General features: G+C 31.9%; 31 protein-coding genes and 5 long non-coding RNA genes across 43 annotated transcripts; 18 read left to right on the forward strand and 18 right to left on the reverse strand.

The window, feature by feature from the left end:
- Nucleotides 1-4,336: 4,336 nt before the first annotated feature.
- LOC149481682 (uncharacterized) lies at nt 4,337-6,835 on the forward strand. Of its 2 annotated transcripts, none has more exons than XM_089704939.1 (2): nt 4,337-5,255; nt 5,339-6,835. In XM_089704939.1, exon 2 carries the CDS (start codon nt 5,423-5,425, stop codon nt 6,800-6,802), a length of 1,380 nt encoding a protein of 459 aa, XP_089561065.1. In that variant the 5' UTR covers nt 4,337-5,255; nt 5,339-5,422; the 3' UTR covers nt 6,803-6,835. The 2 variants fall into 2 exon arrangements, with proteins under 2 accessions (XP_089561065.1, XP_089561064.1); XM_089704938.1 differs by having other exon boundaries at nt 4,337-4,855.
- A 9,259-nt stretch (nt 6,836-16,094) lies between these two features.
- LOC149481683 (uncharacterized) lies at nt 16,095-17,151 on the forward strand (the record flags this gene model as incomplete). Its single annotated transcript, XM_089705280.1, has 2 exons — nt 16,095-16,277; nt 16,527-17,151. Coding segments are annotated over 2 exons (339 nt in total), but the record flags the coding sequence as incomplete, so codon positions are not given.
- Nucleotides 17,152-33,515: 16,364 nt separating this feature from the next.
- On the forward strand, nt 33,516-37,625 carry GatB (glutamyl-tRNA(Gln) amidotransferase subunit B, mitochondrial). Its single transcript, XM_089704680.1, has 5 exons — nt 33,516-33,962; nt 34,196-34,372; nt 34,927-35,079; nt 35,570-35,742; nt 36,955-37,625. The coding sequence occupies exons 1-5, from the start codon at nt 33,576-33,578 to the stop codon at nt 37,607-37,609; spliced, it is 1,545 nt and encodes a 514-aa protein (XP_089560806.1). The 5' UTR covers nt 33,516-33,575; the 3' UTR covers nt 37,610-37,625.
- A 1,934-nt stretch (nt 37,626-39,559) lies between these two features.
- LOC149481685 (uncharacterized) lies at nt 39,560-41,023 on the forward strand. Its single transcript, XM_089704948.1, has 3 exons — nt 39,560-39,916; nt 40,070-40,196; nt 40,655-41,023. The coding sequence occupies exons 1-3, from the start codon at nt 39,619-39,621 to the stop codon at nt 40,815-40,817; spliced, it is 588 nt and encodes a 195-aa protein (XP_089561074.1). The 5' UTR covers nt 39,560-39,618; the 3' UTR covers nt 40,818-41,023.
- Nucleotides 41,024-41,631: 608 nt separating this feature from the next.
- Nucleotides 41,632-42,937, reverse strand: LOC149481686 (ejaculatory bulb-specific protein 3-like). Its single transcript, XM_089705404.1, has 3 exons — nt 42,745-42,937; nt 41,869-41,995; nt 41,632-41,719 (listed from the first exon to the last, which is right to left on the reverse strand). The coding sequence occupies exons 1-3, from the start codon at nt 42,935-42,937 to the stop codon at nt 41,644-41,646; spliced, it is 396 nt and encodes a 131-aa protein (XP_089561530.1). The 3' UTR covers nt 41,632-41,643.
- A 3,248-nt stretch (nt 42,938-46,185) lies between these two features.
- Nucleotides 46,186-47,845, forward strand: LOC149481687 (allergen Tha p 1-like). The gene is made up of 3 exons (XM_089704693.1): nt 46,186-46,271; nt 46,540-46,730; nt 47,651-47,845. Exons 2-3 carry the CDS (start codon nt 46,541-46,543, stop codon nt 47,839-47,841), a joined length of 381 nt encoding a protein of 126 aa, XP_089560819.1. The 5' UTR covers nt 46,186-46,271; nt 46,540; the 3' UTR covers nt 47,842-47,845.
- A 5,296-nt stretch (nt 47,846-53,141) lies between these two features.
- On the forward strand, nt 53,142-56,108 carry LOC149481688 (allergen Tha p 1-like). The gene is made up of 3 exons (XM_089704692.1): nt 53,142-53,216; nt 53,716-53,913; nt 55,845-56,108. Exons 1-3 carry the CDS (start codon nt 53,165-53,167, stop codon nt 56,036-56,038), a joined length of 444 nt encoding a protein of 147 aa, XP_089560818.1. The 5' UTR covers nt 53,142-53,164; the 3' UTR covers nt 56,039-56,108.
- Nucleotides 56,109-59,189: 3,081 nt separating this feature from the next.
- Nucleotides 59,190-61,993, forward strand: LOC149481689 (allergen Tha p 1-like). The gene is made up of 3 exons (XM_089705315.1): nt 59,190-59,242; nt 59,492-59,682; nt 61,697-61,993. The coding sequence occupies exons 2-3, from the start codon at nt 59,493-59,495 to the stop codon at nt 61,885-61,887; spliced, it is 381 nt and encodes a 126-aa protein (XP_089561441.1). The 5' UTR covers nt 59,190-59,242; nt 59,492; the 3' UTR covers nt 61,888-61,993.
- Nucleotides 61,994-62,290: 297 nt separating this feature from the next.
- LOC149481690 (ejaculatory bulb-specific protein 3-like) lies at nt 62,291-63,682 on the reverse strand. Its single transcript, XM_089704859.1, has 2 exons — nt 63,460-63,682; nt 62,291-62,644 (listed from the first exon to the last, which is right to left on the reverse strand). Exons 1-2 carry the CDS (start codon nt 63,638-63,640, stop codon nt 62,457-62,459), a joined length of 369 nt encoding a protein of 122 aa, XP_089560985.1. The 5' UTR covers nt 63,641-63,682; the 3' UTR covers nt 62,291-62,456.
- Nucleotides 63,683-65,765: 2,083 nt separating this feature from the next.
- On the reverse strand, nt 65,766-66,944 carry LOC149481691 (allergen Tha p 1-like). Its single transcript, XM_089704855.1, has 3 exons — nt 66,878-66,944; nt 66,624-66,807; nt 65,766-66,025 (listed from the first exon to the last, which is right to left on the reverse strand). Exons 1-3 carry the CDS (start codon nt 66,878-66,880, stop codon nt 65,829-65,831), a joined length of 384 nt encoding a protein of 127 aa, XP_089560981.1. The 5' UTR covers nt 66,881-66,944; the 3' UTR covers nt 65,766-65,828.
- Nucleotides 66,945-76,013: 9,069 nt separating this feature from the next.
- Nucleotides 76,014-78,138, forward strand: LOC149481692 (allergen Tha p 1-like). Its single transcript, XM_089704858.1, has 2 exons — nt 76,014-76,127; nt 77,619-78,138. Exon 2 carries the CDS (start codon nt 77,626-77,628, stop codon nt 78,001-78,003), a length of 378 nt encoding a protein of 125 aa, XP_089560984.1. The 5' UTR covers nt 76,014-76,127; nt 77,619-77,625; the 3' UTR covers nt 78,004-78,138.
- An 80-nt stretch (nt 78,139-78,218) lies between these two features.
- On the reverse strand, nt 78,219-79,716 carry LOC149481693 (ejaculatory bulb-specific protein 3-like). Its single transcript, XM_089704861.1, has 3 exons — nt 79,703-79,716; nt 78,983-79,165; nt 78,219-78,648 (listed from the first exon to the last, which is right to left on the reverse strand). The coding sequence occupies exons 2-3, from the start codon at nt 79,161-79,163 to the stop codon at nt 78,461-78,463; spliced, it is 369 nt and encodes a 122-aa protein (XP_089560987.1). The 5' UTR covers nt 79,164-79,165; nt 79,703-79,716; the 3' UTR covers nt 78,219-78,460.
- Nucleotides 79,717-80,937: 1,221 nt separating this feature from the next.
- On the forward strand, nt 80,938-82,560 carry LOC149481694 (EF-hand domain-containing family member B-like). The gene has a single exon (XM_089705281.1). It carries the CDS (start codon nt 80,983-80,985, stop codon nt 82,558-82,560), a length of 1,578 nt encoding a protein of 525 aa, XP_089561407.1. The 5' UTR covers nt 80,938-80,982.
- A 22-nt stretch (nt 82,561-82,582) lies between these two features.
- LOC149481695 (allergen Tha p 1-like) lies at nt 82,583-85,819 on the reverse strand. The gene is made up of 2 exons (XM_089704865.1): nt 85,569-85,819; nt 82,583-82,873 (listed from the first exon to the last, which is right to left on the reverse strand). The coding sequence occupies exons 1-2, from the start codon at nt 85,747-85,749 to the stop codon at nt 82,692-82,694; spliced, it is 363 nt and encodes a 120-aa protein (XP_089560991.1). The 5' UTR covers nt 85,750-85,819; the 3' UTR covers nt 82,583-82,691.
- A 342-nt stretch (nt 85,820-86,161) lies between these two features.
- LOC149481696 (allergen Tha p 1-like) lies at nt 86,162-87,853 on the reverse strand. Of its 2 annotated transcripts, none has more exons than XM_089704856.1 (3): nt 87,670-87,853; nt 86,966-87,164; nt 86,162-86,403 (listed from the first exon to the last, which is right to left on the reverse strand). In XM_089704856.1, the coding sequence occupies exons 2-3, from the start codon at nt 87,156-87,158 to the stop codon at nt 86,216-86,218; spliced, it is 381 nt and encodes a 126-aa protein (XP_089560982.1). In that variant the 5' UTR covers nt 87,159-87,164; nt 87,670-87,853; the 3' UTR covers nt 86,162-86,215. The 2 variants fall into 2 exon arrangements, with proteins under 2 accessions (XP_089560982.1, XP_089560983.1); XM_089704857.1 differs by lacking the exon at nt 87,670-87,853 and adding an exon at nt 87,577-87,655.
- An 8,519-nt stretch (nt 87,854-96,372) lies between these two features.
- Nucleotides 96,373-105,095, reverse strand: LOC149481697 (uncharacterized). Of its 3 annotated transcripts, XM_089704868.1 has the most exons (4): nt 104,170-105,095; nt 102,128-102,206; nt 98,950-99,139; nt 96,373-96,533 (listed from the first exon to the last, which is right to left on the reverse strand). In XM_089704868.1, the coding sequence occupies exons 3-4, from the start codon at nt 99,128-99,130 to the stop codon at nt 96,394-96,396; spliced, it is 321 nt and encodes a 106-aa protein (XP_089560994.1). In that variant the 5' UTR covers nt 99,131-99,139; nt 102,128-102,206; nt 104,170-105,095; the 3' UTR covers nt 96,373-96,393. The 3 variants fall into 3 exon arrangements, with proteins under 3 accessions (XP_089560994.1, XP_089560995.1, XP_089560993.1); XM_089704869.1 differs by lacking the exon at nt 102,128-102,206; XM_089704867.1 differs by lacking the exons at nt 102,128-102,206; nt 104,170-105,095 and adding an exon at nt 99,337-99,640.
- On the forward strand, nt 102,384-104,170 carry LOC149481698 (ejaculatory bulb-specific protein 3-like). 2 transcript variants are annotated; one of them, XM_089704864.1, is made up of 3 exons: nt 102,384-102,731; nt 103,070-103,255; nt 103,813-104,170. In XM_089704864.1, exons 2-3 carry the CDS (start codon nt 103,075-103,077, stop codon nt 103,995-103,997), a joined length of 366 nt encoding a protein of 121 aa, XP_089560990.1. In that variant the 5' UTR covers nt 102,384-102,731; nt 103,070-103,074; the 3' UTR covers nt 103,998-104,170. The 2 variants fall into 2 exon arrangements, with proteins under 2 accessions (XP_089560990.1, XP_089560989.1); XM_089704863.1 differs by lacking the exon at nt 102,384-102,731 and having other exon boundaries at nt 102,742-103,255.
- Nucleotides 105,096-105,240: 145 nt separating the features above from the next.
- On the reverse strand, nt 105,241-107,556 carry LOC149481699 (ejaculatory bulb-specific protein 3-like). Its single transcript, XM_089704862.1, has 3 exons — nt 107,405-107,556; nt 106,764-106,954; nt 105,241-105,609 (listed from the first exon to the last, which is right to left on the reverse strand). Exons 2-3 carry the CDS (start codon nt 106,942-106,944, stop codon nt 105,425-105,427), a joined length of 366 nt encoding a protein of 121 aa, XP_089560988.1. The 5' UTR covers nt 106,945-106,954; nt 107,405-107,556; the 3' UTR covers nt 105,241-105,424.
- A 5,644-nt stretch (nt 107,557-113,200) lies between these two features.
- LOC149481700 (ejaculatory bulb-specific protein 3-like) lies at nt 113,201-115,976 on the reverse strand. The gene is made up of 3 exons (XM_089704612.1): nt 115,900-115,976; nt 115,398-115,584; nt 113,201-113,495 (listed from the first exon to the last, which is right to left on the reverse strand). The coding sequence occupies exons 2-3, from the start codon at nt 115,576-115,578 to the stop codon at nt 113,311-113,313; spliced, it is 366 nt and encodes a 121-aa protein (XP_089560738.1). The 5' UTR covers nt 115,579-115,584; nt 115,900-115,976; the 3' UTR covers nt 113,201-113,310.
- Nucleotides 115,977-117,517: 1,541 nt separating this feature from the next.
- Nucleotides 117,518-118,170, reverse strand: LOC149481701 (ejaculatory bulb-specific protein 3-like). The gene is made up of 2 exons (XM_089704655.1): nt 117,977-118,170; nt 117,518-117,702 (listed from the first exon to the last, which is right to left on the reverse strand). The coding sequence occupies exons 1-2, from the start codon at nt 118,161-118,163 to the stop codon at nt 117,518-117,520; spliced, it is 372 nt and encodes a 123-aa protein (XP_089560781.1). The 5' UTR covers nt 118,164-118,170.
- Nucleotides 118,171-118,951: 781 nt separating this feature from the next.
- Nucleotides 118,952-120,334, reverse strand: LOC149481702 (putative odorant-binding protein A10). The gene is made up of 3 exons (XM_089704653.1): nt 120,259-120,334; nt 119,573-119,765; nt 118,952-119,222 (listed from the first exon to the last, which is right to left on the reverse strand). Exons 2-3 carry the CDS (start codon nt 119,757-119,759, stop codon nt 119,038-119,040), a joined length of 372 nt encoding a protein of 123 aa, XP_089560779.1. The 5' UTR covers nt 119,760-119,765; nt 120,259-120,334; the 3' UTR covers nt 118,952-119,037.
- Nucleotides 120,335-120,945: 611 nt separating this feature from the next.
- Nucleotides 120,946-132,759, reverse strand: LOC149481703 (uncharacterized). The gene is made up of 8 exons (XM_089705304.1): nt 132,749-132,759; nt 132,095-132,291; nt 131,337-131,515; nt 127,728-127,880; nt 126,663-126,761; nt 126,282-126,341; nt 121,491-121,677; nt 120,946-121,207 (listed from the first exon to the last, which is right to left on the reverse strand). Exons 2-8 carry the CDS (start codon nt 132,276-132,278, stop codon nt 121,023-121,025), a joined length of 1,047 nt encoding a protein of 348 aa, XP_089561430.1. The 5' UTR covers nt 132,279-132,291; nt 132,749-132,759; the 3' UTR covers nt 120,946-121,022.
- LOC149481704 (ejaculatory bulb-specific protein 3-like) lies at nt 129,534-130,421 on the reverse strand. The gene is made up of 3 exons (XM_089704654.1): nt 130,399-130,421; nt 130,046-130,236; nt 129,534-129,770 (listed from the first exon to the last, which is right to left on the reverse strand). The coding sequence occupies exons 2-3, from the start codon at nt 130,224-130,226 to the stop codon at nt 129,586-129,588; spliced, it is 366 nt and encodes a 121-aa protein (XP_089560780.1). The 5' UTR covers nt 130,227-130,236; nt 130,399-130,421; the 3' UTR covers nt 129,534-129,585.
- A 9,346-nt stretch (nt 132,760-142,105) lies between the features above and the next one.
- On the reverse strand, nt 142,106-143,282 carry LOC149481705 (allergen Tha p 1-like). Of its 2 annotated transcripts, none has more exons than XM_089705329.1 (3): nt 143,187-143,282; nt 142,715-142,902; nt 142,106-142,486 (listed from the first exon to the last, which is right to left on the reverse strand). In XM_089705329.1, the coding sequence occupies exons 2-3, from the start codon at nt 142,899-142,901 to the stop codon at nt 142,299-142,301; spliced, it is 375 nt and encodes a 124-aa protein (XP_089561455.1). In that variant the 5' UTR covers nt 142,902; nt 143,187-143,282; the 3' UTR covers nt 142,106-142,298. The 2 variants fall into 2 exon arrangements, with proteins under 2 accessions (XP_089561455.1, XP_089561456.1); XM_089705330.1 differs by having other exon boundaries at nt 143,183-143,267.
- A 4,571-nt stretch (nt 143,283-147,853) lies between these two features.
- Nucleotides 147,854-151,285, forward strand: LOC149481706 (uncharacterized). The gene is made up of 8 exons (XR_016316834.1): nt 147,854-147,960; nt 148,371-148,428; nt 148,846-148,863; nt 149,178-149,207; nt 149,899-149,925; nt 150,173-150,199; nt 150,954-150,980; nt 151,169-151,285. It is a non-coding gene; the product is annotated as an uncharacterized LOC149481706 (long non-coding RNA).
- A 2,421-nt stretch (nt 151,286-153,706) lies between these two features.
- Nucleotides 153,707-154,749, forward strand: LOC149481707 (uncharacterized). The gene is made up of 2 exons (XM_089705397.1): nt 153,707-154,175; nt 154,243-154,749. The coding sequence occupies exons 1-2, from the start codon at nt 154,134-154,136 to the stop codon at nt 154,603-154,605; spliced, it is 405 nt and encodes a 134-aa protein (XP_089561523.1). The 5' UTR covers nt 153,707-154,133; the 3' UTR covers nt 154,606-154,749.
- A 126-nt stretch (nt 154,750-154,875) lies between these two features.
- On the reverse strand, nt 154,876-158,601 carry LOC149481708 (uncharacterized). The gene is made up of 2 exons (XR_016316874.1): nt 158,468-158,601; nt 154,876-155,243 (listed from the first exon to the last, which is right to left on the reverse strand). It is a non-coding gene; the product is annotated as an uncharacterized LOC149481708 (long non-coding RNA).
- A 1,116-nt stretch (nt 158,602-159,717) lies between these two features.
- LOC149481709 (uncharacterized) lies at nt 159,718-161,487 on the reverse strand. Its single transcript, XR_016316873.1, has 2 exons — nt 161,343-161,487; nt 159,718-160,106 (listed from the first exon to the last, which is right to left on the reverse strand). It is a non-coding gene; the product is annotated as an uncharacterized LOC149481709 (long non-coding RNA).
- Nucleotides 161,488-164,636: 3,149 nt separating this feature from the next.
- On the forward strand, nt 164,637-165,671 carry LOC149481710 (uncharacterized). The gene is made up of 2 exons (XM_089705408.1): nt 164,637-164,777; nt 165,301-165,671. Exons 1-2 carry the CDS (start codon nt 164,706-164,708, stop codon nt 165,547-165,549), a joined length of 321 nt encoding a protein of 106 aa, XP_089561534.1. The 5' UTR covers nt 164,637-164,705; the 3' UTR covers nt 165,550-165,671.
- Nucleotides 165,672-168,188: 2,517 nt separating this feature from the next.
- On the reverse strand, nt 168,189-169,274 carry LOC149481711 (uncharacterized). The gene is made up of 2 exons (XR_016316778.1): nt 169,245-169,274; nt 168,189-168,446 (listed from the first exon to the last, which is right to left on the reverse strand). It is a non-coding gene; the product is annotated as an uncharacterized LOC149481711 (long non-coding RNA).
- Nucleotides 169,275-170,175: 901 nt separating this feature from the next.
- LOC149481712 (uncharacterized) lies at nt 170,176-170,718 on the forward strand. Its single transcript, XR_016316780.1, has 2 exons — nt 170,176-170,205; nt 170,474-170,718. It is a non-coding gene; the product is annotated as an uncharacterized LOC149481712 (long non-coding RNA).
- Nucleotides 170,719-178,488: 7,770 nt separating this feature from the next.
- On the forward strand, nt 178,489-179,676 carry LOC149481713 (uncharacterized). The gene is made up of 2 exons (XM_089705046.1): nt 178,489-178,680; nt 178,812-179,676. Exons 1-2 carry the CDS (start codon nt 178,618-178,620, stop codon nt 179,592-179,594), a joined length of 846 nt encoding a protein of 281 aa, XP_089561172.1. The 5' UTR covers nt 178,489-178,617; the 3' UTR covers nt 179,595-179,676.
- A 2,541-nt stretch (nt 179,677-182,217) lies between these two features.
- Nucleotides 182,218-184,881, reverse strand: LOC149481714 (uncharacterized). 2 transcript variants are annotated; one of them, XM_089705316.1, is made up of 2 exons: nt 183,898-183,975; nt 182,218-183,799 (listed from the first exon to the last, which is right to left on the reverse strand). In XM_089705316.1, exons 1-2 carry the CDS (start codon nt 183,913-183,915, stop codon nt 182,270-182,272), a joined length of 1,548 nt encoding a protein of 515 aa, XP_089561442.1. In that variant the 5' UTR covers nt 183,916-183,975; the 3' UTR covers nt 182,218-182,269. The 2 variants fall into 2 exon arrangements, 1 of the variants encoding a protein (XP_089561442.1); XR_016316859.1 differs by lacking the exon at nt 183,898-183,975 and adding an exon at nt 184,772-184,881 and having other exon boundaries at nt 183,667-183,799.
- Nucleotides 184,882-191,604: 6,723 nt separating this feature from the next.
- On the forward strand, nt 191,605-194,531 carry LOC149481715 (uncharacterized). Its single transcript, XM_089705305.1, has 3 exons — nt 191,605-191,622; nt 192,375-192,874; nt 194,270-194,531. The coding sequence occupies exons 1-3, from the start codon at nt 191,605-191,607 to the stop codon at nt 194,529-194,531; spliced, it is 780 nt and encodes a 259-aa protein (XP_089561431.1).
- Nucleotides 194,532-210,243: 15,712 nt separating this feature from the next.
- Nucleotides 210,244-210,942, forward strand: LOC149481716 (uncharacterized). The gene is made up of 2 exons (XM_089705206.1): nt 210,244-210,316; nt 210,580-210,942. The coding sequence occupies exons 1-2, from the start codon at nt 210,308-210,310 to the stop codon at nt 210,859-210,861; spliced, it is 291 nt and encodes a 96-aa protein (XP_089561332.1). The 5' UTR covers nt 210,244-210,307; the 3' UTR covers nt 210,862-210,942.
- A 439-nt stretch (nt 210,943-211,381) lies between these two features.
- On the forward strand, nt 211,382-214,717 carry LOC149481717 (uncharacterized). Its single transcript, XM_089705307.1, has 4 exons — nt 211,382-211,427; nt 214,083-214,305; nt 214,432-214,493; nt 214,568-214,717. Exons 1-4 carry the CDS (start codon nt 211,382-211,384, stop codon nt 214,606-214,608), a joined length of 372 nt encoding a protein of 123 aa, XP_089561433.1. The 3' UTR covers nt 214,609-214,717.
- The last annotated feature ends 9,822 nt before the right edge of the window (nt 214,718-224,539 follow it).

Genomic DNA, 224,539 nt, shown 5'->3' on the forward strand with positions numbered 1-224,539 from the left:
ATAAAGATGAGAGACCTTCTTGGAAAGCGCGCTCCATCTGCCACATCTCAGCCTACCATCAGGATTAGGAGAGATTGCGGTCAAGCGCTTCCCCATTCACAATAAAAAATGGCGAGATTCTGGCCAAGAGCTTCCCTATCATACATTAAAAAAAACTAGGTATAATACAAATTACTGTAGTGTGTAGAACACTGATCTGTTATAAAAACATGAAGTTCCTAGTAAAAAACTAATAGCAATGCTAGTCTTTAAATGATTAAATGTGTAAAAAATACCAGGAGGAAGGAATCGTGTTAAATGTCCAATAAGTTTTGAATCAGTGCTTTATAATATGATACTAGCTGTGCTTCGCAGTTTCACCCGCATTGGTCCGTTCCTGTTGGTGCGTGATGATATTATATAGCTTATCTTCCTCGTTAAATGGGCTATCGTAAACCGAAAAATTTTTCAAATCGGACCAGTCGGAGTTTTTCAATCGGAGTAGTTCCTGAGATTAGCGCGTTCAAACAAACTCTTCAGCATTATCCATACTAATATTATAAATGCGAAAGTAACTCTGTCTGTCTGTCTATTACTCAATCACGCCTTAACTACTGAACCAATTTGCATGAAATTTGGTATAGAGATATTTTGATACCCGAGAAGGGACATAGGCTACTTTTTACCCCGGGAAATAGGATAGGTTTTATCCCGGAAATCCCACGGGAACGGGAACTATGCGGGTTTTTCTTTGACTGCGCGGGCGAAGCTGCGGGTGGAAAGCTAGTCCATACTAATATTATAAATGCGAAAGTAACTCTGTCTGTCTGTCTGTTACTCAATCACGCCTAAACTACTGAACCAATTTGCATGAAATTTGGTATGGAGATATTTTGATACCCGAGAAAGGACATAGGCTACCTTTTATTGCGAAATATGTACCACGGGCGATGCCGGGGCGGACCTCTAGTAATATATAAATCTCGATATCCATATGAATAATGTTCAAAAGCTATCATATTTAACACATAGAGCTGCAATTTGTGCGTTGTATGCATCGAGATATATGTACTACGTACGTTGTATGTCATTGCTGACTTTTAGCGCGCCATAATCCTTTCTGAAGTTTTTCTTTCATAAGATCCTTCGCAAAAACGAACTTCGAAAAAATTAACGAACAAATCAAAATAAGAATTATCGAAATCGGTCCAGTCGAACACGAGTGATGCTGTGATCAAGGGAAATAGCATATCATCATTTGGAACTTAGTAGAAAAAAAAAACAATTATTTATTTATAAAAAATTTAAATCCATGATCCTATCAAAGTTCTACTTCCTCAATTCAATTCAATTATAATTATGTTATCTTATTTTAATAAGTCCTTTTTAACGGAAATGTATCTATACTTATATCAGATTGATCATGAACACAATCTAGTTCACGTTATTGATCAAAAATCTGGATTGCTTCAGGCTTATGATGAAATTAAGTTTAAAATGGATCTTCTGGATTTCACCAAAAGCCTTTTTGGTTTTTGACCAAAAACCTAACTTTTTGAAAAACCTGCGACATATCCATATAATGTATCTCATTTTGTACAATTTATTAGATAGTGTTAATATTAGTAACCTTCATCATGTTTAAGTAAATTTCGTTAATGATACTTTAAAAATGTTCGATTCCAAGATCATTTTATCTTAAAGACAAATATTTTAAAGAGAAGAATGAAAAAAACAAGTTTTGATTTTATTATTTTAGCCAGTTCGATGCTCGGTCTTGGCAAGTTAATTTCCAAAATCTTCAATTACAGTTCTATTTCTCTTAAAAATAAAGGAATGTTTCCTATAACTAAAATTTGCTATATCCAGTATTTCAAGTACTTTTCCTCGAGGGTCCATTGAAAATTTCCACTCTACACATATAATACAGTAGTACAAATAAACGAGATATAACGTTTTATGATAAGAATAAACTAAGAATAAGGAAAAATTATACAAATAAACATGTAATAAATTAAACCTAGTAGTACGTCGTAATAAGTATTCATATTTCATACTAATGCTATTCTATGGTTATTCCTGATGTCACCCTAGTATAATCTGACATAAACATATCTTTTGGTTCATTGTGCTGCGTTTTACTATTGGTTTTAGAAGCAATTTTTTCAATCTTTTGAGATAATGGCAATAAGAGAAATAAGAGAATTCATTAAGCCAATACTTAATGAATTCTCTTATTTCTATTCTTATTCTATTTTAATAATTAGAAAATTCTGTAAGAAATAGCAAAACTCACGAAATTAGGAATTATTTATAATGATTGATTTATTTATTTACGGCATGCGCCAAACCATACCATACTTATCTATTATATAGATTATAAACTTTCGTAGAAAATATAGATTTTCTAAGCCTGGAAACTGGTTTTTACTTTTTAAATAAAAACATAGCTCCAGCCCTTATTTTTATTGGCAAATATGGCTATTTCAAAGCAGACGCGGTGTTGGTTTATCTTCTGTTTACAATAATATATTGAAAGCTTTATTTTTTCTCTTTCATTTTCTTGCATATATAATATATTTAAATCTTTTCCAATAATATTTAACAAATAAATAAACAAAACATACGATGAAACTTCGACAACAAATTCGAGGGTAGTCAAACGAGCGTTAAATTTTATTTTGTTTTTACCGCTGTCAACCTTAAAGGTGCTTTTCCACCAGAGATGTGCGCTGTGAAACTGTGTCCGTTTCTATGTGGTTTCTTTCAATGCTACGCTATGTAGCGGTGCAAGTAAGATGTGCGTGGAAGATGCGCAGCTCGAGCTATGCGATGTATCGATCCATACATATCCACAGCACACATCATTCTATATAAAAAAAAGACGGGTTGCACTCCGGGAGTGCCGGCAGAAGTGAAAACTTGTTTATTAACGTTGAGCATGTTAGATATCCATCCGTCTTACGCTTTTTCGATCAGGTCACGTGTCCTGACGCGAGTTTAAGGTTTTATACCCAACGCCGCTAAAGAAGTTTTCACTTCAAAAACATATCTTTGCTGAGACAATGATATTCGCTATGTGCATTAATGAATATGATTTGTGGATTACAAACGCATCCACAGCTACGTAGCATATCACATCTCTGTTGGAAAGGCACCCTAATTCTCATCGGAGTGAGATGTCATTGATCTGTATCGAAACTATTCCGTTATAATATCAATTACTATAACCATACCTGCTCACTAGACTTTTGGAACCAGGCATTGCTTAGGCATTAGGTATAACGAATAACATTCTTAACGGAACTCTAATTTTAATAACAATCGCCTGTTTCTATATTATGTATTTTATACTTAAGCCACAGATTAGATACTAGCTTACTATTTTGTGTGTATGATTTATATCACAGCACACTAATCAAAAAGTAAAATATGGATGTATTTAGATACTCGGTGGTGTCATGTGCTAACCGCAAAGCACCGATATAGTTAGCGTAGCGTTAACTCGGCAACGTGACTCAAGGCTCGTGTCGAGAAAATTATGAACTTGACGTGTTTACTGAAAATCTTGGTTATAATGCGTCAGTTTCAACTCTTCAAACACTAAACAGATCATCGACGCATATGTATTCAATAATAACTGGTCTAATATCTTCTGCAATCATTGTCCGACTTATAAGCGAGCTGATTTGCATACGAGTAATAGTTTGAAGTGTTCCTCCTGATCAACGCTTGTTCAAGATTGAAACTGTCGGTAATGCATTCAATGTTTTTCGTCGTCGTGTCGCTAGCGTTGCTCGCAGCCTGCGTTTGCGCCCCAAGCGGAGATGTGATCCAGCATATCCCGCCAAATCACGAAGCAACACAGTCAGCTACAGAAAAAGAGGCTGCGGTGTCTGGTGCTGCGGTAGAAAATGTTGGATCTTCTAAGCCTGTAGGACTTGCTAGGGAGCGCAGAGACCTAGGTGGTGACGAGAGCGATCTTCTTCCCTCCGACCAGAATGTTGCGTCGCCTTTTGGTGAGAGCTCCCTCGACGGGCGCGGCCGCATCAGGGTGTTGCCGGCTTTTCTTGGCTAATCTTTTTCTGGAAATACACTAAACGCTACAATGTATACCTGGACATGATTCGTGATTCGTAGTTTTAAATCAACGAGCCATTGCGTAAGTTAAGCCAAAATATTAAAATAAGTGGAAGAGGTAATAAGTTGTATGTGTAATATTGTACAACTAGTGTTAAATATAAGTTTTTATTGAATAAATGTATCTTATTATTATGTTTTACATATGACTGTTTATTATTTTACCTTTTATGATTCTAGGTAATTATTAACGAAATATTGTTTTAAATATAATATTTATTTATATTTCGTCAACGAAACTAATTACGAATCAAAACCTTTGCTGAAAATATACTTTTAATTTTATGAAAATAAACCAGTAGCTACTGCTTCGCGTTATTTGTTATTATACTAGGTCGTTAATTATTGCGAGTGAATGTGTTAATCTAATTATTATAGTAAATCTTTATCAATTATCAGATGCTTACAACGTACGTCATTTCTACATAAATAGTAACGAGAAGTGTTTTTACTCTTTTAAAGAACTCACTCTAATAGAATAAACATGTCATCAATAGTATGCGTTGCAATAGTGGCTTTTTCTTTAATTGTTTTAAGTTCTTCAAGTGTTATCAATATGAATTCTGATAAAGACAAAATGAATAGTGATATTGCTATTTCCAAAGATGTTGGGAATGACACAAATGAAGCAATAGTTACAGCAGCAAGTGATTATGTGTATCGACCATTGTATGTGTACAGAAAGATTGAACACACCAAGCGAAACTTCATGATGTACAATGCTTTTCTTGGATAGGTATATAATGTTCAATTATTTTTTTATGGTGTAAAAACTAAACTTGTTAGTGGGTTTGTAGTTAATTGCTCGTTACTTTTGAAATCCTTGATTTTTTTATTCTAAAAGTTTTTCTTAACACGCACACTAATTTGAAACGATAGGCGCATAAAAAATTTATATGAATAAATTCTTAGAAATAAAAATGTTAACTCTCCTTGCCTTTGGATTGATATTTGTGAGTAATTTTATTTATTTACATTTCGTTGACGTGTTGTTGGGACTTTTATCTATATCGTTAAAGTAAAGGAAGATACAGTAAAAACTATATTTTTTTCCTAAATCAAGCATATATAATCTCGTTGATACTTATGGCAATAAGGCATTTAATAGGGGATGGTTTATCTTGTTTATCATCTAGGTACAAATGCATTTATTTTATTTAAAACCATTGGAATGTTACAAGTTCCAAGAAAGTATGCTCTTTTGTTTTTCTTTCCATAGGTATTCAATGTGAATGCAGGAATATCTCCAGTTCATGACTTTAGAAATCAATTAAATTCACAAATAGTTGGAGAAAAATTGATTATGTCATCACCACACAACGTAATCAAACACTTAGATAACTCCATTCTGAAGGCAACTAAAAATGTAACTAATAATCCAAAAATGGAGGAAACGCTGTACCAAATGTCGAAGGATTTAGTATCTGCCATACTATCTAAACTTGAAATCCAGGATAAAATTACTAGGATAACTCGCGAGGCTTTAGATGCACCAGGAAAAAGTAAAGGAATGACAGCTATAGAAACTCGACGTATTTTGGACTATATATCGAGAACCTTGTCTGGACATATTTTGTCTATAACGAGAGCTTCTACAGAGCCAGAGTTACATCGATTAGTGTATGGATTGGCACAAATTGCAGCAGAAGTATCCATAGTGTCCGCATTAAAAGATATAACATATTCAACCGCATTATCGAAAAAGCAATCTGTTGATTTATCGCTGCGAAAAAAGCGATCTATAAATGAAGATCGTAATAGTGTGACAACACAGCCCTTGATTCAATCAACGGTATATAATATCATTTTAAATAAGCCATCCGCATTTATACGTAACAATATTTCAACTGAATCCCCCAAAAATACTATTCTTTCCAACATAACACGATACTCAGTTATTTTATCAAACGCTAAAACACCAGTTAGAATTGCACCAAGTAAGAAAAGAGAATCAATGCCATCGAAAGGCTTTTTAAATCAAACAGTCTTAGACACAGTAGTGAATGATGATGTAAATGCAACTGAAGCTATTTTACTAGAAAAGAAACTGAATGCTACACATGACGTCATGCAAGATAGCCAAACACTTGATACTCAAGAAATGAGTGCTCCAAATCTGATAGATGATTGGGTTGATCCCAAAGAAAAAATATACGCACTTAATCCTGATGTTATTGCTGAAATGGAAATTGAACAACCTGAAGTAGTAGAGGACGAAATCACAAACGAGAAAAGGGCGAAACAAAAATTGGAAAAATTAGAGGTTAAAGCTAAAAAGGCTATACTATATGCCGGGGATGTTGCATACTTAACAGCTGCTAGTGTTGTTGCTATGAGACGCGCCTTAACGGCATCTATTGAGGTACAAATGTCTGTAAAATACGCTAAGAATGGGATGTCTAACCATCAAGATTTAATGATGAATTTAGCAAAAACTGCGGCACAACAAGCTGGGAAAGAGGCTAAGAGTGCTGCGTCAAAGTCTTTGGCATGTGAACGAGTAATTAAATTAGCACTTAAATACACAGCACAATCGAAAGGAGCAAAACTTAATCATGTTGCAAATAGAGTAGTGATGGATACATTATCATTAGCAACACTCGCTAAATCGATGGCTTTCGTATCATCTGATATTGCGATAAATTCATTATATCAAGCAACTGACGTAAAGCCCCCATCATAATATTAAACATTAAAACGAATGATGAAATAAGAAGTGTTTTATTTTATAAACTTAGGAATATTGAATTAGAGTGTCGACCTGCGAAAAATTATTACAGTACCTAAAGCGTAATGTAGAATGAAATCAGCAGAGTCGGCATACAAAATGGTAATGAAAAATTTTATAGAAAAACAATAGATTTTGGGTGATTTGAAAGTCTAAGTAGTTAATCATTCTTAAATCGACTAATTGAAATATTTACGTAGAACGTTGAAAGGGTCCATTTTTTTCATTTTTAGCTTAAATCTGAAAGGCCATAAAATTATCCTTGGAGGGGCTCATTTAAATTGACTAATTAGGCTTATTTTCAATTTGAGCAAACAATTTTAATTGTAAGCTATCTTGCTAGTTCAAGACCTAAGTTACTGCAACGGAACAAGTTTATAATAAACTAGCTTCCTGTCCTAGATTGAAAAACTAGTGCAAAGTATCCCTAAAGGTCTAAAGTATATTGGTATAAACCTCACCCATTACAAACAGGTGCAGATGGTTAAAAGATTTAAAATTTGTTTTTAATACATAATAGGAATAGTACGCTCTTTTATGCACATACCCGTATTTATCTTATAATTTACTCAGGCTCTATAAATTTGAAAGAATTTTATTTTATACTAGCGGTCCGCCCCGGCTTCGCCCGTGGTACATATTTCGCAATAAAAGTTAGCCTATGTTCTTTCTCAGGGTCTAAAGATTATCTGTGCCAAAATCATCAAAATCGGTCCAGTAGTTTATGCGTGAAAACCATACATACATACAAACATACATACATACAAACCTTTCCTCTTTATAATATTAGTATAGATACATATGTATTTAAAATCTGATACTCTAAAAATCTATTTGTGAAGATCATAAATAACTTTATAAATGCTCATCAAAATTAAATGCAGGGGATTACTATGGTCAAAACCGAAAAACACCTTATACATATTGAATTTTGTTGAGGAAACTGTTGGTACGATTGTGTTAAAAAAAATATATGTGATACTCAAGGATATAACTAACAAAGTGTATTGTTTACTTTTCATTTTAGAACGGCCTAAACATAAAAAAAATACATACAAATCAACCCCTTTTTGAACAAAAAACGCATTTTGTTAGGAAAACGGCTACATATTTATACATGAAATTTATACCAAAAAATGTGTTATGATATTTGTAATAACTTGTATTCTTTATTTTTTCAATTTTCATTATTATCGTTAAATTATCAAGGAAAAACTCGAAATTATAATAAAACCCACATAAAACCTCACCTCTTTTGCTTATTTTCGACGAAAGTTGACGGTGTCAGTTCGACTCGGACGGGGGACTGTACGTGCAGTTTTTTTTGCAAAATAACGCTAAAAATGTCCAAATTGAATGTTTTGTTAAATTAAACCAGATTGTAATAGGTATTTACATGAGCAGTGCATGAAATAAAGGTTTAAAATAGGTATGTAAAGATATAAAAATCTGTTTGTAAATTAGTTTTGTTTTTGAAAGGCGTCATTGAATTATATCCAGTGTCGATAATTTTTGACAGTGAAATATTATCAGAAAACACATACCTATAATAAAACAGTAACCAGACTTTCCCTGTGCCTTGAATATTTTTTAAAAAAGATTAATTGCTGTTCTATCGTATATTTTGCGTCCAAAACAATCCATATACTATAGGCCGGGAGATACTGACACAAAATTTTGGGTCATTTGTAACAGGATGGCGGTTCTACAGGGGTCTTAGTACGCAATAACAAAAAGAAAAATGATGGTCAGAACAGTGGTACCGGCAGACTAGTCGCGTGGGCTTAAGTCGAACTCATCGGATAAATTACGAAGTCAAACGATTTGTAACACATTAGTTTTGGGATTTACCGATAGCCCATAAAAAAAGAAGTAGGCGGTAGTGTCATGCCATACTTTTTCGGTGTGATAACCCACAATACCGACGAATCAACGCATTCAGCGTTGATTAAAAAAAAAATTTAACCATTTGTACCAGGCTAATTTTTGCACAGGTAATCAACGTCCAGTAGCCATGTACGAAAATCGCCATTCCATACTTTTCAGACAGTTCCAAATGGTCGCCATACCGCCGAAAATCAGCAATTTTTTTTTGCGCTAAACGATTTGTACCACCTTAAATTTTATTTTCAACAGCTCCTGAATGATCATAAACAGAAGTGTGATAATGCCATACCTATGGGAGGGGGCGAATGTGTAAAATAAAGTTTTTCATTGTAAGATTTTATTCGGAATTTTAAGATACGAATTACGATACGATGATACGAACGGTAAGATTTTTTTCATTTGGAACTGTCCGAAAAGTATGGTATGGTTACACCGGAAAGGTATGGCATGACACTACCCTACTTCCTTTTGTATGGGTTATCGGTAATTCCTAAAATTTTTGCGTTACAGATCGTTTGACTTCCGTAATTTATCCGACGAGTTCTACTAACGCCCATCATTTTTCTTTTTTCCATTGGTCTTAATACCTGTAGAACCGCCATCCTGTTACAAATGACCCAAAATTTTGTGTCTGTATCTTCCGGCCTACTAAACATATACTATAATAAAATCGTAGGAAAGTCAAAACTGACATAAACCTATAGCAAAATTTTTAACCGACGCCGAAATTCTCATTTCAACTGAATTTTTTGTTGGTTCCGTTACCTCCGCACTTTTAACTGGGTGAACTGATGATTTCATGATTCATAAAAATATAAATTATATAAAATAATTCCTTTGCAGTGACTCTCCGAGGAAAAAAGAAATAGATTCGTGTTACAAATTTTAAAATCATACATAGTACATTTCCATCGACAAGGTATATAAAATCTACCGCCTGATAACTTAACCTCCCCTCCAGTCGGTTAGTTGTCAGTCGATCGCTTACATTTTTTGAAGAGACGATCAGCGAGCCAACAGCCGACCAGTGCGGTCTATAAATGTGTGTTGAATAAAATTAATTTCTAAATCGGTGTTTTCTTAACTGTTCCCCACTCTAAACTTATAATTACTTGCTTAGTCATCTTAAGGTCTCCAGAATGGGTCATGTACATAGTAGAGACTTTGCATAATACGCTAAATGTTGAAAGATGAGTCTTGATTACATTTACAACATACATAGTACACAATATTTACTATTCATAAATGTTATATGTTACTGCCTCTCAGAGAAAGCATAAATTAGGTAGAAACCACTAACACATTACGATACAATACGATACATTTTACAATTCCATAATCTTTGGTCACTTTTACTTCAATAATGATGTATATTATAGAGGGCGGTTAAAAAAACAAATTCAAATATAGTGACAGAATCAATAAGGTCGTTGATCAATTACATGAATTGCCTTAAAAGTTCAATGAATTCATGCAAAGATATCTTTTTGTGTTTATCTTGGTAGATGGCGCTTGTTGTTGCTGCTTTAATTATTTTAATTTAAACACAGACGTTAGGTATAGGTAATAAAAGAGCCAATAATAGGCAAATTCCTAAAAACCTAACAAACGACTTACAACTACGGATAATCGTACCCAGTACGATATATGAAGATTGAAGTCATAAAAATACCCTCATATTTTGGTTTCACCACAGACTAATAATAATATACTACGTATTTCACTATAAGGCCCCTGCACTTTTTAATTAGACTCATACCTATAGGGCATTATAACCAAATGTGGATTATTGATTGTTCGCTATCTCAAAATATAATTTGAATATTTCTGATAGCACACTGAAGGACTCTGATTAACCATGACATATCAAAATACAATACGGAACGTGCTTATCGCTCCGACGTGTAAGAAATGTTGTAACACCTTTTAATGGCTAGACTTGCATACGTATATTATAGTTAATAGTATGTTGTATGAAGTACGAGGAAAGAACGCTATTGATTTATAAAAAAACGTATAATGTTATAACGTAAGGGTTTAATTCAAAATAATATGGTGTCCAACAGTCCACGGTCACAATCAATTGGTAGGTAGATAATAGTATAATTCACATGAGAGAAAACAAGAAGCACAAACCTGATAATGCTTATTTTTATTAGTTACCACAGATTACTATACCACGCACACTATTACTATACCACGTTATTATTAACGTGGCATATGCAAACACAGGTGCATACCAAGTCACTTCCGTAACCGAACGACACAGGTCAATAGTGTTGAATCAACAGCTTTACCACGGGCCATGTAATCATATAAAAGTATTATGGCCATGGTTAAAATCAACAAATAACTATATAGAGATATTTCTCAACAATAGATAAATTTAAATTTATAAAGAATAGAAAAAATTCGATCACGAGGCGGGACACGAACCCGCATCCTTCGCGCCATTCCGGGGCGGATGCCTGACCAACTCAGCCACTCGTGACCCGCCAGAGCAATCGAATTTATTCTATTCTTTCAGTTTTATGTGTCTGAAGGATAAATTTATATTTATAAAGCACTAGCGGTCCGCCCCGGCTTCGCCCGTGCGGTACATATTTACGTTTTCTCTACGTAAAAACCATCCTCGTACTTCAAGGAATATAATAAAAAAAGAATTATCGAAATCGGTTCAGCCGTTCTCGAGTTATGCGCTTACCAACACATTTTGCGATTCATTTTTATATATAAGATTTATATGCCATAAAACCAAAAATATAAATTCAATAGATAAATTATCTGACACTATGTATTTATTATGTACCACTTGTGAAAGTGGTGTATTTTTTTTTATTATATAACTGCTATTATATTATTCTTATGATAATATTCTGTGACGTTTAAGGTAGGTAGTACTGAGTACAGGATATCCATTTAGGTTTAATATGGAGATGAGAGATGGTGTTTTATCAAAAGCTAAGGTACAATTATATTACCTAGATCGTACATAATAATATATGACGTTGTTACATAAGGGAAGTACCATACGTCCCCTAGTGGGGTAAGGGCCAAGGGGCAGATGAATTATGTATACATCTGATTCACTGATCGATTTTCTTTAGGGACAAGTAGGTGATCAGTCTTCTGTGTTACATACTAGTTTAAAATCTTAAATCATCAGTTATAATGATTTTAAATCCTAAAGAGGTACTTACCAATATTATAAACGGCGAAAATTTAATGTATGTTTGTTTATCTACCTTTATTAACTTTATGTAATTTAGTAGGTACTTAATTTAGTACAAAAAAGATTATATTATAGATTGGATCATCACAACTTTTTACATTGTTCATGTCAATGACGCCACGGGATCCAGAAGAGAAGGGACCCGGAAGCCAAAAATATAGTTTTTAGAATTTTTGTCTGTATAGAATTATATTTACTGTGTAACAATCAGATCACTCTCTCAGTACATATCTTCCTATGTCTCTATTTCTACCTTAGGTAGATGGACATATTATTTGAATTGAATCTTGATAAAAATATTTAAATTTAGAGCCAGAGCAAATATACACATCATCTACTTAGTACTTATAATAGTCGATTTTATAAACATTCAATACATATGGTACTAGTGGTCCGCCCCGGCTTCGCCCGTGGTACCAACATGTTTAAACTATTCTATCTCTCAAGTTGGATCGAACTGCACATGGTGTGCGAATTTTATTATAATCGGTTAAGTGGTTTAGGAGTACATTGAGGACAAACATTGTGACACGAGATTTATATATATTAAGATAGTTATAATATATATCGGAAAGAGATTTGTATATTTTACGTAAATGAGTAAGTAGGTACCTATTCGTATTCTATGACGTCTTGAAATCATTGTTTTTATAAGCAATTAAGAGGCCTTAGGTAAATTGATATGCGAGATACCTACGATTGTTATGTAGAACATGAATACGATGAATAAATTACTTTTTAATTGGAGGGCTTCAAAGTTCAGTTTACAATAACAACGTAAATTTAAACATCATTCACGGACTATATATGGACATTTTTCTTTTCACCACAAAATAAACATCATGTTTAAAAATAGTCTGGAAAATCACTGAGATTCATATTATTACTTCTTTCCATTAGTATTTAGTAAATACTTTGTGTATTTTCCGTTTGTTATAATATGTATAACATGCCTTATGCCTACATTATAGTTAGGTAGGCACATATTAATTATGTATTTACTTACTTACTAGAGTGGCGCAGGGACCCAAAGTGAGTCTTGGCCTCCGACAATAAGTGCTCCATTTGACTCTATCCTGCGCCATCTCTTGCCAGTTTTCAATCTGGAGGGTGCGCAGGTCTTTGGAAATTTCATCTTTCCAGTGGTACCTGGGACGTCCAACCGGACGGCGTCCAGATGGCTGTCCCAGGTACGCTCGTTTCGCTGCTCGATCTTCCCCCATTCTTTCCACATGGCCGAGCCATCGGAGTCTTTGGGCTTTAATCTCACCAATGATGTTTGGCTTGGCCATTAGGTCTTGAAGTTCTAGGTTTTTCCTCCTCCTCCAAACCCCCCATCTTTCTTAGGATCTTTCTTTTAGTAACTAGGAGCTTGTCTTCTTCTTTTTGTGTACTGACACTTCTTCTTATTTCGATTTCTTCTTCCCTAGTGTACGTATCGGTCACAGTGCATCCCAAGTATTTCAATTTGTCCACACCTTTATAGGTAGTGGCTCCTGCTACAAGATCGATCCTGGGTATTCTGCTGTTTTTGTATCGGCGCATATGCATATATTCGCTTTTGCCGTGATTGATACGTAAGCCTACTTTATTTGCTTCCCTCTCCAGAGTCAATGCGGCACACACAATCTCTTCTTTTCTACCTCCTAGTAACGCAAGATCGTCGGCGTACCCTATCACCTTATGCTGTCCATTCAATTGCACTCCACCATCGAGTGTAATAATGTGTCTGATAACGTGTTCAAGTGCTAAATTGAACAGCATGGGTGACAAGCGCATCTCCTTGCTTAAGACCAGTGCAGAGCACCTCAAATGAGTTGGTGACTTCCGAGCCTACTTTTACCATAGCCCTGCTCTCTTTGGTGGCGACTTGTATCATCCTGATCAGTTTCGCAGGTATTTTGAAATTATTGAGGATTGTGAAAGCAGAGCTGCGGTCCACGCTATCATACGCTTTAGCGAAGTCGACAAACAGCATATGAATGTCTTGTGCATATTCCCACCTTTTCTCCATGAGTTGTTTGAGGAGGAAGAGTTGATCGACTGTACTACGGTTGCATCTGAACCCACACTGGTAATCGCCTATTATGGCCTCAGCGTAAGGTTCCAACCTCTTGAGCAACACGTAGGATAGGCAGTTGGGAGTAGCGCTATTCCTCGGTAGTTTGTGCACCTCTTCCTAGAGCCTTTTTGATGAAGAAGAGAGAAACGATCTGATCCAAATACCAACGACACACGGCCACGAATTATGTATTTACAGTTCATTTAATTTATTAAGCATTCAGAATTAATGTAGATATTGTAAAACTTATAAGCTACTAGCTGTACTTTACGGTTTCACCCGTATAGCTCCGCTCCTGTTGGTCTTAGGGTGATGATATTATATAGCCTATAATATTCCTCGATAAATGGGCTATTTAACACCGAAAGAATTTTTCAAATCGGACCAGTAGTTATTGAGATTAGCGCGTTCAAACAAACGAACAAACAAACTCTTCAGCTCTATAATATTAAAAATATAAGCACCTATAGATTCTTATCATACACATATATAATACATATAGGTAATAATTATCTTTGCAAAAAAATATAGAATAACACATTTCATATCTTTTGAAACAACAACAACAATATTATTTCAACAACACTACATTAGTCATAAACTGTATCGTGTGCTTTTCCTACATGAATTTCACCTAATGTTAACCATAATTTATGAAGACATACACAAGATGAGACAGAGAGACAGACAGATGATCAGGTCTTTATTATCGTCGGAAAATCTTTTCTGGCTCAGGGAAGTATTGAGAATCACGGTGTTTTGCCCATGCTGGGATGGCAATCACTTCTTCTTTACGTATCTAAGACAACGTTATAGAAAAAACAATATCTGTTACTGTGTACAAAAAAAATAATCTCAGCCTCAAAAGAAAATAATAGGTATAGAACAGGAGGAAACATAATTATCTAGACTTTTGTACTAAAATATTATTTTCTATCTTGATTTTTCGATATAAGTATGAATGTTACTTACAAGGATTTGATTACCTATGTCCTATGCTATTAATTTGAAGACAATAATTAAATTATTTGACAAAAGAAGATTCTTAAAAACTAATTATTACTTGTTTTTAAATTCTACAATAGGCAAACAATAGGTAAGGTGGAGTCTCCTATTATCGGCCTGCTCCTAATATCGGCCTTTTCGAGAAAATGGAATATAACTATAAATATTGATCTTTAATCATAAAAGTTTTAATGCAAAAAGAGACTCTATATACATAAGCAAAACCTCCCAAATTTCGGTGTGGGTACCTCAACTGTAGAAAATTCAGTTGGCCATAGAACACGTGCAGGTACAAACGTGCGTAGTTTGGCGGCATTGCGTAGTCAAATCCCTGAGTTGACGCTTTACGTGGATAAGTATTTTAATGGAATTAAACAAACCTATAGTATTTAATTGTATGTGTTCTTAAAGAAAAACAGTCAAATTATCGATAAAACAGTGTGTTTTTACATTTATTTGTCTTTTTAATGAAATAATTGCGGGGCCGAGATTGGGGATCTGTATTTGCTGATAAATCTCAATATCGGCCGGGTGGTCGATATTGGGGTAATGCACGAAAACTTCAAATCACATGTTTAGCTATTTTATATGTTAGCAGTGATATTAATAAGATTAGAAATGAAACAACAGCTCCGTTTGATCACTGGATCCTAAAGTCGGCCGCCTAAAAACGATTTTTGTTAGCTACGGCCGATATAAAGCGAATCGATGCGAATTCTTTTCTACTACCGTCGGACTTTACACTAAACAGGGAGGTGATACATTAATTTTTGTTAATAGCTATGTCAAAATCATGCCGGCACAATCTAAACTAGCAAAAGATCAACTAAAAGTAAAACGTTGGCTATTGCAAACGTTTTCCTTTTTGTTGACCTTTTTGTTTGTCCTTTTTGTTGACCATAGTAAAATTATAGAGACAGTGAATGCCGTCAAAAATCTAAATATGAGCATTAGAGAAGCATCTCGACAATACGACATCCCGAGGACCACTTTACAAGATAAACTTCATGTTAAAATAGACACAGATTGCACAGTTGGTAGAGATACCGTCTTAACTCTTAAACCGAAATGAAGAAGAAGAAATTGTTCAATGGTTGATACGGATCTACGGTTTACCTATCTGCGGTTTTCCTAGTTCACGTAGCAATGTGATAAATAGCGTTAAAAATATTATAAAAGAAGATAAAAGACCCAATCGGTTTAAAAATGGAAAACCAGGGAAAAAGTGGTATTCCTTGTTTTTAAAATGAAAGAAGCTGGCCAGGGCTGTAGTTACAGAAGAAAGTGGTTAAATGACTTACAAGAACATAATATAAAATCAATCGGACACGGAAGACATATTGTAATAACAAGACCCACGGAGAATATTAATGGGGATGAGACGAGCTTTAGTATTTTTTCGAAGACAGGGAAAGTAATAGGGCCTAAGGGATGGAAGAACATTTATGAAGTTGCTAAGGGCAGTGGAAAAGTAACAATAAATGTTTTGCTAGTCATATCTGCAGCAGGAGAATCTTTATGGTTGTTTTCCCTACATCCGTAGACCACCAAAAGTAATCTTTATTAGCACACCATCCTCCTGGTTTCTTCGTTTATCAAATAGTGGGTGGATGAGAAGTGAAGTAGTATTCTATGAATATGTTGGTTAAATGATTGGGTGATTTCTTATAGCATTTCCAAGCCAATTCTTTTTCTAGTTGATTGACACAAGTCTCATTTAACCCCGTATCTTTATTTGTCTTATAAGAATACTGAACGACGAATACGAAAAGACGATCATGATAGGTGAGTTAAAATAATGATGTGTATCTCAATTGATAATAAAAAATGTAACCAGTTTTAAGTTTTATTGATCTAACTTCACCTTAGAAAAGGTATGCCGATATTAGGGCCAAAGACGGCAGATATTAGGGTGTTAGCTTGGTGTTAGTGGCCGATATTGAGGGAAATCGGCAATGTCGAAATAAAAATTCTATATTTAATAAAATAACAATAGATTCGTAATTTTGCAAATGTTGTAATGGAGTTTCAATATCTATCTACCCAAAAAAGGCACTGTAAGAAAGAAAAAGCCATTAATGTAAAAATTACACCCAGTCAAAGTTCAAAAAAAGTTGACATGGCCGATAATTGGTGCCACCACCTATATCATAAATTAATTTCTCACATACAAGCAATATATGGCTTAAAATACAATATTGCAATAATGAGAACTTACAAATTACAATATAATCCTTAGTGGCTTTCTTGTTAGGTTTCCCAAATTATAGTCCTTTGTGCAAGTTCTGTCCGACGACGCAACGGGAGGCCACAACTTCACAACCTCTGCAATTAATCAAATAGATGAATGGAAATTAATCAAATTTTAACAAATTTTTCCATAAACACACATTCATTGTTTATAGTCTAATTGATAAGTTGAAAATGGCGTAAAATAGAGATTAAGTCTCTTAAAAATACGTGCGATAGCTCATTTGATTCGGAATGACGTCTAGAAAAATGTATCGGAAATGTGTAATTAGCACACAAAAAATTGCAAAAGTTATAAACAAATTAAGTTGCAAAAAAAAGGTATTTCGTTTATTGTTAATAACTCCGAAATTATTAACATTTCGGTTAAGTAACTTGAACAAAAAACTAGAAATTTCTAGTTTTTTGTTAACTTGAAAAAATTATTATAATAAACAAAGTATTAAAATTTTCTAAACTTTTATGGCGCGATCTTGTTAAGTATATTTATATGAAGGGCTCCACGAAGTGAAAAATTTTACCGACAATTATATAAACATTTTTTTTAATGTGCAACTTATTGCACATTAAAAAACAAAACACAAACACAACACACAAAACATTGACAAAACTTGGGTTTGCAAAAAAAAAAATGGTATTTCAGAATCCGTTATTAATTACATATTTCAAATGTGCTTGTTTATCAGAACGGAACAATGTTTTTGTTTGTAAATTTTAATCATAAAATTAAAACGAGGAAACGTAATTGTACACTACACATGTAATTTTCAAGTACTAAGTCTGCAAAAAGTAAAGCAATATGCATAGTATAGGTACCTATATAAAACTTAACTTCCGTATAGTTACTAGTCATTATTCTGTGCTTCCGTTACGGAGTGACTGACTGTCTGTCTGACTGACGGACAGCCGAGACTACTGAAAGTAGAAAGTTGATATTTTGGTATGAAGGTTTCCAGCAATTCTAGGGAGTTAGGGGAGTACATTGTATGGAACTTAAAACGAATTTGAAAATAGACACCCGAAAATTAGTAAACATACATTTTTGTTATTAGTATTTTCGAAACTCTCCCTCAAAACTTTAAAAATATGGGATGAAAATTTACATGGTATTTTCGGTGGTTTCTAGGTAGTGCCTACTTGAAAATTGTACAATTGTACATATACTTATATCTATACTAATATTATAAAGCTGAAGAGTTTGTTTGTTTGAACGCGCTAATCTCAAAAACTGCTGGTCCGATTTGAAAAATTTTTTCGGTGTAGGATAGCCCATTTATCGAGGAAGTATTATGTTAGTATAGTATATATGAGTTGTATAGGCTATTATATCATCACGCTAAGACCAACAGAAGCGGGTGAAACCGCGGAGCGCAGCTAGTCTACTCTGATATGAGCGAAGCTATTATACATGAGGTATTTTGTAAATATGACGGAGATCTTAGATCAAGTAAATAGCCAAGTTAAAAATAGCATTCTGATATTAATACATTATTCAAACTAACTTTGTTTGTATGTCATATCCACGCACAAAACATAGTGGTAAATATTATAAGGTATCAGTTTTTTTATTTATATTAATTTTATATTAAGTAAGTAGGTTCTATCTGTGGCGTTAACGTTCATAGAATAAACTAATTAGCGGTTATGGGCTTAAATTCAATCGTACACGTAACTATAAATGGGTTCAAAACTGAATAAAAGAGCGAATTGCACGCCTCATAAGCGAAGCGTTGAGGTGGGTACTACTGTCACTTCGCGCAAAACATCTGATTTTTCAAACTTAAAATGTCTTTATGTATCATACATTGCACTTGTAAGATAATACATACACACACATATTAAGAAAAAACACTATTTTTAACGTTCATGATATTTTTGATGTCATTTTTGTTATTTAAACTAGTTAAAAAACAGTTTAAAAAAGTTCTGTCTTGGACGTCCGTGTGTCTGTATGTGCGGATCCTTTTTCTTGTTAACACGATAGCGACCGAAATACTTTACTAATCGAGTCTTTTTTTTTCTCTTACGCTTGAGTATGCTCAGGAATAGAACCCTTTCATTTTTCAGGGTCTGATTCGATGTGGTTTAATTTTTATTAAATAAACAAAAATAATAATTAATAAATATTTATTAAAAAAAAATTATGAGGCGTGCACTTTTGGATTTTCCAAATTATTTTTCAATTTATCTTGTCCACAACTTTTACACCAATCGGTGAAGGAAAACAGCGTGACTCGCGAGTAAACCGGAACGCATAAGAAATTAAAAATCAAAAAGTTCGTTGACATTTGAATTCAAAAATCATTTCTAAATTACAAGAAATAAATCCATACTAATATTATAAATGCGAAAGTAACTCTGTCTGTCTGTCTGTTACTCAATCACGCCTTAACTACTGAACCAATTTGCATGAAATTTGGTACCTATAGAGATATTTTGATACCCTAGAAAGGACATAGGATAGGTTTTATCCCGGAAATCCTACGGGAAAGGGTTTTTCTTTGAAAACGCGGGCGAAGCCGCGGGCGGAAAGCTAGTACTATATAAACATCACTATGTTTTACGAATTCTTTTCATAATTTTATGTGGTTCCTAAATCTCTTTTATAAGAAAACAAGTTCAAACTAATATTATAGGTAGCAAGTAATATATTGATTGTAGTAGATAGTAAATATGCAAAAGTACATAACATTAAAGACACGTGTATTTACATTTAATTTTGCACTTTATTTTTTACAATGTAAACGTACCTACCTTCCTACAAGTTGAATTATGATAAAAACTGAAAAAAATTGTGTTGTATTATGTAGATATTATTAGAATTACCAGTTTTGAGCATTACTTACCTATTTTATTAAATGGCTAGTTATAAATGAGTTATAAACTTTATCTTCTTTTTGTTATGAGTGCAGTAATGTAAATAAATACAGAATTTGATGTAACTTACATTAAATTGAATTAAATATTACTTTTCCATTTGTATCAAACTTATAATAGTATAATATAGTTCGAAGCATAAAACATAATATGTATTTCCATGCAACAACCATGCCAACCATAGGATGCCAACCTATAAAATAATGTTACGAAGGTACAAAGTACAATATTATGTACATACCGACTATATTTTTTGTAATAGCAAGTTCCTCAATAATCTAGTAGGTACATAATGTGTTTTGCTTTGTATACAAAACATATATTTGTTTATCTATTTTACTTTGTCTGAGAAGTCATTGCACTTCGTCCTTGCCTAGGGTAGGGTATAAAACTACATTATCGATTCGGATTTTCCCCTTCGGTGTTATAAATCGAGGCCACTAAGTTTATTGATTGGTTAGTTTTTAATGTACCTACTTACGTTACTACGAAAGGATATACGAGTACTTACCAACTCTAATTTATTTACCTATGTATTATTGTGTGAAATACAAAGGAGATTGATTACGGACAATATGATTCGTAATAAAACAATTAAAGTACTTTACATTATACGTAAATAGAGACAAATATATGATGCAATGCGCAAGGTGTTAATAATTGTTTACTTGTTTTTCTTATTTACTGCGTGCTTAGATTCTTATCTATGAAGCACTTAACACTTTCCCTATCATTTAGCCTCCCACATAGGGATTAGGGACCTTGTAATATTATAATAATTTAAATTTTAAATACTAGGTAAGCAAATGGTTAGGAAGGAATCCTCACACTTCCTTATTCCTTACGCCTCGTCATATCCGTATGTCAACTTGCCACAGTAATTTTGATCGATAAATGATTTATTTAAACAATGAACTGCTGATGCTATTATACAGAGAAAGGCTTCAGAACCAAGTTATAAAATTGAGATATTCAAGATTCTAGAAAAATAAATGTTAAAATGTTTAATATTTTCTCAAATTTAATGTCATTGAACTTAATCAAATCAATGCCCCCAAGTTAAATGTATCAATTTAATACGTATATAGTATGTAGTTCGTACTGTCACAGATTAAGTAAGTTTGTTACTGTGTACCAGAGTTAAGTAAATAAATTCTATCTAAATGTGATTTTGTCTTGTTTTTAAATAATATACCTACTCCTTATCTATAAAAAATATTTAGTGTTGCGCATTTTCCAATCAAATATGCATTTGCCTGTTAACTTAAACAGATAATAATTAGACTTGATAAAAACAAATTTGGTACGTTACTACCTACGTGGGGTACCTACAAATTGAATTCTGCTAATAATAATTATTATTATCTGATAACGTTTTCTATTTAAATTAGGGATGTAACGATACATGATTTTGCCGATACGATACCGATACCGATATTTGTAGTAATGTATCGGCGATACCGATACCGATACCGATATCGATGGCTTGGTAGAAAAATAAATAGTGAATTATGCATAAAAAGTTACCAACATTTAACAGAGACTCAACTGTTAATCGTATTCTTTTAAATAAAAATGCCAAATCAAAAAACAACAAAACCATTTATTTTAGTATTATTATTTTACAAAGTCAGTTAAACTTTAAGTAATACACATACAATCAGTACCTAATAAAAGTTAAGTGTAGAGTTTTTTCAGAAAACAAAGTGCGCACGCGCGGGCGGCCTCCCGCATCGTTCATTGGGCGCGGTTTTTTGAATTGTTTGATATCGGTATCGGTTGTTTTATTATCGGCGATACCGATATATCGGCTTGCCGATTATATCGGCCGATATATCGGTATCGGTATCGGTATCGTTACATCCCTAATTTAAATCAAATCTCTGTCGGTACTTTTTTGAGTTAAATTGTTTGTGTAAATATGATAAGGTTGGTTACTTCTGCTTGGAAAATCCAGAAAATTCATAGAGATAATATGTACTACGTAGTACATAATATTATCTCAATGAGAAAATTGTAGTTTATTTACGGAAGAGGCAGGTTAATGACCAGATGCCTCGGCATCATTAGGTACCTATATATACGATCTCAGATCTGTGTATAATATGAAGAACCGCATTTCTGCTTTTAAGTATTAAAATTCAGTTGCATATAATATTGTGCCCCAAAATTGAAAATTGGGCAGGATTATGATGGGGACCTATATCCTTATCCTACGTAAAGCGTAAGCGATAAGTATGCATAGGAATTATGACCTAATATTCCTACCAAGCATGCCCGACTACCACGTCTAGGTACCTACAATGTATTAAATTCATAGATTCCGCATGTAAATATGTGGTTTTCGTCACCAGCCACCGCACCGGTTTGATTACATAGCACACTTGCCGACTCTTAAACGACGCAAATCTCATTCGGACTTTGCCCGGCCTTGGTTGAACTCGAACGCGTTTTGTAATGCTATGGAAATGTCGAATGCCAGCACTTTTTCGCATGTTTTGCTAAATGTTCTCGAACTTTGTATTGATTTTGTTTGCGTTTTAATTTTACGTATATATTATATTATTTTAACGCACTATATGAGTTATGACGTTGGTTTCGATTCTTGGACTTATATACAATTGGTAGGTATAAATAATTTAATAGGTAAAAAAAAATGAGTTCGTCGTCGATTAATTTTAGGTCAATGTATCGAGTTATACGACGTGTTATTTATAAAATGATCATGAATTTGAATGAAACTCTGATGATCTTTAGAAAGTCGTTAGAAATATGTTAGAAATGAAGGTCTCCTTTGGTATCCTAACGGTTTTTCCTTCTTGTTTATTGTTGTTGGATTCGAAAGGGTATTTTATTTTTATTAATTAGTTATGACGTCAAAATTATTAAATTAAAAAAATAAGTATATCGTTGTTTAAAGTAATATTCATATGAAGTACCTAGTTGCCTAGGTACATTCAATTATTTTATAATTTTGTCAAACAAATTCTGATCCATATCTCGAACCCACTTTTTGATCAACAACTGTGGGTAGGTACCTACCTACTTTTAGAGAGTTTGTGAATAGTTTTTTTTTGTACTCGATCCTTGCGAGGACCCAGGAAGAAAAGAAAAATGTAAAATTTTGTCTGAATTACCTTAAATAATAAGTACTTACAATTAGACACATATTAATTAGCTCCAAATTTTTTGGCAAAATTAATGAAGACCCGATTACCTGTTTTCCCAGGAAAAAGTACCTATCAAACAAAGATCAGGCGCGGTCCCAGGGGGGTGGTCACGGGGGACATGAGCCCCCCCAAAATCGTACTCGATAAATTAGAAAAAAATCTTATGATGTACAAAATATAAAAAAAAACTGGCCAAATGCGTATCAGAGTCACTTGCACACCTAAAGTTCCGTTTAAAACTGTTATTAATCCCTTGCGAATTATAAATCCATGGGGGGCGGGGGTAGCATACCGTTCCAGCCTCGTGACCCCCCCCAAAATTTCAGACTGGGACCGCGCCTGACAAAGATGTACCCATCCTCATATTTTGTGTAAGTAATACAAATATAGTAGTTCAGGATCCATCGCCCATTTTTGCAAGTGATTACTATCAACTATCAAGCTAATTTTCCGTGAGTAGTTTTATTTTGATGAGACGCCCAATAATTTCCTATACGAAACTCTCGATTGTGGTAGCTAACAGAGGTAACAAGGATACAATTTTTTGATTTGATGGTTCTCAAATATTTATTACTAAATGCTAAAACTGAATTTTTTTTTTGTTCAATATCAAGATAACGTAACGGCACCAGTCTTGTACAGATTAAGGAAAAAATTGAAGTTTTTTGAAAATTTCTCGTAGGTTTTTTAACTTTATTGGATATTGTTTAGTTATACCTTTAGTTCTATGTTAGTTTAACGTAACCAATGTTAGAAAAAAGATTACAATGCATAAATAATGAAGTTATTTATAAATTAAAAAACCACTTTTTTGCACCAGTGTTGGACAGTGAAAAATCTAATGATGGACACCCAGTTTTGGACAACATCCAGTTATGAACACCCATTTATGGACTGTACCTAATGTCGTTTCTCCTGTTACCTATTTACACTTGGAGAAGACTTATAGTTATCAATAGAATCTTGAAAATGGTGATTGGAATACAATAAATTGGGGATGTATATTTATAAAAAATAGTACTTATTAATTATTTTGCATACTTAATTTCCATTTTCTAGGCAAAAATTGGAAAATGCATCGTTAAATACGAGTTATGTCCGTTAAGAAACACCAATATGTTTTTTTTTCTCAATAAGTCAGGGATGAAAAATATAACTAAAAAAAGTACTGCCATTCCATCCATTTTGGAACTTCTTCTTCTTCGTCATATCACTCTAGGGGGGTAGATGTTACCCACTTCACGATGTTCCGCCATATCTCTCTGTTTCCTGGCATTCCGCTACACTCGTAAAGTGAATCGCCAATCTGAATCCGCCAGCAGCCTTAATCTGATCGGTCCATCGATATGGATTCCAAATTGTAGCACGAGGCAAAAAGCTTTTTTTAAACTGTTGTCAAGATGGTGTGGATGAAATTTAAGCGTATGTGCTATATGGTGGTGGAATTTAGCAGCAGACAACGATCCAAACAGTTCATCAGAGAACTCTCTATGATAGATCCGTTACAATACGCATAAGTATGCGACTTCTCTACGCAGTGATAGAGAATGAAGCCGAGAACGAGTCGCACAGCGCATAATGACCCATTGTTCTAAAATATATTCTTCATGTTTAGATAGATATTATGTTGTTGGACCCATTAGTGTAATTTTAACAAAAAATATCAATGTCCATTATAGGAACCAAAGCAAATCCAGTCATGGACAATTGTTGTACAATATTGGAACCCTTTGTTTGAAATGGTCGTGATAGGTATATTATTAATCAGAAAGAAAAGACAATACAGAAAAGCGCATGTAATTTTCAACCTTTACAAAAAGTTTATTTTCGACATATGTCCATAAATGGATATATCAGTAGAATTAAATCCAGTTATGAACACTGATGAATTTTATTTAAACAACATAACCTATCATGATACTAAATCGTGTAATATTTCGTACACTTAACTACTATAAATAAAAGTAATATCAGATTTTGCTGACATTAATACAAAAATTCTTATAACCAAAATTGTGTCCTCACTTCCTTAAGGATTTTCTTAGTAAAAACGGATTTCTTCGAAACGAGTCGCAGCATCTAAACATAACGTTCTGCCATCTTCAAACATTTTGGCCGAATAAGATGAAATGTCGTATTTTGATAGCTTATGAACCAAACTTTTATTTTAAGTATTGCCAAATTATATAACGTTAATTTTGGTCTTAATAATTAAATTTAATATTTATTTTGTCCATTACTGGATGCTTGTCCACGACTGGTGCCGTTACAATTATACAAATTATTCGAAAAAATATTTGTCCTACAAAATCTATGGTTTGATCAAAGAGTCCCCTCTTTCCAATGTGTATCGACTATCGATACGAGGTCATCATAAATGATTACTAACCAGCTGATTTTTTTGTTTTCACTTAGTTAATATTTATATAATTCAACAGACATATTGTCCTACAAATTGCGTAATAAATATTTGAAAACCATCAAATCAAAAAAAATTATCCTAGTTACCTCTGTTAGCTACCACAATCGAGAGTTTCGTACATGAAATTATTGGTCGTCTCATCAAAATAAAGCTACTCACGGAAAATTAGCTTGATAGTAATCACTTGCAAAAATGGGCGATGGATCCTGAACTATAGGAAGTAGGATTACATTATCTCTCCGGTTATCGAGTATCGAGTAACGAATAAAGTTCAATTAAAATATAATTTAAATATCATTTACTTTGAGAATTCATCGTCGTTTTATCGTAACTATTGATAGTTGATGTCGATTCAGATTAAAGATTTGATAAAATATGTTTGGGTTATCTATTTAGGGGCCTTAGACAAAGTAACAATTAAAAAACGATAACGAAGTTAGAAAAGGCAAAAATGTATGGGATTGACATACGCCGCGTTAGATCACGTGGTCTATCTAATGTCAATCCCATACATTTTTCATTTTCTAACTTCGTTATCGTTTTTTAATTGTTACTTTGTCTACAGGGCTAGGGCAGACAACTAAAATTCGTATAATCCATTTCCACAATCTATTTCGGCTCATAGATGTGTACTCTCAACGTCTCAAAGCGACATCAGAATATTGCCACAGTATTAAAATTTCTATTGTATTTTATTTTTTAACTAGCGGTCCGCCCCGGCTTCGCCCGTGGTACATGTTTACGTTTTCTCTACATAAGAACCATCCTCGTACTTCAAGGAATATAATAAAAAAAGAATTATCGAAATCGGTTCAGCCGTTCTCGAGTTATGCGCTTACCAACACATTTTGCGATTCATTTTTATATATAAAAGATTAACTAAGTATTGGTTTTTCTTAATTACCTATTACCAAAAAAATAATCTATTAATTATTGTGTCCACTTAGCATAAATAGGTACCGTGGACCTAATTCCACGATAAACGAAATCCACAGTACATTGTATTAGTTAGTTGATTGAATTAAGTACCTACGTTTTTATTTTACTGAAAAAACAAAGCATAAGGCTCAATGGTCATAAATGCGTACACAGGTCATTCAACTGTGTGCATGTAGAGTTAGTACGGCGAAGACAAAGATGCTCGGATAATTGCACCAGTTTTTAACCTTTACGCATCAAGTTCAACAAGAGTGCAACAAATAGGCTCAGGAAATATGTACTTACCGTCGTTTATGTCATAAGTAGGTATACTTACGTTACATTTTTCTAGAAGCTACTAGTTAGGTACCTATCTGGTTTTGTGACGAATTTGGTTTGTGATTGGTTTATTGTTCAAAATAGAAATTCTTCCAAAACTATGCTGCTTGGAAGGTTCAACTTAGATGGAATTTTTCATGCTCTTTATTTCAATTTTGTAGAAATAATAATCGTATAATTTTTTTAATAGAGATCGGGTTAATTACCATTGACTTTGGATGGGTCTATCTCTATCCCAAACTAAACAACTAAAAAAACTTCTTCTACATGGGCGAAGCTAGGGCACAGTATTACAATATATTATTTCCTATTGTAATACTGTGGCTAGGGTAACTAGCTGTTCGTTCCAGCTTAACATATGTATAATATATTATATTTTTTTAGATAGAGAGATAGTTTTAGATGTAAATTGTATAAAGTCCTTAATTTGTTATCTATTATCTGTTACATTAACTTTATTTCACTTTATCTTAGCTGTATAATTTATCTAATAGCCTAATAGGTACCTACATGTTCTATCTATCTTTAGTAGGTAAGAAATTGTGGTTTAGATCTCGTTATTTTAATTTTTAACCAAGAATAATCAACAAAGTAGCTACATTCTCACATCCATTATTTTTTATATATTTTAACAACCTATAGTATTTAATATAATTATGTATCTCAAAATAAAAAGATTTAAAAGAAATTACCTAAGTACCTACATATTGCGAGTTATTTGTCCCTGACACTGTAATCTAAATCAAACGTCAGTTCTAAATACCAAAATATTTCGATTTAATTGTTTAAACCGTTAAATTTAATCTAGGGTACACATATATAATTTATATCTATAATACAATAAAATGCGATTACCTACCTATTATATAACTAGATTTATTTATCCACACGTCATGGTGTAGCAATGTGACGTGTGATAAATCACGTGTCTATGGATTACCTTAACAAAAACATTTAAACAGAATTCGTTAATAATAATATGTTCACGTGGAAGAATATTCTTCTGAAATATGTCTATGTATGTAGGTACAACAAAAACAATCGAAACTAGAGAAATTTGACAGATCTATAATATAAAAATGAATCCCAAAATGTGTTGGTAAGCGCATAACTTGAGAACGGCTGAACCGATTTCGATAATTCTTTTTTTGTTTAATTCCTTGAAGTACGAGGATGGTTCTTATGTAGAGAAAACGTAAATACGTACCACGGGCGAAGCCGGAGCGGACCGCTAGTTTATAATAAACGTGCTTGATCTAACATACAATCAATAAGAAGTGGGTAGGTAGTCATTAATTGTTTTTAAGCATTGAGGTATTATACATAGTAAATCAATGTTTTTAAGATATAATAATATAACCATAATATTGTGGTACTATTATGAATTCTGTGATATTGTACAAAAATGTAAATTCAATTTATGTTAACTAAATCACGCTGATTCTTATAATATGTAGTTTGTTTGAGTTTCAGACGACAGACAGTTTGTGGTTCTAAACAATTTGTGGTTTGCATTAAAAACAAAAAAAAAATTTCGATAATACCACAGAATACTTAATAGTAGGTAACGCTAATAATACCACAGATAATACCTACCTGCTTATATGAAATATTAGGGCAATATAGGTCATTACTCATTAATACATTTTGATAATTACAATGATAACACGATAATATGCCAAGCTAATATTTTATTTTATCAAACGATAAAAATCATGCATCATAATCGATGGATATATTATATTATTTTGTAACAAGTAGTTAAGTAGAAAAAAAAACTATTTTATATGTTTACTAGCGGTCCGCCCCGGCTTCGCCCGTGGTACATGTTTACGTTTTCTCTACATAAGAACCATCCTCGTACTTCAAGGAATATATAATAAAAAAAGAATTATCGAAATCGGTTCAGCCGTTCTCGAGTTATGCGCTTACCAACACATTTTGCGATTCATTTTTATATATGTTTATATAATGTTAAAATTAATAAAAAATAGATTTAGGTAACTACATACTACGTTCCTATGTGATAAAATTATAGTATAAAGCGTTATAAGATTACAATATATTAGTTTTTTAGTAAGAAGATGAGAAAAGTAAAATAATACATAAATGTTTTTCCGATACAAAAACTCTGTGGAAAATGTTCCACGACTACTAACACGATAAACCAGTTTTCAAGAAAATCATTCTTAATGAATATATCTAGTAGGTATAATAATATAACTACATATAAGATTATAATACGCATTCTATTTATCCTTACTGTATAGCATTTCCTTTATACCTACTATTAAGTCTTAAATTACTATTACGTCTTAAAGCCTTTGTTTGCTTTATGTATATCTCTTTTCTAAACAATTATACTACATTTTAAATTGTAATTATTCACTGATTTTAACAGTGTCGGGTGAAGCACCTCGCGTGACCTATTAAGGCATTGAATAAATAATTTTGGAATAATCGATTTATTCCGTAAACCGTAAACGTATGTAGGTATATGTTACGTGATCTTTGTTCTCTATGCTCAAAAACAATAAGCCCAAATAAACATTTTACGAGGGAAAAATTTTGTTTTTTTTAGCTTGAATTAGTTATACATATCTATACCTACGTGTTATATGAGTAATACATATTATTATTACGGTCTATGTTGTTTGGTTTAACCCGGAACTCTCATATTAGTGTAAGTATTTTATGTTAGGTATGATCACGGTATGATATTATTTAGCGTAGGTATGTTTTGTATGTTTTTATTGTAAGGAGGATTTATATTGAGGTAAAAAATAGGTACCTTAGGTGTATTTATTTCTGAGCAGTTGGTCGTAAATGGTCGTAAATGTGAATAGGTAGGTACCTAATGCGTAAATAAATGATTTAATTTCGATAAATAATCTTAATGTTCGTCGTCAATTTGGTTCGATGTTATCACCACTTTAGATCAAATGGATAAGTACATAATATTATAGTACCTACAGCATTATATCTTAGAGATACTTATCATTTATCAATATCATATTAATAAATTTATTAAAATTATTAGGTACACATATATACATATACATACTTCCATTCCTCAATTATTATTTTTCTAGAATCGCTTTCTAGTTTCTGGCATACAGTGCTACTTGTCCCGGGTTTGTCAGGATAAAAAACAGCATATTAACGTAACGGCACCAGTCTTGTACAGATTAAGGAAAAAATTGAGGTTTTTTGCAAATTTCTCGTAGGTTTTTTAACTTTATTGGATATTGTTTAGTTATACCTTTAGTTCAATGTTAGTTTGACGTAACCAAAGTTAGAAAAAAGATTACAATGCATAAATAATGAAGTTATTTATAAATTAAAAAACCACTTTTTTGCACCAGTGTTGGACAGTGAAAAATCTAATGATGGACACCCAGTTTTGGACAACATCCAGTTATGAACACCCATTTATGGACTGTACCTAATGTCGTTTCTCCAGTTATTTACACTTGGAGAAGACTTATAGTTATCAATAGAATCTTGAAAATGATGATTGGAATACAATAAATCGGGGATGTATTTATAAAAAATAGTACTTATATTCATTATTTTGCATACTTATAATATTTAAAACAGTCTTAATTTCCATTTTCTAGACAAAAATTGGACAAATGCATCGTTAAATACGAGTTATATGTCCGTTAAGAAACACCAATATGGTTTTTTTTCTCAATAAGTCAGGGATGAAAAATATAACTAAAAAAAGTACAGCCATTCCATCCATTTTGGGACTTCTTCGTCTTCGTCATATCGCTCTAGGGGGGTAGATGGTAGAGATTGTCTAATCTAAAAATGAACGCCCCTCCACTAAACTTAATTGTTTCAATGTGTGAGGACAAATAATTATTGAACCACTTTATATGTGTGCGCGCGGCGATTCTACTGCAAACTTTGACTGTCTCGCGCACTGATTTGTCAACTAATCGGGCGATCAGTTCAGGTGCCTAGCATTGTATGGCGGGGAGAGCGCGCTATGTACGGAATGACACGTCCGTTCTGTCGTGCATCGCGTCATTTATGCACTAGTTGGCCAACTGGTCCTGTCGTTCGGGCATGGATTGGACTGGAGGACTGAACGACCAAATGAGGCAGACCAATTTGTGTGTATTGCGTCTATACACGTACTTTGAATGTGAGCGTAAACACAGTGGAGGGGCGTTCATTTTTAGATTAGACAATCTCTACCCGCTTCACGATGTTCCGCCATATCTCTCTGTTACCTGGCATTCCGCTACTCTCGTGAAGTGAATCGCCAATCTGAATCCGCCAGCAGCCTTAATCTGATCGGTCCATCGATATGGATGGACTGATGGCACGAGGCAAAAAGCTTTTTTTAAACTGTTGTCAAGATGGTGTGGATGAAATTAAAGCGTGTGTGCTATATGGTGGTGGAATTTAGCAGCAGACAACGATCCAAACAGTTCATCAGAGAACTCTCTATGATAGATGCGTAACAATAAGCATAAGTATGCGACTTCTCTACGCAGTGATAGAGAATGAAGCCGAGAACGAGTCGCACAGCACATAATGACCCATTGTTCTAAAATATATTCTTCATGTTTAGATAGATATTATGTTGTTGGACCCATTAGTGTAATTTTAACAAAAAATATCAATGTCCATTATAGGAACCAAAGCAAATCCAGTCATGGACAATTGTTGTACAATATTGGAACCCTTTGTTTGAAATGGTCGTGATAGGTATATTATTAATCAGAAAGAAAAGACAATACAGAAAAGCGCATGTAATTAATACCTTTAAAAAAAGTTTATTTTCGACATATGTCCATAAATGGATATACCCATAGAATTAAATCCAGTTATGGACACTGATGAATTTTATTTAAACAATATAACCTATCATGATACTAAATCGTGTAATATTTCGTACACCTAACTACTATAAATAAAAGTAATATCAAATTTTGCTGACATTTATACAAAAATTCTTATAACCAAAATTGTGTCCTCACTTCCTTAAGGATTTTCTTAGTAAAAACGGATTTCTTCGAAACGAGTCGCAGCAACTAAACATAACGTTCTGCCATCTTCAAACATTTTGGCCGAATAAGATGAAATGTCGTATTTTGATAGCTTATGAACCGAACTTTTATTTTGAGTATTGCCAAATTATATAACGTTAATTTTGGTCTTAATATTTAAATTTAATATTTATTTTGTCCATTACTGGATGCTTGTCCACGACTGGTGCCGTTACCTTAGGTAGGTATGATGAATGATGATATTGTTACTCCTGAATAGTTTTCTGTAAGTTTTTGTTAGAAAAATAATTTTCATGATTTGACCAATTGGTACTTTACCAAAGGGATACCTAACCGTTTGTAAATGTTGATAAATGATATGATTGTAGGGCCAATCCCTAGTGATTGGCCCTACAAACATACAAACTAACAAAGTTAAAAACTGTCTTTTATATTTTTTAAAACGGACGAAGGCAGGAAGTAGCTTGTTTATAAAAAGTCTTAAATAAAACTGTCGGTACTGTTAAATAAAATATGAATTGACTGTGGAATTGACAAATTTTAATATTTTTTCCCTTAATTAATTAGTACCTACCTAACGATCAATTGAAAAATACCATCTTGAACTACCTGATTAAACATCAAAAGAGGTGTGTAAACAGCGTTGTGACGTCAACGTACAGCACATTAATATTAAAATTTTACAATTTCTGTCGTATTGGTAAAACGTGGGTGTGTTTCGTATAATGCGGCGAAGTTTAAAACACCGTCCTATCAGTAATATTAGTTTAATGAGAACCTTAACTTTGTATTTGCTCGGCTAATGCTAGTTATCGTCAAGGTTTTGTGCACACCCAGCACGCTCATTTGCTACCAGTGACTGAAATCGATCGCACGTCGCAAACGATTGTATTTTCCGCGCGTTGTCACGCGAGTTGTATATCTAATTATATACGGTTTTCCCTAATAAATTTAAAAAATGTATTCCATTGCCGAGGTTACCCTGGCCTTCATGGTTCTATACCTATTCTCCTTCCTTTTTGAAGTGGTTACGGGCTTAGTTTCATAAATTTTTAAATATTTAATTAACGATGTGATATCTAATAAGAAAAATACTTTAATTTAGCTTTTAAATAATTAGTCAAATATCAATGCAAAATATAATTAAGATATGAATAGGTAATTGTTTTTAGAATCTTATTATTTATAATTAAAATGCGATAAATTATATGGTACTTTCACCACAAAGACTGCGGCACTGATTAGGTGAGTTTTTTTTTTATAATAGTTCATGCTCTAGTATAAACATATGCTATTAAAAATAAATATAATTGGAATAAACTTAAAATATAGAGTGTACCAAAAATATAATATCAGTTAATACAAAAAATCGGTATAATCCTAAATAATAATTGGATCATTACATCCTTATCAATGTCACTGTTATTGTCAAAACCGGATAATTTGTAAACTAATAGTTGTCAAAAGTGAGGAGTTTAGATTCATCAGCTGTTTTTGTGTATTTTGTGGCCTAAATAATAAAGACGATATAGAGTGAAAATGCGGTCAAGATTAATTAGTAAATATATGAAGATTCATAAACGTTATTCATCGCATAATGTGACAAAGTGGAAAAGTGTTGTAGGGTTAGAAGTTCACGCGCAGCTTAATACAAACTCAAAATTGTTTTCTGGTGCACAAAATACATTTGGTGGAGTTGTGAATAACTGTGTGTCTTTGTTCGATGCTGCTATACCCGGAACGTTACCTGTATTAAATAGGAAATGTGTCGAGTTAGGTGTTTTAACCGCATTAGCTTTTAGTTGTAAAGTCAACGAAGTATCAAGTTTTGATAGGAAACACTATTTTTATGCTGATTTACCGTCGGGCTATCAAATTACGCAACAAAGGGCTCCTTTAGCTAATGACGGTGTTATACAATTTCAGGTATAGATTATTATGTGTTTATTAACATATTGTATTATTACAATTGTTATTATAGGAATAATATGAATGAAAAACGCCTTTCTTACATTTTATCTAGCGATACGGTGTGTAGTTTTAAATTTCTTATTGACGAAAAGTTGAAAATATCATCATATCATACATACTACAAAATAATTTCTATGTTTATAGTTATTTTAATACTACAAGGAACTAATATATTATTTTAACCTTAGGTATATACTCCGGGGGTACATAAGAAGCCCTACAATAAAAGTTCAAAGATCAAACAGATACAATTAGAACAGGATAGCGGTAAATCCCTTCATGATGCAGAACTCAAGCGAAGTCTTGTGGATCTTAACAGAGCTGGAGCGCCCCTTATTGAAATAGTTTTTGAACCTGATTTAGAGGTTTGTTTATTTAATTTATTTATTTTATAAACTTCAAAAGTTGGTTAAACTTCAAAAAAAGGAGGAGGTTCTCAATTTGACCGGAATATATTTTTTATTTAGTAATTGAGTATTGATAAAGTTCAGGGTTATCCTGACATATTGTGGTATAAATACATATTGATATATGTTTATTCTAGTCAGGAACTTTCTACAGTTGTTTCTTTTCAGTTTATTTTTAAACTACAATCGCAACTGCAATCATGAAATAAATAAATATGAGTTGGTATATCGGTAGTCAGCTTGATAATCAAGTCTCTTTTTCTTTCAAATGAATGTACATCTGATAAAAATAAGATCATTTTGAGACCAAAATATAATTATTAAACATTTTATATTTCACTGAATCAATCCTTACAATGCAAAAAATGCAAATTTTTGTTTATAAATGTGTGACTTCAACATGATTTCCAGGATGTAGAAAGTATTTTTTTCTCAATGTATTATTCCAATATTATTTTGAAAATGAGAAATCTCAATTTTCTTTTAATATGTTATTCTGATATTATTTTCAGGATGGTGAAGAGGCAGCGGCGTTAGTAAAGGAATTAGTGTTAATAGTACAAAGGCTCGGAGCATGTACTGGGCGCATGGAAGAGGGTGCTTTACGAGTGGATGCTAATGTCTCTATGCATAAAGAGGGAGAACCACTGTCTACTCGAACTGAGGTAATAACATGTCACATAAAAGTAGTATTAAGCTTCTAAAACAGATCATTTTTACTTGATTTTGATTTGATTGTGATGCGAGTTTGAACCCGAGTTCTTTTCCTAATAGTGGTAATTGAATTACTATATTTTTTTAGTCTATATTTACTTTTATTATTAAAAGGAAATATTGTTTTTGTATGTTATAGCATAATCAATTTTAAAAAAATATTTTATCATTAATAGGCTAATCTTATTGGCTATGGAAACATTATAATACAATATTAATGACAAAGATTTGTTATTTTATAAGAGGAGAGGTACTTTATTGTATTTTAATAAACAATTTACTTTTTTATTTCTTTCATTGCAATTATAATATTATAAAAATAACAAGAAAGTTTATAAATTTATAAGAAAGTTTAGTATTTAATTCATAGCTGTCACGAAGAAGTGTTCTATTGATAAACATGCAACATTAAATAAAACGAAACAAAATGAATTGTTACAGATTAAAAATATCGGTTCCATCCGCGGTGTCGCAAGTGCTGTTCGACACGAAATAGATCGCCAACAATCCGTACTTGAAAATGGCGGGAAAATTATAAACGAAACTAGAGCGTGGGATGCCGTTGCCAAGGTTACAGTGCCGATGCGAGACAAAGAAGTTGTTCAAGATTACAGGTAAAAGAATTTTTATATTGGAACAATAGACATTTTTAAAACGAAGAGATAATCTGGAACGTCTAACTCATATATTTGATCGTCCAACTGTTTGGTCTACACGTAATCTATACTTAATTTTATAAAGCTGAAGAGTTTGTTTGTTTGAACGCGCTAATCTCATCAACTACTGGTCCGATTCGAAAAATTCTTTTGGTGTTAGATAGCCCATTTATCGAGGAAGGCTATATGCTTTATATGATCACGCTAAGACCAATAGGAGCGGAGCAATGCGGGTAAAACCGCGTGGCACAGCTAGTTATTAATGAAGCAAGAAAGAAAAAATACTTTTGAAATCAATGATATTATAAGTAAAAAAATGTAGACTTTGGATCATAAGTTACCTACACAACATTTCACAACACAACATCTTCAAAAACGACACACTATTACGCACACACGATTAGATGTCAGAGTAAGATGGCATGATTCAACTATCGGGAGCGAAATACATAGATACATAAAAAGTAAATTGTGGCTAATTAGCCACATTATATCTTTTCACTTATAATATCATTGATTTTAATTCGTTTTTTTTTAATAGGTTAATCTGGTATTATGGAAACCCAAATACGTACAACCTATCTACAGTTCTTTACAAAATAATTTAAAACGCGAGCTATTGTTTTTGCCGATGCGATTTTGCAAATTCACTATACATTATTTTTATTAAACCTATAGCGATAGTTTCACCTGTTCTTACATATTTATGCATATGCGCAAATGTGAATGTGCTAAACATAACATCAGCTTAACCCTACTGGGGAAAATGTTATGAAATGTTATATAACATTTTACATAGGTATTCATTCAGTAAATAGGATTTAACATGTAGTTTCCTTAGAAGCGTTAAAATAGTTTACGCACGTGTCAGCCATAAGTAGTTATTTTTCTTTGTTTCGTAATATACCTATTATAAATAAACATAAGGAAGCGTCTTTTAATCCTGTTTTGATATGGTTATAAAACTACTTTGTACGTCCTTGAAGTTTATAGATATCTTTTCTAGTACAGCGTATTTACTAGTAGGTAATTATTATTCATTATTATTATAAGATACTCGCTCTTTTACGCTTCGATGACTATTTTTCCGGTCTTATACTCATAAATGTGTATTGTTTCAAAACTTACAATTAGATATGATAAAAACTTACACCAACGTATTCTTTACAGATATATGCCCGAGCCCAATTTACCGCCTCTTCGTCTAAATTTAACATCGAGACACGATACACAAGACGTCATTAGTGTGCCGCTCATAAGGGACAGGATACCAGAACTTCCAGAAGAAACTAGAACAAATCTTATAAATGACTTCGAGCTCCGTCCAGAAATAGCAATACAACTTGTAAACGAACCGACTCTTCTGGATTTCTTCCACGAACTGACGATTGACAAAAGAAGAAATCCAACAAAAGTCGCCAATCTTCTCTTAAATGATCTCTTGACTGTACTTAATAAACGTAAAATTAACGTAGCTGATTGTAAAGTAACGGTGAAACAGCTAGTCGAAGTTACAGATTTACTATTATCAACAAAGATTAATCTAGATGTTTGCCGTAATGTTTTAGATGAAATTGTAGAAAGTCCACATAAATCACCAAAACATATTGTCAAAGAAAAGGGTTGGATGTTAGTTACTGATGAAGATGAAATAACTGATAAATGTCTAAAAGTAATTGAAAATAATCCTAAATTGGTGAAACAATATAGAGATGGAAAAGTGAAGGTGTTAAAAGCTTTATTAGGTATATTAGTTAAAACATCGGATAGTAAACTTGATATGTCCTTAGCGTCTAAGAGAATGGAGGAATTGTTGAAAAAATAAAGATATATTTAAATTGCACTTTGTTTTATTTTCGTAACGTAGTCATTAAACAGTATATTATGCCCGACCTTGATGAAAAAGAGTTGCAGTCTGTATCATTAGCAGAGGCATTCAGTATTGCACAATTAATTTCTACACATTGGTATGTGAAACTTGAATTTTTAAGGAACGGTTACCTAAAGATATCTGATGAAGATTCGAGAGCGATCGCTTATAACAAAATATCTGTGTATGATATAATTAATAATGTTCTAGAATTTAGATGTATTTAAGCGTTTGAACTTTAAAGAGTAATTATCGTGTGTAAAGGTTTATCCAATGACAGTTTTTGTAAACTGTATATTTGTTATATTTTGTTACCTCCGAGGACCGAGGCATGTTAAAATATGTCTTGCTCCAGTAAATTAATACTGTTACCTAAATAGCCTGTAAATTACAATGCTTGCAATAATCTAACTTCTAACGTAACTTTTTATAGGCTCTACATTTAAATCAAAGTCAATTTAAAAATTACTTTTTGTTCTGGATTATACAAATCAATATTTTAAAGTGATATATGTATATATTATTAGGTAATAGTACTATAGGTAATAGTATAATATATTATTAGGTAATAGTACTATAATAATAGTAGGTAGTATACTAAGGTATAGTAATAGTACACAAACGACCGGGCTCAGGCCTTACTAGCGTGCTATAGGAGAGGCCTATTGCTTGTACTGGACAACCATAGGCTGATGATGACGATGATGATACCACTAGATTTCTTCAACATTTATTTTATTGTACCTGCGAAATGTGTTGACTGTTGATTACTGGTCTTAAACGTTGTACTTAAGAGTTATTAAAATACTTAACTCAAAACCAATCAATTTATAGTGTAAAAGATTATTTTGGGTTGTTTGTATACGTATACAAATTAGGCAGTGTTTACAAATAGAGTGAGTGGGATGTCGAGAATGCAGTTGAATGGTTAATATTTTGTATTTACCGGCGTACTTGGTATGCTTATGTTCGAAGGCTGATTGTTTAAGAGACTACGCGCCCCGAATAATTGAAGTATCAGGGATCGTAAACCATTTTTCACTTTCATTTACAATCATATTTAAATGGTTCAAAATATGAAGTAGTAAGGAAGTAGTTGTATCGCGTATACAGCGACGTTTTATTACTTGAGACAAAATTAAATAAAGTGTCGTTTAAAATATTAATTAATAAATGAAATGGGTTTTTGTGTTCTCCAATACCACCATGTATGTACCTATTGTGTGTTTGTAAGAAAAGGTAACGTAACGGCACCAGTCTTGTACAGATTATGGAAAAAATTGAAGTTTTTTTCAAATTTCTCATAGGTTTTTTAACTTTATTGGATACTGTTTAGTTATACCTTTCGTTCAGTGTGAGTTTAAGGTAACCGATGTTAGAAAAAAGATTACAATGCATAAATAATGAAGTTATTTATAAATTAAAAAAAATACACTTTTTTCACCAGTTTTGGACAGTTAAAATGTTAGTTATAGTTATCAATGTTATCAAAAGTTAATAAATATCAACTTAAATAATAGCATTAGGTATTTTTTTCTTATAATTTCAACAAGCAGAGATTACATGCATTGACAACATCTATAAATACTAATTTTATAAAGCTGAAGAGTTTGTTTGTTTGTTTGTTTGCTTGCTTGAACGCGCTAATCTCAGGAACCACGTGTCCGATTTAAATAATTAATTCACTGTTAGATATTTCAGTTATTGAGGAAAGCTATAGCCTATAAGGCTGTAATATATCATAACACTAAGACCAATAGAAGTGGAGCAATGCGGGTAAAACCGTGGGGAACAGCTAGTTGCTAATAATACTGAAAATGGTTGCTGATACCTGCCAACCCTCAACATTCGTTACTGAAGGCAATGTGTCAACAATACATCTTTATTTACGTGTGATTACATCAACTTAATCGTGGTCCTCATTACTACTTTTCATTTAGTTTACGGCGCTAGTTGCTAACATAATGTGGACCAAAATTATTCCCGTTCTAACAGTTTTATTTCCAATTATAATATGTGAATTAACCGCTCCAGGAATAGATAGAACTGTAAGCCATGGTGTTAAAAGTGTTGGATTTAATATAGTATACGGTGATGAAGATATGCAAGTAATTAACGAAGTTGTTAGCAATGAAGAGAAGATAGATACTTTGAAAAGCAAAATTAATTTAAATGAAGCTTTGCCTCCGCTACCATATGAAGATGTAAAATGTTTGATGTCTGTTGATCGATATTGTTCAAAATCTATGCGTGCTATAAAGAGTAAGTAGGCTTTTAACCAAGTTAAAGATTAACTTTTATTTCTAAATCTCAGTATATTTAAATTGCCAACGAAAAATGATTTTTTTCATATTTTTTATCAACAAGGTTTAAAAAACCTTATAATTGATTTAATACTTTTAAATGTTATTACAGATGTTTTAATAGATGCATTAAAAGATGACTGCGCTAAATGTTCTACTGATGAAAAACAAAGCGCGGGAAAAATTGTCGCGTCCATGATGGCGCACGATCCTGTTGCGTGGAAGTTGTTTCTCACCAGGTACGACAGCCTCCACAAAATCCAAAGGATTGTTGGATAAATATGTAAGGTTCGCTTATATTTTTATAGAGCTCTTTTAATCAGTACCTATAGGTAATAACCGAATAACGTAAACTTAGAGTGAGTTTTATGTTCATGACCATGTTCATGACTAAAATTAATTAATATCACAATACAAATTCATTAAATATACCTAATTTAAACCATTCTATGTTATATTTATTTTGTGTACATATTATCTACAATTTTCAAATTGAGAAACGCTTCTTTACTGTCATTTTTGTAAAGGCAAAATTTTCCACGCAGATATTAATATCAAAAATGTATGTAAGTAGGTATTATCACAGTATTACAATATTACCTATATATTGTAATACTTGTGGTATAATGATGTAAATAATCCCCCAATCCCCTTTAGGATAATTTTCTCTAAGGTAATTTCCTATTATTAATTACAGGACAGCATTAATTATTTTACCAAAAAAGGAGCCGCCTAAAGAAGAAAAACATAAATACAAAATTATAGGATCACCAGAATACATAGAAAATAAGAGAAATCGATATACAATGCCTGGTGTGAAAGTAAGAGTAAAAAGATATGCTGTTGAGAAAATAAATTAAATCTGACTTAACTAAATAACTTGCCAGTGATATGATGAATATTTTAAGTTTCTATTTAATTATAGAGTACTTTTAAAAGCCCCTCGAATAATAGATACTTTTTTGTGATTAAGTAATAATAACAATGTTTTTAAAGCTATACAGTAGTAACTATAAGTTGAAAGTTGAATTTTTGGCGGATTTTAAATTGTGGCGGGATAAATAATATTTAAAGTATTATATATTAAAATGCGTTAAAACGCTTCATTTCAAAATTGAATTTAAAATAAATTCATGTAAAATTTAACAAGTAAATAACTACTAGCTAGTGTGTTTTACTATTAGCCTAAATTAAAATTAATTAATTCAAAATTGAATAAGCTGTAAATATTTAATAGAAGTACGGTAAAACTGTACATTATAGGGCGTGGAGTTGACAGTTGTAAATTTGACAAAAATTTTTTCACCAAATTTGACACTGTCAAAACAATAAATATGCGTTACAAAAACAAGATAGAGTAACTTTCTATAGTAATTTTCCGATTTTCAAAAATTCGTAACTCAAAAACTAAAAGTTTCCTCAAAGTGAAATTTCAGATTTAGGTTCCATAGGACATGAGCTAACCACAAAAAAAATTACGACTCAACTCCACGCCCTATAATGTACAGTTTAGCCAACAAGTTCAATGTTAGATTAAGAATTCGAAAAATAAAGTCTTAACTAAAATGAAATTTGTATTATTTGTACTTTAAGAAAAACTGTAAATGCATTGCTATACCCAAATTTTATTAGCGTTTCGTAATGCGGTTTACATCGAGTTTCAATCAGTGAAGTTCATCATCTATACTAGTTTGAAACTGTGGAATTCACCTGGTTTTTACGAGTTATGTACTGCAAACGGTAACTACCATCTGGATTGAACCTGAAAAAAAATAACTTTTCTTTATCAGTGAAATAACTATGTACATAATGTATTTTTATTGCTCCTACTCAAAAACACAAGCAAAACGTGAATCAGTAAAAGTGTTATGATATTTTTGTAAGGCTTATAGAAATTTAGAACTAATTTACTTTTCCTCTAGCTTCTTCCAGTCTTCGGGTCTGTTATCTATGATGAACTGCATTACTTTATCTGCACCCTCTCTTTGACGCTCAGTACATTTCTTGCAATCATTTTGAATCGCATCTGGCAGGTTACCTAAAATTATTTATGTTTTATGATTTAGTCCTAATTAATTGATCAACGAAACAGAAGTTAGATCAAAAGGAAAACAAATCTCCTAATATTTGCTACGGTAAAGACTGTATGTAGTTTGCGCTATGCATTTATTTGAAGGATTCCATTTATCTTATATATAAAAATGAATCGCAAAATTTGTTGGTAAGCGCATAACTCGAGAACGGCTGAACCGATTTCGATAATTCTTTTTTTATTATATTCCTTGAAGTACGAGGATGGTTTTTATGTAGAGAAAACGTAAATATGTACCACGGGCGAAGCCGGGGCGGACCGCTAGTCTTATATATAAAAATGAATCGCAAAATGTGTTGGTAAGCACATAACTCGAGAACGGGTGGACCGATTTCGATAATTCTTTTTTTATTATATTCCTTGAAGTACGAGAATGGTTTTTATGTAGAGAAAACGTAAATATGTACCACGGGCGAAGCCGGGGCGGACCGCTAGTTTATTATATCATTTGACTATTCTCTAAGTGTAGATATAGATGCAACATATCAAAGCAAAGCATGTTAATAGTAAGACATAGGTGAAACTTAATCATATTTTGATTATTATATTTATTGTAAATTGTATACGCCACCGGCAAGGCGTGTCTTTTTATACCACATGTTACTTAACTCTCTTTTTGGGCGCCTTTTAGACTTTAGCAGTATGAATAGTAAGTATAATCATCTTAAATTTTAAGTTAAAATAATGATTATTACGTCTCAATTCCTTGCCGTCGGGAGTACATGGTCCCTGGTCCAATAAACAGTTCACATAGCCATCAAGTAATCTCTCACTGGATAAAACCTCATCTAAGTTGACATTATCGTATTTTGTAGTATATGTTGAATTTTCGCAATAACATTGAGCATACAGGAGGAAAAATAGTATTATTGTAATATATTTAGTCATAGTATCTGTAAAATAAATAAAATTATAGAGTAATTAACTTATTAATTAGTGAATTATAAAATATTAAAAAATATTTATAACAACTTAAAAAATATTAACTTAATAACATATGTACCAGCAATTTGTTAAAATTTTTAAATGAATGCAAATTTTTTTCCTGAACACGAATTTCAGAATAAAAAAATACAAATACACGAAACAGAATAGGCATATAAAATTAACATGTAACAATAATATTTTATTTGTATTTAACAGATATTGTTTAGTTTTTTTGTAATGTATTAGCAAAATTGTACCTACCTGTTGTGTTCAGGATACTGGCCGAATAATATTTTTTTCACGTTTGATTCCCTATTTATAAATAAATTTGAAATACAGTAGGGTATATATGTTTACAGAAATGGTTCTAAAGTATTTTTATACGGACCAAAAATAAATTAAGAAAATATTAAATAAAAATAGATGTTTAATCCACAATATATTATTTACTCATATTTTTGATACGAAGCATTATTAAATATTCTTATTTTCTGGAAAATGGATTTATTACCTATTTATTATCCAATTGTTGTAAACCACGCTATTACTTTAAACCCCTTCATAAAGGTATCAAATGAAAAAGGGAAATTTTCATTAATTCCATCCAAGTCTACATAAATTTACTCAGGAAATACATATTATGTACTTATGCACGTTTTCAAAGATTGTTTAATTTTCTATAATTGTTAATAAATATGTATATGTATAATTTCACGTATGAGTTTATATAATAATATTTTCAATGATTTTATTTATATAATATAAAATGAAATTAACAATATTCTTATTACTTACTTAGGTTTTTCCAATGACTGTACAATAAAAATTACTCAAATTATTTACCAAATAAGATTATGGTAATTGTTTACTATTACAAGCATGTGATTACTTTATAGCATGCGATATGTTTATTGTCATGATTAAAGTTTAGGATTTGATTTTACAGAACGTAGAGCGCTACCATACGCTCTACATTCTGTAAATGAGTAATGTCAGGATAGTAAAGGTATATTAATTTCACTCAAACTTATATAATATGTTCCTATGTGATGTTGTTTCTGTCAGTGTTCCTGTACCTGAGATTTAAACCGGGCAATTGCCCAACTTTCATTTTCACTTTTCGGAGACCGAGCGAGATTTCTGTTGTATTGTTGTAGCATAGTGGAAAAGCGCAGCTTAAAAGCTATTGTTTTGCTGCTAATTTTGTAATGCACTATATACGTTCTGTATTTTTTATAGAGTCTGTTATGCTTATGCCATAATTTGTGGGTATTAGTACAACGGCTACAATATTTTCTTGTCTCCTCAAAAATCAAACATGTTGGACTGAGCTCGACTCCACCATATCTGCCTAATAAAATCGTTTGTGAGATTAATAAAAGTATTCAGTCGTTATTTGTGTTATAATTATATAATATAACAAAGGTGATATCACTTTTGTTCTGATAAAATGCGGAAATTTCCACATTTAAGTCCATTTAACAAAACTTGCCTTTACCCCTGACTCTAGAGAAATCTTGCCTTTACCCTTGACTCTTTCGGAAGATTGATGTGACTGATGAATTAACTTGGCTACCGTAATTATTTTGTATGTCATTGACCTTAAACAGGTTTTGTTATTATACATATTTATGTAAAGAAATTGAGCTGATTGTAAAATTTGTCAGAAATTTACTGTCGCAACTTTTTTAACAGGAATAGAGGGGAATCCTGGAGAAACTCGAAAATCCGATAAATCTTGTGATCTCAAATATGTCTAAATCCACGAAATTAAAAAGAACCTAACTATTGGTATGGAAATGTGCTGAAAATTATGGAAGTATTATTAGACTTATATCACATAACGAATAACATTAAATCTACACATAGGTTTATTTTATTTCTGTCGTGTATTCAATAGCCAGATGAATAGCACTGCTAAAATAATTCACACTACCATGTGAAAACCCATTTAATAAGTTAATTTTGTGATTAAAGAATCAACGTTTACTATAAATGTAGAAAACACAAGACAGTCAGAGTCGCTAGCAAAATATAAATAGTCTATTTAACTTCAAATTTATGGTGAAGATTTGCGTGTTATGATAATTTATCAACTGATCTCGGCTATTTTTTCCAACTATACTGTCTTGAGTCTTTGAAATGAATCCTAGCGTGATGTCGGAGAAAAAGTCAACATGGAAATATTTGTACTTCGTACATATTTGCAGTATAGATTTACTTAGCTATGGTAGTGTCATACCCGTTCTACGAATTATATTCATTTGAAGGAAAATAACACGAGATGAATATGAAATATGAACTCTATAGGTACATGCGTGTTTATCGTTTACAATACGATAGTCTTGTACTACTTTTGCTTGATTCTTATTATAAGCGTATAAGTACGAAAATAGTATATTTTTTTAACTTTATAATAACAACGTTTGAATGCATTTACTTAAATCTATGATTCCATTAACTCTTACCTTGCAATGTTACGTCAAAGGTCGACGTTGTATTTTATTAGTTTACACGGATAGCCTTAACTTAATATATTTTTAGCCCATTTAAATGTTGTTTATGTCCTCCAGAGTTAACAGGTAATATAATAAACACAATTCTAACTAGGAGATTTTCCAGTCTTAAGTAGAACCAATACAAGATTCTTAAAATTGGCATGTCACTTTGATAATATTCAAGATTTTATTTTTAAATTATGGTATAATAGGAGCAGAATACATTTAAAGATTCTATGTTTAGCTAAAATATATAATTCATGTTAACAGTTTTGATCTTTAATTTTATATAAAGCTTTACTCAATTCAAAACTATTTTTGGACATCAAAATCTATATCCATAAACGGTTTTAATATCGAAAATGGATATATGCGTTATAAGATCGTTTAAAGGTTATTTACTATGTACCTATATTAAAAAGTAGACATTTTTTAAATCGCTGATTGGCTCAATAAGTATTATTGCAATTTATAGTGGTATCTATTGGGTCAGGTGTGACGCACAATAGTGTATATGATGACGGATCAACAAACTTTTTTAAAGCTTTTAATATTCCCACCAACCAGTTCTAAGGCGCTTTGGCTTTGTGAAGATGTATACAGATGTATGACAGCCAAATTTAATTAGCACTTTGTGACGAAATATTCCCCGAACGCTATGAGTAGATAAAAAACGAGTTTACATTGACGAAAAGATCTTGATTTTTTTATCCTATAAAAACTAGACGTGACATGTAGCCTCCCAATTTCGTGGTCATCTGTGCTCGTCGAGTCGTGTGTGTAAAAAAATATTTGAGGTATTCTTTTTTTAAATTTTTTGTACAACATATTTCGCTGTTGAATTGTTCTACGCAAAGCTTTGTGTTCTTTGTCATTACTCTTAGCTTTTTATTCTTAGATTATTAAAAGTAATCCACATATTTTATTTAGTTTCATAGCAAAAGAATAGCACCGATAAAAAAAAGCTTTGTTTGAAAGTTATACGAAACTGTTGATACGCGCTTGTATCTGCAGAGTTAAGACATTGCTGTTTACTATAAATAATTTTTAATGTTATTCTTTTAGAATGAAGGGTGCAGTATTATGTGTTTTGGGGCTGATAGCTGTCGCTGCAGCTCTGCCACAATTACAATACACGGATCGTTTTGATAACATCAATATTGAAGAAATCCTTGGCAACCCTCGACTCTTGAAAGCATACATAAACTGTGTATTGGACAAGGGAAAATGTACCAACGAAGGCAGGGAGTTGAAATGTGAGTATTTTATTTATGTTACTAATATGTATTAAGTTAATTTTGTTTTCCGAGGCAGATAAAGGGTTAAGTTCACTAATTCTTTATAAAACAATTCTCGGGTATCAAAATATCTCCATACCAAATTTCATGCAAATTGTTTCAGTAGTTTAGGCTTGATTGAGTAACAGACAGACAGACAGAGATACTTTCGCATTTATAACATTAGTATGGATTTGGCCTATTGTATATCTTATAAATAATACAATTGTGTGGATATAAAATATATTATGTAGATTATACCTATTGTGCTGTTTTTATCTCGTGGTTGACTTGGTTTTATTTTTATTTGTAATTGAGCTTATAGCCCTGACTGACTACTGAGGCTATTTTGTGGTTTATAACAGAATAAATTAAATCTGCGGTTGTTTTTATTTTGTATGTAAAGCAAATGCAAATATTGAGTGTAATTAACAATGTTGTTATAACAAATAGGTATTATAGTGAAAAATAAATCCCCTGTATGGACGTTAATCTATCTTCTTATATATAAAAATGAATCGCAAAATGTGTTGGTAAGCGCTTAACTCGAGAACGGCTGAACCGATTTCGATAATTCTTTTTTATTGTATTCCTTGAAGTACGAGGATGGTTCTTATGTAGAGAAAACGTAAATATGTATCACGGGCGAAGCCGGGGCGGACCGCTAGTACGTAGGTATATAAAAATAGAAGTAAATAACGTTAACGATGTCATGTTCTACAAAGGTTATATATAAAAAACTTATATTATTTTGTCTTACACTTTTAATTGTTATGATTCTAATTTCTTTTTTATTTGATTACCACTAAGTCGAGACTCCGTCTATAAAATATAGCAGCTGAATACCATACTGTACTATGCTTTTAAGCTTCACTATGTAATTATGATTTTTTTTACAGCACACATTCGTGAAGCTTTAGAGAACCATTGCGCTAAATGCACTGATACCCAACGCAAGGGAACACGTACTGTTATTGGACATCTCATCAACCAGGACCCAACATCTTGGAACCAATTAGTGGACAAATATGATCCTAGTAGAAGATATGTCGTCAAATACGAAAACGAATTGAGGAGTATTGCCGCCTAATTTTATTGAAAAGAAACAGACATGAGACTGCATGGATTGGAGTGAAAAGTTTATAATGTATGTGACAGGTGTACATTACATGTATTTGCAAACTCGTCATTTTTAAGTCTTAAGTATAGGTATTATTTAAATAAATATTATTTCTCGTTTTTATTTCGTTTTCATTTGACTCCTCGTGCAGGTTAAGGTCGAATTGGAATTATGATGGTTGCCAGGTGAAAATATGAATATTATGTTTATAATAATATAAAGATAAAAATCCTTAAACACTCTCAAATAAGATGAACTCATACAATGACTGTATTGCCACCGATCCTTTTTATGTGTACGAAGTTTGAATTAAGTAAATATGTAGTAAATACGTCCGTTTAAAAGTGGGGTCAAAATCGAGTCTTAAAACTGTGATTGACTAATTATAATAATTGGAGAAAAATATTCATTTCTGCACCCCATACACCCTGAATATTCATATAAAATTAGGTTGATAAAATACAAAATAAATAATTCTGCGCTCTGAGTGAATGAACTCTATATTATTGCTTATGCATAAAACCACCATATAACCAACTAGAAAATAGTGTGAATCGTTGTTTTTGGATATGGTGGAGCAAACTAAGCCACACATATTTTTATACATACAATATTATACTGGTCAGAAAAAAAACGTAGCTATATAATCAATATATTGCACGCACGGAGGTTAATAAGTACACGGATAAAATGTATAATGGATAATCTTGAATAAAAACGAAATGTACTGACAAAAACACAGCTATATTTTTCTTTATACTTATATTTTTCTTTTTCCCTCAATTTTTAGTTATTTATTATTTGCACATAGATATTATAATAAATAATAATATAAGTTAAGATGCAAAGAAATTCACTCAGTTTTTAAAATTGATAATTGTGTCATTGTATTTTTGTCTGATTATTAAATGTCAATATATTTTATTAATAGGCTTTTTTATCAAAATAAAGGACAACATACTCATGTATGCCCAATGTGATGTTCGCTCGTTTAATTCCTTTCTTACCACAATACTGGAGTAGCACTGATAATATAAAGGCCCATTTACAAGACGCATATTTCTTGCCTGTTGCATAAAATTTTCATGGTGTTTTCATTCCACCTTTTTACTTACATCTGCATGTTCTGCTTACAATTATCATTGAATGACAATTATTGCGCGTAAAGTATTGCATTCAATTATTGAATGTATCTACAAGAAGATGGCATAATGTAAATAGGGCTTAATAGACTAGAGTAGATAATTTTTGAAACAAAAAAAAAATCGCAGTCGGATGAAACCCATTAGAAAAGGAGGGGAATATGATAAAAATGTAAGGAAAAATAAATTACGGTCAATCCGAGTTCGGGAAGCGGGAGGGGGGAGCTTTTAAGAGAAAAAAATGGTTTCTCTCGATTTCCGGCAAAACTACAAGTCCTATAGAAAAAAGTTCAATGGCAAAGTTGTAGGTAATTAAAAGTTCTACAACTTTTGTATTTACAATTTTTTCACATAACCTCAAAATTTAGGTGAAAAATTCAAAAAACCAAGTTTTTGGTCTTTTATTTTTATCTACTTCAAAATTTTTTTTTTCTACGAAATTTGGTGGAAACTTACTTTATTATGTCCCAAATACACTGTAATTTATTTGATTGAAAATATTTATTCTTTCGCCTTATTTTGAATTAATACCAAAAAAACAACCTAATTTTCAATCGAAAAGTCACCCGTCAAAATATCAGCTTTTTTCAAAAACTTGGGGTGCCTTTTATTCATTGAAATCTCTACTTTCATATGGTGTAAAAAAAATAAACACCACCATAGTAAATGTTCTCAGGAAATGCATACAAACAGTGTGAAAATAGGCTTTTACTAAATCAGGCACATGTGCCTGATTTAGTAACACATTTACTATGGTGGTGTATATTTTTTTTACACCATATGAAAGTAGAGATTTCAATGAATAAAAGGCACCCCAAGTTTTTGAAAAAAACTGATATTTTGACGGGTGACTTTTCGATTGAAAATTAGGTTGTTTTTTTGGTATTAATTCAAAATAAGGCGAAAGAATAAATATTTTCAATCAAATAAATTACAGTGTATTTGGGACATAATAAAGTAAGTTTCCACCAAATTTCGTAGAAAAAAAATAAATTTTGAAGTAGATAAAAATAAAAGACCAAAAACTTGGTTTTTTTAATTTTTCACCTAAATTTTGAGGTTATGTGAAAAAATTGTGAATACAAAAGTTGTAGAACTTTTAATTACCTACAACTTTGCCATTGAACTTTTTTCTATAGGACTTGTAGTTTTGTCGGAAATCAGGAGAAACCATTTTTTTCTCTTAAAAGCTCCCCCCTCCCACTTCCCGAACTCGGATTGACCGTAATTTATTTTTCCTTTTATTTTCATCATATTCCCCTCCTTTTCTAATGGGTTTCATCCGACTGCGATTTTTTTTATCTTTTCATTATTTTTAAAGGCTTCTACCCCAGTCTATAATACTGTGGTAACTAATTGTTATCATTTGTGAAAATGAAATATATGAAAATGCAACGCTACAGGTATTAAAACCATGTATATGTTAAGTACATGTTATCACATTTAAAAGAAACTAAAATCTTTTAGTTTGTTTTTACAATATATCCACGGTATGATTTTAGTACATAGGTATAAAAGTGTTTTGTACATTGTATCTCCTGTGAAATGGAAAAAAACATCCATTTCTTCATCGTTATTTTTGCCATGTTTTAAGGAGGAGGATCTATACTTAAACGTTATATTTTAAAAAGCGTTTGCCAATTAGTTTACATACTAGGTACTTCATACCTATAATTACATAATAAATAACCTTAAAAACATTCTTAAATGGATTTCTCGTTAAATGAATAATAGGAACAATAATTATGCCTGAACTCAGATCAAGGCGTGCATTTTTTATTATTTTCATAATTGCTGTTGCTCTAAGATTTATGTCGGAATAACGAATAAAGAATGACGTAAATTTTAATATGAAACGAATAGTGTTAGTAACCTAATGTTTTTCTAACATTTCATAGTCGTCAATAATACTTGGAAACAAAATGCGTCAGTAACATTATTTAAAATTAACATTACTTAGCACGAGCATTATTATTTTATACAGAGATTGTATCGTGAATTTATTGGCATAATATATAATTGAAAGTAATTATAGTATAGGTAATAACTACTCTTTTGATTAAATTATATTTACTGAGTAGAATTTCCAATGTAAAACGTTTTTTGGTAATTAAATGTAATTACTTAACAATTTGTTAATTTAACTTCATCCAATTAAAACAATATATTTACTATTTTTCTTTAGTTATTTATCTTTTCATTATTTCACCTTCGTAGATACAGTCTTAATTTTTAATTTACAATAGTTTAGATACTGCAAAAATACATCTTTTTGTTTAAATGTTGAATTTAAACAATAAGATGTATTTTTGAAATCGAACGAAAATTATTCCAAAATTAATTTTAATACTTATTATTAATAACTGATCCAATTAAATTCTCTGACAAAATAATTGCATAGATACTAAACTCTAAAGTATTAATTAATATACCAAAAAGAGAGGATATTAGTTTTTCTGCAGTGGGTTTTTATATCCGATTTATTTAAAGATCTCTTTATCCATAGACAGGCTCTTTTGCGTCAAACGAGTCCCGGTTTGGGTAAATCCGAGAACTGACGCTGTTTTGATGTTTGTCAAGTAAAAAACAATCAACAACCTGATGAAAAACCGGTATTGAGTCTGTAAAAGTTCCACAATATGACGTTTTTTTATCGTAAAATATATTTGCAGTGACGTTTATTTTTATAAAAATTTAGTTTAATACGAGGCAATATTATCTGAAATTATAGATTTGTATTTTTAAACCCGAAAATTTATTTATTCAATTTTGAACCTTCAAAATATGTACATACCACATGACCACCGGTTCCGAAAGCAAATTACTAGAGAGAAGAGCCGGCAAGAAAGTTTGTGAATAATTTATTTAAAGTAACTAATGTCATAGAATTGCCTGTCGAGTTTCAATTCCCAATGCTGGGCAAAGGCTACCCAAAGCGCTCCCATGAATCGAGAACTAGTAATTGTTAATCTTAATAACAAACGTGAGAACAGCCTATTGAATTTTTTATTAAAATTATGACTAATTAACGTTTATGTATTAAAAACAAAAAATATAGCGTTGGCATGATAAAGGTAGCTTATATGATATCCATTGGATCCTTAATTTAAAAAAATTGTCCTCAATATTATGTACTAAACACATCAATTTAATAAAAGTTAAGTCGATTCCTACAAAAGCGCAAATTTAGACAATGCTTACCAAGCTTTTTATACCTACCTAGTTGCTTTCAACTTAATGAATAGACTATTATAGAATATTATCAGATAAAAAAATGGAAAAGAAAAAGACGTTCTAGCTAAATAAATGCTGCTTTGGTTCAGAAAATTGTATTTGAGTATTAAGAGTATAATACGAAGTAGGTATATTTTTTGTTAGGTAAGTGTTACTTACTTAACCTTTGAATTAAAAAAGCAGTAAGTAAGACAAGAATTGCATTTATTTACACTTTTAACTTAATAACCTTCCATTTATCTTTAAGATATGGTAATACCATAAATAACTAAAAAATAATTATATAAATTATTACCTACTATTCGATTTGGCATAAACAAAATTCATATTGATACCTATAAAGGTGTAACATCCATTGGATTTTATGTCATATCTTCTTCTTATATATAAAATTCTCGTGTCACAATGTTAGTCTGCATACTCCTCCGAAACGGGTGGACCGATTCTCATGAAATTTTCTGTGCATATCGGGTAAGTCTGAGAATCGGCCAACATCTATTTTTCATATGTACCACGGGCGAAGCCGGGGTGGACCGCTAGTCTTATATATAAAATTCTCGTGTCACAATGTTAGTCTGCATACTCCTCCGAAACGGGTGGACCGATTCTCATGAAATTTTCTGTGCATATCGGGTAAGTCTGAGAATCGGCCAACATCTATTTTTCATATGTACCACGGGCGAAGCCGGGGCGGACCGCTAGTAATAATCTAAATCATAAGCAAAAGCTAATCTGAGAAATAAATCTCGAAATTAGTGTAACAAAAACTAACTAACGATTTGTCAAAGCCTTAACCCTAACAATAAAAAATATTAGCACGTATGAGTAACGACCAATAAGAGAATAAAAAATGTGTAGGAAATTTAAATGTGGTTTTTGTGAGCAGATTTCAAGTTGTATATAAAGACTAATCATGCATGCCACCATTATCAGTTGTTAGTTACCAATCAGTGCTTAAACACCTACAAGGTATATTGTGTTTACGATTTTCAAATCCATACAATATTTATAAAACATATTTTTAATTTGCGAATTTTAATATAAATAAGCTTGAGTGTATTTTTAAATAAACTAATACAGTGAATTAAAATGAATTAAATTGCATATTTTAAAAATGTTTTGGTATTTTACATAAAAACTTATTTCTATTTTTAAAACATATCATAATTTTATAATTATTTCGTTTCCTTTAGGTATAATAATACACAAATTTCAACATAGAGCTTTTAAAAATATTAATCATTTTTTTTGTTTTTGTTGTTACTATGTATATATGCTATTTTTAAGTTTTGTTGACAATAAAAGATATCTGAAGATTCTTGGTGTTTTGAAAGCTCTCGTGGTTTATAGTTCTAACACTTTCTTTATTTTAATGTGTTGCGGGACGCCAGTTGTAGCCCATACCTTATATTATTATTCATTTATTACAGATACCAATATCATTATTCTTTTATTTTAATTTTTCTAGAATCCAAGATGAAATCCTTCGTAGTTGTCTGCCTCTTCGCGCTCGCGGCCATCGCGTCCGCCCGCCCTGAGCAATACACCGACCGCTATGACGACGTGGACCTCGACGAGATCATGGCCAACGACCGCCTCTTAGTCCCTTACCTCAAGTGTATCCTGGACCAAGGCAAATGCTCCCCTGACGGAAAGGAACTGAAATGTAAGACGTGTTCAAATGTTGAAGTTGTACCATAGTAAACAGTTACTATGTAAGCTGTATCTTAGTGTAGTCTGGAGCTAAAGATGCCTGTTTTGCAAAAGCAAAATGCTGTGTTAAAATTTCAATTCGTTAGTTCTGGTAGCTGTTTCGATGGTTTTATTTTTTACTAGTTAATACCCCTGTTTTAATAGAGTCATGTTAGATTTCAAATTAAAGTAGTATGCACTCATATAAAATATCATTTCGGGTAGGTATAACTGGTATGAGATTAAATTAAATCGAATAACAAATCACGAAATAACCATATTAAAATATAGAGAATCAAAGTGTGTAAAGTTGAAAAACTCTTTCAAAAGTTAGCTACAATATCTTCTAAAGTACATATATGTATTTATAAAAGTTAGAAACGAATTTCTTTAAGAATATAATTTGTATAATGATAACATTTAAAGGAAATTTATGTCGTTTAAATAAATAATTTTAATAATGATATTTAAAAGACAATTAGACAATCGTTTTTGCATCCAATCTCAAGATTCCACGTGCAATAACCAACGTTTATTTTCAATATTGATCAAATTATACACTACTAAGAAACAATCATTCACTTGTCTGACATAACCAGTTTTATGATGATAAATTATAATATTTATGAATATATTTAGACTAATAATAGGTCATAAATAGATCATGGAAACAAACAAGTCCGTCCTTTGCATTTAACTAGGTATAGTTTAATACTGAATACGTCATTCAGATTGCTACGTCTTGGTGATTCATTTTCACACCTCAGAGGTTACTTTAGGAAAACAAATAATATACTTACTTATACTTACTTATATAGCCGTAGGTACGTATTAAAAGTGCATTTTGAAATGTAAAAAATACACAATAATAAAACGCAATTTCTAAATGACACAAACACACAAAAAACTGCTTTTCGCTCCGGTGGTAAATGTTAAATTATGCATTTTGACTATTCAAAAACGCTTCTGAAAGAAGTCTAGTGAATAAAATTTTGAGTTTGAATATCTAATAACTAAGATAATACTAAAAATAGTATATTTTATATCTATAAATATTGAGCATCAAATCAAAATTTATAAAATAATAACTATATTTTCATGAATTTTATAATTTACATTATATTACATTCACTAGCTGCTCCGCGCGGTTTCACCCCCGTGGCTCCACCCCTGTTGGTCGTAGCGTGATGATATATAGCCTATAACCTTCCTCGATAAATGGGCTATCTAACACCGAAAGAATTTTTCAAATCGGACCAGTAGTTCCCGAGATTAGCGTGTTCAAACAAACAAACAAACAAACAAACTCTTCAGCTTTATAATATTAGTATAGATAAGCAATTGTAAGGATACGTTCTTGACCTGTAAACCCCGCGATGTCAATGCAAATACAAGGAAACTATAATATACCAAGGCTCTACATGTTTATCATATTTTCTATGAATAATTTTATGCTAAATACGGACTTTATTCTGAACATGTAGGTATAAAAGTTCATACAGTTGAAAGCAATTAGACTTTAGTATAGTTATTATCCTTCTTAGATTAAATTAAACATATTTTTATAACCTCTAATTTTAAGCAATTATGTAGAGTAGGTATATCATAGCAGTCTGTATTTTTATAACTATGTATAGTTATTTCCTTATATGCAGTTGCGAGACATACGATTTTTTACTGAATTAAGATTCATATCATTTGACATCTATTATTAAGATGAAGCTGATCCATGTAATATAAATACTGGTATCATTTAAATAGATTATTTTATAAAATAACATATTGTTTCGCAATCATCGGTTGCTTCTCTAACAAATATAGGTACATAATATATTTGTTAGATAATTATTAATCGTAACATTACTGTATTAAAACGTATAATAAATCTATGTTTATTATCCACAGCTCACATCAAGGAGGCTCTCGAAACATACTGCGAAAAGTGCACAGAAACCCAAAAGGCTGGTACCAGAAAGGTCATCGGCCACCTCATCAACAAAAAGGCTGAATACTGGGACCAACTGAAGGCCAAATACGACCCTGAACACAAATATGTACTGAAATACGAGCAGGAACTCCGCACTGTTGCTGCGCACTAAATGTATCCAAAGTTTGATGTTTGCAATGATTTCTTCTAAATTTTCGCGAAAATAAATTTATTAGTTCAAATTTAAGACAATCATAATTTTTATTGACAATCTCCCTATCCTATGAGGTTATGATGCATTATTGTATCAAGCAAAATTTAGCCATTTCTTGGGCTTAGAATATCATAATCATCATCAATAATCTTTTTGCCCTATAATTTTTGTTATAATAATTGTATGTTTCTAATATATCGCGCACTCTATATCGCTTTTAGTAAAATACAGGTTGATAGATTTGAAATTGTAAGAAAAAGCGTATTTAAAAAAAAACTTATTTCGATGTGAATTTAACTTGATCATATTTATAATTTTGCCTTATGCGAATAAAAAAATTCGTAGGCCTTGAAGCATGAGAGATATAATTTAATCAAAACAAAAAAAATGTAGGTAATTTTTGAATTTACAACAACAGTTTAAAATAAAACCGGCCAAGTGCGAGTCGGGCTCGCGCACAAAGGGTTCCGTAGCAGCAAATATAATAAATTACAGTTAAATCAACCTATCTCAAAAACTATAAGAGATACTTTGATCAAACCAAAAATCGTTGAAAGAGTTAATTAGCATGCATCACCTCTATTTTTTTTAGAATTTTATACCCCGTAGTTATAAAAATAGAGGGGGGGGGACATACTTTTTACGACTTTGAGAGCTGATATCTCAAAAACCGTTCACTTTAAGAAAAATGTTTTTTAGAAAACTTTATATCATTTTAAAAGACCTTTCCATTGATACCCCACACGGGTATGTACATCGAAAAAAAAAATTTCATCCCTCAGTTACATGTATGGGGGGCCCCACCCCCAATTCTTTTTTTTACTATTTAGTGTCATATTTTTGTAGCGGTTCATACAACACATATTCCCATCAAATTTCATCACTGTAGTACTTATAGTTTCCGAGTAAATCGGCTGTGACAGACGGACAGACGGACAGACGGACAGACGGACATGACGAAACTATAAGGGTTCCGTTTTTGCCATTTTGGCTACGGAACCCTAAAAAGAGTTTTTTAAATAAAATAGTATCTGAATATGACAGAATTATACTGAATTGAACTGGGGTAGATTATCATGAGACTCTTAAATTCATTAACCACGTCTCGAAGTCAATATAATGATAATTCCGAGTTGCTCTGGCCACATACGACGGCAAAATAACAACACAGTAAAGGTGTAGGTACCTACTTAGTCTTAATTTTGGTAATGTTTTAGTAATATTAACACACGTCGTTCCTGAAGGAGACTATAGAGGTATTACAATCTTCAATGCGATGTTTAAAATCATATATGAAAGGGAGGGTGGGAAAATAAACTTCAATTTAACTCAGATAAATAAAAATAGATTTAAGTAAAGATTCACTTTTGCCACTGCACTGTACCTGTGTTAGTCAATCCACTAAAGAAATGAGCTGGAAAATGTAGAGAAAATTTAATAAGACAATCCTCTTATTATAACGTAAGAAGCGAAAAAACAATAATAAGTAGTAGGTAGGTACTTATTTTAAAATATAATTGCTGTATTTCTTGTGAAATTAAATTATTCTAGGTTTAATCACAAAACCTCTTAGTCAAGATCTGTCGACTTTTTCTGAGCAGCAAAAAAATGAAGCAACATATTTCACTCACAAGTTGCAAACAAATATATTGAAATTGCTTTTGTTGATTTTAAAAGGAAAAAAGCCACAGTAGGGAAAAAAAAACATTCTGTTGATTATCAACAGAATAGTGGTTGTTTTTCTAATTAATTCTTGTTAATATGTTTATAATAGATTTACCTGTACGTTTGTATGTTTGTATGTAACCGGCTTTTTTAGACTCAAACCACTTTAAACTGACAGGTTCATTACAAATATAAATTTATAAAAAAATAGAAAAAATTCGATCACGAGTCGGGACCCTTAGACACATAAAACTGAAAGAATAGAATAAATTCGATCGCTCTGGCGGGTCACGGGTGGCTGAATTGGTCAAGCATCTGCTTGGGATTGGCGTGAAAGGATGTGGGTTCGTGTCCCGCCTCGTGATCAAATTTTTTCTATTCTTTATAAATTTATATTAATGCCATAAAACCAAAAATATCAAATTCAGGTTCATTACAAATTTTGTAAACTTATCAAGGACCGGGACTAGAAGACTAGAATTGTTTTATATTTAGTTTTCTATTTATAAAAAATTGCTTATGTAGCTTTCATACTAGTTACTACTCTATCTTTGTGTAATATCTTAATTTTCGTTTTACTGTTTAGCGTGGTGGAAAAGTAAACGAACAGATCTTTCTTTTTGTTCTTATAAATAAATATAACCTGTTAAATATTCCGAGCAAACTCTTAGATCAAATTTTACATTATTTTGGATGTCATAAATCAAACAAAGAAATGAATTATAATCAACAATCCGGTTTTAGAGCTCCAGGGATGAAGGCTCTGGTAGAATTTAATCAGCCAGAGTGGTTTAGTAGGTGCTTAATATGTCAAATGTGATTGAACTTTCAGGTAGAAGATAAACTAGTTATGGGATTTCCTATGACTTTATAAAGTGTTAATTTAGGATGTAAATAATACTTACAAATTATTTATAGGAACTTAGCTTTTTACAAACGTAGAGTGTCCTCTTTTTTATTTTAATACAATTATCTAAATTATTTCGATACAAATAGATACTTGTGGTATAGCAGCAGTTTTATTAAGCTCACTTATAGAATAAATAAATGAGAGAAACTAGAAGCAGAGCTTTATATTAGAGCCAAGCTTAGAGATTATGTTTGAATAGTCTAATTCCTTCTTAGTTCTTACAGAAAAAATGAACTAATGTGGGGATGGTCAGTCTGCTGAGGTTACATCATTAATAATCTACATGATATCACAAATATACATGAAAATGAACTCCACATTAAAGAATACAGATGACTAAATAGGCAATGGACATGTAAAGTGCATCTGTGGGAAACCTGACGAGGAAGTGAACTTGGAAACTCTTTAAAAATATAAATATTGTATCGAATATATTTCTGTTTATAGGGTTATTCTTGGAAAGGGCAAACCCGTTTTGTAATTCGTAGTCACTATTCTCTATATAAAGATCAAAATCTTGTTATGAACGTGCATTTACGTACTTACGTGTGAAAGGGCTTGCAATTTTTATAAAGTGATCTATAAAGGTATTAAAAGTGCGATTTTTTATTTCATTTTCTATAGCAAATCTATATTTTGAATAGTGAACTTATGCTGAATAGCTCAAATGCCGAAATTTTAAGTGTAACAAAATTGTGTTCAGAGTTCGTCAATTTTTTTTATCCTCTTGAGACCCCAATATTGTTAAAATTGTTTTTCGGTGTCGCCTGCCCAAATTTTTTTATTTAAAATCCTTGTATTTTTTAAATGTTTTATAACGAAACTTTTATTTTTAGGATGAAGTACCTTATTGCATTTTGTTTTATTGCTCTCGCGGCTGTTTCAAACGCGCGGCCGGACACCTACACAAACAAATATGATGGTATTGATTTAAAAGAGATCTTGAATAATCGGCGGTTACTGGTACCTTATGTAAAATGTGCTTTGGAACAGGGAAAATGCTCACCTGAAGGAAAGGAATTGCGGTGTAAGTATACGATATTCTAGGGAATTGTTTCTCTATTCAATAGGAACAACAAGGGTTTATAGTGCTGGATTTCAGGAATAAATTGTTTCTGTAATGCGATACAATTATGTTCTGTGACAAGACAAAGTAATTATACCTATTACCTAATAGACTGGGGTAGAAGCCTTTGAAATTAGTGAAAAGATAAAAAAAATCGCAGTCGGATGAAACCCATTAGAAAAGGAGGGGAATATGATAAAAATGTAAGGAAAAATAAATTACGGTCAATCCGAGTTCGGGAAGCGGGAGGGGGGAGCTTTTAAGAGAAAAAAATGGTTTCTCTCGATTTCCGACAAAACTACAAGTCCTATAGAAAAAAGTTCAATGGCAAAGTTGTAGGTAATTAAAAGTTCTACAACTTTTGTATTCACAATTTTTTCACATAACCTAAAAATTTAGGTGAAAAATTCAAAAAACCAAGTTTTTGGTCTTTTATTTCTATCTACTTCAAAATTTTTTTTTTTTCTACGAAATTTCGTGGAAACTTACTTTATTATGTCCCAAATACACTGTAATTTATTTGATTGAAAATATTTATTTTTTCGCCTTATTTTGAATTAATACCAAAAAAACAACCTAATTTTCAATCGAAAAGTCACCCGTCAAAATATTAGCTTTTTTCAAAAACTTGGGGTGCCTTTTATTCATTGAAATCTCTACTTTCATATGGTGTAAAAAAAATAAACACCACCATAGTAAATGTTCTCAGGAAATGCATACAAACAGTCTGAAAATTAGCTTTTACTAAATCAGGCACAATTCTTGAACTCTATATCTTCTCTTGTATCGGCTTTTCGGTAATATTTCAAAAGAAAAATAATTATCTGTTCTAAGTTTAATATTTTACAGCATATTCAAAAGCAAAATGATGTCGATAAAAACATTTCAGGTAGTTCGAGAAGTGTGCCTGATTTAGTAAAAGCTAATTTTCAGACTGTTTGTATGCATTTCCTGAGAACATTTACTATGGTGGTGTTTATTTTTTTTACACCATATGAAAGTAGAGATTTCAATGAATAAAAGGCACCCCAAGTTTTTGAAAAAAGCTGATATTTTGACGGGTGACTTTTCGATTGAAAATTAGGTTGTTTTTTTGGTATTAATTCAAAATAAGGCGAAAAAATAAATATTTTCAATCAAATAAATTACAGTGTATTTGGGACATAATAAAGTAAGTTTCCACGAAATTTCGTAGAAAAAAAAAATAATTTTGAAGTAGATAGAAATAAAAGACCAAAAACTTGGTTTTTTGAATTTTTCACCTAAATTTTTAGGTTATGTGAAAAAATTGTGAATACAAAAGTTGTAGAACTTTTAATTACCTACAACTTTGCCATTGAACTTTTTTCTATAGGACTTGTAGTTTTGTCGGAAATCGAGAGAAACCATTTTTTTCTCTTAAAAGCTCCCCCCTCCCGCTTCCCGAACTCGGATTGACCGTAATTTATTTTTCCTTACATTTTTATCATATTCCCCTCCTTTTCTAATGGGTTTCATCCGACTGCGATTTTTTTTTGTTTCAAAAATTATCTACTCTAGTCTATAAGCCTATGACAGTATTATGATGTTGTAATATATTCCTCTTTACCTTATTTAATTTAAGTGTTTATGTTAAAACATAGTTTATATTTTCTCGATGCAAAATTTAATGTGCATCGGTTTAGTAGCTTTGGTATTGTACAACTTCCCATTCAAACACTCGCTCTCGTAATAATCGTAGTATTTTTTGCATTAAAAATAACAACCCAAAGCTTGCATTGCATAATCTTTAAATACCTGACCGTTTCATTTCAATGTACAATTACTCTAAGATGTTTCACTACAGTTCATTCCTACGGAAAAACGCGACTAAATTTGATGTTTTGGCTTTAAAACTGACGAATATCATAAACTTCAAGGTGCTTCCTATTGTCTTACTTGAAGAAAATTGTATTTTACGTACATAATGATGCTGACCTTACATTTCCTTTTGCAGCTCATATTAAGGAAGCTCTTGAGAACTACTGCGGTAAATGTACTGATACACAGAAAAACGGTACTCGGTTAGTGATCACTCACCTCATAAACCACGAATCGGACTTCTGGAACCAACTCGTGGACAAATATGACCCAAGCAAGAAGTATGTTACGAAATATGAGAGTGAACTGAAGTCGATTAAGGCTTAAGAGTTGAATAGCTTTAATCGTATCACAGTCATGGAATTATTTATTATTTATGTTTTGTAACATAGAATCTGTGATAAATTTCGAATAAAGATACTGTTGCATTCGTTACGTGACTTTTTGCCACCTTTATCTACTGTATAAGGTGTTTTTAGTACCTTTTCCGACGAAACGACTATATTACAGTCTTAGTCAGTCTGCAGTCAGTCTTATAATTAAAAAAAGTTCAATATACTATTTGTAACTACATAAGTATTCGATTATTAGGAGTTAAGTATTGGGCTACTGAATCAAAAAGAGAGTCGTTTTTTTAATTATTATTGTTTCTTGTTGTATCCTTTTGATTTGATACTGGTACCTAATTAAAACTCAATCTTACATTTAAATTATAGTTTTGGTGCAATTGCTATTATTTTTAATCAGGATTACATCTTTATCACGTACACAGCTTAAGATAAACCAACTTAAAGTAACTCAGATTTTTTCTCAACATGATGTTTTACTGACATATGATTGTGTTCAAGTCAGCCAATTATAAACTTACAATTATATAGTAGATATTAAAGGAAAGCTCAATCTTCTCTAGCAAGGAAAGCTTCGTAAATTTCTTTGTATTCATCCTTCGGGTCGTATTTTTGCAGTAGTTCTTTCCAAGCATCTTTTTCATTTTCCCGAATGAATTTCACCACTTTTCTTGCGCCTTTCTTCTGCTTATCTGTACACTTTTCACAACCCGTTTGCATTGCATCTTTTACGTGAACTGAAATTGGAAAAGAAAAATAAATAGTTAATTCTTTCTCAGTCTATCAGATTATATTGATTATATCCTTACAAAAACTCCATATTTATAAAGCATTTGAATGCTATAAAATTTAGTTACTTACTGCTTAAAACAAACACTGAGTTATATTCTTCACTCAGTGTTTGTTTTAGAGCAAAACTCTTCAGTGTCAAAATGTTTAAGAACATAATCATTAAATTTAATATGAGGAATTGCATTAAAGCATATTGAAAATGACGTTAAACTATTTATAAAAATTATAATAAATGTAAATTATTCTTACGAATCGAAAAACCTTGTATTGTTTATGCCTCGGTGCTTTTAATATGAGTATATTTAATTATATTTGTTCACTTCGCAGAAAACATTCAAGTACAGATGCTTAATTTAGTGAAGGTACTTATTGTTTTAACAGTAATTATGTTAATTGGAGGATCGGCGCTATGAACTTTTATGTAGGTATGTACGTAAAAAGTCGGAAATAAAGATATACGTAAGGTTTTTTATGAGTATGGTACGGAAATAATCTTTAATGTATTATATTTTTTACTTTAATGAGGAGTTTAAAGTTGAACCTATACATTCATGTATTGTAAAGATAGAGGGAGGAGCATTGTAGAGTATGGAACATGGATGAGTCGTTAGAATGTGAAGGTGGAAATACACCTCCGTGGAGATAATGATATTTTAAAGTAGAAATAGTGTACCAAGTATATGATATTTTATTTAGTAATATCCTCATATTATGAAGTTCGTTATAGTGAGCTGTCGCAAGTATGCAGAAGAAAGCTTACCTTTTATTTCAATACCTTCCGGAGTGCACCGCCCTTTATCCATTAAACATTTTATGTATGACGTCACTAATCTTCTATTTTGTAGGATTTCATCAACGTCCATGTCGTCATATCTATCCGTGTAATGTTCAGCATATGCAAATGCTGTCAGACCAAATAGTATAAGAAGTATATAATTCATCTTAAGATTAATATAAGGCTTGATAACCGTTACAGGCTTAGTTACTTTTTTACACAATGATTCCTTTGGAGTAAAATGCACTTATATATAACTGGTTCTTCAGCAATTGTTTTATTTGCATTGTGCTGGGCATTAAATTGAACTAGCATTGTAATCACGTTGTAATTAACGGGATAATTGACTCTTATAATGGTTCAAATCATTAATCATTACGGATGAGTACATAGCTAACGTAAAGAATAAGACAATTAATTAATATTATGTGACACCTTCTAGAAATTTTCAAAACAAACAATATACAATGTTCTTTCTGTTCATTATTTTACTACCTACGTACAATATAACGTCTATTTCATATAGCATCTATCGCGGTATTTGACTATTCACCTTCTTACTCTATAACAATTATTCTTAGATTCAATTATTCTATATTATATTCATTTCATATTTCAGAAAATTTATTTTACCTTTCCTACCTCTTTGTTTATAGTTGTAGTAGGTATATACTACAACTATAAACCTACTACAACTATAAACAAAGAGGTCATGAAATTCAAGACAAATTCAAATTTGAATTTTGACAAAACCGCAAAATTTTTATCAGAGTGCGGTTTAATTCTTAATTCTTGTGTAATTTACAATGTTGTGTGCGTATAATTTTATGGCGTTTAAAAGCTCTACTACATAAGGGTTTATTGGGATCCAACAACAAATAATGATTTTCCAGCCATAATGCAGGACATGGGTGACTATAGTAGGGTGCAGTCGATCTCGAAGACGTGTTTCCTTTACCGATGGAGGACATGTATTAAATATTTTCAAAATTTCTTTACTTTTTTCTAGTCTTGTATTCCCGGTTTTTGGTTTACATTCAATAGTGAGCCATCGCTCTACTGGTGGTACTTTTTATTTCAACCTTAATCAGTCGCATATAATCAAAACTTGAAACATTAATATTGTAACTTTTCATCAGATCTACGCTTATTTATTGTACACTCAAATATGAAAGAAATAAACTATAACAATGCAAAATATTTTCTTTTTAATATCAATAGATCAAAGTGAATACATCCAAGCGTACGCGTAAGCGTAAAAGTGAATACTTCAAGCGTAGAGTGGGAAGGTACCTTCTAGGGAAGCGCGTTCCATCTTAGACCACATCTCAGCTTAACATCAGGCGAGATTGTGGTCAAGCGCTTCCCTATTCCCAATAAAAAAAAAAGACCTATAATGTTATTAAAAGTTAAAAGTAGGTATAAAACAACAATGTTTATTCTTGTCTCGACAATTGAAACGATCAGAATTTTTAAGTGTGTTTTGCTATTTTCATCATTTACCCATAATATATGTATATTCCCACTGCTGGGATACGGCCCTCCTATGAGTGTACAGGCCATAATCCACCACGCGCGCTGGTCTAGTGCAGGTTGGCGGATGTCAAATGCATTACAAACTTCTTCACGATATTTTCCTTCGCCGTTTCGAGTGATATTATCAATTGAAAACACATTCACATTGAAAAATCAATTTATTTCCCATTGTCAAATTTATGTCTCGAATCCCGACTCCTGAAGGCCGAGGTCCTAACAACTGAGCCACCATTAACTGTTTTTGTAATATTACGATGTTATTTTTTTTACAGAGTTTTAGTCACGCAATGGTAAATTTATGACATTAAAGTTACAAAAAGTAAATTATGTTTCTAATCTTTGCGTAGTATTTCAGCTACTTGTGTTTTCTGTTTAAAAAATGAGGAGCGATTATCATTAAATATTACTTTATTACTTTACAGTCAACAAAAACAAGAGGAAAATTCTGGGTTAAAGTATACTATTTATATTATTATTTCTTTTCATTTCAATAGTAATAATTATACTTAATTAATATAATTATGTATAAGGTATATTTTTTGTATTGCATGCAATTAAAACCATGGTAGTTTAAAATTTTATAAAGTGAAAGAAAAGTATGTTATCAATTGAATACTATAATCAAGATTCTAATTATGACAAAAATGTAGCTTGCATTAAAATTAAGTTATTTATAAAGTTTTAACTAATTCATAAAACCAAAGCCAACAAATCATTGTTTCACAATTTCCAAGGATGAAATTTAAACAAGAAAATATATTTCTAACCATTTATTAGAAAAGTAAACAAAAAATCCAAGATCCGAGACAAATTTACATTTACAGCTTGAGACCTTTAGCCTGGGCACGTTCCTCGTACTTCTTCTTGTATTTGCCCTCAGGATCGTATTTGGCGGACAACTCCTTCCAGATTTCCTTCTCCTTGTTGATCAAGTGCTCGATAATGGTGTAGCTGCCTTTTTCCTGGGCCTCAGTACATTTAGAGCATCCCGTCTCCAGAGCGTCTTGCATGTGATCTGTGAGATTATGAATGAAATTATACGTCTTGCTATGAGGTTAAATCATAGGGTATAAGGTGATAATTACTATGCATTTCATAACCGCTTCTCAGTTTATGAGACAGTGGTTCGTAGATGAAGAGTATCTAATATTTTATAAATGAAGGATATAAGGTAATGTTTTATTATTTTGTGGTTATGGAATAAACAGAGGAAAGGAATAAATTAGGCGTTAATTAATTATATACATAATGCATACCATAATGTAATGAATGAAACTACCAAGGCTACATTGTTTATATTTAACTTGAACATTGAGTTATAATTTTTTATATATATTTTTAAAAGTATTGTTTATTTATTTTGAAAAGGTCGGTTTTGTTTTTTCTTATTAATTTTTTTTAATAAAAATGTTATAATTAAAAAATATAAATATTATCATAAACGTAGATGCTCCGTGCTTCTTCTGAATATATTTAAAATTTATTTCATTCTGTCATGACAAAAGTCTTAATAACTTTTTAATCAGTCCTTAGCATTCAGAACTCTGGAATTATTTCCAAAATTCCAGTTGTAAAATGTGACCATTGTTTAAAAGGTGAGAATGTAGGCTTACCTTTCAATTCCTTTCCTTCAGGACTGCACTTGCCCTTGTCCAAGAGGCAGTCACTGTAAGCCATTAGCAACCTCTTGTTTTCCAGGATCTCTTGCACGTTGATGTTATCGTATTTGTCTGTGTACTTTTCGTCGGCGTAAACCGCAACCAGCAGACAGCACAATACAAAGAGTTTCCCAGCCATCTGAAAATATCACTCTTTATTGTGACACACAATACATTTGAATTTATATTTTTAAATATTTCAAACCTACCATTACAATGGTTCTAATTGTACGACACAATTGTGACTTATGCTGCTAACGTTGTACCGCAGTATTTATAGTAGTTAGCGTGAAGCTTAAACCATCTAATTTGTTCCTCAGAACATTATTCCATTAGCTACCTGGTGCGTAAAAACTCGCACTAATAGGTACATGGCGTTACAATTATCGTATTTCTCAGGAATTATTCAAATAAATCCACGATTACAGACGACAGTGTTTAGTTCAATAGAAATATGTTAATCTCGGTATGTTATTGTCATCGATAATTGGTTTCAGTAATTTGATTGTCGTGATAATAATACTGTCTTTTTTATATTTTATTATGTAGAGTAGAGCTAATTTGTTTTGAATAACAGCAATTAAGGAAAACTTTTATGCCTTAAGCTTTGAGACAAAAATTATTAACTAAATTATTAATGTATTGTAAAATATTATACACAGGATATCACGTGAAATTGCATGATTTTAGGCATGCTTTTTTTTCACGACTAAGTCATATTTTATTTTAATATTTTATCGCCTGGAAAGTCGTCTTAGATTTTTGGTCAAGCAGTCTTTTAAAAATTATTTTATGCACAGGAACGGCCTGGTTACTGTTTTATTGTACATACCTATGCATACCTAGATACGTCATATAAATAATAGGAGTTGATTGATAACAATATTAAATTTGTCTCTCCCGGGCTCAGGAGAATCTATTATCATAAAAAAGAAAGTTTTGGGTATTTGTTTTCTCAGAACAAATAGGACATTTCTTTGAAAGAGAGTCTGTTGTCTTTAAAAATTATTATATAAACCATTAAAGTGTAGATGTTTGTATGAAATTTAACTACCATCTTTCAGGTTACATTTTGACCTTTCACATTATTTTACATAATTTATTTTTAAGCACTCGTGAAACTTTCCTTTGCACAAAAAACCACAATTTTGTTGCACCCTATGCATTGTTCTTTCGTAAATATTAAATACAAATTTTGTTTAAAAATCTGAAATAAATGTTTATTTTTCTTCAGGAATTAAATAGAGAAAGAAATTCTTCAGGCCTGAAATCTAGATAAAAACGCGTTTTCAGCAGATTTAAGTTTTTACGGAAACTCAAGATACCTACATAGTACAATGTACATGCTCCTTAAAAATTATAATATTAAAATGATATTATGGGTCGATTTACGTAAGTACTAAAAAGTTATATTATAAATCTTCTTTTAATTGACATTAACATATAATGAAGGTTATACAAGGGTTTTAGTTTAAAAAATTCAAGATGAACTCACATTTTTGAGTAGGATAAAGGTATAAAATTATTATGCAAGTTTACAAACAAGCCCTAACAATTATGTACTTTGTTTTGTTTTGATTAGAACCTTGAAATCCTCATACTGACGTAGGTGGTTTTGGAAAATTTTGACGTTTAGTATGTATATGTTACCAGTCATTAAGTACCTAGATATTTATTAGACAAGAAGCTTAGTATAGAAGAAAAAAATCGTACATTTGCAACGTTTAAAACATACTTATACTTACGGAAAAATAGCATAGATATCTTTTGTGGTAGCAACATAATAAACGAAAAGAATGTTAATTCTAAGAGTTACCATGGGAGGCTTTGCCTAAGTATACTGTACGTTAACTTTTCAATACTGCCACAAATATTGAAAAGTTTCACAATAAAGCTCTGCTCAAAAAATATTACCCATAGCGTAAAAATTTTTAGGCTTTTAAGATAGTCTTAAAATTAATTAACAAAATTCATGTAAAATAAATACCTTCCAGGTCATTTCATATTTTAATCTACATTAGGTTCTATTATTAAACATAAAAAATTACCAAGTAAAGCCGATTTGTTTCTACTTGTACTTTTAAACATTTAACTTTAAAAAAAAGCTCTAAATGGTTATTTTTACAGTAGGTACCTACCTAGTATCTATGCAAAAATAAAAAATAAATGAAAGATAAGTACTTCAAGTAAAAATTCAAATATACCTAATGCAATTTTATCGTAATTAATCATACATAAATTGTTGCTTGAACCGTAACCTATGATCTTATAGATCACATTTCAACGTTAACCTATAATAATTAATTAGCGTAATTAAATAGCATGTTATAATAAATTCAATTTAATATGGATTACTGCTATCTATTACTATCTACACTTGAACGGGTAAAAATTATCCTAAATATTTATTTGTTCGACGTATTTTCCTTACCATAAAAATTGTAAATTTTAATTGGTTAAATTATGACATTATCATATAAAAATTAAAAAGGAACTACCGCGTATCAATTAGGTATATATGATAATTCAAAATAATTAAAAATGTATAGGCTGACCTTGCTATATCTAGTAAGGTTACAATTTGACTACTTAGAATAGAAGGTAAATCTATACACTAGCTGTGCCTCGGGGTTTTACCTGCGCTACTCGCTCCGCTCCTGTTGGTCTTAGCGCGGTAGTGTGGTGATAGCCTATAGCCTTCTTTGATAAATGGGCTATCGATCAAATCGGACCAGTAGTTCCTGAGATAAGCGCGTTCAAACAAACAAACTAGCCGCCCGCGAATGCGCCCGCGACATAAATATAATTCCCATCGGAATGAGATGTTTCACCGCAGTAAAAAAAGCCCTTATCATTCTTTAACATCCTACCACCAGATACAAAAATTATATCATAAAAGCACTCCGTTGCGACGTGAAAGAAAGAAAGAAAAACAAACAAATTCACTTTCGCATAGGTATATAATAGGTACTAATACTAACGATTTATAAGCTACGAGTTGAGAAGCTTTTAAAATAAATAATGATGAAAGATTTGTGTGCTCTTTGATGGCTCCCTGAATTAAGACTCTAGCTAGCATTTCGTCACCAGTTTTATCTTCTAGATTGTCATTCACTGAATATTTTATTTTGTAATTGCAACAATCCAGCATGCATAAAATATCTTATCAATTATCATCATTGAAATAAGTAATAACATAATATATTATCTAAAGGCATAATTTTTCATAATGAAGTTGTAGATTGATCGATTTCATGGTGGTGGTTTCGTAATGAAATATAGTGATCGTTAGAACAAATACGTACAAGGAGATGTTTTGAATGAAAATTAAATAAATAATAAACGGTACTAATTTTCTTCAATGTAGAACAGTACCTAACTTTTAACAAACGGCCATTTTATAAATATATACAATAAATATAAGGATTAAATAACAGTCCATATGTGATATACTTTGGCATCATTCTTATAGCTAAAGAGGAAAATCTAGCGAGCATAAATTATTATTTTTAGTACCTATATTCAAGCAATTTAGTTTTCATCATTGCTTAGATCTTCTTCACGTAGGTTTTTTTACCTAATATCACAGAATACTTAATAGTAGCTAACTAATATGAAAGAAAACGTAGACAGGAACGAAAAAATAATATTATGTATAAGATAAAAATAATATAAAGGTACCAACAAATAAAATTGATCGATAACCATGACAACATAAACTCGTTGTTTACCAAACAAGACCGGTAAACAATTTAATTAAATCCATGTGTAAAATTCTCAAGTTTTCCCATAGTTAATGAAAGACCTTTATTTTAAAACGTATGACAAGTGGGAATTACCTCATAGTGTAAAACTTCCATTGGCCATGTAATTACTAGAATAATTAAATTTACACTGAGGTTTAAGATAAAAAAAAACGATAAAATGTTATTCGCAATTTCAGTGAGGTTAATTAGTGATCTAATTTATACGAACATCAAAAACTCCCGCTAATTAAAAAATACATTCATTTTTTGAAAGTCTAAAAAAGGTTATATGATTATTATACTGAAATCAAGTGCTGTTATAATTGAAACGTCTAAATCTCGTGTATTAAAAACAGATTGAATACTTTATACTGGCAATTTTATTGATACTGTGACAAAGATATTCTACTCGTAGACATCGGTATATTTTCTGCAATAGACAAATAAATTAATAATAAGTCTTACTATTTATTTTTGCACGAGACCCGACACGAGGGATTCAATCCGTTCATATTTTTATGATTATGATTTATTGTTAAATTACAAAATTATTAAAAAATATCAAATCTTATGAGTTTGGTATTTGTTAAACTTATTTATACATGCGTGGATATTAAAAAATATATTTTATCTAGCAATAGAAGAAAGTAATGACTGGGATATTGATGACGTACTGTATTATTATTAGATATAGAGACAAAATCAGCTTCACAAGAACAATTATTATTAGTAACTTACTCTAAAAAAAATTCACAAAAAAGTATCTCCAAATTATTATCCAAAGGCACCCAAAGGGCACAACCACAGGCACAACTCTTGCTTATGCTTCGTACATTACAAACTAAATGGTACATCCGAAGCAGGTGTACAGGGTCCAACCTAAAAAGGAGCATACCTTTTAAATATCAAGATGAACAAATTACTAATCCATTGTTCTTCAAAGAGGCTCTGTAATTAATAGTATCCAATGCAAAATAAATGCAAGTGGACAATATAATGGGCGTATTGGCCTTCGATGTAGTGTGTAGCGCTTATTAAGATCTAGTTGCCACCGATGCTTAAAGGTCGTGTGAGTCTTTGTTTTTCCAGCTATTTATTTTGTTACGTATATTCATAGATAAACATTTGCTTCTATTTAAGCGTTGCACATTAATTATTATTAATTTATTTAAAAATAGTCAGCAAACATTGCATCGGATGGAAATGGTACACACGTGAGCATATGAGCTTGTTGTCGAGTCAAGTGTCTTGCGATCTGTGGTACGGAATGATAAATAACCTCTCAGATAGGAAATATAACCTTATCTGATGTTAATTTATAGGCAGGAAAATAGTTAATGAGTTCCCCCCCATGTAACACAAGGTCAACTATTCAATCAAAGAGGTAATGTCAAGTGGAAATCGAATTCCTATGCCTTTACAATGTGCATCATGAGGTCTATATAATGACATGGTCTAGTCAACATCTAGTTAGTCTTAGTTTTGTGACAATATTATCGTAGGTCACGTTGTCGATTATTGTTATTTGTATTTTAACTCAGCAAACATATTTTAAAAAGATGCATTAAACTTGAGGTGCCAAAAAGACATGACCTCAAACGTATATAAATTTTTTATACGTTTGAGGTCATGGGACAGTTTACACCAAACGCCGAATCTTATTTTTTATGTGCCCTGTACATTAGGAATCAGAATTGTGATGATGCCGCCGCCAAAATGTGGTCAGGACTCATAATGTGAGTTCACGTAGTAGGTAATTATTATTTATGGTTCTCTACCATAATGAGGCAAAAATTTAGACAAAACACCATTAAATCGTGACGCATGTTTTCTAGATTTCCGTTCTATTTTTATTTTTTTTGCATAATGAGATGATAGATGGAGGGAAAATCCTGAAGTTAATTAAGGCATATACCTCTATATATTTACTGCAATAACTGTTTTTTGTAACGTTCTACTACTAGATATACGATATACCTTCGTATATCAGATCTATTCAAACTTTGTTTTAGTAATGTGCACTAGACCATTGAATATGATATTTGTTTTAAACATATTTAGTTGAAGATAAAATTATATTGTTCTCCCATAGTCAAGGTAATGACGTCTCGGTGTATGAATTGAATGACGTGGATTGACCTTTTTTATACATATAAAAACGCAATGTCATTATTTTAGTAAATCTAACGAAAACTCATACATTTTATTACCTACTGTTACCTACCTATAGTTTGACATCTTACCATAAGGGTGCTTTTCCACCAGAGATGTGTTATGCTTCGTTGCTGTTAATGCGTTTGATTGAATTCATATTCATTGATGCACATAGTTTAGCAATGGTAACGATAGTTACTATTCTGTGGCAATGGTGGAAACGGATTCAAATTTCAACTAAGATAAGATTTTTACATGGAGGCATGCGTGCTATGGGTGCGTGCTATGGATGGTCGCAAGTGTAGCTATATGCATAGCAGAGCCTTTACTATCGATACATCACAGCTCGAGCAGCGCATCTTCCTGGCGCAGCATTTACTTTGCGGCGCGCTGCGAATCTTCATAGCCTAGCAAATCGCACTGCTACGAAGCTTAGTATCAGTGGAAACGGTCACATTATTTCATAGCATAGCTATTACATTTTCGATGCCTAGCTGCATAGCACATCTCTAGTAGGAAAGAACTCTAAACGATTAACGATGTTTGTTCGCTAAACAAGCAAAACAGCTAAAAATAGACATAACTGTTTGTATAGAGTGTAATAAAGTGCTTTTACTCCCAAATTCGATAATCAATAATAAGAGACCACACTATTATCTACTATTATTAAATATTAACCTTCAGTATGAATTTCCGTTCAAAACGAAAAAAGCAAGGCATTTTGAACTTTCACTTCAAAAAGTTCAAAAGTCAAGTATATTGCACTTTTATTAAAAAAAAATTACCAAATAAATTTATTTTTCCTATAGAATTATGACAGGCCAGTACTACATCTATCGAGTTAACTCTTAATAAAAAGCAGGCATATTGAATTGGCATAAATAGTATTTATAAACCGCTTTGTATATTTAAATTTATTTAAATATATCCAATAAAAATGATACTTAACAAATAATAACCCATTATAATGATTTGACATAAAAAAAAATATCACAGTACACATATCAAATTCTGCACTTTGGATGATTGATGATATTTGGAAGAAAATTTTGGAACACTTTATAATCGGCACCGAACCGAAAATCGCATTTTGTGTCGAAATGAAATCAGAAATATTCAATATTTTCGATTCTGAGACGCATACCCCTAAAAAAACCTATTTCTATGACTTTGCGTGCCTGAGACTATTTGTAAGTTAAATTATTATAGAAAATGTAAATATTATGCTGTTTTAAACAAATTTTCTATCTTCGTATATCTAAATGTGGAATAATAATTCTAATTGAAGCTCTCTCCCTGAAAAACTCTACACATGAATCGTGACAGCTCGGACCGGGGGGTAGGGACATAGAAGATCAGTGTAAATTAATATTACCTATATTATACTTATTTATTAAAATGCTACCACAGATAATATTATAATACTGATACTACGATGTCTTCCGCTTTCCAGACCGTACCGATTATTTATTATTTATTTATTCCCGATATTAATCCCTTTCCAAAGTTCATTTAAAAAGTAGGCAACGCAGACGATGATCAGCGGCTTTTTATTATTTTTCATAGTCGGCAAAAGAGCTGGTGGGTCCACTGATGAAAAGAGCTACCACCGCCTATATAAAACGTATAGGATGTGGAAAAGTTTGACGACGAATAAAGGAAAGGACTGGAGGTTAAAGAAAAGGACCTAACTAAATATTTTTACTAGGTCTATTCTTGTAGATTGGTTTGTGGTATGTCTGAATATTTCATTTGGTCAAATTGTCACGGATTAATAATCCTTTTCTTCCACACATTCAAAATTTCACATCCAAGAATTATCAAGTCAGTCTTTCAACAAACTTAAAATGATTCAATACCTAGGTATTGAATCATTTTAAGTTAGTTAGTCCTGTGGTGCAAACAGGTTTAATTGAAGATTAATGCCTACAAGTATTGACCTCATAACAAGCTATTCAAATGTTCAATACTGACTCATAGTTAGAAACAAGTTCTAAGGTCGCGGGGTAGCAGGCTAGGACCTGAGTAATTTTAATTGCAGTTGCATGTCCTAGTACCTACCTATTTACATTTCTAGATTTTTTTTATTATAATTATTGCAATATTGTAACGCAATTAACTATTGCTTAATTTGGATTAGCATAAAACTGTTCCTTTTGATGATAATGCAATTTCTTTTGGTTTTCGATATTAGGATAAATCTATTTTTCGTGAGTTCCAAAACTAGCAGTTAAGAACAGCGTTTAAGGTTTATTAATACAAAATTGTTTGATATCTAAAGCTAGATTTTATATATAAACCCCGATTTAAAGCCGTTAGCCACCGTATTGTTAGAAATTATATAAACCTAAGTATATTTAGTGATCAATTAAGGTAATTCTCATCTAGATAGAATAAGAAGTCCTTGAAAAGAGGCGCTTTTTATAATGACATGTGTAACTAGAACATAAAAACTTTTCCGCACGCACGCAATAACGAGCATCAGTTTTATATATCTGTATGTATGTACCTACATAATATATTAGGTACTTTTCAAGAAGTTTGTAAATTAATGTTGATTCATTACACTTTTTGTATATACTTTAAAATGTTCAAATTTGTGACGCATTTTCTTAGCGCAAAAAGCTAAATTAATTACATTTGGATTTTATTCGTGTCTGGTATATTCAATTATGAAAAGGATTAAGTACAATAGGTATCTAAGTACCGAAATAAATTTTATTTTGTAGCCCTAGTGTATAGGAACATAATAAAGTCGCACGTTCATAAGAAGCTTTGTCTCTACTATTTATTTAATTAATTATGTGTCACTGAAGTCATAAGAAATTGGACCAAGTCTTTTAATTTTCCCCGAAACCCACATTCTTCACTATAAAAGGCCTCATATTTCAATAAATTTAAATCCAAAGTGCTATAGGGTATGACTACACTAATAATATAAATTACATAATAGTCCTAAAGGCTGGTTTGGAAAGCTACAAGGATTAAATTTTTCTACCCGAAAGTAGCCGCGATTCGCTGCTCGAATTTCAATAGCGGTTTCACCCGTGTCAAAACCGCGATCAAAAGCAAATATTTCTGTATCTCTATATTATGCTACTCACTGCTACTACACTATACTGCCAAGTATCATCATAATCCTTGCAGTAGTTCTCGTGAAAGAGTAACAAACACAGATACATCTATCTTTACAAAACGTATCTATAATATTAGTAGGATTTTAAAGTTACTATTAAATAGTGTTATATATAAATAAATCCTGTATTCATTCGAAATAATCGATAAAGATTATAATATATCCAGTAGTTTTGTATGCATCAACGTGTTTTTTAAAGTTACGAAACCCATGAGAATTTTCTTTGTATATGACGGCGATTTTCCGATCATGTTTGCTATTGTCTAATATTTTATGAATAAATTACGTCTTTGATTGTAATATCAACAACGCAATGCACTTTTAATTGCAAGAATGAACACAAGTACAAATGTATAAATGTCCTAGTGGTCGTGATATCCTCACAGTTGTGACTGCACAGGCATCACTTTAGGATATCTAACGGTAAGCTTTGTGCACAAATTAATTAATTAAATTTAAAAATAAATTATAACATTTAATTACAATTACGCTGCTTCGTTAGGAGGGATTTCGTCGCGATCATCAATAAATTATTTAATAAATCAGATTTTTACTTCGGTTCGTTGCTTTCTCTTAAATTATTGTTTATTTGTTTATAACAAAAATATTATAATTTTATTTGTATAATGTAAAAATATAGTATAGTTACTATTTTAATTTTTTTATTATTATGATTACTTATTGGGCTAATAAATTTAGCCATTTACCTACCTTTTTTTTAATTTAAAGAAGAGCGAATAAACTAATCATAATATGTGCGATAGTTCGTAATTGTTATTATAATTTATTAGGTATTTGAATAATTATATTTATATTAAAATACAAGACAATGAATAGCGTTAAGAAATCTTCTTTGGATTATAATATTACTAATGAAGCAATAAGAAATCATTTAATTTTACGTAAAGTCAAAATTTAAACAATTAAGTACCTAGTACAATTTTTAGTAATAAAATTGTGAATTATTTCAATAAAAACGATACTGTTGAATCATTAAGGAAATCGTAATGGTTGTGTAGATGTTTCTTTTCTCAACAAAAAGTATTGAACGGCTTTTATTAAAATTTCCGTAGGTCTATTATAATAAGGAAATGGCGTAGAATTAGATATCATTTCCATTCTAGTAGTGGTTTTTATTGCAAGCTGGTGCGTCTAGAGTAAGTGATTAGGTACCTACATGACATAATTTAGGAAATTTTCAAAATTTTGACATATCTTTTCAGTTAGTATTTAGTTTATTTGTTATTAAAATCGCACAATCTTTACTTTAGATTTTGATATAATTAGGAAACACATAAAAATATAAAAGAACATCTACAGGTACATAGAAAAAATATTATTAGTACGCAGAAAAATTGTATGACGTTTGCAAAAAAACAAGTTAGGTAACTATTTTCAATATATTGTTAAGCCTGAAAGATAATGGTTAAGATAATAATTATGTCCACAACAAACAATGGATAATGGAAGTGATTAAATCATTGTTTTATATAAGCTGATATAAACATAGCTATTGTTAAAATATCTATTACAACATAGGATAAAATCTTAATCGTGAATACAAGTATTTCATATTTTTCTTATTTAAAACTATATCCTCCTTTACTTATTTACCTTTTTACAAATAGCCTGTAATTAGTGGTTAAATGTTTTGAATACAGAATAACAATCGGGATTGAATTTTCTTTGGGAAATAATGAATTATCTGCTAATAGCAAAATAATGTTATTTTTAAGAAAATGTTATATCCACACGTATCATATACTTACAATGTATCTACAAGCATATTTTATTCCCTTTTAGATTTTAATTACTATATACCTAATTTTAAAGATTTGAGAGAAGAAGAAGAGTTAAACTTTCACAATGTTCCAAAATAATCATATTAATCAACTATTAATTAATTCCTTCCAGGTTTACAATGAAACTCATAGGACTACTCGTGTTATGTATGGCGGCCGTGGTGTGGTCCAAATCCACATACACCGACAAATATGACAACATAAACGTAGAAGAGGTATTACAATCAGAACGGCTCTTAAAAGGTTATGTGGAATGCCTGATGGACAGAAGCCGGTGTCCACCTGACGCAAAAACACTGAAGGAAACCTTACCTGACGCCCTAGAACATGAATGTAACAAGTGTACTGCGAAACAGAAGAGCAACGCAGACAAAGTCATCAAACACTTAGTTAATAAGCGACCAGAATTGTGGAAGGAATTGGCCACTAAATATGACCCTGATAACATCTACCAAGAGAGATACAAGGACAAACTTGATGCTGCTAAGAAGAGTTAAGTAGATCATTTTGTATCCACGTTAAAATTAATGATTGGGTTTTAAAACGTCTGTTCAAAATTGTAAAATGTTCTTCAATTCGAAGTTATTATGATGTCATTATAAAGTGTTTTAATAAAAATATTTCTTTTGTTACTGAGTGTTTTATTACTTTAATGTGCTTAACATTAATTAATAATCGTTATTATTTAAAAAAAAAGTAAACTTAAAGCTCAATAGATCCGGAATCTACCGCACTATTAATTGTTTGATGGTGAATTATATTTTGATTTATAATTTAGTAACTATATTAAAATTCTTCAATTATTGATACTTTTCAAAGTAATGTAAAGGAATGAGAATTGATATTCTGTCAAATAATTTTTGGAAGCTCTTCCAATCTGTGAATATAAAATCGATAACTTGTGAGTTTAACATTAGTATTTTGATATTTTTATTCAAATAAACATTATCTGTATTAGTCGTTTGATTCAATAAATTTATTAAAAGTATCTCTATATTTTTTGTCTTTGTCATATTTATGCACTAGTTGTTCCCAGATATCAGGGTGACTGTCACTTATAGCTCTTATCACTGTTCTTATTAATTTCTTCTGTTTTGGTGAACATTTTCCACAAGATGTCTCTAAAGATTCAGGTATAGCTTCTGAAAAATAATTGTTCCTTTTAATAATATTACATTCAAATTAAAACATAAAATAATTTTTAAAATGATTCGTATTGTCCTTCACGTAGTTAAATAGAAATTTAGTATCACGTAGTTAAATAATATAACTTGTAGAGAAATTAGAAACCAATATGTTGGTTCTCCTAGACAACGTAACTGAGCCGTTTCTAAACACCTATCATTATTCTAGTCATCAAATAATCAAATTTAATTTAATGAGTGAGAATTTTTCAATTTCATTACGCACAGTTGATTAGAAGTTAGCTAGAATCAAGAACAAAAAGCTGAAATGCATATATAAAACATAACTTACTCTTAAAATCTTTCGCCTCCGGTGTACATGGCCCCTGATCAAGGAAACACTTCGTGTAGCCTATCAGTATCCGATCATTTTCTAGCAAAGGTTGAATATCAAAGTCATCATATCTAGGACTGTAAAAGTCTGCTAGCACTAATGTTGAGGAGAGAAGTAGGATGAAATAATTTTCAAGCATTGCTGCAAATTATTGATAATATTAAAGTAAGAATAGTTTTACCACCATTATAAATTTTCACATTATTTTTTTTACAGATTTTTTTATTGATGCTACTCTTGCATTGGTCTTTTGATATGTTTGACGTTTTATAATACAGAGGCATTAAAGTTTTTTTTTTCATAGATGTGCTGTGGTTTGCGATTAACCAAAGAAACAACTTTAGGTCAACTCTAATTATGGGTTGCAATATGTATGAAATTATTTTGTTGCTCGAAAATATTTATGTTCGATCTCGTATGACTTAAATAACAAAAAAAAAATTTAAGTCATACGAGATCGAGTTCGAATATTCAATCACACCTTTTTCTTAGGGCATATGATAACTTAATTTTTAGGTAGGCAGATACAAATATATATTAAACCCACAGCTGTTCTTCAGTTGAGAGTTGAGTTAAGTTGCTATCGACACAATTATCGACACAATGTACAAAAAGGGTAGCAAAGATATTTCTGGACTACTAGACTGGTTTTAAATTAAAATGTAATAAAATAATTACCTATTTGATTAAGCCAAGACAAAGAAATAACTACAATATATGGTTTGCTTCATTCGTATTTATAAACTGTATGTCACTGTTATTAGGCGAAGACAGCAATCAAGTAACCATTATTTTGCTAAGAACTGTGTAAGAAAGGAAATGTGCTCAATTGAATATGAACAGGCAAAATTTTTGTTGGTATTTAATTTACAATAAGCATAATAATATATATGTTACGGCTCTACCTCACAGCAATCTGTCAACCATTAAAGTTTTCCAAATAATAAAGGATTCCGATATATTGCTAGAATAAAACTCCGATCTGCATCGTGCTGACACTAGTTGTAGTGAAAATTTGTTTATTATTTGGGGCCTTCGGTTGTAGAGCTCGTAATTTATAACAAGATACAAATATTAAATAAATACTAAACTATGTAAAGTATTTCTGAAATAAAATCATGAATAAAAAAAAATACTCGATGTAGGTATTAATAAAATTACAGATCGAATAGGTAAACGAGCAAGCTTAATAATAATTTATCATGTTCGCAATACGGCATATAAATAATTCAATAACATAATTTAATGCGGTAACTTCCTTCAACAACACTTGCATAAAATCTTAGCAAATATCATGTTCTGTTTATTCAACCAGCTACAATACTTCATCTAATACTTTTCAATGTCAATAATTGTATTCCAACTGAACAACTAGTTTAATTTTATATCTTTCACATCGGAAATGTTGGGTATTATGTAAAAATAAAAACCGTGCCTTTACTGGGACATTTATTATTAGAGCATAATATTTAATCAAACTATTAGAACCATCAGCTTGCAGGTTGACCTTAATTATCTATTAAAGCTATTTGCAATTTGTTATGTACATATTTTTATTAAAAAAGTATATATTTTATTAAATTCAACTATGTCTTCATCAAATATGTAAACAATTTTCACGTTGAGGTGTTTGTGACCAAACTCATCCGCTAAAGGCTCGGACTATTTTTTATGAATTTATCGGGTATATCTTTGAGATTGTTTAACATCTATTTTGCGTACAAATAAATGCAAGGAGTAAGGCAGAATAACGTTTATAGGTAGATTAATTTTATTACCTTAGTTTATTACTAAAAGTAAAAAAAAATAAGTTTAATTTATCAATAAGAACTTTTTAAATGCATAATAATTAAAAATGACATATTGAATGACTCAAATCAATGTCTTATCTTGATATATTCTGTTATACAAGTTTGTTTTATATGAATTATTAGTTTTATAAATTTATATTATTAACCATGCCGGTTGATTGCCAAAGATCTACTTCTGGGGGAAAAGGTAATTTAGGTATGTTTATAGAAAGAGATCCAAGGATTTGTGCTGCTGGATTACCTTCTGCTCAACCAGACGATAAAGTATCTGACTCCTTACAACATTACTTATTAAAAGACGAAGTAGATTCCCTTATGAGTGATGCTATTATGCCGCCTAAAGCACCTAAACCGTTACCACCACTGCGTAAGCCAATTCCTTTAGATATGCGTTTTGCAGGCCCTTTTGGTAACGTAGCACAAATTATCAATCCACCCATAAAATCTAAATTTCGAACGCTTGTTGATGACTTTAAAGATACTTCCTTTGCTTCTTATTGGAAGAAGCCACTTGGAAAAACGCACGATTCCGTGCCTATGTTACCAGAGGGTATGGATATTTATGGCACTACATTTGGCAAAAAAACTGCATTTCATGGAAGATTATATGATGTCGTCATGCCAAAGAACCCACTTCCCGACAAAACGCCAGCTTCTTATAAGCCAGGTGCGCAGTTAAAACGCACATACTGTGAACCACCGTACAAGGAAGACCTGACATACGGTCATAGAACCTTTGTGGACAAACGGGGTACCTATGCCAGATGCTGTCTAACGGATGACAGAATGATTGTCGGCAATGGAGCGCGTACTATAGTTAATACTATACAATCAAATTTTCAAGAACAAAATCAACCTCGAATCGGAGCTGTATTAGCGCCAAATAACAATATTGAAAATGTACCCAAAGGCTATGCATTTGGTAAATTAAAACCTCCCGATAACTTACCGGAATGTTTGGCCAGTTGTGAATTAAATCCAGAACGTCATTTTTTCAAAAAGTGCTTAGGTCATCTAAATTCATTGAGAAAATGTTTGTCATCACGATTTCTTCCTACTTTTTTCAGAGGATTCTACTTGAATCTTAAATACTACGACAAAGAAAAAACTGGCTGGTTACCAAAAAACATTGTTTACAAACTGTGTGCGTCAAAGCTTATTCGTTTCGATTCATCATTAATCGAACCCTTGCTCTCCATGTGGCAAGCTTTTGATGGATCAAATATTGAATACAAAACATTTGTACATGTAATAAATTATCGAGAACCGTCACCAGAAATTCCGAAAATACCAGATGTGCCAGATGACTGTCTCGATTATAACACAACCTATACCGAAATGGTAAAACCTGGCCAAGAAGAAGACAAAAGTAGAATGGCTGGTTTACCTTCTGGAAGATACTTTGATTTAGATTATCCGATAACACCCGAAGGTTGTTGTCGAGCTGCTAGAACTTGTCTACCGCATGAATCTGATATGAGGTCTTGTTTATGTCCTAGCGTATTAACATTATTTCACGTCAATCATAGGGATTTATATGGTAAGAGAGACCCTAAAACAATTAAACGAGTTTTCGAAGCAGCAGGCGAATCATTTACAGATGAAAGATTTAATGAAATTTGGGAGGAAGCTAAAAAGTACCACTCGGAGGGTTGGGTTTGTTATGAAACATTCAATCGTGCTTTGAAAATAATAACTGAAATGGATAAAGTAAAGGAAAATTGATATTAGTAAAGAAACAACTACATATGAAAATAAAATGTTTAATTTGGTTATATCAATAATAATACATATTAAATTTTGATAGCGCGATAATCACGCGGTAATTTTATAAATTATTATGGTTATTTTATTTTTTAATCTTTAAGAAATTCTTCAAATGATTTCTGGTATTTTCCTTGTGGGTCATAAAACGAAACCAAATCTGACCAAATGTTTGGATGTTTTGCTTTAATTTCCTTAACTAAAGTTTTACCCATGTTCTTTTGCTTGTCAGTACATTTTGCACATTGAGTTTCTAAAACCTCCGGAATCTTATCTGAAACAGAGAGAAAAAAATATTGTTAACATATTATAAAATAAAGTCGTGTTAGTTACTTCACTTATAACTCAAGAACGGCTGAACCGATTTCGCTGAAAATTGGTATTGAGGTAGTTTAGATCCAGGGGTTTTTAGCCAGCCACATAGGATACTAAATATGTACCACGGACGAAGCCGGGGCGGACCACTAGTATTACGATAAAATTATTATTAAATAATATTTAACTGGACTAGATTTCGTTACATTGTTTTGTATAATGAAGTATGATGTTAGCTATCTTGTCCTGAGAGGTTGCTGGTGTTTTACAAGTAACCCTGTATTATAAATAAAAATATTATTTATAATTTTTTAATAAAGCTTTGACTCTTAAATAGAATAATTCGTACGATTCATAAGGATTCAGAAGAACTTAAAATGTGTACATATTTCACAGTATATTTCGTTCTTAATTTCGTTATGTTTAAATTGTTGTATAAGCGTTTATTTGTGGTTTATATATTACTAGTGGTCCGCCCCAGCTTCGCCCGTGGTACATATTTCGCAATAAAAGGTAGCCTATGTCCTTTCTCGGATATCAAAATATCTCCATACCAAATTTCATGCAAATTGGTTCAGTAGTTTAGGCGTGATTGAGTAACAGACAGACAGACAGAGTTACTTTCGCATTTATAATATTAGTATGGATGTTTTGATTCATATTGAAATTATACAGTCTAGATTGACCTTAGATTGACGCATACATGTGGACCTTGGTGTGGACTGGTGTGGACGCATACGATTACAAAAAAAAAATCATATCAATAATGACATTTTAAATGACATTGTGAATAAACAAAATATACACAAATATTTTATAGAAGTAAATCCATATTTTAAAATGTTGCGGTACTCAAAAGCAGGTACAACTGGAGGCAAAGGCAACATGGATATGTTTATAGAGCGTGATTCGAATATTTGCGCTGCTGGGCTGCCTTGCCTAGATCAGAATTCTGTTAAAAACATTCTTCCCTATTACTCGCTTGAAGACCAAGTTGATGCTTTATTGAGTGACACTATTTACCCTGATTCAACCTTTGACCACATGCGAATTACAAAACATAAAGAAAAACGTGATATGAGAAATGCTGGATTTTTTACCGAAGGAGCAGAACTCATTAATCCACCAATGAAAACGAAATTCCAAACGTTAGTGAGTGACTTCAAAGATACAATTTATAGCTCATATTGGAAAAGACAAGTCGGCAAAGTACCAGACTCGACAAATAATTTGCCAGAGGGGCTCAATATTTATACGACAACTATGGGCAAAAAGTATCCCTCTTCTTCAAATGCTTATGAAGTAGCTTTTCCTAAGAAACCTGTAAGTGGGCAAAACCCCTGTAACCAAAGAATGTGGTTATCGAACTACACGAAATTATTGTTCATTTAATCCTAATAAAACTTTTGGCCAGCCAACTAACGTAGATGCTTCAAGTAGACAAGTACAATGTTGTTTAACTGATGATCGTATTAGCCTAGGTTTGAATTTGAAGCATCCAATTTGTTCAAAACATGCAGATTTCTTAGAAAAAAATAATTCAAGGCTTGGATTGTCACTTTCACCTAATAACAACGTTAATTGCGTTCCGAAGGGATTCGCCTTTGGTAAAGTTGAAGTTTTAGATGACATCGGAGTTCCAGAATGTCTAACAACCTGTGAAGTGAATCCTGACAAAAAATTGATTTTAAAATGTTTAGAGCATTTGAACACGTTACGTAAATGCATGTCAAAACGTTTTGATGGAAATTTTTTTCCAAAATTTATATTACATTTGAGATATTTAGATATATCTAAGACCGGATGGTTGCCAAAAAACATTCTATATGATGAATGCAAATTAAAATATATACGTTTCAATCCAGACCTTATAGAGCCCCTTTTATCAATTTGGAATATGATGAAGAGTTCTCAAATAAACTATAAGTCCTTCATAGGTTTACTGAATTACAGAGAACCAACTCCAGACTTACCCAAAATTACAGGTATTCCTGAAGAATGTCTCGATTTTCGCACGACATATAGCGAAATGATAAAAGATATTATACAACCAAATTTTAGTTTAATGGCGGGAGTTCCATCAGGAAAATATTTTGACAAAGATTTCCCAGTAACGCCTGAAGGTTGCTGCAAAGCAGATCGATCCTATCTTCCCGAAGAGTCGGATGCCAAATCGTGTTTAAACCCAAGCATATTCACAGTAATGGGAATAAGTCATAGGGATATGTATGCTAAACGAGACCCTAAAGTAGTAAGGCAAGTTTTTGAAAAAGCTGGTGAAATATTTACTGACGATTTGTATAATGCTGTTTGGAACAAGGCCAAAGAGTATCATTCCTCAGGTTGGGTTAGCTATGAAACTTTTCGTCGGGCACTCAGAGAATACACTAATAAAAGTGAAAATTGAAAGCAAGGAATAATTGAAGAATTCACTTATAGTCTAGTCTATACTGAAGCGCAAACGTGATTTTTAAGTTACATTACTTTAATGTTAAACATTAAGTTTTGTGTAGATTTATTATTTATAAAGTTGGATGGCTTGTTTAAGTTTATAAACTTAGTTTTAATATCTAACAATTTATCATAATTTATTATTTTAATTTAAAATGTTGTATAAAGTATTAAAATAGTTTTTAAAATGGACTTTTACTTACCCTTTAGTTTTTTGACTTCAGGAGTGCACGGTCCTTTATTAACTAAACACTTTCCATACGATGCTAATAATCGATCATTACTCAACACTTCGGAGAGATTGATGTCAGCATCAATTGAGCCATATTGATCTTCAGCATTTGCAAACATAAACAAACAAAGAATTGCAATAACCTTCATCATCTTAGATTAATGGTATCGCTTCTAACGAATTCTAGAATTCTAATGGGCGCTATATATGATTAGATGTGTTTTATATATGCTAGGTAGGAAGCTTTTTATATTCAAGTAAATTCTCAGTAATGCAAACATGTTGCGTCAATTATGTATATAACAGTCCGCTGTAATCGTCCTTGTTAACTATTTATTCATTGTGGTTTACGCAAATAAATCGATGATTAACCGCAATGATCTTGATCTGATCTTGTTCAACAATGTAGGTATGATGGAAAAACACAGTTTAGCTATCAAGTATTTATTTATAACTTAATACTATTACAGGCTCTTATGCGAGGCAGAATGCCTATTTATGCTCTGTTTCAAGAATTGTTGATTGTGATTTATGAATACTTTAATAATTGATAATAAACTATCAATTAATTAACAATAAATCAAAACAGAGCAAATGGTTTAATTGGTTCTTCGCTTATTAATTACCAGTCACTAAGAAATTATAAAGTGCATCTCTGTTGAGTGCGGTGGGATCGTATTTGTCAAGAAGTTCAGCGAATCTGACTTCACTTTTGGATCGTATGCCTAAAAGCATTTTTCTCACGACAGACTTTTGTTTTGGAGAACATCTTCCACAAGCCGTTTGCAGTGTTTCGGGCAAGACACCTGAAATTGAGACAAAATGTAATTATAATTTATTCAATTCTTGTTTATTTTTATATCATTTTACATGAATTAAGAGCAATTGATTTCATAATTCTGAATCAGAATGATCTTGAAGACGTCAGAATGTAATATTAATTTATTTAATATTAAAATTCCACTTCGTTAATTTCCTTAATCGAAAGGTATATAAGTCATCATTTCTAAATGAACAATGAAGAAGTTAATGATGAGGCTCATTGCATTGATCAGTGAAATTATTCTGCCCCATACATTCTATCACATACAGAGACATTATTACCACATGTAAGCTATATTGAGCTGAACTACAAAAACGCTGAAAGATCTAATTGTTTAGTTTACATGATATTAACTACGAGTGTGTCTATTAATTTTTTCCTTGAATTTGACTTTTTCACTTTTCTATGTAATACCTGAACCGGTTCTAATATGACTATCTCTGGATAGTAGAGTATGCATTTCAAAACATAAGTTTTATAATATATTATAATGTCATGTAACTTCCGCCAACTAAATAAAACAAAGACATTTCAAAGATACATACGCTTAAAATTCTTGCCGTCCTTAGTGCACGGTCCCTTTTCCATGACACACTTGTAATAGGCGAGGAGAATCCTCTCGTTTTGAATGATGGAGTCAGCATTGAAATTATCATAGCGGTTGTAAAGTTGTTGTTGTTGTGAGTAGCAGGAGGCCACCACCGTCAGCACGCACACGACTAGCAGCCAGGTTCTCATGATGACCTGGAAAATACATCAAAATCATTTTAAAGTATATTTTTTTATGTTATTACACTATCACTACGTAGTATAAAACAAAGTAACTTTCTCAGTCCTTATATCCCTATGTATGTTTAAATCTTTAAAACTACGCAACGGATTTTGATGCGGTATTTTTAATAGATAGAATGATTCTCAAAAAAGGTTTCAGTATTTTTTTTAAGTTTTACTGCAATGATTGTGTATGTTAAATTTACAATCTACAAAGTTTCTAAATAAATCAATAAATCAAACCTGTTTAACTGTGGTAAAAACAATTGGAATATATTATAAACACTTGTAATACAAAACACAAACCTATTGAATACGTAAACAATGAACATAAATCACATCATATTCAATGAATTACGGGAAAAAATTATTGCTCAAAACTCACCTAAAGAACTATTGACTGACACTGACGATATTGAACTTAGCGGTAACATTGTAAGTGGTCCGTGACTTTCTAAGCAATATAATAATTACTCACCGAAGAAAGTGTGAAAGTGGAGTCCTCAAGGTTCGGCGTTCCGAATGGTTATGGTTGTATCTCGGCACCAACAGTGGGGTGCAAACATTTTACATTTCTCTAAACCAGTCCTCCAAGAGGTCGATGTAACGGGCCGCATACAAAACATGACATGCCCGGAATCAAAGAAAGCGGAATGAGCGGCTGACTAATCAAGTGCAGCGCCGTTTTTACGCCCATTTCGGAGTAAAGTAAAACGAGTTGTTTGAGAAATTGATCCCGTTCTTAATGGATCTATTTCTTGATGTATTTACACGTATTTTGTTATAATTTAATACCGGAACATGAAGTGTACAATAGTTTTTACATATGTAGAGCAATATAATATTTATCTTTCATATTGTCATAATATTAAAAGCAAAAGAAGACAATGCTTGTTATTTGTTATTGATATCTTTGAATAGCAGGCTTACAATAACAATTAAATAATTCGGGAGATAATTGTTATGAATGAATAATTTGGATTATATGTATCTCTATTAGTCCGGGATACATCGCCCATTTTTGCAAGTGATTACTATCAAGCAAATTTTTCGTGAGTAGCTTTATTTTGATGAGATGCCCAATAATTTCATGTATAAAACTCTCGATTGTGGTAGCTACCAGAGGAAACAAGGATAAAATATTTTGATTTGATGGTTCTCAAATATTAATTACTAACTGAATGTTTTTTTTTGTTCAATCTCAAGATAATTATCTAAATTATTCGAAAAAATATTTGTCCTACAAAATCTATGGTTTGATCAAAGAGTCCCCCTTTCCAATGTGTATCGATAACGAAGTCATCATAAATGATTACTAACCAGCTGATTTTTTTATTTTCACTTATTTAATACTTATATAATTCAACAGACATATTGTCCTACAAATTGCGTAATAAATATTTGAGAACCGTCAACTCAAAAATTTTTATCCTTGTTAATTCTGTAAGCTACCACAATCGAGGGTTTCGTACATGAAATTATTGGGCATCTCATCAAAATAAAGCTACTCACGAAAAATTAGCTTGATAGTAATCACTTGCAAAAATGGGCGATGTATCCCGGACTATATATTATTATTGTAGGGACACAGAATATGAATACAGAATTTGGATATAAAGTAGAGAGGTAAATATTGCAGACACGTCGCCTGTTGTAAAATGGTACATCTTACTCCTGTCGTGAACTTAAAGTAAGTCAACGTTCACCAAAAAATAAAAAAAGTTTTTTGATATATGTATATACTATTATTAATATAATATCTATGAATTAGGCTACCTACTTATTTCATATTGAAAATAAAAAAAACAATAGATTTAAAAATTTATATTTCATACAGAGCGTGCATGGTTGTTTTTTTTAAACAAGTTTGGTGAAGGAACTCACGCATGGGTGATTTGACATCCTAAAAAATCGTCCAGAGTCGTAAAGACCCTGTCGTAAATTATCAAATTTTTGTATTCTTTGTAGTTTAAAAATGGTCACCGTCACAAAAAGAACGAGGACTGATTCTATTAAATTTCTGATTTAAAAAAATTAGTCCTTTTACAATAGTTGTTTTATTTTTGTTTAGATTTTGAAATTACATACTTAGGTACTCGGTATTTTGATGATGAATTATAAAGCAATTAAAGAGTAAATTCGTTCAAAGGTTCATGTTCATACAATATATATTTCGAAATAGGTTTTTTCCTTATAGGTATTAAGTGTATTTAAAGACATGAAACCTTTAACCTGGCCTTGAAGTATCCATTAAAAATCCACATTGTAGTCACAAATGGTATGGATTACAATAATTATGTTCTATTAAAAAATCTTACTGCGCATTGAATCTTTTCTATATGAAAAAATGTGACATAATAGATATATCGCTCATCTAAATTTGAAAGTCCATTCAAAAAATAAAATTTCAATACTCGAACACAAAAACAATATTCGTGTTTCAAGTATTACATGATTGATATCGAAGTTATCATTAGGTCTCCCTTGGAACTTGGACTTATTTTAAGCCCTATAAAATCGTCATGATATACAAAATTTTACCATCTTTACCACCCGGAAATCTGTCTCTACAGAGGAAAGAGCACAATTATTAACTTTGTAGTTATAGTAAAAAATAAATTGATTCGCGGGAAACATACTGATTACGGAATAAATCATATCACTCGAATAATTTTCTGTTTTTACTTTTAAAATATAAATTAAATAAAAATGGAAGCTCATAATAATATACTTATACGCGCAATTGTTCACTATGTTGTAATTGCTCTTAAAATTCTAAAAGGCACTTAAAACTTCTTATTCTCTTACTTTTGTTTACGCAATATACTAGAGACGCAAATATCTTGACGAAAAATTGGTTACGTCACCAAATTTTACAAAAAAACATTATATCAATTTTATAATACAAAATATTATGATCACAAACACTATCAACACTGTAGCTGGTATCGTCAACCTTTTTTAGGTAAATTATGCTCTTTTTTAGAAAGCCTTACTGTCCGATTGAATTGTCATTTTTAGTCGTAATTAAAGTATCATACAAGCAAGACGTATTTTTTCTTTATAAAATCATCATTCAGTATATCGCAATCTAAATTGAACCCTAGTGACCGAACATATGGTCCTTCGAGCCGGATAGTTTTGCGATAACGAGAACAATAGTGCATCGGCCGGCGAGCAATCCTATATAGAAAAAGTTGTTTACGAGTTACAAGTTAGCGACGTTTTGTTACAATTGATGTCAAGACAAAAGAAGTTATAATTTATTATTAAAAGTGAAGATTTTGAAGTGAATCGTTGCATTTATAAGAAGATAATATTTAAGAATTTAATTAAACATAATGGCTACTACTATTACTTCCGAACAAGAAAGTTATATTAACATTTTAGAAGATTTAGCATCGAAGTTACAAAAGACACAAATTAATTTTAAAAAATCACCTAAAGTGAGATTAACGGAGGGCTATATTAAAGCACGTTTGGAGTGTATGGAAGACTATTGGAAGTTATTTAATGAAGCACATTTGCAATTATCGAAACGTACGACGAGAGATCAGCGCGGCGTGATTCCTTATTTTTTAAACGAAGAATATTATAAATACGAAGATGTGTATATCAACTTTAAAGCGGACATGATAGATTTATTGGGTGCGAATAAAAACGTGATGCAACAAAGTGAAATGGGTGTTTCAATGGTCGAACCGTATATTTCGGGGGTGAAACTTCCTCACATCGAGTTACCTACTTTCTCAGGAAGATACGATGAATTTTTATCATATCAAGATTTGTTCACTACACTTGTGCATAATAATTCGTCATTATCAAAGGTACAAAAGTTACATTATCTTAAGTTGAGTGTTACCGGTGAAGCCGCATCTTTATTGAAACATATTAATGTAACCGAAAATAATTACGAACAAGCTTGGGACACTTTAAAGAAACGTTACGGTAATAAAAGGATTATTATAAACTCCATATTTAAAAGATTTTTTGGCATACGTAAGGTAAATACACAAACATCGATACAAATTAAATTCATTTTGGACACAACTAATGAATGTTTAAATAGTCTACAAAATATGCAAATTTCTACCGATACATGGGGTCCAATTTTAATTTATATTATCCTACAAAAATTAGACCAGGAGACACACAAATCATGGGAAGAATATATTTATCAACAAGAATCGGAAGAGTTGCCTAGTTGGAAAGATTTAAATAAATTCCTTGAGTTAAAGTATCGCACCTTGGAAATGATAACATCGAACAATCAACAAACGATAAATAAAGATAGATCGTTAACACAAAAATCATTCCATGCCGCTAAGAATATTAAGAATTCACATTTAACAAGTAACAATCAGCCGATGTGTATCTTTTGTCAGCAAAATCATTATATTTATCACTGCAACGAATTTTCTAAACAAACTATTGAAGACAGACATCAATTTGCACTCAAGAATAAGTTATGCTTTAATTGTTTAGTTCCCAATCACACCGTTTCACATTGTAAACAACAAACGTCTTGCAGAATTTGTAGAAGAAGACATCATTCCCTATTACACTTAGACAAGAAGCGAGGGATTGATTACACAAACACAACGACTCCAACAAGCGCAACAACATCAGAAGCACAAGTCACAGCGCATTACTCAAGCGAAGCACAATCTAGTAGAAGGGTTCTACTTGCTACGGCGATAGTCTACATAAAAAGCAAGTCAGGTGAACTACACCGTTTTCGTGCACTTGTAGACCAGGGATCAGAAGCGTCTTTCATCACGTCAAGAGTTGTCGATTTACTAAACCTAAAGAAGAAAAGAGTACATGGTACAGTTTCGGGTATAGGTGAAGAAAAACAAGATTTGAAGTATAAGGTCCAATTGTCATTACACACTAAGTCGTCGCCTATTGAAATGGAAGCTTACGTGATGAAAACAATATCATCGATTCTGCCTGCCAAGAAGATTTCACTACAGATGGAAATAGAAACTATCGATTTAGCTGACCCTACTTACGGAACACCTGGCAGCATTGACCTTCTACTAGGTGTAGAAGTTTTTACAAGAATTATTGAAGACGGCATCATACGTCTACACAACGGTTTAGTAGCCCAAAAGACTAGTCTTGGTTGGATCTTGTCTGGCCAGACTACACATGCTGACCGTAACAATACGAAAACACTAAGAAGTATGTTCATCAGAGAAGACAATGACTTACTTAAGTCTTTTTGGGAAATAGACACGTTCTTATACAACAAGAAGAAGATATTTACAAAAGAAGAAGAAGAATGTGAAGATATATATACAAAAACAACCCAAAGAGATCACGAAGGAAGATATATAGTACAACTACCTTTAAAGCAAAGTTTAGAAGAAACAATTGAACGAATAGGAAATACTAAGGATACTGCAACAAAGAGGTTCAAACAATTAGAAAGAAAATTTGCTAAAGATAAATCACTAAAAGAAGAATACGCTAAAGTTATAAAAGAATATATTAGTATGGGTCACATGAGGAAGTTAGAAGATGATGATGACAAGAACACTATATACTTACCTCATCATGCTGTCATTCGACAAGACAAAGAGACTACAAAGGTCCGTGTAGTCTTCGACGCTTCAGCTAAGGGCTCCAACGGTTTATCACTGAATGATTTAATGCGAGTAGGTCCTGTTCTACAAAGAGATCTTCGCAGTCTTATTACTTTATGGAGAATTAATAAGATTTGCTTCATTGGAGACATAACAAAGATGTACAGAATGGTTAAGATGTCTGAAGACCACTCAAATTTACAATGCATTGTTTGGAGAGACAATCCAGACGAGGAATTAAGAAGCTATAAACTTTTAACAGTTACGTTCGGAACGGCCGCAGCACCATTCCTCGCGGTCAGAACACTGAAACAATTAGCAAATGATGAAATGCTAGAATATCCTGAAGCTGCTAATGCGATTCAAACATCATTTTACGTTGATGATCTAATGGGAGGTCATGAAGATGTAGAAAAGGCAAAGAAGCTCTGTGAAGAAATAAAGGTTGTATTAAAAAGAGGAGGATTTAACATGCAAAAGTGGTCCAGTAATGCTGAAGAAGTCATACAATACATAAAGGAAGATGATAATATAATTAAAGAAAATTTAGAAATCAAACTAGATAAAATAATAAAAATATTAGGCTTAACATGGGATAGAAGAAGTGATACATTTAAAATAACTATAGACTTACCTGAATTAATACTCCCTGTGACAAAAAGGTCTATTCTCTCAGATGTTGCACGTTTGTTTGACCCTTTTGGGTGGTTATCTCCTGTAGTAATAGTGGCAAAGGTCATGATACAAAAACTTTGGCTTTGTAACAAGGGATGGGATGATGAGTTACCCTGCGACATAATAGAAGAATGGAAATGCTATAGAGATGACTTACTTGAATTACAATCGCTTGAAGTCCCACGATGGTTTCACACAGCTCCAAGAAGTAAAGTGGTGGAGATACATGGTTTCGCAGACGCTTCAACGAAATCATACGCAGCTGTCGTTTACCTTAGAGTCGTCGATGAAAGAGATGATGTCTATGTTACCATGATAGCATCTCGCACAAGAGTAGCTCCGTTGAAACAGCTTACCGTACCTAGACTTGAGTTATGTGCAGCAGCCCTTTTGGCAGAAGTCATTGAAGAAACATCAAATCTACTTAAACTGACGAACACGCAGATATACGCTTATACTGATTCAATGGTAGTTTTATCGTGGCTGCAATCTCACCCAAGTAAGTGGAAGACTTTTGTCGCTAATCGAGTGGCAGATGTTTTGAGAGTTGTAGACTGCTGCAGATGGAATCACATACGATCCGCTGAGAACCCAGCAGATATCGCGTCAAGAGGAATTAAAGCTTGCGAATTAAAGAGTGCGAATCTTTGGTGGAATGGACCAGAATGGCTGAAAGATAAAGGTAACACTATCACAACAAAAACGGATATTCCAGAAACAGATTTAGAGTTGAAGAGTTTATACAACACAAAGGAAGAAGATTTTGAAATACCAATTTGGGAAAGATTTTCGAGTTTATCGCGGATGAAAAGAGTTTTGTCATATTGTAGAAGATTTTGGAGACCTAAGGAAGAATTTCAGAAAGAAAGATACATACAAGTAGAAGAAATGGAAGAAGTATTAAGGATGTGTATTAAATATTATCAAGGACTTGTTTATAAAAAAGATTTGGATGATATAGAGAAGGAAGGAAGAGTTAAACCCAGAAGTACACTAGTCAAACTTTCTCCATTTTTAGATAAAAATGGGATTATGAAAGTTGGTGGAAGATTACAAAAAGCAAATATAGAAGAATCTACAAAACATCCCATAATCATACCACAGAAGGTGCATTTAGCTAAATTAATAATACAAGATGCTCATGTTAGAACGTTACACGGTGGTATACAGTTAATGATGTCATTTATACGTACCAGATTTTGGATTGTTAACCTTAAGGCTGCTGTGAGGCAATGCATTCGAACTTGCAAAACTTGCATAATTGATAAAGCGAAGATTAAAACTCAGAAAATGGGAGAACTTCCTGCTATGAGAGTCAATCAAAATAGAGCCTTTTTGAACTCAGGTGTCGACTACGCAGGCCCTATTTATTTGAAAACATCAAGAGGGCGAGGTCACCATTGCACGAAAGGCTACATCTGTTTGTTTGTTTGTATGTCGACAAGAGCAATACACCTTGAAGCCGTTACAGATTTAACTGCACAAGCATTCATTGCAGCATTTCGTAGATTCGTAGCTAGAAGGGGTCACTGTGAAAATTTATGGAGCGATAACGGCACCAATTTTGTTGGTGCCGCTAAAGAGCTTAGAGAATTATTTCATAAAGGACAGGCTAACATTACAAGTGAAGTAGCAGCTATATTGGCAAATGATGGAACTACATGGCATTTTATTCCACCGAGGATGCCAAATTACGGCGGTTTATGGGAAGCTGGTGTACAATCAACTAAGAGACACTTGATAAGAATAAATAAAGATACAAAACTAACATATGAAGAAATATCTACACTATTGGCCCAAGTAGAAGCGTGTCTTAATTCTCGTCCACTTTGTCAACTAGACGAGACTATCGACACACTAACACCACTCACACCTGGACATTTTCTTATTGGCGAACCATTGATTGGTGTTCCTGATGTTCATTACAAGCAGGCTGATGCTGGCCTACTCACAAGATGGCGATGTATACAAAAGATGACTCAGGATTTTTGGCGCCGCTGGAAATCTGAGTATTTAAACACATTACAACAACGAAGTAAATGGCACACCAACATTCAGTCACCAAATATTGGAGATGTCGTTGTAATTAAGGAAGAGGATTTACCACCTACTAAATGGTTATTAGGTTGCGTGAAAGAAGTCCATCCTGGCTCAGATGGTTTAGTACGAATAGTAACAGTAAGATGTAAGGGCAGTAGAGAGTTAAAAAGACCTTTATCAAAGTTAGTTTTACTTCCAAATAAAATAGATTAAAAAAATGAGTTATGTATTTACAAGCTAAATTAATATGTATCGATAATTGTTCTTGAAACTAAATTACTTTATATAAAAATTAGAAGAAGATAAGAAATTGTAAACACATTAATTTTGAAGTTATTTGTTTATATTACTTTACAAAAAGTTATGCTGAGAATTGTTTAAGTTGTTTGAAGTAAGAATGTTTATTTACCTAAAGTTAATGTAAAATTTTGCATAATATTTTTGTTTCTTTTTCAATGTGATAGATTGTAAAAACTTAATGTATTCCTGCCAAAACATAACATAATATTATATAGCTATGTACAATCAAGTTTTTAAGTAAGTAGGTAATTATTTATAGTTTTACAGTTATACAGTCCACTGTACTCAATCATAATTGTTAAGTTGAAGTTTTGTTATTTAAATGCTATCGTTTATTTTTGTTAATGAATTTAAGTTGAAAACAATATGTTTTGGTGGGCGGTATGTCCGATTGAATTGTCATTTTTAGTCGTAATTAAAGTATCATACAAGCAAGACGTATTTTTTCTTTATAAAATCATCATTCAGTATATCGCAATCTAAATTGAACCCTAGTGACCGAACACTTACTGCATTTCACTGCCTAGTTATAAACTAATTGAAAATGGTGTTAAATTTATAAATGAACAAAATAGTACAATAAATAATTACTTTATTTAAGGCCGATATTTAGCTCGCAAAGCGTTCAATTTGTCGGGATATGTGAGGGAGAGCAGCTGCGAAAACATATTATATCTTTCATTCTCTACTGGAGTACAATCCTTGCACTTTGTTTTTATCTTCTGTGTTATTGAGTCTGAAATAAAACATTTGAATAGGTATTATCATTTATCATAAAAATGTTTTCTAGCTACGGGTGTGTAGGTACGAATAAACAAATAAAAGTTAATTCAAATAAAAAACTTTTTGAAATGTTGTTGTTGTTTTTGAAATGTAAACGATTTTGAAATGTGATTGTGACAACAAAAAAAAAATAATGTACCTACATTGAGGTATTATTACTAGAGAGGGCACCACGAACAAAACCTGTGCGACAAGCGATTAGATATTCTGCCTCTTATTACTTACTAGCGGTCCGCCCCGGCTTCGCCCGTGGTACATATTTACGTTTTCTCTACATAAGAACCATCCTCGTACTTCAAGGAATATAATAAAAAAAGAATTATCGAAATCGGTTCAGCCGTTCACACGTGATGCCGTGACAACGCGAAACGGGTGCGGACCCGCCGCCTTTTAGCTCCCGCCGCGAAGCGCCTCGAACGCGGCAACTGATACACAAAAATAATCCTTATGGCTGCATGATTCTGTATTCACGCGCGATGACTTATATAGCGTATTTCATGTATAACTTTGGTGTTTCTACACCGATTTACATGATTCTTTTTTTATTGAATAGGTAATAATGTTAACTTTTTTAATTAGGGATGAGTAAGAGTGTTGTAAACGTAAGAGTAGACAAATATAATCAGAAAGCTCCAAATTGCTAAGCTATTAAAGTTTCACGTGTTTATTGTGAGTCAATTTTAAAAGATAGACATAATATGCTGTCTAGGAATTTATTTTTATATAATAATAATAATTTAAGAACATTTGTGTCGTACATACTATGTAGCTTTAACCATTAAGGCTGCACACGCGATGGAAGCTTAAAAAATGGAGTAACTTCTCCCGTTTTCCCAATATTTCCCTTCACTGCTCTGCTCATATTGATCGTAGCGTAATAAAAAGTATGCTATAACCTGCCCAAGAGTATGAAGAATAACTGTGCCAAATTTCGTTAAAATCCGTCGTGTAGTTTTTGTTTCTATAACGAATATACAGACAGACAGACAGACAGACAGACAGACAAAAATTTTACTGATTGCATTTTTGGCATCAGTAGCGGCTTATCACCCCTTCATAGTTATTTTTTAAATATGTTTCATGTACAGAATTGGCCTCTCTACAGATTTATTATAAGTACTAGCGGTCCGCCCCGGCTTCGCCCGTGGTACATATTTACGTTTTCTCTACATAAGAACCATCCTCGTACTTCAAGGAATATAATAGAAAAGAATTATCGAAATCGGTTCAGCCGTTCACACGTGATGCCGTGACAACGCGAAACGGGTGCAGACCCGCCGCCTTTTTATAGCTCCCGCCGCGAAGCGCGTCGAACGCGGCAACTGATACACAAAAATAATCCTTATGGCATGATTCTGTATTCACGCGCGATGACTTATAGCGTATTTCATGTATAACTTTGGTGTTTCTACACCGATTTACATGATTCTTTTACTATAACCTGCCCAGGAGTATGAAGAATAATAATTGTGCCAAATTTGGTTAAAATCCGTCGTGTAGTTTTTGTTTCTATAACGAATATACAGACAGACAGACAGACAGACAGACAGACAGACAGACAAAAATTTTACTGATTGCATTTTTGGCATCAGTAGCGATCCCTTATCACCCCTTCATAGTTTTTTTTTAAATATATTTCATGTACAGAATTGGCCTCTCTACAGATTTATTATAAGTATAGATAGATGAATTAAAACCAATCAATGTAACAAATAAATATTGTTTATCTTATTAAAAAATTATGAATAAACTTATAAATTAAAACCAATCAATGTAACAAAAAAAAATGAGTTTGAGACGATTGACTCTAGCTCGTGTTACAAATAGTGTAGTAGCGATGTCCTCTCTAGTACGTAGTACATATAACTCAATGTGTACCTATATAGTGTGTACCTAATATCAATGTATAAATATATAAGCTTCTTGGTAAAAACCTATAAGCTTCTTGGTAAAAACCAATATTTTTGACATCAAGCACATTAATTAATACAATAAGTAATAACTTATTAGATCCTACTAAAATAATGACAACTTATCTATTAGGTATCGAAGAACAGAAATCATTAATTATTCATGTCGTTTTATGCTAGTATTTTAAAGCTTACTGTTTTTACTCTATGGACTATGATAAAAGTTGAACAGATTTGAATTATAGTAGAAGTTGAACGATTGCTTTGATGGGTTTATTGAAGACTGAATTAGTATGTATAATAATTGTTAAAATTTTGAGGTTTTAAATAAAATTAATAATAATAGATACTACCTAGCTCTACTTAAGATACAGTAAATTGATAGTACAGCAGTTTAGTTAAATGATTCTATTTAAAACTTTATAATAAATTGATTCGATAAACATAATTAATTCTTACCTTTGAACTTTTGGTATTTTCCACAAGGCGCCTGTTCCATAAGACAAGCAAATACAGCTTTTCTCTCACGCTCATTCTGTAGAAGCTTTGCTAAATCTAAATCTTGTATGTCCTTTATTTCATTTTCTGCCAACACCAAAGCAACGACACAAGCGATCAAGAAAATCGTGATTTTTATCATATTGAGTCACTAGAAAAAATATTACATTTTAAATTATAAAATTAAATATCCGAACAAGCATGAAGGTGTAACATTAATAACTATTTTTTCAGGTAATTTTAGAAAAGGCCAACCACCATCCGGTAACATTAATTATCAGTCGAATAAATTTTGTTCTAATAATCTTGATTAGCAATTAATAAATTAATAAATAAGTAGATACCTACATGTCGTTTTAATAAAAATATCAACACAACAAACTATTGAAATCGCTTATAATTGCGAATATACAAACAATGAATTGTCGTTGTTATCTCAACTTGTTAACATCTCTAAGAGCCACATCTTACATCGACCATCCTTTATACATCCCTTATTACGTAAGCGATGTTACAATGGTTAATTAATTAGCATTTATCTCTAGGATATTCTTTGTTTATAGTCTTTACAAAGATCTAGTTGTGTGGGTTAATAATTACGCAGATAACTGTAATTACAATGTGGCGTCTTAATTTCCCCTTTGCACGTATAAAATCCACTTTTGACCTTCGTCCATGGGATTATAATATTTGGTACTGATTCCTTTGGGTTATTATTCCCCAAGAATCCTTGGCAAGTTCGACTTCGGATCGATCCCAGTTAATACTATAAGAGGAATTTTTCAAAATGTCAATAAAATAGCAAGTTCAGTTTCACTCCATCTGTGTCGAATACTTCTACAATAGTATGTCTAGAACAGAAAATTCGTCACGTCGGATGTCTCAGAACATCTACTAGTCTACAGATCATCTACTAGTCTCTTAAGAAGGAGAAGTAGAAGTAGCGTTAGCTACTATTAAGTATTCTGTGGTAGAAGCAAGAAATCTAAAACATCTAATGATAAGTGAAACAAGTTCAACTCCTTCGAGATAACGTTGATAGTACTTTTATACAGGCACTATTTTTAATTCTACTACTTTAATAATAAACTTGATTATAAAAATATAATGTATTGTAATTTTAATGTATTGTAGCTATATTGGTGTGATATTTATCTGTACTATGATTTAGATTCAATTTATTTTATGACATGTATTTAAAAAAAATATTTTACTTGATCTATGAATTGTGCTAAATAATGTAATTTTTAATAATTTTTTTAACCTCAATTGTGCTGTGTACATACAATTTGGCTGGCTTTACCGCAACATGTGATGAAATTTGTGTATAATTATTATAGTCCATTGAAAAGTTACATTTGGGGTTGCGTTTTTTAGAGGACGCAATTTTATTTTTTTGATGTGTAGGGGGGGTCAATGTGAAGCTATCACCAAGTTTGTGGGGTCGCCACCCTTGTCCCACGGCCGCCATCTTGAAAATAGCGGTTGAAATGGTTTTTACGATATATCTCTTAAACTATTTATCTGATAATAAAACAATGTTAACATTATTCGTTTCAAATTAAATTCTCTACAACTTAGGTTGAGTAACTTTTTGTCGTAGAACTATAAATAAAAAAGTTATAAGCGAAAATGTTCAGAAATTAGAGCTATTTATATTTTTCAATAAAACTTCTTTTTTTTATAAGTTTACGAAGAAATTATATCAGACCATTTTTGTAGATTATTTTTCGAAGAACAACTTTTATTTACAACATTTTTTCATTAAGTAAATAGCTAAGGTTTTACAGCCCTCCGAAGTGAGTACTATTTTAAGTACTTTTTACTATACAGAATACGATATATTATGTGTGTACTAATAATAATTTGTCACCAGTAATTATTTTTTTTGTTATTATAATATTTTTAATTATTAATTTTACAATATTATTAATAATTAATTATTGACTCTTTTCCCCACCACCCAGGAGGCAGAGTCTGGAAGCGCATTTTTTTTTACGTCGAAAAGCAGGGTGAATTGTTCTGCAGTGTGCTTCCATTGTTGTGGAGTCTGGGAAAAGAGCCAATAGCCAATATATTATGTATAGTTACTACTGAAAAATAGTACTCACTTCTGAGCGCTGTAAAACCTTACCTATTGACGTAATGAAAAAATGTTGTACATAAAAGTTGTTCCTCGAAAAACAATCTACAAAAATGGTCTTATATCTTTCTTCGTAAAATGATAAAAAAAAGTTTTATTGAAAAATATAAATAGCTCTAATTTCTAAACATTTTCGCTTATAACTTTTTTATTTATAGTTCTACGACAAAAAGTTACTCAATCAAAGTTGTAGAGAATTTAATTTGTAACAAATAATGTTAACATTGTTTTATTATCAGATAAATAGTTTAAGATATATATCGTTAAAACCATTTCAACCGTTATTTTCAAGATGGCGGCCGTGGGACAAGGGTGGCGACCCCACAAACTTGGTGATAGCTTCACACTGACCCCCCCTACACATCAAAAAAATAAAATTGCGTCCTCTAAAAAACGCAAGGTTAGGCCTAAAAAATGTAACATTTCAATGGACTATTAGCCAAAATTGTCAGCTGTGATGTGTATACCTATTTAAATAAATAAATAAATAAATAAATTTAATATAGTAATTATTTCAATGATAATGAAATATTGAATTGATTGCGGTAAAAACGATTTTTATTTCATGGACTGGATAAAAATACCCCATAAAAATGACCTTTTACTTCGGATACAGTGATTGTTTTAAAATTTATCACCGCGAGTAGGTACTACAGTGAGATGCAACTAGTAATAATGGAATAAATTAATTAAATTCTCTTTTGCATTCTAATCGATTATTATAATGTCAATTGTTTAACTTCTATAAAAATATGTACAATGTAATATTATTTTCTTTTGTTATAATATGTTTTTTTTATGTTTTCTGAATATTAATTGTACAGTACAGGTTCTTATATAACATACATAAATATAAAATAATAAAACATTCTGAGAACTTTAAATCGCGCATAATTGGGATACTACATTCACGAAACTTTTCTTAAATGTTAAATCTTTAACAATTTATACAAAAAAAAAGCAATTTTTATAAAAACCCAAACTTTGAATACTTACGTAAATAAGACGAGTCCATGTTTTCCTTTCAAATTTCAGTCATTCAGCAGCTACATTTTGGCAATTATCGTTGCATGAACTAAATCACCAATATAAAAAGCACATTAAATTGCTGCATTGTACCTATTGTTTACTACATTAGTAAAAAATTGAATTATAAGAGTTCCAGTAATATGATATCCTAACAGTATGGAGAGAAACATACGAATAAAATGTATTTCCCCTGAAACATGCTACATTGAAGGACGATATTTATTCACATAATTTTCTCTCGTTATAAAACAGCAATTGAAAATCCATTTGGCATTATATAATTCTAATATTATTATCGTGATTTTGATAAAAATTATAATAGTGCTTTTCCGGGTTTAAGCACGGAAGAGGAGGGGATTTAAAATAATTTTAGATTGTTTAAAATAATGACACCTGCATATATAATACAAAAATGAGTTAATAATAGTTTTAAAAATTTTGCTAATAACCCTTATTGTGGAAGATAATTGCATGTTTCCGTTGTTTACTGTATAAATTTTCTGAACTCTATAGGATTGCATCACTTCGCTTAAAGTACTGAGTTGTGACTTGAAAAATTTTTTTTATTGAGGTAGATTATTTTTTTTCCTAAAATGATTATAATATCAAGCAAACTCATATATTTTAATATAATTTGTAAATTATTTAATATTTAATATTTTTATTGCATTATTGTGTCAAGATAAATTTTTAAATGCGCGCAAGATATTTAAAATTGCTATACGCACGTAGTTATCTATTCAAATTATAGAATATATAATTTAATTTTGAACTAATAGATAGATTAGGTTAAATGAAATTTACGACATACACCCGAATTTGTACACATCAAGTTTTCTTATTAAGTAGAGTTCTATTTAATTCATATTCCTGAAATTAATTCAAAAACGAAAAATTTATTTATTTTAGAAAAAATGGCATTTGCGGCGCTTTCCCTTGTGCTCCTATTTTCAACGGCGATATTTGGATACGATGAAAAGTACAGTGAAATCGACGTCGACAGTGTTATAGCTGATGATGAGCTGTTTATGAGCTATCTCAACTGCTTTGTGGACAAAGGACCATGTACCGCGAAATACGCTGAAGACTATAAAGGTAATGTTTCAATTTACAGTTGTTTAATTAGTAATTAGCAACCGGGTTTATTCGGGATTAAAAAAATCGCCTATCTGTCGAGCAGTTTTTGATTTAGATCGTAATAAATCAGCCAAATATAATACTTTTATAATATTAATTTAGACTAAAACTTGAATTCAGTCGTAATTGGCATTGGGGAGTACCCCATCAGTTTACCTATCTCCATTTTTTTTTTTGCTATACATACTTAGAGCTTTTCATTAGCAAACAGTTGGCAACAACGATACAAGTTTTTATAAATGCTACACAATTATTGTAAAAAACTTAAAGGCGCAATAAAACTTGTATGTTATATTACTAATTGAAAATAATATAAAAGAGAAGAAATTAATCTTGTACTGATTTTATTACCACGAATAACTTCATTAGCTTGGTTAGGTTAGGTTCGTATTAAGTAAGTTTTCGGCATATTACAAAGAGCGTTTGTAAAATGACGAGCCCTTGATAAACGGCGAAATTATTTATTTTCCTGCGACTAACAATTTTGTTATGACACGATTGATGTTATGTTACAGGTATTCTACCAGAGGTGATCAAAGAAGGTTGTGCAAAATGTACCGATGATCAAAAGGAAAAAATGAGGAAACTGGTCAAAACAGTAAATGAAAAGAAACCAGAAATGGCCGTGGCGCTTCAAGCCAAATATGATCCTAATCATGAATATGAAAAAACTTTTACAGCATTTTTGACAGGAAATTAAAACGCAAATGTAATTGCATGTAAAAAATGTTTAGGGATGATAAACGGAGACAACGCATTTCGAATTGACAAGAAACGGTGGAGCATTACAAATTACAATAATTAGTTAATTTATTAAAATAGAATAAACATGTTAGCAAAATATATTAATTTTTTTTCCCCTAAGTTTATACCTTTGCAATATCAGCTGGTCTTTTCTAATTTATAAATTCACTAGCTACCCGCCCCGGCTTCGCACGGGTGCAATGCTGATACTAAATACACTACAGAAAAACCACCACAAATCCCAAATCTAAATATTTGTAAAGTAATATGGATAATCAAGCATAGACGTTGAAATGATTGCGCACAGCAAACTACACGCAAGCATTATACAACTGATGCTGATTACGTCACGGTGCAGCGGCTGGCGCAACCGGCCCCGGCTGACACACAAACACACATGCAACTACCACAAGCTTACTCAATATACGATCTCAATCCGGATCAATCGATCGCAGATTTACGACAAGCCTATCACGTGTCACATGTAACATGTCATTGTTCAGAGGGAGAAATATTCAGATCATGTCGATGGAATAAGGGGGGTTACCATGATATCCTAAAGCAGTATTATTTCCAATGTGGAAACTGATTGCGCTAGACGACCTGTATAGGTATCATAGTAGCCCCCCAGTTTCAAGAAACAATTACATTTATGTTTATATACATAACAAGTTTTGTTTTATCTACATTTGAAATTAAATAAATAATATTAAGGTGTAATAAAAAATGATGTCATCAACAATCATAACAACTTAAGATGAGGAAAGATAAACCGCGATATTATACACTTCTAAAAGATGTCAAGTTAAATAAGTTAATTAAATAAAGTTTGAGTTAAACAATCATCATCTGCTATAAGTAAACAATTAATACTGGTTCTTTCGTCCGTGGATTTAATGAGGTTGCCAAAATTTTTATGAACACAAATGTGATGTAAATCGTAAACCCGCTTAAAAATAAGTAAGATTACTGCAAAAATAATCAACTTATTTTTACAATTTCTGAGGTGATATTTACTTTTTATTATAGTGAGTAAATTCATAGAAATGATTAAGGAAAAACTCACGATGCAGACGTAACATAAACAAAGAATGGTTTTGTTTAATATGTAGATGTCATGACTGTGGAAAATTAACCATTTCTTGTTGTATTATAACTGCTTGACGAACAGGCAGATACGGCAAAAAAAAACACAAATCTAATCGTAACAATTTATTACAATATCAGTCTACACCGCTTAAATAAATAACATTCAATCCAATTGATCTTATTTAACAAAAATGCAGGCCTGTCTGGTCTCTTTCTGGAGTATCACATTTTGGAAATTGATGAGTATCTAAAGCTATTTCTTAACGTAATTTATATGCTATTGCTAGGAGTTGTTTAACTGGCTTGGATGAATTTATCGAAGGCTTCACGATGTTTGCCTGATGGGTCGTTCTTTTCGACGAGCTCGGTCCATTGTTTGGCGTGCTTCTGTTGGATGGCTTTGATTACTTTCCTTATGTTACCCTTCTGTTTTTCACTGCATTTAGCGCAAGTTGTCTCAATTGCGTCTGGGAGGTATTCTGAAAAAAATATTTTTCTTAATAACAGAAATCTTTTATATGTATTTCAACTTCAGAGACCAGCTCATGTTATTAAAATATTTAAACATAAAATTATGGTCCGGAGATTTGTTTATCGGCTTAAATTATTTCTGTCCCTTCACTAAACTGTAAACAACCGGTATGATGTAAGCAAAATATCAACGCGAGTATTTAATATAACATATTTCTTAAATTATCAATACAAGTTTTTAAAGCTCACGGGTGCGTATTGCCCGTATTATTTATCATGCGTGCGCGTATTATTTATCATAAATAACTTATAACAGATTTAATTTCTATTTAGGCATAATAACAATGTTACGAAATCTGAATAAGTTGTCCATAATATTAGTAAGCCAAGGTTAACACCAAATTATCCTTGAGTCCAAAACCTCGACCTTTTATGTAAAGTGCATTTAAACGCAACTCGTCCTTAAAAGACGTTGGTTAAATATGTATGTGGATAATTGGTACCCACTGCACATAGCGTCGTGAGTGGGCAATGATACATGATCAGTCTTGCAAGATTTACATTAAGTACTAGTAGGTACATAACAAAATATTGCATGGTCCGAGGACGCCTACTTCTGACAATTTGATTACAGATAAATATTTACTTTTAATTTGCGTCTAATTATACTTTATATTTATGATTTAAATGTGTATGTGGTTTTATACGTAATTATTCACATCATTATTAATTAAATTAATAGATTTTTAATAATCATTTCGATAATTATAATATTTGAGACACTTTAAGACGTTAATCAATTGCCTTGAAATACATGCCTGACTAATTAATACAAATAACTTATGATATAGGTTTATCTAGGTCACTGGCATGTTATTTTAATACTAGTTTTATAATTTTGGACTTCAAATACTACTCAAACTAAGTATTTCCATAATAGACCATATTAAGCACTTTTAATTAAGACCAATATGAAAACGTAGGTATTATTCGATAGTTTTATTTTTGACTCAGAAATAGATTTATTCGGGCTTTATCCTAAAAATTAAAATTTTACTTATTTTCATTCTGCCTAGAACGATAGAGAACTAATAAATTAAAAATACAAAAAAAAAATATTATGCTATGTATCGTAAAGCAAAATCATCAGAAATGTACTCACTCTTAAAGTCTGCTCCCTCTGCAGTACATCTGCCTTTATCTAAGAAGCAGTTGATGTATGATTTTAACAGCCTGTCGTTGGAAATTAATGTTTCCACGTCGAAGTTATCATATTTTGAACTGTATTTTTCCACAGCACATACCGACAAGACCAAACAAGCCAGAATTACGAAGGTCCTCATTTTGCTCTGTCTGAAAAGTGACGTACTGGTATTATTGTAAGGAAGTGAAATAAATTTAAGGAAGATGCACAAGGAAAACACGCGTTTACAATCAGTCTATCTGATTACTAGTGTCCGAATACAAAGGGCTCTTAGTATTGTACCGAATATGAAACAATAAAACCTTCACAATTAATAGTGAAGTTACTCAGCACTGAGTACCATGTAGGGTAACTTAATCGTGTTCAGAATTTAAATCACGTAATTATCTTTGAATATAAATCTAACGCTTAGCGACTATATGAAAAGTTGTTTAAAATAAGTTTTAACTGAAGTGTGACATCAATTTACGTAACAATTGCAAAAATCTGAGATAAGTGCTGAAATTTTACAATTCATTGATTACACTGGGTTACAAGAGCAGTATTGCATAACACAAATCACGTTATAATTGGCACTTGGCACCGGTTCGTTCACCCACCTTTTACTCTGTTTAAGGGACCAAAACAACTAGACGTCTCAGAAAGCGACAGTGCTTTATATTGACTACGTTAAAACCACCACCTTCGGTGACACGTGGGTCTAGTGTTGAGGTGGGTGTACAACCGATTCTGCGCCTTTTGGCCAGTGCCTTATGGCCGTTGGAAACATGACTGGCAAGATCATTTAGAACTGCGTTGTTGCCGAAACTCCGTCGACTTTGGACACGCAGTTGAATATTGCCAGGAAGCCGTTGAGCAATGAGAATTCCCCGAAGTCAATTTTAAGGAAGACTACAATATTATTGTACAATGTGGTAAATGTTTGCTGCATGACATATCTAAGAACAATCCGAGGCCGATGTAATTTTTTAAGAACCTCATTTAAAATCAATAAAATAAAATATTAATTTATTTTAATTTATTCTACAAATGCATCATTTTATTTGAAATTTTGGTCCTCTGGGATGACTTTTATTGTTTTGTTTTTATTTTATACAGCATTTTATACAGCTTAAAATATTGTAAGGGCATTAGTTATTTTAATCAACTTTTGGATTCACGTCTATGGCCTATTCTGCATCCTTACCTTCATATGAAATATGCTAACGACTATCTAGTCAAAGCCTTTCACCTTATAAGTCAAATGCTGATACCCTGTAACCTTAACAAAGTGTTATAATGCACCGTAATATAACATAAAGGCGCATTAATGTCTATAATATTATAAAAAATATGTATTTTTTTGTTATTCGAGCAATATGGGAATATATTATACTGGTACTCTGTCAAAACATTCAAAAATAACATAACAAACTTTGCTTTTTATAATGTGTATAAGTAGGAATAACTGTGTAGAATATCAAACTAGTAGGAAGTAGGATGCTCTATTTTATAGGTAACGGTTTCAAGTGCGTAGCCGATTTCATAGTTGATTTTAAAAGGAAAAGTTAAAAATAATTTTAAGTCTACATTTACTGAATATATACCCTGCATTTTAACATAAAAGTAATAATGTATGTTTGCACGTCAATACTAATTTATTAGACAATCTTTTCTCGACAAAAAATCTGCTAAATGTTAACTTAAACATCTACAACGATGTTATCGTTTTGATTTTTATAAAATCCGTCAATCCTTGGTTGTTAAATTTCCCAAGTTCTTATCACGAGGAGAGTCTGTTTTTTAACTTAGCTTAGTCATTTTTTAATATTTAAAAAATGACTTCGATCGAGTGTTTTTTTGGCAAATCTCTTGTTGGTGTCTTTGTTGAAGAACATTGTGAACAAGCCGATCTTACACTTAGAACTAGAAAATTATTTTTTTACTCGTCGTCATCGCCTCTCAGCCGTAGGCCTATAGGCCTTCCCTAACGACTTCTAGCACGGAAATAACATTCTACACTAAATACAAGAGAACTTTAATTTTATTCCTGACTAATGATTTTGGCTGCCATTTGTTTGAGCGAGTGATTTTTATCACTTTGGATGTGCTAAAATAATTTATTAGCATGTCTATCGAGTATAATAGGTAAACACAATTTATTGAATTTTTACGAGGAATACCTAACAATAGATGACCCTTTTAAAAACTGACCTATCTTTATTCTTTTTTATTGTGTCTTAAGAATCAATCTATATCGTTTCTATATATATAAAACACTAAAACACATAATGAATTTAAGTTCGATAATACATAATATTTTTATTTGTTTTGTAGCACACAGTCAAGGGCGTCAACTAGCTAATAATATGGTTGGTTATCCAATGGTTATTAATGTTTGTTTGTTTATTAATTATTATTATTTCGTCAATAATAAACGTTCGTCAGTAAGAAACAGGTCATTAAAATTATACCATTGCCTGTATAGTTTCATGGAAAATATAGCCATTGCACACTATGTGAGACAGCTATTTTGTATAAAAGTCATTTTCTCAAATATTGTTTTATACTATCGATTTTATACATAAATAATATTTTTAAGGCGGTTTTTCATATAGGTATTTAATGATCTCATTTTCAAATTTTCTATCCCTTTTGATTACTTTTTTCTATGGATACGACCTTCTTTCAATTTAAATATACAAAATTATGGTAAGGACATCCAGTTCAAATCACGTATGACCTTCGAATGACGTCTATTTTAAACTTGAATTATATATTTTGTTAATTAATTTATGACGTGGAAAAAAACATATGTTTGATTTGAAAACTTAAAAACAACGCACAATAAACAATTTTAACAAAACTTAAACGGACTTCGCCTTAATTGTATTTTTTGAAAGGCGGTTTAACCCTTTGTTTCCAAATTCTTTATTTCGCATTTTTTGTGTAAAATTTTAGTGTAGGTTATTTGCAAGCGACTGAAGTACATACGTAATGAGACTTCTGATGTATATTCTTAGTCCAATTTCTTTTCTTTCATCGTCAACGAATAAAAAATAAATGGAACCATATGAAAAAAGGATGCAATCGAATTAAGGAACTCCGTCTTTTTAAAACTTCGAGGACTTTCTTTTACAATCAGTTAGTTTACTTAGTATCTCGACCCAGAATCCAAGGCCAATATAATTAGGTACTTAGGTGTCATGTGTAGACGGAAAATCATTTTATATGTCAGCAGATGTACTCAAATGAACGGATGCAAAATTTACATTGTACGACAAAAGCCATCTAAAATGGTAGGTAACCTATTTTTTTAGTTTTTAAGAAGCTTTACAATATTAAAAAAGAACAAAAAAAATTGTTTTGATCATAATTTATAACAAGTAATCCTTGAAACAAACGATTAGGTATAAGAAACAAAAACCGGCCAAGTGCGAGTCGGGCTCGCGCACAAAGGGTTCCGTAGCAGCAAATATAATAAATTACAGTTAAATCAACCTATCTCAAAAACTATAAGAGATACTTTGATCAAACCAAAAATCGTTGAAAGAGTTAATTAGCATGCATCACCTCTATTTTTTTTAGAATTTTATACCCCGTAGTTATAAAAATAGAGGGGGGGGGACATACTTTTTACGACTTTGAGAGCTGATATCTCAAAAACCGTTCACTTTAAGAAAAATGTTTTTTAGAAAACTTTATATCATTTTAAAAGACCTTTCCATTGATACCCCACACGGGTATGTACATCGAAAAAAAAAATTTCATCCCTCAGTTACATGTATGGGGGGCCCCACCCCCAATTCTTTTTTTTACTATTTAGTGTCATATTTTTGTAGCGGTTCATACAACACATATTCCCATCAAATTTCATCACTGTAGTACTTATAGTTTCCGAGTAAATCGGCTGTGACAGACGGACAGACGGACAGACGGACAGACGGACATGACGAAACTATAAGGGTTCCGTTTTTGCCATTTTGGCTACGGAACCCTAAAAAAAGACGCTGTAGCAACAACAATTACCTAATGCTCACATATTGATCAGTTACCTAGCTAAAAACGCGAATAAAAGAATCCATAATATTTGTGTTTGTTTCGATGTAATGCTTAATATTTCTTTTAAAAAGAAACTTACAAATTAGAAACAGATTTTGAATCACGTCTTTTACGTGTTATCGAAAAATAATTTCAGATTTTAAAATGTTAGTAGTTACGGATCTTTTATGTACTATTTTAGGCCTGCTAAGAAATTAGGTAAATTAGTAGGTAATTGTTATTGGATGTTTTTAAGTTTCGTTTTGTTGTTAATATTTTTTTCTATGAATAAAAGTTATGAAAACTCTTCAATATATCTATATATACCTCCGTTCTACACACGTTCTACATAATAATTATATAAAGCTTTTATAAAAAGGAATGACACGTTAATCACAAGGTGTAATATGCTCAAAACCAAGCTCAAAACATTCTTAAAATTGTGAAAATGTTATAATTACAAGCCAAACGTTTATTTATTAAATACTAGACTTCCGCCCGCGGCTTCGCCCGCGTTTTCAAAGGAAAACCCGCATAGTTCCCGTTCCCGTGGGATTTCCGGGATAAAAACTATCCTATGTGTTAATCCAAGTTACCCTCTATATGTGTGCTAAATTTCATTGTTATCAGTTCAGTAGTATTTGCGTGAAAGAGTAACAAACACACACACACAAAGTTATTGTGGGTTATCCATAAGAGATAGACATATACCACCGCGGACTTTTCTGTAGACCTTTTCAATGTGTATATACTTAGTACATTATTTTGATAAAACTAGTAGGGTTCAGCCTGCGTTTGCAATGTAAGCGGAAAAAATGTAATTTTTTACGACATCACATTAGAAACCTCAAAAATAACAGTACTTCTCCACTATTTGATGGATATTATTATACATATAAACCTTCCTCTTGAATCACTCTATCTATTAAAAAAAACCGCATCAAAATCCGTTCCGTAGTTTCAAAGATTTAAGCGTACAAAGGGACATAGGGAAATAGGGACAGGGAAAACGACTTTGTTTTATACTATGTAGTGATGAAGTAAGATATTTCGAGTATTTATTTCATTTAAATGAACCGTAAACAAAATTAAGCCGCTGACTATTGGCTATCATTTGATTAGGAATAAACACGTTCGAATTTTAAAAGAACGCGCCAAATGCGATATTTTTTTTAAATGTATTTTTCGTTTGAGATTATGTCAGGTTCATTTAAATTTTTCATTGCGAGTAGACGTACCTATTGACGGTAAACTTCCATTTGCCCTCACAAATGGCTGAAAAGAAATTGCTGAATGTTATCAAGATAAAACCTGCGGTAAAGAAAACAAAGTAAACAGGAGCGTGTGAATTTGTGGATTTTTGCAATCGCACTTTAATCAGGATTCACAAGGTAAATATTACTTTTCTCACTCTAATCAAGTGAAATTGGTAAAGTCCAAGTAAAATACATAGAATTCGGTTTTCTCGTGTTCGTGCCAAAAATGTTGAAAAATAAGTTTAAGATATTGGACGGATAAATTTATAATAAATTTAAATTATCCATTTTGATATTTATCTTTTAAAAAAAAGTACTTTATTTGTATTCTTTAAGCAAAAACCTTATTTAATTTGCTCAAAAAGTCACGAATATTTCTATCAAGTGGATTTACCCTACTGCGTGTAGAATACTTAACTATGTACTATATTAAAAAAAATTGGTTGTCTGTAAAGTCGGTTTACTGACGATAGTTGAACGTGACAACGTCCGATTGTGCTTCTTTGTCGCTCGTTCGCGCTCTCGCTTGCACTTCAAGCCTTACATGGAACGCCTCAGAGCGAGGTAACGCCGCATGAGTCATGTTTTTTCGTGCGTGCAGCCGGCTCTATCGGATTATAAGACGTTGTCACGTCAAAATTTATAATGTTACATTTACACTAGTTGTCTCAATTATTTATAGTACGTATATTGCTTCAAGAAGATCGACTGGAAACCGATTTCAAGCTTTCTGAATTTAAATTAGTTTATCTAACAGCTAAAATTATAGGAATTGTTTCAAATAAGCTACCAGAGAGATTATCACCATATCTTTGGCCATGATTCTTCCAATAATCGAGTAAATATTGATTTTACAACCATACATAAATTAAATATTTTTATTGTAAGCACACATGTGTAGTACCTACCTATGTTAACTGTAAGTATATGAATTTTTTGTGTATCTGGTAACCCAACATCTAGGCTCATTTTGTTTATAATGCAGAAAAATTAACCTAAATGGCGGTAGAATAAAATAAGTAGAGAAGATTTAAAAAAATTACGAAAACTAGGTACATCACTCGGCGGACACATCCTACAAGTAGTATGAACAGGTATGAATGGCTAAAAAAACATAACTATGATATTATCGCACTTTATTAAAATTCACGGGTGAATCTAATAATTCTCAGAACAAAGAAAAACAGTTGTCATAATATTATTGTATCATCTATAAATCGTATAATGATCTAAAACTTGGCAATAGCCTGTTCCAAAGGCTGAATGTATTTTCCCTCTGAGTCGTATTTCTGGAGGAAGTATGCGAATTCCTCGGGCAGTTTCACTTTGCCCTCTTCAAGGAATCTCTTGAAGATGTGCTTTTGGGCTTCAGTACATTTCGAACATGACGTTTCGAATGCGTCTCTGAGGTCCTCTGAAAATAGAGAATATATCGTACTTATAATTTACTTTTGTTTATTTAATTTACGTAACTTGCTTTGTTTAAGAAATATTTTTTTTAAGTGTAGAGCGCTTAACTATATAGCTGATAATATAATGTTTTTTTTCGGAATGTTTAAATTTATTACATATTGGTAGCACTAAATTCACGATTCATGTTTTATTCTTTGAGTATTATTTGTAATAGACTTTTCCATAAAAACAACATACAATTCGCCAAGCTTTCGAAAAAGTTAATATTGTTGGTACTATGTACCTACTTATGAATAAAAGGAATATTCTCTTCTTATATTATAAAACACGAAGACTTTGAATGTTTTATTTTAAACTTTTAAGCGGTAGAACAATTTTGATGCATTTTTGTAAGGTATACATATAATAGATCTTAATTTACTTGTATAGATACCTATGCAACTTATAAAAGCAAAAAAAGAGAAAATAAATAGAAATCGCACCATTCTAAATTCCATACGAACGAAGACAGTAAGCAGGTATATGCATAGATACTATTTACGAGATTATAAATCAAATCTCCTACTAAAAATAATGCATGAATTCAAATGTTGTAATATCAAATAATATGTACTTTGCCATACTAAACCAATTTTTAAAAGTAAAAGGCGTCGTACTTCTGCGTCTCTGCGAATATAATATTATTAATTGAACGAGATCGAGATTATCGAGAGATTAAATTAATAATAATGTTAAGTTAGCCATTAGAAATGAAAAACAAATAATATGCTAGATACCTACAAGCAAAATTAATCTGTACAATTGTCATTTGTCACCACCACATTAACTTAGTTAAATATCTAATAACAATAAGTAATTAAATTAGTAGAAGTAATAGTGTGAAATTTTTTTCCCGTAAATAATTATTTTGTCTCGCTAGGTAATCCACGATAGATTGTTTTATAAAATAGCATAAAAAAAGTAATCATATTATACAATATTCGTTATATAGGTAGACTAGCTTTCCGCCCACGGCTTCGCCCGCGTTTTCAAAGAAAAACCTGCGTATCTCCGGTTCCCGTGGGATTTCCGGGATAAAACGTAGCCTTTGTGTTAATTTAAGTTACCCTCTATATGTGTGCTAAATTTCATTGAAATCGGTCTAGTAGTTTATACGTGAAACCCATACATACATACATAATTACAAACCTTTCCTCTTTATAATATTATTAGTATAGATACATCGGGTTAGCATCGCCTTAATGTTAATTATTTATAATTTTCAAGGTTATCTTTTGTTTGAACCTTCCCTGACCTATACGTGTGTAAACAATGCAAGCTATATGATACTTGAGCCAATTATACTTAAAATATTTAAACAAATGCTGATATCTCAAAATATTTAGATAATAAGACAAAGTAATTATATTTTTTATGGCTATATTCCTATGTAAATAATGAAACATATTTTTACAAACTTTATTAGGTAACCAGTTAATGATCTAAGGTAACCAGTATCTATACATCTAATTAAACGTATTCATTAACTCTATGAATTCTTACAACTTGTATGATTTTCACTACCTGGCTTGGAAAAAATGTAGACAATGGTACATTTTACATTTATATAAATTCATAAACATTCCTATTGATGGCAATAACTCTTTTTATTTCCAACAAAATGTTTTGTTATAGTTACTAATTTTCATGAAAAAAATAATGATTTATACAAATAAATTGTTTAGTAAAAATACTCTAGCTAAATAATAACTGATTTAAATTCTCATTGAAAATATTATAGTAAAAATAATGGTTGACCTAAGAAACTTGGCCGTAATAGGTACCGAGTTCGTTTCACCTAATAGCCAACATTGATCTTAAAACTAGACCATACATTTCATGCCTAATACAAAAATGTACTTACTTTTAAAGTCAGCAGCAGCCACGTTACACTCTACCTTATCGTTGAAACAGTTGATGAATTCTCTGAGATTGTTCACATCGTTCACCAGACCTTCAATGTCGATATCATCATTCTCAGTGCTGTAAGTCTCACTGGAGACCAGCATAGCCACCGAAGCAAAGAGTACGATGTACTTGAACATGTTTATCTAAAAGAAAGCAGTTATCAATAGCAACTCTAGAGATACACTGACTGAAACAGGAGCAATCAATCTCTAATGTAGGTACCCCTTTATTGACACTAGATAATGTAGAAGTACAATGTCCAACACAAATAATAAACATAGTCGAATTAGGAACTTTTCTAACGTTCTTCAAACAACCAATATTTTAATCTAGGTATATTTTGTTAGATTAGTTCCCAGACGCGTAAAAAGTTTATATGTAGTTACAACCCTAGGAAAACTTAAAGTTTAACAAAATACGTTAATCAAAATCTCTATAAAAATATAAAAGTTACTTACCACTCAGGTAAGTCTGATCAAAATCAAAAATGCAAAATAAATGTTTTCATGAGCTTGCAAACCTGTGTTTATATATATATTTCCCAGGGTACAGACAAGGTTGATGTAAATCAAACAGACACGTATTTACTAAAAGTATAGGGCCCCAAATTATATTGAGGCCACATTCATGCAGTACTAAAAAATATATTAATCCCCCGCCCCGGAATCACAGACACAATAGAAAATCTATTGTGTCGCGGTCGGATCTGGCCGCTCGGTGGTTGAGATGTTAAAACAGTTGGGCCCTACTTAGCTTAAAACCATTACTGTAATCTAAAAATCTATATTCAATCGTGGTTTATTATTCCTATTGAAGATTCTCTTTCGATACTTTTAAAATCATTATTCGCATATATGGTGAACGTGATTGTAATTTTAACAAAATCACGCTTCATCTGCAGACACATCTATTTTTAACTTCTGGGAAATACTGACGGTTTGAAAATGTAGGTTTTGTCGTTTTTCTCGCACATAATAAAAAAGTTAAAGCTTAAAGCTTTTAAACAAATTATAAAAGGGTAGTAGAATCTTTTTGTATAATTATTTATTTAATAAACATAAATTAATTATCCGTATAACAACGTATAACCTTAACCAACGTATAACATTGTATACGTAGTATATTATTATTAGTCTGTGGTATAACGTATAGAAAAATATAAATAAATTATCTAGGTACTTTACATGCATTTAAATTTTAAGCGCATTGTCCCACGATATGATAAAAAATTGCTTCTTTAACTTTATAACATGTCATTGAACTTGGGCAAGCAATAATATCTATGTTTAAAAAAATATTAATTGAATGAAATCACTAAAATTCAATCCCATTTATAAAATAAAGCTTTTCATTACAATATTATGTACGTGTGAGTACCCTACTCTCATATGCATTATTATCCGATATATAAAACACATTAGTCCGTCCGTTTATTCTGGCCTATCCCAAATCTACGGTAGTATACGTTACGTTCATACGCCGATATTATCTACTATATGTATATAAAAATAAGTCGGGTTTTCCTTCCTGACGCTATAACTCCAGAACGCACGAACCGATTTACACGGTTTTGCATTCGTTTGAAAGGTCTCGGGCTCCGTGAGGTTTATAGCAAAGAAAAAGTGTCTCTGGTGGCGAAACGGAGTTCGCCGGGTTTGCTAGTCTATCATAAAATTGAAATACTTTAACTGACAGACTCTGTTTCAAAAATGTACTAATAATAAATGTACGGTATCATCAAATTTGTTGTTCTACATATTTGCTAATGGATTTAACCAGGTTCTAAGAGTTTTTATGTGATAACTCTTGGATAAAGTAACAAATAGCTATTTGATTTTTGTATCTGCGTAGTTAAAATTTACTAAGAGTGGAACAAAACGATAATAAGGAAGCATGTTTGGTCGTAAAAAAATGATTTCTAGAAAGCAATTTTAATGTGTATTTAGACTAGAGAATCTGCGAAGAATATGCTTAGTTACTTTTCCAAAAAGGTTAGTTATTAAAACAATTAAAACTACATTACTTTTCAACAGATTCGTTTATTAAAACAAAACAAAATAAAGCACTAATGCAAAACTAATATCCCTTAATTTGCGCCAATAATTTATCCATGTATATGCCCTTAGGATCGAACTTCTTGACAAATTCTTCATATTGAGCAGGCATCAATACGCGAAGACCGCTAAGGAACGTATTGGCCAAATGCTTTTGCTTTGGATTACATCTCTTGCAACTTGTACGGATCGAATCTGGTATGATTACTGTAAAATACATGTAAAATTGTTTTATTTGTATTAATAAGATAATAAAGAAAAATAGGCGATCTTCAGCCGCTAGTAAACATAAGTATCTTGTTTATCAATAATGAATAAATGTCGAAACAGAAGGCTACAAAGCATTGTATAAAAAAATCAATTTAACTCTGTAATCATTGAAGCAATCATCATGAATATTAGAATGTATTGTTTCTTTGTAGTAGTAAGTAGGCTCTTAAAGTTGTATTGTTTCTTTTCACGAATTCAAGAAAATACTTACGCAAATAGCTAGCTGCAATCGCGTCACACGGCTTCTTTCCCAGGAAGCAATCGAGATACGCCTCAGCTCGTTTATGATCCTTCATCAAGCTTACCATATCCAGATCGTCGTCAGCTGTTGTGTAGAATGAAGTGTCCACGGCAAATGAAACGCCCACCAAAACACATAGGACAAGCAGGGATTTCATTTTGATATGTCTGCAAAAATAGTAAATTAAGATATGATTCCCTGAAGGAAATTATAAGGATACAATAACCGCAGTTAATATATTCCCGTATGTTATGATTAGTTAAATTCCGACCAATTCCTGGTTTCGGTTAGTATTATAGGCAATAATATTTTCTTTTTATTGCTTGAAGGCTAAGGAATCTGTTGTATTTTACTCGTTAATTAAATTAATGTGAATAAAGAACAAAAGATAAATTAAAGAAACATTCATAAAATACTGTTGGGAGTATGTACTATTAAAAAATATATAAGTAACTCACCTGTTAACTATAACCGTGTATAGTGTCTAACAAACAAACACGTTCCTCCTTATATTGGATGACAAACACTTAATTATAATTATATATTATGCAATGTTAATTAGGTAAATTAGAAACGAATTAAAAGCAATTATTAATGTGACGATACTAATATTTAAGTCCATTATGGTTAACTAATTCATACCTTATGAAATTAGGTATTACATATTTGATTTTACTTTAGAAAATGTCTCACTCTTTTCAAGTCAACGGTTTTCTTCGTTGACTTCAACAGAGTTATATCACATCCCGATAGAATAATGGGAAATATAGAAAATAAAATACATATATGTGCCTACAGTTTAATTCGAGTTATAGAGTTATAGAAAATCTATTTAAAAATCAACGATCTTATTCTGAATGGTTACAAAGCCTTCTTCATACGTGTCACTTAAATTTACAGGCACTTACATAGGTTTATCCGAACAAGGCGGAATAAAAAGGCTAATATTTTATGGATTATTTTTTATTAGATAAAACATAGTAGCTGGTTGAATTTGAAACAGTTTATACAAATCAATCATATCACATCCGTCAATGACCTTTAACATTTTCCAAAAGGGTGTCCAAGTATTTTCCTTCAGGATCAAATTTCTTGGCGAAGCTATCATATTCTTTGGGCATCTTGGTACGCAATGCATTCAGGAAAATGTTTGCCGAATGTTTTTGAGTCGAATCACATTTTGCGCATGCTGTTTTAATAACTTCCGGAACTAAAGCTGAAATAAAATAAAAAACCATAGTGATTATACAATAATGATTATATTCATAAATTCATTCGATCGCTTTTTTGTACTTTCCGTTGTACCTACTGCTGAAGAAAATCTATTTGCATAATTAAGTAATAGAAAAAATAAAAAAAATCACATAAAAAGTAAAAACTTCCCAACGTCCCTGCGGAACAATTAATGTCGTTACCTATCATGTTATAGCTATCTTGTCCTGCGAATTTGCTGGTGTTTTACGAGTAGCCCTGTATATCACTGTATAAATGGGTACTATTTATACAGTGATATCATAATATGTAATAGTATATAAGTAAGTATATAGTATATAAGTAGATACTTACCTAAAAAGTCAGCATGCAGCTTCGAACAAGGTTGTACATCTAACAAACAGTCCATGACTTCCTGCATTTTCTTCGGATCATCGACCACGGCCTCCATGTTGATCTGGTCGGTGACTCTTTTGTACTTATCTTCTTCGGCCGTAGCTGTAGCGGCGATAAGAGCACACACAAGTACAAAGGTCTTCATTTTTACCTAAAAGCCAAATGTTTGGACATTCTTTATTATCAACTTCATTTTGAGGCTAATGATTAAACATCATCTTATTAGGTATGTTTAATCTGAGTAAGTGTAGGAAATGGTCTGAACCCTCATAGCAGGCCCGTGTCCCTGCAGTGGGAGCGTATATGGGCTGATGATTTCGATAATAGGAAAAACAAACTTTAGTACAGAAAACATTAGTATACAATCCCTACACCACCACAACGTCAAATATAAAAACTAGAAATTCAAACAACTTAGATTAATTTTCCGACTATTACATTTTTGTTGCAATAATTTAATATGGTTTTTGATATGAAATTAAAATTAGATATTAAAGAAAATATTGCATTAGAAATATCGCTAATACCACCTAATACTATGAGTATGCTATATTTTGCGGCACATTAGGAAAAAAAATTGAAATTTATTATTAAGTACTCCCCAAGTGATCAAGGTGTTAATTATGTGCTCAAAGGCTACTTACTTAGTTCTTGGACAAAACCAGTATAAGCACTAGATATCGAGAAATATACACGATCCTTTTTATATTCAGACACACACACATACTCAGGAATATTCTAAATGATTCCTATACAAACATCTATTAATCCAATCGATCCCATCAAGTTATAATTAATAAAAAGTCTTATAAAAACTGTGAATCAAAAAATTCAACATCATCATTCAACTTCATTTTCAAGTACCTAATGCTTACTAGCAAAATATGACTTTTTATCAAAGCAGGATCTAACAAAATGTCTATTAATCAATTGAATTTTAATAATATTTCAGTTGCAGAGTGCATACAATAAAAATTGCTAGATTAAGTAGAGAATAATTGACATGTAAAGCCTTTAAAGGTTAAGGTGAAACAAATATGTGTACAAGTGAAGGTATTATATTAAAATATAATTCAAATTCCTTTTCCTTCCTTCCTTGTGTGGATTTTTTGACGATGTATCGTGCAGCTATTGATCAGCTTGCTGATTAGCTCACCCCCCACCCTTTTAAGGACTTTTGATATGATCATCTAGACATGTCAAGGAAAAAGTGTAGCGATTTCCAAACCACAAGATTTATTTCCGCTAATTTAACTAATTTACTCGGAACTAATTTTAAGATCGGATTACACATAATTATATTTAGAATTTTATTTAATCAAACACCAGTATATTGTTTAATATTTTTATTAGATAAATATTTATCTCTAGAGTCTATAGTTGCTGTAAATCAATCATTCCAAGTCTTTTAATATCCTTTAACAATTTCCAAAAAGGTGTCCATGTATTTTCCTTCAGGATCAAACTTCTTGACGAAGTTATCATATTCCGTGGGCATTTTCTTGCGTAAGCCAGTCAAGAAGGTGTTGGCCAAATGTTTTTGAGCTGGGTTACATTTTACGCACGCCGTTTCTATAGAATCGGGAATTATGGCTGGAGGAAAGACGATATCATTTTAATGAGGTATTATTTTTACAGATATTATTTCTAAACATGGAAACACATAAGTACACATATTTTTTGAACATCTTAGAATACAATACTATTTATCACTCGATTAATAACTTTAGGTAAGCCTTAGTACTTTTAGGCGAATTCACAATAAGAATACAAAATAGTATTTCATGAGTTAAACTTTCCTTCAATTTACTGGTAACATTTTAATCTAGAAAATTTTAATTTCAGAGAATAATACATTGTATTCAAAATGACGTACCCAAATAGCTAGCCGGCACCTCATCACAAAGTTGTCTTTCCAAGAAGCAGTCGACGAATTCCTGTAGTTTCTTCGGATCTTCAACCACGGCGTTCATGTCCAAATAGTCATTTGCTGTTCTATAGTATTCAATTTTCTGGGCCATCGAAGCGCCAAAAAGAGCACACAGAAGTGTAACGGTCTTCATTTTTTACTAAAAAAATGAAAACAATAAAATAAAAACTGAGGAATAAATTAGCCAAAAAAGTACATTCGTGTTTCTATAAAATAATATGTCCGGGCTAAACTAAATAAATAAATAAATAAACTACTTTTATCCATTTTTTATACAAATTTAATACAGAGATAGCTTGAAATCTGAGGAAGGACATAGGATAGGTTTTATCCCGAAAATTTCACGGGAACGAGAACTACGCGGGTTTTTCTTTGACTACGCGTGCGAAGCGGCTGACGGAAAGCTTGTTATATACGTAAACTAGTCAATAATTTCAATTCGTTCAATTTTATTTCAATCGAAACAGTTATTTTTTATCAATGGTAAATTACTTACGTCTATGTCAACACAAGTATAAACACTGGATATCGGGATATATTCGCGATCCTTTTTATATATTACATTTGAGTAGACACACACATATCTAATAAACTCGAGAAAATTAAAAGTAATTCCTATGCAAACGTTTAGTACCAATTACTAGCTATAAATTGGATGGATCCTATCACATTATGATTGTTAAATAGCATCATAAAACTCTGATTAAAAAATAAACATCATCAAAATGGTCAAGCCGTACCTGCTCAATGATTTAAAATGGTAGAAATTACCTACGGAACACAAAATATGAAATTAATAATTTTTACAATTACCAATTCTTCACACTTACATAGATATCACGTAAAGTATATATTTCGTAACTTGATCCAAACTGGAGACCCAACAAACCAAAAAGCATGAAAATGGATGTTAGATGATTAATTGCTCTCAGGATGATATATTATAATATTAAAATAATGCAATACTATTTATATAAAAAAGCTAATATTTAAGTTCAACAAAAAACTTTTGTTTAAAACCTGTGTAATTTATTTTATTACACGACACATACGACGTTATATTATGTAATAAACTGTAAAGATAAGTGCAATAATTCGTATGGTAACTAGTTAGTATCTCTATAGGAAATAGGTGTATACTATATACCTATTAGATACAGTTATATTAGTGGAAAATTCTATCGCAATTTTAGATTTTTAGATTAAAAACGAAAATATTGATTCCACACATTTTATAAGTTGTATCAGATGTCTGTTTCAATCTTAATTTATAATCAACAGAGTTCTAATTACATATTATGTTATTATACTAGGCCATAATAATACACAATTAAGGGCCGATTTTTCAATGCTTGTATAAAACTTATCCGTCCAATAAAGTATTACACGATAATATTAAAATTTCACGTAAACTGGGGTATTTAGAATACGTTTTTAAAATGGTACTAGTTTTATATATTATTCGACGAATAAGTTTTATCCAAGCATTGAATAATCGGCCCTAAAATTATTAATGAAACGAAATCTTAGGGACATAGCCTATTAACAATTAAAATTTACCGCAACAGCATTTTATAGAAAAAACAAAACGTGATGTCTCTATAATGTCCGAATAACAAAAAAAAAAATATAGATTTTAAATTGAATCAATAAAAATGTTATACAGGATTCAATTACGCGGAGAAATTTTATTGTTCTTGTTGTATCTTCCCTGGTATAAGAGAATTTGATGATTCAATAATTAATTATTATCCGACAGTGCTGCTTGTATAGAATTATTTATTAAATTCTTATTAGAGCGATAATTTGTTACAGAATTTTATTCATTTTCATGAATATATATATTATTTCTAATATATTATATTTAATACGTAGGTTCTGTTACAATCTCTTTGAGTTATGAATACAAATTAACAAGATAAATATGTTTGCAAAATACTTACCTCAAAAATAACGTAACTTTATTAATAACCTATGTGTAATATTTCACAAAAAACGGATATATTGAACCTATTGAGAAAACTGACAATACTGAAAAATAATTTTGACTCAAAATATTATATGGGCAACTATTTAATTAGAAGGATATACATACATAAATAATGGTGCATAACCTACCACAATGTAAAGTCTATATGCTTAAATGTGTAAGGCAGCAAAAATTGCAGATGTATGCTAATTTTAACTCGTCTATATAGGAATAGGATCCGGGTTCGTATTTCTGTCAGTTTTATAGAGAGAATAGCTTTATGGGTATGACCGCGAAAAATTGTCCCGTTACATTCATGACATCATAACAAACGTTACATACATGACTGAATGTTACTTACATGACCATTATAAAGCTTAGTACATATAACAGTTATCTTTTCTTCCTAGCATTAAAAAATTAACGTCGACACTCACACGACAGGAAATATGGAGATATAGGTAGGTAAAACCAATTCATATCATAAAATAATGAATTAAAACAAAAAGATGCATAAATCAAAATTGTATTGAAAAAAATTGATATTTTTTCCGCTTTTTATTCCTTTCTGCATTTTTCGTTTACAGTTATTTATATTTCTCGGGATTTTGAACTTGTAACTTCTCTCGATATTTTTTTTTGCTTTTCGGCATTCGTCAACGCCATCTGTAATTTGATTTTCTCATTTGAAAAAATTATTAATAAAAAAAAATTAAAAAAAACCCGACTGACACTGCAAATTCATAACACGCAGTCGGAGGCTACACGGCTACAAAATATTACTGGCCTCTACCCATTCTTTACATCTTATATAGCCTCCGACTGCGTGTTATGAATTTGCAGTGTCAGTTTTTTATTGTTTTTATTAATTATTTTATTTTATTCCTTTTTTTGTACAATCAGGTAAAACATATTAAGCTAATGGAAAACTATAGATAAAGATCAATCCAATGATATCTTGCACATCAAAATGCGATCAGCCGTTTAGATTTGAAAATATTATCGTCCTTTTTTCGCGCAATTTTTTAATAGACCTATGTGTTCTAAGCCTAACAATATGTCATGACTGTAACGTAACACATTTCGTTACACATCGTTACAATCATGACAAAAAATGCGGGCGACATAACCTTAAATTAAAATTACTACTAGATTGTGAATGCTAAGAACCACGAAGTAGTCTGATTCTTTAGTTTTATAGTAAACCTACGTAAAGATTTATAATAATAAGACAGAATATATATACTTACCTCGCAATCAAACACTTTAAATACCCTTTTTTCGAGCGACAAATCTCACATCAACACAAAACACCATTTCTCTCAAAGAAAAAATGGCTGCTTTTGTTTTTTAAATGTTGCCAGCATGCCAAATAGTGTTGCCACTCAAGAAAATAAGAGAAGGATTCTGATAATTCTTATAGTATGGCAGTTAGAGACGTTACATACGTGACGTTACACACGTATAAAAAAAGTGGACAGTTTTTAAAATAATAATAAAAAATCGATTAAGGCCTTGTGCATTAAAAGATTTTTATGTACATGTTGAATAAGAACCGAATAACTTAAATTTTTCATAAAAATGCTAGTCAGTCATACCATTTCGTAGGGGTTATCAGTTTTTGTCACAAGGGTGTTAGGTGGACAAATATTTTTTATATGGACATAAAAGTGGAGCCAGTAAAAAAAATATAAAATAAAATATTTCTGCAAGAGATAGATTGAGTTTTATGAAATAATCTAAAAGAACACAAGCATACCTTTTATTACATATCTATTCAAAAAACGTTGATGCCATATGAGAAATAAAATGGGAACATTGAAAAAACAATCCATGTACAATTTTTCGCGGTTATACCCTTATATAGTTTTATTTTATATTTTTATTTTATTTATTATTTCCATTGAATAATTATGTAGTCATATTATGTAATGCTAAAATCGGTAGAGCCCTTCTCAATTGATGTTCGTACTTCGTACCCTCCGTATACTACCTACTGCTACATTACGGTTCCATTTCATTTAAAATGGTTGTAAGTAAGAAAAATATAAATTCTACCATACTTAATATATTTTTATAGTTATTTTTTTTGTATAAGATTTAATTGTTTTGGTTCGATTTTGTTGTAAAATTTTTTCGTATAAATTATTATAGCGAGCAATAATAATATAATAATTTTGACCAAAGTCTGATTTAACACCATCATAAAACAATAATATGTTAATGCTAATATTTTTATCAAAATTTCTCACTTATATAATTCTGTTGTTGTTATTAAAATTATGGATATAAAACACTGTTATGATCTAATGGGGATTATTTACTTTTATAGTTGATAAGTTGTTAATTTAACAATTGAAGAAAAATTACGTAGTTTTACTTTAAAATGCTTTTGTAGGAAAGTATACGAAGTGAAAACTATTTATTTGAAGTATTTCATAACGTATTTATTAATCAAAATCAAAGCCTTTCGCACTACATACTACATCATGGACAAAATTTAAAGAATCAGTTTATCGTTAGATATGAAAAAATTATGACCGCAGCAATGTGTAAACAGAGTACGATGTTTGTAAAATCTGAAAAACAAAGAAAGTGTTATTAAATTGCATATAAATATAATGACTCATCATTATAATCAATAGCATAGGCTTCATACGCACGGATGTGGTTCGTATTTATAAAACTTAATAAAAATGTTCACAAATATTACTGAACGTGTAAAATAATAAACGTAAATTCATTTATAAATTCGTATTACTACTTACTGAAACAAATAGATCCATATCAAATATCTTTATATTGAAGGCTACGATCTCCAATGGTCTCTGAAAATCATTATAGCATAGTTACAACAAAGCAGTGTAAAAATATAAAATTATTTATCTTATCAAATAAGCGAAAATTTTTCGGTCTACGTGCTTAACTATTCATAGTTACTTAACTTTTGATATGATAAATACTTTAATTTTTGTTTGTAAAATTGTAGTTTTGTAAATCCAGTGCACTTTTTCTGTTTAATAAGCTAAGCATTAAGGTTTTAAATATATGAAAAACCCGCAGTGACTGTTTCATACAATTAAAAAAGTTGAGTACATACCTACAGCTTTTTAATGCAATGAATCTATTGATAACGTAACCGAAAATACCTGTGATCTGGCGATCATAATCTGCACTACTTTGCGTATTTTTGTTTCGTATATATCATCCCAGCCAGCACAATATATTAATGTCGCGGTTTCTAAAGACTACAAATCAATTCATGAAATTTTAATTAATATGTACATATGTTATTTTATTTTCTAACTAATAGTAGTTTAAAGTATATAAAGTATAAAGTGCTGTTCCATTATAACAATTGAACGTAAAATAAATACAATTGCAATCAAAGAATAAGTGAAACATAATTAGCTAAATATACATATTAACTACAGTTAATAATATCAATGTCCAACAATTATTATGGATGAATAAATTTGTATTACCGTTTCCTTCAATTTGGCTGAATAAAGGCATGGTAAAAATATGTGAATGACCGATCCTATTACAAATATTATATATTTCAAATCAAAGCCACCACCCTAAAACATTCAAGAACGTTTAGATTTTTGCATAGCTATTCACTGCTTGAAATAATAATGATCAAATGTTTAGTTACAGTAGTGAGAGTGTACATGCAATTGCAAAGTTGTATCATAGTAGCAATCAGAATCAATCCCAACCAAATATTAAACGTGTCCTGTATCAAATTCACCAATCTAAAACAAATATTCAGATACACAATTTATTAAAATTTTATTTTTATAAGGTAACTATGAAATTTATTTAATTTATGAAGACGCTACCAACCTGAAAAGTCTATTCTGTTCGGCAATAACTTGCCTTATATTTCCGTAAATATTATCTTTCGACATATGAGCATCTTCAAACATTTTGCAGTAAATTTTCATTTTCAAACATGCGTGATTAACGGACAACCCAAAGAAACCATCATAGCCAATAAAGCTGAATACATACGTTGAAGCAGCGTATAACATATAGGCGAACATTATTTCGTAATATGGACTTTTGAATCTATCTTCAGAACTTCCATATGGAGTCCGAATATCATGTATCATAAACCTTTGGGGCTCAGATGTGAATAAATAACTGTATGTAGTTTTTATCCCAGCCATTATAGGAAAAATTAATACAACAGATAAAACTGTTATTACCCAGCCTCGTTCACTGTATACTAAACTATTTCTAATGCTCAAATCAATTATCTGTTGATAAGACGCAGGCAAATTGTTATATAAAGCATAATCTCGGTCTATTTCGTTTATTATTTGTAGAGCCAATTCTTCTTTATAGTTTTGACATATTACCTGAAAATTTAGTTAATAATTAATAAAAATTCACATTTAAAGCTTTTTAATTAGTAAAATAGATATCATTACGGATTACCTTAAAATATATAGCAAGAAACGGTCCGATCAAATTGGTTTGTTGAATAATATTATTAATATCGAAGTCAATACAATATCGATATGTATCGTAAAATGCAAGCGCACATATAGGTAAAACCGATAAAATAACTAAACCTAAAATACAAACAAATCATTATAACATTAACTCTTAAAAAATGTAATAAGGAAGATATTGCAAAGAGACTCACAAAAGATAAAGATGCGTCTTTTAAAATACTTAGGATTCGGATACGAAAGAGATGCCGCCATTGCAAAAGCTGTATATTTATAAGTTTCTTTAAAGCTTGTATACTTTCTCTCATCTCCTGAAAGGTATTTAAGAAAATACTGAAGCATCACCTTAACATAAACAACTGCAATACTTACATAAATCTATACGTGCATTCAAAAACCAGTAGATATTAAATTAACTTTTGAATGTATCAAATTTAAATATTATAACATAATATAATAAAGAAAATATTATACGTGTGCAGTTGTTATAAAAAGAATTTTCCATTTCAAAGCTGATCGAATCCGAACCATCCATGATTGCGTTCGCGTATCGCGTATATCGCGGTATCCTCCAAGTGCAGTTAAAGTACTCAGACTACCGAGTACTTTGTGTAGTTTTTCAATAATAAAGAAAACTGTGCAAAGTGCAAATATACAGTATGTTTCATTTTCGGTTCAAAATTATATCTGTGATTGATGTACCTACTACTACTTACTACCATTAAAGATTTTTAATTTTAAATATACTAGATGGTACACATAAAAAGGCAATAGACGGAAAATTTTCATTTTATTGAAAAATTTCCACTGTCATTCAGCAATAAAATATTATTTCTATATTTATATCGATAGTATCAGATAATATTCATAAATCAAATAACTTTAATAACTTTGCGAGGGAGTAAATATTAATTCATTTTTATATTTATATCGACAAGTAATTAATTCAAGATAGAAAAAAAATATAACCATTATATTTAAACACACGTTTGGATCACCCTATAAAATCATTACGAAATGGATTAAATATGAATCAAAGACTCTATCTATCGAAATTAAAAGAGAGTCCATGAATTAATTCCTTAATGTCTTTAAACAGGTGAAATTAAAAAATGAAAGATCAATTGCCTGCATTAAATTAACTTAACTAGAGGCTTTTATTACGTACTTTTACCCTGCAGCAAACTACAATTAACATTAATCAAAGGGACATTTTTCATTAAATTATCCCATTCATATTATCACATTATAAATTTACTGGAATGAAATGATCCTTAAATGAATAGCCAAGCTTTGTCATATTATAATATTCACACGAAAAGTAACCATAATTATAATATCTTAATATATATAAATCTCGTGTCACAATGTTTGTCCTCAATGGACTCCTAAACCACTTAACCGATTATAACAAAATTCGCACACCATGTGCAGTTCGATCCAACTTGAGAGATAGGATAGTTTTAACTTTTAACATGTAGGTACCACGGGCGAAGCCGGGGCGGACGTATATTATAATCTATGGATGATTATGGTTGTAGAAATTAAAAAAGTAAATTTATTTTTAATAAAAATTTATTAAGTTCAAAATTGTTCATGCTTACAATGTTTAGTAAGAGCCAACAATCTTTTGAAGAGCAGGTATGTAGTGGTTGCTGGGATCGTATTTCTTCTGGAACAAACTATAATACTTAGGGTATCTAGTTCTTAGGTTCCACAGGAATCTGCTCCAGAGATGTTTTTGGAGGCTGCTGCATCTCTTGCATGACGTCCTCAAAGAATCTGCTAAGATATCTGTAAAATTCATAATTATTATAAGTATTACAAGCGTAATCAATTAGTTACTTAGCTTTCTTTCATAAGGTTTCTTTCACTACACGTATCAACAAATAATAATAAAATATTTTTCAATGTTGATTGACTTTTTCCGTCTTCCGGTATTGGAAGAAATGAGTTAAATAAATGGTAACAGACAAGAAATATCATACGATCTACCAACAAATTCGGCTCTTGAGTTACAAGTGTTGACACGAACTCTACATCTTTATAAATATAGACGGTCTACTTACTTTTGTAGCTCTGTGCGAGAGGGGAGCAGGGAGCGCGACTCAAATAGCAGTCCATGTAGCCCTTAACAATAGCCGGGTCCTTCATCAACTTATCAATGTTCAAATGATCATTGCCAGTTTTGTAGAAGGCAATACCCATGCTCAATGCGACCGTAGCCGAAAGAACGATTAGGACTTTCATTTTTAAGTTTCTGTAAGTGGAAATGTGTGTCAATCAGTTGTTCCAAAATAATTAATATCTGTTGTTATAGAACTGCCTTACTTAGGAATTATAAAAATTACATTATAAAGTTTTAATAGTAAATATTTATTTTAAAACAATAAGATTAAATAGAAAATTTTTGTTAACTTACCAAATGTTAGCCCGTATTGAAACTATACGGATTTCGGATAAGCCATAGCCTTTAAATACTTCTCTATATCGTTATTGGTAATGTGTTATTCAATCAAAGTGGATTCTAATGACTATTGTTATAAAATTGTCACTTAAGATAATTATATTTTTGATTCCTTCGTTTAATAAATTGATTGATATGGATTATCACTATTTTTCCATTCAAAAAATATTTCTACAGTCTAAAGTCTACAGTATTAGTAACTATTTAGAAATATGTTCTATTACGACCAATATGACTATGTAGAGTCTTATTAAGCAGGAATAGAATAGCCCAAAAAATACAGTAAATCCTAAGACTTTCGAGTCATACCTAAAATTTTACAGCTCCAGTAAAAAAATATTAGGTATTTCTAAAAGCTCCTAAAAGTTCGCCTTTTTTTATAAATCCACTAGCTTACCGCCCGCGGCTTCGCCCGCTTTGTCCAAAACCTAACAAATTATATACTAAAACCTTTCTCTTGAATCACTCGTTCTGTTAAAAAAAGCATCAAAATCCGTTGCATAGTTTTAAAGATTTAAGCATACATAGGGACAGAGAAAGCGACTTTTATTCTATGTAGTGATGATACAATTACCAACTCATATTGATAAATTTCATGATATTATACTGGTAAAACTTCAGATTTGATTCAATAATTTAATACATATACAAAACGTTACGTTCATGGATGCTCATGTTTGTGATGGATATAATATTATGCAGCTCCAGTTGTGTAAAATTAATCTCCTGTTTAAAATATTACAGCCATTCTCATGTTTAGAAACATAGTTTTTATAACATATAAAACAAAATATATTAATTAATGCCTAAGATTAATACAATATTAAAGGAAAAATACCTTTATATTTTTATATTTTATTGAACAAACCATTGTTTTTTTACAGTTATTGAACTTCAGATAATGCTTTCAAAAGCGGACTGAAGTAAATTCCTTTTGGGTCGTATTTGTTTTTAAATGCTTCCATTTCTTGAGGCACCGTTTTTTGAACTCCTACAATAAATTTCATAAAATTTTTCTTCTGTACTGTTGTACATTTTAAACAGGCTGTTTTAACCGCATCTTCGAGATTATCTGTTGGTAATTAAATAGTGTTAGTGAATACAGATAAAAAATAAATAGATAATATTTAAAATGCATGTTTTACTGTTAATATGTTATTTTATTTAATTAATACCCTATTTGCTGCGGTATCGCAATAATTCACTTTAAAATAATAAAATAAATACTTAAATAAATATTTCAGGACAATTTTCACACACGGCACGATCTGATCCCATACTAAAGTTTTCGCTTGTGTTATGGAAACCAGATGGCTGATAAACATACATATTATTTAATTTTAAATAAATACTTATACCTATAGATAATTAACACCTAGACATAGAGCAAACATCTATGTTCATCACACAAATATTTGCCCCGGGTGGGAATCGAACCCACGACCTCTGGCCTGGAAGGCAGGGTCACTACCAACGGAACAGAGTGGAGTTTAGTCGGTAGGACCCTGCACTCAGCAGGGTGAGTCCGACATAACCCAGGGCTCTTCCCCCGAGAGCTCTCCACTATAAAAAAAAAGGGTCACTACCAACCAAGCCAACCGGTCAGTCGTAATAAAATGATAGTATATACTGATATAATATATATACGAACCTTTATAGCTTTGAGAGACTGTAGTACATGGGTTTCTATCAAGGAAGCAGTCGATGAAGGCCTGCAGCTCCACTGGGTTGTTCACCACTTTATCCACCTCAATCTGATCATCAGCTGTATGGTAGTACACTTCTTCTGTAGTTACGTAGACAACCAAAATGGCTATCATTATGAGGAACTTCATTTTGACGCTTTTCCTTGAAATCAAACCCAATATAATAAAAATTTAAAACTAATATGTACCTAGTATAAAAAATATTGTTGTTTTAAAAGAGCAGTGGTGGCTCAGTGGTGAGACCTCGGACTTCGAATCGATAAGTCCGGGGTTCGAGACCGGGCGAGCGCGCAGGAAATAAATTGATTTTTCAATTTATCTGCGCATGTTGTAAATCACCACTGCTCGAACGGTGAAGGAAAACATCGTGAGGAAACTGACATGTCGAAGAATCAAAAGTTCGACGATATGTGTCATCCGCCAACCCGCACTTGGCCAGCGTGGTGGATTATGGCCTGTCCCCTAGTCAAGTGGTTTTCTGTTAGCGTAGCGTTCAATAGAATAGACTACGAATGTATGAGATTGACGTAAGCTGTAGATAAATTAGGTATTTCAAATATTGAATTTTAATGTATTAAAAATATCGATTTATATCTTACCAATTGTTTATGAATCGACGTAGTATGCAAAAGATTCACTTAAAGTAATATTTTGCGTTTATATATATCAGTCCTAAAACAATTACGATCTTAATTATTACCTATATACTAAATATTGCAATTACTTTAATTATTTAAATTAGGGATGTAACGATACATGATTTTGCCGATACGATACCGATACCGATATTTGTAGTAATGTATCGGCGATACCGATACCGATACCGATATCGATGGCTTGGTAGAAAAATAAATAGTGAATTATGCATAAAAAGTTACCAACATTTAACAGAGACAACTGTTAATCGTATTCTTTTAAATAAAAATGCCAAATCAAAAAACAACAAAACCATTTATTTTAGTATTATTATTTTACGAAGTCAGTTAAACTTTAAGTAATAGCTACACATACAATAATTAGTACCTAATAAAAGTTTACATTGGTAGAGTTTTTTCAGAAAACAAAGTGCGCACGCGCGGGCGGCCTCCCGCATCGTTCATTGGGCGCGGATTTTTGAATTATTTGATAGCAAAAAAATTGGTTGTTTGTAAAGTAGGTTTACGATCGAGATATTTACTTGATAACATAATGCAGTGGCAGCGCTCGAGATGAAACGGGAGATCGGTCCGTCTCTCTCTCGTTATACCTGCGATCGCGCTCGTGAGGTTTTGGTGTGACACAAGTTTATCAACATGTCACCCGACTAAAACGATTTTAAAAACGTTATCACGTTAAAAATTAAAAAAATTCAAAATTATTTATTTCTTTCCTTTACATAAACAAATTTGTGATTGGAACACTCCTAGTAAACAAATAAACTGCTTGTGTCAGGAGGTGCCGCTCTTCCTTAACACTATTACAGAAACAGAAATAAAACAATATGAATGAATAGGTACAATGCAAAAACATAAAAGAAAAGAAATAATTTAATAAAAAAATATCGGTATCGGTTGATTTATTATCGGCGATACCGATATATCGGCTTGCCGATATATCGGCCGATATATCGGTATCGGTATCGGTATCGTTACATCCCTAATTTAAATTATTACGTGTGTTAAATAGTACTAGACCTGTTTATTCCAATGTTTGCAAAAGCAAAAACACATCTATTACCTCAATTTTAAATCTATTTTATAATAAATAAAACCATAATAAAACTAGAATGAGTTACGTGAAAGTGACGTAACTTTTATAAATTCTAAAATGAAAAATTGCGATGGAACATTCACTAGCAGCAGTCTTCGGATTTTTCTTGATAAACAGTTATTATGTTAGCAAGTATCTTTTCAAAAGTAGATTGGGATTTCAAAAGTAGAATTGATCTAAGGAAGAGATCACGACAGGTTAGAAAAACAGGAAAATACTTTTACACAACTATAGATACAATCGGGATGAAAAACAATAAATTAATATAATGTCAAATAATAGTACTAAATTTATTAAAAGGACCAAGTACAATTATTATTGTATGCAAGCCGCTAAGGCTTACCTACTTACGTTCCTTTTTTTCCCTAAGTTCTAACTGTCATATTATTTAAAACTACCTATATGTACCTAAATGTAGAGTAATAAGGAAGGAAGAGCCTTCGCTAAACATACTTCAGGGTACCACATATACCGTGTTTATACGTGTTCGAGATACAAATGCATTGTATTTTTACATTTCATTAAACACATGATCATATTATGCATGAACTAAGCGGCAAATGTTACTCCGGTAATGACCACGTACAAAGTACTTTGAATATAATATTGCAAATAGCTGAAATTGACTGAATTAATAAACTGATCTATACTCACATGACATACCAACTCTGGGAAGGCTACTCGTTAATAATCGGCTAATAAATGATAATAATAACGCTTTTATAACAGTCCAATAAGCTATCAATATTGAATATTAATTCAAGTCTCCTTTTATATCTAGTCTTGACGCCAACTCATTCTCTAAGTATGACATTTGAACAGCCAGAAATTATATAAAAAAGCACCAAATACATAGGTTTTATTTCTAGACTTAAAGACCTTTAAAATATAATGAGTCAACGGCGCGTTTCGCAATGTGTGCTCATGCAATCAGAAAGATTAAGGACAATCATAAGTATTAAATAAATCCTCTTAAACTATCAACAAGTTATCTCATTATAATAAATTTGCTTCGTTTATTGATCACACATATTGAATTTGAAATATAAATTATAACAGAAATATCTAATGAATCACTATTTCGGCGTTGGTTGGTTAAGCAATATTACATATTACTATTAAATAATCATTGCTAATTAGTTAGCTAGATATGGGACTTTTTCGTCAATGACGATTATTGGTCGTATTATCGTCGCTATCTAAAGAATGTAAATATAGTCCCTACGTACCTATCTCTTTATAATAGGTATCATAACCTTTCTCTATAAAGTCAGAACTCGTATTAGTCCTTGTCAACTTAAAATGCACATAATAAATTATAATATTATAGTTAATCCGATTATAATATCGCTGTAAAATAACAATTACCAACATTGTCATTTTGATTAAGTTTATAGTGATGATGTCACGTTCTGTGGTCAGTTTTGTGCAAACTAGAGGCATCACGTACCTACACTAGAGTTTTAGGAATTCATAACATATAGTGTGCACATGCATATTTGTGAGATAGTTATTTATTTACTTTCCAATAATTTACAACGCTGAGTTTTATCACGTAATAAGAAAACTTATAAACATTTCAGCAATTTTATTATTATATATGTGATCTTAACAAGCTATAGTTGTAAATTAATGAATTAACATAAAAATATTTAAAAATAAAATGATTAAATAATTATTGCATACCAATTTATACCTACTTACATTGCCAATGTAATAAGCATATATAGACTACAAGCCCGCATAGGACAAAAATATGGGTCAAATGAACCACCACGGGACATATCTAGAACGATAGCTGAGCAAAAAATAATAAGATTCATCACTATGCCGTCACTTGTAAGCTGTCCAACTGAGTGCAGATGAGAATTGAAAAGTACAGGTAGACTCGGTAAATTTTGGTCATATATTTTTGTACGGCATTCTTAACCATCGATAGATCCATTAAAAATAATAAGAAACCGCTCAGTGCCGTACAAAAATGGTGGTCCACCAAGTCGGAATTTTTATTTAATTTCCGAGAGTTACCGGGGGTAAATTTGGTCATTTGACCATGTACGGCATCTGTGTCATACTATTGCTATACTGCTTTTAATCCATTATTCCGCAACGCCGTACAAAAATCATGGGGACAAGGGGAAAAAATCGAGAGTTGTAATCCCCTCTCTTTCCCCACTCCAGGGGGTCATTTGACACAACACGAAATAAATTTATTTTTAAAGTATTTTATACATAGATAATATTTTTTCATGTGCCGTACATTTTCGTTGGTTCAAAGGGGAAAAATCTGAAAAAGAAAAAAATCCATATAACGAAATGTTTCTTTATATTTTTATAATAAAATATAAATATACATTAATATTACAAATATCATAGGGATCTAGAATATTATAAAATCTTGTATGATGTAGAAACAAATGAATTAAAGGAGAAGATAGACTCTTTAAGTCATATGTTAAATGATGTCAACCAAAAATATTCTGCTGCTCAAATACAAATAAACGAGCATATACAACAGGCAGATGACTTAATTAAGTTGAGTACTGAAAATATGGATCGCTTTGAGTCGCTGACCAATAAATATGTATGTCAGTGTTCAAAAAGTGACAATGAGCAAACGTCGCCCCATAAGCTTGACTGCACAGACATACATAGTGTAAAACCCGTGACAACAATTTCAACTAGAAAAACTAAACACCTTTCCGAGCAGGAAATTTTTGTGTTGTCAGATAATATTGGTCAGGGTTTTGGCGCTATGCTCAACAATTTAGGGCTTAAAGTCACTAATATTTGCACTCCTAACAGTTCATTTAATTATATAATCAAATCACTTGATCATTTCAGCTTTAATAAGAATAATATTGTAATTATACTATATGGAGATAGTTTAAATGTAAAAAATAAGGATATTGATGTAGGATTTCAAAAAATGTTGGAAATTAGTAGTAAGACTAAATGTAAATTTATGTTGTGTACATTGCCATACCTACCTGGTTTGACACAAGAACAAAATAGATTAATTCATAATATGAATTTAAAATTGTATAATGTAACAAATCATCATCGTGATGCATTTATTTACTTTGACATTAATTTGTGTATTAAATCTTTTACTTTGACAAAGAATACAGTGTATCTGCCATCTAGATATAAGCGAGAACTTGCTATGTTAATAGCATATAATATTAACCAGTCTGGTACATGTTCGGTATCAGACCCTGGATCTACTATAATTTTATGTAGTAGTAATTATATACACCAACCTAGTGTTGACAGAAAATCTAGCCCTAAGCTAGATTTAAACTAGTATATAAGACAACAGCTAAGCAGACCTTTTCTATTGTACATCAAAACATTCAAGGCTTGGCTAGCAAATTATTAGAAATAGAATTGTTTTTAAATCATAATAGTATTAAGGTTTTTTGTGTAACAGAACATTGGCTTAAACAATGTCAGTTGTTAATAAATATTGATAATTATAAATTAAAAAGTATATACTTCAGGACATATGCTATTCATGGAGGTTCTCTTATTTTTGTACATAATAGTGTAAAATGCAAAGAACGAACTGACATTGTTAGTCTTTCTGTAGAACGGACCATTGAACTGTCCTGTGTTGAACTGGAGCGTTACATTATTGTTTGCGTTTATAGACCCCCTTCCAGTGACTATAATATGTTTGAGACAGTCATGGAAGAAATATTAAAGCGTTTAAGTAGGAGTAAAAAAAAAGTTATAGTATGTGGTGATTTTAATATTGATATACTTTTACAAACACAAACGGCAACACGAATTGTTAATTTGTTTCAGTCATTTAATCTGTATAAACTTTTTAATGAACCCACACGAATTACACCTACTTCTGCAACCTGTATTGATAATATATACTGCGACTGCATCTGTTTAGAGAAAAATATTCTCAATACACTCACTTCGGATCACTGTGGCCAGAAAGTAGTTTTTGAATGGGATTGCTTACCTGAATTTAAAAGAATTAATGTTAGGCCTATAACTAAAAAAGGCATTAATAAATTTAGAGATAATATTAATAAAAACCTGCCCGTACTGAATGATCAATCCTGTCATAATAATCCTTGTGAAATGTTTAAAAATCTTTTTAATTTAGTTCATAATGAATTTGAAAAAATATTTAAAGTTAAATCTTTAAATATTACCAAGGATTTACCATTTAGTAAATGGGCGACACCTAGCATACATAGGTGTAGGATCGTTCTTTATGAGTTATATGGTATGAAGCAATATAATAAAGACCCATCTTTTCTTAGATATGTTAGAAATTACTCAAAAACTTTTAAAATTGTTTGTTTTACTGCGAAGCGTTTGTATATCAGAGATAAAATACGCGACTCGGATAATAAAGTTAAAACAGTTTGGTCTATTATTAATGGTGAAATGGGTAAAAGCAAATCAAGTAATACCATAAAACTTGTACATAATGGCATGGTTATTGACAAAAATGCTGATGTTGCGCTTGCTTTTGAAGATTTCTTTAGTAGTGTCCCTGCTAGCATTACTAATAATTTAAACTCGTCTTCAGTACTTGCAGAGACCTTTTTGAGGGACCATGTTGCGGGGTGCAGTACATTATTTCAATTGCGTCACGTAACTGCTAATGATATTGTTACAGCATTTAAGACACTTAATTTAAAAAACACTTGTGATCTTTGGGGAATGTCCGTAAATTTAGTTAATAATATAATAGAAAATATTGCAAACAATTTAGCTTTCATATTTAATAAGTGTTGTGACTATGGTACATTTCCTAATTTACTAAAGCTTAGTAAAGTTATACCTCTATTTAAGAAAGGCGATCAAGAAGACTGTAACAACTATAGACCTATCTCGATTTTACCAACATTAAGTAAGGTATTCGAAAAGTTAATATTAAACCAATTGACTAGTCACTTTGCTTCTAATAATTTGCTGCACACCAAACAGTTTGGTTTCACAAAGGGGCGCTCAACCACAGATGCTGGAGTTGCACTACTAACACATATATATAAGGCATGGGAAAACTCAAAAAATGCTTTGGGGATATTTTGTGACCTCTCCAAGGCATTTGACTGCGTTGAACATTGTACATTATTGCGTAAACTTAATCACTATGGGATTAAAGGACAAGCTCAGAACCTCATAGCCTCATACCTGCATGATAGGATACAAACTGTAGTTGTTAATGGAGAACGTTCTAGCGGTGCGTCAATTAACATTGGTGTTCCACAAGGATCTATTTTAGGACCCTTCTTGTTCTTGGTATATATCAATGATCTACCTTATTATTTACAGGATAGGTGTGAAATAGTTCTGTTTGCAGATGATACCTCATTAATATTCAATGTGGATAGGCATGACCCAAATGTTGACGAAGTGAACAGTACTCTTTTACACATATCCGACTGGTTTACTGCTAATAATTTATTATTAAATGCCAAAAAAACAACTTGTGTTGAATTTTTACTACCTAACGTTAAAAAGTTGAGCAGAAATATTACCTTGAACGGGGAGGTATTACACCCTACAGAATCGACTGTATTTCTTGGGTTAACATTGGACGAGAAACTACAGTGGGGAGCCCATGTCAACACCGCTGCAGGTAAGCTCAGTTCAGCAGCATATGCAGTCCGAAAGGTAAGGCATCTCACCGATGAAGATACAGCTAGATTGGTTTATTTCAGCTACTTTCATAGTATTATGTCCTATGGAATTCTACTATGGGGCAGGGCAGCAGATATAGAAACTATATTTATCTTACAGAAAAGAGCCATTCGCTCTATATATAATTTACGTGCTCGGGACTCACTAAGAGATCTCTTTAAGAATACTGGTATCCTTACTGTACCATCACAGTATATATTTAATAATATTTTGCATGTACACAAAAATGCCGACGTACACACAAGAGTAGGAGATAGACACTGTTATGGCACAAGGAACAGAAATAGAATTGAAATGCCATTTTTCCGATTAGCTAAAGTTAAAAATTCATTTATGGGTCAAGGTATACGCTTTTACAATAGAATTCCTCATAATATTAAAGAGTTTGGTAGTGCTAAATTTAAAACTTATGTAAAAAATATATTAGTTCAGAGAGCCTATTATAGCATTAAGGAATATATGGAAGATGAAAATCCATGGAGGGTTGTCGCGTAAGAACCACAGGACAGTTCTTTGGCATATTATGATATATTATGTAGTTAGATTTAAGTTACAGATTATGTAATATTGACAATATGATTTTAAAAGAGCAACTATGGAGTTTCTTGCCGGTTCTTCTCCATAGATACTGCTTTCCGAATCGGTGGTAAATGTTAAAAATACTTATGTAATGACGATTCGAAAGTGCTACTAAAAGTAGTCTAATTGAATAAATAAATGTTTGAGTTTGAGTTTGAGTTTGAGTTATTAAGAAGCTCGAGGTGGTTAATTATCACCTTGGAAAGTCGGAGTCAGGTGGAATGGACTCCGTTAAATTGATGAACTAATAAAAAAGCTATGAACGAAAAGATGTGAATTATATGCAATCAGTCCATGAATACAGGTAAAGTCACAAGCAAATGCTAGTAATATATACATATTCAAAATGTACAAGTAAAGCGCTTTCAAATGATACCAAACACTGCATATTTATCTTAACTTTATTTTTTTACTCTGTATGTTTTGTCCGCTAGAGGGCGCCACATTAGATTTTGTGAAACCCCTTATAGCCTTTAGCTAGCTGGTCGCTGGTTATCCAGTGAACAATTCAGACGCTTCTAATGATATGTCATTTGTCGAATTCTGATAAGTAGTTTAGAAGTTACGAGGGAATAGATGAACATACATACATGACCTGTAAACAACCATAACCCTCCTTTTGCTTTGCCGTAGTTGGGTAAAAATATGTTAATGCCGTACTGTATCAAATGGCCATAAAGCACCCTTAAAATTGTAGCTTTCGTCGCTTTCATCAGCCTAAAAGATGTGGTCTGCACAAAAATGTACGGCATCGTTTTTTCCTAATTTATCTATGTTAATACTATTTAAAACAACGGATAAAGTGTAGAAAACTATTATATTTCATTAATCTACGATGTTTAAACTTTAACAAAATTTCTGGTTTTGCATTTCTCTATAACTTTTTTTAGAACGGTTTCTTTTGAACGGCAATACTATACAACAATTGAATTTTACAATATCATGTTAAAAAAAAAGTTCCCGTACAGGGTCAAATGACCTTACAGCTCTTTATATTAAGAATTCGATGAAATTAAGATGATTATTGGTATACATTTAAAAGAACAATTATTTTTTGACGGCATTGCTTTTAATAGTACTTTTTAGTGCTAGATAATGTTTTGGAACCGAAGCCGTACTTAGTCAAATGACCCCCTGGAGTGGGGAAAGAGAGGGGATTACAACTCTCGATTTTTTCCCCTTGTCCCCATGATTTTTGTACGGCGTTGCGGAATAATGGATTAAAAGCAGTATAGCAATAGTATGACACAGATGCCGTACATGGTCAAATGACCAAATTTACCCCCGGTAACTCTCGGAAATTAAATAAAAATTCCGACTTGGTGGACCACCATTTTTGTACGGCACTGAGCGGTTTCTTATTATTTTTAATGGATCTATCGATGGTTAAGAATGCCGTACAAAAATATATGACCAAAATTTACCGAGTCTACCTGTACTTTTCAATTCTCATCTGCACTCAGTTGGACAGCTTACAAGTGACGGCATAGTGATGAATCTTATTATTTTTTGCTCTGCTATCGTTCTAGATATGTCCCCTGGTGGTTCATTTGACCCATATTTTTGTCCTATGCGGGCTTGTAGTCTAATTTTTCCTTATTATAAATATGAAACATACTTTTATCACCGACTGATTCATAAATAAGTCCTATTCTGATATCAAGATAATATTATGTAGTTAGTTTCTAAATATACAATAAAACAGTTATTACTAATTACGATGATAAAAATTATTAAAAAGAGTATTATGAATGTTCATTGAATGTCATGTTCATCTAAAATAATTAATTCTATACGAGTATGTGTTTTATAGTGCAGTGTGATATTTTCTTAATATTTTACATGTATTACATTATCTTCTCCTATCGAAATGTAGGTATAGATAATATTGAGATTTGAAAGGGGATTCACGGGAGATATTTTTCAAGTGTAGTTATATTAAAACAATCAAATTTTTAACAAAAGTTTATTTAAATATTTAAACATATAATCAAATAAAATGCGTTGCTTAAAATAAATTAACACAATACTCATGCAATACTGCGATGACGTTGGGATAAAAATCCTCTTACCACTTTTGGAATTAATAATATTTGTAAATTTAATTGTGATGTTATGACTTAAACAAAGTAAGCGCTGTGTCTTTTAGTTGGAGGCTTCGAGGAATTCTTTGAAGGCTTGGGTGTATTGGCCCTTGGGGTCTTCCTTGTTGACAAGCTGTTGCCACATGTCAGGTAACTTGGTTTGGAATCCGCGTACCACAGTACGAACCAATTCACGTTGTTTTGGTGTGCATTTTGCGCATGAGGTTCTCAAAGCTTCTGGTATTACCTCTGTGAAAATAAAATTATAATATTAAAGTAACTACAATATTATGCTATAAGAGCAGAGAGATGAGCGAAAGTTTTCTAGTCTGCACAATTTACAAATTGCATTGAATACTTTAATAAATTAAAATTAAACAATAATGTTATATCAAAATATCAATGCCATCATTTATTTAATTAAATAGGGATAATTTTTTTCAAAAAATGAAATACTTTTATGTGAAGGAAACTTACTTTTGAAGTCATTTCCCTCAGGGGTGCAGGGGCCATCGTCCAAGAAACATTTTCCATAATTCTTCAGAAGGCGGATGTTTCCTACCAATTCCTGAGCGTTGAAGTTGTCGTATTCTGGGTTATATGTGTCAGCGGGGAGGGACACTACCACTGCCACTAGAGCTGCCAATACCAAAATTGTCTTCATTCTGAAAAGTAATAAGTAGGATTGAATAAGTGCACCGTATATGACTTAAATTTTATTATAAAAATGTTTTTATAGATTTAAATTTTGAAATACTTAAATGAAAGTAAAACTTTGAACTCAATAACCTAACAACAAAAGTGAACAAACGTTAATAATATTAGCTACAAGAATTGCTCATAATTTTCTGAATTTCAGTTACAATAATAATACCTTAATGACAAAAATAAACACACAAAGGCCAACAAATGTGCAACCAAATATTATTTATATTTATTTATTACTTACGTAACTAGCTTGTTTCCCTGTCAGTCCAGTACTGCGCTGAGTTATTAGCAAGCAATCTTATATATGGTTCTACAGAAACGACCTTTTAGCTTGATCAGCAAATTGAGTGGAAAAGACGAGCCAACACACGGCAGTGAGGAATTGCTGACGTATTGTTATAAAAAATACATGGCATATTATAATGTTTGGCCAAAACATTCTACGCTTGCAACTAATTGATCGCAGAAATACTCTTCTGAAAATACAGTTATATTATTCCAATGTTTGGATAAATTTTAAACAATTTTTTTGTAACCCGGTATAACATCTAGGGTAATTTTTGACCCAGTTCAACCCGAAACTAACATATTATAGAGTTTATGTTAAAGGATTACATAATTGTTCTTCATTTGCAAGAAAAATTCATATAAATTTTTCAGTTATAGATTTTTATATCAATAAATTAAATAAGAGAAATGCATAAGAAAAAATAATTTATGGGTTATATCATCTTAAAGTTTTTTTAGTAAATTTAGATAAGGTTAAGGAAGTATTTTAGTATTTTTCCGACAAAATAACAATGAATGACTAATTCACTCTCTTGATTATTTTATAATCGATATTTAATAGATAGTCTTTTTTCTGACCTTTGATAAAATTCCTCTCTTTTTTTAATAATTTGTAAATTACACTAGAAATGGGATTTCCGGTTGTTACACTTAGATATTTCATAATAATCAAATTAGAAAAATTAATCTATGGAATGCTTGAGTGAAATGTCCTTTGGCTTGTAAGTATACCGTTATCAAAATAATACAATAGCATTATTTGTAAAAAAGAATGCGATTAAAGCGGAGCAAAATCGCAACAGTAGTTTCTTGTTATGCCAGATTACATACGTATGGTTAACGAGACTACGGTAAGTGATACTTCCAATATGTACATAGGTATTATTTTCTATGGACGTCTTCATTCTATATTTGATTTTATATGATCAATGTTGTGCATTCATGATATATGAAAAAATAAAAAATTAATGTTAGGTACTTCTACTTAAGCCAATCTTTTTTCTTCCCATAACCTGGTCAAATCTTTCGACATGTATTCATAATATAATAATATGTACTTATGTGTAGAACAAAAAATATTCCTGATTCTTTATTAAATTCTCTTTCTAATGTTTGTAATCCGGCGTCATAAAAACTGTGAAATTTAACAAGTGCGTTTATTAATTACAGTGATCGAATAATCGATCCTATGTGACAAAAAACCCATCCATTTGTTAGTAGTAAAAGATACCTGCTAAAAGAATAGTTAACTATAAGTACATTTATAATTAAAAAGTTACACATCACAATCGTAAATTGCGAATGTAAAATATTCCTTTTAACATAATTTGAAAACTATTCTACCTACTTCCATATCTATCCCTTCATCTAGTGTAGTATGTAGAGTATTATTTTTCACGCTAAAATATCGAGAATCCTTACTATTATCTAGTACTAGCTGTTCCGCGCGGTTTCACCCGCATTGATCCGTCTTAGCGTGATGATATATATATCCTTCCTCGATAAATGGGCTATCTAACACCGAAAGAATTTTTCAAATCGGACCAGTAGTTCCTGAGATTAGCGCGTTCAAACAAACAAACAAACTCTTCAGCTTTATAATATTATCTAGTATAGTAATATATTATCAATGCTATTATTAGAAAAGCGAAAGTGTATTTGTTTGTTGGACTGTATTTATTCACGTTGCAACGGAGCGATTTTAAGATATTATTTTTGTGAATGGACAAAGTTAAAACAATGAAATAGAAGATCCACGCTATTCATCGTCGAAAACAGAATGAAAATAGGTCAGAAGTTTTAAAAATTAACGCGAACAGACAGACGCAGCAGAGGACTTGGCCGAGGATTAGATACCTATAGAGGTACAATAATAAACTTATTAATCAAGTTACATATAAACAAATTTATTATCTTATTTTTGTGCAGGTGCATGAATCATTTTATTTTTAAACGAACAAAAAATTAAACACCGAATATTCCTATAATTGGAAGTCAATAACGATGGTGTCACGATGTTCTTTTTAAATGATTTTATTAAAAAGTACCTAAAGGTGGAAGGATCGAGATACTATTACTAATTTAGTCAAATAAAGTTTTAACGAAACACTATATCTAGGCACGATGCTCGATAGGATTTAATTGTTGCACATTATGGCATTACATATTTGGAAAGACGTAATATAATAAAAATCATAAATAACCTCAACAGATCAGCAATAAGGCTAAATCTGTTGAGGCGGTACGGTAATATCGTGATCTTACTTTGATCTGAGAAATTATTAAACAACCTCGCTTGAAAATATGTTGCCTAATTTTGCGAAGCCTAACCTTCACCCTGCAAAAATATAGCGGTAAAATTGCTAAGCTTATAATAAGCCATTTTCCTTATTCATATTACTATATAAAAGTTTACGTTTACAGTTTACAGGTTAAAAATTAAAATTAAAATTATGGATTTGAACTATAATATTATGCTACTTCTTCGTAAAGAAGTTGTGTCTTTTGAAAGGTATGTTTCCATTATTTTATGTATGTACCAATCATAGAGATTATTATGTACCAATGATAGAGCTGACAGATTCAAATGTTTAATATTCACATACTAAACACTCTTCTTATAAGTAGTATTTTCTTACATATTATGTTCTAGAAAATACAATGCTGCTTCTTTTTGATATACCAATAAAACTGAAAAGCCTTCCTTAATAATTTACATAATAGTTAATGCATTTCCAAAATGTGTAATGTGAATTCGTACGTAAATTCTTACAAATCTTTTCTTAACAGCAACATCTGTGGAATGAACTTTGAACCCTTTTTTCAGTCTGACATAACGTACAATACAACACCTACTTGTTTTAATTATAGATTCATACGTACAAATACCATATACATGACTTTGATGTCGGAAAAAGCAGCAAAAATATTTATAACATAGTATTCAAATTTTTCCATTCACAATAAATATTGGCCGGATTATCCAGACGAGTGCACCGTTGCTCAAGTAACGTATTTACCTATTATTTATTTATTGTAATTTGTGACGTAGTCAATGCTGATATAAAATTTTAATTTATGTATATTCTAAATATCCCCACGTGTTTAACTTAGTCTTTATTTACATATTGCGTCTGAAATCTAGATTATCAAGATATTTTTTATTTTGAAATCGATTCCACTGACTGTTACGTCAATAGAAACAGACAAATAAAAAATTACGAGTAGAAATTGATTCATTTTAACGTGTGATAAATAAAATCGGCAAATATAATTATTATGCATGGATGATCGCGATTATTTAAGTTTTGTTGTATACGGTATCTTGCCCTTCTCTAAGAATTGTTTCAATAAAAAAACCCTTGACTCCTAATCGTAGGTATTCGATTTTGAACAAAACTAAAAGTAGAGCAAATAGCAACATATGAAATAATGCAATGCTTTCCATTTCACTTTCGTTGTTACCTGTACTAACTAACGTCTAACATATTATAACAAATATACCTTGGACAGTGTTCGATTACTTTTTATACCTATGTACGAAGCAAATATAAATCGAGAAGACTACCGTTTTAGACCTTTATCCAAATAATACCTACTTACATACAAAACGAATTTTAAAATAATTGCCTCAATACGTGGATCGATATAAATTATTTACACCCAAAATATGTTTATTACGAAACAAATTTCAATAATAATGACATTTATATTCCATGCATCTTGTTCCCTATGGCATATGCGATAAAGCAACAACTTTTCATCCGTCACAAAAGACAAAGAACGGGGATTTACATTCCTAGTAGGAAATTTAATCACGTTTGAAAGGATGTGATAGACGCATAAAGTATGTCTCTATTTGATTTGTTTTTATAATCAATTCAAAAACAAGGCTTAAGGTAGCCTATGTTTATCGCAATCTAAACTATAGCACATACCTATTACTCTATAGAATTAAAGAGTTACTACGTAACCTATAGCCTATAATGGCCGCTGTACACGGGTAGAGTATACGGTAGAGTAGTGCGGTAGAATACTAATTATCCTACTTACTATTCTAATATAAATACCATTGGTAGAGTTGAGTAAGTACTAAAATTTCTACTAAAACTGGTAGAGTACTGAGAACAGGTAGAGTAGTATCATAGTATGGGAGTTCACTCTACCGTTTACTCTACCCATGTACAGCAGCCATAAGGGCCGAATAATCAGATCGTTAATAGTAATAGAAGTAGGATTCAGTTTTTTATGCGTTATGTGTAGACCAATTATTTTGAGTTAATACACTCTCTTTATACGATAATGGGAGATAAAATGTTGTTTTTGGATTTCTTCCAAGAAATGAACTAGCATGTGCCGTTACGTTGTCCACGTATAAAAATTAAAAAGTATAAATTACTTATTTAACAATAACTATTTTACTTTTAGAAGTTAGTAGTATATGTTTTATCACTCATTGAGCTTTCCGATCAAAAACATAGGATTCTTGAATTTATTACATATATTATTTTAAGAAGGTTAATAGAAAAACTGATAGTAATGAATACGCATACGAATATATTTTCGTGAATGCTAATATTATTTCTAAACATTTTTGTCACAAAAGTGCTAAAGGTTATCTTAACACTGACTTATTTGTTAACTCCAAAATAGCATACATTGATTATTCGTTTATATCATTGTCGTCTCGCTTCCAGGAAACACAATACACAATGTCCAAATTACTTGTACGTATTCATTTTTTATAATCATATAACAAAAGCACAAATTAATTCTTATAATAGAAAATTGCATGCTTTTTAGAAAGCTAGTTTTCGTGATTAGCGTTTGGTTTAGTCACAAACTTTTTTATCTACTCTGTTGTTTTTTTTTATCTAAGCTTAATTTTTTATAATACTCTATGTAAGACAATAATTATTGTATACTTCTAAAGTTGGGATATCCGTTTTCGAATAAATATGACGATCATAGAGCTATATGTTTTCTTGTCAACTATTTGCTCACACTTAGACACTTAACATAGTACTGTGAGTAGAGTCACCTAATTGTTTAAACAAGAACAATTTGTCAACAGAATTATATATTCGTCCTTGTAAATACAAATTCGATTACCTACATTTTGCTCGATCCTTTTCAGATCACACTGTTTTTGGTTGCCCTTATTGGGAGTGCTTTGACACGGCCGGCACCTAGACGTAAGTATTCCTTATATTTTTAAATCTATAATAAACTCTTGTAAAATCGTATCTCTCTTCTATTCATACGGGCCTATCGCTGGAATAGCTAAATCGATCTTATTATGACTTATTAACAAGATTCATATTACAGGAAATTGTATAGACTACTTTTTATTCTGAAATTTCTACCAGATAGGAGCGGGAAAATCGCTTCCCGTCTAAAAATACTGACAGTACACTGAAACTCACTACAGTTGCCTACCTATTTTTAATTATTAATTAATTTATCTCAAAGTATCCCTTAGGTACCGTTATCAGGTCATGAGATAAATTATAATTGAAAACCCCATTTTAAATTGTTACTTTTTTATGCATCTAAGATATTGTAACAATACTACAGAAAATATATACTAATCGTGTTTTTTTCTTTTCTAGCAAATGATGGCGGTGAAGGTATTTATATTATCACTTTGTTCTTAAATATTTGTTTTTCATAGCTTAATAATATTATTTTACACAATAATTGCTTAAAGAAAGTCTAAAAAACCATTGAAATAAAAAAATACAGAATACGAAAGAAATTGCATGACGTAAATAGGCATTGTTTATAAACAAATATATTATATGCTCTTTCTATTCAGTATTCACCATAATATTAATTCCTACTATTATACAATAGTATGTTATAGTATTAGTATGTTAATTACACATTATTTAATACTATAGTAGTATATTTTTTGTTTTAATAACGTATTGTTATTTTTCAGTGCTTGTAAGTGACGGAGAGGGTCACGGAGGTATGAAATGTATTTTTAAATCTTATCTTAATCTTAATCTTATTACTATTATAAAGGCGAAAGTTTGTAAGGATGTATGGATGTATGGATGTATGGATGTTTGTTACTCTTTCACGTAAAAACTACTGAACCGATTACAATGAAATTTAGCACACATATAGAGGGTAACTTGGATTAACACATAGGATAGTTTTTATCCCGGAAATCCCACGGGAACGGGAACTATGCGGGTTTTCCTTTGCAAACGCGGGCGAAGCCGCGGGCGGAAATCTAGTACTATTATAAAGGCGAAAGTTTGTATGGATGTATGGATGTTTGTTACTCTTTCACGTAAAAACTACTGAACCGATTACAATGGAATTTAGCATACATATAGAGGGTAACTTGGATTAACACATAGGATAGTTTTTATCCCGGAAATCGCACGGGAACGGGAACTAAGCGGGTTTTCCTTTGCAAACGCGGGCGAAGCCGCGGGCGGAAATCTAGTATTACATAAATTTTTGTCATTTATTAAAATCGATAATTAAATACTTACCTACATATACAAAAAACAGATTAATAATAACTTATTAAAAAATTATTTATCTAATACTGCTTACCTTTTTCTTTCATTTCATGTAAATATTGGATAACATATTTTTTTAATGTATCGTACAATTTCCAAATGAATGATTTGTTTTTTTTTCAGTAAACGTGGTAGACAACGGCAATGGTGGTATGTTCATAGTTAAAATTTATGTATTAATCGGTTATTTATAACTACACTTGGCTAAACATAAGTAAATTTTTGATATGAATAATGTATTATACTCCTTATTATTTTAATTGAAAATCTGATGGGTAGAAGTAATTAAATCAATTTAAATAATGCTATTTATTACAAATATGTCAATAGAATGATTAGGTTTACTTCTCGATGAACGATGAACGTTGCTGATGTTTATTGTTTTGGTTTTTTTCAGTAAACGTAGTGGACAACGATGATTCAAGTAAGTTATTATTTTTTACTAGCGGTCCGCCCCGGCTTCGCCCGTGGTACATATTTATGTTTTCTCTACATAAGAACCATCCTGGTACTTCAAGGAATATAATAAAAAAAGAATTATCGAAATCGGTCCACCCGTTCTCGAGTTATGCGCTTACCAACACATTTTGGATTCATTTTTATATTATAGACTTAGGTAAACAGTTAATAATATATTTGATTGGAAAAAAGCGTTTACATATTAATTGCGGGTGTATATTTAACATTTGCGTCTTTTTTTCTCTTTTTTGATAAGATCACGATGTTATTATTACATATAATAATTTTTAGTAGTAGCTTAAACATAAATCTTATCAAAAAATTATCTATATTTTGTATAATAACTTTCTTGGAAAAAATAAATAATCTTTTAAAACATAAATCTTTAGAAAATTGCCAACTTAGTTTATTTACGAAGTCTTGATTAAAACCCTGCTACACCTATTATTACCCATTTGATTATAGCAACCATGTAGAAATTATATCTACTAGATACCTATAAATTGTATCATATTAGGTCTCTATTAGATTTTTTTCTTATAAAACTCGCTTATGTGTTGTGATGGTTGAAAAAACATACACAAATGCATACCTAATTGAACAATTATATAAAAAGTTTCTATGAACAAACAAAATTCAAATATATTTTGATTGATTAAAACAATAATAACAAACACCTGAAACATTGATTAAGTTATTATTTTTTTTATTTTTTTCAGTACAAGTGGCTCCTCCTCCATCGCAAGGTGAGTATTATTTAATTATAAAATCTTATGCTTTATTTTTGCATAGTCTAAACTTTAAAGTTTAAACCTCTTTAAACAGTACAAAATCGATATGAGTAAAATATTTAAAAAAATAATATAACTACCTGTTTACTGTTACATATAATAGTTATTACGAAGATATATATATATATATTTTTTCTTTTCAGATAGTTGGGCAAGATCTTCAAAATAGCGTGATAATAGGGTGAAATTTTTATTTTCTTTTTTATGGTGGAATCAATCATCGTACTGCTAAAAATAATTAAATAATAAATTTTAAATAATTGTTTTTGTTAAATCGATCTATATAATATATACCCTAAAAATAATCATTTTCAATTTTATCAGTAGTATATAAATTGGACGCACAATAAAAAAATAAGTCCCTAGTCCTTATTTTAAATTATTTACAAGAAGAGGCAATTCACTCAGGTACCTGGTGCAGGCGTAACAATTTTGTAAATTGAGATCGTCAATTCCAGATCGTCCAGTTTTTTCGAGATGCTAAATAAAGTGATATACTTAGTTTATATTGCTTATCTTAAATTTTAATTGGAAATGGTATTTAAATACTTTCTGCCACTTTTATGGTGATACATGTGGGAGTGTGTGATGTCCAGTGTCCCCTTGTGGGTATGGGGCAGGTGCATTATGCATATATCTGTTTCACTGATCAATTTTCTTAGGGACAATCAAACAAACAAGGACACGGTGATCAGCCTTATGTGTCCTGCCAGACCAGTACATTTTTTGTTCTACGTCTCCACCGGAAATCGAACCCAGGACCCCTTGGTTCTAGGCTCACGAGTCACGCGTCAACCACTGTACCAAGGATGGTGATGCGTAATATACCTTTAATTATACTATTCTATTTATATTAAAAAATATGTTTTTACTTTAGCTCTCATGAAATTATGTGTGCCTTTTGCGGAGATTTAACATTTGGCCAACATCTATTTTTCATATGCCTTAGTGATAAGAGTAAGGCAGAAAAGCCGGGACAGCTAGTCAATATATAAATAAGAATGAACCAAGATACAATTACAATATGTTTTGCATTAAAAAGGCGACAAAACCTCCCATTTACCACTTAAGTTTCTAAAAAAGGGCCCTATTTTCTACCTTTTACTGTAGAACACTCATGACATTTAAATGTAGTCATGAGTGTTCTTTTGCGCCTGTTAAAAGAATATAAAATTGTATTACAGTGTATTTTGCTATACGAATTATTTAGAAGAAAAAAATTGCAAAGTTATTTGAAAACATACCTATTACAGTGCACTCCACTGTATAATGCACTCCAAAAATGAGAGACTTAATAGGAATAGGAAGAAAAACAACAAAAATAACTGATATCTAACTAAATAATTTTATTATGTAGATTGTAGATTTTACTTCCTTAGGCTAAGATTCCAACTGCAATCTCAAATTCGAAAATATATTTTTTTATTTGTAATCCAGACTCTTTTTTTATTTTTTATATTATCCTTAAATGCTTTTGCCTTAATTATCAGATTACGCATGGCCAATTAATATGCTGAGCCAGATGCACGTTTAGTAAAAACCATGTGTATGTAGCGATGCTGGTGGAATAGTTCCACCAGCTACTTTACTAACAGAAGCTGGCTAGGTATAATTTTGTCCATTTAAACAACAAACACACAATACAATGCCTGGTAGAAATCGCTTAGTAGCGATAACGCCGCCTTTTTGGCTTTCATGATATTGTCTGTTTCTTTTTTATACGTAGGTATTTACTTGGTGCTGAATAAAGTGTATTTATTATTATACTAGCAATGCCCTGCGGTTTCACCCGCATAGATAGCGATATCGTTACAGTGAAAAGTCTACTATAGGTCGGACTATAGGTTTAATTTTTAATCACATGAAAATCACCTTTACCCCGTCCCGCACTACGGCCTTTTTTTTTGTTTTAGTGGGGAAATCTTTCATAGATACCCACGGCCTCCGGGGGAGGGGCCGTGGGTTATGTCGGATTCCTACCGACCAAAACCCCACTGTGTTCCGTCAAGACGCATATTGGTAGAATTCCTCCGTGACCCCCGCACTACGGCCTGCTCGAACAGTATACCTACTATTTTCTGTAGATTGACACTTTTAAAAATTCGTTATATCTTTTGAATGGAATAACTATCCAATTCTTTTCATTTAAAAAGTATTTTGCTGGTATTGAAACAGTCAAACATCATTTAATGGGATAAGGATTAATATATGTGTATGGATAACATGGTTTGATTACTGTCGGCACTTCTATTTACTTTGAAAACGTAAAAAAGTTGTTGTAGTAACATAACTACTGAAGATGGACATATGGTATCGCGGACTTTCTTGTAGATATTGATCCATTCTATAATACCGTAGAACATTTTTTTGTTCTATCTTCAATAGATTCCGCAGCGCACGCGATGACAGAAGTTTTATTGAGGATTTTTTTACACCTTGGGTTACATTATTGCATTTTTGGTAAGGATCTCTAATTTTTTTGAAAATGCAATATAGCCTATGTTGCTCAGTAAAGATGCAGCTTTCTAATGGTGAAAGAATTTTTGAAATCGGTCCAGTAGTTTATGCGTGAAAACCATACATACATACATACATACATACATACATACTTACAAACTTTTCCTCTTTATAATATTAGTATAGACAACACACACAACACAGACGTGTTTGCAATGATTGTGATCAGTGTAGGTAATACGTATTTATTTACTACGTAGTACTTTGGTTTCTGAGGAAGAAATATCGCAAATCAAGCTGACTTGTTTCTTTGCATTGTTATGAAATATAATGACTAATGAGGAGTCGAGCGGGAAAAGTGTCGATTAGTTACCGCAGTTCTCATTGTCCACCGTGCGATAGCGTATTTTATTTCTACGTTTTATCTTAACTGTGACTGTATTGCCGTTTTATAAAAACTACATTATCAGTAAATCAGCAATAAATTCAATTAAGTCCCATTGTACCGATGAGACCTCAATCAATCCAATGACGTAACACACTAAAAGAGTTACAACTGGCTTTAATTGAGTCCAACGATGGCACAGCGCTCGCCAGCAGCTGTTTCATTCTCGTATGCAACACTCGTGTTCTACTAAACGCTAAATAAAAATGTCCACTTTCCTCGCAGGCTTCATAACCGCCTTGGTTCTGGTGAGTCATTTCTAGTACGCCATAAATTATAATCCAACGACACCATTAACATTGACATTATTTTCAGGCCATTATCGTGATAATATTTATTGCGTATTGCATGTTCTGTAAAGAGAGACATAAGTCTGAACGTTTCCAATACGACATATCGGATATAAGGCAGAAAAATATAGAAATAGCGCAAGAGCAGGAACAAGAAACCAAGACTAAAGAGGTCACGGCGGGAATATTTATTCTGCCTCGGAAAAGACATAAAGAGGACTATACTTATCAAAAAAGACCGGATTACCCTGAAGGACCGTTGTCGAAAATCGAACCAAAAACTGATAAACTGATTGATATATTAAACGAGAACTCTCCTGGAACTGAGAGTCGTAAATGCGTTGAATTCGATCTCGACCCAGACGTTCCGTACCACAGTGACGTTTGAAGCTGTTTTATTTGTTGTTTATCCACTATCCAGTATTGTTAAATAACAATAAGCAAGGTTTACATTGTTGTCGTATTTACCTTATATCTCACTTTATTATTCCGATGTATTTTTTCCATTAAATGACGTAATGCATTTTAAAAATATATTATTTTATTTTCCATTACACTTCCAATGGCATTAAATATTTAACTGTATAAAAATAGAAATAACGTTCTAGAGAAATGTCAAAAGGTCAAATTTCAAGGAAGAGCTCAGCACAAAAATTCCTTATTATCTCATATACATAATTTTATTTTGATTTACTGTTTTAAAATGTTACAAGTAAATAATATAGATTTTATACATAAATTTATATCTCGCCATTAGGAACACATGCCAAAAATTTAAAGACAATTGAATATAGTCGCTTGTCTGCAAGGTTAATTAAACGGACATTATTGACCCAAGTCTTTAATTCCGTCAGCTACTTTGTCGATTACGCTCTTCTCAGTGGGTTTGAAGACGTTGACGACAGCATCACTGGCTTCGCCAGCGGACTGGACCGCTCCGTCCCAGGCGTTCTTCACACTATCCATTACATCACGTTTGACACGATGTTCTTGCTCTGACGGTAGAGCTGACGCAAATGCAATGATCTGAAAGCAAATATAAAGATGCAAGGTATTTTTAGTATAGTTAGGTATTTTGGTATATTTGATTCAAACTGCGGGTAAAATGTTATATGTCATTACAAAGGACTAGCTATCCGCCCGCGACTTCGCCCGTGTTTTAAAAAAAAATCCGCATAGATCCCGTTCCCGTGGGATTTCCAGGATAAAACTTATCCAATTTACCCTCTATATGTGTGCTACATTTCATTGTAATCGGTTCAGTAGTATTTGCGTGAAAGAGTAACAAACATACACACACACATACCTACATCCATCCTCACAAACTTTCCCATTTATAATATTAGTAGGATCGGATATTTGTTTAGCATAGTCTTTTCCTATAAATAACTGTGGGTAGTGTTTATTTATTTCGTGTTAACAAAGTAAAAAGTAAAATAGTACTCGGTTAAAAGGTAAAAAAATCAAAACTAAGAAACCTACTTACTCAAAGTTATTTTTACCGTCCTATCTTTTTACCGACTATACAAAATATTAACTAAGAGGATTATTATTTACACATAGACAGAATACACACGTACAAAAACTATACCATATTCACCTATATAACAATTTAAGTCACCTTACAGAGTGGAGGGCATCAATTATTTTACATAATTTAGATCACATCTAATAATATATGGGTCATTATACAAAAATGGGGTAACTTTTGAGGATATTTTGTTTACTATATTTTTTATATCAGATTGTTACAAATTAGGGTGTATATGATAGCTAATCTAATGAATATATTGTTCCAAATCGGGCCAGCCACTTTTTTAAATAGATTGTGAGATATTTTAAATTTTCCGGATTTGGCCTCCAGGGGACTGACGAGGCTAACATGGTACTGATAAAAAACTATAACTTGTAATATTCTTAAAGAAATTCAATGAAAATTACTACAAATCTCTCAGTTTTAATAATGGCACATGTCTTTTACGTACTTAACATGTTTAAAAATGATAATTAATAATATGTGATACTGGGAAAAACAATGTCTCAATTTTTAAAACAGCCTTCTGACATTTAACGCAACGTGAATATTCTTACTCTCTTACTTAACTTTTACTAATTTGAATTAGTTTTACTTGATATTTTAAGTAATTCACAAACAATAGAAACAAAAAAACGGCCAAGTGTGAGTTGGACTCCTAACAAACCTATTGTTTATTATGTTTGTAACTTAAAATTTACACTTTTAGCAATTTTTCCTTTATCTGTGTTATAAGACGTTGCTATTTACCGAGTAGAAGTAAACTATAGTAGACTGTATACACGGCAAGCATCCTGTGTGTTTTTTTATTCCCTTGCGAATATTGAATTTTGTGGAAATTTGCAGTATTAACGGATGTAGGTATCTTTTGATTGCGTTGCGTTATAAGTTTGATTTTTTTACAGCCCCAAGGGTTCTTAATCTTGAGTGTCCAATATAAATTTCAGATTGATACCTCCACGCGTTCCAAAAAAACGTCTTAACAGACAAACGGACAACAAAGTGATCCTATAAGGGTTCTGTTTTTTCCTTTTGAGGTTCGGAGCCCTAAAAATCTACCAATATTTATGTTAAAAGTACTAATTATTATAAAATTAAAAACCAAAGGCTCGAATGAAAGTCTCATCTGAGTTTTCATAAGAGCCCCTTGACATTTTTATAATGTTATTAAGTATATTAATTAACTTTTATGTTATTTTGAGGTAATTTTACTTCACAGTATTATACGTATACGTATTTATCTGATAAATATAAAATGCTATGCCCTGAAAGCATCAAAATCAATAATTAAAAGAAAATAAGATCTTTTTAATAAAATTATTAGTAGTTTGTTTCAATAGCTCTTTTCTTTGCTACTCTTTTTTAAATGTTTCTTCCCTAGTCAAATTCAGTTTCTTTTAGCGTGGCGCATGATGTTTTTAACTGAAATATAATATAGAAATGCTTATACCAATAGCAATCAAGATAAAAGTTCTCAAAAATGATAGAGTCATCAGTACTATGGGGCCTCGTCAGTCCTCTGGCGCGATATCTGACAAAGGACTGATGCCAGCGGATTGATGAAAATGGACTTAATATGAGGTTATAATCACAAATTAGGTTTTTTTGCCTAATTTCTAATATCAACAAACTATATTTTTACAAATCATAGTTAACCATTTATAAATGAAAATAAAAATCGGATTAACAATAAAATAACGACTCACCATAGGACTGAAATGTTGACTGGCGCAGCAAGATTTTAGAGGACAAACACAACCCTAGCGCTGGTACAGTTATGACGGCCGTCAAAATATGCGGTGCACAAGTAACTTCATTACCAACATTAATACTTAGATAGGGATTTGACCTCGACTTGGTGATATTTAGCGAGAATTTCGAATTTAAAAAACACACAACGGACTGACTAGTGAAAACGATGACAAAGTTTAATTTTATTTTTTAAATAAAATGGAAAACATTGCGTTATGAAAGTTGTAGTATATAATACTATGTACATCAAAGATTGTAGTGAATTAGTAAGTTTTCTTAAATCGATGATAATGTTTAAACGATAGTCACTTGATTGTTGGTTTTCGGAGTTGTGACATGCCAAAGTACTGACGTTTGAGGTATTAATTTATTATTTTTATTCATTTGTATTTTAAATAAAGAAGTGAAATTGAGTGACCAAATAAAGGACGCTTCATTGTTTTAAAATAGATTGTTATTTGAATAAAATATAATAAGAATTTGTTTAAATTGGCTGATGACATCGAGTTACCCCATTTTTGTATAATCACCCTTATATATAATTATAATATAATAAATAGACATATTTCAATAAAGATAATTTCTACGAACTTCCGACTTATCTATCGGAAAACGGATAAATTAAGTACCGACTTCGGCACGTTATCAATTACACCTGCGGGCACATACCTGCCCGCACATTATTAATTAAGAAACACTCACAATAGTATATTGTAATGCAATTATATGTATTGGTAAGTGGTAACATCGTTTTTATCTTACTTTTTACATATTGTAGCTTTGCCTTTGATATTATTTCTCGGTCAGCTGCAAGCTACACATTGAGAAATAGTAGAATTATGGGAAATACAATATCGGGTCACACATACCTACATATAAACGCATACACTAAAATAATATATAACGTCAATTCTTTTTAAAACCGAAACCAAAATTGTCTATATTTACATAAAATGGTACTTACAAGGCATAGGAAGATTGCGACTTGCGAATTCATGTTGCTGGATAAATGTTTTGATGTTCAGAAATGTAGAATGTAATACAAAGGATGTTTACTATCCAGAGATCTGACTCCCACTGGGTTAAGAATGAACAGGAAGGTTTAAATTTACTTTGGCTACGCACGTGTGTGGTTGTAATCATTGTATCAACCAAATATCATCAGGTCAAGGGATGTGCAAAATGAAACATTATATAACTATATCTTTGGAATTTTTTTTACGATTTTGTAAACATATAAATGGAAACATACTGAGCAATTCCGCTAGCATAATAATTTAAAAGCGCCGATTTTTCAATCCTTGGTTAAAATTTATCCGTCCAAGTATTTATTAAAATGTCACCTGTAAACTGTCAAATACGGACAATCCATGGCTGTCTGTCTGTTACTCAATCACGCCTAAACTACTGAACTAATTTTCATGAAATTTGGTATGGAGATATTTTGATACCCGAGAAAGGAAATATGCTACTTTTATCCCGGGAAAATGGCGCAAACCCGGAAATCCCACGGGAACGGGAACTATGCGGGTTTTTCTTTAACTACGCACTTTTTGTAAAAACCATGAGTATGAAGCAAAGCCAGTGGAACTATTCTACTTTACTAACAGAAACTGTCAATAATTTTGTGCACACGCAATACACCCATTGTCTCTAGACTTAATTTAAAAATTACCTAATCAGTTACGTGTTTACAATGATTGTAATCAGTGTAACGTAGTACTTGTATACGTAGTATATTATTATTAGTCTGTGCTAATAGAGTCTGTGGTAGTACTAACGTTTCTTAGGAAAAAATATTGCAAATCAAGCTGACTTATTTCTTTGCATTGTTATGAAATATAATGACTAATGAGAAGCGGGTAAAGTATAGCTACCGCAGTTCTCATTGTCCACCGTACAATAGTTTGTTTTATTTCTTCGATTAATCTTAACTGTGACTGTGACTGTTTGTTGTGTAACCAGTTTTGTTGAATTAACATAAGCAAGGTTTACATTCGTGTTTACCTTATATCTCACTTTGTTATTCCGATGTATATTAAGATTTTTTCCATTAAATGGGGTAATGCATTGTAATAATATATTATTTTATTTTCCATCACACTCCCAAATTCCCAATGGCATTCAATATTTAAATGTATAAAAATCACAGATAAAAATAGAAATAACGGTCTAGAGAAATGTCAAAAGGTCAAATTTCAAGGAAGAGCTTAGCACAAAAATTTCTTATTATCTCATATACATAATTTTATTTTGATTTACTGTTTTAAAATTTTACAAGTAAATAACATAGATTTTATACATAAATTTATATCTCGCTATTATATAATATTATAACACAAGACAAAAATTTAAAGACAATTGAATATAGTCGCTTGTCTGCAAGGTTTATTAAACGGACATTATTGACCCAAGTCTTTAACTCCGTCAGCTACTTTGTCGATTACGCTCTTCTCAGTGGGTTTGACGGCGTTGACGACAGCATCACTGGCTTCGCCAGCGCTCTGGACCGCTCCGTCCCAGGCGTTCTTCACGCCATCCATTACATCACGTTTAACACGATGTTCTTGCTCTGAGGGCAGAGCTGACGCAAATGCGATGATCTGAAAGCAAACAATGATGCAAAGTCGAATAAAAAAATATTCAATGAAAGAAACAAGTAACATACCTACTTATTTGATTCAAACTGCGGGGAAAATGTTACATGTTATAATATATAGGATATTTGTTTAGCATGGTCTATTCCTATAGGTAAATAACTGTGGGTATTGTTATTTATTTCGTGTTAAGTTACTATTAAATTACTATTAAAACAAAAAAAATCAAACTAAAAAACCTACTCAAAGGTTATTTTTACCGACCTTTCTTTCTCTATATTTGTACTGCAAACAAAAAAATACAAAAAGAAGACTTATGCTAAAAGAAGACACAGCACAGATGGCGGCCTTATCACTTATAAGTGATTTCTTCCAGGCAACCAACTGAAGGTTTCATAACAAAATAGAAAAAGGAGGTGGGTAAAAAGTATACGCAATAATGATGTATAATACTTATAATAATATATATTTACAGACTTTTATTTCTCTATCTTTTTACCGACTATACAAAATATTAACTAAGATGTTTGAATAATTCTTAAACACATAGACAGAATGCACACGTACAAAAACTATACCATATTCACCTAAATAACAATTTATACCTTACAGTGCAGCACATCAATTATTTTACTTCGCTTCGCCCGCGTAGTCAAAGAAAAACCCGCATAGTTCCCGTTCCCGTGGGATTTCCGGGATAAAACCTATTCTTTGTCCTTCCTCAGGTCTCAAGCTATCTCTGTGCCAAATTTGAAGTAAATCCATGCAGTACTTTTTCAGATTAGCCCTAACATACATACAGACAACCAGACATACAGATAAGCTGACAAAGATTCTAAAAACTATATTTTTGGATTCGACATCGATTGTGGATCACATACCAAGTATTCTTTTCAAAAAATATTCAATGCACAGTTTTGACTTTTCTTAGATTTTATTATACATATAAGATGTATGTAAGTATGTATATAGATTAAGAAACACTCACTACAGTAAAGTTTAATACGATGGTATGTATTTGTAAAATCGTTTTGTTTTACTTTTTACATCTTGTAGCTTTGCCTTCTATATTATTTCTTGGTCATTTGCAAGCTAGGTACACATTGAGAAATAGTAGAATTGGGAAATACAGTATCGGGGACACACACACCTACATATAAACGCATACACTAAAATATATAACGTCAATTCTATTTAACACCGAAACCAAAATTGTCTATATTTACATAAAATGTTACTTACAAGGCATAGGAAGATTGCGACTTGCGAATTCATGTTGCTGGAGAAATGTTTTGATGTTCAGAAATGTAGTATGTATTACAAAGGATGTTTACTATGCAGAGATCTGACTCCCACTGGGTTAAGAATGAACAGGAGGGTTTAAATTTACTTTGGCTACGCACGTGTGTGGTTGTAATCATTGTATCAACCAAATATCATGAGGTCAAGGGATGTGCGAAATGAAACATTATATCTTTGGAATTTTTTTACGATTTTTATAAACATATAAATGGAAAAATACTGAGCAATGCAAGTAAACAAAAATACGAACAAGAATTTCGGTCAGAATGATAATTTAATTATTTTACGGATACTAAAACAGCTTAGCCCCAAATCTTAAAATGTACCATGTATACGTTGTGTATACGAGATTTCTAAGTTATCGCTTCGATATCTCTTACATATTTTGTTTGTGGCAGTTCATCTATTGGCATAAAGATTTTTTTATCCGTCTATAGTCTAGATAGGATTTTATTTAAAAGAATAATTTTATTAAGTAGGTAACATGACGTTTAAAAAGCTCCAAGGCATCGTTTTCAGGATCACAGGAGAATACCTAAGTACTATTCTTGAAGCGGTCGTGCTGATAAATCAACGTAATGCGATATAATGTTCTAATAACGGGTTCACCTAGACTGGTTACCTAAGACATGAAGGCCTATAGTTCACAAAGCTAGATTAGGAACCGGTTATAAATGTGAATTTCACTATTCTTTGTCCAATATGTTTGTAGTAATAGTAACTGGTTCCTTGTCAAACTCAAGCTCGTCATTTATTCTTTTATAACATTCGAAAATAGATAATTATAATATTTTGTTTGATAATAAGTCATCATCAGCCCATAAGCATATGCTGGCCAAGTGGAAGATTGCAATAGTGTTCCCGCATCCCGTCTAAAGCAGCGCGTTGGTTTTAGTCGGTAGGAATTCGACATAACCCACGGCTCCCGGGGAAGGAGCCGTGGGTTATGTCGAATTCCTCTTAGGCCAGATTTCCCCACTTGAAAGAAAAAAATATGCTGGCTAAGTGCTTCATATTTGCCTTTGAACTTTATATTTTGAGACATGAGATGATGGTTACATAACAATATTTGCCTTCACTGCTTTTTTTCGGGTTTAAATATCAAATAAGTTTTTTAGTTTCTAAACCGATGATTTTAAGATGTTATCGAAGGCATGTACTGCTCTAGGTAAATAAGAATAATACTTTACATATTATAACCTAGTGTATTTATCATTCACAATATAATTTCCATCAATATCGATTACCTTATTCACGTTTCATTCAACAAGCCGCGCTTAGCACAGAAGGCGAAACTAATATGTATTGAATTACAAACAGTAACTATGTACATAGTAGCAATAGTTCTATATAAACTCGATTGTTCTATTAATCGTCGTCATTTTACTGGACTTTGTAGATATTTATTTGATAATATATAACATTTTAATATAAACTAACATTTTTCTGGTTAAAGCACCTGTGACAGCACAAGGTATTTTTTGTAATGAGTGAGGAAAGATTGAGATTAAAAGAAGATATTCTCCAGTAACATTTCTATCTACATTATATCATGTCATTAGTAAAATACAAATATCACCTACATAAATTGTAGCAAGTCTAAATGTAATATTTATAAACCATAAGAAGATATCCCTGAAATCATAAATAACATTTTCCTTATAAGAATTTCTAGATGTCCCATCCCCAGGAATTTTAAATTGAATAATCTGTACCTACCGGAGGTGACACTTATGAGACTGCTTCAACAATGATAACAATAAAAAAGTAGGTAATCAACAAATTGAATAACGATCTGCATTCGATGGAAAAGTTATTTAAGAAAGTATTATTATACTTTTGTGAATAGCGTAGTATAAGCTTGTGGAGGCGGAAAATAGTATTACCTACACCATAATATGATGTAATACCTACTATTATATTATCATAAAAAAAAACAATCTTCTATGATAATTGAGAAGTTCTGAAATAAAAGATTACAATAATACCAAATTATTATTTTTAAGCGTAACATCTAGGTATGTAATTCTCAACAATTCTCTTATAGTTTTATATAGTGGTTGGAATATTAGATAATTGAAAATCGTTCAGGTATTATAAGCAATAAAAAACATTCTTTATTAATAAATAAAAACGTGCTATTTATATGATCAATGTTTGAAGCTTGTTTGAAGTTCAAATATATTCATCCAAAGGTTTTGCCAAAAAAATTCTTTATATCTTTCCATATTTTGTTTAATTGGTTTACAGGGATATTCACTTGTATTTTGGTGGGTTTCTTCTTCGTAACTGATATTTTGTTCGGCTTTGACGTCACTTTTCTACTGTTTATAACATCGGACATTATTGCCTAAAAAAATTTCATACATTTTTCAGAACTCTTCAGTAGGTAAACATGAATGATGGTGAAGATAATGATAAGATCTAGTAAAGATGAGGGTCGATCTGATTACATATTTTTACGATATTTGTTAAAAGTCTAGACTCTATATCTACTATATTTTACAGAGGGTATTTATTAAAAATAAAGTAGAGTGAGTCTTTATTTTATTTACGTGAAACGATAATGTATGTGTAAATAAAGTCTATCAAGATAAGTTAAAAAATTATGTATTACTTGCCAATAATAAAACAATCACGAGAAGTTTCTTCATACCTCCTCTAAAACCACTATCTCTGAACAGTAAAATGAAATCATGGCTGTTTCAATCACACGGTGAATTATACAAATTTTGATTAGGAAATAAAACTCATTTTATTCCTTACATAATTTTACGTTTGTTTTCAATACTTACGTCTTTTATAATGATTTTGAGTTTGGTCTAAAATTTAAACTATGTAATTATAAAAATCAAAGATAGCGTAATAATAAAAGTAGATACAGAGAAGTTATTATAGTTTAGTAGACTGTACTATATACAGTTATATCTAGTGGTTTGTTTTGTGGTCGAAACACAATAACCATGAAAATACCTATAGATTATGAGTATCGTTGTTTTTATTGATCTTATACCATTTTGCACTCCTTATTTAAATTATTTTCATAGATAAATTGTTATCATAAATTGGTAACGATCTGATTTAAAAGTAAAAAAAAAAAACGAATCATTCTTATAATTTTATTGAACCTTCTTGTTAATGTAGTGACTTTATTGATAAAAATTCAAATGACACCAAAATAAACAGGATATCTTGTCAATTAATTGACTTGATAACTTTGTATACTCACATTCAGTGGTATTTTTAAATAATTTTATTTTCCTTTATATGCTCTACTAATGTTCTGTTTATTGTAAATGAGATATGCAATCCGTATATATTATAGTACCCACCATACTCCTCAGTACTAACAGAAAATCAGCAATGTCTACCAAGGTAAGTAACACACTAAGTAAAAACCTTAGTAAAAACATTTTTTTCGCGCATTTCTAGTTCAAATAATATAGAGCTAGACCACGTACCTACGTGGTACCGTACCTATTCCTTTGTACCTACAAAGGAATAGGTAAAAAATACTTTGTAAACACGCTTGTAAACAACGCTATCAAACGTACATTTTCCTATTAAGGCAAAATAGAGCAAGGTCTTGCATTTAAATTATTATCCTTTGAATCTATTTGTGCTGACAACTAAACGTAAAAAATGGACACTGTTCCCAACTAGTTCTTAGAAGTGTTTTTCAATACATATCTTATGTTGCGATTAATACAAAATTAAAAAGTTAAAAATATAATCGGTAATACGTATTGTGAATAGCTTCGCAAATAGACATTCAACTATTAACTGCAGACTACCACACGTACTTAATATTACATGATATTAGTTACTAACGTATAGGCTAATAACTTATAAGGTAATAATTTATACTTATAATGAAATCTAAACGTTAATATTCCAGGTCATTCTCATCACCGTAGCTACTTTGATCGTAGCACAGATTGGCAGTGCGAGCTGCGGCCGTCTTCGCAGAGACGAAGAATCAACTGGGGATAATGGCGGACAGTCAACCAACGCGGTCGCTGGATCCGATTCATTCATGAGCAACATCGGCCAAATCTTTGGAACCATGCCTACCAATCCCACGGAATTTATGTCGGCATTTTCTAATTTGTTTAAAAATGTACCCCAGCAATTGAATGTGTCCTAAGCCGTTATTGTCATGCCACAAGTCGACTCCATGTTATTTTGTTATTTTATGCATCATAATAAATTCGAATTTAAGTATATTGTTTTTCATTTAATAGATTTATTATTTTTACGGCAAATGGAATTGATAACAGACAAGAGCCTGAGCCTAGATTGTACATAAAGAGTAACCTATCTACTTAAAATATGTGCAAATCAAACTGTTTAACATTATAGAGAATAAAAAATGAATAAATAATTAACACACAAATTTTTCTGTTAACGTATACCTACAGCAAGTGATAAAATATCACATACAGGTATATTTATCTATTTATCAAATAAAGTATATTGCATATTATATACTGTTCAGTTTATTTATTATTAATGATAATTCTTGCAAGCTATATAAAGCCTTAAGATGTCTTTCATTTCAATTACCTAAGTATTCTCTTCTTGTGATACGGATACCCTAATATCACTTTCAAAATGTCACCCAACGTGAGTCTTATTAATTTTCATTTTTATTTATTTTCTTTTGGTAAATTCTTGATAGGTATTTAATATTATTATGAAGTATTTTGCATTAGTTTTTTAGTGTTAAAATTGTCTCTACTTAACTCTTCAATTCCCATGTCTAAGTTAAACGCTTAGATTACAAAATAAAAGACAGATGGAGCGTTGCCGAACTAAACCGAATAATTTATCGTCATTTCCATAAAGCTATGTGTGCTGTCATTTCGCCGTTGCACTGTACGTACACGGTGCTTCTGTGTGGGTGTTATGTTACCAGATATTGAAAATTTTCCCAAAATTTTCCCCGACTACGGAAGAAAGAGGGTTATGTTTTTCGAGTGTAGGTATGTATGTATAATATTTCTTTGACACGCCCTGCAGTATAAACTGTTGGATCGATTTTGAGTTGTGACTTATGAGGTGTCATTGCAATCATCTGAATTATGAAGGTAGCTGTGGTGGTAGTGACGTAGGCTACATAAATTATTAGCAGTCATGTTTTAATTTTTATTTTAATATAAATTCGGGTTTTTGATATTATTTTATAATATTGTAAAAATTATTTTATCACCTATCTACTAAAGTTATACATGGACAAAATAATTTTATTCAATTTTTATTAAATAAATTTTTATTAATGCGGGACATTTTATTTTCATCATATCCATCATGTGAATTAAATCGCAAGCGAAAACGACGCTTTTTATAAAAGTAACAAAAAAATGTATAATGCTTTTTAAAATAATCTAATAATGACCATGAACTTTTATTGCACTATACAAATAATCACATTCACGATCGAAAAATCCAACAGCACTACCCCGAATATCTTTTAACCATTTTACCCCTAAAAATGGCAAATTCATTTTCAAAATACTGGCAGCATACGTTGAAGTTTTGAATTCCTTCGTATTTGTAAAATTATTATTTGTATACAAAATTAAATAAGCCAAATAATCTACAGAAAATCTGTAAAACGATGTTTTATCTTTTTATTTGTTTTCGGGAATAAGTTTTACAGCGTTTTAATATCACAAGACAGCATTTTTTTACTAAAATATCAAACCCCTTTTGACGTATTGCATGACACTAGAATCGCTATAGCACTAGCGGAGGAACGTATTCGTTTTTGATTTCGTATTTTCTTTGACAAGGGCGATGAATGATTGACATGCTCCATCTGTATTTTATTTTGTAATCTAAGGTTAAACGTATACTGGCAATTTTGGCTTTACAGTTGCTTTCATGTTTCTGCCAATAAGTCCTAGTGAGATAAATAGCCACTACATTATATTTTTATTGGTATAAGTGTAATTTTACATATTTTATTATTCTAGACTAGCTTTGCTCCGTGGTTTTACCCGCAGTGCTCCGCTCCTATTGGTCTTAGCGTGATGATATATAGCTTATAGCCTTCCTCGATAAATGGGATCTAAAACCGAAATAATTTTTCACATCGGACCAGTAGTTCCTGAGATTAGCGCGTTCAAACAAACAAACAAACAAACTCTTCAGCTTTATAATATTATGGTATTGATAACTCAGGTGTAGGTAACTATCATTTTTATTATTTCTAGGTGACCCGATTGTTCGTTCTCATCTGTTGCATCTCAATTGCATATGCGGGGATAGCTATAAGATCTAAAAGAAATACCAGTGGAGGAAATTACCCTAATGGATCTCAATCAAACAATAACGAGCCGGGAGATTCGAGTAACCTTGGTCCTAATACTTCATCTAATGCTGTTTCCGCAACCGATTCTGCAGTCAACAATATTGGACAAATAATCGCAGATATTGATGTAAAACCTCCTAGAAGGAGTTGATTTATTACTGATATATTGTAATAATTCAAGAAAAAAAGCTTTTTTCAAATTAAATTTCATTTGATTTTTTAATTGTATAAATATGTTTTATGGTAACAATATGTTGATTAAATATCTAAATGAAATTATGAATTGTTATTTCTTTACACTCAGTAATTGTGGGTAAAAATTAAATTAAAATATAAAAGTTTTGTAAATTTAAATAGTTTGGAACATACATGAATTTAACAATGGTTATCATTTTGTGTCCTTATATTTTAAGCCACCAAGCCAAAATTCACAACAAAACATTTATATTTGTAAATAAAAACCACAGGTATTTTCAGTAATGACACATTTATTATTTAACTATTCAAAATTAAGGCTTCGAGGGCTTCATCTTGTTGTACAAGTTAGTAAATATTATCAAGAGATCTTCCGGTTTTTTGGGAATATTTCCAATATTTGGAATATTATCTGTGCCGGCGTCTTCTGGATCAAAATTGATGAGCACGATTGGTGTATCCATACCTTCCTCCTCGACCGGCATGCTGAGGACATGAACCATGCAGGCGGCGAAGACGATTGTCATGATAATCTACATAACAAAAATTTAAATTAATATCAGTATAACATAAGCTTGCACTAATTTTATTCTAGAAATAACAGTTCACTGATTGCAGTTTGTAGACTATATCAACCAAAGCCCTTTCAGTATATTAAGTTTAAGCCTGTTGTTGAGACTCGAAATTTTATAAATGAAAATGTATACATACCGTAAATCTATCAAACAAAAATCGTTTTATAAATTTATAAAGAATAGAAAAAATTCGATCACGAGGCGGGACTCGAACCCGCATCCTTCGCGAATTTTTTCTATTCTTTATAAATTTATATTTATAAAGCATTTGAATGCCATAAAACCAAAAATATAATTTCAACAACAAAGGTCGTGTTCCATCGTTACAATATTGTATTCACTGAAAAGTGCTTCATATTGGTTGAAATGGTTGTTAATCATCTCAATAGATGGCGCGCGGTGTGTCCCTTCAGACACATAAAACTGAAGGAATGGAATAAATTCGATTGCTCTGGCGGGTCACGAGTGGCTGAGTTGGTTAGGCATCCGCCCCGGAATGGCGCGAAGGATGCGGGTTCGAGTCCCGCCTCGTGATCGAATTTTTTCTATTCTTTATAAATTTATATTTATAAAGCATTTGAATGCCATAAAACCAAAAATATAATTTCAAAAATCGTTTTTAATACTTAGCCAAATTTACTCATTTAAGTTGCCTACATAAAATCTTTTTAAGTTAATATACTCAGCATTGCTTGATAATATTTACATACTACATAAAAATAGATCGATAAAATTAAATCATATTTAAAATATTACCTTGGAAACCATTGTGGATAGATTGCTGTTTTCAAGAAACTAAATGTTACACATTCAACAGTACATATATATAGTCTACAAAAACTTTATCATAGCTTTTATGTCTAGTACTAAACACTTCCGATGAGTTAAAGATTAGACTATTCTAAAAGTAATTAGTTTTCTTATCAGTCTAAAGTTTTACTATCGCTAACAAAACTAAATACTTTTTCTCAATAAGTTTTATGCTTTGGACTATATTTTTTATCATATCAACTTTTATATTGGTTCGCACTAATCTCAAGAAACTGAAAACTTATTTATTGGGATTGTACAAATATTAAGGAAAGCTATAGACTACAGTCTGCATAGCATCACTCTACAACTATAGAGACGGAGCAGCAGCAGCAGGATGAAATTTTGAAAAATGCACAAAAATATATTTTGTTATTTCCACATTCTTACATGTTCAAATATGCCGATATTTCGAATTTGCCAATAAAACAGAAGTTTTATATAATAGTCATAAAAGCTTAGTATTTAGTTATTAATTGCGAACTCCACTCGTAACCCCTCTATAAAGTGTTCGATACGTCAGGATAAGTAAAATAATGAATAAAACGCATTTAAAATTCATTGAATCGTCTTTAATTACTTAATTCTAGCCCCGAAAGATAGAGGATGTCACGATGTTCGTTCTATTAATTACGTAAAACCTTATATAAAACAGATAAATCTATCTTTTGCACAGCCTGAGTAAAAAAGTGGTAATTCAGGTAAATTAGTGTTTAATTGTTAGATAATCACATTCTGTTGTTTTTATTACAAGATCAGCCTAATAAAAAAGTTTATTTGTTTGATGACATGTAAAATTCCCGAGTCATAAATTCCAGCTATAAAACTTTTACCTATAAATAGTCTAAAACAGGTGGAATTTTCATCATCAGTTCTGATAACTTCAAACAAAATGGTTTCTACAAAGGTATATTGGAAATCATTCTTATAATCTTATTATAAGATTTAACAAGTTTGTCTTTTGAAGTGAAACTTTTTCAGGCACGTTGAGAGCAATATCGTCACGTCATGGAGTAAAACGACGATTTTTGTATCTTTGAATCTTGCCAAAGAAGTTTTACCTCTGACACGCGTGTGCTCGGTACACACGCTCTTTTTTATTATTAGTCATTTTACTTTATCGTAATCTATTACATTCTCTCTCTACCCCATTTCAAAAATTTGAATCCTTCCAGGTCATCGTACTTGCTCTAGTCCTGGTCGCCTGCCTCATCCAGGTGCAAGGAAGACACGTTCGTGGTGCTGGCGCTGCATCAGCCGCTTCAGGAGGTTCAGGCAGCGGTGACAATATCATGAACAACTTCGGCCAAATCTTCACCAAGTTCAACAAGAACCCCAGCGACATTATCATCGTCATGACCAACTTCTTCAAGAAAGGAGATTCTGTATCTGCTTCATAAGCTTAGAAATTTCATGCCTAGGTATATAAATACATTAAAAACCAAACACCTGACTTTATTATCATGTTTAATTGTACAATATGAACTCTAGAAATATTTTTTTTGTATTAATTATTAAAAATATTGATTATACTTAACTTGTTTTTAATTATAATATTACCTGTATTATGTCTATAATATAAAAATGAAACGCAAAATATGGTGGTAAGTTCATAACTCGAGAACGGCTGAACCGATTTCGTTAATTCTTTTTTTATAACATTCCTTGAAGTATGAGGATGGTTCTTATGGAGAGAAAACGTAAACAGCATGTACCAGGGGTGAAGCTGGGGCTGAACCCTAGTAATAACAAAAAGCTCGCCAAGTTTACTCTTAAAATAATTCAGTACCTCGTCAAGTAACATGTTTTATTCAACGTTTGAAAAACATCAATGCAATGCAATTTGAAAACGCATCGGAAAGACATAATATATTTTAATTTGGTCAGATTATAAAGATATTATTTTATTGTTACGAGCTTGCGCGATATTTCATAGAAGTAAATGTACACAAATTAAAAAACATTTTTTATCGTAAGCTAATTTAAAATAAAACAACAACAAACCTTTCAGCAAGATTAAATGTTAAAAATAAAGGTACCTAATATATGTGTAAAGGAAATTGCTAACTACCATGCTCCAATGTATTTTATTGTATTGCAAAGGAAGTGCAATGTAAGTAAAATTGCAAATGCATTATTTACATGCGAATTGCAATCTTCAAAGATTCGTTTAAGGTATATAAACTGTCCCTTTTCGAAAAAAAATAAACACATTTCTCTTCAACATGGTTTCTAAGGTGAGAGATATTTTTACTTTTTTTCCTTATTTTTTTATCATGAGGGATTTCAGGTTATTTACCTAGTTTAGGCATTTAATTTTGTTACTCTATCAAAATTATTCGCTTTCTGTTCAATTAATTATGTTGTAAGATGTCGTTATTATATTTTCATGGCATGCTCAAATGCTTTATAAATGAGTAGGTAATATTTTTCGCCTAGTCGAAAGACACGGGCTTGAATCCTGCCTCGTGACCGAATTTTTCTATTCTTTAAACAAAATTATCTCAATTGTAAGATTGATACCTGAGAAGAAGTGATTTTTATTATTATTAATTTTTGTAAATTTCTCTGAATAATATTCTTCCTAGGTCATTATCATCTTTGCTGTCTGTCTATGCGTGATGCAAGCCACCTTTGCATCAACTATACGAGTGTCCAGACAAGCTGAAGACAAGCCTGCGGGAGGCTCTACAACCAACAACGCTAACGCAGCCTCTGGTACTGATTCTTTCATCAACAACATCAGTCAGATGTTTGGAACAATGCCTAAAAATCCTAATGACTTCGTCACAATATTCGCCAACATGGTAAAAAACATGAACCAGCAACAAGCTCAGAAGTCTTAATTTATTCATAAATAAATGTTTTGTCATGAAAATATTATGTTGTTTTATTTATCTAGCTCTAAGTAGATCTTAAATTAATTCAGCGTTATGTGTTAAAACTGTCTAAAAAGTTTTAGTAAAATAAAACTATGCTTTTAATTTAAACAAAATTAAAATGTAACAGGTCGTTCCAGCTCACTCCTTATAAATACTGAACTCCATCTACAGTTAAAAGTTAACACAATCTATTTGTTTGTATATCTCTTGACAATCAGTCTTGTCTATATAAAATCTTAACAGTATTAACCGAAACTATTGTTGAATATTAATATTTAATATGTTCATGCTATTTATACGGTTACGGTTTTCTTAAAAACGGGGTTTTTTTTTAGTTAGTAGAAAGTAAAGTATTTCCAATAGACAATTCAATTGCCATCTCATTTTCAAAATATTTTACCAGTTTGTATCTCCTATTAATAAAAGGCAAGCAAATAGCACTTCGTGGTTTTTAAAAATTCCTCCATGAATGATAGGAGTGGAAAATACAAAACTCGATACGTTGTTCTTTAAGTAAGTCGTAGATTATAATATTATGATTTAAAGAATGAAATTCTTCTTCTTCTTTTTTTGTCTATGGCCGTCCCGACTCCAATAGAGATGGATTCTGTCAATTTACAGTGGTATGTACGTACAGATCATGATTGATCTTTTATTTGAATGACTATGATGCAACTTGATAATCTGTGGAGAGGGAAAAAAATGAAATTTATCGCAAGTTAACGTCATGCGAGGCCTCGATTCCTCCATTAGTCATTTTTTTGCTAGTGGTATTAAAAATATGCATTTCAATAAAACGAGTCTTTGTCTTGAGACTATTTGAGGCAGAGGAGGTAGTTTCGACACAGTATATATGTCCTAATTTATACATTTTAGTACTTGACCACTTGACCTAAAAATACCGCGAAGAGTTTGCTTGATATTTTTTATGAATAGGTACTTGTATAATGAGAGATGTCGGTTGCACTACTACGAAATGGATCCTCGTGAATATTTTGAAGTTTCTCTTTTTTAATAAAAAGGATAAATAAAAGCGGACTGAGTGTTATAGAATTACAGTCAGTCCACATTTTTACTTTCATATTTATCCTATTTGAAATTATGAACCCAATGAATGCCAAGTTAGTTCTATTTGAAACCATTTTGTAGTTTGAGCGCAACATACAGACAGAATTATTTTTCTCAAAATAACTTTTATGTTCGGAATTGTTCGGGATATAACGCATTTTCATTTTCAGTTTTTCTGTACAATAATACTAATATGTGATGCCTAAATAAGTACGAGTATGCACTGATCAGGTAATCTAACCTATTTAGCTAAACTCCAACATTTTTTTTTTTAATTTAGTATGCATGGTGTTTGAGAGGCCACAAATCTAAATAGAAGTCATTTTTAGAAAATATCGTTTTCTCCGTTAAATACCGAAAGCTAAAACACAGTGCTAAAAGGTCATCCAGGTACTGTTATACTGAAGACTAATGTTTAAAATATCACAGAGAAGATCTGACACGACAACTTTTCCTTTTCAAAAGTAATTATATTTTAAAACTCTCTAACTTAAAAGTACAATCACAGGATGTTATTCATATTAAAAAATCGTATAAATGCTCGTACTACATTTGTACGTAAAATATCTATGATAGTAAGAAAATATATTTTTTTCTAACTATAGATCAATGCAAATTCAAATTACATATTGAAGGTATTTAAAATAGACTAGATACAATATTATAGAGCAAAATAAAAATGGCGATAGGCTACAATATATGACGAATCAAGGATTAATTAATATTTTAAGTTTCCAGTTTATATAAAATGTTTCTGTTTAAACTGTACAATATATTAATTACATATTTAGAATTATTTTCTAACCATTTCACATTTATGTACATCAAGAGAATTTTATATTTTTTTAACTGTTTTCAAATAGAGCTAATCCTTGACTTTAAGCATTTAATTGTTAGATAATCGCATTCTGCTATTTTATTAGGACATTTGTAACAATAAAAAAGTTTATTCGTCTGATAACATGCTAAATTCCCGAGTCATAAAATCTAGCTATACAGACTTTTACCTATAAATAGTCTAAAACAGTCGGCTCTCATCATCAGTTCCACTGACTTCAAACAAAATGGTTTCTTCAAAGGTAAGTTTAACCATTTTTTAAACATTGTTAACTTATAAGTAGCACAACTCAAAAGCTTATATAGGTATTATTGTTGTATATGAAATATCTGAATCTCATCATTTCTTTTGACTTGCAGGTCATCGTTCTTGCTATTGTTCTGGTTGCCTGCATCATCCAGGCGCAAGGAGCACCAAGAGTGGAAAGAGGCCTTATTGACGGGGCAAGTTCTGAAAGCAGCTCATCAGGTGGTGATAACATTTATAACAACTTCGGCCAAATCTTCACCAAGTTCACCAAGAACCCCAGCGACATAATCATCGTCATGACCAACTTTTTCAAGAAGGGAGAATCTGCTTCATAAGCTTAAACTTTCTTGTGAAATAATGTGCAGCAACAATAAAAAATGATTTTTTACAAATCCTTTGCGTCCTTATATGAATAAAATTTGATTTCAACTTAGTTATGACTATTTTTTTTTTATTAATTTTTTAAATTCTTCTTAATGGGTAAACAGCAATTGACTCAGAAACTTAGTCTCTATTAATTAACAGCTTAAATATTCATCAGTATTACAGTCGGAAATTCAACATATTATGGATATTATTATGAAGAAGGACTATGTGCCTCGTTTGATTTGTTATTTGATAGGCTGATGCTGATACATGTTGAGGTCGATAAAACATTTCATTAAAGATAAGATATTATTTTAACATAAACTTAAATATTTAAACATACTAAAATGCGATTCATTGTATTCAAAACATGTCATTTTATAACAGTCACCATGAATATATAAAACAGTACCTAAGTACGTATTTATTGAAACGCAGCATTTCAAAAATAAAATATATTTTATCATAAGCATTGACACTTAGATCAAGACCAAGAAGGGAAGAAGATTTAAATAGCTAAGGAAAAGTAACATCAGAATATCCAAAGTACACAGACACCATTTATAAAATATTCTCCTTTCGATTATATAATATGTATATTTTAACACAAAACACAACCAACACACTATGGTTTATAAGATGGAACATAAGTCTTCTCTTTATTTTGTTTCTTCATAAAGTAGTTTATATCCGAGTATCCATAATAAGGCCTATGATAGTAATTCGAATAATCACCAAAAACATAGTATGGTAGGGTATATAATCCTGTATAATATGGACGTCCATAATAATTATGAATGAACAGCTTATCGTCGGACTCTTTCGATTTGGTCGGTTTAATCTTGTCCCAATATGAGTCAGTTGTAGAGCGCCAGAGATCTCTATCATTTTGTATTTCTTTGCTATAATATTCTTCTGAACAATTGCATTTGGATAACAAAACAAGCAAGACCAGTATGGAAAACATTTTCTTATCTTTCACTCGTGACGTTTGCCTGGTAAATGGATTCATATCCGGACTAAAGACGACTATTTAAAGAGTCACTGGAAATTTTTCAATTATAGTTATCACTGTTGGGAATTACCAGATGAAATATGTTTAGAATTCTCTAAAAGCATAGGATACATAATTATTATGTTTAAAATATTTAACCTACTTATAAAGTATTATGATGTTATACCTATTACCTGTGAAAATTAATTTAATTTAAATTTTTGTACTGTGTTTAAAGTTCTGATCGAATCTAGCAATAGAATAGAGATACAATACAGATGATTGTAATGAATAATGGTATATTTAATGTTAAATTTGTTTGTAAAGATATTATTTGAGAAGAGAGTAATAATAATACATATTTAGATTATAATATTGAACCGCAAGATACGCAGTTTCTCTTTCTTGTAATCTTTTCAATTATTTCAAACCAAGCACTAGTTAGCATATAATTTGATAATTTGCATTTCGTTGTTAAATAAATAAGACCTAAAAACGATGATCAATAATTGGTACATTCAAACCCATAAAGAGTTCCGTAGTTGAAATGATCGAGATTTATATGATAAAATTAATATGTAATACCTATAAACCGATACGATACACACGATAACATTATATCATATCCGATTTTTAGCTCGGCACAAAGAATTTAAAAGGCTATAAATATCTGGTACCTTCTTTTAACTTTCCCTTAACTCACCACGAAATATGAATAAACGTCACATCAATCTTGTGTTCGTACGGTTATTACGGTGTTGTTACGGTCATTTGGTACATTGGAAGAGCCGCCATGACGTACTTGCAACATAATACAAAAGTAAATTTTTTAACCATATACCACTTTTTTTTTCATTTATTCGTATGTTTGCTGCAATTTTTATAATATTATATGAGTATATAAAAATAAACGTAAGGAATTCACTTTTACTGAGCGGAACACACTTGACCGGTGGAAAATTATCTTCGCCCTTGCGTCTTTATGAAAACCTATAATTGCTTCGAACAATACATTGTTTTCTAGGATTTTTAGGTGTCATTATAACCGCATTGCTTGCGTTATATTTAATTAATATAAAGTAATCTAATTTTATCAGTCTGATATTGTTGGGTAAAATAATAACTCTACAACTTTATAGACTCAATGCTCAGGTAATCATTTCAATGTATTTTGACGATTCTAAGTCTAGTGAAGTCTAGTTACATACCTACATAAAAAATTAAAATGAGTTTATAACAACTATTATAACAACAAAATCACTTTCGCATCTAAAATGTTTCATTGCTCACATAACTAAGGTTAAAACAGTGAGCAAAGGAAAAAATATCTCGTGTTTACTAGCTTTCCCTCAATTCGCCATGACACGTCAACACTACCATACTTCTTCAATTACCACGCTTGAAGAACATAATATCATGTTTATTGAGAGGAAACGCTTCAAATAAACGTATGCTTTTAAAAAATTGAAGCAATAATATAGAGCAACATAGTGTTTTTTCTAACTTAATTTCTTAAAAGAAATTTCAAAATGTTTAAACAGCTGTACACAGCTGTATGTTAATTGGAAATTTATTACTTCAGGAAAATAAGTAATGAATTGCTATGTTTAAGGGTATGTAATAAAAATAAATATTTCTATTAGGATTATAAATCATAAGATATTATGAGTAGTTAACATGTACCTATGTTTTTTTATAAAAGACGTTGTTTACGAAGAACCGTTAATTAAATTATACGTTTGCAATTAAGTCACTGACGATAAATATTTTATATTCGTTTAAGGAGTTTTCCTATAAGACACGATAACTCAGAAATAGCCTTATAAATAAACATTACCTTCGTTCTTTTTAAAACACCGTCATTTAATTACTTATAATTTATGCAATATAACTACATATACTTGTAATTTATAAAAATGTAACACATAATTATTGGCATTAGTAACAGAATACTAACACATCAAAATGTGTTTATATTATATTATAATAAATAACAACATGTATGTTTACGAGGATAATTAAAATTGAAAGATGTAAGATGAATACGTCAGTAAATATTATTAAGCATTGCCAATTATTATCATCATCATTCCACATACGAGATGTGATTTAACATCATATGCAATTTTAACATTATTGCAAAGTCAAAACATTTTTATTATAGCGAAAGGATTTCAAAGATAAAAATAGTTCTCAGATTTGAGGATCGCGCTTAGGAAACTGAATGGACTGTTTCTTGTTGTTTTTTGTTGTTGTTTCTTGTTACAAGTTAATGTTCATACTGAAATCTCCAGTGTATTAGATATAAGCTTCTTGAATCACTTCGTACGTGGAACGTACCTGTCAAGTAAGTATATAGGTACTTATAATTATATTATACCTATAATAAGTGAAAGTAAGATGCACGTTCTTATAAAATCCTTCTAATTCCAGAATGGCCGATATAAATTCAGGTCACGATTAAGTTTCTCAAATAAAAAAATGAAGTGGATTTACTTATATAAACAAGACAAGAAACAGTAACACCAAACATTTATTGTTATTCATATTTATTGAATAATAAGTATGCATATATTGACCTACATAACTCCACTTGCCTCCATTTAAATAATAAACAATTTAAAGATAGTTTTCCTTTAGCATATATTATAAAGTATCATATAAATCAATAAGCAAACTTTTAGTCACTATGGAAATAAAGATATAAACCCGTGTAGCATGTAACCTACCAATCAAACATCGATACATTTCCAGTTACGCATAAAAAATTATACAAAACAGAAGTAATGTGCAATTCAACACTAATTATTCCATAGAACTAGGGTGGTATTTATGGACTTATTAGACATTCATAGAATATTTCAGAGTATAATTGAATGCAGAGCTACATCATAGAATATATTACTACAACTATATAAGATCATGCTCTTTGCAACGAATATTATATTTGCACTGCAGTCTTCTACAACCATGGCTTTATTAAAGGTAAACGATAGATATATCTAGAGCTTTTATTTTTGTTAAAAACATATTTTGTATATAATGAAATATACTATTTAATAAATATTTCAAAAAAACACAAAATCAAAATACTTATCATTAAATTTATATTCCAGGGTTACGGGGTGGCCATTCTATTATGTGCTGTTCTTGCAGCAAGCATAGTTCATGGTTACAAGGATAGTAGTAGTAGCAGCTCTAAAGCATTTGGCAGCAGTAAGGCAGGAGCACTTGGAAGTTCTAGTGACTCTGGTGCTGCTGGAAAGAGCCGTGGCTCAGGCGGCGGTCTTGGCCTTGGAGGAGGATCTGGATCTAGCTCCCAAGGTGGTTTAAGCAGCGGTGGTGGTTCTGGAAGCCAAGGAGGTTCTGAAGGCGGTCTTGGTGGATCAAGTTCCGGTGGTTCCGGTGGTAGTTCTGGTGGTTCTGAAGGTTCTAGTGGCTCCGGTGGTTCGCAAGGAGGTTCAAGCGGCTCTGGTGGAAGCCAAGGTGGCTATGGAGGATCAAGCGGATCCGGTGGTAGTCAAGGCGGATCCGGAGGAAGCCAAGGTGGCTATGGAGGATCAAGCGGATCCGGTGGTAGTCAAGGCGGATCCGGAGGAAGCCAAGGTGGCTATGGAGGATCAAGCGGATCCGGTGGTAGTCAAGGCGGATCCGGAGGAAGCCAAGGTGGCTATGGAGGATCTAGTGGTTCTAGCGGGAACCAAGGAGGGTCGAGCGGGAGCCAAGGAGGGTCAAGCGGAAGCCAAGGAGGGTCAAGCGGAAGCCAAGGTGGTTCTGGAGGCGGAGGGAGCTACGGTTCAGGAGGCTCAGAAAGTGGCAGTGGAGGCAGCGGCCGCGGTGGTTCCGGCGGCAGTCATGGTGGTTCAGGTGGATATGGCCACAAATCTGGTGGATATTAATTTTTAATTCAACTAGTATTCCTTACCAACGTTAATGTTTCTTGAACAAGTTATATTTTTTAATATTTTGCAATAAAAGATATTTATATCAATTGTGTTGTTTAAATGATATGTACCTTAAACAATATTAGTACTAGCGTCATTTGATTGACAAGACTAATTATTATCATTAAAGTTTTATTTTGATAATAAAAGTCCAATTATGTAGTAACTAATATCACAGTTGACAGATATATACGTACATACAGTTAGGAAACTAAGCCCCTGCGATGAAATTATGACATAAGCACTATTATAGCTATAGGGCTGTTACCTTTTTGATATTTAACCGACTTCAAAAATAAAGGAGGAGGTTATCAATTCGGCCTGTTTGCTTTTTTTTCACAGATGATTTTGTGGTAATTTTGAGATTAAAACCCGTTAAAATACAAAAATGGTGTACTTAGCCTAAATATGAATTTACAAGAAGAAACAATCCGAATAAATATACCTTGTAAAAGTAAATACTTTTTTCAGTGCTATATTTCGAAATCTTGTTTTGTTATGGACGCCGAAGGCTATTTAATGTACCTAAATTATTTATAATGCTTGATATTTGTATGATACATATATTCAATAATAATTATTTTAAACCAGAATTAACAATACTTGTATGTAGGTATACCTACTAAATTATTTTTAAAACGATTAATTAAATTAAATTAAAAAACACAAAATATGCAAAAATAAATTAAAATTATTATTATACGAGCATAGAACCTCCACCTTTTTGTTTTAGGATGAAAAAGAAAATAGTTTGACAGGCTTAGTGCTTGACAAAGTGGTAAAGTCACGTATCGATAAAAATACAATAATTATAATATCTATCTTTTTCTTCCCTAATATTTACGTAATTATGCACATAAATTTAAACAAGATTTTTTTAAGGTTTCCATTTTTAGGGTTCCGTACCTCAAAAGGAAAAAACGGAACCCTTATAGGATCACTTTGTTGTCCGTCTGTCCGTCCGTCCGTCCGTCCGTCCGTCCGTCTGTCAAGACCCTTTTTCTCAGGAACGCGTGGAGGTATGAAGCTGAAATTTATATCAATTACTCAGGTCTACTGTCCCTTGAAGCTGTGAAAAAATCAAACTTCTAAGCCAACGCAATCAAAAGATACAGCCGTTTATGCCGCAAATTTTCGACACTTGCAAGGGAATCAAAACCTACAGGGTGCTTCCCGTGAATTCTGAATCTTGAAATTTGGTACGAAGCAACGTCTTATAGCATAGATAAAGGAAAAATTACGAAAACAACAAATTTTTAGTTACATCACATAATATATTTTTTTTTAATAATTTTAAACTTACTACCCATTTCCGCGCGTAGAGGTATTAAATTGAAATTCATACCAAATACTCAGGTCTATAATACCTTTAAGCTGTAACAAAATCAACTTTGTAAACCTTGCAGGTTTGTACGGAACCCTCGGTGCGCGAGTCCGACTCGCACTTGGCCGGTTTTTTTAGATTTTTGTGCTCTTCTAGATTGCGTAAAAAATAGATGCGATCTTTAAACAGACTGGACTCCTAATAGTGACTATTTGTAGCCATCATTTTGGTGGAAATATGTCAACATAATTTAAAACTCATGCTGCCATACATAGAAATCTAAATAACAAGACACTAGAAGTCGTAAGCGCGCGTGACCTTGTCGCCACTCAGGTGACTTTCACAACACCAGCGTGTTCGTCACTGTTCAGTTGCTCTGGAGACGTATGTGTATAAACATGGTGTGTTTCAGCATATCCCATTGCGGAAATTCTTCCACAAGTTGTAATTATACTAATAAAGGAATTTACTTTATTTAGGATTTTACTTTTTAATATCTATATATTAAAAAGCTTAATTTAATATTTAAGGTAGTTTTCACTAAAATCAAGCTGTCCAATAAAAGGCATAGTTTACTTGTGTGTACTGTTTAGCTATCGGTTTAAATGTGTTGATTTTGGCGACAGCGGTTTTCATATGAATTATGACATTATATCACTTCTATGTGTCTTGTTATTTAGATTTCTATGCTGCCATATCTATAGAAATTAAAAAATAGTCTCTTTTTAACTTGTAGTCAGATACGGTATTTACAAATATATTTATTGAAAGGGCTACAAACTGAAACAATCGATATTTATTTAATGTGAATTGACATCACTTTAAACTTTTTTCTATACTACGTATCTTTGTCATTCAAAATCTGTGGATGTGTCACCCGCTACTATCGATCCCCCTCAATACCCTCGTAAACACGCTTGATGGGGGGGGGAGCCATTTCGAACATTTTGTATGAAGTTTCCTTACTGTATGTATCTGTATATTGTGCTAATATTCTGTACCAATATACTCGATGCAAGAATCTATCAATTCTAGATAATACATATAATAAAAACATATTTATGTCACAGAAACTGATCTGTGTATTTTTGAAAATCTTTAAATAATCTTATATACAAGATACATGCTTAATAAAATTAACCTAATTAACTTTTTATATTTAAAAGCTTTATTTTGAGGTAAAAGTTTTGTAAACAACACACATACCTATATACAATAATATTTTACTTGAATAAATATAACTATTCATAATTTAATAAATAATTAATTATTACATAAAATATTTTAAAACTAACTTTACAATTGATTATTCATCAGCTGGATCTAGATGTAGTCGAGTACGGGCACTTGATACGAATCGTAATAATTTTTTAAGAATACGAGAACTAAAATTGAGCATAAAACGTGATCCTCTCGAAAACAAACTTGGCCTTTCTTCAGTTTCAATCATGGTTTCGATAGTTTGAACAGGGGGAGGCGGTGGTGGGGGCAATATAACTTTTTTTTCCGTTATTACCACTACAGGTGGAACAACACTCACTACTTCATGCACTTCTGCGGGAGCTTCAGGTGGTATATTTACCACGGGCTCAATAATTGGTTGTGGGTTTCTTATTTCTGTATAGAAAGGAATATATACCGGTACTGGTAAGGGGCTGACTGGAAGAGGTGGAATTTCTACAGGTTTTACGGTATGTGCAACTTCTTCGGTGGACTTTGAACTAAGGTCTTCTGATTTAATAGGGGCAACTAGTTCTACATTTTTGTTAATATCCTGTGTCGCTTCCGTTTCTATGTCTCTGTTATCTATAACCCCTGAATCAGAATGTTCATTTAGAGACTTTTGTTCGGAAGCTTCTTTCTCAACTTCATGATTTTCTTCAGATACTTTTGCATCTTCTGATTTCACATCTGTTAATGAACTGATATCATCTACTTTTGAATTTCCTTCTTCATTATTTTCTGTATTTAATTTTAAATCTTCTGACTTTCCCTTTATTTCTAAACTGGTTTCTGGAGATATTTCTTTTTCTTGATTTTCTTCTAAATTTTTTTGTACTTCTGAATCTGGCTTAATTTCTGCTTCGGGACTGATTTTTTCCACTTGAGAACTTTCTTTATCATCTACTTTTGTATCTCCTGAGTTTGTATTGTCAGTTTTATCGTCAAGAGTTATTTCATTTTCATGTTTGTCTTCAGTTGATTTTAAATTTTCAAAATCAGACTTTTCTTCAGTTTTTGAACTAATTTTCTCAACTTCGGTATTTAAATCAATATTTGTCGCCACACTATTTTGATCCCCTATTAACTCATTACTTTTATCTGGTATGTCAGAGGAATGCTCCAGGGTACTCAAAGGAACAGGCTCAGGTATGGCCTTCTCATTTATGCCTTCAGTTTCAATTAAAGATGCTTCTACGTGTTGATCATTTTGCAACTCGTGTTCAAGGCTAGCAGGCATCGAAATGGTGTGTAGTAATGGCTTTCCTTTATAAAATTCCATACGAGTTAATATTATATCAGTAGGTATACTTGAAAAAGCAACTTTTTCTTCTAAAATAGGCTTTAACTCCTCCTTGGTGGCAACATTTGGCATCTCTATTAAATCTTCAATTTCTCTTGTTTTGCGTTTGTGTAAATCTCTTTTCTCAACAGAATGTTTATAGCTAAATGTCCCAAAAGGTGTTATTGTTTCCTTGATAAACGATATCGGTTTATAATGGTACAGAAGTACTTCATGTTCATGTCCAGGTTCCTTTTCAAGTGTCAGTATCTTAAAATATTTTTTGCTGTTGACTAGGCGGCACTGATAAACAACCAAGAAGAACACTACAACCTGAAACAAAAATAATGCAATGAATTATCAAAATGAATATAATATTTTACTTAATTTGAATGAATTGTGTAAAAATATAAACGTCTAAAAGTATTTACTTTAAAAAGCTGAATCATTATTAACGATCTCCTTATTCAGATACGTTTCGAACTATGAATGATAGTGATCTATTCAGTTGGTTTAAATAATAAAATTTCTCCCTGTGCCTTCTCATTGTTTCGTGATTTACTCTAATTATAATCAGTCCTCGACAACACGCAAATAGCACCTACTTTGCAAATGACAATGATCAATAAGAGTAACCTTTTCCAGGTTTTCAATCTAAAAATGTTATAATACCTTACGCCTACTTACTTTATGTGGGGCACTCACATGTAATTTAATCATTAATATTAAATGCATGCATTCTTTATTATAGTTTATAGCATTCACTGTAATCTTATTCAATGCATTTTTTTTCAATTATCAAAACATTAATAGTTGCGTGTGTATAAATACCTTCTCTGGATTGTATTCAATGATTACAACCTGTATTTAGATATAATTAGCTTTTTAACTTTCATAGAAAATTGTAAGAAAATATAAAACCTAATCATTCAATCATTTGATATAATCGCTTCATTTATTTCGTAACAAGCCAACTAAAATACTTAGAGAAAATATTCCTATACGAAAGTGAAATGACTGGTTCGGCAATCACGCTTGGAATATTAAAAACCGTTGTGTACACAGAGTGAAACTTGTAAAATATATCAAACAAATATATTTAGGTAAAAAGAAAGCCTCCTATGTAGTACCTACTTCTAAATGGGTACAACGGAGACAAAATATTCTTACAATATATTTCCTTAAAAATTGGTATATAGGTAGTCTGGGTAATTTACATAAAAAACGGAGTAATCTGCTTTAAATTTGAGATTTAAAATAAATAGAGAATTAAATTTAGAGCTTCGAATTAAAAGTATAGCTCACATTTGGAAGGAATTACCCGAACGGAAATTAAAAAAACAAAACGAAGGAAAGGTTAGGATCAAATAATTTTCCTGCATGAATTCAAGATCAATAACTACCGTTGCCTTCACAGCTATAACAATCAATAATTAAAATATAATCATGGAAAGAAAGAGCGTTTGCTTTAGTTGCATAATTCATTACTTCGACTGTGTAGGAGAGTGGGGTGGTGTCCGGCACTCGAGTAGTCGTATGTCTTATTGCAGTCGTGAATAAGGATACAAGCACTTCTTCACAATTATCGTGAATATGTGAATGGCCAAACTGTAGTATTTAATATGCACGCGAGTGGAGTAATTTTATAAGTGGTAGTCCGGACTAAATTTAAAGTAAGTAAACTATATTACTTTTTATTTTAAGAAATTACGGAGTTTATATACTTTGAGTTAGTTTTTATACTTTCCATGAGTTCGTTAATTGGATATGGAAATAATTTGTTTTATCGTAAATAGTGAATTAAATTAGCATAATTTAGTAAAATCTCAAAACAATATTTATGTTCCCTCATTTTAAATGATTTTATTCTAGTATGTAATGCTCATTAATATGAATATTTTTGAATTTCATATTGGAGCAGATTTTAGAATTTTATAGCTCTAGATATATTATGTTTTCCCTCAAGAGATATACTATTAGGTACTTTTCAGTTGTAACAACTTTATACAAATAATGTTTATACACAGGGATTTTATGTTATACTAGCTGTGCTCCGCGGTTTCACCCGCATTGCTCCACTCCTGTTGGTCTTAGCGTGATTGATATATAGCCTTAGCCTTCCTCGATAAATAGGCTATCGAACTCCGAAAGAATTTTTCAAATCAGACCAGTAGTTCCTGAGACTAGCGCGTTCAAACAAACAAACAAAGTCTTCAGCTTTATAATATTAGTATAGATGTATTAATTAAAGAAAGTAAATTAAATCATCTCATATACAATACAAATTAAACACGATAACCTAAATAGACCTATAATCACATAAGAATATTTTGTTATATTATATAACTTGTAGACGCATTAAAGATAAAAATCTTGTTTCTTAATTTAAACCAGAATCTACTTTCTACAGTCAAATTACATTAACGACCAGAATAACCGAGTTTAGATATAGTTATACCTACATAATACATGCTCATTTATTCATCATTATGTAATTTATTAACTATGTTCTTTCATTTTCAGAAAAATGAGAACCAGATTCATTATTCTGTTCCTGCTCTTTACAATCTTCGCAACAAGTTCGGGAAATGTCTTGAATGGTTTTATTCAAAGGATGTTAGGAGGAGAGGAATCTCAGCAAAGAGGCTTTTCAGAGTCCATAACTCGCATTCTGGACTACCTTTACCCAAAAGATGATGCAGATTCAAGGATCATGAAGGAGATATTTAGTCTTCTAGCTGATGATGGACCTCCCAGTTTGGAAGGCGGGATAGACGCATTGGACTATTTAGTTGATAGAAAATAAAAGACAGCTAACTATTGAAGAAACTATGCCAATATTATGAGCCAAGAAGAAAATATAGAAAGAGGTAGTCGCGGTCTAATAATGCCCATGTTAATCAATATCTTGAAAGTTTTCAATGATATTTCATACCATGATGCATTTTATCCACGGACCCTGTGTGTTTCTAAATATCATTAATTCCTATGTAAAGAAAATTATTGTACACTTGCGCCAACAAAAACAAATAATAGGAAACACCGTTATTAGTGTCAGTAGGTCATAGATGTATGTACATACTACCATTTTCTTTCTTACAAGTTTAGATTTAATATTAGTAAATAATGCCAAAAATATTTATATATAGATTTATGTTAGTGCAATAATTAAAGGGAGGCTAAAGAGGCTAATATTGAAAATGTTTGTTTTCTTTAAAATTACCTTATACCTTCCTAGATATAATTGTATACAGAACCACTTACATTATAAAATAATGCCAAGAAGTTTATTAAAGAAGAACTATGATGAACTTTTTAGTTCTCCTAATCTGGAGAAAAAGGTTCAAAGGTTCCAGGAAAAAAGAAATCAGGAGGAGAAGAATCCTGCTAAATTTAAATAAACATACATAAACCCATTTTTGTTAGACCGAATTTTTACTACTACATTTAAGTTTTAATTTCCATTCTAGTTCTAATAAAGGCATTCATTTAGTTGCAATTACAGTGTAAACTCTATATAACGTCACTTAAGGGACCGTGCATTTTTCGACGTTATAGAGAGTGGTCGTTAAATGGAGAGAAAGGATAATTGCATGATTGGTTCCGAGACAGGAATATTATTTTGACATTGCCTATGAAACCATGTTATCATCGCTTGATCAAGGTCTTCATATTGAGGTTTCTTCAATTTTTTGGCAGATCGTCCATCTTCTTCTGTAAACAACTACATTTTCATTAATTTCGGCAACTTAGTCAGTACTTCCTAGTCCTAGTTCCTAGTTGTAATGTCTTATTGTGGTCGTTAATTAGAGTGAGCGTGATGCTATATGGAGTGTATTATTGTATAGACAACAATATAAACCAACCAAAGTCGAGAAATCTTGACGTTATACGGAGTTTGACGTTAAATGGAGTGTCGTTATATAGAGTTTACACTGTAGTTCTAAATAGAGAAAAGAGAAACTGTAAACGCAAACATATACAGGGTGTCCCACTATTGGTATACTAAGCGCGAAGGAACTTGTAGTTTTGCATACACTGATCACGTAAAAAATACTTTAAAAAAAAATTACGTTCAAAATTTTTTGCTAAATTTTTCCTGAAAATCCATGTTTTCTTCTCTAGCTTCGCGCAGCCGGCATATACCGCTTCTCCAATATGAGCATTTTATCTATGAAAACATAATCTTAAACGATAGCTCACGTGCTGGTGGCAAAGTTGGGCGGCTCGCTTGTTATGGGTGTACACATAGAGTTTTAAGAATTCATCTATTTGAAAAAAAAATGCGTCCGGAATTTTTTAATTATTTTTTACGTACTCAGCGTATGCAAAACTATAACCTCCTTTGAGCTTAGTATACCAACAGTGGGACACCCTGTATAAACCAAATAATATAAGCTTAATTTAGTTTTATAAATATTCTAAGATTTCGTTATAAATAAACGACCAGCAACCTTTTTCTTCTGTGTAATCAGCAATCATTAAACAATAGGAGTAGTAATATTTATTTCCCTGCTTTGTATAGATACACAATTACTACCTACTTTTACGAACGAGGATTTTTTCAAAGATTTTCTACTTATTCTGCCTGTTCTTGACAAGTTGTTGCTTCCAATCGACGGCTGCCACCTTCAGCACAATTTAAATCTAAAAACTTAATTGTGAATATAGAAAGAAAACTCAGTTCTCGTATGAGGAATAAAAATATAAATTTGCAACAAGATAGAGAAATAAATATAGGTATATTATACCGGGTGTCCCACTGTTGGTATACTAAGCTCAAAGGAGGTTATAGTTTTGCATACACTGAGTACGTAAAAAATACTTATAAAATTCCAGATGCATTTTTTTTTCAAATAGATGAATTCTTAAAACTCTATGTGTAAACCCATAACAAGCAACCCGCCCAACTTTGCCACCAGCACGTGAGCTATCGTTTAAGATTATGTTTCATAGACAAAATGCTCACATTAGAGAAGCGGTATATGCCGGCTGCGCGAAGCTAGAGAGGAAAACATGGATTTTCAGGAAAAGTTAAGCAAAAAATTTTTGACGTAATTTTGTTGTTTAAGTATTTTTTACGTGATCAGTGTATGCAAAACTACAAGATCCTTCGCGCTTAGTATACCAATAGAGGGACACCCTGTATAATACACAGGTTACACAGGATATTTTATTACACCTAATAAATAAATGTTGCAAACTATAATTCCAACAGATATGATATTTTTATTTAATAGGTAGGTATGAATTAAACAGTTACCAAGTAGATATTATACTTTGCGACAAACTATTCGATCCTTTATTTCTATACACCGAGTAGAGCCTCGATAATATGGCGTCGTTTTTTTCAAGGATAATTTTTGTTTTTCATCTTTCACTTCATTCACAGGCTTAACTTCGTTTTCTGCTACATAATTGGCATCATTGTTATCATAAACAGCACCAACATAGTCCGAACCAGGTGGTCTCCTTGAATTGGTATAAGGGGGCTCTAAATAACCACATTCTAAGCGCCCGCCACGGATTATGCACCCATTTTGTAAATTCACCACCTTGTCAACGCTACGAGGTGTTCCCACATTTATGTTGTATCCACATAGCACCCTATCACCGATAACTCTGCAAAATTTGCCGTCGAAATTATAGGGACAACATCTTTTTCTGTGTCGCACTTTAATTGTTGTATCTGTAACATCGTCTTTAAATTTTAAATGTGCATCGGGAATTGTTACGGGTTCAAGATGATGGTCGTGGCATGTGCAACTCAATACTTCAATTACTTTTGTAAATAGCTGAAAATTGAATTTACTTTCTTAATTGGCCGATAATATAAAAAATGCAAATTATTTTACCATTATGTATTTGAATGCACTTGATAGTGTGAACATTGCTCTTATCACGAATCAAAGAAATACAAGTTTTTAATTAAAATTTAATCAATAGTACTGTTGGGTACAATTTGTAATTGCTTTTTATATTTTTTTTATAAATAAAATGTTTATTTTATGTGTTTGTCAATCAATTTGAGCAATTTTCGCCCTCAAATCTGATTTAAACTGCTTAATTTTAGATTGCTTTACGTAGGAGTAACGCTTCTTTCGATTTTTATATTCTTGCAGCAATTTTTGAATATCTCTTTTATCTAATTTGTTTATGTCAACTTTCGATTTACTGAACAATCCAGTTATTGAAAACTTTTTCTTTTTGTAGTCACTCAGCATGTCCCTTACTACACCATGTTTTGATGAAGTAACTGAAAGTTTTTTCATAAGTTCACTCTTATCCAAATTTTCAAGTAATTTGAGATCTATATACGAATTGTATCCATGTTTCTTTTCATATTCCTCTGCTTTCTTACTAAAATATTCTTTTTTGCTTTTATTTAAATTAAGCAATGAATCTTTGGACAAGCCAATGTATAAGTTTCTTTCTTTAAAATCATCAACATACGACTTTAATTTGCTGATATTCGGTTTTATCAAAGATACATTATCGAATTCGTTAATAAGCTTTTCTTTGAATGGTACACTTGCTGTTGACTTCTTTCTATTTCTATAAATAGTTATTACTGAAGGTTTCTTCACAGAAATACTTTTCTTGGATTTTGTTTCCGATTTAATGGATTTCGTGTCTTTATTTTTAGTGAATTTGTCCCTAACATCACCTAAATTAATACCCGCAACTTCGTAATCTTCTAATTGTGGATCAGGAACACCGAAAATCTGTTTCTTAAAGCATCGTTTGAACCTTCTATAAATCCATTTGCAAATCCTACGCCTGCATCTTTGGCAACACGTTAGCTTCTTCTTCTTTTTTGGTTTCTTTAGACCCTTTTTCTTCCTTTGGATTCCTGTCATCAATTTCTTGGTGGTTATGAGGCAAGTAGTACCTTAGTTTTAACTTGTTTGTTATTTTTCATTTTTATCATGCAAGTTGCACTTCATCTAGCATTTAGGTTTATATGATACGTTGTTTACAATATACACCTCATAAAAATCTGATATCATTAATGAACAATTTATTGATCTTTAAAGGCGGCTACTTACAATTTTCTTCTTCATCGTTACACATTGTTAAAATTAAATCAATTGTTCATTTACAATATTTCATAGTGATATTTATAAATCATTGACACAGTAAAGTGATATGTCAGGGATTGGTCAGGGACAAGTCAGCGAACAGTATTTGACGGTGTCTTGAAACATAAATATAGTGCATAGTCACATGCATAGTGCTAGGTCATAGGTGCGTTTCACGAAAGAGTTCCCCTGCCGTTATGTTGGCTTACCTGACTGTCAAAAACGAAAATATTTTTTTTTAATCAAAAATGACAGAGAAAATATTCTCCTTTCTAGGCAGCCGACCCCGTAAGATACGGGATAAGAGGGAGCGCGCACGAGCAACTTTGTCTCCGCAACTATTTTGTCTCTCCCATCAATTTGTATGGGGAGTTGCGTCGCTACGTGCGCGCACTTTCATACTAGCCCATAGGTGGGAGAGACAAAATAGTTGCGGAGACAAAATAGTGGCGGAGACAAAGTTGCTCGTGCGCGCACTGTCTAAGGCTAGGAAGAAAGGTGAATATTTTCTCTGTCATTTTTGATTAAAAAAAATATTTTCGTTTTTGTCAGTCAGGTATGCCAACATAACGGCAGGGGAACTCTTTCGTGAAACCTCGGAGCAATTAAATTGCTCCGAGCGTGAAACGCACTCTACAAAGATCTTTTGTCACTTGAAATATTTGACTTTTATTGGGAATTGTCATTCGTGGCTATGAAATAAGGTTAACCGAAGTAAAAAAAACTCCTTTGTTACAGGGAAATTAGTTACAAGGCCTAGCTTCTCATTTTTAGGTAACTATGTACTGCTCTATACTAACCTTTTCATTGCTTGATCTCTGTAACAAAACATTGAAAAGATAGTAATCATTCACTTATGTAATTCCAAATTGTTGCTTTTATCAGCAAGAATAACGAAATAACAAACATGACAAGTAATAATTTATATTCGAATGGTAGGTATGCTGCATTTTTTTACGCAAGTGTACATATTTTGATTACCTAAACATAAAGAAAGGATTTATGGCTGCTTTTTACCACATGATTAATGAAATTCAAGTGCATGAGTGGATAAAAATGTCTAAATTGACGCCGGTAAGGGCAAAGACTGATAAATATTTCCATCGCGATACATTAGTAACGCAATTTATATAAATAATATATATGTCACGGCTAAAGGTAGGTGAGAACATAAACTTAAGATTAGCCGGCTAAACTTAGGTTTATTTTCGACGAGGTGTTAATGTTAGTTTGTTCTATCTTTAGCCGGCTAAACTTAAGTGTAACCGCAGGCCCGTGGCTAAAAATGTCGGGGTGGGTAGATTTGGTTAGCGCCGGGCCGGTGGAGGGCTTGAGGGGCCCGCACAGTGCCAGAAAACACTCGCCCTGTTCCTTACATGTATTATAGTAACCAAATCTACCCACCCCGACTCAGGGCAGAAAGCTGGTGGCTAGGTTAGGTTAGGTTAGAACTCTTAAGACCCGCACGAGCCGAGCGAGCGCAGCGAGCGTGCTGCGGCAGCAGCCGGCGAAGTGCCAGAAAACACTCGCCCTGTTCCTTACATGTATTATAGTAACCAAATCTACCCACCCCGACATTTTTAGCCACGGGCCTGCGGTTACACTTAAGTTTAGCCGGCTAAAGATAGAACAAACTAACATTAACACCTCGTCGAAAATAAACCTAAATTTAGCCGGCTAATCTTAAGTTTATGTTCTCACCTACCTTTAGCCGTAACATATACAATGATTTTCATTAAATTACCGTGTTTCATAATTCAATTATTTGCTATTTGGCTCAGCTCTGTAAATTATATACCTACTAAATTAAACTAAATTTGTTGTAGAGACTGCTAATAGTTATTAACATGATTGTTAGTATCTCGTGTGCCCCTAAAATAGGACCAGTACTTTATGATCCATTGATATATGAAAGTCAAAATTCATTCAAATCTGAAGACACTCCAACAGACAATACATCTGATGATTGGCTAACAGCTCCAGCACTACGTAATAATGATAAACCTACTGAAGGAGTACCTGAAAAAACATGTCAAGGATACGATTATGATCTTACACAATGTAGATACATTAATGATAGGAAGATTTGTGGATACAACAAGAACAAAGGTGAACCAGAAATCGAAGAAATTAAGGATATGGGGAACGGTTGTCGTATACGTAACAATAGATTAGAATGCGGTTATTTAGCGGGCCCGTTTAATCCTCCCCGACGTCCACCGGCTAACGACGATATACCTGATAAAACAGATTTTCCAAAACTTAGATCATCTCCACCTAAAACGTCCAAGAAAGAGTTAAATGATAATAAGAAAACAACGACTATTAGAAAAGCTTAGATTACAAAATAAAATACAGATGGAGCATGACAACCGCCCGTCGCCCTTGTCAAAGAAAATACGAAATCAAAAGCAAATACGTCGCTGCTCCAGTGCTATAGCGCATATAGTGTCATGCAATACGTCAAAAAGGGTTTGCAATTTTAGTAAAAAAATGCTGTCTTGTGATAATAAAACGCTGTAAAATTTGTTCCCGAAAACAAAAAAAAAGATAAAACATCGTTTCACAGGTTTTCTGTAGATTATTTGGCTGATTCATTTCTTTATACGAATAATAATTTTACAGATACGAAGGAATACAAAACTTCAACGTATGTTGCCAGTATTTTGAAAATGAATTTGCCATTTTTATTGGTAAAACGGTAAAACGGTTAAAAGATCTTCAGGGTAATGCTGTTGGATTTTTCGATCGTGAATGTGATTATTTGTAAAGTGCACTAAAGGTTCATGATCATTATTAGATTATTTTAATAAGCATAATACATTATTTTGTTACTTTTATAAAGCTTAAAAACGCCATGGTCGTTTTCGCTAGCGATTTAATTTATGTGAACTCCATGATGGATATGATGAAAATAAAATGTCCCGTATTCTCGACTAAAAACTACCGCTATTTGCATTCATATATTTTGAAAAATAATATAATTATTACAGTTAATATTGAAAATTCTTGAAGTGAAACTTCTTTATCGGGGTTGGAAAAAAATTTAGTGTAACATTTTTTCGTTTCGTTACGTGCCATCTTTTTCTTGTCCCTACCACGCGTGATTCAACGTATTTCTGTAAAGTTGCAAATGATTTTTTGAAAAATAAGGTCATACAGAAGTTTCACTTCTTACGTGTGTACACTAGTACACGCACACATTTTTTTATTTAATTTATTTAATTAAATATTTAATACAATTATTTTGTCCATATATAACTTTAGTAGGCAGGTACCTACTTTATATAATAAAAGATTTTTTACAATATTATAAAAAAAATATATCAACAAACCCGAAATAATATTAAAATAAAAAATAAAACTTGACTGCTAATTTATGTATATAGCCTACGTCACTACCGCCACTAACATAGTAATTCAGATGATTGCAATGAAACCTCACAACTCAAAATCGGTCCAACGGTTTATACTGCAGGGCGTGTCAAAGAAATATAATACATACATACATAAACTCGAAAAACATAACCCTCTTTTTTCCGTAGTCGGGGAAAAATTTGGGAAATTTTTCAATATCTGGTAACATTACACGCACACAGAAGCACCGTGTACGTACAGTGCAGCGGCGAAATGACAGCACACATAGCTTTATTGAAAATGACGATAAATCATTCGGTTTAGTTCGGCAACGCTCCATCTGTCTTTTATTTTGTAATCTAAGTAGAAAAGCACCTGACGGGAACCCTACAGCTGTTGAGAACCCTATCGCCCTAGAAAATGTCGATGATATTGAAGTGAGAACAAAACGTGATTCAGTTGATTCAATAACAATCACAACTGATATAAATGTAATCCACACCACGTCAAAGGATTTAACAACCCAAAAAAAAGTAGATCAGGACAATAAAAACCAACTAAAAAAAATCTGTGTGGATAAGGTTGACAGAATATTTTGTTACACTGCCAGGGAAAAAAAGAAATAATAACTTTATTACATTGATGTTTATGTGCAGCCTCTATCGTTAAATACCTATAAATATGAACAATGCTTTTTGTGTAGGTGTACTGTTTTCTATTGCTGTAATTACAATGGCGTATTCTCAGGGCGTGTTATTATTCTTCCTGTATCTGTTATGTACTTGACAATAAAACATTTTATAATAATATGTACTTAAAATTGTAATTATGTAAACCTTGCTGCGCATAAAAAATTGTTAAATTGATTTCGAATCAGAAATCTATAAATCAAAATCAATTCCACATTAAGCTACAATGGTTTATTTATCCTGCTCATACTTATTAGTTATTACCCAAAAAACGTCAAGGTACAACGACCTCATGAGTGCTATAAGGCGTGATTATTGTTTAATATTGCTTTAACCATTTATAGCTTTTTTGTGAATAAAAAAACATAACTTTTGATACCAAGTAACTAAAATATGGTTATTTTAACCATATAAAACAATACAATATCGCGATGTAGCTATTTAACTAGGAACGTAGTTCGATTGAATTTTAAGAAATTAATTTATATAAAAGGATATAAGTAAATAATAAAGATTAGTGTTCTGTATCGTTCCAGTTCAACATTTTATAATTATGCTCTGAATCCTCCTCTTGAGAGGAACTCGCTGTCTCGCTATGAGCAATAAATTATAGCAATAAGGAGTTGGTCAATGCCCTACGTACACGCACTGTAAATTGTGTAGAATGTAGATATTATCTTCTATTTTTTATAAGAATTTAAAAGCTTTGGATAATGTTCGGGATTCCCCCCGGCCGTTTGCTATAATTATGTGTGCCTGCGTTTAACTTTTGCAGCTACTGTCCGCACACTGACCCGAGAGTCTATAACCTATAAGATATGTATATTGTTTGTAAAGTATTTTATCCGCTATGCATAATAATCACAATAAAATGTAACATTTCTTGCATACTTTATTCGTTTTATACAAGCTTGCAATCCAATCGCAAATACCTATCTAACTTATAAAAATCTCAATGTACCTAATAACATAAATGTTTAAAATTTAACTCGTAGCGTGCAGTATTTGGTGACAAACTATAATAATTGTCTTCTTGTTCTTATTTCGAGGTCATCTTCAGAATATTATCCACAGCCATAATCTGACACACTTAGACATATGACGACTTTAATATACATTTAATTAAAATTTATATACTACAGCACTGAGTATTTTATGTTTGAGTAGTAAGAAAATTGCTCTATTCTTATAAATGTGTATTTTTTGTTACATTTTGATTCTCAGACTACTTAAGCGTTTGGCGTTATATTTGTTTAATTTCTAGGTAGATATCGAGAATATTTATATTACGACTTTAAATCCGAAGAATATTCGAGATTAATCAAATTTCATCAAAACAAGAAATAATATATTATGTATATGTAGATATATTTATTTACTAGCTGCTCCGCGCGGTTTCACCCCCGTGGCTCCACCCCTGTTAGTCGTAGCGTGATGATATATAGCTTATAACCTTCCTCGATAAATGGGCTATCTAACACCGAAAGAATTTTTCAAATCGGACCAGTAGTTCCCGAGATTAGTGCGTTCAAACAAACAAACAAACTCTTCAGCTTTATAATATTAGTATAGATTATCAGAGAAATCCACCAGAATCAAACATTAATTATTAGCCTTTGTTAAAATAAACGATAGTCATACCCACTCTACCAATATAATATAATATAATCCCATGTTCATAATCAAATCAATAATGATGATATCAGTATTTTTTATCATTGAATTTTTGATTAAATCGATATTTAAGAAACATACTAAACTTTACAAATCCACTTCTTTTTACACTCTATAATAACGACAGTTTTATTTTTTTCATTTTCGTAAATATATATATTTTGAAATTTTCACTATCATAAAAAAGAAATCTGCCAGAAAAAATATCACGGCCGACCTTAAAGTAAGTATAGCACGTTACATGATACATCTACTCAAAAAAATCGCCTTTAAATTCAACACGATATTGATATGCAAATCTTCCTCAAGTTTCTCTGTTTACCTTGAAGATTTCGAGATATCAAACTACTTTATAGTATATTATTATACTTAATTACAACGCACACTAACATAGTAAATCATGTTTACATTTTGTTAAGTCGAATACCGACGTAAAGCGCGTCACACACGGTGAAGATACTATAATATTTTATGTTAAGATTCTCTAATATAAAATATTACAGTATCGAAAACGCGCGTATAGTAGAGAGGGGATAGCTGTCTTCTCCATCCGTCTTAGGGTGACAAATCAACATCGAGCTATGCTGCGCTGTACTGCGCTGTGCTGTGTTTGGTCAACTCGCTCGTCTAATATTTTAATGAGGATACAAACAAACCATGCTGCGCTGCGCTGTGTGAGGCTACGCTCTGTTTAAAAACGCAGCAGTCTCGAGCGAGGCGCGCTACCCGCCGTGCTGAGCCGCGCTGTGCCGAACTGTGCTATGTTTTTATGGAGCTCTGCCATGCTGCGCTGTGTCGAGCTTATCACTACATAGTATAAAATAAAGTCGCTTTCTCTGTCCCTATGTCCCTATATCCCTTTGTACGCTTAAATCTTTGAAACTACGCAACGGATTTTGATGCAGTTTTTTTTAATAGATAGAGTGATTCAAGAGGAAGGTTTATATGTATAATAACATCCATTAAATAGTGGAGAAGTACTGTTATTTTTGAGGTTTCTAATGTGATGTAGTAAAAAATTACATTTATTCCGCTTACATTGCAAACGCAGGCTGAACGCCCTACGAGTTTTATCAAAATAATGTACTAAGTATTTATACACATTGAAAAGGTCTACAGAAAAGTCCGCGATGGTATATTATGTCTATCTCTTATGGATAACCCACAATAACTTATTTTTGTCATTTACTTTTTACAAAAAATAATGGCTAATTTTCGAAGCGATTTTAACCAATACAGCATTAATCCTTAACCAATTAAATACCTTGAATACCTTGTTCATTTAATATATTATGGCCCTTTACACCGTATGATTTAAGTGAATATTTTCGAAGATATTACAGATTTAAAAATTGCGGGACGTAGCGTTTGCGGCGGTACCGGCCGGCCGCCCGGCTAAACTAAACTAAACTAAAAAAAATGTTGTGTGGTTTTATGAAACCACGGTAAAAGTGAAACTGTTCGAACGGTTCCGAACACTGCTTTGTGTAGCGCATGTCGCGTGACGGTCGGCTGCCGAGACCAAAAAGTTTGAGACGATGTAATAAAAGTTTCACTTTAAAAACAGAACTTCTTTTTCAAAACAAAATAAACTTCTAAGTAATAATAATAAACATATCAAAGCACATATTTATCTATGTTTGGCTTAGTTTTGAGCCTTGTCTGTCCATCTTTTCCCAAGTAAAAATCATGGGAACTTCAGATATCTCTTCATTGTCATCGTCTTGCTCGGTTTCGTATGTCTCTTCTTGTATCTCCACGTTGTCTTCCACCTCACTGTCATTTTCGTCTTCATAGCAGAAACAGAACTTGATTCTTCCAGCAACAATCTGATTTGATCATCGTTCATTTTGACATGAAGTATGGCCTAAAAAATTGGTCAAAATGTAATTTAGAGCAACATTCATACATATATTTTACTATACATACTTCATAAAGTATTCAAAGTCTTAAAAAAAGTGTGTGCGTGTAACCTTTACGCGCGATTGAAGTAAAACTTCTTTGGCGTTGACGACATATCGCTGTCCTAGTTCAACAGTAAGATATCTTAAAAAAAACAAAATTGAGATAAGTTTTGTTTCATGTGAAAAATTCGCTCTTCTGTCTGGTTCAAAACTCAGATATTTGTAAAACGCAACCAAAGTGCTCAAATTTAAATGTCTCACTGGCATATTTTTAACGACCTTTAGTTCAAGAATCTGACATCTTAAGATATCTTATAAAGTCAGGAAGATTTTTACTTTTCTTTTATTTCTACACAGAGACATCTTCAAATGTCCTTATATGGAATTATAAAAACATTTCTATGTTGAGACATCTAACTGCCAAAAAAAATTAAAATCAGCCAAAAAAACTGGTAAACCTTATACAGTCAATGAAATAGGTTACCAACAGATTTATGACTGGAAAAAACTGTCTAAAATGGTGAAAAATTTCAACTTAGACGAAAATGGTCAAAAAATTGTATGGGGTGACATCAAATGTATCCAAGTAAAAATATACCGGCCGAATTGATAACCTCGTCCTTTCTTTGAAGGCGGTTAAAAAAAGAAGATCCATACAAATTTGGCTACAAAATCTTCGCTTCACAAAGTCACTTTCTCTGTCCCTATATCTCCCTTTGTATGCTTAAATCTTTAAAAGTTAAAACTACGCAACGGATTTTGATGCGGTTTTTTTTAATAGATAGAGTGATTCAAGAGGAAGGTTTTAGTATATAATTTATTAGGTTTTAGACAAAGCGGGCGAAGCCGCGGGCGGTAAGCTAGTAATAGTTAAACTGACTTGTGCAAAAATAATAATAAGATTTTAACTGATAATATGAGACTGATTTGTGCAATTAAGATACTAGGTAATATAAAATACATTACAAGCAAACTAATTCTCAGTTTTTAATTAATTTTCCTATCCCGTTACCAAACATTTCCGCGGATTTAGTCGGACAACTTACATTCTCAAATATCGATGTACTGTAATACTGAGATATCTTAAAATTATGTCGATCTCTGTGGATTTTCCATAAATTTGGAAGCTTGGTTGGATAAATCTTTAGTATTTCTTAAACAAAACAAAAAACAATAACTCTATGAGTTACAATATAAACTTAATTTTTAATAAACCATTTTAGAGACAACATTAAAAATACAAAACATGTTTTATTTAGTCTGAGTTCAATATAAGGTTATCTTCTATTAAAAGCCTTAAAACTAATATTCAAATTATTTTATTAATATTGAAATATAAATAACTCCGTAACATATTAAACCAAACTATAGTTTTAAAAAATCAACCATATTTCAATTAACAACGAGTGAATTAATGACACTAAAATCATAAAAGTATGAATAACTCAAAACATACTTTGTTCAAAATATCTTACTGTTGAAATAGGGCAGCGATATATCACTGAAATGATTAAATACTAACTTAAATAAATAAATATTATATTATAATTTAATTATATAGGTAATTGAATGTCATCATAATTTCTTACGTACGAAATTATAGGTTTGTGGTAACTATAATGTGAAACATAAATTTTACTCTCTAAATTTGCTACTTTTCTTGAAAATACAGCATCTATCGTTGTACCGAAACGCGTTGTTGAATGAAGTCGAGAAGTATTCATAGATAAATCAAATTTTTCTTCTAAAAAATCAATTAACGGCTGAGATTCCTGAGAGCGAAAATTAACATTAAAATCTCCAGTTAGAATCATCGGTAATTCATGATAATTACTATTTAAAAGTCGAGAACCTTCAATTGTGAAGTGAAGTAATTGCTGATGAATAAATTTTATGATATTTGTCAGGCTAGTATTTGTAGAAATATAAATAACAACGATAATCACAGGTTGGTCATTCGTATTAACACATCGAACCAAGGCGATGTCACCAATTTGTGAAACCTCATCGGAAATTTGTGATAATATAGTTGGTGAAATATTTTGAATTGGTGTTACATTGTTCAGTGTATCTGTAGATGAATGATATACAGCTACTCCACCAGCAGTTGAGTTGGGTCGTTTGTATTGGGTAACGCAATAAAAATTTTCAATAAGAATTTGTTCGTCATTTTTCATCCAAGTTTCGGAAAATAACAGCAATGTGGACCTTTTTAATACTTTATCATTCAGATCAGAAACATGAGCACGTAAACTTTGGCAGTTGAAGGAAAATAGTGTAATGTTACTCTCATTTACAAGGTTATATAATTCTTCCTGTTGTGTTATTAGGCGAGAATTTGAAAGTCTTTCAAATTCACACTGTAAATCAACTATTCCCCCTGGACGCTTTCTTCCATGATAAAATTTGTTGTCATCGGTGTTTGAGACAATGAACAATCCATTTATATCAGTTACTCGTGATAATGCTACATATAACAGCTGCTGACTGTGACTTTTATTGTATTCATAAACGATTTGATCAAAAGTACCACCTTGAGACTTATGTATTGTAAGCGCACAAGCAGATACTAATGGAAAGTGATTTCTCTTTGCAAATATTGTCTTATTTCTATTCATTGGTACAGATGACGATCTTCATGACTGCTGTTCTACTAATGTTTAGAGTTTGAATATGATGGGCAGCTTTTTTCCTAATTTTCTCTCCTATCTTACCAGGAAACTCAAGCCATAAGCGTATGATGTTATCACTGTCATCACGTTCAATATACACTAACTGTCCAACACAACCGTTGGCTAAGCCATCAGATACATCAATATTGGTTGTAATAATGTAAAATTTGTTAAGAACTAATATGATTTCATAAGGCGATCCTCCTGTATCAATAACTGACATTTTATGAAATTGTTGGCGTACATATGCTTCTTGTTCAACTGAATGACAACCTATATACATATCTGTTGCTATGGATACTACTTTGTCTTCAGCAATATTTAAAATAGATTGATTATAATCCGCAACATGTTTATTTTTATTTTTAATTTACTTATTTTAAAAGTAATAAATAAACAAGTATATTAAGAGATTTTCAAAAAATTTTGCAATTTAAAATAATGTTTTTAAAACTGTTGAATTTTTCATTCACTTTGCTATTCACAATTGATCCGTTTGAAAATTTGAAAATAAATAATCCTAATTGATTATGATATTTGCCACTAGCTGGCGTATAAGTCAAGAAGCGTGTAGTATATGACATATACTTACAACCAATCAGAATTATTATTTTTAAATGGCGGAAACTACACAGACTATAGTAAGCGTTACTTCCGTCAGAAAAAAATCTGAGTTACTCCCTAGTCGCGCCTAAAGAAGTTTTACTTCAAAAATATATAAATGTACAAAATATAATATAATATTAATACTTACACAAAAACTTGCACCTATACTCGCGTCGGTCTCACGGACCGATTGGCGCCAAATGCTATGACACGTGAATTTCTGCCGACCACGCCGCGACCTGCACTAAAATGAAGTTAGCCCCAAATCCGGAAACTAGCAAGGAACTCGACTTCATAGGATTTACCTGCATAAAAATAATTACGAAAATGTGTTTCGTCGGTCTCACAGACCAACGCGCGAGTATAGGAAGGTTAAAAAACGTAGCTTAAGAAACACAGCACAGCACAGCGCAGTACAGCGCAGCATCGTTTAATTGTTAAAAAAACGTAGCTTATGAAACACAGCACAGCACAGCGCAGTACAGCGCAGCATAGCTCGATGTTGATTTGTCACCCTTACGCTTTTTCGATCAGGCCACGTGTCCTGACGCGAGTTTAAGATTTTAACGCCGCTAAAGAAGTTTTCACTTCAAAAAATACAGAAAATGTCATTTACATTTATTTCATTGATTAATACTTCATATTATCTAAAATTACTCACAGTATAAAGATACGGACGGAGTAAATTAAATACTTCGAATTAACAGATGTTACAAAAAATCATTGCCGTATTATAATTGATAAAATCTTAAGCACATCTGAACAGTTAAAAATGTTACTTGATTAATTTATCACTCAATTTCAAATAGTCAATTCAGAATTTTAAAGCAAATAAAAAATGAGTGATGATTGAGAGAAGCATCTTGTTGTCTTTCTATTTATAAAAAAATAAAAACACTGAAACTAAGTTATATTAATTGGAAGTTTTTTAAAATGCTTAATTCAACCTAAACAGCAATTACCAGGTAATTCAAAAATTTGTGCGTCTAGCATAAAAATTAGAAACTTTCTAAGATAACTATCCACAGCGATACTTATTAACTAACATTATGTATACGTATAGTGATCTTAGAAACACATTTTTAAACATGCAAAGAAAGTATTTGAAATGCTATTAAAACTTTCCTCTAATCGTAATTCCTGGCGTACATCTTGACTTATCAAGGCAACATGCAAACACCCTCAAGCAAAACGCTTATTTAATAATTATTGTAATCATGATTTGCAACTAATATTGCATATAAAATGGTAATCAAAACTTTTTCAAACTGTGTCAAAATGTGTAAAAAAATTGGTAGATTTTGTTACTCATTTAATAATTTCAAAACTCTACCAGTTCTCTACAGAACCTTAAAAACTACTTGACCGATTTTCAAATTATTTTACGATCAGGAAGCTACATCTTTACCAAGTAATATAGGATACAGACCGTATAATATTAAAAAAAAAACAGAGATTATCAAATAAATTGGAACAAAGTAATACGTCTACAAAGTATTTTTACTTGACACTGGCCATACACTGGCAATTGCGTCGTAATTACAAACATTATACATATTATTCTTGTCGTGAGAAAAAACCCCAAGGTATTAAAATATTGACTTTCATGTATACTGTGAAAATCATTCAGAAAATAAAAATATTAATAGTGAGGTTTGCTCAAATTTTCAAATTCAGGTATGGGTGGAATTTAATAGTGCGAGTGATAAAATTGGATTAGGATACTAGGTAATCCTTATTTGAACGATTTGAACAAATTGTAATGAGCCCTCTTCACAATGGGCAGCGTTGGGGAGTAGAGGCAACCACGACAGTGTAGAGGGCTATGTCTATGATCGGCCGTCATTGTAGATGTTTATACATATACAATAATCGCCGTAATGGCGGCAAACATCGACGATCATTTGTACGGCCATCGCTGCCCATTGTGAAGAAGGCCCAATATACGTTTAGTATAACCACTGAAGCGATACATAAGACAGGGGAATGCCCAGTTTCCATATAAAAAATTTTCGTAGTTGTAGTTACAAACGTGAAACCATAATCATACCAAAATTCTGTTTGAAAATTTCAAAATATTCATTTTCAAAAACTATTTAAATAACATAAAAAAACATTAGACAGCACTGGAAAATAAACTAATTAAACATTCACACTTAAATTGTTTAAAAATTCGCACATAATCTGTTTTATCATCAAGCAAGGTAAAAATGTATCTACATAGAATACATTATACATACTAAGGATAATGATCACCTCATTTTGACTAATTAACTTTAATCTATTTAAATGTATTTATAAATATAAAATATTATAATTGATGCCTCAATCGCAAAAATAACCAGTTTGAAATGTTTTTATAAAACGCAATTCAGAAATGTCCCTGACTAGATAATAACATAATCAAACAAAGTTTTTGCAAAGTGGTAGATATTTTAATTTAGATCGTCTACTTTACATTTCAGGAAAGAATTGATATGAATATAATATTATTTTTATTATTTTTTATCAAAACCTTAACCACCTTCAAATGGCCCGAACTGGACAAACAATTTTAATGGAACCGACCCAAAGGCACTAACTTTCAAAAAAAAATAAATTATCAAAATGGGTTCACCCAGTCGAAAGTTCTGAGCTTACAAACCCAAAAACATAAAAACATACCTCCTCCCTTTTTGAAATCGGCTGAATTTTATAGGTACATTACAGACGTAAAACACATAATGATCACCGAAAACTGAGTATGTACTCACTCTTTGACTATTGAACTAAGAAATTAAAAACAAACGCATATAATGTAATATTGTTTTCTTTCGCACCAAAGTAGAACGCCATTTAGTTTGTATCAGGATGCTTTGTTTTCTACCATCCACTTAGCAAATCCATTAAAATTTGCGAGTCCTTGATGCAAATGCAAAAAATTATGCAACATAATAATATAGGCCAGTCCGAGTTTATATCTATATTATGTAAACATTGATGCATTTTATTACTTCAAACATCTATTTACCATTGTCTAGATATCTTATAATTAAATATTCATCGATATATTCGGTAACCTATTAAAAACTCGAATTTCTATTACCCGAATCTTAAAACCCCGAAAACGGTTGTTAGAACTTTTAAAAGACAGATGTAATGAATGACAAATTTTCAAAATTCCTTTTTTAATTTCCCAGATGAATCAATTTCCAGATGCACCAAAACCAGATTTTTAAAAAGTATTTTTTTGTTTCCCGTATTCTCATAATACAGATCTCATTATACCAGATTCTCAAAATACTTTTTTTTGTTTCCCATCGTACCATTTTCCAAATAAACTATTTCCAAATTTTCATAATCTTTTTATTTGGTTCCCATATAATCGTATAACAGATAAACTATTGCCAGATTTTCATAATCTTTTTATTTGATTTCCATATACAATCGTGATTATACCTTTATTATCGACTGAAAATAAACATTGTTAGTAAGTAAATTTATTGTTTTACTTGTCCATTACAGACCGGTTTTAGTGACAAAGTCGACTCAGTAGGTTAGGTTAGGTTTGAACTGTGACCCCCCATGCACGAGCCGAGCGAGCGAAGCGAGCGTGCCGCGGCAGCGGCCGGCGAGTGCCAGAACCGACTCGCTATTGTTTTACTTGGCCATTACAGAAAGGTTTAAGTGTCAAATTCGACTCAGTAGGTTAGGTTAGGTTTGAACTGTGACCCCCCATGCACGAGCCGAGCGAGCGAAGCGAGCGTGCCGCGGCAGCGGCCGGCGAGTGCCAGAACCGACTCGCTATTGTTTTACTTGGCCATTACAGAAAGGTTTAAGTGTCAAATTCGACTCAGTAGGTTAGGTTAGGTTTGAACTGTGACCCCCCATGCACGAGCCGAGCGAGCGAAGCGAGCGTGCCGCGGCAGCGGCCGGCGAGTGCCAGAACCGACTCGCTATTGTTTTACTTGCCCATTACAGAAAGGTTAAAGTGTTAAAATCTATTCAGAAGGTTCGTGCTGCGTCCCCCTGGAAGTATTACGTTTTGCTGGATACCGTTTATTTGAATTTCAAAAATCTGGACATTGTTTGCCTGTATATCAATTAACTGTATTTCAAAAATTTGTGTTTTAAAAATCTGGTTTTCGTGCATATGGATTACGGTCATCTGGATTTAGTGCATTTAGATTTCGTATGTCTGGAACTCATTCGTCTGGATTGTAAAACGTCGTACAAATAAAGAAATGGGCAAATGAAATTCGGAGTTGCGATTATATGGCAAACAAAACTTCGAAATTTTAAAATTCGGGGTTATGAAAAAATGTCCAAACGTTTTCTGGATTATGATATTCGGAATATTAAAATTCGAGATTAAGATAGGTAACCATATATTCTTATTTTTAATTAATCTACAAATAGCCACTAATTAAACCGTTAGGCCTCCCCCACATTGGGCGTAGGCCGAGCGTACGCGTTTCCTGAGCGTGCTGCCGGCGTCGGCGCGGCGCGGACGTCGCGTCAGCGCGCCGTCTGTGGGGCGCGGGCGTCGCGCCATCGAACGCTATGCAAGCGCTGCGCAAGCGCCGCGCCGACGCGACGTCGCGTCTAAAGCACTCGGCCGCCCGCGCCGTGCCCCTCGCACTCATTGCCCTCGTCGTCGCCCGAACGCCCATGGAACGCGACGTAAGCGCGGCGTCTGCGCGGCGTTCACGCAGCGCCCGCGCGGCGCTGGACAACGCGTAGCCCGCGCCCCACAGACGGCGCGCTGACGCGACGTCCGCGCCGCGCCGACGCCGGCAGCACGCTCAGGAAACGCGTACGCTCGGCCTACGCCCAATGTGGGGGAGGCCTAAAACGGAACTGTAGATAATATACAGATTACTTAAATAGTCACTATGTTAAACCGAAACGTATCTGTAGATAGCAATAGACATACAGGTTGGTAATGTTCTATGGGCCTTGGAGGGAAAGTACTTAAAATACTAGAGATACCAATTCGTGCTGAAAGGAAACATTCCCTTATTTTTTAATATAAATAGAACTGCATTAAAAGATTTTCGAAGATTTACTTGCCACGACCGGGAATTTAACTTACTAAAAATTAAAAAAAATCCAATCCAAAGAATATTATATAATGTTATGTGTTATATAATGTTTCAAAAGGGTAGATCAACTGAAACAAACCTCGTTTCGTATACATATATCCATTGTTTCGAACGAAGTAGATAAAGGTAACGAAGTTCATACAATTTATACTGACTTCTCTAGTGCGTTTGATGTGGTGCAGCATAATATCCTACTATTGAAACTAGAATCTCTCGGCATACATGGATCATTGCTGGCTTGGCTTACCAGTTATTTAGAAAATAGAATACAGAGAGTGGCAATAAAAGGATATGTGTCAAATTGTTACATATCCGACTCAGGTGTACCTCAAGGGTCACACCTGGGGCCAATATTATTTACGATATTTATTAATGACCTATGTTCTGTTTTCAAAAAAAGTAATTATTCTGTTTTTGCCGATGATTTAAAATTATTTAAAACTATAAAAACACAACATCTTTGTGCTCTGCAAGCAATTTTTTTTTATGTTTGAGGACGACGACGACTATGTATATTTCTTTTTACTACATTAATATAATAAGCTATACTAAAAATGTATAGCGCGCACGCTGCCACCGTTTCAACGTCCATTTCGTGAGACAAGGCAAATGACAAGTGAGGAGCGTCGCGATTAATCGCGCGAGTAGAGCAGTGTGTGGCCAGAGAGGGCAATGTCACGGCGAATAACGGCAGCGCGATGAGCAGAGCGATGAGCAGCACGAGGAGCATTGTCTGGCAGCCAGACTCTGGCTGCGGTATTAGTTTTAAAAACCCGTTACGTTATTATTTTAAATTCCCTTTATTTTTTAATTGACGTTCAAAAAAGACGGAAGTGTCCTATTATTTACCTACTAACCTACTTTTTAAAATGATACATGCGAAATATTGAAAATATTGTAATAATTATTGAAAAAAATTAAAGTACCTACTTACTTAGTTGCTACATATCAACTTAGTCATCGAGTACAGACAAAAATGCTCATAAAATAAAAACTACTGAGCCTATCCGAAAAAAAAAATTTATGGGACCAATTCGACACCATCCCGCATCGAACAAAAAAAGAATCACGTAAATCGATTCAGAAACCTCGGAGTAAAAAAAAAATATACCGGCCGAATTGATAACCGCATAAAATGGCATGGAGAGCTTAATTTTCATTAAAGGCTCTAATCGCACGGAAAGCTAAATTTTCACAAAAAAGCTCTAATCGCACGGAGAGCTTAATTTTTCTCATTAAGCTCTAATCGCACGGAGAGCTTAATTTTCACAAAAAACTCATCGCACGGAGAGCTTAATTTTCACAAAAAGCTCTCATCGCACGGAGAGCTTAATTTTCACAAAAAACTAATCGCACGGAAAGCTTAATTTTCATAAAAAGCTTAATCGCACGGAGAGCTTAATTTTCACAAAAAGCTCTAATCGCATGGAGAGCTTAATTTTCACAAAAAGCTCTAATCGCACGGAGAGCTTAATTTTCACAAAAAGGTCTAATCGCATGGAGAGCTTAATTTTCACAAAAAGCTCTAATCGCACGGAGAGCTTAATTTTCACAAAAAAGCTCTAATCGCACGGAGAGCTTAATTTTCACAAAAAACTAATCGCACGGAGAGCTTAATTTTCACAAAAAACTAATCGCACGGAGAGCTTAATTTTCACAAAAAGCTCTAATCGCATGGAGAGCTTAATTTTCACAAAAAGCTCTAATCGCACGGAGAGCTTAATTTTCACAAAAAGCTCTATTCGCACGGAAAGCTAAATTTTCACAAAAAAGCTCTAATCGCACGGAGAGCTTAATTTTCACAAAATACTAATCGCACGGAAAGCTTAATTTTCACAAAAAGCTCTAATAGCACGGTGAGCTTAATTTTCATAAAAAGCTCTAATCACACGGAGAGCTTAATTTTCACAAAAAGCTCTAATCGCATGAAGAGCTTAATTTTCACAAAAAGCTCTAATCGCACGGAGAGCTTAATTTTCACAAAAAACTCATCGCACGGAGAGCTTAATTTTCACAAAAAGCTCTCATCGCATGGAGAGCTTAATTTTCACAAAAAACTCTAATCGCACGGAGAGCTTAATTTTCACAAAAAGCTCTAATCGCACGGAGAGCTTAATTTTCACAAAAAGCTCTAATCGCATGGAGAGCTTAATTTTCACAAAAAGCTCTAATCGCACGGAGAGCTTAATTTTCACAAAAAACTCATCGCACGGAGAGCTTAATTTTCACAAAAAGCTCTCATCGCATGGAGAGCTTAATTTTCACAAAAAGCTCTAATCGCACGGAGAGCTTAATTTTCACAAAAAGCTCTATTCGCACGGAAAGCTAAATTTTCACAAATAAGCTCTAATCGCACGGAGAGCTTAATTTTCACAAAAAACTAATCGCACGGAAAGCTTAATTTTCACAAAAAGCTCTAATCGCACGGTGAGCTTAATTTTCATAAAAAGCTCTAATCGCACGGAGAGCTTAATTTTCACAAAAAGCTCTAATCGCATGGAGAGCTTAATTTTCACAAAAAGCTCTAATCGCACGGAGAGCTTAATTTTCACAAAAAGCTCTAATCGCATGGAGAGCTTAATTTTCACAAAAAGCTCTAATCGCACGGAGAGCTTAATTTTCACAAAAAGCTCTATTCGCACGGAAAGCTAAATTTTCACAAAAAAGCTCTAATCGCACGGAGAGCTTAATTTTCACAAAAAACTAATCGCACGGAGAGCTTAATTTTCACAAAAAGCTCTAATCGCATGGAGAGCTTAATTTTCACAAAAAGCTCTAATCGCACGGAGAGCTTAATTTTCACAAAAAGCTCAAATCGCACGGTGAGCTTAATTTTCACAAAAAGCTCTGATCGCATGGAGAGCTTAATTTTCACAAAAAAGCTCTTAATCGCACGGAGAGCTTAATTTTCACAAAAAGCTCTAATCGCATGGAGAGCTAAATTTTCACAAAAAGCTCTAATCGCACGGAGGCTTAATTTTCAAAAAAGCTATAATCGCACGGAGAGCTTAATTTTCATTAAAAGCTCTAATCGAACGGAAAGCTTAATTTTCACAAAAAGCTCTAATCGCACGGAGAGCTTAATTTTCACAAAAATCTCTAATCGCACGCAGAGCTTAATTTTCATTAAAGGCTCTTATCGCACGGAGAGCTTAATTTTCACAAGAAGCTCTAATCACACGGAGAGCTTAATTTTCATAAAAAGCTCTAATCGCACGGAAAGCTTAATATTCACTAATAAAAATAATATTTACTACATATTATTATTTATATGTGCTATTTATTAAAAAGGTTTGATGTCGGTGCACGGGCTTAATACTAAGTGCTTAATGTTCGGCACCAACTTCAAACCTATTTAATAAATAGCACATCCATACTAATATTATAAATGCGAAAGTAACTCTGTCTGTCTGTCTGTTACTTAATCACGCCTTAACTACTGAACCAATTTGCATGAAATTTGGTATAGAGATATTTTGATACCCGAGAAAGGACATAGGCCACTTTTTATTGCGAAATATGTACCACGGGCGAAGCCGGGGCGGACCGCTAGTAAATAATAAATGCCATTAATGAACATCAATCTTTTTAAAATTATAAGATGAGTAAAACTCACATATTACGCGTATATATTATATACGTCATATATGTTTACCTGTTGTGGGTTATTTTCCTGGCAGATTTAATAGTCACAAACAAGAGGAGGTGTGTTCGAAGTTGTATAAATAGGTCGACAGATCGGACCTTAAACATATTCTCGGATACTCGCCAAGATGAAAACAGTGAGTAGCCAACCAATATTTTATATTATTTTACAACTAATCATTATTTTGCAAATTATGTTTAAAATTTAAACATACGAAGTGTACGAAAATTCTGGATTTAAATTTTAATTAAGTATCATGTTTTAATTTTATATTTTATCAGATAAATTTTGTGACCCGTGAGACTTAAGATAAAAATAATATATATGTATATACCAAAACAAAAAAATAGTATCTTACTATCCTCATTTTGAAATTACTTAACTTTCTTTATTTTTCAGATTCTGTCTATCGCTCTGCTGGTGTGCATTTGCCTGGCATACGCATCTGCGTTGCCAAGCCCATCCCAGGCTAAGGCTCAGGCCGCCGATGAGGTGTTAGAGCCCCAGGAGTCCCATTGGGGCGGCGGCGGCTGGAGGGGCGGTTACGGAGGATACGGAGGTTACGGAGGATATGGAGGTTACGGAGGTTACGGAGGCTACGGAGGCGGTTATGGAAATGGAGGTGGCTGGGGACACGGGGGAGGCTACGGCGGCTACGGCGGCTACGGCTGGGGACGCTAATCATACACCAATGTACCTCCCTTAACTTTACGTATTACTTAGATCTGTGATGTGACTATACAATAAATATCGTTTAAAATATCCATTGTTTTATTGCACCGTTCCGTGTCTCTACATGAGATAAATTTTTAGATAACATAAAATATAACGCAATTGTTATTATGTTAATAATTTAATTTGCATTTTATTATTACATTTTACACACTTTAACGTTGGTACTTATCTTGGTACCTACTTATCTCAGATCTTTACTAATACATTTAAAGAAAAAAATGCAAAATTGAAGCAAAAATGTATCGCAATATGTAATTTATAAGGAGGTACAATAATCACACATATTTCAATTCTTTTGTCTTATTTTACAACTTATTTCTATAAATTTGGACATTTTTTACGCACAGCTAGGACGCACAGGGAATTTGTGACAACAAATTGTGCAATATTCATATTTTTACGGACATATTTTTTATTTTCAATACATATTACACAAAGTGTAGTAAATAGTACCCATATTATGATGATGTGTGATAAGGACGCATCACGCATCCATGACATAGTTGCTATGAGTCAGTTTTCATTAAAAGGTACAACCATTCTAAAATATATATAAACCTAGGTTTTAAATAAAAATTCAACGATATGTTTCAAACCTCAATTTATAAGCGAAACCACGGTTAATTCCTATACAGACAGGTAATTAAAATTTGTGATGTACATAAATATCTAATGTTATAAATAATATGTTTAAAAAAATTGTGTACTTACCTATTTAATGTTTAGGTTGCCTGGCAGAGATATCTGACAGCAATAAAGCTGCCTTTTGTTAAATGTTAATCCCACCAAAAACATTTTCATGTAAAATGTTGCCAAGACGAGTCCATATGACTCGCACTGTCAAAAAGTTATCAGATCTCATGTAGAGCCAAGCTTCTAACACTACACGCCCTAACTCTACAAGGCCTAAATTCACAAACTCTACACCTTAGTCAAAATATGTGGCTTGGCCATTTCGCTACATTCACATCGGCGTAAGGTGAAAAATTAATTCACTGTTCATTACTTTTGTGTTATACTGTATACAATAGTTCTTGTAGTAACGAACGGCCAAGCCACATATTTTGACTAAGGTGTAGAGTTTGTGAATTTAGGCCTTGTAGAGTTAGGGCGTGTAGTGTTAGAAGCTTGGCTCTACATGAGATCTGATAACTTTTTGACAGTGCGAGTCATATGGACTCGTCTTGGCAACATTTTACATGAAAATGTTTTTGGTGGGATTTCATTTCTTTTTGTAAGTTGTTTGTAACAATTTTTTTTTTTATTTTTAGCTACGTCCGTAAGAGGCAGGAGACGTTCGCAACACTTCTATTCATTCATATTTATATGATCTGATCTGAAGTATATGTCTCAACTCTCAATATATGTCGATTAAATTTTTATTTTTTTTTTTTAACAAGGAGTACCTATACATATATATATCTAGGGGAACCAAGTTTTAGATTATTAGATTAGACCTCTAGCGTCATCAAAATTTAATTTAAAATTACAGGTCTCATACAAACTCCCATCCCCTAGTTTAAGGGCTTGGGGGATGAAAGTTACAAGTTTTATAATTTTTTTGTTGTTTGTGTGCTAATACTAGCTTACATACAAAATTTCAGCTTTCTAGGGCATTAGGAAATACCTTAAGAATTTTGATGATCATCAGTGAGTCAGTGACGAAATTAGCGTTTTTTAGATATAAATAAAATCTGAAGTATAAAAGCTAATGTAATTAAAACTTAATACGTTCAATAAGTCCGCTATTGACAATATATCCCGAAAATTTTGTTGATCTAGCATAATCCAAACCCAAGTTATGAGGGTTCAAAAAAACGACGAAGCGCTTCGAGAAAAGGTAGGTAGTGCCCGTGCGCGTAGTCGCTTGGCTCGTCTTGGCGGGGGCACTACCGTGCCCCCAGATCATATTTTAATTGTGTGCGATATCGTGTACGATAAAAAAATTGGTTGTGAATAAAAACTCCCTCTATATGTATCGCTTTTTGTTTATTTCCTTTAAAAAAAATTAAGGTAGATCGTAAACATACAGCCCACCAAGGACAAATTTTCAAAATTTTCCTTAATACAACTACCATTCAAAACGTAAATAATAAAAAACATAATAATGCATCGTTGTTTACCATAGAGATCTAGAGAGATGTCAATCGCTTGCGCTGAGTAGGGTAAACTCACCTAATTATGTTACTCACTTAATTCGGAGATACAACGTTTGGACTCTTTTACAGCCTTATAGGAGTAAAATCTAATACATTAAAATTAAACCTATGGTATGGTAATAAAGCTTCTTTTCGTGTACAAATTTTTGTAAAAATCGTGCGGGTGAGATAGTAACAATCACGGGATTTGTCACTGCGCCCGCCATGTTTGACGTTTCACCGGCAGCGTGCAACTGTGCTGTCATTATTTAATTAATTTTAAATAGAAAAGGTAAGTGTAAGTCCACGATACTTTGACAATTAATTGCTAAATAATTATAAAGTCCTTGGGACGTGATCTATAATCGATGTAGAAGCCAAAAACATAGTTTTTAGAATTTTTGTCTGTTTGTCTGTTTATCTGTATGTATATCCAGGCTAATCTCGAAAAGTACTGCACAGATTGACTTCAAATTTTGCATGAATATTACTAACAGGTCGGGTCAGGCTTTTATATAGCTGTGAACCTTTATTTTTCTTACGTATTCTGTGTACTACGACAGCGTACAATCTAAAGACTCATGTTTAAATGTTATTTTTGAGTAAGCCATGCTATTATCTAGCTTTACACAGCTTTACTACACATTTGAAACAGCGCCAACTATGAGATTTCATTAAGGTGATGAATTAATTTTTCTAACATTTACGGCCCTTTTTAAACCTTCGTAATTTTTATATTATTAAAGTTGTCGTGATGAAAATTCTTGACAAGAAAGTTCAATAGTAACACAATACGTCTACCGTTTTAGAAACATGATTCCATGATATTTTCTCGATAGAAAAAAAATACAAAGTTCTCATTGTTATTTTTTTTTAATCTCTGGCATCTTCAAAATAACAAACGTAAAGTTACGACTTTTTGGATATTAACTATAAAATATACAACCTATACGTCTACCGTGTTAGAATTTTGAAATATGCGATGGTTTTGAAATAAACAAGAAATACTTGAAATTAGCGCCTGACCAGCCAATATAGCGAGAGCCGCCCTGTACCTTCCTACCCCGATCGCTGCACGAGTCATTCCCGCTACGGCCGTCACACGGGGAACTTGTGTCGCTTGCGCAATCGTAAAAAAGGGTGACAACACGATAAGACAAAATGAGATAAATGGGGACAATAAAGAAAATAAGAAGAAGAAACATAAAGGTTGGAGAAAAAAGAATGCTTACAATTGGAACAAATTAATGAAGTAAGTTGGTTTTATTTTAAATTTGATGATAATTGTATTATAGACGATGTTTGATATGTACCCCTGTTTTAAGTACATAACGAATGTGTAAGATTTTTTCATTTATAGCATAAATAATCTTTTCAGAAATCCGGAATCCAGAAGGAAAATAAACCCACTGATTGTTCACAATGTGAACCCACTCCTTCGTAAGTACCTTTATTCAGTCAAAAATGTATGTTATCAACGCTCTACTGGTTTTATCGCATGATTCCATTTTTAGCAAAAAGCAACAAAGTGCAAAGAAATAAAAAATCATGGTGAACTTAGTGGAAGTATGGTGGACGTAATATGGAATTATGGAACAGGAGCTCGTTGGAGTAGTATTATATTTTAAAAAAATACGAAAAAATTTCAAGAATTTCTTAGTAGGTGGTAGATAAGTATGTTGTATAAAGAATTTGATGTTGATATTTATTTCATTTATACTACTACACCTGTGCGGGAAATTGCTTAGTACTAAAACCGGTTTATATTCATATTTACATAGTAATGTGAGTTTTCATTTCGAAAAATTTTGTGTAAGTATATTAAATTGAGTTCCTGGGTGATCTGGAAACACAATTGGGCCCGGAGGATGGCGCTGCAGTCACTCCTCCTAATCACATGAACCGATTTGGATGAATATTTGTGTGCACATTTCATTGTTGTGGGATGATTGGTTGATTCGTTTTCACATTAGCTAATATTATCTATTTTCGTTGTTAGAAAGTAAACTTAATTTAATGTTTATAATACATTATTATTGGTATAAATAAGCCAGTGTTCGTCTCACATTGCTGTACCTGCCTACCTATCCTACCAGGGCCTAACTTTGTTCTGGCTATTTTATTTTGATTATTTGTAATGAATAATTACAATTATAATAGAGTGCAAAAAATTAATACATGCGTCAATATATTTTGTGTTTTTTTTAAACAATTTTTTTATTTAAAAAAATATCATTCCGACCGCGGCTTTGCCCGCGTGGAATTAGGTTATATCGTGAATCCTGTTTTATCCCACAGAAGTGTTCAGTTCGGATAAAAAGTATCCTATGTGTAAATCCAGGCAATTAGCTATATTTTATCAAAATTGGTAATGTAGTCTTGACGTGATTAAGTAACAACTAACAAAAAAATATACAAATTAACATCCAAAGTTTCGCATCAGTTTTACTGTATTAGCGATATCTTTCACTCTTGACTTTGACTGAGAAGAATTAGGGTTTATAACTTCTTTCAGAAATAGTACCTTTCATTTCTGGGCATGATGTAATATCTACGTCAGCATCAAATTATATCTAAATCAATTCAGTAGTCCGCGTAATTAGGTACCATTTCATTTTTTCAGAGTAACAATATTTTTTGTTATTTTAAAGATTATTTATAACCTGTATTATTTTGTCATAAAGTAAACATTACGAAATAATAATAATTAATAATTATTAATAATGTCTAGGTAGTTGTTAAAAAGAAGATAATTTTGTGTTTATAAGCAAGAAAATAAAACCAATAAATCAACAATTAAATATATGTATAACAATATTATAACTGTATGACGACTCCACACATGTTTGTCCCGAGTCGGCCAGCGGCAGCGCGGCGAGTATGCAAGAATGACTTCGCGCACACCCGCGTTCGCGATAGCGAGCTATTAGACTCCGCCCGCCAAGCAGTGGATTTTTTTTTGTGTATCGTCTTAAAATCAAATCAATGTACCTACATATTAACGCTTCTTGGAAATTCATAATTTAAATATTATGATGTTGATGAGGTTGTTTTTTTATTTATTTATTTTACTTTTTAACCCATATCTTCCCAGAGTCCATTTGAGGTGCGCTTATATTTCATGTGAATATACTAAATTTTTACAAGTGAGGGTAGATGTTTATTATTTTATGTCAAACAAGACACCATTACAGTCAATATAGGTAATAGTAGATAACAGTGATTGTGTTCATTGGTTACATTTTTTTAAATCGTCGCGTTTTGTAAATTTTCACCTTCTTGCGTTTCCACAAAAGGTAAGATGTAACTTTTTTTTTGTATCTATACTAATATTATAACGCTGAAGAGTTTGTTGAGTGTTGAGTTTTGGACCAGTTGTTCCTGAGATTAGCGCGTTCAAACAAACAAACTCTTCAGCTTTATAATATTAGTATAGATTGTTAGCTCTATGTGCCTGAAATATTTAATAACTGAAATACATAATCATAATCATTTATTAACCATAAAAACAAAATTAACATTATCCCTATCCCTGCTAATATTATAAATGCGAAAGTAACTCTGTCTGTCTGTCTGTCTGTTACGCTTTCCCGCTTAAACCTCTCAACCGATTTTTATGAAATTTGGCACATACAATCTTTAGACCCTGAGAAAGAACATAGGCTACCTTTTATCAAAACACCACGCGGGCGAAGCCGCGGGCTGAAGTTTATTAGTACGTTTAGTAGTAAGAATTAATTAATTAAACATTCAAATACAAGGACATAACATATACAGTACTCCAAAATTAATAATGCGCATGCAGATCTTCGCTAATTATCGTATTTCCAGAAACACCCGAATCACACCGAATCATTGAATCGTAAGTGCCCAAAACAATGCACTTGCATCTTGCACCTTGTTCGAAAGAAATAGGAGTCAATTCAGAGTCATACTGTGGTCATACACAATCGAAAACAATTCGGGCGATAGGTGACGGTAGCCTGTCAGTCAAAAAATTCAAAAATCCGTCAGTCGTCTTTATATATTGGTGGTGACCGCACGTATTATCTCTGTATGGAATTATATAGAGCTGCTGTTACATACCCTTAGTAGTTTTGTTTCAAAGTTGAATTTTCCGGTAAAATGATTATTTACACAGGTAGCAGATAGCAGTGGGGAAAGTGAAACTTAATAAGAGCATAATGAAAGTTCTGATCATTCTACGATATCAGAAATAGAGATAAACCCTGATTCTGTAAATCCTTTGGACTGAGATTTTAATGATTAGATTTCACAATTTAAATGTAAACCAGTGTTTGAAAATCATTTTTTTAAATATAAACTTTGTCTTATTTTAACCTTCCATACATCCATCATTACGCCAGCTTCAGTAAGACACTTTAATAGTTCTAAGTATAGAACATATTTCGTTACTTATCTCTTTTACAAAAACAATAAAACTCATAATTCTAATAAACTATGCATGAAGAAAATACATTTATCCACTCTATATACATATCGTCTTCGTAGGTTCGGAGAATATGACAGTTGCCGAACAGTCACGAATTTTTCTATGCGCATTATATTAAGTTTGGGAGTACTGTACAGATGATCAACAAAGATAACATGAACTGCAGGCCTACACTAAGCCACTAAGGCAGCTTGTATCGTAGGCCTGCATCCCTTCCTCGTAGCAAATAAGGTAAGTACTCGTATTCATGATGATTAACACATCTGTCACAGTATCTCAAGATGATGAGCCAGCGTCACCTCAAAGTGTATCCCCAGAGCCACCACAAGTCTCGAGGGCTTCTTCTCCGCTAATTATAATTATAAAGGAGGAAGATCAACGTAAGATATAGATTGATTCGAAATACTATATTTATTTATTTTACATACATTATGGTCTACTTAAACTATATTTTTTGCTTCATATCGATTGGAGATTCTTTTAGAAAGGCATTCAATGTATTGTCCCTGCGATTTTTGTTATAAAAATAACTACGTTAAAAAAAACTTACTTCAAAAACGGAAAAGTAAAAAAAAAGATTTCATATTATTAATAACTACATAATATTATTTAGTTGTGCTATTTACTAAACTTATGTTATGATTTCAAAATGCCCGGTTTACACAGGTTTAATACAAAGTGCTTAAAGCTTGGCACCGGCAACCTATTTAGTAAATAGTTATTTTTATTTAATACTTTTAGTGTATTTTTCAACATGAATCAAACGAGCCCAAACTCGATAAAGTTGAGTCATTTAATTACTGAGTTCCTATGGCTACCTTCCGATTCCAATATCAAATCACCTCTATGTCATGATAATTTTTCATCGCTATCCAATTTACATACGTATACAAAATTTCAGCTCAATCGGTAACCGGGAAGAAAATCAAAGCTTCTGTCGCGTGTGCAACCTCGTGAACTCCCTGGGTGTGTTATAAAGCCCAGGCCACAGTATTACAATATTTCCTATAGTAGGACGACGAATGTACTTGCGCTAAGCAACGGATGGGGGTTTTCGGGCGACGCGGGCCGCGTACCACATACATGCTTAGTTTGTGGTACCGAGCGCGAAGGAAATACGTGGTCGTGTTTTTTTGTAAAGCTACTTTGATAAATAACGTAATTTTATCATACTTACTTAGGTACAAATTCTATAATGGTGCGCATAAACTGTTCTGTGTATGGATGTTAATCTAGGTTTAGATTATTATTTGAAATACTAAGTAATCCCACCCAAAACATTTTCATGTAAAATGTTGCCAAGACGAGCCCATATGACTCGCACTGTCAAAAAGTTATCAGATCTCATGTAGAGCCAAGCTTCTAACACTACACGCCCTAACTCTACAAGGCCTAACTTCACAAACTCTACACCTTAGTCAAAATATGGGCTCGTCTTGGCAACATTTTACATGAAAATGTTTTTGGTGGGATTTCATTTCTTTTTGTAAGTTGTTTGTAACAAATTTTTTATTTTTATTTTTAGCTACTGTGTGGACGTAAGAAGCAGAAGACGTTCGCAACACTTCTATTGATTCATATTTATATGATCTGATCTGAAGTATATGTCTCAACTCTCAATATATGTCGATTAAATTTTTATTTTTTTTTTAACAAGGAGTACCTATACATATATAATTATGTATATCTAGGGGAACCAAGTTTTAGATTATTAGATTAGACCTCTAGCGTCATCAAAATTTAATTTAAAATTACAGGTCTCATACAAACTCCCGTCCCCTAGTTTAAGGGGTTGGGGGATGAAAGTTACAAGTTTTATAATTTTTTTGTTGTTTGTGTGCTAATACTAGCTTACTTACAAAATTTCAGTTTTCTAGGACATTAGGAAATACCCTAAGAATTTTGATGATCATCAGTGAGTCAGTGACGAAATTAGCGTTTTTTAGATATAAATAAAATCTGAAGTATAAAAGCTAATGTAATTAAAATTTAATATGTTCAATAAGTCCGCTATTGACAATATATCCCGAAAATTTTGTTGATCTAGCATAATCCAAACCCAAGTTATGAGGGTTCAAAAAAACGTCGAAACGCTTCGAGAAAAGGTAGGTAGTGCCCGTGCCTTTCGCTTGGCTCGTCTAGGCGGGGGCACTACCGTGCCCCCAGATGTAGAATTTAAATCACAACATTCATTCATGTTTTCCTCATGATTTTCTTATCAGAGTGTTCATACCACTGCGAATACATTACGTAGTTAAATTTTATAAGAGACAATTAAGAACATTAAAAAATAAAGTGTCGTGTCAATATTTAGCAGTGCAACATAATACGTAAATATACATAAGAGCGTGTGTACCGAGCACACGTGTCAGCAGTGAAACTTCTTTGGCAAGTCCATCTTGCCGGTATTGCCATGACGCGACCATGAAATTTACTTTCAATGCGCCTAAAGAACTTTCACTTCAATAATTACATCAGATTATTAATCACAATTATTTCTAATGTACATAATATGGATAAATAGTTACAATTTTTTTATTTCTCATTTAGTGACAACTTTAAGCAACCTTAGCTTATTTTTTACTAGCTTTCCACCCGCAGCTTCGCCCGCGCAGTCAAAGAAAAACCCGCATAGTTCCCGTTCCCGTGGGATTTTCGGGATAAAACCTATCCTATTTCCCGGGATAAAATGTCCTTAATGATGTCCTTTCTCGGATATCAAAATATCTCTATACCAAATTTCATGCAAATTGGTTCAGTAGTTAAGGCGTGTTTGAGTAACAGACAGACAGACAGAGTTACTTTCGCATTTATAATATTAGTATGGATTTCGCTACCATATTTGCATATCGTAGCGAAAGTAAACTGGCGGCGGCATCGCGCGACATTCAAGACATTGCCATTTGCCCTACTGCAAGAAATATTGTAAGAGAAGTAATTATTATGTATGCCATTTAAAAAAATTTTTTGTCAGAAATAACAGCTAATTAATCATTTTGTCAGCATATTTTGTCAGCATATAAAGAATGAAATGAAAGATTTTTTTAGCAATAATTAAAATCAGGCTGCAATTCGTGTTCTTTAAATAATCATGACAATGGTCAGCAATTTAAACACAAACTGGCAGCGCGTTTTATTATGTATCTGCAAAATAAACAGTCACTCGGCAGAATAATTACTTGGTCAGCAAGATTATACATTCGGCCAGCAGACAAAACATTTCTACACGCAACTTATTTGACTGGAGAGCATATTTTAATAATTTGGATGGCAATTAAAAAGTTGTTTTGCGTATTTATTGAAAAATCAGCAATGTTCGTTAAGCGGGTAGCAGCATTCCTATTTAAAAAGAAGGAAAAGAGGAAACGTGGTCGGCCTTCAAAGGCAAAACGAGCTTTAATTATACGATATTAAAAAAAAACTTTTTATTGTTTGATTATAATAATTTTTAATAACAAAAAAAATTGTTACTGTTTCTTAAATAAAATTACTATAAAACAAAAAAATGTGTGCGTGTACTAGAGTACACACGTAAGAAGTGAAACTTCTTTATGACCTTATTTTTCAAAAAATAATTTACTATCTACACTAATATTATAAAGAGGAAAACTTTGTTTGTTTGTTTGTTTGATTGATTGTAATGAATAGGCTCATAAACTACTGGACCGATTTTAAAAATTCTTTCACCATTCGAAAGCTACATTATCCACGAGTAATATAGGCTATATATTATCACGCTAAGACCAACAGGAGCATAGCCACGCGGGTGAAACCGCGCGGCACAGCTTGTATACAATATTACAGAAATACGTTAGTCTAACACGCTCGTCGCTTCGCTCCTCGCTACCTATTTAAATATTTACACCAGCCGCTGCTGCAACTCGCTCGCTTCGCTCGCTCGGCTCGTGCGGTAGTTCAAAAATCAAAAGTTAACCTAAGATGCTCGTCGCTTCGCTCCTCGCTACCTATTTAAATATTTACACCGGCCGCTGCTGCAACTCGCTCGCTTCGCTCGCTCGGCTCGTTCGGTAGTTCAAAAGTTAACCTAAGATGCTCGTCGCTTCGCTCCTCGCTACCTATTTGAATATTTACGCCGGCCACTGCCGCGACTCGCTCGCTTCGCTCGCTCAGCTCGTGCGGTAGTTCAAAAGACCAAGGGAGACGCCAAAAAATTCGAGTTATATAGAGTTTTCAACTTATAAAGGATTTCGACTTTGATTGGACATAAAGAGTTTGAGGTTTATTCTTATAAATATTGAATTCACAAAATCATAATTGAACACCAATCAAGCAAACACGTGTTAACGTGAGTCATAGATTTATTATCGTATACTCCTAAAATGTTTTCTAAGAAACAATACTGTACTTACATTGTCGGCAAGTTCTTAAAGGCGGTAACTTATTTTTGTTCGAACAATAGAGGTAATAAATATAAATTCCTAATGTCGAAATCTCGAAACAGTCAGAAATTAATGACGCACATAGTATATACATATTATGACAGAGGTTAAGCTTAAATAACTTGAAAAATAAATAACATGATCTCGCCCACGTGTTGGTGTTTTAAAAAATTCAATCAAAAACTGAGGTTAACTTTAAATACAATTTTAGAAAAATAAATACCACAATCAACATTCAAGTATTAGAAAAAATTGATACCATAATTCCACCCACGTGTTAGTGTATTGAAAAATACAATCAAAAAGTGAGGTTAATCATAAATAACTTAGAAAAATAAATACCATTATTACACCTAAGTATTAGAAAAATAGATGTAATTACTTATTTACTTTTTTTAGAAATTCACTGGAATTAGAATTAAAACAAACCCTTTGATTTTGCTGATCACTTTAATATAACATGTATATAGTCACGAGTACGGCGTAGCGCAAAAATGTCACGAGTACGGCGTAACGCAAAAATGTCACGCGCGCGGCGTAACGCAAAAATGTTACACAAAATTTTTGTCCACCCCCGATAAAGAAGTTTCACTTCAAAAATAAATACCATTATTACACCTAAGTATTAGAAAAATAGATGTAATTACTTATTTACTTTTTTTAGAAATTCACTGGAATTAGAATTAAAACAAACCCTTTGATTTTGCTGATCACTTTAATATAACATGTATATAGTCACGAGTACGGCGTAACGCAAAAATGTCACGAGTACGGCGTAACGCAAAAATGTCACGCGCGCGGCGTAACGCAAAAATGTTACACAAAATTTTTGTCCACCCCCGATAAAGAAGTTTCACTTCAAAAACGGCTTCTTCATTTTTCTTTCAAAATATCCCTGCTATAATACTAAAAGTAACCTACCAACTGAGAGAGAATAAATAACGCACTAAGCGGCACTAAACTGATTTTTTGCTTATTCTCTGAGTGCTTACCAAAATTTAATTAGGTATAGGTCACTCATTACAGCATTGATATATACTCAGCTGTAAAAAAAAATTACTGCTGTTCAGAATTATATATATTGCAGACTGATTTATAAATATTTACTGAACACAAGTTGCCGTCCAACTATCAATTTTAGCTTACCAATTACATATTTCTGCTCACAAATATACCAATAATTTGGAAAATCCAAAAGTGCACGCCTCATAATTTTTTTTTATAAATATTTATTAATTATTATTTTTGTTTATTTAATAACAATTAAACCACATCGAATCAGACCCTGAAAAATGAAAGGGTTCTATTCCTGAGCATACTCAAGCGTAAGAGAAAAAAAAAGACTCGATTAGTAAAGTATTTCGGTCGCTATCGTGTTAACAAGAAAAAGGATCCGCACATACAGACACACGGACGTCCAAGACAGAACTTTTTTAAACTGTTTTTTAACTAGTTTAAATAACAAAAATGACATCAAAAATATCATGAACGTTAAAAATAGTGTTTTTTCTTAATATGTGTGTGTATGTATTATCTTACAAGTGCAATGTATGATACATAAAGACATTTTAAGTTTGAAAAATCAGATGTTTTGCGCGAAGTGACAGTAGTACCCACCTCAACGCTTCGCTTATGAGGCGTGCAATAGCTTGCTAACCGTTTAAAAAACACCCATATTGTAATACTGTGCCCAGGCTCCATCCACGAATGTAGATGTTCCGTATTGTGATATTTTTGAACAGTACTGTAGATTGACATATTAAGTATAATATTTCCCTACTACGTGAGGAAGGACGTAGGCTACTTTAAAAAAAACGATGAATGACGTAAAACGACGGAATCGCGGACGAAGTCGCGGGCAATAGCTAGTATAGATATAAATTCGGACTGACCTATATTATTATGTTGCATAATTTGTTGTAAGTATTTGCATCAAGTACTCGCAAATTTTAATGGATTTGCTAAGTGGATGGCGGTCGAAATTTTCAATGGGCCCCTAGAAGGAAAGTACTTAAAATACTGGAGATTGTAAATCGTGCTGAAAGGAAACATTCCTTTATTTCAATTGTCAAAAGAACTGCATTTACAGATTTTCGAATTTGCTTTCCATGTCCGGGAATTGAGCTAGGTGAAAATTAAAAACATTCAAATCCAAACAAACAATATTAATGTTAAATTTATTATATGTGTGTATCCTGTATATGAAGTAAAGCGCGTACTTGTGCAGTTTTCAAAATAAGTATTATATATATATGTATAATAAACACGTAAATGACGGTTATGTTATTTCATATTATAGATAAGATTTCCAATTCCTTAGAAGAACGACTTTTTATAAGAGATACCATAATGTTACAAACCAGAGTGTTTGGCCAGGAGATACAGATCATAAATATGTACTTGAAAAATGTTTATGTTCTGTATCTTAATTACAAATCTAACGAACCATATTTTAATCCCTAATCATAATATATACACAATGGAGAAGAGCAACATTTATAAATTTATTGTTTTTGTTTAATTTACGATCAATACTTTTGATTACTGCAGTAAAACGTTTAGTTAAAATAAATCAAGTCACACTTTAGTTTTTTCAATAATTATAACAATATTTTGAATATTTCGCATCGGGA

This window comes from Colias philodice, chromosome 16, assembly GCF_061535455.1.
Source record: "Colias philodice isolate Cphi_HAF_F1 chromosome 16, ilColPhil1 Martin Lab GWU primary, whole genome shotgun sequence".
Lineage (NCBI taxonomy): Eukaryota > Metazoa > Arthropoda > Insecta > Lepidoptera > Pieridae > Colias > Colias philodice.

What these genes read in the sequence shown, in the direction of transcription:
- LOC149481682 (XM_089704939.1), top strand. Translation starts at nt 5,423, where the DNA reads ATGTCATCACCACACAACGTAATCAAACACTTAGATAACTCCATTCTG.
- GatB (XM_089704680.1), top strand. Translation starts at nt 33,576, where the DNA reads ATGCGGTCAAGATTAATTAGTAAATATATGAAGATTCATAAACGTTAT. An exon ending in ACGGTGTTATACAATTTCAG is followed by an intron (nt 33,963 to 34,195) that starts GTATAGATTATT and finishes TTTTAACCTTAG; the next exon opens with GTATATACTCCGGGGGTACA. An exon ending in GAAGTTGTTCAAGATTACAG is followed by an intron (nt 35,743 to 36,954) that starts GTAAAAGAATTT and finishes TATTCTTTACAG; the next exon opens with ATATATGCCCGAGCCCAATT.
- LOC149481685 (XM_089704948.1), top strand. Translation starts at nt 39,619, where the DNA reads ATGTGGACCAAAATTATTCCCGTTCTAACAGTTTTATTTCCAATTATA. An exon ending in ATCTATGCGTGCTATAAAGA is followed by an intron (nt 39,917 to 40,069) that starts GTAAGTAGGCTT and finishes ATGTTATTACAG; the next exon opens with ATGTTTTAATAGATGCATTA. An exon ending in TGGAAGTTGTTTCTCACCAG is followed by an intron (nt 40,197 to 40,654) that starts GTACGACAGCCT and finishes TATTAATTACAG; the next exon opens with GACAGCATTAATTATTTTAC.
- LOC149481686 (XM_089705404.1), bottom strand. Translation starts at nt 42,937, where the DNA reads ATGACTAAATATATTACAATAATACTATTTTTCCTCCTGTATGCTCAA. An exon ending in CGACGGCAAGGAATTGAGAC is followed by an intron (nt 41,996 to 42,744) that starts GTAATAATCATT and finishes AAATAATTTTAG; the next exon opens with GTAACCTGCCAGATGCGATT. An exon ending in TGGAAGAAGCTAGAGGAAAA is followed by an intron (nt 41,720 to 41,868) that starts GTAAATTAGTTC and finishes ATTTTTTTTCAG; the next exon opens with GTTCAATCCAGATGGTAGTT.
- LOC149481687 (XM_089704693.1), top strand. Translation starts at nt 46,541, where the DNA reads ATGAAGGGTGCAGTATTATGTGTTTTGGGGCTGATAGCTGTCGCTGCA. An exon ending in CGAAGGCAGGGAGTTGAAAT is followed by an intron (nt 46,731 to 47,650) that starts GTGAGTATTTTA and finishes TTTTTTTTACAG; the next exon opens with CACACATTCGTGAAGCTTTA.
- LOC149481688 (XM_089704692.1), top strand. Translation starts at nt 53,165, where the DNA reads ATGCCACCATTATCAGTTGTTAGTTACCAATCAGTGCTTAAACACCTA. An exon ending in AGTGCTTAAACACCTACAAG is followed by an intron (nt 53,217 to 53,715) that starts GTATATTGTGTT and finishes TAATTTTTCTAG; the next exon opens with AATCCAAGATGAAATCCTTC. An exon ending in TGACGGAAAGGAACTGAAAT is followed by an intron (nt 53,914 to 55,844) that starts GTAAGACGTGTT and finishes TATTATCCACAG; the next exon opens with CTCACATCAAGGAGGCTCTC.
- LOC149481689 (XM_089705315.1), top strand. Translation starts at nt 59,493, where the DNA reads ATGAAGTACCTTATTGCATTTTGTTTTATTGCTCTCGCGGCTGTTTCA. An exon ending in TGAAGGAAAGGAATTGCGGT is followed by an intron (nt 59,683 to 61,696) that starts GTAAGTATACGA and finishes TTCCTTTTGCAG; the next exon opens with CTCATATTAAGGAAGCTCTT.
- LOC149481690 (XM_089704859.1), bottom strand. Translation starts at nt 63,640, where the DNA reads ATGAATTATATACTTCTTATACTATTTGGTCTGACAGCATTTGCATAT. An exon ending in GGAAGGTATTGAAATAAAAG is followed by an intron (nt 62,645 to 63,459) that starts GTAAGCTTTCTT and finishes TTCCAATTTCAG; the next exon opens with TTCACGTAAAAGATGCAATG.
- LOC149481691 (XM_089704855.1), bottom strand. An exon ending in TGAAGGAAAGGAATTGAAAG is followed by an intron (nt 66,026 to 66,623) that starts GTAAGCCTACAT and finishes ATAATCTCACAG; the next exon opens with ATCACATGCAAGACGCTCTG.
- LOC149481692 (XM_089704858.1), top strand. Translation starts at nt 77,626, where the DNA reads ATGAAACTCATAGGACTACTCGTGTTATGTATGGCGGCCGTGGTGTGG.
- LOC149481693 (XM_089704861.1), bottom strand. Translation starts at nt 79,163, where the DNA reads ATGCTTGAAAATTATTTCATCCTACTTCTCTCCTCAACATTAGTGCTA. An exon ending in GGAGGCGAAAGATTTTAAGA is followed by an intron (nt 78,649 to 78,982) that starts GTAAGTTATGTT and finishes ATTATTTTTCAG; the next exon opens with AAGCTATACCTGAATCTTTA.
- LOC149481694 (XM_089705281.1), top strand. Translation starts at nt 80,983, where the DNA reads ATGCCGGTTGATTGCCAAAGATCTACTTCTGGGGGAAAAGGTAATTTA.
- LOC149481695 (XM_089704865.1), bottom strand. Translation starts at nt 85,749, where the DNA reads ATGATGAAGGTTATTGCAATTCTTTGTTTGTTTATGTTTGCAAATGCT. An exon ending in TGAAGTCAAAAAACTAAAGG is followed by an intron (nt 82,874 to 85,568) that starts GTAAGTAAAAGT and finishes TCTCTGTTTCAG; the next exon opens with ATAAGATTCCGGAGGTTTTA.
- LOC149481696 (XM_089704856.1), bottom strand. Translation starts at nt 87,158, where the DNA reads ATGAGAACCTGGCTGCTAGTCGTGTGCGTGCTGACGGTGGTGGCCTCC. An exon ending in GGACGGCAAGAATTTTAAGC is followed by an intron (nt 86,404 to 86,965) that starts GTATGTATCTTT and finishes TCTCAATTTCAG; the next exon opens with GTGTCTTGCCCGAAACACTG.
- LOC149481697 (XM_089704869.1), bottom strand. Translation starts at nt 99,130, where the DNA reads ATGATAAAAATCACGATTTTCTTGATCGCTTGTGTCGTTGCTTTGGTG. An exon ending in AAAATACCAAAAGTTCAAAG is followed by an intron (nt 96,534 to 98,949) that starts GTAAGAATTAAT and finishes GTTTTATTTCAG; the next exon opens with ACTCAATAACACAGAAGATA.
- LOC149481698 (XM_089704864.1), top strand. Translation starts at nt 103,075, where the DNA reads ATGGCATTTGCGGCGCTTTCCCTTGTGCTCCTATTTTCAACGGCGATA. An exon ending in ATACGCTGAAGACTATAAAG is followed by an intron (nt 103,256 to 103,812) that starts GTAATGTTTCAA and finishes GTTATGTTACAG; the next exon opens with GTATTCTACCAGAGGTGATC.
- LOC149481699 (XM_089704862.1), bottom strand. Translation starts at nt 106,944, where the DNA reads ATGAGGACCTTCGTAATTCTGGCTTGTTTGGTCTTGTCGGTATGTGCT. An exon ending in AGAGGGAGCAGACTTTAAGA is followed by an intron (nt 105,610 to 106,763) that starts GTGAGTACATTT and finishes TATTTTTTTCAG; the next exon opens with AATACCTCCCAGACGCAATT.
- LOC149481700 (XM_089704612.1), bottom strand. Translation starts at nt 115,578, where the DNA reads ATGTTCAAGTACATCGTACTCTTTGCTTCGGTGGCTATGCTGGTCTCC. An exon ending in GGCTGCTGCTGACTTTAAAA is followed by an intron (nt 113,496 to 115,397) that starts GTAAGTACATTT and finishes CTCTATTTTCAG; the next exon opens with AGGACCTCAGAGACGCATTC.
- LOC149481701 (XM_089704655.1), bottom strand. Translation starts at nt 118,163, where the DNA reads ATGAAATCCCTGCTTGTCCTATGTGTTTTGGTGGGCGTTTCATTTGCC. An exon ending in GATTGCAGCTAGCTATTTGC is followed by an intron (nt 117,703 to 117,976) that starts GTAAGTATTTTC and finishes TGTATTTTACAG; the next exon opens with TAATCATACCAGATTCGATC.
- LOC149481702 (XM_089704653.1), bottom strand. Translation starts at nt 119,759, where the DNA reads ATGAAGACCTTTGTACTTGTGTGTGCTCTTATCGCCGCTACAGCTACG. An exon ending in GCTGCATGCTGACTTTTTAG is followed by an intron (nt 119,223 to 119,572) that starts GTAAGTATCTAC and finishes ATTTTATTTCAG; the next exon opens with CTTTAGTTCCGGAAGTTATT.
- LOC149481704 (XM_089704654.1), bottom strand. Translation starts at nt 130,226, where the DNA reads ATGAAAGTCCTAATCGTTCTTTCGGCTACGGTCGCATTGAGCATGGGT. An exon ending in TCTCGCACAGAGCTACAAAA is followed by an intron (nt 129,771 to 130,045) that starts GTAAGTAGACCG and finishes TGAATTTTACAG; the next exon opens with ATATCTTAGCAGATTCTTTG.
- LOC149481703 (XM_089705304.1), bottom strand. Translation starts at nt 132,278, where the DNA reads ATGAAGTTCCTCATAATGATAGCCATTTTGGTTGTCTACGTAACTACA. An exon ending in AGTCTCTCAAAGCTATAAAG is followed by an intron (nt 131,516 to 132,094) that starts GTTCGTATATAT and finishes AATTACCAACAG; the next exon opens with ATAATCTCGAAGATGCGGTT. An exon ending in ATATGGATCTATTTGTTTCA is followed by an intron (nt 121,678 to 126,281) that starts GTAAGTAGTAAT and finishes TTTTAGTAAAAA; the next exon opens with ATGAAGACCGTTACACTTCT.
- LOC149481705 (XM_089705329.1), bottom strand. Translation starts at nt 142,901, where the DNA reads ATGAAGACAATTTTGGTATTGGCAGCTCTAGTGGCAGTGGTAGTGTCC. An exon ending in TGAGGGAAATGACTTCAAAA is followed by an intron (nt 142,487 to 142,714) that starts GTAAGTTTCCTT and finishes TTATTTTCACAG; the next exon opens with AGGTAATACCAGAAGCTTTG.
- LOC149481707 (XM_089705397.1), top strand. Translation starts at nt 154,134, where the DNA reads ATGTCCACTTTCCTCGCAGGCTTCATAACCGCCTTGGTTCTG. An exon ending in TCATAACCGCCTTGGTTCTG is followed by an intron (nt 154,176 to 154,242) that starts GTGAGTCATTTC and finishes CATTATTTTCAG; the next exon opens with GCCATTATCGTGATAATATT.
- LOC149481710 (XM_089705408.1), top strand. Translation starts at nt 164,706, where the DNA reads ATGCAATCCGTATATATTATAGTACCCACCATACTCCTCAGTACTAAC. An exon ending in AATCAGCAATGTCTACCAAG is followed by an intron (nt 164,778 to 165,300) that starts GTAAGTAACACA and finishes TTAATATTCCAG; the next exon opens with GTCATTCTCATCACCGTAGC.
- LOC149481713 (XM_089705046.1), top strand. Translation starts at nt 178,618, where the DNA reads ATGCTCTTTGCAACGAATATTATATTTGCACTGCAGTCTTCTACAACC. An exon ending in CAACCATGGCTTTATTAAAG is followed by an intron (nt 178,681 to 178,811) that starts GTAAACGATAGA and finishes TTTATATTCCAG; the next exon opens with GGTTACGGGGTGGCCATTCT.
- LOC149481715 (XM_089705305.1), top strand. An exon ending in AATAAGAAAACAACGACTAT is followed by an intron (nt 192,875 to 194,269) that starts TAGAAAAGCTTA and finishes TTGTAATCTAAG; the next exon opens with TAGAAAAGCACCTGACGGGA.
- LOC149481717 (XM_089705307.1), top strand. Translation starts at nt 211,382, where the DNA reads ATGTGTGATAAGGACGCATCACGCATCCATGACATAGTTGCTATGA. An exon ending in AATTGGAACAAATTAATGAA is followed by an intron (nt 214,306 to 214,431) that starts GTAAGTTGGTTT and finishes TAATCTTTTCAG; the next exon opens with AAATCCGGAATCCAGAAGGA. An exon ending in CAATGTGAACCCACTCCTTC is followed by an intron (nt 214,494 to 214,567) that starts GTAAGTACCTTT and finishes TTCCATTTTTAG; the next exon opens with CAAAAAGCAACAAAGTGCAA.